Source organism: Megalobrama amblycephala, linkage group LG19 (assembly GCF_018812025.1).
Source record: "Megalobrama amblycephala isolate DHTTF-2021 linkage group LG19, ASM1881202v1, whole genome shotgun sequence".
NCBI classification, from domain to species: Eukaryota; Metazoa; Chordata; class Actinopteri; order Cypriniformes; family Xenocyprididae; genus Megalobrama; species Megalobrama amblycephala.
The window spans coordinates 29048048-29336405 of record NC_063062.1 but is presented as its reverse complement, the minus strand read 5'-3'; the positions used below and the strand labels follow the sequence as shown (position 1 = coordinate 29336405).

Below are 288358 nucleotides of genomic sequence, written 5' to 3'. Positions count from 1 at the left end.
TACAAAACAAGACAAAAAAAATGAAAAAAAAAAATATTTAACTATATTAAATAACAATATAAATGTAATATATTATCACCCAAAAATATGCCCACGTACATACAGTACACTCACGTAAAACAATACATACTATATAAAAAAAATCTCTGCTGCATGACTGTTTATATCATCATACTATATTAACGCAACACCATGGAACATTTGCTCACGGTTCCCCCATGTGGTTGATAAGCGCAATTGTATGTTACCATTGTCGTAAATACTGTCACTGTATAAGCTTCCCCGTGGGCAGCGCAATACACATGAATTTGTCGACTAAGCTGACGGAACCGGAAGCTGCATTTGGAAACAATGTCCACCGACCAGGTAAAGTAGCCCGCGTTACACTAGATCATAATGTGCTAGCTATCAAGACCGGCAACATTACCTTATCTCTCAGCTATCTTATGGTTATAAATTGTGAACCAGTAGTGCGCCAATGAACAACCTGAACACAGCCTAATAACGAATAAGCTCAAAAGTACAGGACAGTAAGAAAAAAATAACATATAAGCCTTACAAATCCAGTAGCAGGAAGGCTAGGTCCCCATCCTTTTTGCAACCCTTTGCCTCTTTCAGCTCGCGCCACTGATTGTAAGCCCATCCGATATTGATTACTGTTCAGGCTCATGTCCGATTACTCTCTCTCTTTCTTTTCTTCACTTCCTCTGACAAACCCTCTTTGGTTTCTTTGCTGGCTCTGCCATGGCATTGGTTTTGAGACTTGCATATTAGATTGTTTCCTCTTATAGTTAGCTTTTGGCTAACTCCACCCAGGCTACGAGTAAAATTTGTGACATATGCTGTAAAGCAGGTAGCATTTTTCTGCTGGCAGGGGATGGGCGGGGCTGTGTACCGACCCGAACACGAAACTTGCAGATTGTGGTTGTAGCCGCTAAGAGGCTGCTCAGGTAGCAGCGGCAGTACAATTCGCCTGGTTAAGGGTTGTTCTACCACTGAAATAATTTTAAAGACATTATTTAGAAAATCTATATAGTGTTGCTTTAAACCAACCCGATCTCACAGCAATTTGTACGTATTTTCTGAGGTGGCTAATTCGTACCTAATTCGTAGATCGTAAATACGCACGATTTAGCAAAAAACGTACAAATCATGAGTCATGAGTCATACGAATTAGTACATTTTTTGCTAAATCGTACATATTTTACAAGTTGCCAAATTCGTATGAATTTGCGCAAATTACATACCCCTAACCCCGCCCTAAACCTACCCGTCACTGGGGTTTAGATAAATTGTATGAATTCATACAAGTGAGGTCGTACAAATTTGAACGAATTAGCCACCTCATAAAATAAGTACGAATTGGTCATGAGATGGCATTGATTAAACTATATTATCACACAGCTCAATCTGTTAAATATGTAAGCTTGTTTCCACCACAGAATAAAAAAAAAGTATATTGCAGTATTCATCTCACAATTCTGACTAATTTTATCACAATTGCAAATTTATCTCACAATTCTGAGAAATAATTAAGAATTGTGAATTATAAATTCACAATTGTGAGAAATAAAGTCAGAAATGTGAGATAAAAAGTTACCTTTTTTAGTTGCAAGCTTATATCTCACAATTCAGATGTATTTTTGTTGCAACGCCAAGTTTATATTTCACAATTCTGAGAGAAAAAAAGTTACAATTGTGTTTTTAATTTTTTTATTCAGTGGCAGAAACAAGCTTGCATAGCTAAATGTGACTGTTAGGCATAAATATATTAAGATAAAATAAAAATTAACATGATTTTCTGTCAAGCTACTTTGAAAATGTATGTGAATGTGTAATGTGAAATGCATTATACATATTAAAGTTGACTTGATCTAGAATCAGCATTAAAGTCTTAAGTTTGACAGCTAAGGGCAAGACATATTAATTCCTAACATATTAAGTCATGTTGAGTTCCAGACCCAATAAGGAGAGGCGCACAATGTGTTTCTAACTCATTGTGTGTGTGAAGGGCTGTTCTAACAAAACAATTCTGAAACAAAGGCACTAAGTAAGTGTCGTTAATTCTGCAAGAATCCATAAGGGACACCAGTGACCTCATTTCCTGTTGGAGTAATCATGAATAGAGTATTGTTGATAATGACATTGTTGACACTGAGTGTTGTGGCTAAGAAAATTAAGGACATCAGCCTTCGTTTAGCCCAATAACGTCACAATGTGTTCCTGTTTATGTCTATTTCATGAAGATATACATCTAAACATCTGGCCTTCATAATTTGTAGTCCTTGTTTATGAAGTTGTTTGTCTTTGGGATTACAGAGATTATTAAAACGGGGAAATTCCCAAATTTTTGTAAAGCCTTGCTTCACAACATCAGTGCAAGGCTGGAGGTTAAAATCTAGACTATCAGCAATTCCAGCAGTAGCGGAAAACCAAAAGCATGTTTTTAAGAGACATGTAGTCAGCTGTCTTACAGGTAAGTGGGGTTACTGGGAGGGAGTTGTTTTAGTGCTGGGAAAGGGAGGATCCATTCCAGACAGACAACGAACCCTGATATTACAACAAGTCCTGGCAGGACGATCCTTTATGACATCACTCATGTTCCGCCCAATGAGCTCACTGGGCCAGCTGATCATGTTTTCCAGCTGTGAACAACATAAGAACTGCAGAAACTGCCTGACAACATCAGTGACATAAAAAAGAGTGATTCTCAGAATGTGTTATTAATGAAACAACCCTCCCCCCACAACAATATGAAATGTGGTGAAAGTCTGGGAATGTAAATAGCTCACCAAAAGCAAAAACTCTGTCACTGTTTACTCATTCTCATGTTTTTTTTTTTCAAACCTGTAACTTCTGTTGAAAACAAAAAGAGAAACTTTGAAAAATGTCCATGTTTCTCTTCTCTATTCAATAAAAGCATGCAAACCACAAAAATGTAAACAGACAAACAAACAAACTGTCACAGATATTAGTTGTTTTTGTCTCAGTTTCATTGTCAATGACATTTGGTTTAAGCCGGGGACGCACCTAACGATTAGCTGAAACATTCTAAGACTGAACTGAACACACATACCGATTGTTTCCTTCGACTGGAGCCGATTTAAATACTCACACATGGAATTTGAACACCGACTGTAATCGCAGACTGAACGCAACTGGCTCTGACTGGACGCGTTTGAGCGCGATCAGTCATAAGTATCAATTTACATTCATAATCGGCCTTACAATCGTTAAGTATGTGCACGGCTTTATTTCTATTCAGTTTCCTTTTTCTTAGTTCCGCCAGTCTTTAGTTACTATGGTTACTGAGTTGATTGTTTTCATTCTGTTCAGGTGTGCTCTGTTAACCTTATTTGCTCTCTGTATTTAAAGGTGCAATATGTAAGAATTTTGCAGTAAAATATCCAAAAACCAGGCCAGTGTTATATATTTTGTTTACTTGAGTACTTACAATATCCCAAATGTTTGCAACTATTTGTAAATCATTTGAAAATTGCAATTTTAACCATGGCTCCAGGACGTGTGAGGAGTCGCCTTTCAATTACGTCATACCCGCGTTACCCTCGGTTTCCGGTTTTATTTTGTAGAAACCATGGAAACACCAAAGACGCTTTGATATATTACATGTTTTAATAGACAAGGGAACAACTGTTTTGATATATTTATAGACAGAAAACTAATTGTTGTTATATAGCTCAGCACGTTCAGTCTTATTGTTTAAATGTAATTTTCTTGATTTTTTCCGAGTACCATGCTTTACAATGCCTCAGAGAAACGCTTTCCAAACGTATTTTTTATCAACACTGAAACGGCAGAAACGCTAGATTCACCATACTGCACATGGTAAAAAACTCATAAAAGCTCACTGAGCTTCATTTTATTTAGCAAAATATCTCACCATTCACTGATGCATCCAGGTCCCAATATATGTTTGGTCTAAAATGCACCTGCCCTCATATTTTGACACAGGACAGCAATTGCGAGTAAATTTTCTTTGTAGGACTGCGATACGATAAGCGTACAAAGCAACTTTAGCAACAGTGTGAAAGTGAATAGCACATAACAAGCACAATAGTGGTATAAATATATCTATTGGCTCAATATGCATCACCGTTTTCAAATACCTCTGTTTTCATAGTCTATAATGCAAAAACAGCATTTTCACATTTATCCACATGGGAGTGCGTTTTCAAAAACAGTTTTCGCAAGATGAAAACACAACGAAAATATGAGTACATATCGCTGCAGTTTCGCTCTGAAATGTCCACTGAGCGGCGCTAAAAGCGTGTTCTTTTTCTTTCTTTTTTTTTTTTTTTTGCCGGAGCAGAAATTGGATGAATGCGGTACATTTTTATGACGTTGCTTTTTAGACGAATCGCCGCGGTTCTCGATTTGACGTTTGCGCTCCGTTGCGTTTTAAAAATAACTTCCCACCGACACTACGCCTAAACCTACCCGATAGTGTTAACAAAAGCAAACGTGACATAAGAAGCGTCCGCGATCGTGTACCGTTTTTGAGCTCGTTTAGATCTGTCTTTGAGCGCTCTCTTTTTTTTTTTTTTTTTTGCCGTCAGTCGCCTTTCACGGGATTCGTACGTTACCCATGCAGGGGGAGTCGACGCGTAAAGCGAAACGCATAGAGCCGGAAAGTCCAAAGTACGTTCGTTCACAAATCGGGCACTCTGGTCAGATGCGTTTTGAAGTCGTAACATCATATTGCGCGAGGAGACGCCAAAACGAGTCTTTACGAATCCATAATCCGACCCCGGCCGTCATCGAAACCGTGCGTGAAAACGAACAAAAGCGCTTATCGACGTTTTACCGGCCTCTAGCGTTCGTTTCTGTCGGAAACTGCAGCGAGACGTACTCGTCGGTACGTAATTTTGTGTCTCGTAAAAACGTGCCCACGGGTACGTCTCTCCTATGAGACCAGGTTGGAAAACACAGTCCTAGGGTGGACGGAAGGCCAAAATGGAGAGAAAAACGTGTTTTCAAATGAAAATGTATTAATGTGGACAATTAAGTTCCCCTTGTTTCAGTTCAGTTTGTCTGGTCTCGTAAGTACATACGTGGATGTTACCCTCTTTAAAATACAGTATCCTGAAAAAGGTTTTCAAAGGCATGGAGATGATGAAGGTTCACAAGGCTTTAATACAAAAATCAGGCAATCCAAACAGCCTGATTTTTGTATTAAAGCCTTGTGAACCTTCATCATCTCCATGCCTTTGAAAACCTTTTTCAGGATACTGTATTTTAAAGATAATTTTGCAAAATCCAAATAAGCTTTACAGATATGTATTGGGTTTAAATAAAAAAGGGCTAAAACAATGTTTTTAATGCTTGTTCAATGAACCATATACAATTATTGCACATGTAGATCAGTTCTTAAGACACCAACAGTATTCAGGCGGTAGACAATTACAGGGTTAGTTCACCCGAAAATGAAAATTCTCTCATTAATTACTCACCCTCATGTCGTTTTATTCATCTTTGGGACACAAATGAAGATCTTTTTGATGAAATCTGAGAGCTTTCTGTTCCACCATAGACAGCCTTCACAACTAGAACTTTGACTATTCAAAAAGTTCATAAAGAGATCGTAAAACTAATCCATATGAACTGAGTGGTTTAATCCAAATTTTCTGAAGAGACTCAATCACTTTATATGATGAACAGATTTCATTTAAGCTTTTATTCACACATAAACATTGATCAGCAAATATAAATAAAAGCTCAACCGAACCTGAATGACGCACAGGAACAAACCTCTTCCGGAAGCTCAAACCTGCTGTGTAACACACGAGAATGAACCTCATTGGATACGCAGCACATTTGAGCCTCCGGAAGAGGTTTGTTCAATTCATATGGATTAGTTTTACGATCTCTTTATGAACTCTTTGAAGCGTCAAAAATCTAGTTGTGAAGGCAGTCTATGTCAGATTTCATCAAAAAGATCTTCATTTGTGTTCAGAAGATGAATGAAAGTCTTACAGGTTTGGAACAACATGAGAGTGAGTAATTATTGACAAAAATATCATTTTTGGGTGAACTATCTCTTTAAGGTATCAGTTCCAGGACCCTAAAAAGACCTTTCTACTGACTTTGAAAAATACCAGGAGAAAGATGCCCGGAGTCCATGATCACCTACGTGAACATACCATAGTCCTGCAGCAGGGAGGCATGAGGACTGCAGATGTGGCCAGAGCGATAAACTGCAATGGCTAAGACAATGCTACAGGGAGACAGGGAGGACAGCTGATCGTCCCTGCCTTGCCAAACCACATGTAACCATGTATTCCCCTCAGACTTGCAAGTGCCTTGGTGGAAGAGTGGAGTAAGAACTCACAGCAAGAACTGACAAAACTGTTGCTGTACACACTGTTACTCCACAGTAACAGTGTGTACAGATCGGAATGTTCAAAGACACACCTAAAACATCCACACCCTTAGAAAACACAATGTTATGAACTTCATTAATTTTTTATTTAAAAAAAAAACCTTGCCCATAGGTGTGTAATGCTGCTAGAATCTGGAATGAGATTGTCAAGTTTGAGAGTGTTTGAAGACAGGTGTTTTCCTATCTGAGGGTTATTTCCATGACAGTCCATTATGTTAAGAGGCAAGCCATTTGGAGGAGATGAAAGTCATTGGAGGAACTTCTCTGTGACTGATGGGCGCTTCAGACAGAGAGATCTGATCTGTCTGATCCTCACAATACAGATGGTATGTAGGCCAACCACGCTTCAACACGCTCCATTTCCCTATGATACCTTTGTTCCTTTTTGTCTTACTTTTTTCTTCTCCACTCTTTCTTGTTTTTCTTCTTCAAAAACATTGCATTTGTCCCAGCTGAAAAATCCAGCATTGCTGGTTACCAGCATAAGTTATGTTTTGTATGCTGGGACTAGCATGGGATGCTGGTTGCTGATTTGCTGGTCCCCATCATGGAAAATGAGAGTGCTGGTGGTCCAGCTACACCTTGAGAACAACATGACCAGCATAAAATATCCTGGACCAACATGGAATTCATGTTGGTTTATGCTGGATCTTTCAGCAGGGTAGATACTATATATATGTATACGTTCTACACTACGCCATAACGTACTACACTATGTCCTATGCCATAATGCGTAGTACATCTTGTCATTGTGTAGAACGTCATGGCATTGTGTATTACGTTGTGGAAGTTAATGCTTTTTGGACATACGTTGAATGCGTATGACTGTCGTGCTGTCTTACACAAACGAATCAATTCGCTTCAGAAGGCTTTTATTAACCCCTGGGAGTCATATGGATTATTTTTTTTATGGATGGATGCATTTTTTTGTCTTCAAAATCTGGGCAGCCATTCACAACCATTATAAACCTTGGAGGACTATCTCCAATTGTGTTTGTCTGAAAGGAGATAGTCACACCTAGGATGGCTTGAGGGTGAGTAAATTTTTGGGTGAACTATCCCTTTAATTAATATTACTCAGTACTTATTTGTATAATAGAGTACCTCAGAGATGACGTGTTTTTTGTAGGCCAACCCGGAAGTTAGCAGCGCACGGGTTCCCTCGATCGAAAGCCTATGCATTTTTCCCATAGACTTTTGCAAAAAATAAGCTCTGTGTTTAACAAAGGGTTATGACACTTACACATTTTGTCTATCAAGATAATCTTTACAAGTTAACACAACATTTATACATTTTGAAACCTAAATAAAGTCGTCAGATATAAAAAGCTAACAGCTATAAACGGACTATAGCACACCATGGTTGCGGTTCAACGTCACCACCACCAAGCTTCCTCAAAATTTACTTAAAAAACAACTTTATTTAAAAACATGCTCGCTGATTGTGATCAACGCTGTGTATGAATACTTATCCACTTGTTCATGAGAAATGCTGTGCAAATGTCCTGTTTGTCATGATGATGGCTAAAGTCCCCGCCAAAGGAAATAGTCCCTTTTAGCAACTTGTTAGCAACCGCCGTTTTTAAGACACAATGATGGTTTAAAAAATCACAAGCGGGTTATAACTGGTGTGTTTTATGTCATAGATCAAAACATGAAAATATTTAGAGGCTTTGTTAACGACAGACCTTATTTCAGGCGATTTAGCAAAAACCCATTCAAAAAACTCATAGACTTTAGGGCAATGGAACCGGAAGTCCTAAAATGTTAACTCGCTTCTGGGTTTTGCAAAAACATGTCATATCTGAGGTACTCTATTACACTGTAACAAGGGCACCTTAAAGTGTAACCTTTCATTTAAAATGTAACAAACATCTTTAAAAAAAATAAATAAATAAATAAATTAAAAAGTGTGCTTGTGCTATCTTATAAATAATTACATTTTTAGGGGACACTAAATATTCAAAATTGCAAAAAAAAAAAATCCTTTTAATTTCTTTTATTTTTGTGTGTTTATGCCTATATTTAATCCTTCTTAACCTCTGTGTTAGGTGAATAGGAGATTTTAACAACAGTATAGCAGTATAATCATTTACATCCTGATGTGTTCATTAAGACAGATTAATTTTTATTAAAGACACATTAGACTAGAGGAATGAAACTGGAATTCTAATGTTTGTTACATCCCAGGGCACTTTATACCAGGCAGTTCCTATTGGCTGAAGGAAGCTATAGTCATGCTCTGGGATTCTCACTAGAGGGCACAAAAGCTTCATTTATAACAAGACTACTACACAGATGTGAAACTTATTTTGGTTTCAGCTGTCTGTGTATGCACTGATGAAATAATGTAGTCTTTGTCTATATAGGAAAAGCCCAGACTAGCAAACTCAGTGTGTGAATGTGCTAAACGGCATGTGGTATTTAGCACATATACAAGCTGTGTGTGTGTGCGCATGTGGTTAATTATACTCTATGTCAAGGGTGTCCAAACTCGGTCCTGGAGGGCCACTGTCCTGCAAAGTTTAGCCCCAACTTGCCTCAACACACCTGACAGGGGTTCCCAAACACATTCCTGGAGCCTCCCCAGCACTGCACATTTTGCATGTCTCCTTTGTCTGACACACCCATTTCAGGTCTTGGAGTCTCAACTAATGAGCTGATGACCTGAATCAGGTGTGTTTGATAAAGGAGACATGGAAAACATGCATGTTGGGGAGCCTCCAGGAATGTGTTTGGGAACCCCTAACCTAGTAGACCTTGATTAGCTTGTTCAGTGTTTAATTGGGATTGGAGCTAAACTCTGCAGGACAGTGACCCTCCAGGAGCAGGACTGGACACCCTTACTCTATGTTATAGGGTTTTGGTCCCCATGAAAAGATACTTATGAATCATACTGAATGATGTTTTTTGAAAATGTAAAAATGCAGAACATTTTCTGTGATTGGTATTTTTAGGAGTAGGGTTAGGGTTAAAGGACAGAATATACAGTCTATACAGTGTAAAATCATTATGTCTATGGAATGTCCCCATAAAACATGAAAACGTGTGTGTGTGTGTGTGTGTGTGTGTGTGTGTGTGTGTGTGTGTGTGTGTGTGTGTGTGTGTGTGTGTGTGTGTGTGTGTGTGTGTGTGCGAGAGATGCGTGATGTGTGTCTCTGTCACAGCCTGTCTATTAATGAAAGCTGAGATGCTCTGTTTTAGACACGTTTAACACTCATTCACTCTGTGGAAGAGCTGTTCCCATGTGTTTGAAAATGCTGATGGACTAAAAATAGTCCCTGCCCTTACATGTTAAGGAAAGTGAGATGATTTACTCGTGCCGGTAACTGATAGTGAATGACTGAGAGCATGACACATTTCTATCTGCCAGCTCATGCTGATATTAATATCCACACATGGATTAGCACCGTGGGAGCTTTTTTTCTGATTAAAACTGAACAAAGAATAATCATGATAAAGTACCAGAAAGATGCAGTTGTTTACGTTTTTAAAGTATAATGCCCAATAAAATAGATGTGATCAGGTGACAGACTGATTGTTCATTATTCTGATTATTATATGACTACTCACCAAATAATAAATATATGGAGTTGAAATAGAAAGATATGAAGAAGAAGATGAAACTAGCTATGTAGAAAATCCATCAGCAGTCAATTACAGTTCGGTGGTCATTTATATCTGACTGCAGAATGCCACTATTTACCAAGTATTTCAGATATTTGTGTAATAATGTATATATAATATAATATAATAATGTATGTATATGTAATATTTTAAAACCAAATGCTAATTGATCAAAGTTTAAACAAGGAAGGAACATGTCTAAAATATGACTTGGGTAAAGTTAGCATAATGTTAGCTGTGAGGTGACTTTTCACAGCAGCTGAGCTGGAAGGAATGTAAGTTTATCACCTCTCCATGTATTCATATTGACCACACACACATATTTCTTCTCTGGCTATGTTCAGAATAGCATGCTCCATACTAGTCTTACTATTCTACTATGTATATATACACTATGCACGTCCTGATTTTGCTGAGTTAGATGCGTTCCTGGGTCAACATATTTTGTTGATCCTGGAACAACATTCCAGTCTGAAAATTTAGTCTTAACCCTATTCCTACCCCTAAACCTAACCCTACCCATAAGTTATCCCAAAAATTAGAGGGAAATGATAGATGAATAACACTGATGTAGAAACACCAATTCATGATTTTAAGCCTAAACTTGACAATCTGTAAACTTGTCCCTCAAATCTGATTGGTTGATTTGAATGTTGTTTCAGGATCAACAAAAATGTTGACCCAGGAACATGTTGAACTCAGCAAAATCAGGTTATGCTTGTGACACTGTCCCATAAAATACATGTTTTACCGCTCTATTTATTACAATGATTTTATGTATAATAGAGTTTTAATTGGTTTACATGTGTTTTAGTCCATTTTATTACTCTTATTTTAATGTGTGTATGTCTTTAAATGTGTATGGGTCTGCCTGTCATGTGACTGGTCACATGACAGGAACCAGGAAATAGACCAGCATAAAGGAGGCAGCATGGCAAACAATGAGCCCGGATTGCAAACACAACAGCTGGACTGTGGAGTTACTTTGATGGACTTGCCTTTCCAGCCAATCACATCACTTTCCGTGGATTTTGTATATACACCGGTGGACATTGCTCACTTGCACATTGGGACTTATCAGCACACTAGGATTCTTAAGGACTGTTTTATGGTATGGTGAAAATGGACTCCCTGCTTTGAAACGGCCTAAGTTATTCTAGTTTTATTGTGTTGTTTTAAGTTCCTTGTGAATATTGTAAATACACTTAATTTATTCATTTCTGTTGTCTGTCTCATTGTTTTAAACACTCAAAACATCTTGCACAGTTTAATCTGACCCCATTTTAATCCATGTAAAATCGACCGATAGGGCCGATCGTTACATGCTATACACTATATTGCCAGAAGTATTTGGACACCCCTCCGAATCATTGAATTCAGGTGTTCCAAACACTTCCATGGCTACAGGTGTATAAAATCCAGCACCTACGCATGCAGACTGCTTCTACAAACATTTGTGAAAGAATGGGTCGCTCTCAGGAGCTCAGTGAATTCAAGCATGGTACCACGATAGGTTGCCATCTGTGCAATAAGTCCATTCGTGAAATTTCCTCACTACTAAATATTCCACGGTCAACTGTTAGTGGTATCATAACAAAGTGGAAGCAATTGGGAACAACAGCAACTCAGCCTAGGCCAACTAGGCCGCGTAAAATCATAGCGGGGTCAGCGCATGCTGAGGCGCACCGAGCGCAGAAGTCGCCAACTTTCTGCAGAGTCAATAGCTACAGACCTCCAAACGTCGTGTGGCCTTCAGATTAGCTCAAGAACAGTGCGTAGAGAACTTCATGGAATGGGTTCCCATGGCCGAGCAGCTGCATCCAAGCCTTACATCACCAAGTGCAATGCAAAGCGTTGGATGCAGTGGTGTAAAGCAGGCCGCCACTGGACTCCAGAGCAGTGGAGACGTGCTTTCTGGAGTGATGAATCATGCTTCTCTGTCTGGCAATCTGATGGACAAGTCTGGGTTTGGCGGTTGCCAGGAGAACAGTACTTGGCTGACTGCATTGTGCCAAGTGTAAAATTTGGTGGAGGGGGATTATGGTGTGGGGTTGTTTTTCAGGGGTTGGGCTTGAACCATTTAGGTGATGATACACGGGGCAACTTTTTGAGCAATGTTGCTGGGCAATGTTGCCGTCAACGGACAACCTGATGAGACACAGGGCAACTAATTAGGGCAACAGACAGTTGGCAGCAACTAATCAGAGAGGAGCAAATCTATTGCCAACTCAATAAATACTTTATTATAAACACTTGTTAGGCACTTTATTTCAACTTTTCAAATATTTTCTTCATTTTTATTAAAAATAAATGCCTTTCCGATCTGATTTGTGACAGGAAAAGGGAGAAGAGCGAGTTCGGCAAAAGGCGGATTCGAACCCGCGCCGATCGCATCAAAAGCTATTCAAATGTCAAACGCCCTGCAGCCTACGCTACTACAGACGTTGAAAATCCCGTCTTTTTAGTATTTAACTGAAATCATTCAATAGCTTCATTACAGCATACACACATTACTTTCGGACAGTTGTTGGTATTTTAAGCAATATATGAGGTAAATTCCCTGTTTTGGGTTGACGCATGACAACTTACTAGCGTAAAAAGATAAAAGTTCACACTCCTTTTCTCTGCTCCACTGCCGCTGAGAGGCCGCCATCTTGTTTGAATTTTTTCTGAAATCTCCAAACCGAACACGTCATTCTGATTGGAGGATCTCAAAAAATTGCCCACGACTGATCCAACGTATCCAGATATATATTTGTTGCTCATTCTCAGTGGGAAAGTGCCCAAGCAACGTTGCTCGGCAACATTGCTCAAAAAGTTGCCCCGTGTATCATCACCTTTAGTTCCAATGAAAGGAACTCTTAATCCTTCAGCATACCAAGACATTTTGGACAATTTCATGCTCCCAACTTTGTGGGAACAGTTTGGGGATGGCCCCTTCCTGTTCCATCACGACTGTGCACCCGTGCACAAAGAAAGGTCCATAAAGACATGGATGAGCAAGTTTGTTGTGGAGGAACTTGACTGGCCTGCAGAAAGTCCTGACCTCAACCAGATAGAACACCTTTGGGATGAATTCGAACCAGGCCTTCTTACCAACATCACTGTCTGACCTCACAAATGCACTTCTAGAAGAATGGTCAAAAATTCACATAAACACACTCCTAAACCTTGTGGAAAGCCCTCCTAGAAGAGTTGAGGCTGTTATAGCTGCAAAGGGTGGGCCAACTCCATATTAAACCCTATGAATTAAGAATGGGATGTCATTAAATATCATAAGGCAGGCGTCCCAAAACTTTTGGCAATATAGTTTATATATATATGTATGTACATACACACACACACCTTCAGTGTGTTATGTTGGAATGGTTAGTACTGTACTATATAAACTATTATTATTCCATAATAAATGTTTCAAACAGTGGAATGCTGCATTGTGTCCCATGTTCTCATTATGTATATTGTAACACAATGTATTTATGGTAATATATGTTATTTTGTGCCTTTAATTACACAATAAACTTGATTCATCGTGGAGTAACACTTTATATTACAATGTCCTTTTTACTTACTATAGTGATAATAGTAAATTATGCATAATTACAAGCAACTAACCCTAACCCAAAACCAAACACTATAAGTACATGTTGTTAATTACTGTTTCTCAGTAGCCAACTTAATTGTATAATTACACTGTAACAAGGACAACTTAAAGTTGGCATGAACCGGAAGTTGTGATCATATTTTCTTTATTATTGTTACGTATATCTGAGTGAAACATCTTCTCGAACAAGAAAATTTGAAATTGATTGGATCATTGTCATTTGCTATTGCTGTGATCTCATGTGAGTGACAGTTTGCCCTGCCACTCATACCATCAGAGAAGAGAAGAGATGTCTCTGCAAGAGTATGGGGTTAGAATTGCTCCTTTATTCCAAATAAATAGATTATGATCCACAAATAAATGTAAAGAGATTCACTAAATATGTTTTTATGCACAAACACCTGGCATTTATTTGTGAATCACTTCCTGTACATTTGAGCAGTGAGCTCTGTTGTGTATTGCACATTGAAGACCCAATTAATACCATCACAAATTAATATTATAAATGTGTAAAATATTTAGTTTTAGTTTTGAGATTATAAATGATGGAGGTAATTTGCTCAGTAAAAATTATTTATTTTTAAATTAATGTTTAGTGTCTGTGTAGAACTCTAGTGTTCATCTCATGAATTGTAATAGATTTAATGTTTAGGCTTTTTCACTGCTGAGTGCATATTAAATAGTCTCATGCTATGTCAAAGTGAGAAGTGAGTTGTGTAGGGGAATATTCTTGCCCGGGTCACGTGGCTGATGTCAACTACCTCTATAATATCTACAGTTGCACTGTCTCACCAACAGAGGGCACCGTTACCAGAATTCTGTGAAACTATATTTTCATCTGGTATCTGTTGAATTTCTTGTTGAATTCTCACTAATCTAATGCTCTTCCTGAAGTACTGCTAGCACCTACTGCTGAATCTCTGAATGTTTAATCTTTTGTTGCCTTTACTGGGCTTGGTTTGTATTATTTATTATGTTTGGTTTCATATATGATTTTTATTCTCTACAAACTTTATATTATGTATCCTAATCCTAAAAGTAATTTACAGAAAATATTCATATGAATTATATTTTGAACCAGATTTTATTTGACCCAGTATGTAATCATTGACATAGTCATTTAGCATTCTTGCCTTCTAAAACTTCCTCTGAGGATTTCCTGTGCTGAAGAAAAGTCTCACAGCATGATATCACAACCAATTACTTTTGAATTCTGGCTAAACAGCGCAATCTTCCGACCACAAACTTGTCCCACATTTTAAGTGGGTCACTACTGTGCTTTTAGGCAAACTCCATGTTTGGGATCAGATGGTTCTGTTTAGGAGTTCCATACAGGCACTTCTTTGGGGTTGGATGGTGCTTACACACTGCTGAAAGATGAACTGCTCGACTGGTGCAACTTTACTCTTTTCCGTGATACTGATATCTGCTCTGTCTCTCTTTGACCTTGCACACTTGCTTCTGGTCTGCAAGAGTTTGATGCATTAAAAAAAAACTTTTCTGAATCATTTGTTGTTGCTTCTTTCTGATAATGAAACAGTGACTGCAGCAGCCAAATAACATTTCCATATGCTTTGTACCTTTAAATAATTTATGAATTTGTTTTAATTGATTTTCTTAAAGGGATAATTCACCCCAAAATGATAATTCTGACATAATTTACTCACACTCATGTTGTTCCATACTTGCAAGACTTTATTCCATGGAACACAAAAGGAGGCAGGTAAATGTATGCCTTTTTTTTCCCCTCAAGATCTTTTAATCTAATGGACAAAATTATGGGGTTAGATTCCTGCCACGGATTAAAAAATAATAAGAGTGAATCAAAAATTTAAAAACACATAAAAATATATAACACAAACTTAAAAAAATAATACAAAATGATCAGAATGGCATAGAACGTGTTCACAGATCGAAATATAATAAGTGTGAATTGAAAAATTAAAAGCGCATTTAAAAAACAAGCATGAATTAAAACTTTAAACACATTAAAAATTATATTGCACAAATCTTAAACTTGTGTTTATGTGTTCTTAAAAGTTGTTTTCCTTGCTTTTATTACTCTGTACTTTTTGAGTTGTAGGCACAAATACAGTATAATGTGTCCTGCCACACAAAGATTTTACCCCAGCTCGGAAATTGCCAGCTGTGATGGTTATCTTCCCCTGTATGAGTGTGAGCATCAGTAGCCATGAGTCCCATTGAAGTGATGTCAACTCCCTCTCTTCGATTGATTGGCTAGAGGAGGAGCTGTCAATCTAGGTGACGCTTAAGCCCAGCCTAATTTACTCGAACTGCAACATTTGGAAATGCAGGAGCAGAACATGGAAAGAAGAGCAAAGAGAAAAACAGCACAAGTGTACAAAAGAGTAAAATATGAGCAGAAAATGTAAGAGAGCACAAAGTACAGAGTAATAAAAGCAAGGAAAACAACTTTTAAGAACACAATGAGCGTGAATCAAAAAATTAAAAGCGCATTTAAAAAAATAACAAGCATGAATCAAAACTTTAAACACATTAAAAATGATATTGCACAAATCTTAAACTTTTGTTTATATTTCAATCCGTGACCACGTTCTTTGCCATTCTGATAATTATTTTTTTTAAGTTTACGTTATATATTTTTACGTTTTTACATTTTTGATTCACGCTTGTTATTTTTTGATCCGTGACCGCAATACTTTAGGCGGGAATTTAACCCCATACAAAATAAGCTCGAGCAATTTACACATGAACACGCCCAGAGGCGATGAAAAAACACGGAGAGCATTGTTTCTGCTCTGTCAGCCGCAAGACCACAGCGAACGCGGTGAGCGCATGTTAGAAATCAAGAATGGTGAGAGAACATTGTGCTTGGTACATTTTTCGTCTTCAGTCGACAAAGTTTAAATCCCATCTGGCTAGTGCACGTTCCATAATGTTTTGCTCGAACATATTCGACCATATGAGTGTTTACACTACGAAAGTAGTAGCTGTTTACAACTGTATTAAGATGCGATTTGGTCGATTGAATCACAAGTGGACAATGCTAAATATGTGTGTAAATGGGGTCTAAAACTTTTTGAGCTTGTCCACTTTCGACCACTTCTAGAGGTAGTCGAAAACACATTCGACCAGATTGCTTTCATAGTGTGACACTAGTGTGTTCAAATGTGCTCGAACAACCACAAAACACCGCCTATTGATCTAATGTGTAAACACTGTGGGAGCGCCATAGCCAGATGGGATTTAAACTTTTCCAGCTGAAGACCCAAGTTTGTTTTGAAGATGGAAAAACATGCCAAACGCAGAGTTCTTGCACCATTCCTGATTTTTAATGCACTCACCGTGTTCGTTGTGGTCTTTGCAGATATTAGAGCAGATGAACAAGCGCTGATGCTCTCTGTATGTTTTTTCCATTGCCTTTCGATCACGTTCATATGTAAATTACATGAGCTTATTTATATCAAAAGATCTGAAAAAGTCCATACATTTACCCGCCCATAGACCCTCCCCTTGAAGAAATCAGGACAGAAGTGGTCAAAAGTCGACAAAAGAGTCGTAATAAAACACCAGGTGTAAACAGGAATGTATCCTCGTCTACTTGTGATCCGATCGACCAAAACGCATCTTAATATCAGATGTAAAAAGGGCTGAAGTGGTCAAAATGTTTTATACCCGTTTACACCTGTATGTAGCATCATCCACTTATATCTGATCAACCAAAACGTGTCATAATACCAGGTGTAAACAGTAGTGATGTTATGACACCGAACTTCGATATGCGTATGGCGCATGATGCGACACAATTTCTAGTGAAGCCACGTATTGGGGTGTGCATTGGTTTCCCAGAGTTACGTGATCGATGGCAAATGAAGCCTCACTTTCTGTCCAATCACGTGCGCGATTCACTTTGAGTGTCGGAAAGTTCGAACCCCCAGATCTTACTTACGAGTAGGTTTTCATTTAGACTTATTAAATTACATTTTTAAATACCCAGTCATACAAGTAATATTAAGAATACAAATTATTTCAGGAAAATAAAATATTTTGTCATATGCAATTCATATATGTGTGCATTTATTCTTCTGTTACATCATATTGATATTCATACTGGCATTAAATGCCACAGTTAAACAGGTAAATTAATTTGAGCAATTAAACACACAGACGCGCGCTATTTAGGCTTTTATTTGAGCACGTATCAGCTACGTAACAGAAGCTTTCACTGAGTTTTGGCTACTTTATTTTTTACTAAACAGATGGCGCTGTTTTCGACACTCTCGAAGCTTTGAATCTTTTACTGAAACAAAGGGAAAGCCTCAGTGCTTCATGAGGCTTCATTTGCCCATCAACAGGTAATTCGCTCACAAATTAGACATTGCTAATTCTCTCTTGAATGAGAGTTAGGGTGGATATTATTAACATTCTCATTCACCATCTGAGTAATGATTTTTATTCATACATTGTGGTAGTTATTGTAATGATTCACATGTCCTCATTTAGAGAGTCACATGTAAGGTGTGTGTGAGGGAGAGTCTCTGTATGGATAAGGCTTTGGTGGGTCTGGGCGTTCTTTGATTTCTGGGAATGTTTTGTGACTCATCTACTTGGTGAATTCACAATTAACAGGTGCTCCAAATGCTGAACTACCTGTTTAACAAGCCATGTCAACCTCCTGAGACTGTTTCATATGCCATATAAAGTCTTTCCTCATTATGTTCCTACAACTGAATGGAAACTGCAGACCTCTTGAGTCCGATCCAAGAGTTTATAGAGCCTTCTGGAAAATGTGTCTATTTAGAACAACCGGGCCACACCAAATTCAGAGTTAATTTTACTTTCAAATGCTTTGTTAACACCACAAAGTATATGAAGGTTCAATAGTGCATCCTGTCTATTAACTGAAGACAAAGACAAGTAGAAAAGGACTGTGCTCTTATGCATCACATTAATAGTTTTCACTGTGATGTAAAGTACTAGGCCTATTATATAACAATGATCGTCTGAGATCAGGGCTTTGGCCTGCATCTGATCTCCTTCATTTGATACCTTTTCCATGACATTTAGTGTTTGTCTGTTTCATGTCATTGCTGAGTGCTTCAACTAGAGCAAACAAAAGATCTTATTGCATCAATAGGGCCACTCACCATGGTGCTTCAGTTTTAATATGTTAAAACTGAACAAGTAACACTTCACAGAGGTTATGCACACACAGAGGACAGAGAAAATATTATGTAAAGCCTGTATAAAGCAGAGACATTTGTTTATTTACTCAGAATATTTTTAGTCTAAAACTTTGAAATTGTGCTTCAAACATCTCTGATATGTCAGCAGTCATTACCTGTGTTAAATGTATAAGTTTAATTAGATGCAGATAACAGTAAAGTTCACAAATATTTCATTCATAACACCCATTCACTGTGAATGTGGTATGTGATAAATATAAAAGTAAATGAAAAATATGCTTATATGCTGTTCATGTAGGCCTACATATGTAAACAAATGTGTGATACTGCTTTTATACAACAGTTCACAAATAAGATTAAAATGTTAAAATTGGGTGACACAATGGTGAGTTCATTGATGATGGAAATATTCTACAATAATTATGAGATTTCGATGGCTGCTTCATGAAGCTTCCAAACCTTTACTATATATATATATATATATATATATATATATATATATATATATATATATATATAGGAATAAGTGGTTCTGTGGTTGTTTTAAACTCCCCAGGTCACATGATTTTAGCAAACAAGACTTAAATTCATCATATTGTTTCAAACTCTTTCAAAATTTTGATGGTTAGGTGCCAGAGAATGATGATCTGGTCATGAACGAGTTTCTAGTGGTTTCAACTGATCTCAGGCCAGTTTTAGAATGTAGGTTCAGTTTTAACAAATTTAATACATTTTAATAGACATGCATATATAATACAAGGAGAATGATATTTAATTGTTTCTACTTAGAATAGTTTGCCAAACCCTGCCAAAGAAAAGACAAGCACTCACATCCATAAAAGAACACAAATTACACACACTTGATATTTAATGGTATTTCATTATTTGCACATTACATTCAATAGATTATAGTTTCATAAAAACATTTGAAATTGGTTTAGGAAAGGTGTCATTATACATGTTGAACTGTGTTCTCTTCGCTGTGTTCTCGCTTTTTCAGCATCTTGACCAGCAGGTGTCACAAACAGTGATTCATTTGGTCAGGCAATTAGTACAATTGATTCAAATTTGAAAAAAGCTTTGTTTCCACCATCATGAGGTCATTTTTACTCCACCAATGATAACTGTTCCAAACTAAGCTGAAGCAGAATTAAACATTGTCTCGACACAGCAGTGGTGTATCATTACTAAACAAATCAATATTGTTGAATGAACTGGTTGAGTGAATGATTCAATGATTCACTCACAAAGAATAGCTGTTGACTGGATCATTGCTAAATGAATCAGAATTTAATCAAAATCCATAATCTTCACTAATCGGTGAAGTGCATGATTCTCTCAAAATTGATATCGGAGAGGCTTCTGAGGCTTCGGTCAAAAAAGTTGTTCCGGAACATACATATGTAAACAAACTGAAAAAAACACACGAAACTTTTAGATGCCATTTTATTTTTTAGCTCAGCCGTCATGGAATCGAATGTACAGGATGTGATATCATAGTCAATAAAGGATACATCTATGCTGGTTTCAAGAATCGATCTGATGAAGCAATCTCAATAAACAGGATATGACACGATCATTATAATTGAATGTACCTGGTTGTAAGAAATATTTTTCAGCTTTTGAATGCAGCCAGTGATTCATTCTTAAAGTTGCCTCCCCCTGGTGTAAAGTTGCCCCTTGCAGAAACAGGGGCTGTTTACACAACACCGTTTTCAACAGAAAACAGAAAACTTTTTATGAGTTTTGGCCCTTCAATTACATGACAACAAGGTGGGGGCCTGAAAATGCAAACTTTTTGTTTTTGAAAATGATTCCATTATCATCTGTGTGTAAAGTAAAAAAAAAAAAATGTGAATTTATGAAAACGGTGACTTAATGCTTATTTGTATTACATGTTCAGTCTATAGAGAATATGCACGTGACGTCACCGTCGACCGTTACGACTGCGGTCACGGCCACTGAGTGGCAAAATACTGAAGGGCTCGCAAACCGGACGCGAAGCTCAGCGCCTCGTCACGTCTTAAATTCGAACGCATTGTTTTAGAACTATGAGTGTACGTACACCGGCGGCGACATTCGGCGCCTGTCCGCGTCGCCCAGCTACGACTCAGAAAAAAATATAATGCGTTCGAATTTGAAAGACGTGTCGCGGCGCAGCGCGGCGCTGAGCTTTGCGTCCGGTGTGCGAGCCCCTTGAGCAGCAGCATTGGTTTTCGGCGTGAATGTCGCGAAAAACACACGAAACACATCCAAACGTGAAAGAGCTTTGTGATTGACTGTACAAATAGCTTTGACACAAACCCTGAGATATATATTTAAAAACTGCAGAAAGCAACAGGGAAAAAAGAAATGGATCACTGCACACGAAACAGCTCATCAGGCAGAGAAACATGTTTTAGTTATCATTTTGTTTCAAATTGTTGGATTTTGAGTTAAAATCATACCGTATTGTATTGTTATTAGTTTGACAACTCATCAATTAATTATTTTCCATCTTATATTCTGCATAATTGGGTGTTTTTAACAACACTGACAAAAACTATACTATACAAATGTTTTAGGCTGGCAATATGATGATATAACATTGATATACTAAGTGATTACGTGGATTAAACCCGATATTGAGTTATATAAAATATCACAGGCAGATTTGCTTTATGTGTTCCCCGCCGTAAAAGGCACATATAAATGTCAGGAAACAGACTCCAGGCTGCAGCAACAGATTAGGTTTATTTGAAAGTTGTAAGAACACATTCAATTCCAACCTTTAGTGTAATGGTTTTATCATTTTCTCGCAGTTTCCCCTGTTAAATCCAGTCACGCACAGGTTCTTTTGACTCAGTCCACTGAGGGAGCGTTTTCGGCGGGAAAGTGACGTTGACTACCCCTATAGGCAGTTTTTCTTTACAAAGATCGCCAACATGTGGCATGCATTAGCATTTTTTAGTTTTCATCCATTGAATGGGGATCAATTTGACAGCGTTGAAAAAAAAAAACGCAAAGGAAACTTTTCTGTTTTTAGGACATTGTATTTGTGTAAACGTACCCTGAAAAATCTTCAGTTGAAAAATCATTGAAAGATCATTGAAAACTTGCTACCACTAATGCATTGACCAGGTGTTCCCAATTCTGCTCCAGGAGGATCACTATCCTGCACAGTTTAGCTTCAAACCTAATTAAACACAACCGATCTAATCAAGATCTTCAGGATTACTAAACATCCAGGCAAGTGTGTTGAAGCCAAATTCTGCAGGATGTTGGTTCTCCAAGAGCAGGATTGGACACTCCTGGCACAGTCTGTCTGAAATGTTCAAACATGGACAAGTGGAGTGATAAAAGTCCCCGTATTATTGGACTGTTATATTAGCACTCTTGGAACGTTGTTCAAGCGAGAAAAAAAAGAAGAAGAAAAAAACGAGAACTGTTATATAGGCCTATACTGTATATAGGTTGTCATTTTGTATGGACCCTCGTGTGTTGTCATTTGCTGATTTTTGCAATCAAATCAGACTAGAAAGCAACACAATAAAGTAAGGCAGGAAATATAAACCAGGAACACTTTGTTTTATAGCAGCATTAATCAAAACATCTCCTTAAGTAGACAGTCCAACAAGTGTTCACATCCTTTCAAAAAGCAGGTTTATTAATAGCACATTTGAGTGTGTTTTAAAGTAAAGGGTCTTAAAGTAAAGTATTTTAAGATCCTTGGAGGCAGCTGAGGATCTCAAAATACTTAATATGACACCAATAAACCACAATGACACCATCCAGATGCTACTTTAGGGCTATGCTAGCAGTTAAGAGTTCTTGTGTTTGCAGGGTTCTGAGAGTATGTTGGGGTGTGTAATGGCTTCCTCCCGCACACACTGCTGTAATTGGCACGCTGTGAAAATGAACGTCTGTGACCTTGAGTTAAGCAAGTGCTCTGTTAATCTGCTGTCAGCTGACTACCTTCAAAAGCAGCTTATCCTTTTGTTCCCTTGGCTCGACAGCCATTATTTTTATCCTAACGCCATCTGACAGTTTGACTGCGATTGTCAGTGAGGGTCACTCTGCTTGTGTGTGAATGACATAAACCTGGTTTGGATCAGACAGGCATACTGAAAAACAAAACATACTCTCACATGGACTCAGTTTAACAGAGGTTGCAGCCGAGAGGAGCAGAGATCTGTTGGTTTGTTGTAATGCATCATTTTCAGTCATGGGAAACAGAAGCAAGTGACGCTTCTGTCACTGTTTACAACCTGTTGTTGTTGATGCCTGTATAGCGAAGCAGGGGAAATGCTAATGGAAAGAGAGAGTCTTGAAGAATGTGGTGTGTGAAATTCAGCTAGCCACTTATAAAAGGAAATATTATTAATCCTTTCACCAGGGTTAAGGCTCTAAAGAAACCCTTAACTATAAATATTAAACTGTGCTGGATGAGTTGTGTACAAAAGTTTGTGTTATGCACATGAATGATATCATATGACTTTGCTTGTTGAGGAAGGTTGTGATATTTCTTTTCCAAGTATGTTTTCTGCCGATAAATCTATAGCAACCATCCAGAAAATGTTAGCTACATGCTAAAAACCACTCAAAACCCATTAGCAACTATATATCAACACCTTCAAAATCATGTAGGCACATTTTGCAGTCAAGTACCACTTACTATGGCAGTGTTTTAGTGCAATGCAATGTTGCAGTCCAGACAAGCTCATTCAAGTCTGTTCTTCTCAGTTAATGATAAGAGCAAAACCATGGTCCTAAACCCAGACTCAAGAGTCCAAAAGAGTGCAGGAGCATGTGAGCATGTGAGCGCAGGAGCATGTGAACCCTTCTTTTGTCTTGGACTCGAACTAGCTAATAAATAGGCCTTTCACAAGAATAAAGTGAAAGTTTGAGAGTAAAGTCATATTGCAAAATTAATAAAGTTATAAACACGTAATCCAAGAGGAAAGACAATACGTAAAACTGTACGTTGCATTTATATTCTGGGCTCATCAGCTTGACTGTTGATAGTGTTTATTATCAATTATGTGTATTTAGTCTTCCATTTATCACTGCACAACGCCAGGTTCAGCATTTTAGAAGTATGTCCTTTGAGGTAACTTTTAAAACTTTATTCTACTATTATTACAACTTAAATCTCACAAAGTAACAACTTTATTCTTTAGACCAACCCTGCTCCTGGAGGGCTACAGTTCCAACCCAAGACCCGGAGTGACCATTGGGAGAATTAGGGGAATTCCTGGAGGGCTTCTCATAAAGTGGGCCACCCCAACCCTAAACCTACCCTAAAACAATGATGGTTGGTAGCACAATCTGATAGGTAGCATTATTCGTCAAAACACCAGCACAGTACCACTTTGACATAAAGGCAGTTTCACATGGGACATGGAAAGCGCAAGTCTCTTGTTAATTTTCAATGAGAGACAAACAGAATCAGCAAATTGCAGACGGTTCTGGTGAGGATGGTGTGCAAGCTGTGCTTGTGCACCCGAAATCCCATCACTTGTGCATGCTCTTCGTAGCGGTTATAGCCTAAATATTATTAGCCTATATGGTGTATATAGACACATAGTGTTTTTTTTTTACAAATTGACAACGCCAACTACTGGCCTGGCAGCATAATACAGTGTTTTTACTAGTTTTTGTGGATCCTTGTAAATGGGGATCACTTTGACAATAATGTTGTCTGTACAGTAACTGGAAATCTGGTAACACTTTATTTTGATGGTCCCTTTTGAACATTCTGTTGACTATAAGTAACTTTGCAACTACAAGTCAACTAACTCTCATTAGAGGATTAGTAGACTCTGCTTAATATCTGCTAACTCTATTGTGATGGTCCCCCAGAAGACATTCTAAACCAGCTGATTATTGTGTCTCTGGAAGAACATAACTCCCTCTAGGTTGTGTGGACATGGTAACCACAAGCATGTTGTGGTTGATGTTCCTAAGGAACCGGCGTAAGGATGCACGTCAGCCTATTATCCTGAAACTCACAGCTGGGCTGCTTTTCAGCTGAGCTCCGGGGTCTGATGGGAATCGTCTCCATTTAGATCTTATAAGCAGCTCAGATTTAATTGGTGAATACTGATTTCATTTGATATTAGAAAGCTTCACATTCTCAAGTATGGCTGTGAACTTTACATGGAGAATGTTGCTGTGTGGTTGCTAAGGTGTTCTGGATGGCCATTGCCATGTAGTTGCCAGATGGTTTCTTACTGGCCAGTCAACAGTCCCAAGACTCTATGATATTCTGACCTCTTTAAAGTAAACCTATGGGATATTTCCACCATGCAAAAATTGTAATTCAAGTTACTTAGAAAAGCTAATTACAGGCTTTTCAGAGAGGTTTTCAACCCCTGCCCAAAGATGACCCCATCAGTGAAGGGAGTTTCTCTGCCCCAGGGTCACGAGATCTCAGCCTGGCATCCCGGCAGACTCTACAAACATCCGTTGCCATGTATAATCAACAAACACTACAGAAAAAAACTCCTGAAAACCTAAAATGATTGTCTGTCATATTGCTCTTCATAAATGGAACAGAAAATGTCTTCTTGTGATATTGTCTGTGAAATATATGTGGAAATTTAAGTTTACAGTCTTATATATAGGAAATCCATTTAGCTACAGGAAAGCAATAAAGTCTTTCACTATTTGAATACATGTTTTGGTTCTAACTGGTTCATTGTAAATGGTCTTGGCCCACCATCAACAATTTATTTGAGCTTATAATTGTATAAAGCCACGCATCCACCGCAGGAACATTGCCCAAGAACTAGGGACTTTGAGGTGGTACTCTGTGTGTTTCAGCTGCAGGGACCAGGGTTTTTAATGAAGTTCTGGGTAAAAATTCCCCCTAAGAAAGTCCCTGCTCACGAGGTAGTACTTTTTTGAAGTTCAGGGACTTTCAGAGGTGGGACTTGGGCACTTAACATGTTGATTGGTTGACTCCACGCAGCATTTTATTTCAACCACAGTAAGTGTGCAGTAAGAATTGTTTGCTATTCAAATCAACAATAGAGTTAAAAAAAAAAAAAAAAAAAAAAAAAAATTATTCGACCAATGCCAAGGTTCAGGCTTTATTAAGCTTATATGCAGAAGATGAAATCCAGTGGAAACTGGAAATTTGCAAGCAGTCCTACATCACCACCTAATCTTTACAATACTTCAGACCATAGTGGAAAAACAAACAGAAACAGGTCTGGGGGGAAAAAAGTTCCTGGTAATTTTAGTGGAAACGAGGCTTAAGACAACACTGATGTTATTGGTATTGCTTGGATTAGATTAGTCTTATGTTGTAACCTAATGTGTTCAGTTTTACAGCATCTACAACATCATAGTTTTCATTTTCCTCATGAACCTAGAGCATAATGTTATATGCACTTATATAATTAATGAGCATGAGTGATAGAGCTGTTGGTACTAGATCAGTGACTATAGGACTCATGAAATTTTCCACAAACCTGCAGCTAGCCATGATTGGTTTGCTGCACAGGTGTGAACTAACAGAGGGAAACCCCTCTTCTGAAGCAAAGAATGTTTACATATTTTTGCCCATGTATATACAAAAATAAACATTAAATACATTGGGGAGCAAAAAAAAAAAAAAAAAAAGACGACAAGACAGTCATACACTTGCTGGCCATTTTATTGATGCTATTTTACAGTGGAACCAATGATAACAGAATGGAAACCAGCACTTAAAGGCAAAATTAACAAAACAAAAAAATAAAATAAATAAAAAAAATAAAGTGTTTTCTACATGCTATATCTGAACCTAATTCAATCATGCTCGCTTGGAAAAAGTTACTTTAATAAAAACATACAATTAAAATAAAATTAATGACTTACAATATACTTCACCATTAACTTCATTTTAAATGTACCTTCCATTGGTTTTCTTCCATGCACATTTCTAACAATATGTATATATTTATATATATAAAAAAGAAAACAAAATTAAGACTTTTAGGCGCATAAAATTCCATAAAGCAGTATTTCACTCGTACAAAGCACCTACAAGTTAAAAAAAAAAAAAAAAAAAAAAAAAAAACCTTACGGTGAATCCTTGTGAAAACAAATGCTGGAACTTGGGAGAGCATCATGAATTTCTGTACAACTCAAACGGATGAGCGATCATCCACGGCTAAACAAACACAGAGCGCCAAAACAGACCAGAATGGAAGTCCAATGCCTCACATTGAAAAATTACAATGTTCTTAAAATAAATATCTCACATCTGCTAAAAATAAATAATGATCTTAACACTTCACTATGGCAAATGCAAAATGAAAAATAGAAGTCGATGTGCACTACATTGTTGAGAGGGCAAGTGTTTCTTTAAAGCACTACAGTTGGGAGACGGAACCTTCTGCTGTTACCTTGAGGTAGATAACGCCTTTACAAACTTAGTTAACGTATCGCAAGCCTACGGTTAACGCTTGCTGTGCTGGCATCACGTTTGAGGAAGTTTACAGTATGAACAAAATGACAAAAGGCTTCGCTTTAAATGGAAATGAGGTGGAAAAAGTCAAATAAATACATTAGCCTTAGTTAGTTTAAAAAAAAAAAAAAAAAAAAAAAAAAAACAGGAAGAGAAAGGCCAAGACGCACTGCTTATGTCTGTCCTATTGGCTGTCAGTCAGAAGGTCACATTTTGATGTCAGTGGCAGCATCTCCCACACGGTTAGTGCATTATTCCACCCTTTTTTCTTTATTCCTTTGCTTGCAATGAATAAACCATCCATTTCTCTACTTAACAGTCGTTCCTAAGTCTTTCCCTAACCTGTTTCTGAATCTACAGTACACTGTGTGCAAATGTCATGCCGTTAGTTTCTTTTTATATATATTATCAGAGTTGGAACTGAAAATTAGAGGGGAAAAACATGTTTCATGTGTAGGAACACAGTCCAGCACTTTGGATGAACTTACGAACTGAATTCATTAACATTTAATCCACAAATTTTAAAAAAGAAAAAGTTTCCTTAAAAAGTAACCATATGTAAAAAGATAAATGATTCAAGTACAGAAATACATAACTCTATAAAAAATAAGCTGGACTCTGCTAGAACGGGGTGGATTTTTTTAATTTAAATGCTTGAAAATGCTGCTGTAGGTTTTATGGGCAATTTGTGGGGAGCGTTTAACAGCAGAGGGCGTTAGCGTGGCCTGGATGGACTTCAGAGGAATGTCACCCGCTCCTTCGAACCCCGGAATGGCCAGAGACTCCAACTGCATGTTAAAGACTATCTCGCCGCCACAGGATATGAAGTCACCCTCCGGAGCGGAGACCTCGAGGGGCTCGGGGATCTCGGACTCAACCTCCTCACGCTTGCTGAAGAGGCGGTCTAGGTAACTGCTCTGGCAGCTGCTGTTCTCCTTCTGGAGCTGCTCGTCTTTGCGGACATCCCAGCAAGCCTCGTCAATCAGGCTGCTCTCGGCAACGTCGGCGTCCGTGAAGCTTTCCCAAGGACAGGGTGCCCGGACGCCGAGCTGTGCCAGGTTGACTAGACACTTCTCTTCTTTTTCCTGACTGATGGACTTGGACATGGAGCCGCAAGGAGCACGAGTGTCCAGTTGGGAAACTGAGGTGTTCAACTCGTTTAGGAGGTCAACGTCACCGGATTCCGGCTGGAGGCTCAGTTTGATGGTGCTGGCGATAAATGAGTCAAAGTCGAAGCCCTGGTTGTGGTTCTGGTGTTTTTCTTGTTCACAATCCTTCTCGGCCACACTGTGGTTTTGAGACGCTTCCTGCAGGGCGATCTGGGCCTTGACCAGTCCGTTCTTCTCACACTTGCTCTTGCCCTTTTTGTCGATCTTCTCTTTGCTCTGCTGTTCTTTCCAGTTAGAGAGGTCGATGATGAGTTTGGGCTCGTAGTAGTGGTTCACCTCACTGTCCCTCCAGATCAAATTATCCAGATAGGATGGGGACACAGCTTTGTAGTTGCAAGTGTAGCTGCACTCCTGGTCGCAGTACTTGTTCTCATGGTGATCTTCCTGTTGCCACGAGTGCTCTGGGGGGAGGTCGAACGATGGATCCTCTAGGAACTTTTCGCACTCTCCATCCATATATTTCCGTGGGTCGATCTGGACCTCCTCCTCGTCTGTGACGTCTGACATAGCTCGAGGATCACGCTGCACATCATCTACTTCATGGGTGCTGTGCAGATGCCAGTCTTGATCAGAGAACTGACTTTCATGGTACCTACAGTGAGGAAAAAGAGAAACAAAATGTCAATTCATTGGGCCTGAAATGTTATAAATTTGTAAGCTTGACAAACAGTTTTGTAGACTTCTGCTTTTACCCAATTAATTCTGTAGGAAATGTACTTAAATACTGCTTACAAAGAAAATAGCTTTGTATTAGCAAGATGGCAGCCAAGAGAACTGACTTTCCTTACATGAGCTTTGCTTATGCTTACTCTACTCTTACGAAAGTCAAGTCTCACAGAATGATGAACCGATGCTGGTATTTCTCCATTAAGTGTGAGCTCACCTGTCCCAGTTGTAGATGTGACTGTGGCTCTCATCCATGAGCAAGATGTCATCCACCTCATCCTCAATGTGGAAGGGGTGCGAGGACACTGGTTCATCTAGTGGGAATGAGTAATCGCTCATGTATGGGTGCGCAAGAGCCTCTTCCGCAGTGAGCCGGTCCATGGGGTTAAAGGTCAAGATCTTCTCCAGGAAATCCAAGGCTGCAGTGGACAAATGAACAATAATACATCAGATTTAGGCAGCTATTTATGTTTGCTTAACACAATATAGTTTAGCATCAAGAGTAGCAGAGCTGAGTTAATTTTCTAAAACCATAGAGAATCCTATGGATTGCTGCAAAATTGGGTCATGGGAAGGGAGAGTGCAAGAGAGAGTGGTATTCAAGTTTCCAGGAATTTAAGCATCTATAAAGGGATGCTTTCTATGAATTGCATGCATTCGACAAATATGCTTGAGCAACTTACCCTCAGGGCTGACACCAGGCAGTAACTTGGCAAGCGGCGTGTGTGGTTCTGACATGTCGTTCCTGATAAAGACAGGTATTACACTTTGAAGCTCAAGTCTGTCTTCCTCGTGGACTACCGGAATGGATTCCAGAATCAGCTGCATCTGTTCCAGCTCGTGAGCTCCTGCACACACACAAATGATTAATTCAGAAAAACTGTGTCAAAGCAAATTCACTGCCAATATTTGGCACAAAAGATACTTGTATATTAAAAAAAATTATCTAGTTTAGTGTGCGTGTTTGTCAAGACTGACGGCTAATTTCAACCTTAGGGTTCCCACATTATTTGACTAATGAATTTCCATGACTTTTCCAGTTGTTAAGGATTATTGGATATGGACTTGTAAAAATAAATTTATAGAGACTGAGCTCACAGTAGTTTATAGGCAATGAAATAAACTGGAGCTGGGTGTAACTAAAAACATTTATACTCAATAGCGACATTTCCATGACCTTTTACAATTTTATTAAAATTTCACTAACTTTTTGGGGCCTCCAAATCACAATTTTAAAATGGCCAGATATTTCCTAAGCCTGCATCCAAACTAAAATGCACCGAAACCAACAGTTCTGCCCCAGTTTCCTGTAAGTTTGAGTTCACAGAAAGAGCTTTTCTCTTTACTACTACGCAAGAAAAAAAACCTTGTCCTAGTTTATTATAATACACTTCCACCACAGGAAATAACCTTCAACTACCTGATCATTGTGTGCGCAAGGTAATAGAAGATAATGTCACAAAGATATGAACAACTAAAAAAGGTGGCAGAATAAACACACACAAACACACAATGTTTTAATACCTGCAAAGAGTGTTTTTCCAGTCAGCATCTCAGCAAAGATGCACCCAGCGGCCCACATATCAATGGCTTTGGTGTAGTTATTTGGGGAAAGGAGCAGACGAGGAGAACGATACCATTTAGTGACCAGTCCCTCAGACAGATGCCCCTATGGAAGAGAGATGTCACAGTGTCAAAACACAGATCCTGGGAAATAACACTGCAGTTACAAAAATCCTCCAAAAAGGTTGGCAGAAACTATAACTCACACATGCATTTATGAAATAACACCCCCTACTGCATGAGCAGTTAATTCATGTTCCTCATGTCTCATCTTGTTCATTGACGAGGTCACGCACCACATGGCCACATGCACAAAACACTCGGGACAGCTGTACCCGACATTTCCTGAGTAAAGCAGGGCTGCCTGCACATGGCCCAGTTTTACATCTACCCTTCACATGAAAAGGCTTATAATAACTATATGAACATTTAATATTCAGTCAACAGTTTCTAGCTATGCTACAGTCAGGTCTATTGTTATTTTCCAAAACATTTTGATGCATTTCATAATTCAAGTATGCATTATGGGTCACTATAGTGTATACTATTGTAAATTGTTGTCTTTGGTCAGTTTTTTTTATTTTTTCCCTTTTTTTCCTCTTTCAGGCCAGCTACCATTATGACAGAATCACAAACACATACTCTCATTCTCTCAACATCCATCTATTTGAATAACAGTTAGGGTTTAATGGCACAGACATTTGAAAGTAACTACTGCCCTGCTTGAGTACTATTGTTTGTTACTGCCACAGTAACCCAAGAATTCTCTGTTATGCACAACAGGACCAAGGTTTTGCCAAACCAGCCATTGTAGGCTTCTGGCCTATAGATCTAAAAGGACACACAGAAAGATAATGACTCAAGGAGGACACAAATGTACAGACAGACAAACAGATCAAGACAGATAAGCAGTCCCTCTTGACAAAGAATCAGGATAATCCATCTCGTGCCTGACACAATGGCAGACAGACAAGTCACTGACATTAGCCAGCACCTCTGGGTCACTGTTCATTAGAGCTGCACGATTCTGAAACTGAAAAATCACATTTTTTGCTTCAAAGAGAGATCATTCTCCCACGATTCTGAACAGACAACTAAACAAAATAACTTGTAATTTTCTAGAAGTTTTGACAAAATGTTAACTGCTGCAATCTATTCAGAATGTTTAATTGGAATGAATTATAAAATAAATAAAAAAATAAATAAATAAATAAATAAATAAATAGATAGTTTAAATGAATCATTCAATGACTCACTCAAAAATACTTCACTTGTTCCATTACTGGATGAATCAGCATTTCTGAACAAATCTCTTGAATTAATGATTCATGACATTTAACAGTCACTTATCGATACAATTATTTGAAGTGCCAAGTTACTTTCATAAGGTGATTTGCTCTATTGCATTGCTTCCATAGACATCAGTGTTTATATCTGAACTATAAACTTTTGTTCCATTTTATTTGACTTCTGTGAACATTTGAATATTTGTATCATGGAAATGGCAATACTGTGTGGTTGAAAAGACTGTCTGTGAAGCCGTTTCATACCTAGATAGCCTTTTTCTGGGTCAGCGGTCAAACACTGATTTCAGTGTTCCAGTGTGGTTGTCAAAGGTTTAATAGACATTGCCAAATTGTTGCCATTTAGGAGATCGCTATTTTTTTATTTATTTTTTTTAAGATTAATCGTGCAGCTCTACTGTTCACAGTGTCAAACACCCTCATAACTCTCAGTGTGTTCAGCCAGTGGCCCAAAACAAAAAAAGTTCTAGTGATTCTTGAGGCAAGATATAACTCCACAGTTCACTGTAAGGGCTATTTCTGTCTCCATGGTCATGTTCTTTCTGCAGGGTATCTGTCAAGCTGTTAAAACCAGATTACAGCAGACCGTATGTTCACAATTGGCCATTGAAAAACCTTCTCTGGACCAACAAATACCATCAGAGCCCGACAGACTAGGGAATCATTTTACATCACAACCAGACCTCAGTGACCTTTCACCCCCTCTTAAAACAGCATAGATGCTTGGAAGAACACCAACTTAAAAGGATTACTAAACAATCGTCATAGTCATAGTTTCTGCGTCAAGGGTCTTGTGCAGGGTTACATAATGCAATGAGAGCAGATTACCTGGAAGTAGATTACTAACATTCAGATCACATTCTAGTCAAAGACTGTGTGAAAGAAAGACCCTGCTAAAGGATTAAACTTAAAACTCTCCTTAATCGAAGGAGAAATCCATTGCCTGTAATGGCAAGGTTAGATTTTTAAGTTATCCGATCAAAATGCAAGCTGTGCTTCCAGGAAAGTGGTTCCTTGCTAGCCCAGGTGAAGGAAGCCCATCCACAAGTCTGTTTGGGGTCAGTCCATCTATGCAGGTTTAATCTCAGACGAATAATAGCACAACTCTCCTCAACTTGCTGCAGGATATCATAAATCATAGGGCTGCACAATTAATCAAAATAAAACCAAAATCGTCATAAGGCTTAAAGGCTGCGATTTATGCACTGCATGTTTCAGAGTGAAGCGTGAGACTGTGAATCTGGCTAAAGTAATTAAATATTAAATCGTTCATATTAATACAGAAGAACTGGGATAAAAGTTTAAAGATTGGATATATAACACTGATGTCTATGGAAGTGATCAAAATAGAACAAATCACCTTTTGAAAGCAGCTTGGTGCTTCAAATAACGATTGTATGGATTACCTCATTACGCCACCAGGTGACGACAAGTGACAATGTATTTGCAATTTAAATCATTAATTCAAGAGATTCAAAAACGCCGATTCATCCAGTAATGAAACGAGTTAAGTATTTATGAGTGAATCACTGAATCATTCAAACAATTCAATTCAATTTTTAAAAATGATTCATTCAGATTAAACATTTTAAATAGACGTCATCAATTAATATTGTATCACAACCTCTAGTAATTTACACATTATTTTGTTTAGTTTTCTGTTTAGAATCGTGGGAGATTGCGATCTGTTAAGAAAAAAAAGAAAAAGAAAAAAAAGGTTGATTCTCAATTTATCCAGAATTGTGCAGCTCTTACATATTAAATATTCAATTTATTTTACAGTAAAATATTACAATTGAAATTTAATTTTGTTTATATTATATTATATTATTATTATTATTATTATTATTATTATTAATAATAATAATAATAATAAATAATAATGAACAAATTATGACACATTACACACAATTTAATAGAAAAAGCATGTGCAATAGCAAGAGAGATGCCAAGCACAAAAAGGAAAATATTCAAAAATATTCAAAATTAGGTTTATTTCCAGACAGTTCTGTCTGCTGTTTTTAATGCCATTCCTAACAAATTAGAGAACATGTGCTTATTAAGGAATTGACAAGAGCAGAGTCTCATAGGGTCAATGCAATACAAATGTCTGTGTAAATGCTTCTTGAGAAAGTCAAACCAAGCCAGTCATGACACATTTTAGGCAACTCATTTGAATGTTAAATAAATCCACCCTCGTTGGTGGTGTGAGGTGGCAGATGACTCATACAGACCGTGAGCTGGGCTCCAAACCAAACAGCAAGAGGTTTAAATGTCAGACAGAATTGACAGACTCCAATCACACCTCTTATTTATTGCCATTTGCTAAGGCAAGTATTACTATTGCTCAAAATTAGGGGGCCGTTTGCAATATGGACATGAATTACACTTCAAATCACACAGCATGAGGGAAAAAAAGGTCTTACATTTTTTATCTTATTCAACAAAAAAAAAAAAAAAAAAAAAAAGATTTCACACCTCACTTTGATCTTTTATATGAGAAGCAGGGTGTACATTTAAAAAAACAAAAAATCTTTCATTTCAGTTCTCAGATCATCGGAGGCCACAAAAGTAGGTCAAATTCAAAGTCTGGTGAAGGACTGGTTTCAGAGCTCCCCTGTAAAATGAGTCAATGTCAGAAAGCGCTGAGAGAAGTGAAAAACACTCTGGGCCCAATTTTGTGCCTCTAAAAGTCCCCAGTGTACAAGAAAGTCTCTTCACACCACATTTAACGTATGCACATGCGCACAATGAACAGAGCAGAGCCCCTCTACAGCTCAATGGGGGGAAAAAGAAAAAAAAACAGCCTTTGGTAATCTGACAAAAACTCCAAAACCTCAAACGGCTACAGAGACAAGGCAGAACAAGTCTGAACCCAATGACACAAGCAAACATCACAAGCAGGACTTGGAGGAAGACCAGAATCCAGAGTGCTCAGCCCAAAAAAGACAAATAGAAGAGAGGAGAGGGAGAAGGGAAGTAGGGGGTTGATCCCAGTGCACGTGAATTCCAAACATTCCTCAGACTGGGTCGGATTTCTAGAGCAGAGCATAAAAAGACCCTCGAAAAACAAGCAGCTGCCCTTTAATACAGGACTCTTACAATGCTGAAGGGCTCACATTCTACCCTTAATACTATTTTTTTTTTCCTCTGAGGTCTACTTCATTTTAATTATGCTTTTTGCATAAAAAACAGTGTTATAGTTTTAAATTTTTCCAGCTTCTTTTACCTTTACTAAACAGGCCATTTGCTACTGTACCTTTAAGACTTGTATAAAAGACTGCAGTTGCTGAATACTCAGTATGTAATACAGGGCTTTTTTTTTTACTAGGAGCACTGTAGCCCCATACTGAAAACTGTAGGACATCCATGGTATCCATTCAATACCAAAATGTACTAATAAAATTAGCCAATTATGAATGGACCTAATGTGTGCTAGGTGTTCTTATTGTTGGTAGATTAACAACATGCTCAAGAAAAACTATTTAAATTAATTGAGTATTCCTTCGCACCTCACATGATGATATGTATAACATAGAATTGCTCCCCATGTATAGCACTACAAATCATGATGTTCCATTATAGTTATGATGTATCCTTTGATGGTAGTTGCCCATTTAGGTAGTAGCAGCTACTGGCTAGGGTTTGGAATAGTGGTCAACCAATATATTGGTTGATATCTGGCATTATTTGATTATCGGCATCAGTCAATAAGTTTTTCTGTTTGGTGTAAGAAGCAGACTTTTAAAAATCCATATTGTTGATCACTAGTTATCACAAAGCTCATGTTAACGTAACAAAGAACTATTAAAAGAATAAGAAAATGTGTCCAAATTAAATCATTTGCCTCTGATGCAGCAAAAAAAAAAAAAAAATCCACCACATACATATCACATTACTTTCTCCCATACACAAAGCATATTCTTCTAGTCACGGATGACTCATTACCTCTCCAGGTCTGAGAAACCTCATTTAAACATTTCTTAATTACACTTTCACCAGCTCTGACTAGTACTGCCATGCTCCAAACTAATTTTTTTTTTAGGCTGAGAGCTTTGCTCATGTTTAGCACTTAAACAGCCTCTTTGAATTACAGCTTGCAGCTAGATCATATTTAGCTCTTCAAAACTGACCCCATTTGCATGAACAGAAGCCATGTCCTACTGGATGCTGGCAATTTTAAAGACTGTCTTCATTGGATTGACTTTTGAAGCAATAGAGTACTTTAGTTGCAGAAAGAGGAAAAACTTAATTCACTAAAAAATGTTCCCCTATGCTAGAGCTGCATGATTCTGGATAAATTGAGAATCAATTTCTTTAAAATAGAGATCACGATTCTCCCACATAAACTGATTCTATTTCTGACGTACACCAAGAACTTGCGCTACTTCTGACAAGGGTATGAATTTGGAATGGTTGCCTTATGTCATGTCCAGTCTAGACTCAGTCTGTTTTGGTGAAAAGCATCTTGACAACAGTCACATCCGGTGTAGACGCACTGTAAGGCTTGCTTCCGCAAACCTCCATATGCCACCACTAAAGTGCTGACTGCAGGAAAGGGTCGTTTCATAGTGGCATCATACACACACACGCTCTTCTCTTTCTCCATCTATCAATGCACAAAACTGCTTGAACAGGTCAGCAAAAGAGAGCACACAGCAGTTTGACAATACTCGATGCAGCAAAGAGAGAGAAAAAGGGAGGAATGGATAGAAGTAAAAGTGTGAGAAAGTTTGACTACTGACAATCAGCAAGCATGCTTACATGAAAGAACATCCAAATTAATCATTTGGTTATACTTAGTGTAAATGTAAATGTGTTACATGCACCTCTTTTAATCTGAATTCTGTCATTTCAAAATTTGCCATTTTCTTATACCTGTGTGTGTCTGAACAAAAGAATTTGAGCACTATAAGAAACAAGTAGTTAAAGATAACTCAGCTAATCAAAGATAACCATTTCTGTGGTGAAGAGGAAAGCAATTCCTTACAAGATTACAAAATAAGGGACATAAATCATACACGGATGGGTAAAAGCATCGTAAGACTTTCATGATCTACACTCTCAAATTCATTGTGCTCGTGTGAATGGAAATTAATGAACTGGTAAATTACTGTGCAAGTGTACTAATAACTCAAATGACAAGAAAAGAGCACGCGTTAAGTTTTCATAATACGCTTATTACAAGTATACAGAATACGGCAACTAGCGATGAACCAAAATGAATTTACCAAGACACCAACACTGAAATTAAAGTTTTCATTTAGCCGCAAACTTAAAACGTATTTAATAAGGAATAATCAACAGTTGTATATAAATATTTAAACTGCACAAATGCCAGTTATATAAACTTTTTAATTATATATGGTTTTTACTCCAATTTGTTGTTGAAATATGAACCTTTAAAACAGTGACTGTAATAACTTGTTTTCATGACAGATGTGATACATTCTCAAATCTTATTCAGAATAATTTATGCTTTTTCTATGCATGATAAACCCCAAAATATACCTCACTTTGTATACGCACCACCCAATTTTTTTTATTACATTGTACGCGAAGGTCGCACATGCGCATTTAATTTTTTTGCAGTAATTAGTTTATCCACAAGGTGGCAACTGTGCCCTGGGGTAGTTGAAGAAAAACTGCATAAACAGAACAGACCGGAACACATGCAAGCTACAGCGACAATGGAGGCCTACACAGATGAGAGATTGTGCGAAGAGGTTAGAAAATACCCTCATTTGTACAACTCTAGCATGAAAGAATACAAAGATATTTACATGGTTTGTAACTGGTGGCGAGAGATTGCTCAAATAATGCGCATGTGTCAAACGCCTGTGTATGCGTACGAGTCAAATGAAGTACAAATTAAGTATACTTTGAGCTTGATATGGTCAATGATTTCTCATACTTTCACGTTGTCAAGCCAGTAGAGCAGCTGAATCAGTAATTACAGGACCAGAGCCTGATATTGTCTCTCAATTTTCTTGTTCCCTGTAGAACAAACCCAGTCCAGAGTATGTGTGGGGGAGTGACAGCAGCTATTCATAGACCTGAAGCAGGAACAGCTCTCTCTCTAAAAGGCTCTGGAGGAGGCGTCTGAGTACATGTGTGAGATCTGGCTGGCATATGGATCATGTGAGTCAAAAGAGGAGAAATGATTACAAATTTGAGACATTGTGTGTATGCTTGGATCCAGCCACAACCCCTAACATCAGTGAAATTACCCCTCTACAACTTCTCTTTCACACACTCTCTCACACACACACACACACACACACACACACACACACACACACACACACACACTAGAAGTGAAAGAAATGCATTCAGGATGTGGAGAAATACTGGACATTTAACTCTGATTCCACAAAGGAACAGCTGTGTCATTCTTTCATAATATTTCTGAAGTGTTCCTGTCTACTTCCTTTCAATACACACACGACACAAACACCGGGTATGAGGAAACTGCACTGGAAGTTAACGTATGGGAAAGAGCGTCAGAGAAACAGGAAGCTGGAGGTGTCATTTCAAGGACTGTGGCACTACTATTTACTTCCTGTGAAACAATGAATCAGTGGATGGAATAAAAGCTCATTCATAGCTCAGCCATACAAGACACCATCTGGATGGTTGTCAATGAGATGGAACAGACTTAAAACACTGAAAGGGATAAATATGAGGGAAAAAAAATAAATACCTTATGGGAATAGTGGGGGTCCATGATACGGGCGAGTCCAAAGTCCCCAATTTTCAGTACCAAGTCCTCTGTGTTGACGAAGAGGTTGGCGGGCTTCAGGTCACGATGAAGCACGTTTGCCGAGTGGATGTATTTGAGTCCTCGCAGCAGTTGGTACATGAACAGCCGTGCATGATCCTCGGACAACAAGCCCTGTTCCAGTACTTTACAGAGGTCGGTTTCCATGTACTCTTGTACGATGTACACGGAGTTGACTTCCGTCAGAGAGCTCACGTCCTCCGTAAGCCTCCGGCCACTGGGCCCCAGGGTTTCGAACACCTTCACGATGTTGTCGTGATCGAGTCTGCGTATGATTTTGATTTCACGTAGTGCATGTTTGACGCTCTGAGGGTCGGTCAAGACAATCTTTTTCACAGCGACCCTCTTATCACAATCGGTGTCGACAGCGGAAAAGACCAGTCCGTTGCCCCCGTAGCCCAGCGGCTTCAGGTCCATGTAGCGAGGGCCCAGATCAAAGCCGTGAATGTTCATAAGGCTTTCAAATTTCTCTGCCATTTTGCGGCCTAGAAGAGCAGCTCTGTGCAGATATTATAGCAGGAAGGATTTTTGATTTATATGATATGCAGCTGATCTTGAGTTGCAACTACTAGAGCTAGTGGAGAAAGACAAACCTAAAAACACGAGAGGGGCACTCAAGCCTACAAAGACTTGAGCGTTTTCCCCGACCAACTGTTACAGCGTATTCTGAGAGATGCTGGGAACTGATTCGGATATGTTGCCAAGATATGTTGACATATCTCTTTAGCAGCTTTTTGCGTAGTTTGTGGGAGATGTGTCTTTATTTCAATGTTTAATAGGGCACAATGGAATGAATTTGGAGGCCAATGAAATATCTTTGAAAGCAACTGAAATAATTAAAGTCACTAACTATAAAACCATCGTCACAGTGCAGAAATTTTCAGTGTATGACTGGCCCTGAGCAGCAGCATTATTAGCGGTCCAAGTAAATGGTGATAAATCTATTTTTTTTCCTTTTTCCTGTTTTAAGCACCTGATGTGTGGAAACCAAAAGGGTTGATGATCTCAGTGAGACGATTCCTTCTCAATGATCAGGCGGCTCCAGCTCACCGCAGTCGCAATCAAAACTATCCTCCATTTTACACTGGGATACCCTGCAAACAGAGCAAAAAAACAACCGATTAGCAACATATCGTATGTCAAGCCCAAAACTCAAAGTTCCCATCCTTATGAAATATGCTTTTCCTTTTCTATGGAGGAGACGTTGGAAATTGAATGAATTTGATCTGTGTTCTGAGACCGTCCAAAGGATTTTGAAGAGAATTTAACAATCTTTTCTAAACATATTGATTTAAAAAAGGCAAGACCACGAGTACACAAAGAAATAGAGAGCACCCCTTATTCAGTTCTGAACTTTCTGAATGAAATCGCTGCGGTAAAACGCTTGCAAAGTTATGACAGCCCTCTTGGGTAATGTTTCCTGTTTGTGTGATTGAACCCCATCTCTGACGTCTCGACACTATCTGATGTCATGGGTTCCTATGTCTCCTCCCCATACTGTAAAAGACACCACAGTGATGGTAACACACATGTAATGGATTAACACGGCCCCGGCCTGTGTCTGAAGACACAAAGGTTGGGGGTGATTCAGCCACGTTGCAGTAGTGTGTGAGTGAAATTATGGCCGACCGGCTGCCAACCATTTTGTTAACTGTAGAAGGGAGCCAACAAACACTGAATAAGTCCTCTATACTAACATTAAACCAACACCTATAAGTTATATTTACACAGTGACAAAGTGAAAGTGTGTTTTCAATAATTAACATAATCCCAATAAAATGTTTCTGTTATGGACCTACCACATAAACTCCATTAAAGACATTCCATGACAGTGTTTACTGCCACATTTAACACTCAAAAAGTAAATGTTAGGATTTTCCAGCAGTAACTACAGAGATTAATTAATAATTCAATAATAAAGTGGATATTGTTGAGGTGTGAGGATTTTACGAACAAAATACAATAACGAGGAAAACTAATAAAGTACTGTTTTATACAGACGTGGTTTGTTTTTATTGCGGTTCTGTAAAGTTTACTTAAACAGGATGTGTTTTTATTGGTCATTTTCGGTCCTCCATTTTACTGTCAAGCTACATGCTAAAGCTAAAACTGAACACCGGCTCAGAGTCGAAACACTGTTTCAATCCAAAAACTGTAAAACAGAATCAATAACCTAATAAAAACAGGAGAATTCCCATATGTAAAACTGAAGCTAAAATAAAACAATCTATAAATAGCGGCAGGATTCACGTAAAAAACAATTCTCCTTAAAACCAAATTTTAAAAACATTAATAAACCAGCAAATGGTGAAATCTAAACGTTAACATCGCATATTAATATCTTACGTAGGAGTAAACAGTGTACTCTGAAGATATGAGTGTAAAATCGTGATGTTTTTAAGGCGCTTCATCGTGTTACCTGAACAAAGAAGGTTATTGTGCCGCGGCTGATCATCTCGCCGCCCTTTGCCGTTAAAATTAACCTTTTAACATACTAAAGTAGACATATTTACATCCCAGACAAGCTCATATATAAAACAAAGACATAAACCATGTACTTACTCTTCTCACGGGTGTCATGTATATTTTATTCCTAACCGTTCTCGGTCAGGTTTGTATGCGCTACCAGCGCGCTCTCCTCGCAGACTGCTGTGTGAAGCGTTTGTGTTGAAGCACTGTGAATAAGAGCTGCTACGCATGCGCAGTGTGCGCTTCTATTTCTATCCGTATGGCGTGAAGCCCTGCTCTATGAAGCGTTACTACGCATGGGCTTTGAATGATCTTTGCACTCCTCCCGCTTAATTTTATTGCTATGGGAACGGCGCAGTATTCAAACTTGATTTCAGACTCATTCAGTTGAAACTCACTGCAATAACCATAACATCTATAAACTAGCTAGGCCTACCTGAAATTGTTAAACATGAAATTATGGGATCAACAATAAATTGATCACTTAATATTGTAATAGCTCATAAAAATACAATTTATATTTTAAACATTTAGCAAAATTCCTCATCACAAAATATTTGAAACAAAGTCAATATGTTTAAGCATTTTATGTTTATTTTTTCTTAATAATATACTTGGATTATATTTGTGTAGGCTATACCACAATTTTATATTTTTGGAAAACATTTTAAAAATCAACAAACAAAATTCATTGTCATATCATTTAAAGGGTTAGTTCACCCAAAAATTAAAATTCTGTCATTTATTACTCACCCTCATGCCGTTCCAGACCCGTAAGACCTTCGTTAATCTTCGGAAGACAAATTAAGATATTTTTGTTGAAATCCGATGGCTCCGTGAAGCCTTCATATATAGGGAGCAATGACATTTCCTCTCTCAAGATAAATAAAGGTACTAAAAACATATTTAAATCAGTTCATGTGAGTATAGTGGTTCAATATTAATAAAGCTTTGGAGCATAATGAATCAGCGTGTCGAATAAGCGGTTCGGAGCGCCAAAGTCACGTGATTTCAGCAGTTTGGCGGTTTGACGCGCGATCCGAATCATGATTTGATACGCTGATTCATTATGCTCCGAAGCTTCCTGAAGCAGTGTTTTGAAATCGGCCATCACTAAATAAGTCATTATTTTGTTTTTTTGGCACACCAAAAATATTCTCATCGCTTTATAATATTAATATTGAACCACTGTACTCACATGAACTGATTTAAATATGTTTTTAGTACATTAATGGATCTTGAGAGAGGTCATTGCTGGCTATGCAGGCCTCACTGAGCCATTGGATTTCAACAAAAATATCTTAATTTGTGTTCCAAAGATTAACAAAGGTCTTACAGGTGTGGAACGACATGAGGGTGAGTAATAAATGACAGAATTTTCATTTTTGGGTGAACTAACCCTTTAAGCTTACACACTGTAAATTAACCAAGTTAAGATCTAATGCAGGTTCTGCTGCAGGGTGTCATATCTTACTTCCCTGCTGAAAAACAACCAAACAAAACAATAAAAAACATCACAGAAGTTCTAATGGTTTCCATTACAAAAGTACAAATAATACCATTACAAACATTACAAATCATCAAATGTTAACCATTATCAAATGGTTTCCAGTAGCATTGTTGCCAGGTTCGCAGTTTTCCCGCAGAACTGCGCTAAACATGTAAACTGTTGCTGCGGGTTGATTTTTCCCCCCCATGGTTTAAAGGTTTGACATGTTGCATGAACTGTAATTGAATGCAATGCATGCATTGAAATGTTTTACATTCTACCAACGATAAAACTGCTAAGTTCTGTGAGAGAGTGGCCTTTTGAGCTCCTTTATGAAAACAGTCAGACTATTTATGATTAGGCCTATAAGTTAAAATTGTGTATAACACATAACATTGACTGTAAAATATGTATTTTAGGTATGGGTGTGGCATATGTTGAGATTTGATATTTGGATAAGGAAATTAGCTTGTTTTTGGGATATTTTTGATTGGCCTTTGCTGGTTTTGTATACACACAGACCTGGCAACCCTGTCCATTAGTGTGTTTTGGGTAATATGCCTATTCCATTATAGTGGTTTTAACATTCCACCAATAAGCCAACAAATTACCAGTAGAGATCCACAGGGACAATTACAGTTTCCATTAAAAACAACACAATTTGGTTATTAAACTTATTTGCCTTAGTTGCTGTTTCAAGACAGTTTAATTCCAGATGCTTTTACACTGCTCATCTGTGATAAAGCAGGGTCGTTCTGTTCTTTCCTGAGGTCGGTTTAGTCTTTTAACGTCTTGTAATCTTTAATGAATACGTCGGTGCTGACACCAGATCTGCCAGTAGAGGCAGACTGCTTCAGATCTCAATGTTCCCATCATTCAAGATTTATTGCCATTAAGCTGCTGCCCAAATAGTTCTGGGTCTGTGGTGATGTAATTATTTTGGAATACATCTTGAACTTTCAGGGTAACTTATTTATTTATTTATTTAGCCTAGTTAGTTGTATTCTTCTTTTCACATGTTCATCTAAACTGCCCTTTAAAATCTTACGAGTAACAACAACAACAACAACTATAAAACATCATCTTTCAGGTTCTTATCTGATGTAGCCTACAGACAGCATGTTCTGATCCAGCCGACCAGCTCTACTCACTGCAGTTGGGTCGATTAGTCGCTCCTTCCCTGTTTCGTCACGCTTATTTCCAGAATGCACGTTATAATTATATTATCCCAATGCCTTCATATGGCTATAAGAAGAGGTCTGACCGCACGACGCATGATGATGCTGTAACATCTCCGCACACAAGCTGTCCAAAAGCCATCTGATGCCCACAAGCCTTCAGACCGATACGATAACGAACACGGTGTAAACACATTACATGCAGCAAAGTTGAGCTGCATGGGCCCGAGCAGAATGATCAGGACTGCATGTCCTGCGCCAGTGCTGAATGAATGGATGGATGCGGCGCAGCATCAGCAGCAGAGACGCGCGCATGTGAATCCCCATGTGCTCGCGTCTATGCAGCACTACGACTGCGCACCATAGCACAGTGTGTGCCCTACTCATCATATATCATACAATGTATCATTAGGCTATAATACTACTAAGTGCCAGCAGAAAAACATCATTTTAGATTACTGTCATAGTATAAATACAAATTATGCGTAAAATATTATTTTAATGCTTATTTAGCCCATTTATTTATTTATTTAATAAGGATGTCTGCTGTAAAATACACCATAATAGTTAACCCAAAAATACAAAAATGAAAATGGTCATTTATTTATCCTGCTGTTCCTTGAAACATGTATGTTGAACATTAAAGGGAGTTACATATTCTAGTAAATGTGCATGCTGCTCCTTTCCACAAAATGAATAGATGGTGACTATAAATTTCATCAACTAGCAAAAAGGACAAAAGTAACCCATACAACTTTTGCAGTATATTCTAAATGGTGTGAAACCAGTTTTGTGAAGATCAGACTGAAATTAAATGATGTTTTATTAACAAAATTCGGGAGGAGCAACGTTCAAATAATCTGACAAATCATCACGTCATTTCTGCCAGCTGTCAACAATCCGTAACATATCTACTCAATCAGTATTAGTGAAGGCCTATATATAAAAAGAGTCGACTCACCCATATTCCTTGAGTTTTGTCAGCATCCCTCCACCACCCCGTCTCCTCACACTCGCCTGGTTACTTTCCTAACCAGAAATACGGGGGGAGTACTCTGGGTTCGGGCCAAATATCGAGCTCAGAGCCCTCTCCTCGGATAGCATGCCAAATACGCATACTATTACGCATACTATTTACTATCTGATTATGTGTAAGTGTGAACTCGTGAAAGTTATTATTCAGTGAAATTGTTCATTTTTGGAGCTTGAGAGCTCCAGTTTCTATCCACTTTCATTGTATGGAAAAGAGCATCATGGATATTCTGCAAGATGACAATTTTCATTGGGTGTAATATCCCTCAGTTGCCATGTGTAACAGACGTAGGCCAGTAAGAGCTGTGCATGTAAACCTCACTCCCCTGATCTCAAGAGGCGCTCTAGAGACTGCGGCCTTTAGCCTCCTTGTTAGAGCACCCGACTCCCATGCCAGCAACCCGGGTTCGAGTCCTACTTAGAGCGAGTGGTTTGAATAGGAAGGGTTACATTATGGTCCAAGAAATATTAACAAAAATATGTCTGAGAGCCCCCAAAATAACACATGCCCTCTATGTTTGGTCCAATATGAAAACATTTTTTGTTGGTCTGTCTGTACCATGCATTCTAACCCCAATACTGTCTGCTTTTATGATGGTTTAATACGTACCACATTATAGGCCAAATTATGTACCTTCAAGATTGTAGCTTAAGTCTAAAATAAGGCACAAACTATATGTGGAAATATTAAGAGGTTACCCATCTCTGTGGCAATGTTGTGTAACTCTGAGATGTATAGTGTTACCCCTTATTAAAAGTTTATGATGGAAGAGTTTCACGTAGTCCAGTTTCACACCAAATGTCTTATAGGTCAGCCATTCTAGAAGCCCAAATCTACCAACGCAACACATGCATGACCTATGCAAACCTTGGTGGTTGTAGAGGGAATCATTTGAATAAAAATAAACAAGCTAGTGGTGTGACTTTGTGGACTTTGTGTCTGCCTGCAGCATGTGGAAGGAGAACAGTAGGTGGGTCATTCTTCAATTGCGGTGGCAAATGAGAGGCAGAAATTGTAAAAATTCTTGTTTGCTTTTTTTTAATAATATGTATTGCTATGCATTTAAGATTAGTTTAATATGCTTTATCCATTAAAATTGAAGCTTAATAATATTTCGATTTTTAAATAATTTTAATCAAACACTGGTGAAACAACCACTTATGTCTGTGGTGTTACCAATATTTGAAGTCAAATTTTGGTTTGTTCTAAAATGAGCAGGGATATGCAACTTTAGGTAATAATTAATAAGTAAATAAATTACTTTAAGGACTCAGTTTTATTGATAATTTAAATTTCATTTTTAAAATAAATGTTTAATTGTTCATCTTGGCTTCTATTTTTGCCAAAGAAGAATTGTTTCTTTTTTTAAAAATTTGGATATACATCAGAAAAGGCAGGAAAAATGGTCTGTGCAACTTTTATAGTCTTTATTCTAAAATATTAACACCACCTTACAGTCTAAAAACATCAAATTAAAAGATTAAATGGTTTTGTAGGAAAGAAATTTCAGATACATATTGAAGTAACACCACAGACATATATATAACACCACAGACTTTACACTGCATAAAAGGTTTAACAATTAAAAGTTTGTTGAGCAAAATAATTAATTTTATCATAAGTAGGATTACAAGAAGTATCTATTCTGATAAAGATCATTTAGAGAAAAACTGTATTAAAATATATAATTAAAAAAACCTGTTTCTCACTCCTTAAAGGGATAGTTCAACCAAAAATGCAAATTCTGTCATCATACTCCCCTCACATTGTTCCAAACCTGTATAAATGTCTTTGTTCTGCTGAGCACAAAGGAAGATATTTGGAAGATTGTTTGTAACCCAGCAGATCTCACCTTCCATTGACAACCATAGTAGCGAAAAAAAATATGGCAGTCAGTGGGGGCAAGATTTGTTTGATTACAAACATTCTTCCAATATCTTCCTTTGTGTACAGCAGAACAAAGAAATTTGGTAACACTTTAGTATAGGAAACACATATAGTTAGTTAGTAAAGTCATTGTAAAATTTAAGTATTGGGTAGGATTAAGAATGTACAATATGATCATGCAAAATAAGGCATTCATATGTGCTTAATAAGTACTAATACACAGCCATTCTAGTAATATGCATGATAATAAACAACTAAAAGACCCTAAAATAAAGTGTTATCTGAAATTTATACAGGTTTGGAGCAACTTGTGGGTGAGTGAATGATGATAGGGAGAACAAAAAATTGTATCCTTTAATTGGATTGTGATGCAATCATAATGTGTGATCTGTTTCAATAGAGAATAGAAATCCAGAAAATGTTCTGTGAATAAAACATGTATCCACAAAATTATTTAACTTATTAAACTTACTTTCCCTTGAGAGATCTCCTATTCTCAGTTTTTGTTTTGTTTTTTTGTTTTTTTGCACATAGGTCTTTTTTAAATAGGTCTGATGAGGTACTCTGCATCTTTCGCTGTCTATAAAGACGCTACTTTTCAGCAGCAGTTAATCTTGCCATACCTGACAAGAGAGATACAATTATATGACTAGAATGTCCTATGTGTTTTATTAAAAATACAACATTTCTGGCTGTATATTGTCTGTGTTACTATAGAGTCTGTGGTGTTACCAGGAAAGACAGTAACGCCACAGACAGTAACACCACAGACAAATTAGCCTAAATCCAGACTTTTCTAAAATGGAGGCTGTCATCATGATGATTTCAAGATCAGGGGACATTTTGTAAATATTAGTAAGTATGTATTTATCAAAATTCGGATTAAAATATGTAAAATCTGCAAGTTATCAACATAACACCACAGACACTAATAAAGTGCGACACATGAAATTGTCATAAATTTAGCTAATTTTAAGAAAATTAATAATAAAGAATGTACTCATGATGCACCCCTCAGATCAATCAGGACCTGCAATGACCTTTACACACAGGAAGTAGTTCAAATAGAGTTCCCCCTTTTCTTAAAGGGGCGACATCCATTGTAGTAACACCACAGACATGAATTTGGGGGACACTACTTTTTTCTTAAATAATACAAAATATGTATTTTTTAAAACAATTTAATACAATTGTACATGTTAAATAAATCTATGTTCCCAGTTTAACCACTTTATTTGTGTTAAAAATGTAATATTGTTGCAATTACATTCCATGATACCTCTGTGAGGTATGGCGGGGACATGCATATTTTGTTACAAATGCAATCTTCCAAACTTAATTAAATATGTAATTTGAAACAAAACTTTAACTATTAATAGTGCACAAATTGTGTTTATTCTACAGAATACAAACATGCAAAAAAATTTGAATTTATTGGTATTTAAAGTGTATTTTAACTGTTGTAAAGTAGAGGAACACCATTTGCCACCACAAATAAAGAATGACCCAGGTGTTGGGTAACAGCTGAGGTGTGTCCTTCACTCACACACATCAAACATTGAGGTTTATGACCCTCTATGTCACCAGACTGTCTTAAACAAATAGATGCTCATAACCCACTTTCACAACCAAACAATAATCATTTATAAAGTGACGGCATTTCACAGAAATAACAAATGAGTTTTTTTGTGAACTTATCCTTATATTAAGCTTTTATTTCATTGCTATTTTATTGTAATAGAAATCACCACAATTACTTTTGGTAATACCTCGGATGAGTTAAAAATAACCCAAAGTATTAAACACCATTTGTGCCATGGCCATCAATAATATCTCAAATCCTTCAGCTTTTTAAAGAGACCTATTAATTAATTTTGTAAGTGGTTTGACCTGGATTTTTATAATTTTGTCTGATCTTCTGGACTTGAACTGAATAATCCAGCCATGTTAAGGACTCTCTGCCTAGCAGCACACTAGAAACTATTCAAAAGACCATATCATTATTTAGCCACATCTGTAACATCTCATCATGGTACTGAGTTTCTAAGCACCTTTTGTAATACATTTTATGATGTTTATGTACTGTATGCAATATTTATACCCCAATATTTATACCCCAAGCCAAATTTATTTGTAAGCAGCTTTACAGAAAATCATAATATTAATATTTATAAAATCTTAATATCATCATGCCTTATAGTCCCATTTAGCAGATTAGAGCTAGGTAATTTTACATTTTGTGACAATACAAGCAGTCAAGCAAATAAAATATAGAAATACAAAAATCAGTCAGGTGAGATTTGCTTTGATTTCGCTTTACATGAGTATATACTGTGGTGTCTGTCAGGAGTTAGTAAACAGCAATGAAGCACACGAGACAGGGGCAGCAAACTTGTTTTCCATCTTGTTTTACTCCTTCACTTCCGTTCTCACACATTACGTCAAACATTTTTAAGAACAGCACAGACAGAGTTGCACCAACAATGCAAACACAACCAACTGGCTTGAGAACATCATGTTTAGGTCTAGTGGTATGAGTGTGTGTGTAGTGAGCATTATTCTCAGCTGGAGTTGATGGCACAGAAATGCAGTAAGATGGGAAGCATTCTGTGTCTTTCCATCACTAAGAACGTATGTACCCCAAGTCTTTTGGCAACCAGGAGGACCCCCAGCCCTGCACATTTTGTATGTCTCCCTCATATATCACACCTGATTCAACTCATGTGCTCATTAGTAGAGACTGCAAGGCCTGAAATGGGTGTGTCAGAAATAGAGAGACATACTAAATGTGCAGGGCTGGGGGTCCTCCAGGACAGGTTTGGGAACCACTGCCATAGGGCATAACCTCACTTCACCCCCCTCATGGAAACTCCCTCCTGGAGTCCGAGCACCCCGCTTAGCATCAGTGTACTTTTCCATTTTGTGTTGCAGCCACATAACCCTTCGGTGAACAGTCATGTCAATTGGTGGGTGCACAGGAGCAGATGGCAAATTTGCCTGCCTTAAAGGTGCTAAAAGATCGAAGTGCTAGTTAAAGCATGTGAAGTGGTATGGTACACCTGGTTTCCATGGGTTATATTGCTGGATGGCCATTTGGACAGTGTGTTTGAGTACGTTATTGAACCTCTTTACAGCACCATTAGCTGCCGGGTAGTAGAGATAGGACCAATGGTGACGAATATTCCTTCCTTCCAGAAAAGCAGATGGAAGCAGCATATGTAAACTGAACACCGTTATCAGTAACAATACTCCATGGATTTCCATGGCGGCTGAAGACTGATGACAGAAACGGAACCACAGAATCCGTAGTGACAGTGTGAGTAAAGGACACCTCAGGCCATTTGCTGTAATAGTCAGATATAGCAAACCTGCAGTCAGATGCAGCAGTGTCAAATGGCCCGACTATATCCACAGCAGCTTTCTGCCATGGTCCATCTGGCAGCGACACTGTTTGGAGAGGAGCAGGGTGTGACTTGACAGGTTTGTCAGTGAGCTGACACACGTGGCAGGAACGTACAGCATCATAAACCTGAGCATCCATCCCTGGCCACCAATAGAGATCATGAAGGAGTTGTTTGGTCCTCACCTCTATCTGATGTCCTTTATGTGCTATGGAGACCAGCACAGATCAAAGAGCAGCAGTTGCAATCGGATGTGGAAGTTGTCCTTAACAGACAGTTCCAGACGCAGTTTATAATATGGCAACAACTCACTGTCCAGTCCCTTGGGTAAAGGTGTCCAACCATTGGAAATCTGTGTACGAAGTTTGATTAGAACAAGACAAGCGCATGCAACATCAACATCAGCAGCAGACGGAAAAGCAACAAACTCTTCCTCGACATCATTAACAGGAGCAACAGTATTATCTGCAGAAGAAGCAGGTAAGGGCAAACGTGACAGAATCAAACGCCTGTACACGTGTTTAATCAGGAAGAAGACCCTCTCTGCTGAAACAGTATGACCTGAGAACAGCAGGCTGGTTTGGCGGAAATGACATTTGTCTTTATTGAGCCGCTATCCAGCAGCTTCTAGTCATTGTAAGACCATTTGAAGTGCTCTCTTGTGCATAGACATATCATGTCTGTGGATGATAATGACGTCCAGGTAATTTTCAGCCGCTGAAAATCCAGTCAAGATGATGGTCTTCATCTTCTGAAATGCCGCGGGTGCTGAAGCCAATCCGTAAGGAACACAACAAAAACGGAACAGTCTGTTGTGAGTAATAAAGGCTGTGAGATCACAACTGTCCTCATGCAGCGGCACTTGGTAGTAAGCATTAGTCAGGTCGATGGTAGAGAAAACAGTAGAACCTTTTAGTGCAGAGAGTAGTTCATCCATGTGTGGTAATGGAAAAGAGTCCACAATTATGGCTTTATTTGGCTCTCTGTGGTCAAAGCACATCGTAATTTTACCTGACTTTTTGCGTAACAATAATTGGTGACACCCATGCAGAGGCATTGATACATTCTATCACCCCAAAGTGATTTAATTCCTCTGACAATGCAATGAAAGACTGGCACAGGAGAAGCAGGCACAGGAAGGGCAGTAGGAGGCAGGACTTGATTGTTTTCAGTCCTCTCATGCAGTGCAGACATTAGGTCCCTCCCTATGAGTGGTGTCCCTTTGTCCACAATGAAGAACGTAGCAGGGACTGAGTGGTCATGTAGGGAAACGCTCGCTAGGGAAACATCCAACCACCAGAATTTGGGCTTTTGTATATGTCACAAGTCTGGCTTTGGGTTGCGATAGCACATTGTTACTGAAATGGCATGCATAAATGATGTAGGGCAGGTCAAATATGGAAGACCCCGTGTCAACCACCAAGTCCATCACACAAGTCTGTGAGTCAGAAGAAGATACAGTCACTGTATAATGCTGTAAGTACGAGCTGAATATTCTGTGTACAGTACAGTAATTTTTGGTAAGTAGATTTCAGTTTGGCGTAATATCGATCTTTTTACGCTTCCTGCATGTTGCAGTTGCAGCCTTCCAGTTTACTGTGTTAGCTGTGTCTCTCCGATCCACAGCGAAAGCATGACTTCCTCTTCCCCACCTGAGCAGAATTAAGAAGTACATGTGACGGTTTCCCTGTTGTTCTGCGTTTTACTGTGTGCTGCACCGTTTGTAGGGGGCGGTAACTTGGCGGGAATTTGAAATGGATTTAGCCAGATCGGCAGGAGAATCAATCTGGCATGCTATCGTAACAACTCTGTCCAGTGTGAGATCAGTTTCTAGTAAAAGTCTCCTAAGTATTTGTGGGCTAAGCACATTCTCTACTAACTGAAGACGTGATGTTCAACTATTTTTGGCATGAAGTAGGCTTTCAGTGCATCCTATGCTTCCTTATACGTTGTACCTGTGTTAGGCAATGAGTATAAAATCCGTTGTCCCTCTGTGCCAAGGCAGTGAAGCAGTACAGCTCTCCATCTTTCATCTGGCCAAGCATCCCCTGTGGCATCAATAACCCGAAGATCATTTTCAAAAATCTGCAACCATCTGCTGAACGTCATAGCAGGTTCACCAGGGCAAGGCAGTAAAAACCTCGGGAAAGGCACGTTAGCAACAGCCATCTTCATGACCAGTGATAGAAAGAAACAAAGGCCCAATACTCGTCACCAATTTGTGGTGTCTGTCAGGAGTTAGTAAGCACACGAGACAGGAGTAGCGAACTTCATCCATTTGTTTTACTCCGTTTGCACACATTATGTCATACACAACATTTCAGACTTCCCTTTTCAAAATGGTAGCACATAATATAATTTACTTATGAACACAAAATATACTGTGTGTATGTGGATACAGTTGGATATAATATACATCCAATTTTGTATAAAGAGCTGGGCGATAATACAGTTTACATTGTGATGATATAAACAATCACACAGCTGAGATTACCACAATCTGAACACAAAATAAAAATAAATATGTAATGTTTTAAACATTTACACACCATTTAACATGTTTTTTTTATGCAAAACAACTTCCAGTACAGTAGTTCCCTTGAGGGCCATCTGGAGCCACTGATCAAGGGCACAATGGCCTTCTATAGCTCCCGGGTCACCGCTACTTGGCATCAGCCTGCAACAATTGTGTAAGCAGCCCAGATCACTACCACACTGACACATCACAGTTAATTACATAACCTTTGGGTGATTGACACCTCCATCCTGCAGTTTGGAGAGAAATTGATCTTAGTTGTCTCATACGGAACTGAGAAACTACTGATCAAAACAATAAGACTGTAGAGGAATGTTCCATGATCTATAGTTTACATAATCCAGTGAGCCAGTTATTACGGTCCACTGAGCCTCCTACACCCTCTCACGACTCTCCTTGACGAGCGCCTGCACCACACACTTTGTTTACTGTTTGTGTGCACATGCTGTCTAGAGTTTTATTGGGCAAAATCACTCTTCAATTCAAATAGTAGATTTTTGTGCCCTATAATTACATTACAATGTACCCAGGGCCAAATCTATCCACTTAATGATGTTCAGATGAAGCTGTGCTGTAAATTGTAACTGTGCAGGTTTAGGGGTCACTGATGCACTTCTGGTAATGAGAGTTTTGAAGCTTCGCTATGCATAAGTGAACCATGCCAGGACCTTCTTGTCACTCCTAAATCCTGAAGCTGTCCGTGTGCACCCTGTTTCTGGGACCCTTCCCAACCTGTCATCATAAATCGGTCCAAAACATTCAGTGTCTATATTACATGTCCTCAAAAAGAGAAGGACGCCAGAAGAAAGGTCTCTGAAAGTTAGTCAATAGTCTTATAAGAGTCACTGTGTTAGTAATAATCATAAATTAAGCAGCAAAGTTCAGCAAGTGAAGTCAGGTAAGAACAGGTAACTTACCATGGCTGAATTCATCCAACAACTGTTGGGAGCACATTTTTTAAATCAGCAATCCATGCAAAAGTGTCAAAGAAGTAAAAGTATCCAAAAAGACAGTATCCACCAGGGAGAGGTTAAAAGCAGGTCGACAGAGACAGCCAGAGGGTGTCCAGAGTGGCTGTGGTGTAGAGGAACACTCGTCTGTTTCTGAACTCCGGCTCCATAGTGGGCTGTTATAGGCTAGGAGAGAAGGGGGCGGAGTTTCTTCTGTGTATGGTTCTGTTAGTCAGCACCAGCTCTAGTCCTTTTACAGGTCACTCTACATGCTCTCTTTTAAACTATCTCTCTTGCTCATTCAATCCCTCCTTATGTCGCTTTCTACCCATTTATCTTTCTGTCATTCAAACTGCCTGTGTGTTCAGTGCACATGCGCAAACTAAGAGCATTATATTTTCCTTTTTTTTGTAGACAGCAGCAGTTTGATGGCTGTCTGAGTTAGAGGTGCATCAGATAAATGAGGAATTACATATCTGCTTGAATAGTTTTAGTACAACATGACTGTTCACCACTGGCAAAATATTATTTCAGCTACTTGTTCTGTTCTGAAGTAGCAAGGTACGGACTAATTATTCATTTAACAGACACACCTTTTATGTTTCATATTGCATGACTTACGATTAGAGCAAACAATTAATTAGTCTAAAAAATCAGAATGAAATCAAAACAGACCCTATTTACTTTCTTAATACATGTCCATGGTCTTATTGTGATCTATGGATTATTCCAATTGTGGGGAAAAAAAACAACAGCTTGCTCTATGTTTTTCCTTTTTCATTTATGTCTTTCCTTTTTGGCTGAAGTTACCTAGTGCTCCTATTCTTTAACCCCTCAATTCCATGATTTAAAAATCAATGATTTCCATGATTTCCAAATCAATTCATGATTTAATCCGTTCCTGAGGTTTCTCATTCTAGTTGGTAGTACTGTACTTTATGTTTGGGACATGCATGTGATGCAGTCAATCAATCAATCAATCAATCAATCAATCAATCAATCAATCAATCAATCAATCAATCTATCTATCTATCTATCTATCTATCTATCTATCTATCTATCTATCTATCTATCTATCTATCTATCTATCTATCTATCTATCTATATACAGTATATGAAATGTAAAAGGTGTGTCTGTTGAATAAAAATTAAAAAATTACATGACAAAAATTGTAGTTAGTAACGTAATCCATTACATTACACATTTATGGTAATGTAATCTGACTACATTTTGATTACTTTTGACCAAACTCATTTATCACATTGATTTGAATAATCTTGTACCATATTGATATAAAAATACAAAGAAAAAGAAAATGTATTCCATTCTTTGTCAACAACATGCAGTGTATTTAATATTACATTAAGTTAGGGTTTCCCAGACTGGGGTTTGTGAGTTTAATGAAAAGCTATTATGTAATTAAATCATATAAATTTAACATTTTAAATAAATAATTTTGTCATGTAATTTGGAATCAGTAACTGATTACAATTTGTAAGTAATCTACCCAGCTCTGTGTGTGTGTGTGTGTGTGTGTGTGTGTGTGTGTGTGTGTGTGTGTGTGTGTGTGCATATATATATATATATATAATGATTTGAACAAAAACTATGATGTTTTTTGAAGGAATATGTTTAAAAAGAAACCTGTTTTTTTTTTTTTTTTAATCATTACATTTGCAATTTCATTTGCTAATGCGAGTGGTTTAGAAATTAGCACAATATTAGCCAAATACTAAAGCTTATATTTCCATATGAGCCTACCAAAAACAGTGACAAAATAGTCACCTGACAAAATACCACAAGGTGATGAAATAGAATGTCTTATCAAGTAATCATGAACAACTAGTAAGGTCATGAAAAAGTCCACTGGTCAGAGTGGGAACACATTTCAAAGAAACTCATGATAAATCCTTGGAGTATCCAAGCAAACTTGGAGTAAAAATTCATGATAACTGCTTGGAGTACCACATAAACACAATGGTAATTCATGTAACAACTATTAAGTACCATAAAAACACCTGATACAATCAATGGTACCACCACAATATGATTTTGTAGGTTCCAACTCTGAGATTGGTGCTGTTATTTTGTTGATCACAGGGGCTGTATGTACACAGAGGGGCCTCTGAACGTCTGCCACGTTTGGATGTTTACAGGAGAGAAATACTTGGGTGTGATAAAGTTACAGGTTATATGTGGGGGTCATTGTGTGTCATGTTGCAGAAATCTATCTCTTTTCCTCTCCCTATCCCTCGCTAATCATCTGTCTATTTTTCTCTCCATTCCTGTCATGCTATGAGCTCTGCATGCATGTGTTTTGTATGTCCATGAGGTCAACATTTCCACTAACAGATGCTTGCATCAAGGGTGTGATGTTATCAAAATAAAAGGCTCTAAATAGTTGGCAGTGGGCCTGTAACATGTGTCTATTAGGCTTATTACCATTTGGATTTGTGTTTCTAGGGTCGCTGAGATCCAGTCACTGTCAACCTGTTTACGTGCCCATGATGAATAAAATCTGGTAATCGTGGGTCCTGAGGTTAGTTATCACACACATTTTGGTGTTTGGGAAGCTACTAGTTTGCCAAGCTACAAGGTATATGATAATTAAAAGTGGTTAAACTACACTAAAGTTACTCTTTTCAAATATACATAGTCCTATACCTACAAGCTAATAACAAAAAGTAGCAACATTGAAGTTATATAGTAATAGTGATATATATATATATTTTTTAATTTAAACAAACTATGAGGATTTTTGAATGAATGTGTTTAAAAAGACACCTGTTTGAAGAAAAAAAAAATCATACATTTGCAATTCCATTTGCTAATGTGTGTGGTTTAGAAATGAGCACAATGTTAGCCAAATGCTAATGCTTATATTTCTATATAGGCCTACCAAAAACATAATGACAACCTTAAAAGTTTATCATCTCTGACAAAATACCACAGCTGCAATATTCCATGAATAAAACTGTGGTAAATTAGTATGAGTATATTAGTAAACGTGAGGAATTACTATACTATAAACTATACATTTTAGGGGCAGGGTCTGTCAAGTCCCAGAACAAAAGTGTTCTTCTGCATTTTTCCTTTTGTAAAGAAAGAAATTCTTACTGGTTCAGAACCACATGAGAATGAGTAAGCACTTCATGTGGTCATGTTATGCACTGACATCAGAAATAGGTTGCCCTTTCAGGACCCTGATGACATCTGTGAATCTTTCATTAGCAGAGGCTGCATCAGTTTGGACAGTACCGGCCTGCACCAGCCCCTCATTACAATTCAAACTGCTGTCAGTGATTCAAAACCTTGTTTGAGATAATTAGGGACAGAGAACACAAAGCTTTCAGCAGTGAATGAATCTTTAAGCTGGAAAGACGTGAAATAAGTGCACATATGTGTGTTCCTCTCCTTCTCAGACAAAAATTCATAATCACATCCCATATCCGAATATGCTATTAGCCTTAAGGCCATAAGGATTTGAGTCAGTGTTTCAATCTTAAAGTGTTTGTGTCTATCTTTCAAAGCATGCCGCTGCTGATAATGAATGACACATTACAGGTTCAGACGAACACAGACTTTGACTGATTGATAGGTCTCCAAGAATAAGAGAGAACTTCCTTGAATGTAAGTGTTTTGGCATACTTTTTAAGGAGGTCAAAGGATGAGTGAAGAACCACCAACACAACTAATGTTTTTTTCTTCCCATCAACTGGAGCAGAGGTCAATAACACAGAGTTCAATTCATTTATCCTATCAATGTGCTCAGATCTGCATGATGTATGTTGCAGGCATGATGTATTTAATCGACAGCATTTGTCCAACGACAGAATATTTTTTCTTCTTTGGTGAAAATTTTGCCATGATACTTTACTAACCAATAAGATATTACTTTTGGGTCATATGTCTGGAACTACTAGAACTACACATATCAGAGCTTTTGAATGGGCTAACACACCAAAATCTATTTCTCCAACCAACATTAACATTGTTGTTTGACATATGAAATAATAGTCTCAAAAATCACCTTTTTGAGAAGGAACAGTTAACTGAACTTTTAGAGAATTTTGTCAGTTGAAAAGAGGGCAAGAGCTTTCTCAAAACAGCAAGCTCCAATCTGATTGGCTGGGAGTTTAAATCAGTCCACTGGGCCGTTTTAAGGTACAAGTCTGCTAGATAGATTTAGCCAGGCCTGTAGTGACCATTGGAAGACTCGGGAGAATTCCCGGTGGGCCACTCATAAATTGGGTCGGCAATACCACTTCGACAGATTTTCACACGGGATGAGGAATGAGCAAGTCTTTAGTTAATTTTCAGTGACAGAGAAACAGAATTGGCAAGGAGGTTCTAGTGATGAAGATGGTGTGCATGTGGTGCTCATGCACCCTAAATCCTGTCACTTGCACGTGCACAGCTCTTTGTAGCGGTTATAGCCAAAATATTATTATATGGTGTATATTAAGCACACTGTAAGGTGAGCCACAAGACTCAAAAAATTGGGAAAATGGACCCCAATGGCCCTGGATTTAGCCATTGAATCTGACAACATAAGCAAGGTTTGAGGCACTTAGGGCATTTTGCCATTTTCACACCTGGCTCATTTTCAGCATTTGTTTTGGAACCTGGCACGCTCCTTTAGTTTGGTTCGTTTAGGCATATGAACACAGCAAAAATGGTCCAAGATCACCTGAACAACGTGGTCTCAGCCCACTTGAAAATGGACTATGGAGCAATTTGCTTGTCGTGAGAAAGCAATCCAACCCAACGGACCAATGAACCAGGATGTATAAAAATGAAAGAAAAGCTGTCTTGCTAATGCTTCTTAAAATGAATCATGGGTTAACCTGGAGCAAAGATGAAGTGAAATGCCTAATTGAAATTTGGTCAGACTAACATATTTCAGAACAAAACACATAAAAATACAGATGAAGCCTAGATTCCTGCTCAAAATGATAAAGAAATATAATGACAGCTACAAAGAAAGCCACAATAATCCTGCAGAACTCTTCCATCCTGATGACTGACTGCTATGAGCAGAATCCCGGAACATAAACGGGTGCACTTTGACCATTGAGAGGAGAGTTTACTCGCACGTGACTTGTATTAACAAAGTTTGGTCTTTTTAGGCATGTTGCCTTGTTAAAGCTGAACCGAACCAAGAAGAAATTGCAACATTGTAACAATAATTTTAATCCCGGTTTCAGAACAAAGCAAACAATCTGGTATGAAAATGACCTTTGTATAAATAAATAAGATATAATTAAGTGCCATTTTCAATTTGTGCGCAGTGGTATGTCCGATTTCATGTGTTATTGCCCCTAAATTGAACATAAATTGTTTTTTTATGTCAGTCTTTTCCTGTCTAAATGGATGGTTCTTTACCAGAATGAGCTGCAAAGTGCACCAGATCCTATGGTGACATTCTAAATTCTAGCTTTTTGAGAATAGAGGATGATTGTGTAAGGGCAGGTTTGGGTCAAGGATTAGCTGTCTGAGCCTATAATATTGATGGTGAGACTTTAGTAAGGACAGATCTGGGGTCAGAGGTATATGTCTCTTTCAGTTTGGACAGAAACTGTGGCCAGTGAATTGTGTGAAAGTGTTGTTGGCTGCATACTGGGTTATGTGATGTAACACTGTTGTCTGCCTGGGGACAGACATTGCTATCACAACATGTCCTTCCGTCGAGTGCAGTTTGGGATACAGCAGAATCTGGGTTTTCTGTGATGTAACCAGATTTGCACTCGCTACCATGCAATTTATAAACAGGAATTAGAGGTAGCCAGTCCAGCTCCTTTAACCTTTGGACAATCCCCTTTCAGAGATTGAGAGAGCGAACCATGCTGTAAAATTCAACATAAACCAGCATGAATTCTATTAGTCTGGATGGTTTATGCTGGTTAGAGCTGGTGGACCAGTATAGTCATGCTGTTCTCGAACAAAACTAAGCACTATGGTCCACCAGCACTTCCGCTCCCCATGCTGGGGACCAGCCAACCAGCATTCCATGCTGGTCTTAGCATACAAAACATACCTTATGCTGGTGCCCGGCAATGCTGTATTTTTGAGCAGGGAATGCTTGGCAGGGAGGCTTTATATTCTTCTGTTCCCTTCAGACTTTCTATTTGGTTGTTTGTTGTGAGCGTTTACCCTTTCAAACAGCACGTGATGCGATGCATGTGATGCTGACAAAACATAAGCTAGCTTAGCCTTTGCAGCTAAATCACAAGCATGTGTTACAACTGCTTTATTTCTGCAATGATTTTATTTTAACCTCAATATGTTTTCAATATGTCAAATAAGAGAAAATCAATCAATAAAGAATATTACATGATTTTTCAAAGAGGCCTACCAGCACATATTCATTCTAGTTGGCTAGCTCTTCATTAGGAGATTTATTTAGTTAGTTCCAAGAAGTGATTTGATGTTCTATATTTGTATTCGGATGCAGGACATTCTACTAGTTATCTCTGATTTGTTATCTCTGTCAACAAAGAAATCTCCTGGCATATACAACCAAAATATGAAGGATAAAAGATGCTGTGCTATTGTGTATTTTGCAGATGTCCAGAGATGATAATTTACCATGTTTTACAAACTGGTAAAACAAATCTGCAAACACTGGATCTTTTTCAAGGCTATTGTAGGCTACAGTAAAAGATTAATTTGGGAAGAATTTTAAGTAATTTTTAGTATAAGTGGTATGACCAGTGATGGGAATAACGACGTTATAAATAAACGGCATTACTAACGGCGGTACTTTTTTCAGTAACGAGTAATCAAATGAATTACTTTTTCCACCATTACAACGCCGTTACCGTTACTGACCCCCCCCCAAAAAAAGCCGCGTTACTATAATTGAGTTCACTGAAGCTGTTTTCATCCGAGGAGGCTCTCTCTCAGCCAGGGCCTGCAAAGTTTTTTCTCTGGTGTGTGTGTGTTGGACTAGTAGCTGTTCATTTAAGCCATTAGTTGACTAATCACATTTATATTAATTTGATTTCTTAAATACTGGAGAGAATAAACCATAATAATGAGCGTTTACGTAATATAGGCTGTAGGCTATATAGCACTCAAGCGCACACATAAAGCTTGCCATAATGAACCGGCAAAAGTAATGGTTATGAATGTGACAAAAACAGTAAGGAGACCTTTTAATTGTTTATTAATAACCAAATGTTTTCTGAATCTGTGTCAGCTGCAAAGATGAAGTTGATTCTGCTGATGCTGATTCTCATCATCTCCGTTGAGAAAATGCACATTTCATTCGGATTACATAATCAGAGAGTAGCCTATTTCTTTTCGTTTTGAATTATTTTGTCTAAAAGTAGACATTTCAAGCTTTCTATAGATATATTTCTCATGTCTGTGAGGCAAGCAGCTGCTGAGTTTCGGTTAATTTAGCCTATAAGAAGCGCTGATCGCGCCGGCGCCAAGATTAAATTGTCACGATTACATTTTCTGCCGTATTTGCTTCTTATTTATTAAATCCAGGCAATTGGTTGATGAAACACTGATTAAAATTAAGATAAAATTTTTACAAAACGAAATTCACTTTAAAGAAAGGCTTTCTACAAAACAAAACTTAAGTGGTCAAAATCATGTCTGACCCACTCCATGTCTCCCGATATATTGCGCATCTTATGATGTATCCTATCTTACTCATGTTGTTCACTTTTCATAATCAAACAGATGAATTTAAAACATAACGTTAAACAAATAATAATTTATTTTTAAACATATTTAATATTGGTGGCATCCAAGTTAATTGACATATTTGATTTTTTTTTTTTAAGTAACGCAATAGTTACTTTCCCTGGTGTACTGATGTAACTCAGTTACTATTTGTGAGAATTAACTAGTAACTATAATTAATTACATTTTTAAAGTAACATGCCCAGCACTGGGTATGACAGAAGCTTCGTCACAGGATGAGGACTGATAAACTTCTCCATTGGCAGAGAGAGGACACACAATACTCTAAGAAGAGAGAAAGACCTCTGAACATGGGCCTATAGACTTTTGTCAGCACTCACATCTAGATAATCATTACTTCCTCATAAACCGGCTTTACCCGACCGCAGAGGGATCGAAATAAGCTTGTACACTAGTACACCCAAATGTATTTATGGTATGAGACGAATCACATGATTAATCTTTATGTATTTTGTCTTAAAGCCTGTAAGAGAGATATAAATAGAAGGTTGTGTGTGTTGTTTTATATAGAATTATGTGAGATTTAGGATCAACCTCTCTATTTGAGCTTGAAACCTCTACGTAATTGTGGGTGATGCTTGCAGCATTGCCGTGGTAACTGCACCAAAGCGCCCGTTGGTGGGCTGGTTACATAATTCTCTCTCTTTATCACTGTCAGGACAGCGTTGCTCTTTTACCCAGCTTCCATAGTCTGTCCTTCATCTTTTAGACCCATTTTATTGCTAATACAATCAGCTACACACGGTAGGGAAACAAACTCAAGTACGGCTGATTACCCAGAGTGGTTTGCTGGCTGAGGACTTGAATGAATATTGCTCATACCAAAGTCTCCCAACGTAAGTCAGAGATCTCAATATGAATTCAAACATTTCTCATCAAATTCGTCCAAGATCAAATGACCTGAGCTGTAATATCCACATGTATTTATATAATCAAGCATAACTTCATTCAAGTCTCAGGAGCTATGAGAATGAACAACTTCTGAATAAGAAAAATGTCCTCTGGGAATTCTTAATTGGTAATCTTTTTTAGTTTATCCTAGTCTACTCTTAACATGTCCATTAGTTGTCCATGAACAAAACTTTTAATTTAGCTAATGCGTAACATTGCCTTAGGTGCTCTTAGAACAGTGCAGATTGGAATGAACCCAGTGGGCTGTGCAGTAAACACTGGTGTCACGTCAGTCCACTATCCATTAAAGGAATGTTTCACTACCCTGAACAATATGTGACTGGGTCATAGCCTGGTATTTAGAGTTGTCAGTGGAGTGCCTGGTGTGTATCAATACATTGTATGGATTTGGATACTTTATGCCACATTAACCAGAACAGATGGGAACAAGTGTGATAATAGATAAAACCAATAAGTGACATGAAGAAATGGGTCTAAAACAGTGTGTTCTGTTCTGTCATGCTTTCGTGATGGTCTTTTGTTCTTTAATGCGAAACAAAGCTGAACTTGCATGCCTATGTGTTCAGAGTCACAGTGGTTGGGACAAGCAGTGTAAATCTAGTGAATTTGGTAGCTATTTAAAGTTTATTGCTTATGGAAAGTTTTAGGCATTAAGGTTTGAGAGAGCTAGGCTAAAGGGTTAGTTCACCCAAAAATGAAAATTCTGTCATTAATTACTCACCCTCATGTCGTTCCACACCTGTAAGATCTTCGTTCATCTTCTTCGGAACACAAATTAAGATATTTTTGATAAAATCCGGTAGCTCAGTGAGGTGAAAATTAATGTTTATTAATATGTTTAATAAATGAACATTTATTAACAAGTTTAATAAATAATATTTAACAAACATTTATTAAATTGCTTATTAATAAATGCTCACCTTTTGATTATTTTTGTTGCCTCGAGTCATTATATGTCTGATTTTTAATTTCCAACCTATTTTGGGGTCATTTTAAACCAGCCATTTTAAAACAACCCAATCGCTGTGTTTGTACATTTTCAACCCATCTTGGGTTATTTTTTAGAATGTATAGAAATGATCTGATGTTATAGGTCTACTCCAATCTTTCAGTACAATTACCTATTAGAATTAAACACATTGTCATTGGTGGAACAACATCCAATAATAACCGTCTGAACAGCTGCCTCACATAATGCAATATTATGTCAAAACAAGGCTTTATACTGCTCAGCTATTTATGGTTTCTTAAGAAAATAACTGTTTTGGAAATTTTAGAAATGGCCATATGTGCAAAAAGTCTTGAACACGCACATTAATACCAGGTGTAAATAGCCATCTGTCCTTAGTTTAGTACTGAGCTGAGCTAGTACTTCTGTAGTGTTTTCTCAATGTTCCCTCAGCTTTTGAAGTTTGTGTTGTGTAATCTCAGCTACCTGCCGAGAATTCCTTCCTGGTGAATGCCACTTGCGTCATGTGTGCAATAAATAGTAAAAAAGCACTTTGACAAGGAAAATAAAGGAAGTGTCATTTATGGCTAAACTTTGACTAGTTCTGAAAATACAGGCTCTCTAGGAGTGAGCTGTTATGTGTCTAAATATGTGAGTGTCATGCACATGTGCCTGCTGTGCTTGGCTGTTTCCTCAGTTTCAGCCTTTTGGAGTGCAGAGACCTCAGATGATTATTAGAGTTCATCTCTCTCTTGCTCCCCCATCTTTCCTTTATTTCTTCTTCTCTGTGACTTTATGACACTGTTATGTTCTCTTGAAGGTCCTTCTTTCAGGATGTTCTCTTTTACACTCAGAATAACAAACAGGTTCAGTAGGGCATTTGCTTTGTTTTGTTTTCTTTTTTCATTTGACCTTATGTGGTGATCTGAGCTTTTGCTCTTTGACTGTTACTAGTGTTGCCGTCCACAGTTAATGTGATTTCACCAATAGAACATGTTCCTGGATCAACATCTTTGATTTGAGGGATATATACAGTGGGTACGGAAAGTATTCAGACCCCCTTAAATGTTTCACTCTTTGTTATATTGCAGTCATTTGCTAAAATCATTTAAGTTCATTTTTTTCCTCATTAATGTATACACAGCACCTCATATTGACAGAAAAACATGGAATTGTTGACATTTTTGCAGATTTATTAAAAAAGAAAAACTGAAATATCACATGGTACTAAGTATTCAGAACCTTTGCTGTGACACTCATATATTTAACTCAGGTGCTGTCCATTTCTTCTGATGATCCTTGAGATGGTTCTACACCTTCATTTGAGTCCAGCTGTGTTTGATTATACTGATTGGACTTGATTAGGAAAGCCACACACCTGTCTATATAAGACCTTACAGCTCACAGTGCATGTCAGAGCAAATGAGAATCATGAGGTCAAAAGAACTGCCTGAAGAGCTCAGAGACAGAATTGTGGCAAGGCACAGATCTGGCCAAGGTTACAAAAAAATTTCTGCTGCACTTAAGGTTCCTAAGACCACAGAGGCCTCCATAATCCTTAAATGGAAGACGTTTGGGACGACCAGAACCCTTCCTAGAGCTTGCCGTCCGGCCAAACTGAGCTATCGGGGGAGAAGAGCCTTGGTGAGAGAGGTGAAGAAGAACCCAAAGATCACTGTGGCTGAGCTCCACAGATGCAGTCGAGAGATGGGAGAAAGTTGTAGAAAGTCAACCATCACTGCAGCCCTCCACCAGTCGGGGCTTTATGGCAGAGTGGTCCGACGGAAGCCTCTCCTCAGTGCAAGACACATGAAAGCCCGCATGGAGTTTGCTAAAGAAACACCTGAAGGACTCCAAGATGGTGAGAAATAAGATTCTCTGGTCTGATGAGACCAATATAGAACTTTTTGGCCTTAATTCTAAGCAGTATGTGTGGAGAAAACCAGGCACTGCTCATCACCATGTCCAATACAGTCCCAACAGTGAAGCATGGTGGTGGCAGCATCATGCTGTGGGGGTGTTTTTCAGCTGCAGGGACAGGACGACTGGTTGCAATCGAGGGAAAGATGAATGCGGCCAAGTACAGGGATATCCTGGACGAAAACCTTCTCCAGAGTGCTCAGGACCTCAGACTGGGCCGAAGGTTTGCCTTCCAACAAGACAATGACCCTAGGCACACAGCTAAAATAATGAAGGAGTGGCTTCACAACAACTCCGTGACTGTTCTTGAATGGCCCAGCCAGAGCCCTGACTTAAACCCAATTGAGCATCTCTGGAGAGACCTAAACGTTTACCATCCAACCTGACAGAACTGGAGAGGATCTGCAAGGAGGAATGGCAGAGGATCCCCCAATCCAGGTGTGAAAAACTTGTTGCATCTTTCCCAAAAAGACCATAGATCAAAAGGGTGCTTCTACTAAATACTGAGCAAAGGGTCTGAATACTTAGGACCATGTGATATTTCAGTTTTTTCTTTTTTAATAAATCTGCAAAAATGTCAACAATTCTGTGTTTTTCTGTCAATATGGGGTGCTGTGTGTACATTAATGAGGAAAACAAAATGAACTTAAATGATTTTAGCAAATGGCTGCAATATAACAAAGAGTGAAAAATTTAAGGGGGTCTGAATACTTTCCGTACCCACTGTATATTATATATATATATATATATATATATATATATATACACAGTATATATATATATATATATATATATATATATATATATATATATATATATATATATATATATATATATATATATATACGGGTTTACAACAAGGGTTAGATGCTTTTATGCCATTCTTATTCACCTATCATTTCCCCTATTGATTTTAGTGATAAATTATGGATAGGACTATGTTTTTGGTCAGGAATGTTGTTCCAGGATCAACATTAGATGTTGATCCAAGAACATGTCTTACTTGGCAAAATCACTACAACCCGAGTATGATGAGATTTTTGCCTATTAGCATCAATATGACTAGGCCAAGTAGTATACTGCTGATTGATTTGTTGACGCAATGATGTCACTCTCCACTATAATCTCATAGTACACCTCGTCCTTATCAGCCCAGTTTCACAAGGGAAATATTCAAGTAGTGACGTCTATCCACATTCCACCAAAACATCACTCTGGTAAAATTTTAACCATAATGTTTTGGAGGAATCTCTATTGCCTCAATCCTGTTTGGATGTTTTACTAGTAATACTACATTTTGTGATTCTTCTTCTGAATGTATATTCATTCAGCTATACAAAAAACAGGAAAAGCGAACATAATCCAGGATAATAATTGACAGTAACTTTATTTCTTTCTCATAAAAAAAAAAGAAAAAAAAAAAAGAATCCAAATTGCCTGCTCCACAGCAGGCAAAAATATCCAAAGGTAACAAAAAGGTGACAGAATTCTCTGTAACAACCTAATTTCCATGTTGGGTCAAGGTTTGTTTGACACAGTTTTAGCTGGTGGACCAGCATAGCAATATGCTCTTCATATAGCAAAATTAGTTGAAAAAAGAAGTCTTGCTGCTTTAGCTAGTCTGCTAGGATGCATGTATAGGAAAATGTGAAGAGCATTCTATTTCCTTCATCACCTTAATTAATGAAAGATAAATTTGTTTTGGACAGTCAATTACTTCTTGTGTGATTTTGAACATGACAAGATCAAAGTTACAGCAATCCGGATTACTATGCTAGATTACATAATAACAGATACTCATGGCAAACTGTATCCCTCTCTCTTGTTCTCAGCTATGGGGCCTGTGCCATTACAGTCATAAATTAACTGATCAATAATGGGAAGACAGGACATGGAATGTGATCTGTTTTTAGCTACTCATGAATTGGACTTCATCCTGCTCTGGTCACGTCCATCAGCTGAGCTACAGAAACCTGAACCCATCTAACCAGGATACAAACCTCTCAATAGTGGGTGGAAATGACCATAAATATATCTTACCAGTAACAAATTAAAAAATATAACTGCAAGCAGCAATTAAGGGGCCAAGCACAACAGAAGCAAACAAGCAAACTAGCAGCAGAACAACAGTGTCATAATGGACTATGATAGCAACTGAGACAAAGACACTGCATGTCAATTTTGAAGTCAGTCGGACCTCTCCAACATACGCGTGTCAAATTTGGTGAAAAAATCTAATTTCGTTTAGGAGTTATAGACATTTATATGTTTAAACACATAAAAAATTACCAACACCTGACTTTGCCACTTACTATCAAAATTTTGACATTTGGCCATTAGGGTATAGTAAACAACCTGTGTTTTCGATTTACCTATGGTGGATTTTTGTGAAAATTGGAGAAGTTAGAAAAAGTAGTTTTTTCTGAAAATTCAAAATGACGGAAAAATTTCTAGCCCTTACGGTTCAAACGTTATAGCATAAACGTGAGTGAAACTTTGGACAGGTGGTGGCGCTAGAGGGATTGAGTTAGAGACTGCAAATTTGTTATGGTGACAGTTTAGACTGTCCTCTATCAGTGTGCCAAATTTCACAACTTTTTAACATATGGTTCTATGGGCTGCCATAGACTTGGAGAGTGGAAGAAGAAGAAGAAGAAGAAGAATATGATGATGATGATGATGATGATGATGATGATGATAACGAAGAATAAGAACACCAACGGATACAATGGGTCCCTACGCACCTTCAGTGCTTGACCCCTAATAAAATACGTAAACAAAAATAAACAAATATTTTATTTCAGCTAGTTGCCAAGGCATCATTTTTCATTTTATTTTAGTTTAATGTAGTTTATATATAGACATATAAAAACAAACAAACAAACAAAAAACTAATAAAAATGACAAAAACACAACAAAATTACTAAAACTAAAATAGAAATATAATAATAAATCCACTTCAAAATATTAATAAAAACTATAATAGTATATCAGTGATACTAAAATAACACTGACAATTTCATTGATATACTACATAACACTCAATTTTGGGGTCGCTAAGTTTTTTTTGTTTGTTTGTTTTTATGTTTAGGCTACAGTTATTTACGGAAGAGGATTAGGGCCAAGCAATAATAAAGAAATAAAACAATCTCGAGATTAAAGTTGTTAAATTTCAAGAAAAAACTCGTTAAATTTCGAGAAAAAAGTCAAAATATAATGTTGAGAATAAAGTAATTAAATTAAGAGAAAAAAGTCTTTAGATTATGAGAACAAATTCGTTAAATTATGAGAAAAAACCTCGTTAAATTTCAAGAAAAAAGTCTAGATAAAATGTTGAGAACAAATAATTTAACAATTTTTTTCTCGTAATTTAATGAGTTTATTCTCAACATTTTATCTCGACTTTTTTCTCGAAATTTAACGAGTTTTTTCTCGTAATTTAACGAGTTTATTCTCAATATTTTATCTCGACTTTTTTCTCGAAATTTAACTAGTTTTTTTCTCGTAATTTAACGAGTTTATTCTCAACATTTTATCTCGACTTTTTTCTTGAAATTTAACAAGTTTTTTCTCGTAATTTAACGAGTTTATTCTCAACATTTTATTTCGACTTTTTTCTCGAAATTGAACAACTTTAATCTCAAGATAGTTTTATTTTTTTATTATTGCTTGGCCCTAATCCTCTTCCGTAGTTATTTAATTTAAACACAGTAAAAGAGTAATTTTGTGAAATATAATTACAGTTAAAAATAACTATTTTCTATTTGAATATATTTTAAAATGTAATTTATTCCTGTGATGACAAAGCTGAATTTTCAGCATCATTTCTCCAATCATGTCACATGATCCTTTGGAAGTCATTCTAATATTCTGATTTATTTCTCAAGAAACTTTTCTTATTTTTATCAGTGTTGAAACCAGTTGTGCTGCTTAATTTTTTGTGCAAACCGTGATGCATTTTTTTTGCAGAATTCTATGACAAATAGAAAGTTCAAAAGAACATTTATTTGAAAGAGTTTTTTTGTAATAATGTAAAAGTCTATATACTGTCATTTCTTACAGGTGCCAAAATTTTACATGATATATGAATTCACAGCAGTATATGTTTGCAGAAAAGTCATTGTTGTCATATATTACTCAGTATCTGTGTAATCTATGTGCATTTTTTCCTTCAAATGACAACAAAAGAAGAAATCGGTTCACTATTCTTCTTTTTACCATATACATAAATGGGTTACTGGCCTGTTTTTTGTTTTTTTGCCAAAGCCATGTTCCTTTTAATTTAATGAATGTGCTTTTTTTCACCCATGCATGCAACGTATGAATGCAATTGAAGACAATTTCTGTGTTTAACATGAAAAATAGCAGGCTGGTTGTATCACTCCAGATTATCTGAGGTTGGTTGTTTTATATGTGATGTATGTCTGATAAAAGGTTGTGTTTATGCAATAGCATGGAATAAAATTTCCCCTGATTCACACTGATTGTAATCACTCATAAAAATGACCATGATAGGGCCGTTAGGTGACCTCTATCAGCGGTTGTTTCAGCAACAAAACTCTCTGAAAATGTTGCATAACTCTTGTTAATCATCAGTAAACTTTAGACTACTGGGTGTGATGGCGTCATTTGAAGCACAATTCTGAGAAACTTTAAGTTAAAAGGCTGTTGCACCATTGTTTGATCTGACTGATGGTTTTATACCATTGTACTGCCTGACGTCCAAAATGAAATTACGGGCACAATAACCCTCTGATTTTGCAACACATGCATTGTTAATCATAAGAAAGGCTGACATCACAAATCTCTGGTCACAAAAGAGTGTGGTAAGACTGGTTTTTGACATCAAAGGGGGGTGTTTGGTCATGTGGCCTACTTTAAAATCTCATGGGATTGCTCCTGTAGATTTTGGATGCATGACAGTAGAGGAAAGGAGAAGCAGAGAATCAAAGTATATCACTTGGTGGTTGCAGGTTGCATTACAAATATTTGATGTATATTCTCAACTAAGACATCTCAAACAAGGAACTTTGGGGTTTGATTAACTCACAAGCAGGTTTTGTTACTTCATTTGGTACCACCACACTGGTTATTAAAATTGCCAAGTAGAATGAGAATGGATGCAGGGACGGGATGTGTCTTCTGAAAAGAGGCTGGGAAGAGTGTTTGTTTCATCCAAGTAGAAGGCCAATTATAGGTTGTAAATAAAAAGATCCAGTCTAAATTGGTTAGCGATATAGTCACAATGTGAAATTCAAAGAATGGATTGTCAGTTCTGGAAATGGAAAGATGCAGAATTTCCTTCAGCACTGCCTTAACATGAGTCCTGTGGGGAATTTGAGAAGAAGTGTAGCCTGAGATAGTTCTTGATTATTATACAGATTTCAGTTAAAGTAAAGACATGGATGGACATCATTTTGGCACTGGCTGAAACAATCACCTGATTTTACGACAGAAAAGGTTTTAAGAAAAGACCATTTTAACAGAACAAGACATACAGGACACAGAATATTCATGGAGGATAATTCACAACCTCCCATTATACACTCTTTTCAACATCTAGGCCTAAACCTTCTTTCATCTCTCTGTCAATCACCTCCTAGTTGGTACTTTCAGTAGTCTGTGTTTATATGTTTCGTTTGTTGGTTACATGGTTACATACTTTATGGTTGGTTACATGGTTGTTTGGGGGATTCAAAGTTCTTGAGGTTCTTTAAAGCACCTGTTCTAAAAATGGAGAATAAAAAGCTTGTAGAACTTAAAAAATTCTCTATGGTCTCAGGTTTTAAAACTAACAAGAGCCTTTTGTATGTGAGAGTGTTCTTTGTTTAGCAGCCTTTGGTTAACCCTATAAAGCCCACTGTATTATATGCAAGTTCTCTAAATGAATAACTTCTGCCATCTGATTAATAGTTTATGCTTTTTTAGCAAGTAAAAGGTCTTTTATTATAAATCTAAAAATGTCCCCCGTTATGTCATGGTACACTTTTTGGTGAAATCCTTACTGATTTTTTATAAAGTAAAAGTAAGAATAAATTTTATCTTGTTAGTAATATCTCAAGATGGACACTAATGAGACTCCAGCAACTTTTTTTTTTACTGGATTATTCATATATCTTTTTATTATTATTATTATTAGTATTGAAAAATCATGTTATGAAATGTGAAAAATCAAATATGATACATCAGGCTTTTGAAGAACATTTATTTGTACATCTTTCAATCATCATTGTATAATGCAATAAAAACAGCAGAGCTTTGATCATAAAATTAACCTTTTCAATTTCATCTTACTAAGACATTATTGGAAAATACAGAATGACAACTGATATTTATACATTTTATGTAAGTAGTCTGCTAAACTGTAATAAAGATCTAACGTCTGTATTATTATACAAGCTATCAGAATTTCATCTTACTTTTTATCCATATAAATATCAGCAACTGCACCAAATTTTCCACCTTGAGTATGAGCTCCATATTATCATATCATACAATATATTGGCCATAAAAACATTTTTCTTAAAGATTTTGTCTTAATGTTCAATAAACTGTTACATTTAAAAAATAATAAATTATATATATATATATATATATATATATATATATATATATATATATATATTTTTTTTTTTTTTTTTTTTTTTTATTATTTAGCCATATGAAATAATTGTCTGAAATATATATATATATTGTGACGAGCAGGGTGGGCGAGAGCCGTGAGGGAACGGCGTGAGGCCGGTGATGCGAGTGTTAACGAGCATCAGCTGCGCGTTGCACCGGTCTCGAATCTCTCAAGTAGGAGCTCCGGAAGCATAAAAGGGGAGGACCAGGCCTGGACTTTACTTTATGTTTTATTATGTTTGTAGATACGGGAAGAAGGAGACGGGAAGAAGGAGGCGGGAACGGGCGAACGTTAAACATAACTTTAATATAAAATAAACAAAGAACAAAATGAAAGTAATGTCGGCAGACCCTCACGGACGACTGCCGGCCACACAAACATAATAAAACATAAAGTCCAGGCCTGGTCCTCTCTCCCCCTTCACTGTCGTCGCTCCCCTTTTATGCTTCCGGAGCTCCTCCATGAGAGATCTGAGACCGGTGCCACGTGCAGCTGATGCTCGTTAACACTCGCGTCACCGGCCTCGCGCCATTCCCTGACGGCTCTCACCCGCCCTGCTCGTCACATATATATATATATATATATATATATATATATATATATATATATATATATATATATTTCAGACAATTATTCAATTAAAAACAATTAAAAAAAATAATTATATACATATATACAGGCACGTGCACAGGTAGGGCTCAACCTGTGCAGAGCACATGCCCTTTTTGTCCTTACACTCCGAAGTGCCCCTTTTTTTTGGAGGTGTTTTATTTTATTTATTTTCTTGAATAAATCAATGAATTTTCTTGAAAAAAATCAATAAATTTACAAATATATTTAGCCTAATAAAGGTATTAAAAAGAGCTTGTGACAAAATCGTTTTGGTTCCGCTCAAACTGTCAGTCAAACCTCTTAACTCCGCCCCCTGAGTGCAGCGAACTGAAGTTCCACAGCAGAGCAGCTGAACGTCTTGCAACAGTAAATAAATATCTTGTTGTTTGAATAAGTAGGCTACAACGTTGTCTTTATGAAAGAAACATTAGTATGTCTATAAAGTTTCATATTTTATGCATTTGAGGCCTGAGACCGGCGGCGAAGAGAGAGGGAGGGGGCTAGCATTTGCCTTCTAAGTCATAGCCAATACCAATAGCCTACAAATAGCCTTAAATAGCCTGTGCATACAGTACAGTAGTATTACATCTTTTATAAATTGAGATTGTGGCCAAACGTATTTTACAACAGGAAAAATTGAGCGCTCATAACCTATTGATGACGACGTAACACGTAGCCTAATGTGATGCCATCGTTTTAATGACGGACAAATTGCACATTTGCACATATTCGCTGGTCAAAAACCCGGCGTAACTGCATTTGAATTTGACAAAAAAGCGACTGAGTGATCCCCGTCGTCAGCTAGGTAAAATATATTTCTAAGGAATTTCTTCTTTGATTTATGATGGCTATCTGCATACACTTAACTCATTAACATTTAATCGTATTATATATGGTCACACAGTATGGTTAATGTTTACGATGTTAATATGTATTTGCTCGCTAGATAATGTTTTTAATCTAGTATTGTATACTCCCCGCTCTTCACATGTATAAACATAGTAAAACATGGTTTTACTACAGTAATGTTGTAGGAACTAAAAAACATTACAGAATCATCAGGTCACTGTGCTTCTTTATATTTTATAATGCAGAATGTAATGTGTGTGTATTAATGTGTTGAGAGGGACATCTCTGGATCACAGTGAAGTCAAACATCTTCAAACACATGGCTCACAGAAGATTGCTGTTGTAATTATTTTTAAAGAAGCCCTGAAACCCTGTATATATGTGTGTGTATATATATATATATATATATATATATATATATATATATATATATATATATATATGTATGTATATATATATATATCGTGCCCTTTTTTTTCAGTTTCAGCACATGCCCCTTAAAACGGTCTGTGCACGGCCCTGCATATATATATATATATATATATATATATATATATATATATATATATATATATATATATATATTGTATACAGCTTTAAATAATGGCATAAACTGAAAAGAAAGAAAGGAGTTAGTTTTTGAGACCTTAAGGCACAAAAAGAGGGGGCTTATGGAAGGAAATCACTCAGAATCCCTCTCTGATTTGAAAATGGAAAAGCAGAGATGCTGTATGTGATCCCCTCACTGTCCCTCTAGAGACTGAAGCGCTGCACAGACGGACAAAGGATGATGACACCAGCTGACAAATCAGTGAGTCAGTGTTGTCTAGAGCTCAGAGACACTGAATACCAGGACATCAGACGTAGTGTCCGCGTGCGCAAAAGTCATGGAGCTCGAGAATCAGAGGCAGAAACTGCTAGAGGCATGAACTCAACTGAAGGGCTGTCAAAGAATCAAACAAGCACAAGCGTTGTGTAAGACAGTGGCTTTGAAAGAAAGTTTCTTTGCTGTGACTTCAGGCATTGGAAGTGTCTCTACATGCCAGCAAAACAATGTTATTATTAATCATATTATTTGTGGCCAAAACACTAATAATTAACGTTTTAATGATCATGTTCTCCATTTTATGCCCTCTCTCTGACCCTTCACAATTAAACGTGCTGTTGGGCCTAACATACTCCTCACGTGTGAAATGAGCAGTGCTTTGCTGCATGTGTTTGTGAGCTGTGGGTTGCTGTCGTGTCAAATATAGTTTTTAAGTCCTCCATCCTTCAGACTCCCCTGAAAAGCATGGACTGCACTGAGACAGATTCATAAACAGCTAGTGGACTAGTCCTTCATCCTTTTGCTGCCAACATTGTGATTCTTTTATTGTTTAATAAAGGTGTTTATGGGTTTGCTGAAGGTGTAGTGACTTCATAATAATGGAAATCACAGGCTTGTTTCTTGAGATGACAGAAACAAAATTTGTTGTTTGGATTTCTGTTTTGTTAAAAAAAAAAAAAAAACTTAGTAGTAATTCTTAACAGAGAACTTTATGTAGTGATTGAGATGGGATTGCAACCATTGAGCAGTCTGTGGTCAAAATCAAGTTAAAGGGTTAGCTCACCCAAAAATGAAATTTCTGTCATTAAGTACTCACCCTCATGTCGCCCCAAACCCGTAAGACCTTCATTTGTCTTTGGAACACAAATTAAGATATTTTTGATGAAATCCGAGGGTATTTGATCCACACATAGGCAGCAACGACAATGCACATTTTGAGGTCCAGAAAGGTACTACATACATCGTTAAAACTGTCGAGGTGACTACAGTGGTTCAGCCTTAATATTATGAAGCGACAAGAATACTTTTTGTGTGCAAAAACAAAACAAAAATAACGACTTTATTCAACAAATCCGTCTGTCCTCTGTCATACTGCTATGCTATTTTCATTGCAGAGCTTCAGAGTTTATGTCTGAATGTGGGCTCAGTATTGGCTCACATGTGCACTGCAATAATTTAGAAATATACACATCGTTGTGTTGAGAGGAATTACAGTTGCAACATCTCATAATATAAGTCAAACTGAGTAGTGTATCAGTTCTTGCAATGGAGGCTCGGAGTGAATAACTAGTTCTTCCAACTGTTTCATCATTGGACTTGCGCTCGGATTGATATGGTAAAATTGACGCCATCATTACTGTCTTTACAGTGTGTACAATCGCTGTGCTCCAGAAGCCTTCAAAGCTGAATCAGTTATAGTATTAGTAATAGGCGTTTGTTTCCACACGCGGTGTAAGCGGTAGACCAATCGCAACTGACTGGGCCATCTGGCCAATCAGAGCAGAGCAGGCTAACGAAAAGGAGGGATTTAGAGAGACTGAAGCATCGGATGAGTCATTTGAGAATCATTGAAAAATGTGGTGATGTGCAATGTATATTATGAGAAAATGAAAGTGTTTTTTGACTTTCATGCATGTAAACCTGTTATAGTAGACCCCCAAAACAAAATTAAAGGGTTAATTCACCCAAAAAATGAAAATAATGTCCTTAATTACTCACCCTCATGTCGTGCCACTCCCGTAAGGCCTTCGTTCATCTTCAGAACACTAATTAAGATATTTTTGATTAAATCCGATGGCTCAGTGAGGCACAGCAATGCCATTGTAAATCTCAAGATCCATAAAGGTACTAAAAACATATTTACAACAGTTCATGTGAGTACAGTGGTTCTACCTTAATATTATAAAGTGACAAGAATACTTTTTCTGTGCCAAAAAAAACAACAAAAAAAAACTTTTCAACAATATTTCATGATGGTCGATTTCAAAACACTGCTTTGGATCTTTACGAATAATTAGTAGTAATAGTAATAATAATAATAATAATTCTATAATTGTTTTACATGGGGACATCAACAGAAAGTAATTATTTTAATGTTATCTGATTTAGAAATGTCAGTGTTTTTCTGCACACAAGTAAATAATTTTTTATTTTTTGATAAATGTGTGGTAATTTAAACCCTATCCAAAGTTTGAAAGCCAGAATTAACCCAAAAAAACACATTTTAGAAATAGTGATTATTTAATACTGATTATGACACTGCATACCATACGATTTTGCACCTTTGTATATAGAAATTTTACAAAGTATATTTTACTTATTAAGGCTGCATGATCATCGTACTTGTCGCAATATTGAACATGGCAATGTGGCTCATTATGTGAGAAGAAAACTTCCAAGTTCTTAAGAACAAAACTCTCTTGTCTCTTGTGAATAAATTGCCCTTTGAATGCATATGTTTGAACACAGTGGTGCATTTGCTTTTACAGACACCTCTTTTAAAAACAATTACCATTTGTGTAGTGCTTGAGTAAGCTTCACAAAAAACAGTATGAAAAAATCACAGATGGGTTAGAATCAGATGGGATTAAAATAACAAATGTGTCTGCCCTCCTCAGGTAAAACTAGTCCCATCTGAATAGGGCTTAACAACCATCTCCAATTAATTCATGCAGAACAAACAAACAGATCTCACTCTTTCTCTTCCATTACCCCTTGAGTATAAGATGCTGCTTTTCTTTCTTTCGAGGACAGCTGAATTGGTCTTTAGGGTGTGTGTGTGTGATCTTTCCCATGTGTTTTTATACGCATGTTCTGTGTGAGGCCTTTTGGAATAAGGAGTGTGTTTAAGTTCTGTTGTGTTTCTGCTGAGTGTTCTGAATCTACTGGGATGAAGTGTGTGTGTGTGTGTGTGTGCGCATGCGTGCATGCCTGCGTGTGTGCGTGTGTGTGTGTGTGATCAGGTGTTCTGTACACAGGGGCCGCCTCCGTACCCTGAGACATTCTTCCCACGCTCTGTTTAACTGTCTGCCTGTCTTTCTCTTTCTGTCTCTCTCTCTGTCTCGAATACATCTGTGGGCAGCGTAGCAAGATTTTCCTCACCCACTTGAAAAATACACCAATCTTTTACATAACAAATGAAACCCGTGCTAGCCAGCTGCATGCAGAATGCAGCATTCTGTGATGTTGAAGTAGTTCTTAAAAGCCAACATAAAATGGCATGCAGAAACCATTGTAGGCTACTTCAGTAATGTGACGTAAAACAGCATTTTTAATAAGAAAATATATAGGACTTTTTCCATCGGGAACTGAGTGGCTAGTAAAAAGGGGAGGGGCTGGACAATTTCAAAGGCAGAGAACTTGTTACATTCTTATAGCATTACATTCATTTGATTTTTGACCTTTACTAACCCTGTAAAGACTGACATATGAAAAATAGTGAGAAAAATCCAAAAGATTTTTTTAAATGGAACCGTTTATTACTTCTTTAGACAAAAAAAAAAATTCTGTTTCATTTTCATGGACTTTTAGTTTGTAACTCTTTCTTTACTGTGTTTCCTTTTTGTTTACTTGGTTTCTAGAAGGTTCTCATTTGTTGTCATGGCTACTTGTTTATTTGATTGATTGGGTTTACCTGATCCTTGTTTAGCCCTTTTGTAACTCTGTATACATATAATCCTCAGTTCAAATTGTTCTTGGTCAGTTCTTATCTGAGTTTATGTTTATTTTTAGTTGGTTGTTGTTCTCCTGCATTTTTCAGTTTTCTCCTCTGTTCATTGTTAAATAAAGTGACTGCTGCGTATAGATCCTGCCTCAACTACTCTTCCTTGTTGCAACTAACTTTGACAAAAAGCCTGATGTAACATATTTGATACTAACATTTTAACGTTTTTTATTTATTTTTTTTGTCTAAAAATGAAGTATGAATGGTCAAGTAAACATACATTGATTCAGTCCAGTAATGTTCATCTTGAAATATTACTAACAGTATAAAAGTTATTTGTTTACTTGAATGTGAACATTTTAATTTGACACAAAACAGTGATGGCAACAGATGGTACTTTGATATTTATTGTGGTACTGAATGATAACCATATACATGTTATTTACATGGTACTCAAAGCTACATATGCAAAGAAACTATTGAATTACCATAGTACTGTGCAAAAATAATGACAAAAAATAAAACATGGCACATTTTGTCAACTCAAATTTTGAATAGTATTTTCCCATCTCACTCTGTGTTCAGTTTAATAAAATCAATTAAAGGTACAATATGAAATAATTTTGTCCGCTAGAGATCGCTAGAAGCCTATTCAAAACAAAGGCGTAGCTTGATGGTGAAGTTTTAGAGCGGAATCTTGGGACATGTCAACGGACAATCTCAACGGACAGTGCAAAAGAATAGGGATTGGAGTTGGGAAGAACTCATGCTCATGGATGAAATTATTAACGTTACTGTAGTATGAAGCAGGGAGCTGAATGAGGCCGCTGGAGCGATTGCGCAGCAGAACTTTTATTATGTAATGTATGATGGAGGAAATTATGTATTACTGTTAATAAAAATAAAGCTGCATCTGATTATGCTATGTTAGATATTTGACAAAATAGTGTTTTTCTCTGAGGCATGTAAAGCATGGTAAATCGAAAAAAAGTCTAAACGTATTTATACTAAAGTACATAACACTGGCCTAATGGTTTTTGGATATTTTACTGCAAAAAATATTACATATTGCACCTTTAATACAACATTCCTTACTGTCTTTTTATTATGTGATTGAGGCTTCCTCATATTCAGATATGAAAATAAAGATACTAAAGTATACAATGGTAATCCACAGACAGAATCAAATTTACAGGTCACCTACATTTTAAGTGCAACACGTAGGCGCACATGTAGCACACGGTCCCCCCTCACCTAGTTTTATTTGTTGGCATATCTTTATCTTGATTGGCATGTCTGCAGTCTCTCTATACTGTGTCTAGAGCAGCTGTCTGCTTCACCAGTCTCTTATAGTGAGGAGAATAATTGTAATCATGGAGTTTAGCTAATCTAACAGAATGCATTTGTGACAGGCTCTCTGGTTTTATGCCTGTATGCCAACATAAGAGGACAGGCTTTCATGTGTTCTGAATTACACTACAGAATTAGACTGGCTTGCTATCAGACCTTCATATCTTGACCCTGGATCTCTTTGTCATTCTTTCCTTTTGTCAACCTAAACTCTTTACATGTGTTTATGTTTTTTTATGTACTGCAATTTCTTCAAAATTACACAGTATTGATGCTGTAAAATCTATTAAATCCATGTATACTGTCACATCTCTGTTTTCAAAGACTCTTATTTTGATATTAATTTTGTTCCATTGTCCCTCCCTTCTTGTTTTCTGTATATGTCCTATAGATTGAGTTCACCTGTGTCTTGTAAAATTAGTCTATTTATTTATAGTATATTTATTTATAGCCCTCAAATATTAGTTGTCAGTTCTCATTTTTAAGTTGGTTGTGCTTCCCAGTATTTCTGGTTGTTCTGAGTCTTTTTTTTATTAATAAATTACTGCTTACACCTAGATCCACTCCTCTTCCACCAGTCCCATCCAGTTCCCAGGCTTCGCCTCCTTTACTGGTTCCACACAGTTCCTTGGTTCTGCCTTCACTGGTTCCACCCAGTTTCCTTGCTCATCCATGTCCTTCTGCTTCTCCGGCTCCACTGGTGTGGCCACAATCTTCTGGCCAGCTAATTCAACCATGGTCTTTGGAAGAGAAATTTCCTGAACCCTCCCATTCCACGTCGGCCCTCCAAGCCCATGACTCAGCCATGTCCCTTTGACCCATTGGCTCCACTCTGGCTCCTCACTCCACCATGGCCTGTTATCCCTCTGGCATCACCAGGGTCTCTTGTCCTTATATCCCTGCCTTGGTCTGTCATCTCCTTGGCTCCAACCCGGACTTAGGGGCCAGGGGCCTGTGGCTGTGCCCTCCACTCTTTCGGCTCCACCGGGGTCCTTCATCCCTCCAGCTCCGTCATTGTCCTCCCGTAAATGTATGTAATGTATATGTAAAATGTGCAGTATACATGTTGTTATAGTATACTGTTATAGTATAATGGTTGAATTATATAGTATAATGGTTGAATTATGAACATATTGTTATTATGAACATGGCCAAAAAGACCACTTTGAAATGTAATCATCATTAAGTTTCCATGACTTTCTATTTCTATTCAGTTTAGAGTGACTTGACTGAGATGGGTATAGGTGTTAATGCTCCCTCTGAAATGCATGACTTACCAGGTCACAGACTGATATTATATCATTTAGGAGCAACGTGATCCATTTGAGGTGGAAAACTCAATAGAGGGGGATTGAGGATAGCTATTTATGTCACCTGCTATCTGTGAAGCAACATCAAAGAGAGAGAGAAAGAAAAGTAGAGAGACATGAGGGCTTTAAAAGCTGTCTTCTATTTATAGCTGCTCTGGTGTTTGCTTGGAAGGGTGCTCCATAAGGACAGACAGAGAGAGAGACAGATAATGAGGGGGTGGCTAAATGGCAGATGGTATGAAACTGAAATGGCAAGAGTGAAAGAGCATTGAGGATAAAGGGTTAATTTGGGTAACAGCATTTGGTGTGTTAGCACATTCACCATTTCAAATCTGGTTAACTTCATAATAATTTTTAGCCTTGTACTTTATATCATAAGTCAAACATTTTTGCATTTTGTTGGGGTTTTTTTCTTAAACTCTACTGCATTTAGCTGTAAAAGTTGACTTTAATAACACAGCAGGCAAAGAAATGGTTCAGTCACAGTTAGAGTCTACACAACTGTATGAAGGAGTTTTATCCAACAGTGTTAAATTCACCAGACCTGACCATTTGGAAAACGTGAGTTAGAGTCCATCCACTTTGCCTTTAGCTGTTCTCAACACTAAACAGTAAAGTAGTAGTTCTGGAAACTACGATGCAATCTTTTGAGATAGTGTCCTTGGCTTTGGCTTTTCATTGTAGGAGAAAATGGTCCCTCACCATCAACTCAATAGATAACACTGTAAATTCCGGCCAACCTACTTTATTGCCAGGATCTCCTACTTATTTGATGCATAAAAACCTGATGCAGACTACAGAATGAAAATCCATACAAATATCAGTTCCCAGCAGGTCTCTGAAGTGTTGGTCTGCAGAATAAATGGTTGGCTGAAGTGTTGGGGCATGGAGAACCTCTCATTCTAATGTACCTTTCAAGGTATTTAATGATTTTTCCTTGTTAGGCATGATTGATAGGGTCTGATGATGATGTCTATCTTATATAGGTATGTGACCCATTCTCTCACTGAATTCGTGTCAATTGTCATAAAATTGGAAAGTGCTACCCTTGGGACAATGACAACAGGACTGGACCAAGGGCTGTGAAACTCCTTGATAATTCCCAGCTGTAATATCCTCAGGACTTACAATGGCTTATCCACTTACTGCTGGGCATGTAGAACTTGAAACATATGTTTGTGGATGAGGGGCATCAACCTGTTAATCGGCACTCATGTCTCGTACATGCTCAGTAGTAGAGCATTGTGGGGAAGGTTGTGTGACCTGATTTAGTTTGGCCAAATCTCCCCCTTTGCAACCTCTTTGTCATATGCATAGGCAGTTGGCAGGGACTAGTGGGCAGGTTTTCTGTGCCCCTCCTTCCCATCAACATGAGGAAGAGGGATTGTGGCGCAATTCATGTAAACATGAAAGCAACTCGAACTCTGCTCCGCACTTGTTCAGGAAGTAACATTTGCATGCATTTTAGCCAATGGCAATGTCATTAGTTCAGCAAAATGTGTAGGAGATGACAGTGCTGAAGATTTACCTTTGAGATGGGCACAAGTCAGCATGTAGTGTAATTTGCAAGATGTTACGCACATAGGCACAAATGTAATTCATTCTGCATACACATAATATCATCAATTTAAAAACAAAAAAACAAAAAACAAAAACTACAATGTATTGACCTGCGTTAAAAGAGGCAAGTCCACAGGAGTTCTGAAACAAGATCAATGATACAGGGGTGCCGGGAACAATGTCACTCGGATTCGGACCGCAGCAAATGTGCCCAGTGTCTAATCTCCCTGAAATAATGTTAATATAAGTGATATGTGAAGGGTATGCCTTGCTGGGTGCTGGATCTTATCCCTGTGTCTCAGGCCAAAGGCAAGGAAACACCCTAGACAGATGGCCAATCCATCGAGGGATGACACACATACTCTCTCAGACATTTGGGCAAATAAGTGTTTTTGGATTGTGGAGAACCAAAGTACCCAGAGGGAGAACATGCAAACTCCATACAGAAAGGTCTCATGGTTCAACAGGGACTTGAGTTGGTGAGGCAACAGTGCTACTCACTATGTCACCATGCTAGGGCATTCTACTTTTGATGCAACATGCTAGTAGACATACCAAGATAAGATTTCCGTAAGCATATTGTAACTCCTAGCTTTTATCGCGCTTTTTAGATAAATGTTTACATTCAGTAAAACTATGTGAAGGTAATATCAATAGATCTGATGATGTTAAAAAATGAGATAAAATTACAAAGATGTGGGAAAGTTTCCTTTAAGTGTAAAAAAACTAGTAAAGCAGCCTGTTAAACTGCCGAAGGTGCAGTTTCATGTTGAATGTGAGATTACTGTCAAGCAGGAGGTCACCTGCATGTTATGAAAGAGATCTGAATCCAGGCTCAGAGCTACAATAGCAGGCTCTGTTCAGCCTAACCAGCCCGTCATCAGCTTTTATTCAGCAAGGGCCAGTAACAGTGTGGTGGAAATTAGTTATATTAGCTTTAAAAGCTGGTTCTCATTACAAATGTCCCCACTCCAATAAATGTTGTTTATATAAACACACAAGCAACTGAGGTGGTGCTGACCGACTTTTCATCTGGTGTGTATTTCACTGTGCTTTTAATATGTCATCTGAATTATTAAGCCTACCATGTACTGGCCAAGCCTGAGTGCACATGAGTATGTGTGTGTGCGTGTGTGATCTGTGGAACCCAATGGAAGTTGCTAGACTAGCATATGCAGTGACTTGCAAGCATATGACCTGCATGCTGCCATCTTTGCTCATGGGCAAGTCATTTGAATACACAGCTACTCATGGCCTTCAATGGAGAAAGACGCTTTTGCCCCCAAAATGGTGTGATTACAATACTAATGGACCATGCTAACCAGCCAAACCTTAAAGGATTAGTTCACTTTCAAATGAAAATTAGCCCAAGCTTTACTTGCCCTCAAGCCATCCTAGGTGTATATGACTTTCTTCTTTCTGATGAACACAATCTGAGCTTTACAATGGCAGTGAACAAGGGTCAAGAGCATGAGCTGAAGAAAGTGCTTCCATCTACATCCATCCGTCCATCATAAACGTGTACTCCATACGGCTCTGGGGGGTTAATAAAGTCCTTCTGAAGCGAAGCAATGCATATGTGTAAAAAAATATCAATATTTAACAAGTTATGAAGTCAAATATCTCAGATCACGCTCAGAACTGCGCTCGTTTCTACATTAGATTGATAAATGAGGCTCATTCACTCTAGAGAGAGCACAAGTAAGACGGAGCTCAAATTACTTGGAAAGACTGCTGAATCTTGAGACAGGCTCTTTTAAAATTACTATTTTAACTTGACATGGCACATTAAAAACACTACGCCAAGAGTTTAACTTCTGACAAGCCATTCGTGACAAAAATTTCTGTATATTTACCTGTTAGACCTACCTGAATATCTTAAAGCACTGTATACAAGGTTACATGTCATGAATGTCTGTGGTGAAGGAGGTGTACAACAGGAATAGAAATAGTATTTTAATAGCCAAACAAACACAGAACACAGCCAAGTACGTAAATCATAGAAGAGAATAGACAAAGGAACTGGGTCAAAAGACAGGCACTGAATTAAAACAAAACTAAACATATAACCCTGACAGTATGCCCCCCTCTGGAAAGGCACGTCCTTGCGCCATACAAGGGTCCAACTGAGGAGGAAGGGCGGAGGCTCTAAAAGAGGAAAAGAAACTGGAAATGGACATAAGTCCATGAGGGAGTGGAGGTGGGAGGGTGCAAGGGGGAGACTGGAGCAGGATGAGCCAGATGTTGGTCCAGAGACCAGCCAGGACAAAGCCCCAGTGTGGAGTCGAAGGAGGAAGGAGCCATGGTGTAGACTTGGCAGGCACCACCCTGGGGACAGCCGATGGAGACGTTGCCACTGGAGATAGAGACCCAGGTGGAGCAGACAAGCTTACATGAGCCTACACAACATCACTGGCACTGGAGACTGAGGTGGAGCCGCAGTGGCAAACATCCGAGGTGGAATCAGGGAACCATAGGACTAAGGTATAGACGGTGGGACCGAGGATGGAGGTGGAGCCAGGGGGAGGACGGAGCTATACGGAGCCGAAGGTGCAGGCAGGACGAAGTCTGACCAAGGCGGAGCCGGTGGGACGAGGGAGCCTGGCGAAGCCGCTAGGACGTTGGTTTCTGGTGAAGCCGAGGGAGGGAGGAGCCAAGGCAAAACCGACAGGTCGACAAGCTATGGTGGAGCAATGGGTACTGAGTCTGGAGGCGGAACCAGGGGATCCTCTTTACTGTGCAGAGCTGGTGACTTGAGGATCTGAGGCAGATCCTCAACTGATGGTGTTGGAGATGCAGAGTGGCTGAATGGAACCAGCAGAGGTCATTTGAGTTATGCTATCACAAGGGAGTATGCTTTGTTTGAAATCTGGTTGAGACATATTGCAAGGAGGCAGGTGACAACCCTGACATAATTTTTAACAGAAATCAGATCCTCAACTGATGGTGTTGGAGATGCAGAGTGGCTGAATGGAACCAGCAGAGGTCATTTGAGTTATGCTATCACAAGGGAGTATGCTTTGTTTGAAAGCTGGTTGAGACATATTGCAAGGAGGCAGGTGACAACCTTGACATAATTTTTAACAGAAATCAGCTATTAAAAGTTACAGATAACAGAAGAGAAAAGCAACTAAAATGATGAGGACATAAGGGGAAACGGAAAATGCTAGAGTTTTGTGCATCAGACAGTCACAATTATCAATTTCTTGAGCCTTCTGTCATCAGTAGAAGAGGTACAACTGACTCATGCTCTCTATACAAAAGAGAGCTGCTACAACACCTGAAAAAAACAGGAACTGCAGAAGCTCCAAGGACACACACAGCTACTAAATGCGTCATAAATGACCCTGCTTCATTTCGATTATCATGCATGATTATGATGCAGATTGATTGAGATGTGGGTGTAAAACACATTATAAAGGCTCATCACAGACATCTGTACCACCGTTATGCTATTATTTAGAAATAGCAGGCTGATCGAATGGATGCTGCGCTGGTCTTACTGCTGCATGGGAAAATGGCCCATCTCCATTTTTCCCCCTCTGAACACAAACAGAGAAGCTCCACAACTTGATTCTTGTGCAATTTTCTCTCTGTTTCTCCTGTTACTTAATCTCCCAGTCGGACGCGAGTTTGGGAGAGACGAGGGATGCATGGAAAGAGTGCTGATATGTGTTTCTCACTGTTTGACTCAAGTTAATGGTTCTGTCAGGGTGCTGATCACAGCTAGGTACCAGATTCCACAGATCTGTAGGTTATGAACTGTCCTGAGAATGATTGTCAGCATATTCTAAATCACAGGACCAAAAAAAAAAAAAAAAAAGAAAAGGAAAAAAAGAGAGAGAGATCTCTTTAAAGAAAAAAAATATATAAAATATATTTTTAATATAAAAATAAAAAATATTTAAAAAATAAATTATTTTAAGTAGTATAAGAAACAGTAAACTATAACACTCATTTTTGCATTTTAGTGATTCAATAGAAAGGAGGTTTTTCAGTAAGTAATTTATTTGTGAAAATTGCATACAATATTAATACTTGTTTTCAGAGAATTTATCTTGAATATATTTTGAATTAAGTTCATTTATACCTATATCACTGGATTTATGCTTAAAACAAGAAAAAAAAACATTCTCCATCGTGCCGGTCGTCCGTGGCGGGTGGCTGGTCTCTAGATGTGGAGTGGGGCTGGTGTGGTCCTCTGCCAAGCCAATGGTAAACGGGGAGTTGTTATTTGCCATTTCGGTATGGATTTATACCGAATTGAAGGATTTATGCTTAAAACAAGAAAAAACAATCCCAATGAGGTCAAGAAGATTATTGGCCTGTTCTGTGTCAGTTGCCAGGTCATTCTTCCCCCTAAGCTAGGATTCTGCAGTTCTGTTCTCCAGCAAAAAGTAATGTGCAAGTTGATTCTCAACAGCATCCCAACAAAAAACATAGAGGAAGAGCTTGCAGCTGGTTTTGCACTGATTTGCACAGAAAATAAGATCTATCTATCTATCTATCTATCTATCTATGTATCTATCTATCTATGTATCTATGTATCTATCTATGTATCTATGTATCTATCTATCTATCTATCTATCTATCTATCTATCTATCTATCTATCTGTCCGTCCGTCCGTCCGTCCGTCCGTCCATCTGTGTTGTATTGCAAATATATGAACATGAATGTGTAAATCAGGCCATAAATCCACTAGTGCATGGACGCTTGCTTTGGTGTTGCCACTTCTCATAGTCCTCATGCCATTCCCCTGCCACCCCATAAATAATTTTCTAGATCTGCCCCTGGCTTGGCTGAAGCCCCCTGTTTCTCAGATGTTTCTCCAACACCAGTCATTTTCTCTAGACTGTCTCAGTCTGACATCCGATCCATGCAAAGACCTAAGTCAGAAATTACAATATGATTTTTTCTAAATCCTATCAAGACCAAATTCTCCTGAGCTATGTCTCCTTAATTATGAAGGAGCAAGATTTGACCAATTCCCAAATTTTCCTTTGGGAAAGCAAACTAACTAGAAATCTTTTCCATTTAAAGAGAAACTTCACCCAAAAATGAAAATTCTGTCATCATTTACTCACCCTTATGTTGTTCCAAAACTGTATGACTTCCTTATATCTCGCAATTCTGACTTGTGAATGAAGAATTCTGAGATATAAACTCACAATTGTGAGAAAAAAGTAAGAAAAGTACAACCCAAATTCCAGAAAAGTTAGGACTTTTTTAAAATTTGAATGAATTGAAAAGTAAAACAAATGTTTAAACTGAGAAATTTTACAATTTTATGCACAAAATTAGTTCATTTCAAATTTGATGCCTGCTACAGGTCTCAAAATAGTTGGGATGGGGGCATGTTTACCATGGTGTAGCATCTCCTCTTCTTTTCAAAACAGTGTGAAGATGTCTGGGCATCAAGGTTATGAGTTTCTGGAGTTTTGGTGTTGGAATTTGGTCCCATTCTTGCCTGATATAGGTTTCCAGCTGCTAAAGAATTCGTGGTTGTCTTTGACATATTTTTCATTTAATGTTGCTCTAAAACCTTTATATACTTTTCAGCATTCATAGTTCCTTCCAAACCTTGCAAGCTGCTCATACCGTATGCATTTATGCACCCCCATACCATCAGAGATGCTGGCTTTTGAACTGAACGCTGATTTCCAACAAGAATGTCAAATTTGGACTCGCCTGACCGTAAAACACTTTTCCACTTTGAAACAGTCCATTTTAAATGAGCCTTGGCCCACAGGACACGACAGCACCTCTGGACCATGTTCACATCTGTCTTCCTTTTTGCATGATAGAGCTGTATTTGGCATCTGCAGATGGCACAGCGGATTGTGTTTACCGACAGTGTTTTCTGGAAGTATTCCTGGGCCCATTTAGTAATGTCATTGATACAATCATGCCGATGAGTGATGCAGTGTCGTCTGAGGGCCCAAAGACCATGGGCATCTAATAAAGGTCTTCAGCCTTGTCCCTTACACACAGTTTCTCTGAAATTTTTGATGATGTTATGCACTGTAGATGATGAGATTTGCAAAGCCTTTGCAATTTGACGTTGAGGAACATTGTTTTAAAAGTATTCCACAATCTTTTTATGCACTTTTTCACAGATTGGAGAGCATCTGCCCATCTTTACTTCTGAGAGACTCTGCCTCTCGAAGACATCCCTTTTATAGCTAATCATATTACAGACCTGATATCAATTAGCTTAATTAGTTGCTAGATGTTCTCCCTTTTCAAAATGTCTTGCTTTTTCAGCCATTTGTTACCCCCGTGCCAACTTTTTTGAGACCTGTAGCAGGCATAAAATTGTAAATATTTCTCAGTTTAAACATTTGTTATGTTATCTGTGTTCTATTGTGAATAAAATATTGGCTCATGTGATTTGAAAGTATTTTAGTTTTCATTTTATTCAAATTTAAAAAAAACTTGGGTTGTAATTCGGGTTGTAAGACAAAAATCACCTTTTTCATTTTTAACAAGAAACAAGCTTCCATACTAACCTCGGTGGAACATAAAAGAAGATATTTTGAGAAATCATCACCTTGGAATTATAAGGTTCTATCTTTGACATTTTTGTCGAAATTATTAACATATTCTCATTCTGTGACAACTTATTTACATTATGCAATGTTTCTTTTTGTAAGTTGTGTACTTTTTGGGACTTTTTTTTTTTTTTAGAAAACAAAAAGGTTCTTTCTACAAAGTCGAACTCTAACTTGGTTCTATAAGGTTCTATCTGTGAGCCAATCAGCACTTCGAATGCACACACGAGGACCAATCAGTATCAGCTTTCTTTGTCATGTCACAGGACTGCTCCGTGACAGCAGAAAAGAGAGCAAAAATGCAAATCAGTGAATACTAAACAATGCTACTCAATGTGATATTTATTAGAAACCTCATAATCGAATACTTTATTTATGATCTTGTCAATGACAGCAGCCCAAATTACAGCGAATTTCAGTCTTTTTGTGTGTGTGTGTGTTTTGCTTTAGCTATTGCTGAGGAGTTATTTTCACAGTTAGACACCACGCTAGCCAGCAGCGCTATTATAAGAGGATAGGTTCGGGTTTTGTAGTCAATTTGCTTTATTCCAGTCACATCATTGTCATAAGAGGGAGGTTATGTTTTAACCTTGATCCATCCTGTGTACTTGTATTGAGCTGTATGTAGCCATAAAGCTCTACGCTATGGTGTACTGGAGTATAAACTATGACATTAAGTGAGATGAAATGTTAAATTTTACATTGTTGGTAAAAACTGAGTTGCTGCAAAGTTTAAACAATTTAAGTATTTTAAATGTAAGTATTTTAAATTTTGCAATGTTTATTAAACTTTGTGACACACCATTGCTAAAGCATTGTCTGTTTTCTTGCAGGTTTTTTTTTTTTTTTTTTTTTTTTGTCTTAAAATGTCATAAATTTGACAATATTAAGCCTTAAAGGTCAAAGTCAACAATTAAACTGATGGGGTCTGAATTACAACAATAAATGTTAGTATGTTATTTAATTATATAGTATGTTGTATAGTATATAGTATATAGTATGTCAATTATATAGTATGTTATATAATTGTTCAATTACCCACCATATTCCTACCTAAATTTAACATCTGCACTGGACAAAATATTTAGCACTGCCTTTTATGCTCAACTTCAAAAAAAAAAAAAAAAAAAAAACATTCTAAAATATGGAATAAATGTCATAGAAAGCATTAAATTTAACTTTCTCATGAATGTCAACAAATTGTTACAACACAAATTTTGTTTTAAAACAAATTATGAGTAAACTGTGTTTCTTGAAAATTATTGCTTCAAATGAATGTTTTGCAAGCTAGAACCTTATAATTTCAAGCGAAAAGTGATTTTTTTTTTTTTTTTAGAATTAGAAGATTCTATCTGCATTTGACCCATTCCAAAAATCCCCATTTACAAATTTGAGAGCATTTTGATCATGTACAGTTAGAATACATTTAGGGTCTCTGTCATTTATGAAAGAGACTTCCCCATTTACTTTTTGTTATATGCAAAAACTTTGAAGCTCAGTATCTCAAAACTGCTCAGAATGCAAAAAGAACCTTATAATTCCAAAGCGACGAAATGCCTCAGTGTTTGTTTTTTGTTTTTTACCTTTCAATGGAAGTAAGCCCCAGTGTTGTTTGGTTCCCAACGTACTTGTCCTACAGATGAAATAAAGTTATGCAGGTTTGGAACAGGATGAGTAATGACAGCATATTCACTTTTGGATGAACTATCCCTTTAAGTCAGGAATAACACTCACCAAGTGTGAAATAAATTTCAAGTAAATAAGTATATGTTGAAATTCAATTGTAAAATCGATAGTCTGATCCTTGCTAATGCAAGTCATTGTCATAAATACATCTGTCAAAACATTGCTGTCTTCAATAAAATCGTTCTTTCTTCAGGAAGTCTAATGTATTTTTCTCTATAAATTTACATGACACACAAATATTCCTCACATCAAACCAACAAAGAAAATTTTGGACACTGTTTGGACCATTTAAATTCTAATTAAGTAGAAATCATGTTTGAAGCATGCACAGCAGTCAAGTTTGAAGCAATCAGCACTGTGTTTATGCCCATTTCTCTGAAAGTGCTCTAACATTAACCAAGCGTGACCCTCCAGGTAAAACTATATTGCCTGATAAGTCGGTCTTGTAAAGTGTTTGGCTCTGTCCACAGTCTCTGACGCACATTAGATGATGTTGTCCTTGAATAGTAACCCTCTGAACCCTCTGAAGCAAATCACCATGTTATCAATCACCGACTGTACAGGAAGCTTAAGCCAATTGTTGTGGTACTGTATGATAGTGGCTCTATTGAAGGGATGGGTAGACTCTGACCTTTTACAGCCAGACCCAGAAAAAAAATTTATAAGATAATAGTTATATTAATAAGGTTAGAGGTTGCACAGAGTTTGTAGAATTAAGAAAGTGCAATCAAACAAAAGCACCACAGTCTCTTGCAGGTCTGAACTGCAGCAATAATTAAAGGATTAGTTCACTTTAAAATGAAAATTAACCCAAGATTTACTCACCCTCAAGCCATCCTAGGTGTATATGACTTTTTTCTTTCTGATGAACACTATTGGAGTTATATTAATAAATATCCTGACGGTTCCAAGCTTTATAATGGCAGTGTATGGGAATACGGAAGGTGGTCTGGCAGAAGTTACTTTACTTTATAACTTGTTAAATAAGGATATTATGGATATTAAGGATATTATTAAGTATGAAGTTCAAGAAAGTGGATGGAGGCACTTTCTTGAGCTTCATGGTCCTGTTCACTGCTATTATCATATGGGATTTGAACCCGGTTCTCCACAAAATTATTACTTTTCAACCATCAAAAAAGAGTTACACTATTGATGTTTAGAGTAAAGTGGAAATTCAAATACAAAAAAGCACACTTTAGCATACTTTTAGAAAGAGTGCTTAGTACAGAAATAATATACTTTAAAAGAATATACTAAAGTGCGAACTAAATGTAATGTTTTCTCACACTTAATTTTAAGTGATTCACAGTTAAATGAAAATGTATTATAGTTTCAGTTTATATTAAATGCAGTTAGTCAAACTTAAAGGATTAGTTCTATTTAAAATAAAAATTACCCCAAGCTTTACTCACCCTCAAGCCATCCTAGGTGTATATATGACTTTCTTCTTTCTGATGAACACAATCGGAGTTATATTAATGCATTCCTGACGCATTCAGACTTTAGAATGGCTGTGAATGGGACCAAGGAGTTTGAAGCTGAAGAAAGTACATCCATCCATCCTCATAAACGTATTCCACACGGCTCAGGGGGGTTAATAAAGGCCTTCCAAAGCGAAGCGATGCGTCTGTGTAAGAAAAATATCCATATTCAAGTTATAAAGTAAAATGTCTAGCTTCCATATTAAACTTTTTTCTTAAGTGTAACATTTATTTGATTTGAAGTGCACTATAAGTGTGTATTCAATAAAATTAAGCACATTTTGTCATAATAGTAGACTTCATGGATAATGAACATGGTGGCATTTTACTACACAGCTAATGACAAATATTAATTCTTAAGCTAATGAAATACATGATAATAAAGCTAACAGAAGAAGATTTTTTTTCATCATCTTTTAAAGGTGCTGTAGAAAGTCTTTGTAATAGATGTAATATAACTCTAAGGTGTCCACTGAATGTGTCTGTGAAGTTTCAGCTCAAAATACCCCATAGATTTTTTTTTTAATTAATTTTTTTAACTGCCTATTTTGGGGCATCATTAAATATGAGCCGATTCAGGCTGCGGCCCCTTTAAATGCTCACGCTCCCCGCCCGCGGAGCTCGCGCTTACCTTAAATAGCATAAACAAAGTTCACACAGCTAATATAACCCTCAAAATTGTTCTTTACAAAGTGTTCGTCATGCAGTATGTCTAATCGCATAAGTATGGTATTTATTTGGATGTTTACATTTGATTCTGAATGAGTTTGATAGTGCTCCGTGGCTAAAGCTAACATTACACACTGTTAGAGAGATTTATAAAGAATGAAGTTGTGTGAATTATACAGACTGCAAGTGTTTAAAAAATGAAAATAATGACAATCTTGTCTCCGTGAATACAGTAAGAAACGATGGTAACTTTAACCACATTTAACAGTACATTAGCAACATGCTAACGAAACATTTAGAAAGACAATTTACAAATATCACTAAACATATCATGTTATCATGGATTTTTTCGCCATTTTTCGCTGTTGTCCTTGCTTGCTTACCTAGTCTGATGATTCAGCTGTGCACAGATCCAGACGTTAAAGGGATAGTTCACCCAAAAATGAAAATTTGATGTTTATCTGCTTACCCCCAGCGCATCCAAGATGTAGGTGACTTTGTTTCTTCAGTCGAATGCAAATTATGATTTTTAACTGCAACCGCTGCCGACTGTCAGTCAAATAATAGCAGTGGATGGGAACTTCAACTATAACAGTAAATAAAACTTCCATAGACAAATCCAAATTAAACCCTGCGGCACGTGACGACACATTAATGTCCTAAGACATGAAACGATCGGTTTGTGTGAGAAACCGAACAGTATTTATATCATTTTTTACCTCTAATACACCACTATGTCCAACAGCGTTCAGCATCCTGTTAGTGAGGTCAAAAAACGCGTTCTAATGACGGAAGTGATGTCTCGCCCATATACTTCAATGAGCGCGATACATCACTTCCGTTGTCAGAGCGCGATCAGACCTCACCAACCGGAAGCTGAACGAAGTTGGACATAGTGTTGTATTAGAGGTAAAAAATGATATAAATACTGTTCGGTTTCTCACACAAACCGATCGTTTCGTGTCTTAGGACATCAATGTGCCGTCACGAGCCGCAGGGTTTAATTTGGATTTGTCTGTGGAAGTTTTTTCGACTCTTATTGTTCAAGTTCCCAATCACTGCTATTATTTGACTGACAGACGGCAGCTGTTGCAGTTAAAAATCATAATTTGCGTTCGACTGAAGAAAAAAAGTCATCTACATATTGGATGCGCTGGGGGTAAGCAGATAAACATCAAATTTTCATTTTTGGGTGAACTATCCCTTTAATACTGGCTGCCCTTGTCTAATGCTTGAACATGAGCTGGCATATGCAAATATTGGGGGCGTACATATTAATGATCCTGACTGTTACGTAACAGTCAATGTTATGTTGAGATTCGCCTGTTCTTCGGAGGTCTTTTAAACAAATGAGATTTATATAAGAAGGAGGAAACAATGGAGTTTGAGACTCACTGTATGTCTTTTCCATGTACTGAACTCTTGTTATTTAACTATGCCAAGATAAATTCAATTTTTTAATTCTAGGGCACCTTTAAGTGTCAGGTAATGGAACACCTTTTATTGTCGAAAGGGGATATGAAGTAGGAACATTCCATATCTGACTTTAAATAGAATTCAGCAGAAAACCTGTGACTGTGAGATGTTTCCAGCATTAATGGGCTCTAATGGGCTCTACATGATTATATCTTCCCCAGAAGCTTGAGGGGGAACACAGGGAAAACAAGACAGATGAGGAACACTTGTGCGTCTATACAGAGCTCATATGACTTTCCAAGAAAGCCTGGCAACACAGAACTACTTAAGGCTGAGGGAACCTCTAATAGCCACCATGATACAAGAGACTATGTCCAATTATATACATTTGAAAGAAAAAAAATACATAAAAAATATGAAAGAGTAAACAGATCTTTGTACTTTTGCAAAAACAGATTGAAGATGTACACTGGACAAAAGCAAAACTTTCTTTTATCTCAAACTGACTTTGTACACTAAGATGCATCAATAGATTTTAAGTTTTGTGGCTTAAAGAAACAGTTGGGGAACTATAAAATCAATATACAGTTCAATTTGAGTTCATTAAGTTCAAGCACTAATTAGTCTGTAGGCCAAATTATAGGCCTGAAAATACATTCAGAGGTGAATTCATTACACAATTGAGGCACTTTAGTCCATATTTTAGCACAAAACCTCCATCTTATTCACAAACCACCCACAGTCTATCTTAACCAATTCCCCACACACACTAGTGCCACATTAGGCATATTAAGTCATTTTCTTCAGCACACACCAATGCAAATTAGACTTATTATAGATTGTACCTTATTTACTTACTGCCTCCCATAAATAACTTTGGGTTATTACCACCCACAGAAAACAGATGGTAAATATAATTTTAATTAAGTGATGTTTGTTTACATTTTCTAGTGATCATGGCAGCAGCAATTCATCAAATCATAATCAAGGAAAATAACCAGGCATAAATCCATATGTATAAGCAAGCCACCTTCAGCATTTAAAGAGTCGATTCAGGTGCCTTGCATACCACAGTCCTTTTATATTATCAATTTAAGAGTAATTTATCCCTACACAACACCCTTAGCAACCACTCTTAACAACATAATCTGTATGTTCTCAATTGATATTGTTCATTGAAGCTTACTGTATTATGTAGAAGAGTATTGTGAGCGAGTTTATTACCTGCATTCAGATTTAGCTTTTTCCTTCAGGTCAGTCCTATGTTCATAATAAAAAATCTGTTTAAATGTCCGATGTATCATCCTGTTCTTTTAACAGTTAAGGAGTTTTCCCATGACTGACAGCACTAGTCAAAGCATTTGTCAGTTGCGTCTTGTTCCGTGTTCACAACAATTCAGTCTTTTCAATGTAAAAGTCTTCGCTACTGATTGACACACTCATAAAGACAGACTTTGCCGCCATCTAATGGCGTAACAATGTAACTTCTGTTGCTGTTCAATGTCAGGGACTATTTTTTTCGGCGAAAGGAAGGCTTTAATGAAAGTTTACTTCATGAAAGTTGCATTGATACTTATTTTTGGCTTTAATATTTGTATTGTGTGGTAACCATTTTATAAAAGCAATAAGGTTTTAGTGCTGTATCGTGAATAAGTCATGGCTGAAGGGGTTGCAGGCACTCTGCTTCGCATCGGGAGAGACCGGGTATGGTTGTAATATGGGGAGAGTTGTAACACCACCAATTCCACCAATCAGGGATAAACTAGGAGTCCAATGATCATTTCATTATTTACCCACTTCCTCAGATGCCTTGTCAAGGCTATAAATTGGTACATGCAAATGTATTTTTTTATTATATTTTTAACTATATTTTGTTTAGCACTTAAACTTTTGCAGATAAAATCATATAACTTATATTACATGAAATTATGGTTTCTCAGGCCAAATGTAATGCATTTTTAACCTGCTAATTTCAAACCATTATGGTAATACAGCTGGCTAAACACTGGCTGACAGGGGTGGGGTGGGTTGTAACCAGTGTTGGGGAATTTACTTTTAAAAGTAATGCAATATACTACTTTGTTACTTTTTATGAAAAGTAATGCGTTACATTACTTTTGCGTTGGGCTGGGCTTGCTTGTTTGTGTAATAACAAACTTCTATTTTTGGCAAATGTAAAGGCCCTTTCACACCAAAAGTGAAATGAAGAAGCCTCAGGCTGAAGGAAATGCATATTTACACATGTACAGTAGAGGCACAGCTAAAACAAACCTTTCAGATGTGCTGTCATTCTGGATTAAAGAAGAATAGTTCAGCACTCTTATTTCTAAATCTAATCTAAAGTAATTTTTGCTTATTAATATTGTTGAATTGGATCATTTAAGGTCAGCAGCAAAGACATTGGTTAATAAAGTGAGATTAAATACAACGTATATTTGTGTAATTTAATATATTTAATTATTACAGGTTTGTGTAAAATTCTGTGAATTTCACTGTTTCATTGCATTTCACAGTTTTTATTTGTTTTGAGGAATACTGAATGTTTTCGTGCAAGTGAGATGAGTAAATTCATGTTCACATTTAGTCTAGAACTACAATAACCAGTTGTCAATAAGCTGTTAGTCAATAGATATGAAAACAAAGTAACTTCCGTTACTTATTTGAAAAAGTAACTTCTTGTACATTGAAAAAGTAATGCATTACTTTACTAGTTACTTGAAAAAGTAATCTGATTACATAACTCAAGTTACTTGTAACGCATTACCCCCAACACTGGTTGTACCATCTTTAAAAAGTGTTACAACCATCCCCTTACATACAACTAAGAAAACTGTAATGTTGTCAGTCTGATGATGAAGACGAGAAGCAGAGAAGATCAAATATAAGTCCTTTTATTTAAAGGGGGGTGTAATGCTATTCTGCATTCTGACTTATTTCATTGTTAAAGAGTTGCATTCTCATGCTAAACATGGCCAAAGTTTCAAAACACGAGTGCCAAATACACTACTTCCGGTTTCATACCAGGTTTCGGAGAGTTTTTCAAGTATGGCCTGTGTGACGTCAAAAGAGAGCAGAATTCCTTGTATAGGCACTTCTCCCTGATAAGTGTGCACACACACATCACCCAAAGCAAGAGCAAGAGCACGCCCATCAACGCGTTTCGTTCGGGATATGGAAGCTGAGAGATTTTTCACCAAAGGCTGTGTCCCAATTCAGGGGCTGGACCCTTTGAAGGCTGCATACATCATCGGTCTCATTTAAGAAAGAAATTACAGTATTTTATACCTCACAATGAATATCAGTCAATTTTATTATGGTTACTTTTCTTAAATAAGACATCCTTGATAACGTATGCAGCATTCAAATGCGACCTCCAGAGGACGCAGCCTCTGAAATGAGACGCAGCTCCTGTCACCAAAGGAGTGTGTTTTTGGTTGTGAGGGAAAGATGACCTTTTTCAGCTTCCCAAAGAACCCAACGTCAAGGGAACAGTGGTTGAAGTTTGTTTTTCCGGAGCAGCAATGGAGTTGTGCACGTATGTTGTTTGTTCCCGGGATTTCGGAATGCTTTGTAAACAAGTCCCAGTTCGGTGCTGGATTTGCAGATTGCTGGTGATGAGTAAAGCTGCATCAGATGTCTATGTTTTGTTGGCAATCGGCGCACAAGTGCATATAATGTAAACAACACAACGCTCTGAAGCTTCCTGAAGCAATGTTTTGAAATCGGCCATCACTATATAAATCGTTATTTTGTTTTTTTTGGTGCACCAAAAATATTCTTGTTGCTTTATAATATTAATATTGAACCACTGTACTCACATGAACTGATTTAAATATGTTTTTAGTACCTTTATGGATCTTGAGAGAGGAAATGTCATTGCTGGCTATGCAGGCCTCACCGAGCCATCGGATTTCAACAAAAATATCTTAATTTGTGTTCTGAAGATTAACGAAGGTCTTACGGGTGTGGAACGCCATGAGGGTGAGTAATAAATGACAGAATTTTCATTTTTGGGTGAACTAACCCTTTAAGCACAGGTCCCTTTTGTACTAGTAGACTAATTTACAGACACATGCACAAACTCCTGAGTCAAACAGTAAGTGGATTTGAGTTATGGCCAGTCACAGATAGGCATTGTTTTGTATCGTTCTTTTAGATTGATTCAATAAACCTGTTTTTGAAGCATGGTGCATTGATGGTGTGGCCACTGTTTTTGGTTCTTTTGTCTAATTGTTACAAATCACCCCAGTATGTGTTACAACCATGGTAATGGGGTATAATACAGGCACACCATGTATTTGACATCAACCCTTAAGGGCTGTGATATGATTTGAATTGGTGGCTTTTGTAGTAAACAAATGTGTTGTTGTTTTAGTTTGCATAATAACTCGGGAACAATCCACAATGGAATGAGATCGTGTGTTGTGTGTTAGGAACACTTATCTGGAGTGTGCCTGGGGACTGTGAACAACAGTGGAAAAACCGGTCTTCCTTATCTGACTCATTCAGTGAATTCAGAATAGCATGCTTAGCTACTACTCTAGTATGCTAATATGCTATTCTGAATCAAGGTCATGGAGTCTTTAATGAACTGATGAGTTGATGTCATGGTAAGATCATTTTAAACCAATGTTTGGGTTTGTCCTTATTTGACCCAAACATGGGTTGAAACAACCCAGCATTTTTTAGAGTGAAATTGGCTTTCTAGCATGACCCCATTTGCCCCTGCTGCAGATGTCATAACTACATCATTATAATGGGCGAAAAGCTTTGTTCTCCATTGATGGCCATTAAAAAAAGACACATGTAACAGCCCATTACCTACAAAAAAGTCCCTGGGTGCAAAATCTGAAAACCCAGGAAGTTAATTTTTTTATTTTGAATTTTCTATGCAAAATTTTTGCAGTTTTTGCAATTTCCAGACATTGTACTTTAACCAACTCCTCTTAGAGATTTTATCAGAAAACATATTTGGTCAGTCTAATCTAAAGGCCTTTGTGACATTAAATTGCAAAGATTGAGTTTGGGCGCGTCCGTGGTGGCCTGACAAATTTCGATGTTGCGCCATGAAACAGGAAGTGTTTGTATGTTTGATGTCTCACATGTTTGATGAGAGTCCTGGCCTACAGTCATCTATATGCCAATATTCAGTTAGTCATAATGCCACCTGCTGGCAACAGGAAATGGCATGCTTTGCACTGTAATTCACTCCCAGAAATACATTTGTATTTGCCATTAAGTACCAAACATGCTAGAAACACATTAAATCATGCAACTCTTGTCTAAGTATTAGATTAACGCCACAAAACAGGAAGCAGTTGTAACTCAGGCATATAATGTCCGATCTGCTTCAAACTTCACATATAAGTTTGATAAGTGCAATATTCAATATTCAGTAATAGTCTACATGGCAATATTCAGTAATAGTCAAAGCACCACCTGTTGGCAGCAGGAAGTGTGGCACGTAAAAACAACTTTTTCTCTTGTATTTACTCGCTTACATGCATGTCACCCATTATTCACTGTTTTCCTAAGGCCAACAGGTGGCAGTGAGCCCGCGTGAGAGGGCCCTTTCATCGCTGCTTGCAGCGTTAATATATCTTTGCATTTGAAGGTTTAAAAAAATATACATGTTCAATTTATGGGCATCACAGAGTATCATTTCTGTTTCATCTTTATTTTCAATTAAAAAAACTCACTGAAAAGAAGACTAGATCAGCATTACCTACATGTGCGAAGTTCATTGAGACCTTTTTGTTCTTCAGTATATTCGTTATTTGATGCGTGAGTCAAGTAGAGCAGTGCTCCTTAACTTTTTTTGTCTTTCATATGTTTTGGGTCAAATTTTTATGGAAAAACAGTGAATTTATTATAAATGAAATCCAAAAGAATTGCATTCTTTGTATGATGGGATTGAAATACCATAAAAGCTCAATAAGTCAACGAGTATGAAATATCTTCCTCTGGAATACTTGATGCTGATTGGTCAATGGTGGCATTTCTGTGGTCAAATATTTATATAATGATCACTAAACCGTATATCCCACATCTCATGTATCACCATGCAGTATCTTTTTTCACACATAGGAAAATTATTTAAACTCGAATTAATAATTCATGTCCATTATGTAAGAAAGGAAAAATAACAGTTTATTTCTCAATAATGACCAGCTGACTATAAATTTCTCCCCACTTGATGCATGCTATTTCACACAGTATTTTTAAAAATACAATAAGCAGTGTTATATAGCTACTGCACAGTATGCAGTAAAGTAAATTCCATTTTGAAAACAGCTATCAACTGCAGTACTGGCCACAGTAGCTATAGAGTGGACAGAGAGATGATGGGGGAGACAGTGAGGAAATGCTGCAGAGGTCTGACCCCCCCATCCCCCGTCTGTGACAACGGCCTACCAGCACTGCCACACCATTACATAACACTACTGCAGAGAGAGGGAGAGAGAGAAGGAGAGGAGGTAATAAATCACACACAGACACACTGCAGGATTCTCCACAGCTTCAGCTGCAATACATACAACCATTTCACACCGGAATGACAACAGACAGCATTTTGGACATACTATGTATGTTCATTCTTAAAATGCTCATTTATGTGACGTAGCTGCTGACTCAAGCAGTTTTGTGTGCAATTGTATGGTGTGCAATTGTAACAGCCCTTAGACACACCTGAACAACACAAACACACCCGTCATCATCTGTGTTAAACATGTGTGAGTGTGTTTATCGATGAAGAAGCAGGACACGATGAAGCCGCAATGTACGCTTACGTGTTTATATTTCATAACTACAGTTCAGTACAACCCTGAGGCAAAATGAAGATGAAAAGGGGATTCCTTAGTGTGCAGATGAACAGAGGAGAGTGTTGTGGAATGAATAACAAGTAATTTATGCAACCACGACTGCTAAATCATCTGGGTAAGCTTCTCCTGGATACAGAGTGGGAACATGGGAGAAAAGAGAAAGAACTGGAGCTTTACATTTTCTTAAGCACGCATGAGTGGCTTTTGCCTGAGCAAAATTCATCGCAATGAGGGAAGGATGTTGTGGGTGGTTGCCTGGACATTTATATGCGGTTGCTAAGGTGTTGCATTTTTAGTTTGCATTTGATTAAAAAAAAAATGTTTTGTGTAAAGATTTTAAGGTCCATTTTCATAACTGCAAAGCCTGACGTATGAAACAAATAAAAAAAATTCTAAATGGAAGTTTATTGAACCTTTAGCCAAAATGTTTTTTTTTTTTTAAATCTAAAAAAAGTTTGCATATGTGTTTTTATTGAGTATCATATTTCTGACCCTAATAAAGGCTTGATCTAGACTGGATAAACCCAGACTGATCTGCCAGCGATTTGATTTCGCCCGGAAACTCAGTCTGGAAACCAGTACATTCATTTCTACTGCGTCTGTTACACTTTTGCGGGAACCAATCACAGACTGGCTTATCCACCTTGCTCGCTATTGGCGGGTATAACACGATGACGATAGAGAAGCGACGGCAAGTACGACCGTCAATCCAATTCCTTTTAACCTCTCGACGATGCTGAATGACTTCTTTAGTTTAGCAAACAAATCGCTCGAGTGGATGTAAAACCACTCACTTTCATGTTTTTTTTTTGCACATCCTGCAAAAATCGCTCAATGCCATTGCTGCTTCTGCAAACCGCTGATCAATGCTACAAACCAATACAAACTAAACCTGTCTGGAGTTTTCACGTCGCTCTGCAAAGTACGTCACCTGGATCGTTGATCTGATTGGTTGAAGGATTATCCAATTGCGTGAATAATGCTCGTTGATCATGCCTCTTGTGCAGTAGAAAATACAGACTCTCCAGACCAATGTTCAATTTTAAATTGTGCTTGGTCTGGTGATAGCCAGACAAGGCTTGATCCCCTCTGAAGGACAACAAAATAAGATGTTGGGGGGGTCAAAGAAAGTAGTCTCCAATATTGCCAATTGGCTACCGTTCTTGCTGTTCGCCTACAGGGAGGTACTGCAAGCATCAACAGGCTTTTCTCCATTTGAACTCCTGTATTGATGGCGGGTCCAAGGGCCTCTGGATCTCCTGTGGAAAATCTGGGAGGCTGCTTCGCCTGAAGAGACGACGAAGTCTGAGAAGGACATCATCCAGTATGACCTTGAGATGAGAGACCACTTAGAGAGCTACAGAGAGAGAGAACCTCCGACAGACACAGAAGACATGGTACAACACGCCACATCCCAAGAACTGCAACCTGGACAAAAGGTTCTGTTACTGCTTCCAACATCTACAAACAAACTGCTGATGAGGTGGCAAGGAACCTACAGTGTGATTCGCAAGATGGGACCAGTGACATATAGGATTCATAACCCCAACAAAGGCAAGGCTACACAGACTTACCACATGAAGGAGTGAAAATAGCCACCCAGCAAACCTGAAACATTGCTGCTGATTCGTGAAGTGGAAGAGGATCAGGAGGACGAACAACCAGAACCAAAGGTGAGAGAGCCAGCACAGCCAGGAGGCGTTGATCTGCTTCACTTGGAAGAGTCTAAAAAAGAGTCCCCTCAATGTTCTGTCCGAGGCCTGGGTGGACCAACCTGGTACATCAAATCCACCTTCTTGATCTGACACCTTCCAGACAGAGGACATATCAAGTACTGTAGAGGCTGGAGGCACCCCTGAGAGCAGAGATTTTAAGACGATGCTGGAGTTGGGAGTTATTGAACCCTCCAAGAGTGGAGCAGCCCAATTTTTATCATCCCTAAGAAAGATGACAACTTACTCATCTGCATTGACTTCAGAAAGCTGAATGGCAAGTCAAGATTTTACGCATACCCAATGCCACACATTGATGATTTTCTGGAAAGGATCGGCCAAGCCAAGTATATCATAACATTGGACTTATGCAAAGGGTATTGGCAAGTACCCCTGGAGGAGGCACCCAGACCCTACACTGCATTCCAGACCCCGCTGGGGGTTATTTCAATTCACTGTTTTACCTTTCAGGCTGCACAGGGTACCCACAACTTTCCAACATCTGATGGAACAAGTCCCCCGATGCTGTGAAGATTGGTCAGTAGCTTACCTGGATGATGTTGTCATATACAGTATGACCCTTAGTGATGGCGAGATGAAGCCTCATGAAGCACTGAAGCTTTTCAGCCAAGTGGTTCACAAAAAGGTTCATTTCTCGAGGCTTCATTTGCTCACAATACCACCTGGTGGTCAAAGAGTGTAAAACAAGTAGATACATTACAGATGACCCGATGTGATCTGTGATACACTGTATTTTGCGGCAGTTATGGCCTAGAAATAACGGTGAAGAAAAAATCAATTTCCACAAGACTTTTTTTTTCTGGTTGTATATAATGATTGTATAACATAAGTGTGTAATAAACGTATTGGCTTCAAATGAATGGGGCTATCAAATGTGTGTAAACAAATTCTTTGGTCATAAAGCAGGAGGGGCGATATTATTATTCTAAAACTACAAATTCTGAGGGGATCCCATGGTTTATATGTCTGTCAAAATGTCACGTCAAGATTTTAACCGCATCTAGTCGAACCATTCGAACCAGTCAGGCAGAAGCGAGGCTTCGAACGTCATCAATGACGTCATTGATCTAAAGCGATACAAGCCTCGATACGCACTTCACTGAAAGCTTCCAGGATTTCTCGACACACGCTCCGAAGCCTCGGCACAGACCGTAACATCACTACCCTTAGACCCTTAGCAAGATCCAAGAGGCTGGCCTGTCTTTAAATGTGGCCAAATGTGAGTGGGTTAAATCGGAGACCAACTACCTTGGCTACCACCTGGGAAATGGAGAGCTGAAACCTCAATTGGACAAGGTAGATGCTGTTCGACATGGCCCAAGGACAAAGAAGAAGGTCCGATCCTCCTTCGGACTGGTGGGGTGGTATCGATATTTCATCCTCAACTTCTCCACCACTGTCATCCCATTGTCTAACCTGCTTTGTAAAAACGTCAAGAACCCAATCTTCTGTACTGAGGAGTGTGAGGGAGCCTTTAACACCCTGAAGGAATGGATGTTCTCACACAGTCCTCAAAAGCCCACCAAGGAGTTTATCATCCAAGTAGATGCTTCAGCTGTGGGGATTGGAGCAGTCCTGGCCCAAGGAGATGCGGACAAAGTTAGACATCAACCTTGCCCCCAGAACAAGATAGCCGACAACCTGTCTCTGTACCTGGTCAGTTCGCAGTCTGAAGAGGGAGGAAGTGATTTGACGAAGTGACCTGTCCCTGTTAGTTAGCGAAGCACTTACACACACAACTCATCTTACCTCATTCCTCCGTTCCCTGCTACGGCGATGCACACGCATGCCGTTAACACGCTGGTTTTCACATACGTAAACCAATCCACTCCATTTCCATCCCTGACAACAATCCACACTGTGAATGACACAGATACCTGAGTTGTCTTTCGTTTTTTTCTTTATTTTTCGTTTTGTTTTGTTAATACTTATCTGTGTTCTGTGTTTGTAAGCGTCTGTGTAGTCAGTCTTTCTTGTTGCTTTTCCTCCATCGGCCGGCCAAATCCGATCGCCACCCAGCGGTCTGGTCAGTGTCGCATTGCGTTAGTGCGAAGCAACCAGAAGCCGACTAGTCTATTGTTTGTCTTTAAAGGGGATTTCTGGAAAGGGGTTATGTTATTGTTATGTTTATTTATTTATTTGTATATATTAGTTTTTTCTTTTTTTGGGGGGGGGGGGGGGGGGTTATATATATATATATATATATATATATATATATATATAATTTGTGTGATTGTAAATATGTACATAACTATCTTGATACTTACCTCATTGATGACCTGTAATGGTTTTATCCAAGGGGGCGGGACTATAAAAGGAAGCCCTAAACCAGTGTGCATTTGTCAGTTAACCTGGCGAGCAAGTGTGCAACTGTGGCGCTGTGAGAAATTTATTATCATTGACGAAGAATATAGCTTTGGTTGTTTTTCTCCTGGGACTGTTATCACCTCTTTAGCACTGTAAATATACATCACTTTACACCTTACATCACTGCAAGTATTGCCATCATTTTTGGGGGGGATTTTTTTTTTTTTATGTTTACTTAAAAATCGAGATTTCACAGCAAATAGATACATGTACCACAAACTGAAGGTAGACATGTTTACTAAAAGGCCTTTTACATGCAAAAAAAAAAAGTATGAACTTAATCAGATGGTAGAAGGCATGTGTAAGATTGTGTAAAACAGGTTTTTCATGTTGATAATTAAGAGGCCATAAAAATTTGAGGAAGTACTGTACAGGGATGAATTTGCATTTTCTTCAGCCTGAGGCTTATTCATTTCACTTTCTGGTATGAAAGGACCTGAATTTTTGTTTTTAAAAAACAAACAAGCAAGCCCAGCCCAGGTGAGAAAAGGTAACACAAAACTAACGTGTCACATTATTTTCCATAAAAAGTAACCATAACAATTAGTTACCTTTTTAAAGGAAAATAATGTCAGCATACACCACTAAAAGAAAGCAAAAAAGATCTAAACAAACAAAGCAAGTTGGTAAAACGTGGCTGCAGCTGTAGAGGTGACCTGATAGATCAGAAGCTCTGCAGTAATAAATGAGAACAAATGCAGAGTAAGGCCTGCATTACCTTCAAGGAAGTACAAGTGCTTGTGTGCGTGCGTCATTCTGGGGCCATGGGGCGAGATCTGTACATAAACAGTCTTTCAAATCTCTCTCTAGGCTGAAGATTCAGCAGGTGCTGTGAAGAAAATGCACACCAACACAAACATAGTCGCCATGTCAATAATAAAACTGCACCTGTGATGGATGTGCTTTCACCAAATAGCATTCATAAATTACAGGTTATAATTAGGTTGATCATTTTACCAGGACATGAAGTCCCGCTCAAAATATATTTGCATTTACTCAAAATATATTTTAATATTGGAAACGAATTGTATTGCCCCTTGAAGTATACTTCGTAATACATTTGGCATTTGAAGGTTTAAACGATCTGTTTCTGTTGCCTCTCCGTTTACATATATTTAAGCAAATCTGAAATGTCTATCATATACAGAGCATCATTTTAGTTTCATCTCTATTTTTAGACAAAAAAAAACAAAAACAACCCAACAAAAAAAAAAAAAAAAAAAAAAAAAAATTGTTTTGATGCTGTATCTTTAAAACTTCTATATTAACCTTTGAAAAGTATAACTCTCTTTTTTTTTTTATCCTAAAGAAAATGTTTTTAGCAATAATTCACAAAAACAAAAACCCTCACTGAACAGAAGACAATTAAAAATGATCAACTTTACCTCTGTGGAAATTTATTGAGGCCTTTTTGTTAAGGCTATTCAGTGAAATTCAAGCAGAGAAGTGTTCCCCCAACCTTTTTAGTCTTTCATAAGTTGACAGTTCAAGGGTCAAACTTTCATGGAGAAACTTTCAGAACATGATTTTATTATAAATGAACATATTGAACATATTACAGTGTAATCTTTCAGTTACACATTTAATAAACCACTTGCGGGCCACATCAAGGTTATTGCTCTTTATTGAAGTGTTGTAATGATGATCTTCAGTCTTTATAAAATATACAAATAACTGCAGATTAGATTTTATGGATTTACCACCTACTTTACTGTGATTAAACAACCACAAAACGATTAAAAAAAAAAAAAAAAAAAAAAAAACGATAAATCACTCGTCTTCCTCCACCTCCTCCTCCTCTTCTTCTTCTTCATCACTGATGACATATTTTTTGGGTTTCTTGGTGGAAGCAGATTCCTCATCTTCCTCTGCTTTTCGCTTTCCAGAGTTCTCTCCCTCCTGTAAGAAATGAAATATTAATTTTTAAAATTAATTTTAATTCCCTAAAGTGCACTTATGATGCTAATCAAGGTATGTTACACCAAAACATGTCAGAATTTAGGTTTTGATAACCATTTTCGAGCCTCTCGGAGCTTTATAATTGTTTCTGATACTGTATCTTTAAGACTTCTATCTATCTGTAAATGACTTCTGATTATTAGCTAGCCTATTAAAGGGTTAGTTTACCCAAAAATGAAAACTATCATCACCCTCATGTCTTTCCAAACCCACAAGACTTTTGCTCATCTTCAAAACACAAATGAAGATATTTTTAATGAAATCTGAGTGATTTCTGTCCCTCCATTGACAGCTACGTGACTAGCACTTTGACGCTTCAAAAAGTTCATAAAAAGTAAAACTAATCCATATGAATTGAGCGGTTTGGTCCAATTTTATTAAAGATCGCTTACATGATCTATACATGGTCGCTTTATATAATGAAAAGATTTAAATAAGGCATTTATTCACATATAAACATTCATCAACTCACACATCAGTTGTGGTAAATGGAAGCTCAAGCATGCTTGCTTAACGTGCAAGAACCAATGAGGTTCATTCTTGTGTGTTACGCAGCACGTTTGAGCTTCCACAAGAAGTTTGCTTTTGTGAATCAAGCAGATTCGGTTGAGCTTCTGCTGATCAATGTTTATATGTGAATAAAAGCATAATTTCAATCTGTTCATGATATAAAGTGATCGTGTCTCTTCAGAAAATTTGGACAAACACTCAAATCATATGGATTAGTTTTAAGATCTCTATGAATTTTTTGAAGAATCAAAGCGTCAGTCACGTAGTTGTCAATGGAGGGACAGAAATAACTCAAACTTCATTAAAAATATCTTATCCCTAAGATGAACAAAAGTCTTACGGGTTTGGAATAACCCTTTAAACTTTGGAAAGTAAACTCCCATTCATTTTCTCCATACAGAAAAAGTACAATTCACTACGAACAATCCTTAAGCAGGATTCACCAATCAGATCCAAGTTTCTGTTACCAAGAAATGGGAATCATGGCAAAAGAACAAAATGTTGCGATTCACCTTAAAGAGAAGAAAACTCTGTCATCATTTACTCAACCTCATGTCAGCCCATACACATATGACGTTCGTTCATCAACACAAAAATATTTGTATTTTAGTCAATCCACTGCAAGTCCACGCAACCAAAATGTTCAAGCTTCAAAAAGAACAAAGACATTGTACAAGTAATACATATGAATTCAGTGATTTACTCAAAGTCCTATGAAGAGACACAATCACTTTATATGAAGATGAACAGATTTAATTTAGTCTTTTATTCGCGTATAAACATTGATCAAAGGAAAGCATGCTTGCTTTACATGCAAAAACCAATGTGGTTCATTCTCACGTGTCAAGCAGGAGGTGATCTTTAACGTTTTGAGGCTTGAAAGTTTTGCTGCGTGGACTTTCAATGAATAGACAAAAATTAAAAATATCTTCATTTGTGTTTCAAAGATGAACGGAAGCCTTATGGGTTTGGAACGACATTGTAAATGATGACAATTTTATTTTTTGTGTGAACTAACCCTTTAAAGTCCTTTAGTTTGGTTCATGGCTTTGATCTCTTTTCTGAAGAAAATGAATGGGAAATATACTTTTGTAACCAATGATACCGAAAAAGTGGGCAGTCACTGTTGTGCTCATGGTTGTGGCATCATAACCATTCCATTTTTGAAGCTTTTTTCCAATAAATGATCAGTTTGGACTGAAAGTTTCACCTCATCACTGTCCAGTGTCTTGGCCTTCATCAGCCGCTTGGCCTTGTCTTCATCAGAACCTTCATCGCTGTCTGAGGAATAGATCCTGGCTCGCTCCTCTATTACCACAAACAAACAAACAAACAAACAAACAAACATTTCAGCACAGCTCAGAATTCAGGACTCATTTTCAAGCATTCCAGAGAGATGTTCTTTCAGTAAATACCTTTTACTGGCACAAACAAATCAAACTGAACAAACTAATCTAAATCTCAGTCGGACTCCAGGATAATGCAGTATTAAGGAGTCGGCAGGTAATCGGCTAACGGCTGTAACAGTTACTGTCAGTGAGAAAGTGTGTGTGTGCGCGTGAGACATGCTGTTTTGGGAACACAAGCTGTTGTTGCAGAGCAGAATGTTCTAGCTGATCGCAGCAGGTCTCAATCTCACTCAAAGAATCTGTTGTGCAGAAACACTGACCCACGGGGGAGCGAGGGAATACAATATAGACGACAGACACATCACCCCACCCCGGTTCAGAGGCCATTTCAACTGACCTACTTCCTGTAGAGACAGTCATTTTCACACTTACATCTATTGGTGCAGATGTGATTTGTTTTGATGTCAGAGTTCAGTTTGTTTGGTTGGTGTAAAGGGTTTTTCCCCAAAAAAAGAGATTTAGAGGTACCATGTTTCTGAATGGCAAAAAGCATATGGATGAGATTAATGATGCACAGAAATTCTGTCAACCAAAAATTTTTGCCCAATACAGCTTATTGGAGGAAATAGTTCTGGAGGGCCAAAATCATTGACCGAAAAAGTGCTGTGTAATTAGCACTTCTCAGATGGCACATTTTGACTGTGTCAGTGTCCATTTTGTGCCCACAACATGGATAAACTACAACAGGTAAACAGGTCAGCTTTGTGGATGCTAGGGCTGGGTTGACAATATAATTTAATAAATTTTAATCCATCTTCATTTTGATGAACTGATATTGATTCTTAAAGGGTTAGTTCACCCAAAAATAAAAATTATGTCATTAATGACTCACCCTCATTTCGTTCCAAACCCGTAAGACCTCCGTTCATCTTCGGAACGCAGTTTAAGATATTTTAGATTTAGTCCGAGAGCTTTCTGTTCCTCCATTGAAAGTGTTTGTACGGTATACTGTCCATGTCCAGAAAGGTAATAAAAACATCATCAAAGTAGTCCATGTGACATCAGTGGGTTAGTTAGAATTTGTAGAAGCATCGAAAATACATTTTGGTCCAAAAATAACAAAAACTACGACTTTATTCAGCATTGTCTTCTCTTCCGGAATCCTTTCCATTGAATTGATTCCATTGAATCCTTTCATCTGTCGGCATTGGTAATGCACTTTTACGTCGCCGTGGTTGTTTTTGGTGATTAGGACATCCGCGACATGCACACTTACGCACCATTTTAAAAAATATAGCAATATACAATGTAGAATAGCTTGAATACAGCGTGCGTCTCCCTCAGACTGTAAACGAAGCTCGGGCGCACCAGATAACACGTCAGCAGCGTCTTACATCAGCAGCGTCACTGTGGAGTCGTGAACCACACTCCGGAGCAGAAGGGGGCGGTAATGCACCAATAAGCTGGATGCCAACCGCCATAAAACAGGAAAGAAGAAGAAGCAGAAAAAGCGGAGTCGTGAACGCGAATTGACAACAGACCCGGAAGAGAATACAATGCTGAATAAAGTCGTCGTTTTTGTTATTTTTGGACCAAAATCTATTTTCGATGCTTCAAAATGTCACGGATGTCCTAATCACCAAAAACAACCACGGCGACGTAAAAGTGCATTACCAACGCCGACAGATGAAAGGATTCAATGGAATCAATTCAATGGAAAGGATTCCAGAAGAGAAGACAATGCTGAATAAAGTTGTAGTTTTTGTTATTTTTGGACCAAAATGTATTTTCGATGCTTCAAAAACTTCTAACTAACCCCCTGATGTCACATGGACTACTTTGATGATGTTTTTATTACCTTTTTGGACATGGACAGTATACCGTACAAACACTTTCAATGGAGGGACAGAAAGCTCTCAGACTAAATCTAAAATATCTTAAACTGTGTTCCGAAGATGAACGGAGGTCTTACGGGTTTGGAACGACATGAGGGTGAGTCATTAATGACATAATTTTCATTTTGGGGTGAACTAACCCTTTAAATCCCAAGATTGATCTTTTAGTCTGTTTTCACTTGATGCATGAACCACTAAACATTATATGTAGCACCTACCATACAATCACACTATACGCTTTGTGACATTTGATGTTAACATCTAAGCTTTCAAATAGTCAATTTTTATCATGAAATTCAAATGATAAATGTCATTTTGGCATTCTTTAACGTGGCATGACAGATCGCTGTAGCTGCCTAACTTCAATCGGCACAGGAACCGATCATCTGTTCAGCTTTACTACTAGTTACAGCACGAAATAAACATGAAAGAACATCAGATATGTTGAAGAAAATGGTACAATGAACTGAAAAGTATCATGTCTCATGTAATTGCCCAAATAGTGCCTCAAACGAAGAAAGACGTCAATAAAACATGTATCGTTACATTTGCCTCAGGAACGCCATTCAATATCCATAACTCGTTAGTTTGCTAGGAAAAAATAACTCTAGAGAGGATTATTTTGCTAAACATATGCACTATACTACTTATTCATTAAATTTTTACTTAACCTGTTAGAGAGGGCTCATTTACTGCATGCCTGAATATATCTGTCATGAAAATCTGTCAAGTTTTTATAGCCACCGTTTAAATGTTTATATTTCAACAAATGAAACAATTAACTGCCTTTTGTGTTTGTATATAACTCAGTTTTTACATGAGGGTTGATTATTAAAATGATTTCATTGGTAACACTTTACTTGAAGGGGTGTGCATAAGACTGACATGACACCTTCATAATCTTGACATGACACGTGTCATGAATATGAAGGAGGTTTTATGCATGTTTATGACAACTGTCATTAAATGTCATTCGCTCAATTAAGTCATTTTTAATGCAAAGATGACATTGTTTGAGATGTCTTTGTCATGACAACTTGACATTAGCAAAACATCATAACCTGTCATAAACATGACATAGCAGATTAATTATCAAACTTAAAAAAAACTACTTAGTTTTATGGGTTAACATTACATTACATTATTTTGGTAACATTTCAGTATAGGGAACACATATAAACGATTAACTATGACTTTTCCCTCAATAAACTCTTAATTTACTGCTTATTATAGTTAATTGTTAGGTTTAGGTATTGGGTAGGATTAAGAATCTAGAATAAGGTTATGCAGCATAAGGCATTAATATGTGCTTTGTAAGTACTAATAAATAGCCAATATTTTAGCCATATGTATGCTAATAGTAATAAGCAACTAGTTAAAAGACCCTAAAATAAAGTGTTACCATTATTTTATGACAGTGTCATCTTTTTTACGAAATTTGAAATGGTCTATTATCTGACCTTCTGTTGGAGGAAACTTGAAAAAAACATGAAATGAAAAATAGTCATGACGCTGTTATAAAATTATTTGTCAGAGTATTGTCACTTAATGACATTTTAATGACAAGTTCAATTTGTACCACTGTACTTGAGCTCAAGATACATATTCATGACACTATTATAATGGCCTCATGACAGCCAATGTCAAAACCAACCACATGACAGTTTAATGTAATGTTAACCCATAAAGCTAAATGATGTCAAGTTGTCATGACAAAGACACTGACAGATTATGATGTATTGGTTAAGTTGTCATAACTCGGACATCTCAAACAATGTCATCTTTGCATTAAAAATGACTTAATTGAGCGAATGACACTTAATGACAGTTGTCATAAACATTCATAAAACCTCCTTCATATTCATGACATGTGTCATGTCATGATTATGAAGGTGTCATGTCAGTCTTATGCACACCCCTTCAAGTAAAGTGTTACCTCGGTGTATCACTAGAAAACAGTTCAACCTAATAAAAAGAGCCAGCTCGCTTATTTCATGAAAGGACATTTCAAAGAGGAAACAGACTGGGCAATCTCAGTCATGCACATGTACTCTAAATGGGATTTATAAAGTGATCTTTGCAAGGATTTATGATACAATCTGAAAATGTTTGAGCTTTTTATCCTCGATGTCCCATGTGCATATATATGTTTTGTACGTCACATACCCCTCAGACCTCCACCCTTATATTTGCTCTTGATTGCGGCCAGGCTGATGGATTCTTCACCCTCCTCATCCTCATCATAGCGGTCTGGCTCCAGGTACCCGGCGTTCAGACCGCGCTGATGCTGTTTCTCTCTCATTCGCCTCTGCTGGGACTCACGGCGGATAGATGCACGTAATCTCTCCTCTTCTTTCTGCACAGAGACACAGACACAAAAAAAGAGAAACTCTGATGTCACTGCAGGATTACATTGAAAGAACACATCCACTTCCTAGTTTATCAGTCTGAGTAATGAAAAAGGATTCAAGAACTAAACCTTATTGGATTTAATACATATTTTCATTTATTAAATTTTAATCCAGGACTCCCACACTTTTCAGCAGAGAAGTTCCATTACTTCCCCATGACCTCTGCAGTCAATCGTGATAACCAGATTTATATATTTTTATATTTTTTATGCAATCATTTTACAGATTGCTGGGGTTTGTCAAATACTGAACTTTTACATATAGAGACTCATATCCATTCCAGATGGCATAAGTGGCATTTATTTATGATTTTAATTACCTTAGCCTGAATTTGTATTGTATATACGCTACCGTTAAAAAGTTTGGGGTTGGTAAAATTTTTTTTAAAATAGTTTATGATAACCAAAGCAACATTTATTTGATTAAAAACACATTAAAACAGTAAAATTGTGAAAAAATATTACAATTCAAAAGAACAGTGTACTTCAGTCTTCAATGACCCTTCAGAAATCATTCTAATATGCTGATAAGAAACATTTCTTATTATTATTATCAGTGTTGAAAACTGTTGTGCTGCTTCATATTGTGCTGGAAATCATAAATCTTTAAATAGAATATATTATACATATATACAGAATATACATATTTATTTGAAATTTTGTAACAAAACAAAAATGTCTACTGTAATTCTTGATCAGCTTAGTGCACCCTCACAGAATAGAAGTATTAATAATTTCGTCGTCTTCTTCAAAAAAAAAAAAAAATCTTACTGACCCCAAAGGTTTGAAAGGTTTGACAATGTAATTTCAGGCCCAGTTGAGTCATGAACTGGTCCAGGCGGCACAAACAATATTTATCTCTGAAAACCACTTGTGAAATAATTTTATAGCTCTTCATTTATGACACTTTAATTCCAGTAAGGCTGTCTAATGGTGTCTGGGCGTTTCACTGACTTATGGTCACTCATCTGATATGAAATCTGTCTCTTTGGACATTAGAATTCTGGTCAGAGGGAGATAAATGAGTGAGAGGAAATAGATAAACACATTTACAGTACCCTACTTTAGTTGTCAGACAATCTGTTTAGATAACACAGCTCAAATCATACGTGCATAACCTGCTGCTGCCAAGATCTGTTGTGTGTGTGAGGAAACATGCTGCATGCAGAGATGGCCTTATCTTCACAGACTCTTGATAAGTCCGTTATGTGACCACTGTCTTATGCAATAACTTATCAGATTTTTACAATGAGATTTTCTGAAATAAAATGATAAGAGTGGAGTCATTGTGTGTAGTGATGTCCTTTAAAGGCCCCGATATACTCACGGCTATGTCCTTTTTCATTCCTTGCTTAGGGGTAAAAATAAATTTTAAATGTGTGACCAGTGGTATAATGTTAGCAAACACCCTGAATGTTTAGATGATTATGTAAATATGTGTTGGGCGCTTTCCTTTCAACAACAAAATAAACAACAAAAATGACAGCGGTGAGAAAACAGCAGATAAGATAGCATCCGATCATAGCGATGGGGATATGTTTGCACCAGCTCTGCAATTCAGCAATTCCAGTAAAGTCATGTTACTTCTGGAGATCCCTTTACAGCAGAGTCCTGCACGTGGATGGGTTCCCACGGGTACCCGACGGATGAACTGCTAATATTTTATGTAACGGGTGGAATACTTACTTTGACATTTGCGGTGCAGGTCAGGAATCAATAAGCAAGACTATTGACTCAATTCGGTACCCAATGATAGGCAGCTGCTTCCAAATGGTCCCGTGCTTATTTGACACTCTGAAGAGCGTCAAAGGCTTCTAATTACAACGAGATTTGCAGCATTGAGCATTGTAGCCAATCACCTGATTGACAGCTTCAGTCATTGACGAAGCACTCTTTGCTCACTTTCTGTATATAATCCATTCACAAATTTGAATAAAAGTTTTATTTTTCATGCTTGTAAGAGGACCGATGGCCTCAAATACATGGCAGAGTTTCAGGAGAGACAACCGCATTTAAATACATAATGAATCCGCTAAAATGTCCCTAATATTATATGACAGTAAAGCCTCATATTTGGCTATGTTCTTTTAATTTATGGAGACCTCTATGCGTCTATATAGTCTATGGTGTGCTTTATGCACATTTATTCAACATAGTCTGTATAGGCAGTTTGTTCATATGATGTAGGCAAAAGTTTTGTATTGTTACACGACGGATGCACGTTCATCTTTTTTTTCTGTTAATTATTACCATGTTGGGCTGCGTGTCTATTTTTATTAAACGCATCAACTCAGAATGCCTAATGCTGATTTGATTGCTTGTTACATGAGAAAATTTGTCTAAAATTTGTCTACCTGATTTAGTAGATTTAAAGGGTTAGTTTACCCAAAAATGAAAATTCTGTCATTAATTACTCACCCACACCCATAAGACCTTCGTTTATCTTCGGAACACAAATTAAGATATTTTTGATATTTTGATATGCGCTCCGAACCACTGATTTGAAACAAAAAATCCGTAAAGCTTCTAAGCTTCATGAAGCAGTGTTTTGAAATCACCCATCACTAAATGTTGTTGAACAAAGTCGTTATTTTGTTTTTTGGTGCATAAAAAGTATTCTCGTCGCTTCAATAACATTAAGGTAGTCACATGAACTGTTTTACATATGTTTTTAGTACCTTTCTAGGCGTTTAAAAGTTTAAGTTAACTTGCTCTCAATGCAGGCCTCACTTAGCCATCAGATTTCATCAAAAAGATCTTAATTTGTGTTCTGAAGATGAACGAAGGTCTTACAGGTGTGGAATGACATGAGGGTAAGTAATTAATGACAGAATTTTCATTTTTGGGTGAGCTAACACTTTAATGCGGGTGTGTTTCAGGTCACAGTCTTTGTTAAAGGGGTCGGGTCAGGCAGGGAATTAAAGGTGCCATCGAACGTTTTTTTACAATATGTAATATAAGTCTAAGGTGTCCCCTGAATGTGTCTGAAGTTTCAGCTCAAAATACCCCATAGATTTTTTTTATTTATTTAATTTTTTTAACTGCCTATTTTGGGGCATAATTAGAAATGCGTCGATTCATGCTGCGGCCCCTTTAAATGCTCGTGCTCTCCGTCCCCGGAGACAAACAAAGTTTTACACTGCTAATATAACCCTCAAAATGGATCTTTACAAAGTGTTCGTCATGCATACTTGTATGCATGCGTCAGATTATGGGAGTATAGTATTTATTTGGATGTTTACATTTGATTCTGAATGAGTTTGAGGTTTTGCTCCGTGGCTAAAGCTAACATTACACACTGTTGGAGAGATTTATAAAGAATGAAGATGTGTTTATGAATTATACAGACTGCAAGAGTTTAAAAATGAAAATAGCGACGGCTCTCGTCTCCGTGAATACAGTAAGAAACGATGGTAACTTTAACCACATTTAACAGTACATTAGCAACATGCTAACGAAACATTTAGAAAGACAATTTACAAATATCACTAAAAATATCATGATCTCATGGATCATGTCAGTTATTATTGCTCCATCTGCCATTTTTCGCTGTTGTCCTTGCTTGCTTACCTAGTCTGACGATTCAGCTGTGCACATCCAGACGTTAATACTGCCTGCCCTTGTGTAATGCCTCGATCATGAGCTGGCATATGCAAATATTGGGGGCGTACACCCCGACTGTTACGTAACAGTCGGTGTTATGTTGAGATTCGCCTGTTCTTCGGAGGTCTTTTAAACAAATGAGATTTATAGAAGAATGAGGAAACAATGGAGTTTGAGACTCACTGTATGTCATTTCCATGTACTGAACTCTTGTTGTTTAACTATGCCAATATAAATTCAATTTTTAATTCAAGGGCACCTTTAAATTAGTGCTGCTGTCAGACAACAGTCGAGTGTACTATTAAGTAATGTGGATGCGGGGCGGGTTTACCAAACAGGACCGTACAGGACTCTGCTTTACCGTATTAAACATGAAAAAATAGTGTCAGTGTCCCTTTACATTAGAATTACAACTTCAGTTTCTACTATAAAAGCGAATCTCCAGCGTGTTCTTGTTTTTACTCGGGAATATCTGACCTCGACGGCCTGAACAGAAGAAATGAACCGGAGAAGATTTCCATGTCAAAAAAGAGCACACCTACCTATGAAATCATTGCTACAGACCAATTATAGTTCCATTGTGTTTACCAGCCAGAGGGAACTTTTCCAGAAAGTCGAACTTTCGAAACGAACACAAAACAAACTTTGTTTTGGCCTGATTTTGTTCAAAATGGTTTCACATCAGTTTGTTCTTTGATTTTGTTTTAAGTATATTGGGCTCTTAAGATTCAAAACATAATGCTTAAGCTGCCTTTGGAGGACAGCCCTATGGCCTAGTTTCCTCCTAAAACAGCAGGGCTTCAGGTAGAAGAGCTTTTTATTAAAGGATTAGTCCACTTTCAAATAAAAAAATCCTGATAATTTACTCACCCCCATGTCACCCAAGATGTCCATGTCTTTCTTTCTTCAGTCGAAAAGAAATTAAGGTTTTTGATGAAAACATTCCAGGATTATTCTCCTTATAGTGGACTTCAATGGCCTCCAAACGGTTGAAGGTAAAAATTAGTTTTAGTGCAGCTTCAAAGGGCTTTAAACAATACCAGATGAGGAATAAGGGTCTTATGTCTCATGGACATCTTGGATGACATGGGGGTGAGTAAATTATCAGGAAATTTTTATTTGAAAGTGAACTAATCCTTTAAGGAGGATACAAGTTATGATAACCTCCCTCTGAAAACACACTGCATTTCTGTGTTGATATGAATCCTACTAAATTTTCCATCAGTCTTGGTCTAAACCCAAATCTCTTTGCAGAGTTCGTGTGTGTGTGTGTGTGTGTGTGTGTGTGTGTGTGTGTGTGTGTGTGTGTGTGTGTGTGTGTGTGTGTGTTTTACCTTGATCATCTCATTTCTCTGGGACTCTGGGTCTCTGCCAGCCATGGGCAGAATTCGGATCTTCTGTGTCTTTGAGCAGCGGTCCGCAAGAGAGAGGGTCATTTTCCTGTGTGTGGCGCTGTCTGTGGAGTGAGGTCTACAAACACACATGCATTTAATTTTATTAATTTTATAATTTTTAATTTTACTATTATTTAATTAATTATTATAAATGCATATTACTTGAGCATGATGGGACATTTGTACTTCTAAAAGAAATTTGTACTCTCTTAAACATTCAAAACTTAAATTTAAACCTAAAATCTTGATGTTGACAAAACAACACCCATGTTATTGGTCAACCCTGAGAGACCTCTGCTGGTGGATTAGTTGTTGACTAGCTGCTGATTTAATAAATAATCCATTTGCTAAAACTCTTAGCAACGTTTGTGCAAACTAAAATAAGATATTTCGCTGAAACTCAGGTTTTGCCCCACAAATATCATTATAAAACATTTGGTTGAGGTCCTGGATGCTGATTGTTTATTACATCACTCCAGTCGTGATAAAACATGATATAATTACAGCTATGATGTGAATTACTAAATGTAATCTTAATGAAAATATTTAAGATTCAAAATGTCTTGAAAATGTTTTTATTATGTGGTAGTCTTATAAAACAGTAATACTTTTGTGGCCTTTAGAGACAAATTTTAACTAATTAAAAAAAAAAAAAAAAAAAAAAAAAAAAAAAAAAAAAAAAAAAAAAATATATATATATATATATATATATATATATATATATATATATATATATATAGTTAAAGAAATCTTTTCATTACTACTGGAGCTGCCATTTTGCTAAGTTTCAAATAATTATTAAACCGCAATCACAAACTATACAAAAGCGGCTGCCCTTCAGGTGCACTCAGTGTCCGAATTCACTCACTCGTTTTCTTTCACTCCCTCAGGTGAACTATATTAGTGGACTAATGTAGGGAATTGTGAATGAGGGTATAGGGGGTGATTTCGAACACAGCCCTTGATTAGCTGTGCTTGATTGGGGTTGGTGCTAAACACTGCAGGATGGTAGATCTCCAGGAGTAGGGTTGGAGACCCCTGGTTTAATCAAACACGTTGGGTCATAAAAACCAAATATCCCTTCTGGACATCACTTTTGGCCACTACTGTTCTATATTGTCTTATATTGTAATCATTACTATCACATGATGTAACTGCTGCCTAACATGTTTGTTGAGTCTGTTTAAATGAAGACATGATTATAACGTTAACTAACCACATAACATGAATTATAGCTGTATATTACCGGCTCATAACAGAAAACTTCCTAAATTGTAACACTGAAACAAGCATTTTCTATAAAGCTGCTTTGAAACTATATGTATTGTGAAAAGCGCTATACACTTGAATTGAACAGAACATACATAAAATAAAATTAAACACATTTATAAAATGTATATATGGCTGGTTATATCATATGAGGGATGATACTAGTATGAAATTTTATACTGGCTTAAATAGAGGAACATCATGAATGAAACTTACTTGAAAACAGTTCCTATAACCATAAATAAATGTATAGTTTTTTCTTGCAATCATGCCACTCATGTGTACAGGTAAAAAAAAATGCATTCAATGCAGACGCGCAAGCGGTGGTCGTGGTAACAAACAATACCTGTTTATGACAGTGAGTGAAAATGTCACTAAAGGCTGATGAGGACTTGAGGATGATGGAACCGGAAGTGCTAAAATGCTAACTCGCGTCCAAGTTTTGGCCTACAAAAATATGTAATCCATGCAGCACTGCTTGGCAAAAATTACCCCATAGCACCACCTAGTGTCCAACCAGTGATATATCACCACTACCAATACCATTGCTACACCCAAAAGCTGAAAAATGCTGCCTCTGCAGGCAGGATACAGAGGTAGGAAGGCAACAAGACACATCTGAATACAGTGATAATACAGTTTAAAGATGTATCTTTTGCTGCCTTTGATGCGTTCTATTCCATAACAGTTGAGCTAAAAAAAAAATATATATGGTGTCTGAAATTTGCGGTTGGTGGCAATGTTCCCTCTAATTTTTTTTCTCGCTGAGCAAAACTTTTTTCTGTTGAGTGCCCATTTTGGCCACCTGAGCAAAAACATTCTTTATATCAGACCTGTACAGTAAACACACACAAGAAAATGGTTTTATCATGCAACTGTAACTTTTAACTTTAATGTGCCGTTTCTATTTTATTTGACCCTTGATGTAACTTAGTGATATATTAAATAATATGTTTGAAAACAAGCAGTTCATTCACTAAGTTAAGCATATTTTAGGTTACTTGAGATTTTTTCACATCGCTGCATTAACTGTTCCAGTCTTTACCAAGAAATTCTATTAAAAAATAATTTAATCTCCTGCAGGACAGTTCAATTCTTTATTATAATATAATATAATATGAGCAGTTACACTGATGGTTTGGGACAACCATAATGTGTTTTTGTACAGTAAATTATTAGCAACAGACAGTGTTAAACCATCAAAATTACATGTTTATTGCTTATGAATTTTCCAGATTTTCTATACCAGGAGGTTTCAAGATTTTTAGTGGCAAAGAGCCCTAAACAATCCTCTTGTGAGATCAATTCTTTATTAGGCTTACGTTATAATATAATATATTAAAATATAATATAAATTTTGAAGGATTTAAACTGATATACAGTATTTCATCAGTTTAAATGCTTCAATTTGTTTTAATGACAACAAACTGAAGCATTTAAACAGATCTGATATCTAAATATTAATATAAAAGTGAACATGTTAACTCTTTTACAGTTATCTAAACATCCCTGAAACCACACACAATAATCTATTTAAACTGAGGTATATCACTGATGTATTTTGAGTTTGCAAGCTACACCTGTGGTGGGTGTGTAACTGTAAATGTCTCAGAGTTTTGTTAGCATTCTGTGCCCATCATCCGTTATTTCTGCCACTTTTCATTAAAACATGACGTTTTATTTAACATTTCTTTTCTGTTCGCGTTGCCTCTCGTATTGAGGTATTTAAGTCCGCAAACATGACAGTATTCTTACCACGACTGATTTGGCTCAGGCCCAGGCCCGCTCACATGCACTAAACCTGTAAACCGCATTCACCGGTCCTAACTCTATAGTGACAATAGCTCTATAGCGGTTGACCAGAGCACTGCAATTATTTTTAATTTAAACTAAAATCAAATGGATTTCCTCACACAAGATTTTATGTCCAAGTCTGTCCTCTGCGTGGCAATTATTCTTTCTGCGCGGCGGCGCACGCGCAACTTAGAGGGAACATTGGTTGGTGGTGAGTTTGTGTTTAAACGTACATTATTGCCCAACTTTTTCCCCTTTTGATGTCATTTCTAGCAAGAAATTAATATTGTAGTAATTACAAATTTGTTTAGTTATCACCAAAGCTCTCTCTATTTTGTTGTATTATATCATTAAACTGTTATGCTGCCTCAGAAGTCTGTCCGAAATTAGTTAAGTGAGATACCATAGTGCGTAAACGCTGCCTGCAAAGTAGACTTGTGAGATACCATAGTGCGTAAACGCTGCCTGCAAAGTAGACTTGTGCCGATATTCGGTAATACGATAAATCGCGATAATGAATATGCACGATATTATAATCATGGGCACTTCAGAATACCGTAAATAATAATTTATTACCAATTATTAATTTTTTATAATGCAATTAAGAATACTTTACCCATCACTCGTATAAAATGTACAACACCGCTGTATTCTGCGTCAAAAGGACACGCGCTCAGATGTTAACAAGCCCATTGTGCATGAGAAGCACATGACTGAACGAGTGAAGGAGACGAGCTGAATGAAAGTGCGCGTTCACTCTCTGACAGCAGAGGGCACTGATGGAACAGCAGCATGCAGCGGTTACCACGGAAACCGTGCAAACAAAGTAACTGCACTAGTGAAGTTTTTAAAATGCTTCAAACAGCCATTCATTTTTTGTAATCTCAGTGTTGTTCATCACAGCACCAAATACTGAATAATTAAAGACTTAAAAGGATATTTATTTTCAAACCTAAATTTTAAACCTAAAAAAACTAAAATTTTATATTTTAATCTGGACTACAACATGCCCTAATGATTAGAAATGTTCTGATTATTTGTTATTGTTCAGTAACACTTTGAGACATATGGCTTCATTAGTTAACATGTTAATTCATTACTACCAAACTGACAATGAAAAATACTTAAAAAAGCATTAATTATTCTTAGTTAATGTTAATTTCTTAGTTACTGTTTAATAACATTACTAAAAACAAAAAGAACTTATTTAATGGACCTGAGATAAAACTAACAATGATCATTTGTGTTTCTAAACTAACATTAACAAAAAATAACACCTTCTGTAACAAATGTAGCTGTTGCTCAATCTTAGTTAATGCATTAAATAGAGACCTTATTGTAAAGTGTTATCTGTTGTTCTTTATAGCCTATTTCTTTTGCATTTTAATCTGTTTGAAAATGTCACTTTATATATTTTTTTGTAGTGTATTATTGTATTTAAACATTTTTGTTTTATTACAAAAAGAGTTCTTAAACCTGTTAAACTATGACAACATTTTTTTTGCAACTTATTTTAATACCGTGTTAAAAGCTTCATCAATTAATCGCAACATGAAAATTTGATACCGTCACATGCCTACTGCAAAGTCATTGCCTGATAGGGCAGTGAGGCAACAAGTCAGCTGCATTATAAGCTTTCAGATGCAGCCAATCACTGCTGTAGAAGAGACGCGTGTGTGTGTGTGTGTGTGTCGCACCTGAAGGTGAGTTTGGTCTTGAACACAGCCTGACCCTGCAGTCCTGTGCCCTGGCGGATGAACAGGTGGTTGTGGTCACCTTGCAGCGGAGCTTTATACACGTCAAACACCTCATTCCCCAGGTGCAGAGACATGCTGCAGAACGAGAAGAGTGAGGCTGATTTCCATATTTCTGCAGCATCTTATCATCTGAGCAACTTAATATTCAACAATATTGTTGATTTGACTGCACTGACACTATTGGATGAGAACTGAACTGAGCTGGATGATGATGTCACTGTTTTTCCTCAAAACTGCTTTATAGATTAAATGAACTAATTTAATGTTCTTTACAACAAAACTGAATCAACACTGAACTGACTTCAGCTGAACAATGACACTATTTTCTTTTAGAGCAGCTGTACAGCCGAAATGAACTCGATGTACGGCATCATTGAATCATTTTCCTGTTATCACTGTAAAGCTGCTCTGAAACCATCTGTATTGTATAAAGAACTATATAAATAAAGGTGACTTGACAGGTGAGAATAATCAGTGCCTTCTGAAATGATTCTATGCAGTAATTCACCACTAAATTCTGCATGCGTCTCCTCACCTGCCGTCGGACCATTTAACGATCCGTGCGTTGCTCTCCTTGATTTCGATGCCCTCCTCATCGCGCCTAGAGCGCCACCTGATGGTGTTCTCCACCTTCAGCTTGAGACGGGTCCGTCCTTCCTCATCTAACATCTCCTCATCCTCAAATTCATCCTCATAGTATTGAGGGTCAAACGGCCTGTGAAGAGATGGTGAGGGAGGTGACAAACTGCTGACTGACTAGGATTGTTAGGATAGAGCATTTAGCAACTCCTTCAGTTCTCCAGTAGACATTCACACACCTGGGCTCCACACTGAGAAAGTTGGGTAACTTGACGAAGTAGAGCTCACTGCCCAGATCTGTGCTGACTTTGGGAATCTCCACTTCGATCCTCGTCTCTGGAACCGGCTCCTCCTCGGGCTGATCTCCCTCCAGGCCGTCCTCACCATCCTATTTAATCAGTTCAGATCAATTCATTTGATCAGCAATTTGCATATTGAATTTACAGTTTATTTTAAGGTGATATTGTTACAGTATAATTACACAAATAAGTACAGAGTAATATTAATTAACTACATGTACTTACTATAGGGTTAGGATTAGTTACTTGTAATCAAGCATAATTTACTGTTATTAGTATAGCAAGTACATGTAACGTGTGTAATTACATCACCCTAAAATAAAGTATTACCTACTGAAAAATACAGTAAAATATAATAACCTGTTTAATTATAGGAGTTAGAGAGGGTGAATGTTGTGTAAATCTAAATTATGACTTTGAGACCAAGATGTAATTAATAAATAATAATAATAATAGTTGTTTTTATTAATAATAATAATAATAATAATAATAAAAACAACAATTATTATTAAAAATCCTTTTTTATTAAATTATAAAAATAAAATAATTATTACATTCCATTATTTATTAAATAAATATTACCATAGTAATAATACTACTGTAAAATGAATACATTTAACAACAACAGTATAATTACAAAAATATTATTTATGGCTGCCTTGATTTCTTTTCAAAAGTTAGTCATCATGAAATCAAAATCAACAATTACTATAAATACTGCAGCATTTCTTTTATAAATGATCCATGCACACCTTTTTCCTTTTTAATTAATGTCTTTAATTAATCTTTAATCAAAATTCTCTTCTCTGATGACGTTTAATGGTGCGAGGGCGGGACAACCTGTCACTCACATGAAATCCACCAATAGTAAACCACAACAATCCAACAATCCCTGATGGACAAAATCAAGTGCTGTCCTACATATTTTTTTTTTTGTTCGTGAACCCGTTTCACTCAGATATACGTCACAATAGTGAAGAAAAGCCTATCACAACTTCTGTTTAATCATATTTCAAACCACAATATAGCTGCAAGCAGCGATGGCGGGCCCAAGCCCGGTGGCACCGCCACCCCGGTGGCTTCAGGGCAACTGTGCACAGTGGGCAATAGGCAGTTAAAACAGTTAAACATCGAAGGACTATGTCAAATTCACTCTACATTTACTGCACTATAAGGTGGTGCTATAGAGCCCCTCCTCCCTGCCCATTTCTAAGGCTTTGCCCATGTCTACTGGCTAACAATCCTGATGTGTGAGTGGAGTTTCAAACAATTTGAAGTATGCTAAGAGTCTCAAAAGCATCCAAAACGAATATTAAATTTTGATGCGTTGTCAAGGCAACTGTGTTTGAGATATCACGATTGTTTTCAAAGGTCTACATCTGCCATGTTTTGACATTATTCAAATGAAGTTTGAAGCAAATCGGGTAAAAATAAGAGGGTGATCTCAAAGCATGCTGAAAGTAACACATTTCCTGCTGCCAGTTGGTGGCGCTATAACTTTGACTCACAATAGTCACATCCATGTGATCAGCCTTGTACAATGAAGACACAGCCGAAGTTTCATCAAAATCAATTAATGTATGCAGAAGTTAACACGTTGTTTCCCTTTTCTTGCTATAAATTTGTTGCCAACATCTATTTGCAATTAAACAACTTCAATGTGTTAGCACAAAGTTAAAAAAGTTTGGTGTAAATTGTATAAACCCTGTAGGAGTAGTAGTATAAAATGTATAGCCTGTTTTTTGTTTTTTTTTCAAAAAAAAAAAATTACATTCAAACCAAAATGGCTGACTTCCTGTTGGTCGGAACTAATGAATGTAAATTAGAAAATTGTCCAGCTTGATGAGAACAATATGTGTACAGAGTTTGGGGACTGTTCGTTGCCTCGCCACGGCCAAACCGTTCGAGATATCAAAAATCCGCTGGCAATTTTCATCATCAATGTCTTGACTTCATGCTGACCGAGTTTGGTGGTGATAATCGCCTAGGAGGAGTATATCAAATTCCAAAGCATGCGTTTTTCAAACAACCCGTAATAGCCGACTTCCTGTTGGGGTGGAGTAGAACTTAGAGCATGGAAGTTGTTTGGCCCGATAAGGTCTATGTGTACCGAGTTTCATACTAATACGTGCAAGTGTGTTTGATATATGGACCAAGTTTTGGGACTTTTTTCAAGGGGGTGCTGTCGAGCCCCCCTGCCACGCCCGGGTACCAGCTTCTGCCCAGCCCTGATGGCCGCGGATTCCAATGTGTGCCAATTTTCAAGAGCTTTTGAGCATGTTAAGGCCCCCAAAAAGCCCCAGATGACAGGAAAAAAATAAAAATAATAATAATAATAATAATAATAATCCTTAGAAGATCAAGAGGGCCCTGCGTCATTCTTGGCTTGGGCCCTAATAAGAAAGGTGGCTTGAGAAAATCTGCAAAATTTCATTAGTTATTCAGCAGATTAATTTATTCTGATGTTGTGCACGTAAAAGTCTCACCATTGGCTGCCCAGGTGTGAGAGGTTTCTCTGCATCGCTATCTGATGAAATATCATCTGCTTCCCCAAACAGATCATTTGCTGCTGGCTTCTTACCTACACACACACAAACAGATAGTTTAACAGAGCTTCTGTGTGTATGACACCGTGTTGCATCACAGCAAGTGTCTTGTCACTCACCCCCCCTCTGTGAATCACGGTCAGAATCCGAGTCAGAGTCTGAAGCCATTTTTTTCTTTTTCTTGCGTGTGAAATCATCTTCACTGTCACTGCCCTTGATAGACTCTGAAATGAATGAGCACAAACAAAAAGATTTGTTAGAATAAACATGTTAATATCAGAAAACGGATCTATAATATCTCAGGTGTTGTCTGAGAAGGTAGTCATTTATTTTTTTGCCACAAATACAATAGCTACATTCAAATGCATGCTAATCTGTTATTAATCATATTGATTGCTCAGTTGGATTGAAAAGGTTCCACGTAAATGCCTCGTTCAACTGAGCTTGATCCAAAATAAATTTCAATCAAACTGAAAGGGGGGTGAAGACCTGAAATAATCTGATCAATAGAAAAAAAAATTAAAATAAATAAGCGAATGCTTTAAAAGGGTTAGTTCACCAGTTCTGTCATTAATTACTTGTTCCAAACCTGTAAGACTTTCGTTCATCTTCGAAACACAAATGAAGATCTTTTCAATGAAATCTAAGAGCTTTCCATTGACAGCCTTTGCAACAACCACTTTCAAGCCCCAGAATGGTAGTAAAAACATCATAAAAGTAATCCATGTGACTCCAGTGATTTACCGCTTTATTTACAAAATATTAATCTCCAACGTGCGAGAGCACCACGATGTATGCATGTTGTGTTGATGCAAGAGAAGACATTGTAAATAAAGTGGTAAATTGTGGGGGGGGGGTTTGTGCAAGTGGTTCATAAACCACTGGAGTCACATGAGGGCTTTACACAATGCACTTAACCCCGGGTTATCGTCGTTCTAAACACTCTGGAGCAGGGTAAACACCAATTTTGCGGTGTTAACCCCGCATTGTGGTGCCAAACTTGTGCAGTGTGAAACGATGCGGTGTTAGAATGTCACAGCTAGACGCTTAGCAAGACACCCAAACGCGTACGCATATTTACCTGCTTTGGACAGTCACGGAAACACTGCGCGTTGTATATGAACAGTAAATTCAGCGTTTGAGAGGAAAAATGTCAAATGCTGACAGAAAATGTGACAACTTGAGTGAAAAAGAGACCGTTTCATACTTCCCTTTATAGTCTGAAATGTCCATTCAGTATAAACTCGATAGTACAGTCGGCAATACAAGGATACACAATGCTAGAGCTAAATACAGGTTGCATTCTGCATTTATCCAATCAATGACACTGACACCGCAAATATGCAAATAAGAACTTTAACCTAGGGTTTAGGAATGTACAATGTGAAACGTCAATTTATGAATACCCAGGATTAATTGTTAACCCCGGGTAAATTATGAGCAGTGTGAAACATGAAGCAAGATAACCCAGGATTCTGTTTACCTGGAGTTTAGAATAACCCATATTTCAAGTGTGAAAAGCCCTATGGATTACTTTTATGATGTTTGTGCTCATTTGTGTTCCAAAGATGAATGAAAGTCTTGCAGGTATGAAATGACATGAGGGCGAATAATGACAGAATTTTCATTTTTGGGTGAACAAACCCGTTAATCCCACCATCTTCTCAATTGGATTAAAAAAATACTAGGGGTGTGACGAGATCTCGCGAGACTAAAATGTGACGAGATTTCTCATCGAGGTGAAAAGTAGTCTCATGATATTGCCATGACAGAGTGGTTAGGATGATTAGGAAAGAATATGCCACCGCTACCTTTACATTACGCCTCTCCTGTCGTTTTTCTTTGTATTTAAATAAAAAAACATTTAATTCAGTTGGATAACGGTCGCCGCCGCTCCATATTTACAGAGTACGCGCGATCGCTGAAAGTAAAAGTAAACGCGAGCGCGCATTCAAGCGCGATTTCAATACCCCGCATTTTGAAAGCGTCTCCCTGATGAATGCAAATATCTCTCAATATGAAAGCTATTTTAGGCTGGGCAGTGTAGTTGCAACCATCTCTTAGCTCTGTATCAAAGAAAAATTTGGTCTTATTTGCACTTTGAATATTGAGAGAGTGTGATTATGGTTGCACTTGTAAAGTTTTACCATAAAAATGAATAACAGTTTTCTCTTAATCTTATTAAGCACAAACAATAAGGTTTCATTTGTTAGTTAATGCACTGTGAACTATCATGAACTAACAATGAATGACTATTTTTATGAACTAACATAAACAAAGATTAATAAATACTGTAGCAAATATATTGCTCATTGTTAGTTGATGTTGCTTAATACATTAATGTTAATAAATGAGACCTTATTGTAAAGTGTTACCATTTTTATTTATACTGTTTTTATTTCTGTGATCAGTTTGTGGAAAGGAGTTCAGTTAGGAGGTCAAATGTTGCAGAAGCTCATAAATCATGTACAGTAAGGTCTGAAGATACTGAAATCATACAGAAGAGAAGTCAGTCAGTTGAGTTTGTGGCAAAACCTTTTACAGTACTTGAGTATTGTTGTCTTTTACTGCATATGATAATTCATACTCAAAGTAGAACTGAGGATTTCTTAAAAATAGTGTGTAAAAATCTTGTCTCGTGAACTCAATCTCGAGTCTCATCTCGTGAGATACCGGTCTCGTCACACCCCTAAAAAATACCTTGCACACAAGTGCAGTGTCTATGACGTTTTTATGTCTGCTTTTTAAATAGATATGTGATAAAGGCAAAAACATAAAAAAAAAATTAAATTAAATACCCCTTTTTTGTGCCATTATCACAGTTCTAAACAAACATCTGATATAGACTGCACATTAAGAGATCTTGCAGAATCTGAAATCGGACTGAATTCATTTGGATTGACAAAATTTAGTGCATGTAAACATACAAAAATGTTACAAGTTTCAAAAGACACACTGAACTCCTTTAACACTTACTTAAACATGAGACAGATATTAATACCCGCAGATCAGACCACACAAATATGTACGATTTTTTCCCCAAATCAGTTCAACCTGCAGCCAATTTCATTGAGAAAGGTTAGGGCTTAGTATTAGTTGTAACATTATGTAGGCAATCAGCACTGAGATTGACATGACCAATGAAATGTGACTTTGGGGCGAACTTTGTGCTGAACTCATTTGGGGGAAAAAGAAATAATAAAATCACACTGCTAATATACCTCACCTGATTTTTGTCTTTCCCCTTCATCGTCAGAATGGTCCCTTTCATCATCCGAGTTCTGCTGTTTGTCCTCATCCTCTGATTGGTCACTTTTTCCATCCCCACCCCACTTCTCATCTCCGGAATGGACATCTTTCCCTGACACCTCTCCATCTGAATGAGGCGTGCCAGGATCTGAATGACCGCTTCCTGCTTCTGAGCGTGGGCTGCCCGGCTCTGACACTGGACTTCCACTTCCTCTGTCAGACCTGTGGCTTCCTGCTCCTGAGGCTGGGCTCCCTACATCTGATCTGTGGCCCCTCTCATCATCATCATCGTCGTCCTCCTCGTGATGGCCCTCTGACCCGCTGTGTTCATTGTCTGAATGCATGCTCGCCTCTGATTGGTTGCCTGATCGCTCTGACTGGCTGCCGCTGTGCTGGCTGCCACTGTGCTGGCTCCCGCGCTCGTCTTCGCTGTCGTCTCCAAACAGCTCTTTATTGCTTGGCTTTCCACCATCTTCATCCTCATCTTCGTCATGATCCCGGTCACTCTCGCTGCCAGAAGCATTGCTGGCAGATCTGGGTCTCTCATGCTCTGATTCAGAGCCAGAACCAGAGCCGGACTCTGGAGGAAACACATCAACGCATACGCTGATTTATTAACTTGTCATTTAGGAAATGCTTGACTGACTTACAGCATACTTGAGTTTAACTTCAATATGGAACACAGACCATAAACGAGTCCATAAGAAACATTTCACATCCCAAATAGAGCTACATGATGAGAATTTTTTCTGAATTTAACAGTTTAGTTTCAGTTGTGTCTTCAGTTTAAAAAATATATTTTTTTCTTCTTCTACAAATATGAATTATGAATTAATAAGTGTCATTGAGATTTTGGGAAGTTGCATCACATGAAATTTTAAAACCTGAAATAACATTGCCTTGTCATACAAAAAAGTTAAATTATGTGATATTTAAAGAAAGAGTTATTGAGATTTATCTTGACAGATGATCATAAGGGGACTTCTCTAATATCATATTTTAGAGACATCTCTCTGATTTCACAGTTTTTTTCTGCATTTGGTTGGACGATATGACTGATTTGAAAATAATATTTTTTCATGACATTTAATTTCTAATGGCAAATATATATATATATATATATATATATATATATATATATATATATATATATATATATATATATATATATATATATAAATAATAGCATGCACATTGTGGAAGAGGTTTATTCAAGTCAAATTTAAAATGCACTTTTTTAAAATACATTTTAGAATACAATATTTTTCTTGATAGGGAAAAATGTCCATTTATTTACCCTTATATAATTTACATCTAAACGTGTACTGTGAATATTATACATACAAAATAGACGTATTTGGAAAGACTGCTGCATTTATAATAGATCATAAAGTTTTCAAATACTTGTAATTGTGGGCCACATCTTTGGTTACTGTGGTTATTTTGTGAGAAAAAATCCCTGATCTGACCGTACTAATAAAACGGGATGAAAAACTGTATGCAGTGCTGAAGCAATGACCGTCTTATAAATGCACATACCGCTAAACGAGAGCTATGTTGAGAGAAACAAATTTAATACAAAAATGAAACACATTTTCAATGATTAATGCAATAATGCAAGTGTAAAGTACCTCGTTGCTCATTGTCGCTATCGCCATCACTCCCGAACAACTCGTCCATGTCCGCCATTCTCACCGGCTGTAAATAACGATCAACATCCGGGTAAAGGTTTGTACACTTAAAGCGGTAGTAACACTTTATAAAATAAAAGCCCTTTTCATAAAGTAAAAGCCCTGGAGAGATTTTATACAGACGAAAGCCTCTTACATGCAGTGAATCATTCGGCTAACAGATTTGTTTGAGTGCCAAACGCTTTGCCTTAAAAAAGCGAGACATCCATCTAATTTGTAATGCGTATTTTACTTTTTTGTATGAAAGGAATCAATAAAATGAAAGATAAAACAAGAACTTTACAATTAATAATAAACATAGTAAGTGTTCTCATTGCTTCATTGCTTTCAACAATGTTTAATCTGCATATAGCTTACCTGTTAACATTTCACATATGAATTTTCATGACCCTTTAATTATGCTCCAGTAGTTTGGATAACATATTTTTTGTTCTTTTTTTATTTCAGTGATTTCCCACAGATGATAACGGATGTTTACAGTTTACATATAGTCCACAAGAGAAAATAAAGGCTAAGTGAATTTACACAAATGTTCAAAAGTGTGTTTTGTTACCTGAATGATCAAAGACTGTTTTTTGTGGTAGTTGTGTGTGAGTCCTTTGTTTGTCCTGAACAGTTGACCACTATTCTTCAGAAAAATCCCACAGGTCCTGCACATTATTTGGTTTTCATAATTTTCTGCATATTTGAACTCTTTCCTATATGGCATTCTGACATCAAATAAATTACTTAAAGCAATTTATTTACATCATTGCAAAGATAAGAAACTAATGTTTATTACAACAGCAGAGCAAAAGACAAATTTTACAGATTACTTTACATTGTCTGCTTTACTTGTGTACACTGTAAACCAGTATGCAAAGTATTTAATTGTACTAGAGGGAAATACATTTTATAATTTTTTTGAAATATATTAACGTTGACTTATGAGTCCTTGAAACTGACACATTTTATTTTAATGAACTGTCTGTTTACATTTTCATGAACTGTCTGTTTACATTTCCATGCACTCACCTTCTTTTGTGATGATGATCACATGATCAGTTATGTGGGGCATTTGAGGAGCCTGTCTGTAATAGCCAACAGCTGGCAACCTGTAGCTCTTTACATGTTGTTGAACCTGGATGGGAGACCCACTGGGGTAGCAGTTGGAAGAAATGTTACCTCAAGTTATTAATTGAAACTCTGAATTAGAAGTTAATAAACTCAAGTTTTAAGTTAGCAAAACTTTAGATTTTTATTTTACTACACAAGAATGTAACTTATTTCAAGTTAAGTACAAGTGAACTTTCTTCTCCTGCATCCTATTCTTTTGCAATCCAGAATGGCAGGACATTTGCATACTTTTGGGACCAGATTTACTAAACAGGTCAAATTAGCGTGAGAGCGCAATTCCAAAAAAGCGATGATGGGAGTGGAAAATTCTGTGCGTGATCTACTGACAGTGCTCAAAATTAAAGAACACAGCCCAATAATTTCCATAATGACTAACGAAATGTACTAAGATCAGAGCAAATTAGTGACTGGTTAAAGACATGCTTTTTGGGGCAGTAAATAATGGCGCAAATACCAGTAATTTGACTAGCGCAACCCTTAGTAAATCACCTTGAATGATTAATTTAAATAATCCCCTCCCATAAATTTTGCGTCTGAAAGAGAAACACCTTTAAATGCATAGGAGTTTTATGGTATAAAAAAATCAGGTGAGAAAACGAATACAAAACATTACTTACCATATAAATTAACTAGGTAATACAATTAGTTACATTTTTAGAGAGTAATGCAATATTGTAATATATTACTTACAAAAGTAACTTTCCTCAACACTGGTTAAATAAGTCAACACTGAGTTTAATTCAACACTGAAGTTAATTTTATAGAGTAGGTGTAAAAAGGTGTAGCTATTTTTAATCAAAAACTGTATTTGCAGCCTTGGTGAGTGAAAACACTTTTTTTCAGAAACATTTAAAAATCTTATTGACACCAAACTTTTGAATGGTAGTGTATATAAGCATACTTGATGTTTGTAGATTCTCTGAAATGAGTGCTGAGTCTGCTGACCAATATTTGGTCAACCATTCAAATGTATTTACTTGTGCCATCTGGTGGAAATGAGAAAGATGATAATAAACCTTTAAGTTTTATTTTCTATTTATTTTCTATGATATTTTGCAATATTTCAAGGCTGTTACAAATTTTGGGACATGTGTAAATACAGTTTGTCAGGACTATGGACTTGTTTTGACCACTAGTGGCCCTCGTTGTGTTTCATTTTCAGTTTTTCCACCTTTGTATCATGTGTCCTTGTTTTTTCCTGTGCCTTGTTTCCAGTTAGTGTATATAGTCCTGTTCCTCAGTTTTTGATGTGTTGTTTGAACGATCTGGAGTTACACTTTGAAATTACTTTATGGTTTGTCTTGGATTTACTTTTTTGGTCGTATTAACTATATTTATTGGACATTTTAAATGTGTCCTTGTTTTTTCCTGTGCCTTGTTTCCAGTTAGTGTATATAGTCCTGTTCCTCAGTTTTTGATGTGTTGTTTGAACGATGTGGAGTTACACTTTGAAATTACTTTATGGTTTGTCTTGGATTTACTTTTTTGGTCATATTAACAATATTTATTGGACATTTTAAGAGTATACTCCCTGACTGTACACTAGTTTCTACACCATCTCCTGTGTTCGGCCTGCACAGCCTAATTAATATTTTGGTCCTGTCGAAGATTCAAATCTTGATTTGTGTGATTTGCAATTTTCTGTTTGTTAACATTAAGCAATCATTTTGTGGAACATATGCTGTTCTCTGTATTCCTTTAGAGAAATTAGATGTAGCCTATCTGCAACACCGATTCACTAGTGCATGCTGTTGTCATTTTCAGTGCTCTGCCTAACGCTCTTTGCACTTGCTCACTTGTCTACTTACATGATGTATTTCCAGTGTTTGGCCAAAGTGTTCAAGCGGGCATGAAGACTTTTCAGACTTTTTTAAGACTTTTGTTTATTCAGTGGGACACAGTTAACATTTTCTACACTTACCTGAAACCTACAGGTTTCTTTTTATTAGAAATAGTGTGCAAAATTTCACATTCATTGTTAAAGCAATGTGCTTTTATTTGGTTGCTTCTGTGACAAAATAGGTATTTCTCTGATCTTATCTGACATAGGCTACTATTAAGCAAGAATGCTGAGCGTAGAGCAAAGCTTCTACTTAAAAATGCTTTGAAATATGACATCATTCCTTCATGGTTATTTTATTTCAATTGAATGTGACACATCATCAGCAGTGTGTGCACTGATCTGACCAGTTTGGCTACAGGTCTTCACAAGTATCTTATTCTTTGTAAAGGAATGGGGTGTTTCAATTGTTAAAAAAAAAGAAAGAAGAAGTTTGATTTATCTGAACATGATCAACACCTGAGAAATTCTCGTTTAATAACTTGTTTGTTTGTTTATGGTTTAACGCTCATTTAATAACAATATACCAATGGTTACAAATTAATAAAAAGATTCGGTACAATGAAAATAATTCAAATAAATAAGGACGTACTCAATAATCAATAACTTATTCTATTTAAATAGCGACACAATCGCGCAAAAACAATGACGCCATCTGTGGACTTCATATTCCAAGCTCCTTTGTACCTCGAAAATTCTACAATCTCTGATTGGTTGCGTGTTTCTAGTAGGCGGGAACAATAGTTTATGGGCGTGCTCTTACATTCCGATTAGCTGTTGTGGATGTCAATCATCAGGACATTTCTAGTGTCTGGTTTCCTGTGTTACCGCCCTTGGGTTGAGACAGTGAAGACGGGTGCGGGAATTTCTTTGCTTTCCCACCAGGAATAGGTCAATAAAGAGTAAAACACTTGCAGAAATTTTTCTAAGGTAAGAAATATGTTTATTTTTCTCTCAGTGTGAGGGTTATATTTAGGTAGAGGTCATAAATGTAGAGGTTTGTGTGGTTCAGGAGTTAGCTGGCTAAGAGCTCGAGCGCTGATATCCGTATGAACGTGAGCAGATGGGCCAACAGTTTACGATATTACAATTATCCAAAACTATCAAATGATCCTATAACCACAGCACACTGAGCTTATTATATATACTTAATAATATATTAAACCGGATACTTGTTCGAAACTAATTAACACATGCTTCACTGATTTTATCAAGGTAACACTTGAGACCATATGTGATATGGGCACCCATCATAGTAAATCATACATGTACGTTACTGTAAAAACTACATACAAATTGATTCAGTCTGATGTCTCATAGTTGAATAGCTGGATTAAATCTCATTTTACAAATTTGAAACATGATTACTAGCAGCCTACATCCTAATACATCATTTATGACTTCGCATTAGACATTTTGATCGTTATTAAAAAGGGGCTGAGTAGATGAAGTTTTGTATTATTGGCCATATTTACATAATGTAAATTATTTAGTATAATGACAATGCTGCATTTGGATCCGTTTACAAGCATTGCAGACGCTGTTCGTCTTCACTACAGCGTGCACGCGCTGATGCTTGTGATAATGCAGTCTCGAGCAGGTCATGGCTGCTGCTTAATTGTATGTTTATACTTTATATAGAGACCCGTTATTATTATTATCTAGCCGTCTCCCACAGAGCGAAGCCAGCTGTGTGTAAGCTCTTGTGTCTCGTTATAACGGGTGTGGTCTCCACCCCGGGCGTGACTCTGCGTGGTTTTACATAACTGACTCATGGGATTTAATGCATATAGTATAACACATATAAGTTCACTTTTCACAAAGGCATTATGAAGGTGTGAGAATGAAAACTGTTCCCAAAAGAGCATGATGATGATGGATGAATTAAAGAGCTCCTGAGATCAGTATCATATCTCTTTTTGTGTCAGTCTTTGTGTCATTAGTAACAACGAAAACTAATGCTATAGGGCCCTATGAAATGTAATTTAATAAAAATTTAATCTGTCTATAGAAACGGATACAGCTATTTAGCTGATGCTCCATTTATTATTCAGTTTTATCTAGCTCTTTTCACAAAGCATTGTAGTACTTGGATGAATGCTGACAAGATGCAGCACTGCAACACTGATGAGTGATTGAAGGTTTTTTGCTTGAGTTTGAAGGATTTGTGTTGTTCCCTCTAGTTTGAGTAAGAACACCCCTTAAAGGCTGGGCTTTTGTTTTGTAATGAATTTTTCTCCTTCTGAAATGGCACTTTAAAGAGCACTTGTCTAAAGTAATGATTGCTAGATGTACCTCTTACACAATAAACATTTCAAAACACACCCTCCATCTGGGTTCCATAAGCCTCGGTCTCTGCCTCTCAGAGGAAGTGCTGGATGAGAATCTTTTCTTCAGTTCTTTCTCAATGTTGTCACTCTCAGGAGCCCAGCTAATTTTAGCTTTTTTCCCTTTCTAGAGTAATGAAGCAGATCTCCTCATATTTCCTCTTTTGAGTTTAATTTGAGTGAATGCGGAACCAATATTGACACTATTAAGTCAATAATATACACTACCCTTTTAAAGTTTGTGGTCAATATCACAAATATGCAAATTTAAATGTCAAAGCTGCAATATTCTATAAGGATATTGCTTCAGAAAGTTAAAATTTGTTTACACCACAAAAAAAAAAAAATGTTCCGGACAAGCAACTGTTTTAATCGCTCAAGTGAATGACAAGGCTTAATGTCGAGCCCTGTATGAAGTCTTAATGGACCGCATTTCAGTCACCATTTCATATTGTCTGACAACAAAAACAGAAAAATATATAGATTAAACAATTTGATTGGGAATTTGGCTGTATTAAAATATATTATTTGAGCAAAAAGGGTAGCAGCAGAGAAGCAAACAAACTGCCGCATGATGTCATCTATCGACATTTAGTGACATATATATATATATATATATATGTGTGTGTATATATATATGTGTGTATATATGTATATGTGGCATTAAAAATAAAAAAAATTGGCATACAAAAAATTGGCATTAAAAAGCATTAAATTAGATTTGATGAAACCTGCAGAAACCCTGAATAAGATTTTTTTTTAAACTTTTTTTTTTTTTACTAAATTAATATTTTTAATCTGCAAGGATGCTAAATTAACCAAAATTGACAGTAAAGATATTTAAACTGCTACAAAAGATAATTTAAAATGTATTCAAAAAATTAATTGTAAAATATATTAAAATGGAAAAGTTATTTTAAATTGTAATAGAGTTGTCAAAAGTACCAACATTAGTACCAAGTCGGTACTGAAATTTTAAAAATGTGATGCTTTTAGAGCTGTTGAGCGGATTCGTAAACACTTCTGATTGGCCATTGTGTTCACGTGCTCAACAAATATGTCTGTGATTGGCTACAATGATCAACGCACGGGAGCATTTGAAAGAACACGGAAGTATTGGAATTTGAAACCGTTTTGAAAGCAGGTGTCTATCAATGGATTGGTCCTGGATCGACGCCTGCTTTCAAATGGTCCCGTGTGTATCTGTGTAAGCGCTCAGTGAAGAGTGTCATTGATGTCAATTTACAACATGTTTTTGAAGCGTTGATCATTGTAGCCAATCACAGACACGTACGATGAGCGCGTGAACACAATAGACAATCAGAGGTGATTACGAATCTGCTCAACAGTGCTCAAAGTGTCACATTTTTTTACATTTTAAAAATGTGATGCTTTGACAACTTTTGACAACTCTAAATTGTAAGATTATTTTACAACAATAAATGAAGCGTTGGTGATCATGACACTTATTTGAGAGAAACATTAAAAGTCTTACTGACCCCCAACATTTGAATGATAGTTTACTGTATATCATGTTAGGCTTAGAAATGGCTAACAGTGCTCCAGACTGCGCCTAAAACGGTCACGTTTGTGACTAAAATTAATTTGTATTAAATAAATATTAATTTGCGAGTGATATTTTTGCTGAGGTCGCCACTGACCATACAAATTCACACATTATGACTTTAAAATTTGCATGTTATTTGCGTGTTCTGTGACCAGTAGCCTATCACATAATTTGTTGTGTTGACGTAATTAAATGAGATGCTGCAATGTAAAAGTTTCACTGAGTTAGAGTGCCAAAATATGAATGGGTAGGGAAAAATATCACACACCAAACCAACGGCAAAGAACCAGCGCTGATAAAAGCTGACTGTGTTGTCACCTCGCGTCACCTGCGTTGGTGCAAAAAAGCTGCATTTGAACACACCGTTCTGCTCCTGCGTAAAGGAGACAACTCCCTATTTCTTCGTATTTGTCTATATTCGTCATTCAAAAGGGGAAACCAGCTCTGCAGTCTGCAGATACACACAATGCAGCTCGTACTTACTATTTTGAATATCAATCATGCTGATCACTTTCATTATTCCACTCCGCTCATGCTCATCAGAAAAATTCAAGGTCATAAAAAGTCTTCAGTACCTTAAATAGTATAACAAGAGTATTAATGATCATTTTAAGGCGTCTTATATTTTGTGGATGGAAAAACAAATCATGATACTCCCTCATGTGATTATTAACCTTAATTTTTATTAAATAAATGTGAGCGCTGCATATTTTAAATCCAAACGATGGTGCTGTTGCACGTTCTCAGGCTCTTGCAACAGTGCTTCAGAGCAGCTCACAATCTGATTTGTGCACATTTGTCAACCGATTGATTATGAACTAATGCTGATCAATTATGACAAAGTTTACTTTATATTGTTTATATTGGAATGTGTTGTAAATGTTTGTAACAATGTAATTTTTTTATCTTCCTCATCTGAACTTGAATGAGCAGCAAAAGTAAAGCACATACATTTCAAAATAAGAGTCCTGCTGCATTTTGGCCTGTTCTTAAATCAAAGTCAAGTATATCAATTTCCCCCATTTGTTGTTTGGTTACACAAACCAAATTTAATATATTTATAAATTTATTCCCATATATTTATTAGGGCTGTGTATCACCAACAATGTCACGATACGATATGCATCACGATACTAAAGCCACGATACGATACGTATCACGATATGGTTCAATTTAGAATTTAAATTTCTTTTGAGCAGAGTTTAGTAACAGTAATATGCGTTTATTGAATAACCAGTGTTATAACATGTCGTGATAACTGAAAAAACTATTTTGTTTTTGTCATTAAAAAAAACAATGATTTAAATTAAATATAAAAAAATTGTCACAAAAAAAGCTTAGAATGGCTCTTCCTTTTGCTTTTAAAGTCACTCCCTCAGTAACTGAATTGACAATTATAGTGACACTGAAGCATATCAACAAAGCTCAATGACTAATTTCACTTGCAACAGTAAGTTGACTGTAAGAAAACTAAGTTTGTTAATTATATCGGCTATAATAATGTCTATACTGCCTGTTTTTTTTCCATCTGTAAAAATGATTTTTTTGGATATCAACTCAAAATATGTTCTAGAACAACATACGTTTTTATTAACGTGGTCTACAAAATATGGGCTACATGAGTTTACAATACACACTTAACAATAAGGTTCATTTATTAAACATCAGATAATGTATTAACATGAACTAACCATGAGCAATAGCCTACATTTGTTACTGTATTAGCTCATCTTTGTTAATGTTAGTTAATAAAAGATACAGTTGTTGATTGTTTGTTCATGTTGGTTTACAGTGCATTAACTAATGTTAACAAGATTTAAATGATGCGATGTGACCGCAAAGGGCACTTTCACTTTCACGATCAAAGTGCACGCCACTGATAAGCATTGTAAATGTAGTATTACAGTATACACATACCAATTAAATGCACAGGTATCCTCTCGTGCGTCCTCCCCACTGGACGAGGCCAATATCATTTTCGTTTCGCTTTCAGATATATCTATTATATATGCCATCACTGCTTTTACCTTTCTAGATGTAATTACCGAAATCAAAACAGTCCATAAACTATATCCTCACGAAAACTTCAGTCAAGCCAGCTCGCGCGTCAACCTGAGATATCAGCCTCCAAACTTCTCGGTTTCTGAATGGACGGTTTGGCTTGATTGACAAACGCTAACGTTCGGGCATGATTTATATACCATCGACCTGTCCTAAAACGTTAGCACGCTTTGATCGATGATTTGGAGATCGCGTGTTTCTCCGTTCGAGAGCGCATTTCCTGTTCACATCCGCGACAAAACATTTGATTATTTACGAATGAAAGCTCACAGAAACGTGAATGTCTGCTTGCGTTGCTTGCTAGCGTCAATTGACGTCACGTGATTGGCTAGATTTAAAAGCAAGACAGACTCGATACGGCAGCTGCTGTATCGATACGCGCATCGTCAGGAGTTCATGACGATATATCGTTGTATCGATATTCTGAGCACAGCCCTAATATTTATATTTATTTTCATTTAATTCGAAGTAAACTCTTGTAGCTTCAGGAAGGAAAGACTAAGAACATTACCTGACATTATTTATTATTCAATATAAAGATTTTACTAGCATCAGGGTTATTATAGTTAACTAAAACCATTAAAACATTTTTTCATTGCTTGAAATAAATGTTAGTAAAGTTTAGTATACAAACTAAACAGACACGTTTAAAGACATCAAAAAAAAAAAAAAAAAAAATTAAAACTTAACGAAAAATGAAAGCAGAAAATATAAAAATCTAATCAGATTCAAAATATTAACAAAAACTCTAATAGTATTAAGTGAAAATAGTGACATTCATTTCCCAGAAAAATCACAAGATGAAAATGCTGAAACTGTAAAGGGGAGATATATAAACACAACAGGATGACTAAAAGTAAGTGATTTGTTAGAAATTAGTTACTCTTTATTTTAAGGCGCCCTTGTTACAATGTAATACAAATAAGTACTGAGTAATACTAACAGTATGTACTTTGGTTTAGGGTTAGTTGCTTGTAATTATACATAATTTAATATTATTAGAATAGTAAGTACATGTTAGATGTATAACAGGGACACTGTAAAATAAAGTTACCTACAGCTCTACAGCAGTGTAGGCATCAACACAATAAAAATGTAAAGTGTCTATGAATGAAGACAAAGTAACTTTGAAAGTAACATTAGTAAAGGTTGTTTAAACTCTTCAAGATTTGAGCTTAACTCATTCTTAATCAATAGAAAAACAACAACAACAACATCTTGTCTTTCTGAGCTCCAGAACATTCACTGATGTCTTGTTTGTCTCTGTCGTGGTTGTGACCTTTTGCCCTGTGTCTTTTCATCCTTATTATGGATTTGTCCCGTAATGCACTTACAGCAGACAAGAGGTAGGACCAGGACTTCCTTTGTATTTTGTCTGTCTGCCAGATTAAGAGGTGTTGATAAGGTTTGTCTGATGGACAGTCACAGAGAATAACTAGCATAACTAGATTTTATGTTTTATAAAGAGAAAGAGTGGTGCAAAAGTCTCAGCGATGATGCTTCTATTGGATGATTGCTAGGTGGTTCTAGCCAGAAGATCCCATCCCCAGAGTTCTATGATATTCTGGGTTTAGAGCTTAAGTGAATGTAGAAAAGCAGAAAAAATCATATATAACCGGAATAAATGTTATTTCACTTAATTAGCAGATTAACAAAACGAAAGAAAAAACTGTGACGACAACAAGTATACACTGAGTTCGGGTCATTTTTGTGACGCGCTCCAAAAACAAATTCATGTAAATGAAACCGAGATGGTAGAAACCGACTTAGAAGAAACCTAGAAACCTTTCCTTTCTTTTTACAAAAACACAATGTTTTGCTTTTATTGTGTGTACACAAGTAAAAGTAAACCCTTTACAGTTTCGAATGATGTACTGATCTTTCTCGTCTGTATGATCATAAATATTTTAGTAATCATGCAGACGCCTTACACGCACAACATATCATTGCTAACTTGACATCACAGCCTGTTCACTATCAAAATAAAATAGTCAACCAAACATATAAAAAATCTATTTTTGTAGTCCGTAGTACAAACTGTGCCTTTCAGCATGACCACCGACCCACTGTGGTACAATGCCTAGTTTATAATAAATAATTGTTTAGCATCCAAATACATTGTGAATATGGAAACATTTGGATTAGTGCCGAATGAGAGAGGTAGGTTAGTGAGCCCAACATCGGTTTTGGATTCAGTTTTGACTTAACATTTATATAACTACTTTTATTTTTCTTTCTTCTGTTCTAAATACCATTACATTTAAATGATTTGTTGTGGAGTGAGGGGAACTTAAATAGCCTATAGCTGTGTTTTATAATGTTTGCAAACATTTCACTTTATTTAGTGGTATTTTACATTTAATATAATAATAATAAATAATAATTTAATAATAATTTTATGCGTAGTGTGTGTATATATAATATATTTTTTTTATATATATTAATATATTTAATATACATATTATTATTATTATTTTATTTTTTATTTTTTTTAAACCATGGGGCAAACGTTTTCAAAAATATCTACAGTACTTAAGGGGATAATTCACCCAAAATGAAAATTCTGTCAACATATTACTCATCCTTTGTTTTTCCAAACTTGTATGAGTTTTTTTTTTCTTCTGAAGAGCACAAAAGAATATATTTTGAAGAATGGTGGTAACCAACAGTTGATAGATTTTCAATGAGGTCCATCAACTGTTTGGTTAATTGCGTTCTTCAAAATATCCTCTTTTGTGTTCAATATGGGTATCAGTGGCATTCAGTTCGATTCCGATTCACAAGATCTCAGTTCGATTAGATTCTCGGTTCTATCCAATTCTGAATTTGATTTGATTCAATGAATTCAATAATTCAATTTTCACTGGCTCCACCACAAAAAAAGTAATAAATGAATAAAATAGTTATTGTTTTTGTTGTTTTTGACCCATGTATCCTTGTATTGTAATAAATAAGGTTATGACACCCAATATTTTAGATACCAGTGAAATTTAACAATTCTCAATACCATTTTCGATACCACAGCTAAAACTACTAAATATTAATTTCAAAGAATATTAAAGACAAGTAAACAGTCAATAATAAAAAAGAACAAATAATTAAACTATAAGCAATAACACAAAAAAGTAAATACATCAGAACAAAGATACAAATGAAATAATCAGCGCTTTTAAAGTTTTTCAGATAGGTCTAACAGCAGTTCTCAGGTGCAGAAATTGAATCAAGTAATGAAATGTGAAATAACACTGCATATAATATTCACAGTACAAATTAAATAAAGGTTAATTCTTATTAAAGTTACAAAAACGTTATTCACTGAAGAGCAGGAGGTGATTTTCTCTTTGTCTTTTGTAGTTTGATTAACACTGAAAACAGACAGCAGCAGGAATATTAGGTTGCTGTCACTTTAAGACTAATGCATGAATCCAATAATGATATGCATGCGTTCTTTCTCTACTGCTTACTTAAGCCATAGTGTTCAGCAGAAGAAAGAAATTCATACAGGTTTAGAACAACTTGAGGGTGAGTAGGCTATATGATGACAGAATTTTCATGTTTAGGTGAACTAATTTTGGTGAATTTGGGTGAATTACTTATTAAACACTTTAACCGATAGTGTATTAACCAATCAAAATTCTTACGGTCTGTTAACTGGTTAATTATGAGTATCCTTTGAGTCATTTTGGATTTGAACGTGTTCAGGAAAAGGAAAGGCTTGTGGTTAAGGATCTTAGCTGACTGCAGGTTTGATCTAAGCGGCAGTCCAGGATCAAAAGGGATACTGAATTTGTTCCAGTTTTAGCACCATTTAGCCATTAAGCCACATTAACCCCTGTTTTCTCCTGGTTCAACTGTTACTTTGTCTTTTACAGTAACAAGAAACGTTGTGAGTAGGGAATCCTTCAAATCAATGCATTAGCTCTCCAGTCAGCTGCTGCTAGTACATAACTTCCTGAATGCTTGCTTATTTGAAAGTTAATGTGAACATAATGGATACTGACCTTGTGAGGGTCTTACACCTCATCTTAAGACTGAGAGTTAAGCTGACACCAATCCTGCTGAGCAGCCCAATGGCTTTTTACCGGATTTACAACTGTTTTTTCTTAGTCTTAGTGAAAGTCTACTTTACTTATCCATCACTCTAGCGCTCATAATTTAGAATGAGTTGAACATAAAGTCTTGCTGTGATTTGTTATTGTGTTTGGCTCAACGCAATAAAAGCACTGAATTTAAAACTCTTCATGAAAAACACTGATGCTGTTTTACTGATGGATTGACACTCGGCTTGAATTCTCTCTCGGCTTTGGCACAAGCGCCGGTTAAATACAGCGCCATCCAACATTAATACAGCGTTTTATTCCCATGCCACAGTCTGATTTAATGCTTTTGTCCACCTTCACATTTACTCTAAACTCTTCAGCAACTCTTTAAAAGTAAATTGAACAAAGAAATTCTGTAATAGCAGGTTCTATGAATAAACTATAATCTTGTGCTGTGGTATTTCCCAGGGTTTGTCATTACGTACTTTTGGAAACATTTAGGATGCCCTATATTTAGTCTCTGAGTTGTGGGCCAAAATGACAATTTATTCATAAATTGGTGAATAAATGACATCAGTTATTCCTGCAGTATTTTCGGCTGCTGGAATTTCCTCATGTTTTATGGGTCTAATGGCTGACTTGAGCTGGCAAGGCTTTATTTAGGCTTCCCTAAAACCGCAACCTTAAAGTCACAATTCGCAACCCAAAATTCAAGACGCTTTTTGCTCTAGCTGAGTGTTCCACTCAAGAGTATGGCAATGATGATAATTCATATCTTTACTGAAACACTGCTGTCTGATGAAGTAACTGAGGAATTTGGACATGGTGCAGTTCTGCAGGGGAATAAAGTTCAAAGGTCAAGGTGTTTCCATATGGGAATGAGATGCAAAATTAAGTTCTAGCCTGAGGTTAAAGGTCATGAGAGGGAGGCTTGGGGAACATCTGTCGGATTTCACAGAGGACCAGTTCAGTAGTCTCTCTCTCATTGATTAGTGGAAAAATCAGCTTGTGTTTGTAAAGTTATTTATGTAATGTTAGTCTGTAAGTGTGTGTACTTACTACAGATAGAGTGAATTTGCATTTTCATTCAGCCTGTCTGAACAGGCAAATGCACTCTATGTATGATTGTGTCCACATTTAGCCTCATGACATGGGACATTAGACTTTGGGCATGCAAAACATTTTATGGACGCTGCAACAGTCATAATATGACGTCACACTATGGAGTCTTTTATAAAACAAAAAACAAAAAAAAACAATTCAACATATAATACTTACAAAATGTAAATTGCAAATTCTTTTACTTCAGCTTGGCGTGACGCATCAATCTTTTATTGATCACACGTCTTCGGCTGGCCTATGAATATGGAACCCAGTAAAGACATCGTAAACACCTTTGATTGGCCATTGTGTTCACATGCTCATCAGATAGGCTGTGTCTGTGTTGGCTACAATGATCAACGCAAGGGAGCGTTTGAAAGCACACGGAAGTGTTTGAAAGTGTTTTGAAAGCAGGAGCGAGAGCATTTGAAAGCACAAGCAGGCATCTATCAGTGGTCCGGTCGGTACTTTTGTACAATTAAAACAGTGACATCTGCTGACGGACACTGTGCTGCGTTGTCACAGGAACATCCCAGCTGAAGATAATAAGAAAATTACGCCATTATGCCCTTTGCCAAGTGCATTCCAAATGGCTACACACGCGTGCCCTGCTCACATAGGAATGATCGCATAGGGATGATCACTTCCATTTGGAATTTGCCTCGTGAACTGTTCGGTACGAATACGCATACCGTTACACCCTAATATAATGTAATTATTTGTGAACAACAGTTATTATAAATATGACTTTGCTACTACCACAGTTTGCTATTGGAAAATACTATAATGGAAGCTCTCGTAGTACTGAGATTTTAACAGAAACGCATATTGCACTCGGCATGCATAGTTCATTGCATGTGAAAATCAGACTGTAGTTTTGTGAACAGGCCTTTATTCTGATGGCAGGACATGTTTGCATGTTTATTATGTTAATATTTCATCAGTCAAAAACACATTTGTGACCACAAAACCAGTCATAAGGGTGTTTTTTTTTTTTTTTTTTTTTTTTAATTGAGATTTATACATCATCTGAAAGCTGAATAAATAAGCTTTCCATTGATGTATTAATATTTGGCCGAGATACAACCATTTAAAATCTGGAATCTGAGCTTGCGAAAAAATCTAAATATTGAGAAAATGTCTTTAGAGTTGTCCAGATGATGTCCTTAGCAATGCATATCCATTCACAAAAATAAATTTGATATATTTATGGTAGGAAATTTACAAAATATCTTCATGGAACGTGATCTTTACTTAATTTCCTAATGATTTTTGGCATAAATGAAAAATCAGTAATTTTGACCCATACAATGTATTGTTGACTTGCAACAAATATACCCTTGCGACTCACATTTTGTAACTCTCAGAGTTGCCACAAAGGGTGCTACTACAGACATTAGTGTAAAGTGTCAGTTTTCTTTCTCGGTTCTTCTGTCATGAGTAACAGTAACAGTTTGAAGGATGTCTTGCTGAGCAAGATAGTTAAATGCTTGACATTTCTGTAGGTAGTTATCTGAATAATAACACATTTTTGTTTGTGTGTGTGTGTGCAGACACTCAATCAAACTGGACCACGGTCTCTCTCTGACAGACAGTGTGAATCATGGCTCTTCCTTTTAAGAAAGATCTGGAGAAGTATAAGGAGATCGATGAGGATGAGATTTTGGACAAGCTGTCAGAGGAGGAGCTCAAGCAACTGGAGAGTGCTCTAGATGAGATTGACCCAGAGGTGAGGCACACTTTTCTTCACACTTTCAAGTAGAGATGTTCTGATACCCCTTTTCCATTCCCGATACCGATTCCGATACCTGAGCTCAGGGTATCGGCCGATACCGAGTACCGATCCGATACCTGGGTGTGTATCTATATATATATATATATATATATATATATATATATATATATATATATATATATATATATATATATATATATATATATATATATATATATATATATATATATATATATATATATATATATATATATATATATATATATATATATATATATATATACTACTAGCCCTGTATGAATTGATAGAATTATTTATGGTGTGCTTCAGACTTATCCCTTAATAAAACAAGAACAAAAACATACAGTGAACTAGAGTATTTTTATTATCTGACGACATACATTTGTCAGTTATATTATTTATTTATTTTAAGTGAAAAAGAACTTCAAATGCAGCCACAAATCTAACACTGTAAACTGAAAAAGGTATATTAGTTTTACAATATAACTATAAAAACAGTGCAACAAATAAATCTAGGAATATAATTATATAAGAAAATAATCTCTTTAAAACTTGAAGTCCAGAAACAATTTTGTTAAATAAAAATCTCACGTTTTCGACGACTGACAGCAGCTGGTCATCCAGAACAATAAACCCGACAATTTTGTCGGTTATCTTTATTTGTCTTTTGAAAACTTTTCTCTTTGTTTGAATGAAGCTGGGACGCCTCATCCTTCTCCATCTTAAGCGCGTCAAACGCCCGAATCGCTCAATTCGCACCGCGTCATGTCAATTTGCGTCTTTGCATTGACTTAACATGTAAATCACTCGCGCTTATCGCTTCATTCGCGTCTGGTGTGAACAGCATTAGCCTTTATGTAACCATCGTGTTGCGCGGGGTGACGCGTCTTCAAATGCTTTATTAAGTTATTTGTGTTAAAGTTGCCAATACTTGTGCCACCCCTCGAAATTGCAGCATTGCATATGAGACATGTCGCCGTTTTACTGGTCTGAAACACTGCCAAAAAGCAGACACGCTAGCGCGTTTTCAATTCTCCGCTGCTCTAAACAGTGGTTGCTTGTGGCAACACAGCACAACTTCCTGTGTTTGCATTCTGAGCCGCGAAGAAGAATTGATTTCCGATTTGCTGCGTTAAGCAAAGATAGCGGGCACAACTAGGTATTGTTTAAGAAAATGGTATCGGATCGGTACGTGAGTTTAAATACTCGCCGATACCGATGCCAGAAATTTTTGTGGTATCGGTGGTATTTCCGATACTAGTATCGGAATCGGAACAACCCTACTTTCAAGTAGGGATGGGCATTTCAAGCAAAAATAATATTCGAAAATCGCTGGGAATTATTCGATTATTATTCGAAAATCGCACCCCTCCCCCACACAAACAGAGAGAGGGAGAGAAACCATTCACGCTTTCAATCTGTATGATATTGATAAACTGTTTAATTCATTGAAGAATATGCTGTCTTAACTCAAGCCATATAATGATTGTAATGTGCTAAAACATATTAATATGTTCGTTAATATAAGTGAAAGTAAAATCCGCACGGCCATTCATAACGGTGCGAAGCATAGCGAACGTTTTCAATTAATTCCTACGTTGAGCTTCCGTAGAAATAAACTGAAAACGCTCGCTCTCCGCCAGTGGACTATCAGTGTCGCTCGCTCGCAGCGTTCGCCTCGCTTTTGTCCAGTCCGGCACCTTATAGTGGACACGCACCATGAATGACCGAAGGGATTTTACTTTCACTTTCAAATTAGCGCCAATTCGAGAGTGGTGACAAGTGATGATACCGATGTTTTTCCTGAACACAGGCAACACCGACTATCGCAGCAAGCATTCCTCAAGCCATATTGATTTTAGGCTGCCCAAATGCGTTATATCATTGTGAACAGCCTGAATAACAGCACGTGTGTCGTGTGAACATTGATTTTAACGTCTCTGTTATATGCCACCGCCACGCTTGTCTATGTTCTGCTGTTGTCTAAGAGTTTATTGACAGCTTTTTAGGTGCGTTATCGGCAGGGCGCGCGCCACCCTCTGGTTACATGAACTTGTCACCATTGAAAACATGAGGATTTTTTTAAGACCACAATCGCACAACCTATTCGATATTCTATAATTAAATCAACTAATCGAATATTCGAAAATCGTGACGCATCCCTACTTTCAAGACAGTTTGACAGAATCTATCCAAGCGTTATTAATTGGCTTCTGTGCGGAAAACTTGTAATGTGGATCACAGTTTATATCTCGACAAGAGTAATTGTTTAAGTTTTTATGGGCATATTTTATGTACCAAACATAAACCAGCACTGTCTATGTGCGCATATTTCATCGCATCTTCTTCAATTTATATATATACGTAATAAATGGCACTGATACAGAGGTGTGTCTGATCATGAACGCTTTGATTATTCAGATATACAGAAGACAATAAATAACTTTGCCTTCATTCTTTCTATATTAAACTGATGTGTACCATTTGCTCAGAGTCTAGTGCTCGTAAACATAATGGAAATACTATTTTATTTTTTAAATGTTCTTATTAATTTTTCATATAGACCAGTAGCTCTGGAAACTCAGAATGATCATTCGTTGATAATTCTAAGAGTGATCGATATCAAAGCGTATTCGACGTATCAAGAATGATATCAAAACTTACTTTTTGGTAGTCTGATACAATTCTTAGGATTTATAGTTTTAAAAGTGCCCCCAACTCTTGGTCTGTGTTTTATTGGTTGTTGTCTCCCCTCTTCCCACCCTCTATACTCCCACTTTTCCACATTTGATTTCAGACATTTGATTGGTTTTAGCACCAGAAACTTTAGCAGAGGCAAAATTGTAAACTCACAGTCAGGTCAAACAAAATTTTTACAGGAACGAAAACGAAACCAGTGAAAATTGCAGGTTACTGTAGAACCGCTACTATTCAGGATTTTTTTTCTGATTTTTAAATGATTAATGCCTTGTTGTCAAAGTTAGTATTGTGGCTTTATGTATGGTCAGACTAGCATGTGTCTTTAAATTTTACCAAAATCAAGCTCAAATGGAGTATCCAGCAAATACCAGCAAATGTCAGAGATTTGAGTTTAGTAAAACAAGCAGAGACAGTCTCCAAAACGTGTGTAGTACTTAATTCACGATTGAGTCAGGTGGAGCTACTGTATGAGGTTTTGTCAACAGTTTGAGGATCCACTCGAGTCATGAGGTTTATTCAATTCAAGGTTTGGTATAAAGTATAGGCTAAAAAAAATAACATTATTAACTGGTATTTTTTTCTAATAAAACCATTTTTGGAATGATAATATTACAGAGGGAACGCAGAACAGAAACAGTAAAATGCTGATTCTGTTTGGAGTGAACCTATTGAATCGTTTTTAAGCCCTGCTCACAGTTGCTGTAAAAAGTACATTTCCTTGCATTTGTGTTGATATCTACATTGTTACAGCAGCTGATGGAGATATACCGGAATCTGATTACACTGCTTAAACAAAGGGATTAATGTTTTTCACCTCAAAATCTGTATGACTTTCTTTCTTTTTTTCTGTGGAACATAAAAGAAGATATTTTGATGAATGTTGGTAACAGTTTTGGTGACCATTGACTTCCATTGGGGAATAAAAAACACAGACATTTCTCAAAATATTTTTTATTCCACAGAAGAAAGATGAGGGTGAATAAATGATGACAGAATTCCCTTGAAGTACTTGTGGAAAAATGTGTGGAAAATCAGTCCTAAAGATGGGAATATAAATCATTTTGCATGTAGAGCAAAAAAAAACTTTATTTTTTTTTTATTTATTTATTTTTTTTAGAAAAACCAGACACAAACAATCACCTTGTCATTTCTGGTAAATCACCAATAACAATGGGATGATGTAATTCACAATAATGTTTTTGTGGTTATGGGTGTGGTCCTAGTTTGAACTGCAGTGATAAAGTGTTGAGAAATCAGTTTATCAAACTGGTGAAAATAAACATTTTTCAAACTCTGTAAATCTGCCTTTCTAGAGTTTCTGTTAAGACCTCTCATAAACATCTCTCTGTCTGTTTGTTTATGAGTAAACAGAGCTTAAGTTTGCTTCCAAACACAAGAGCTTCCTCTTAAACAAAAATATCTCAGCTGTTTTTTTCCTATTATGCAAACTTGAATGTGAAGCATATTTTATTGGAATGACCTGCTTTAATTTGTTAAAAATGTTCTTATTTAGAAAGTACATTAATGGAAATTTTTAAAAAGGTTTTTCCTGGAAAAGTGTTGTTTTTTTTTTTTTTTTTTGAATATCATTTTTTAATGCAATGCAAATGTTATTAATGCAAATGTTATTTTTTATTATGACTATTGTAAATTGTATTACTCTTGGGTTTGTCATGAATATAGCCTTTGATGCTGGGATGGTGTTAAATGTCAGACAGACAGACAGACAGACAGACAGACCAATTCTGACATTTTGTTCAGAAACATTCTGTTTCATAGTATAACTGGTACATCTGTTCTGAATCCATTACCCAGAATGCTCTGCTGCCAGCTGGACTCAGGCAGAAGGACCAGACCACAAAAACGGCCACCGGTCCATTTAACCGTGACAAACTCCTGCAGTATCTGGAGAAGGAGGCTATGGACCATAAAGACAGAGAAGATTTCATCCCCTTCACCGGAGAGAAGAAAGGTACCAGAATGAGACGAGACATGTTTGATATTAGCCTAGTTTTTGATACAGCAATAAACATTCCTTTATCAGAAATGCCACACATGGTATTTTCGTAAGGGTCCAGGTCTTGAAGATGAGCTGCATTAACTTTTTAGTAGTTTCTTAGAATTAATCAGTCAGAGTTTGTATGGCATGGCACAGTTGAATCTGTTTGATTTAAAGATCTGAATTTTAAAACAATAGTTCAATCAGTCATGGAAAAGTCTGTCATTTACTCATCCTCATGTCATTCCAGACCCTTATGACTTACTTTTGTGCGTGCCATGATAACCAATTACATTACATCCTAATCCTCATTTCATTTCTGTCAGTTGTGCAACAGTTTGCAGATATCATAGAAATGAATGGTGTAAACTCAAAAATTAATCAATCCAAAATGAATGTTTAATGGCATACAGGTTAAAGATTAGCCAAAATGATGTTGATTAAGTGATAAGCCATTTCCTCACAAAAGCAGTTTATTCAGTGTACTGAAGGCTCTTCTCCTTTGACATCCATTCAAAAATGACCTTTTTTCTCTTCCCCATTGTACTGCAGCTTTACGTTTATTTTTGCTACAGTAACATTGGAGGCTCGTCTTAAAGTGGCTCTAGTTGAGATACATTTATGGTGATTCTTGTCCTTTTGGAGCTTGACCATATACGTCACTGCCCTTTTTTGTTTATAGGGAAAAGAACAAGCCATACAGGTTTAGTGTGTAAATAAATGACAGATTTTTTTTTTTTTTTTGAGTAAACTGTTCCTGTAATGCTGGTTGATTTGCCTACTCTCTGAGTGGGTTTGTATTTTGAATGAGTACTTACTGTGTGACTGTTTAAAAAAAAGTGTATGTTATATAGTATTAATGTAATCTGGATGTACTACATTCATGATGTTATTGTCATGTGACCTCCCAGTTCACAACTCCTCTCCCATGGTCTCATGGGATAGTAAAGTGTCCGCTGGATGCACAGTTCAGAATATCAGCAGAATTTGTAGGCCATCTGGGTACTTTTTGCCTATTTTATGAAAACTGTGAATTCAGACAGACTACTCGTTTCACATACTGTTTTTCGCCTACTGTATTGTAAGGGAAGTAGGCATATTTACATCCAGCTATTGAGATGATTGGATAGGTGACCAGAAGGGGTTATTCTATGTTTCGTTTTGGCTCCATGTTGGTTGCTGATGTTTTGCTGAAGTTTTCAGAGCTTAGTTGTCATACTTGTCATTTGCTGCACAGAATGTGTGTGAAGGCCCTAATTTACTCAGGATGAAGTTATTTTTCCACCCACGCTGCTGAGAGCTGCGTTTAGATGAATATATAAATATGTACTGCGTGCTTTCCTCTCAGTAACAAAATAAACACACGCAACCAAAGTGACAGAAGTGAGAAAACAGCAGTTAAGAAAGCATCTCATCATAGTGATAGGAATATGTTTGCACTAGCTCTGCAATTCAGCACTCCAGTCTAGCACTTTAGACTGCTTTAAAACAGCAGCTTTACAGTATTAAACATGAAAAAACAGTGCCAGTGTCTTTCAATTAGAATTTCAGCTTCAGTTGGTTCTATAAATCAAGCAAACAGAAGAAATTAACCAGAGAAGATTTCCACGTCAAAGGCAGAGCCTCAGAGTACACCTACCTATTACAAAACACCACAGACCAATGAAAGTTCGAAGGTGTTTTGCTTTGGCAAGCTGTTTTGAACTCTCAAAACGAACTCCAAATGAAAGTTTTGTTTGAAATATCACACCAGTTCGTTCTTTGATTTCGCTTTGGAGTATATCAGGGGGGCTTGACCCTTCCATGTCCTCCTGCTGTGTGTGTGTTAGTGAGAGTGATGTATCAGCTCCTGTAGTGATTTAAATTCTGCTGTCTCTGCAGGTATGATTAATTAATACCGTCTGTTCTTACATAACCACACACACTGCAGCTCGGATGTCCCATATCTGTCTGTGCGGTTGTGGGATTGTCTGTGTGTATGTGTTGGCTTGGCATGTGAATGTTCCATCTAGTAAATACACAGTGATTTTTATCTACTGAAGTTGCTGAGACACACACTCATGCTCAGCTCCATGATGCAGATGGTCTTTGGAGGGACAGGATCTTTAATAATAAATGATAGCGTCTGATGGTAATGCTGCAAGTTTAGCTCTATCTGTGTGTGTGTGCATGTAGATTTAAGGCCTGTTCACACCAAGACGACTATTTGGTGCAACAGTTCAGTGCGATAAACATTTGAATTTGAATGAACGGCTGTTGAAGTATTAGTTCACTTCAGAATTCAAATTTCCTGATAATTTACTCACCCCCATGTCATCCAAGATGTTTGTCTTTCTTTCTTCAGCTGAAAAGAAATGGTTTTTGAGGAAAGTATTCCAGGATTTTTCTCATTATAGTAGACTTCAACGGCTACCAATGGGTTGAAGGTCCAAACTGCGAAACAATTGGTCATTTTCTAAAAAAAAAACTAAAAATGTATATAATTTTTAACCACAATTGCTCATCCTGCACTGCTAAGCGATGGGCCACGCATTATGTAATCGCATTGGCAAGGTCACGCGTGACGTAGGCAGAAGTACCGCGGTAGGGCGAAAAACTCCATCTCATTTTCTCCTCCAACTTGAAAATCGTCTGACATTGTTTTATTTATTTATTTTGTAAAGGTCATTTGACTAGTCTTTGCACGTTTGCTTTGTAAACACTTAGCACAGTACTTCCATCTACGTAACGCATGACCTTTCCACAGCATCACAGAGCTAGTGCAAGATGAGCATTTGTGGTTAAAAAGTATATTATTTTTATTTTGTTTTTGAAAATGACCGATCGTTTTGCTAGATAAGACTCTTATTCCTCTGCTGGGATCATGTAGAGCCCTTTGAAGCTGCACTGAAACTGCAGTTTGGACCTTCAACACATTTGGAGGCCATTGAAGTCAACTATATGGAGAAAAATCCTGGAATATTTTCCTCAAACCTTAATTTCTTTTTGACTTAAGAAAGACTTAAACATCTCGGATGACGTGGGGGTGAGTAAATTATCAGGAAATTTGAATTCTAAAGTGAACTAATCCTTCTGTTCAGATAAACAAGACATGACAGATTTTTAAGGAGAGGAGTTCTAATCTCTTTTCCATTACACTGCGAAGAAACCTGGCCAGCCAATAGCATTTGCGCTTTTGGTCACATGCCCACAGAGCCGCTGCTGTGACATCAAACTAAGTCTTGGTGGCACTCATGAGTATTTGCTAAGCGACAGTGAATAGCAGAGGAAGAATCCGGAACCGACTCTCCTTCTCCGTACTCTTGTATTTGGTGTTGATTGAAAAACACCATAGTGAATACAAAAGTATGAACGGCTGTTTAAAAGCATAGTCAAACTGTTTGACTTCTTCTCCGTTTTGTGTCTTGGAGTAACCAGGGTGTTTCTGCTTTCCTATAAACACCACCTACTGTCAGAGAGTGAATCTGCATTTTCATTCACACAAATCAAGTGTTAAAATGGGACTGAATTTTTGTGCAGAACATTCATGTGAATAGGCCTTTATTTGGCTGTAGATTTAAGTTTCCCCAAAAGTGAGCTTAGTCTGACCAAACCTCCCCTTAGGAGACATCCTCAATTGATTATAAATGTTTTTAATGTTAGTTTGTAGTTATTAATTAGCTTTATTTAATAAAAACACTACATTTCTATGGTATGTCCTGATTTAGATGTGCTGAAGGTCCTGTTGTGCCCTGCACAATTAAGTTGTTTGTTCTTGCTAGGTGTGCTCCAATCGATCAGTCACTGAATGGTTTGATGATCATTTCCTGTGACTCGACTGTTAATATCTTGGCAGATCACATAAACAGATCACATAAACTGATCACATTTTGACAAGATGTGAGCCTACTTTAAGAATTCATCATCACTTTCATGTCATCATGTGTGCGATTTTAGTTTCTGAGGTGTTGAAATAGTGTGTCAAATATATACAGCATGGAGAAATATTAACCTAATTCAGCTGTTATAAAAGATACACATGAGAGGTGTGGGGAATTTGGAAAGGTTGTGTAAAGAGGAACTAATATTAACAAAATCTGTGTTTTAAAATAATTTTAAACGTCTTATTTAGTTTAGTTTTACGTTTAGGTTTAGTTTTGTTTACTTTGTTGTCTGTTCGGCTTTCCTGAACATAAATTCATCTTTGACACTGGCATAGAAAATACATCTTAACAGACAATACTATACATTCACATATCACATAATAAAAAACATGGAACACACATTTGTCCCCATAAAAAAAATCCTTCTAATTCTATGATGACAAACAGGTTCAGCAGAAGATCAGTATTTCAGCAGAAAGCCCCACAGAACTCCATAAATGGGTTAGTACTGAGCAAACTGGTATTTACCTTGCCTGGAAAATCCAGCCTCACCGCTGTACCAGCGGATGAGTCTGGTCGGCCATTGAATCAATTCGATTTCTAGGGCGGAGCAAATCCGAGCAAACAGGAAGCGGAGTAAACCAATCAGAGAAGGACGGATATGATGTTAGCAAAGCGACAAGAGAGTCAACAGTGAAAAGTAAATAATTAATGTGTTTTTGGTCACTTAAAACTGAATTCACGGATGAATAGAACAAACTCTCGGATCTCGCGTGCGCAATCTTTGTTGATATTGAAGGAACTTTTGCCGCACTAGAGTGACGCTGTTTGCGTCACTGAAATAAACGAATCTGATTGCACCGTACGGTTTGGAGTTGACTCGAATCGCGACAGAGGGCGAACTGACCAGACTGATGTATCTTGTAGAAGATATATCAGTCTAGCCTTGCTAGGCAAGTATTTACCTATGATTCGTATGAGAAATGTTTTCCTGAACACTTTACAGCCATTTTCACATACAAGAATCCATGATGTTAATGACTCTATTGGTCACCTGTGGTCATTCTCATCAGATTTTAGTATATTTAGCTTTATTAACGCTGAGAATGTTTCCAGCCATTCTCTGGACTGTCAGGAAAGTAAAACTCTACAGGAAATGATCTAAAGATCTTTAAAGTATGTCTAATGTTTCCCTGGCATGAGCTGCTCGTCTGTTAAATCCATCATCTTAAATGGGTTTAATATCATATTTCTCGCATACGCATACACACGCGCACACACACACACACACACACACACACATCAGTTTAGCCATTGCAATGGTTTAATACACTCCAGTTTTAGCATTAGTGTGTACTCACACATTAGTGTGAGTAGTGTGTATATTAGTTTTCTCACTTCACAGTGAGTAATGCTGATTCATATTAGTTATTTACAGCTCAAACCTGTGAAAATTACACACACGTTGTATTTCCCACACACCCTTGTCCTGTTAGTCACGGTTAATTTGCATTTTGTAATGTTTTTAGGTCACTGAATGCTCATTAATTCAAGTGTCTATATAATAATTTGTTACATTTATATAGCACTCTTCCTGCACTCAAAGCGCTTTACATATGGAAAGGGAGAATCTCCTCAATCACCACCAATGTGCAGCATCCACCCGGATTATGCGACAGCAGCCGTTTTGCTCCAGAACGCCCACCACACACTAGCTTATTGGTGGAGAGCATGTAGTAATGTCAATCAGTGTTTATATGGGGATGATTAGGAGGCCATGATGATGGATAGAGGGCACTGGGATTTTTAGTGACCACAGAGAGTCTGGCCCTTAATTTTGAAGTCTCATTCGAAGGATCGATACAGTAGAAACGCAACCAGTTTCTTTAGTACACTTAAGCCACCTGTTCATTGTCCGCCACCTTTATGGTTGTTGCAGTTCACCCCCAACAGCAGTTGAACACTCAATTTGTTGTAGGGGTGCATGTATAACATATACAGTAACGTATATCTTCCGCTTGTTGGTGCACTAAATGAAGAGGTACCCATATAGAGCAAATGACCACCAATACTAATATGGCTGCACAAGGCTACAGTGTTGGAGTAAATTATTTCTGACTCTTCTATTCATAATCCAATCTTTAAAGTTAGCAGCAGAAAATAAGTTTGACAAAATCAAAAGCAACACTAAAGACTTAAGTCTAAAATTGTATTAATTTTTCACTGTATTTTTTTTAATCAAGTAAATGCAGCCTTGGTGAGCATAATATTTATTTATTTTATTTTTATAATAAAAACTTAACCTTAAACTTTTATAGTGGTAGTGTATATTGGATTATTGAACACACTTTTAATTCAATATTCATTTAATTCTTAAAGTTGTCCTTTTTAACCGCTCAAATTTTATATCTGCACTTAAGACTTTTTTTATACTGATAAAATACTGATTAAATGGTTTTTGTAATATGTTGAGTCTTTTTCACCTTGTAACTGCATACAATTGTATAAAATTGAGTTGAACAAGTGTTTTCACAACTTCTAGTTTAGGATTTGTGAGACTGGAATTTAAGTGTTTGTTCAATCGTAATGTCTGAGAACAAATGAGGAAACAGGAAGTGCTGGAATTCCTCTGGGATGAAGTCTAAATGGCCCTTAGCAACAGAGAGGGAATTTGAGAGATACGCAGCACTTGGCAGAGATGCCTATCTCTTTCTTTATATTGTATGTTTCCAGGGTAATGCACATGACACTCAAATAGTTTGTTGCTGAAGCGTCATGGGATCCATCTCGGTGGGCAGATCTGTTACTTGACTGATAGTGAGTTAGTACAATGGAAAACTTGACTCCATGGATTTGTTGATGCCCATATGTCTTCTCTCTGATTTCCTCTGTTTGCTCTCCTGCCCTGCTGGAGCCTTCAGTGTACAGCTGACTGTGACATAGCCTAAGCAGAAAGACTCGTCTGTACTGGTCCACAGGGGAGGACACTGTGATTGGGTCGGAAAAGGACAGGAAGTAGTTTGGGAGGTAGAGGTCAGCCAAGATCAGCTCAGCGGCACAGCTGAGCCCAAGAGACCCACTGTGATGGGCTGAGCTCCTCTCTTCTGGTTCTGACTGGTTTTGTGCTGCAGGCTTTTCTCTGCACCACAGTGGTTTACATGAACAGAAAACAACCACTAAATAAAGGGCTTAAATAAAGCGTTCCCTCTTTTCTCTGTGTGAGGTCTGCTTAACAAAGATGCCCCTTCAGATCCAGTACAGAACTGCTCTGTTCATATCTGGCCTTCAGATTCAAATTTTTGTTCATTTTCTGACCAGTTTAGTATAAACCAAAACTCTAAGTTTTAAACTTAGCGTTTTGGATTTAAACTGTAGAAAGTGTTACGAATGCACACACATTTAGATATAATATATATGTCAAGAAGATTCTTGTATAGATTCTTCATTGGTTGTTTGTACTGATCAAACCAGCTGTAGGCTGACATAGATCTGTTTAGAAGGAATACAGTTTCCGCATAAGCAGATGAACAACCAGATGCATTTACAGATAGTTATCCAATCTTGAAAAACACTTGAAGTGTCCAAGTGTAAATACCCCCATGTTGCTGTTGTTTTGGAAACATTTATGCGGAGGACATTATTGCATCCCATAGCCTCTGAGATAAGTGATTTCTTCTGTAATCGCAGAAATATTAATAAATATCCTGACGCATCCAAGCTTTATAATGGCAGTGATCGGGATCAGTGAGTATGAGCTGAAGAAAGTGCTTACATCCACATCCATCCATCAAAAATATGTGCTCCACACGGCTCCGGGGGGGGGTTAATAAAGGCCTTCTGAGGCGAAGCTATGTGTTTGTGTAAAAAATATCCATATTTAAACAAGTTATGGAGTAAAATATGTAGCTTCCGCCAGACTGCCTTCCGTATTGATGTTAGGAAGAAAGTGTAAACTGGTGTCACGTTACTGTTCGTTTTTACAAATGTTTTTGATAAAGTCTCTTATGCTCACCAATGCTGCATTTCTTTTATCAAAAAACAGTAAAAACAGTAATATTGTAAACTCATACAATTTAAAGTAACTTTTCTGTTTTAATATATTTTTAAATGTAATTTTATTCCTGTGATGCAAAGCTGAATTTTCAGCATCATTTCGCCCTTCTTCAGTGTCACATCATGGTCCTTTAGAAATCATTCTAATATGCTGATTTAATGCTCATAAGATGCATTTCTTATTGTTTTCAATGTATTTTTGTGATACCGGGATACATGATACAACCTTTTTTTTTCTTTAATGGATTTGATGAATAGAAAAGTCAAAAGAACATTTTTCGGTAACACTTTACACAGCAAAATCTCCAGAGTTAAATCAACTCTGCTCAGAGTACATATGGTCCTTCTCTAAATTGTGTTAAAATAACACTAAAGCAGAGTTAAATTAATGAGATAATTAAGCAATTAATTAAGTGATGATTGTGCATTAGTGATAAACAACTGCTGTTAACAAGCAGAATCACTGAAGAAAAGAGAAACACAAGAACTACAGCTGACTTCAGTCACAGCCTTATTATTTGCTTAATTGTCTCATTAACTTTAACTCTGCTTCAGTGTTACTTTAACACTATTTAGAGAGGGACCATATGCACTCTGAGCAGAGTTGATTTAACTCTGGGGATTTTACTGTGTAGTGTAGGGAACGCATATAAACGATTAACTACGAATTTTCCCTCAATAAACTCCTAATTTACTGCTTATTAATAGTTAGTTAGGTAGTTAAGTTTAGGTATTGGGTTGGATTAAGAATGTAGAATAAGGTCATACAGAATAAGGCATTAATATGTGCTTAATAAGTACTAATAATCAGCCAATATTCTGGTAATATGCATGCTAATAAGCAACTAGTTAAAAGACCCTAAAATAAAATGTTACCCAGTTTTTATTTGAAATGGAAATCTTTTGTATCATTATAAATCATTACTCTCAATTTTTAAAATTTAAATTCAAAATAAAATGCGTCCATGCTGAATAAAAGTATTAGTTTCTTTTAGAAATAAACAAAAATCTTACCAACACCAAATTTTTCAATGGTAGTGTATATAGGTTAGTCATATGCAAGCCTATTGGTTGATAGCACTTCTTTTAAAAAAAAAAAAGAAAAAAAAAGGCAAGTTTGAGCCCAGATAAAGGTGACCTAGGAATGAGTAAGTAGGCTAATAGAGAGAAGAAGCTGTGCTGCTAATGTTATACTGTATGCCCATTTAATAACAGCATCTGTGTAATAACCAAACCCTTATTTACTACGCTGACATTTAGAGACCATAACGGTACAGGAAAACAGAGTCTATATTACAACAGCAGGAGAGAATTCGCTAATTTCAAGCATGAAGCATGTTTTAATTTGGTCTTATTAAAATAGTTGAGGAGTGATCTAACCCGCATCATTCTGTCCTGTCCTGTCCTGCTGTTTTCACTTCAGTTCTCTTTCTTTTTCCTTTTTGTCTGGTGCATAAGAAGCCATACTGTTTTAATTCATGTTGTTCATTTTAATCAGAGTCTTGAAGACATTAACTTTTTGCATGTGGGACATAGAAAACTCAAAAACTTTCTGTCAATGGAAATTAATGTGAATATTATTAAATATTTTACTGTAGTTGACTGTGTGTGTATTGTAGATATCTTCTAAACACATGAAATCATCTGTTTATGGCAAATAAACTCTTTAATACTCTTTTTAAAACACGGCAGTCTATAATTTCCAAACCAGTGACTCTGCAAATAGTTTTCACTAATCCTTTGTTTTATTTTCCTGGTTCACATTCATTTTTTGCACTGATAACATGTTTGTGGAATTCAGCCACACCTCAAACACAAAGCCTGTTCTTGTGTCCAAAACAGTGAGAAAGGTTTGAACCCTCAGCCTGTTCCTGAGTATATCGTTCTAGTGTATGCCCAGGCCAGAGCTGAGGTTTATTCACATCTCATGTGTAATGAGAGGTTTCTGAGCTGCCAGCTGCTTTTATGACAGTTGGAAAGATTCTGTCATGCATAAAGGTCTAGAATCATCATTTAACATTATGGGTCCTTAAAGGAAAATTTTACAAGTAAATGAAATGTGCCATGTTGTTCTAAACCTCTTATTATTTTAGAACAATGCCTGTTCACTTTTTCAGTGGTCTTGGTCAGGAAGTATTTTTCCTCTTTGTTTTCCCCATAGGGGTTTTTAAAAAACGCCTACAAACTGAACCACAACATTACAAACTTTTGATTTGAAGCAAAAAATTGGACAAAAATACAAAGGTACAAGACTGTGACTACCTAAATATTTGCATGCATATTTCACCACATTAAGTAGATTGAGAGCATAGGAATTTACATTATTTGCAGTTCTTCATTTTGGCTCGATTTACTTGATTCTCTGATTCACTCCACAAAATTAATTGTTGGACTTAAAAAAAAAAAAAAAAAAAAAAAAAAAAAGCAGTGTCAAGTGGTTCCACGCAACTGTATATTGAGTAATTTGTACAAATATCAATTTAGTTGTATGAACAAAAGAAATTCAAGTATTAATCCCTTACATGAGTGCTCTCAGCCTAAACATAGGCACCACTCTTCTGCATAATGGTAACCACAAAATTTAAAAAACATTAGAGAAACTCCTCTAAATGTCCAATAGTAACTGTACATTAAACACTAACATAGACTAGCTACATCTTCCCTTCACTGAAAAACACATAAACATTATTGTCAACATTAATTTGTGCGTTTCACTCAGCAATGTTAAGTTGACTGAACAAACACTTAAGATGACAACACTCATTTTTAGTAGCAACAACTCGGTTAAATTAAGTTCATGTAGTTACATGAGTTTAAGTAATGTGAACAAGGATGGTTTGAGTGAAACTAACAACAGTGAAAGTTATTATTTTGAGTGTTGTTGGAGATTTCTCTGCAGGATAATGTGTAATGTGGTGGTGCTGCTGTTGATTTAACCAAGAAGAAATCATTTGAAATACTGGTAATGCGGACTGATGGCTTCAACAAAAGCATAACATCGATTAACAACCTTGTAGCTAGGCATGTGACGGTATCACATGCCTATGTGTTGCGATAATTGCTGAAGCTTTTATTGCGATATACGGTATTATCACGATATTGAAATAAGTCAGTAGTCATAGTATAACAGGTTTAAGAACTCTTTTATAACAAAAAGAACTCTGAATGTTTAAATACAACAGTGCAATACACATAAAAAAATATATAAAGTAAAATGTTTCAAACAGATTAAAGTGCAAAAGAAATATAAAGATCAACAGGTAACATTTACTATAAGGTCTCATTATTTAAAGTTAGTTAATGCATTAAAATTAAGAATGAGCAATAGCTACATTTGTTACACAAGGTATTATTTTTTGTTAATGTTATTTAAAAAATGCAACAGATCATTGTTAGTTTTAGCTCAGGTCCATTAAATAATAGTTAAAACTTTTGATTTTAATAATGTTATTAAACTTTAACTAAGAAATTAACATTAACTAAGATTAATAAATCTTTTATAAGTATTTTTCATTGTCAGTTTGGTAATAATGAATTAACATGTTAACTTATGAAGCCTTATGTCATTAAGTGTTACTGAACAATAACAAATCAAAACATTTTCAATCATTATAGGGCATGTTGTAGTCCAGATTAAGATATAAAAATGTTTAAGTTTGAAAATAGCTTAAGTCTTTAAGTATTAAGTATTTGGTGCTGTGATGAACAACATTGTGAATTCAAAAAACTGAATGGCTGTTTGAATCATTTTAAATACTATTCAGTAGAGCACCTGCTTTGTTTACTGGATTTCCGGGGTAACCGCTGCATTTCTGCTGTTCCATCAGCGCCCTCTGCTGTCAGAGATGCTGCTTATAGCGGTATTGTGCATTTTATAAGGTTGATGGGGAAAGTATTCTTAAAATTTATTATAAAAATTTTAATAATTCATTATAAGTAATTATTCACGGTATTTTGAAGTGCCCATGAAAACAATATAGTGTATTCATTGTGATGTATTGTATTACCGAATTTTGGCACATGTCTACTTGTCGCTCTCAGTAGGTGTGTCATTATTGTTTAAAATCAATTCCCCTATGGAGAAAATGAATGGAATTATTACTTTGAGATCCTGACTATTCATTATTTTTTTTCCATGGGGCATGAAAAGAGATGTTTTCAGAAATGTTAACACTGTTCTTTTCCATATAATGAAAGCATATAGTGACCAGGGCCACTAAAAGTACCATAGAAGAACCTTAAACTTAGTCCAAGCGACTTGTGTGAAATATTCCAAATGATGACCAAATGTTAATTTTTGGGGTAAACTGTTCCTTTTAATTGTGTGTCAGAATCCAGCATGAGTTGGACTATTCCATATTTGCTTCTAATGGGCTGAGGAGCGGAACAAATTTTGATGGATATTGAAGAATGAATTTCCGGTAGTCTTTATATTCTTTGTGAAATATAGTTTAGTTCATATGTGGGGTTTTATTGAAACACAAGCTGAATGCTTTCAGCTTAGCAGAACATCCTCTCTCCCTCTCTTTACACTCTCTCATTTTGAGAGAGAAAGAGATCAGCAGTCACATGTCCTGAATAAAGCTGTAGAGTGTGTTTTTCACTGTCCAGAGAAAATGAGCTTGTCACAAGACCAGCATCATATTACCCAACCTCATTATCAGTGACAGAGAGAGTTTGGATGAGGTCAAGCGGTGAGCTGTTATCGTGATGGGCCTGCTGTACGCCGTCATTATCTGTGTTGAGTTCATAAACACCAGCCATTTATACAGCTGGACATCATGTCTGACCACTAACCCTCTCTCTCTGTTGTGGTCTGCGATGTAGTCTTTTGGCAGTTGTCATTGAAGTAAAGGGTCATTCTCTTTACTCTCATGTTTTTATCATTGATTCTAGTGTTGATTAAACTTCTAGACTAATGTTTAAGTGGAACTGCTTGTTTTTGTCCTGCAGTGTAACACTTCCGCATGATACCCTACCCAGCATTAATTCTCATAAAATACTCTACCATTCAAATGTTTGGGGTCAGTAAGAATTTATTTATTTTTATTTATTTATTTATTGTTTGGTAAATTCTTTTTAGCAAGGATGCATTCAATTAAAAAAAGACTTTTACATTGTAACAACAAACAAAAATAAATCTATATTAAAGGTGCCCGAGAATGCTTTTTCACAAGATGTAATATAAGTCTAAGGTGTCTCCTGAATGTGTCTGTGAAGTTTCAGCTCAAAATACCCCATAGATTTTTTTAAATTAATTTTTTTAACTGCCTATTTTGGAGCATCATTAACTATGCACTGATTTACACTCGGCGCCGCCCCCTTAAATCGCGTGCTCCCTGCCACACGAGCTGTCGACTATATTACAGCCTGATTACAGAGCATTTACAAAGTTCACACAGCTAATATAACCCTCAAATGACTCTTTACAAGATGTTCGTCATGCATGCTGTATGCATGCTTCGAATTATGTGAGTAAAGTATTAATTTGGATGTTAAATTTTATTCTGAGTGAATTTGAGGCTGTCCTCCGTGGCTAACGGCTAATGCTACACTGTTGGAGAGATTTATAAAGAATGAAGTTGTGTTTATGCATTATACAGACTGCAAGTGTTTAAAAAATGAAAATAGCGACGGCTCTTGTCTCCGTGAATACAGTAAGAAACGATGGTAACTTTAACCTCATTTAACAGTACATTAGCAACATGCTAACGAAACATTTATAAAGACAATTTACAAATATCAGTAAAAATATCATGCTATCGTGGATTATGTCAGTTATTATTGCTCCATCTGCCATTTTTCGCTGTTGTTCTTGCTTACCTAGTCTGATGATTCAGCTGTGTGCAGCTCCAGACGTTAATACTGGCTTGTGTAATCCCTTGAACATGAGCTGGCATTATGCAAAGATTGGGGGCGTACACCCCGACTGTTACGTAAAGGTCGGTGTTATGTTGAGATTCGCCTGTTCTTCGGAGGTCGTTTAAACAAATGAGATTTATATAAGAAGGAGGAAACAATGGTTTTTGAGACTCACTGTACGTCATTTCCATGTACTGAACTCTTGTTATTTAACTATGCCAAGGTAAATTCAATTTTTGAATCTAGGGCACCTTTAAATGTTGTTCTTTTGAATTTTCTATTCATCAAAGAACCTGAAAAATCTGCATAACAGTTTCCACAAAAATTAAGCAGCAGTTTACAAGTTGCAATTACGAGATCGACGAGGACGTGAAAATCTCGTAATTATGGCATGGCGTGAACACACTTTAAAACTCCTTTAAACGGCATTTTTAAAATTGTAATAATTGAGCGACTACATGGAATATTTTGCTTAAAAGTCATGAAAAACTTGGTCACAATCTAATCATATTGCACGTTTCCTTACACACACACACACACACACACACACACACACACACACACACACACACACACACACACACACACACACACACACACACACACACACACACACACACACACACACACACACACACACACACAAAAAACCATCCAATTGACTTTATATCCATTTTTTTTCTTAATCAGAGGAACCATAATTTCAGCCAAGCAACAAGCTGTGGGATTTGTTACTGAACACTTTTTGTCTTTTCGTTCTACAGGAAAGGTATGGATTCCCAAACAGAAACCAATTGAGTTGCGTCAGGAGGAAGTCACGACCCTTGACCCGGAATTGGAAGAAGCACTGTCTAGCGCTACTGACACAGAACTGCATGACCTGGCAGGTAAAAACAGCTACAGAGACTCACAAAAAGAGGGATAATGGGAGATCAACAAGCGAACGCTAATATCACTAGGATTAGTTTTATTGCTCTAATGAACAGCCAGAATAAACAGCTTTGTGTTGTCTATTGTCCTAGTGGTTTTCCATCACTCTCTCTGCAATAATTTTTCCTCTGTGGGTCTGAACGCCCACAGTGCATCCATCACAACTCCAGAATAAAACGGCAAACATCCTTTTTCTCTCTCTAATAAACAGCCTCTTTTAGCTCCCTGGCTGGTTTCCCTCACTGCATGCTTCATTATAAACCTGATACGCTTTATTCTTTTCATGTGCTGAAGTTTTTTGTGCAGCTGTGCTGAAAAACAGGAATGTGAAAGTGGCTTCATGCAGTAACATGCATAATAACATGAAAAATTGTTGTAAAATACGTGTTAAAGAGCATTTTTTTTTAAATGCGCTGCTAATTACTATACCTTATATCATGTTATAATATTTTAATCCTATCATGCGCTCTTTCAAGTACTTGTTGTTTGTGTATATTGTAATAATAGTTTTATGTTGTGTTGTCTAGCTATTCTTGGAGTGAACACACTGGTGACGAGCACGCAGACTTATGACGGCACCTGTAAAGACGGTTATAACAGTGAGTTTATTCTAAGTTGATGTCATCTTTCAGCAGATCATATTCATGTTGACTTTTTTGTCAATTAATAAGTATGAGACGAAAATATTAGGGAGGGACGATTTGGGAAGAGATTCAGTCACAATGAATCTCTTCATGGTTTGGAGGTTGGATGTGCATATTTGAATGGTAATGTACTAATCTTACCAGCGGGTTAGTAACATACACTTGCTGCATGTCTGATAAAACATTTAAAAAAGGTCAACATCTGTGAGAAAGAGAAAAACAGACATATGTATAAATTTCACATTTGATGGCAAGGAAAGGACAAATACACACAAAAAATATCACACTGCCTGCTTTGGCAAGTATTCATTTAAACAGTTAGTTATTCTTAAAGGGTTAGTTCACCCAAAAATGAAAATTCTGTCATTTATTACTCACCCTCATGCCATTCCACACCCGTAAGACCTTCGTTAATCTTCGGAACACAAATTAAGATATATTAGTTGAAATCCGATGGCTCCATGAGGCCTGCATGACATTTCCTCTCTCAAGATCCATAAAGGTACTAAAAACATATTTAAATCGGTTCATGTGAGTACAGTGGTTCAATATTAATATTATAAAGCAACGAGAATATTTTTGGTGCACCAAAAAAAAAAATATAAAAAATAACGACTTATATGGTGATGGCCGATTTCAAAGCAATGCTTCAGGAAGCATTGGAGCGTTTTGAATCAGTGTATCGAATCATGATTCGGATCACGTGTCAAACTGCCAACGGCTGAAATCATGTGACTTTGGCGCTCCGAACAGCAGATTCGATACACTGATTCATTTATGCTCCGAAGCTTCCTGAAGCAGTGTTTTGAAATCGGCCATCACTTTATAAGTCGTTATTTTGGTTTTTTTTTGGCGCACAAAAAATATTCTCGTCGCTTTATAATATTAATATTGAACCACTGTACTCACATGAACTGATTTAAATATGTTTTTAGTACCTTTATGGATCTTGAGTGGAAATGTCATTGCTGGCTATGCAGGCCTCACTGAGCCATCGGATTTCAACTAAAATATCTTAATTTGTGTTCCAAAGATTAACGAAGGTCTTGCGGGTGTGGAACGGCATGAGGGTGAGTAATAAATGACAGAATTTTCATTTTTGGGTGAACTAACACTTTAAGTGAAACAGTTGGGAGAAAATTGAATTTGCATTCTGCATGAGTTCTTAAAGTGACAGTAGCCTAAACCTGCTGCTGTCTGAATCCATAATGTTAATACAAACAACAAAAGACAAAGAGAAAATCACTCACTTCTCTTGAGTGAGTAACTTTAGTAGCTTTAATAAGGATTTATACAAGGCAATGCAGTGTTATTTGATTACTTTATTCAATTTCTGTAGGTAGTGTTTCTTACATGAATACTACTGTTAGACCTACCTGACCAACTTAAAGCACTGTTTATTTCATTTCTATCTTTGTTATATTGTATTAATTTAGGCTATTTGTTCTTGTTTGAAAGGGTAGTGTAATGGCATGTAAACACTTTAATCTATTTTCTGAATCAGATTCCAAAATACCTTGCACACCTGTGCAGTGCCGTGATGCACGTTTTTACATACCTGTTTATTTACATCTTGCACCTTACGAACTGGTCATTGGAAAAGACCTGTAGATATGTCATCAGGCCAAAAACGGCAACGGCTCCAAATAAACGGAACTTTCAGAATCTGGAATTGGATTGGATTCATTTGGATTGATGTAAATTAATGCATGTAAACATACCTAGTGAAAGCTCATTTGTTGATTTTGTGTATGTGTCATAGATGTTATTAAAGGAGAAAAGGTAAAGCCAGTTTTCGATGAACCACCAAACCCTACAAACGTGGAGGAAACTCTACAGCGGATAAAGTCCAATGATTCCTCACTCACCGAAGTTAATCTCAACAACATAAAGGTAAGGACAAATGTGCCCCCCTTACACACAAACCATATGAAATTTAATGGTTAAATAAAAATTGCATTACAATAATTTTTATATTGCCAGCAAAATACTACCAAATACACTTTAGTCCAAACATCTGATACCACATTGACAATCTGGGATTAAATAAGTAAATTAAGATTGGAATTAAACTTTTTTTTTTTTGTTTTTTTTTTGTTTTTTTTTATTAATAATATTGTGCAATGTGCATCATTTCCAGGTCACTAATTAAATTAGTCATGTGACTCCTTTGTACAGACAACTTGATTTTCTTGTTTCCACTAAAGGACAAGATGCTCCATTAAACATTCTCAAATTATGCTGAGAATTCTATGAGACACTTAAATCATTCTCAACTTTTCACTCAAATTGTTATGCTGATAATTTAATTTGTGAAAAATGCAAACATTTATAGTGGTCTCTAAATTTTGGGCTGTTGCACTTTATTAACTATAAAACCCATTTGTTTTAGCTGCTTAAAGTCTTCTAAAAATCCTTTAAATATTAGCTATTAAATTACTATACAATACACAGACACACAAACCAGAACTAGAATAAATAACTATTTCTTAACAGCTCCCAATCCACCATTTTTTACATTTTAATGATTAAATTATGGCTAGTCATTTTAGTTATCTGGAATGCATGTTATTTGATTATATAAATTCACATGACCTAAAATGGCTCTCATTGATTCCAAACCCAGAAAATAGAGAGTTTGTCATATAATCTGAAGACCATGATGAAGAGTTTAGTGACATACAAGAGTCAACATTTAATTGTCATCAACAAACCTGTTTTTGGTGTTTCCTTTCTCTTTTGTTCCAGAACATTCCAATCCCGACTCTCAAGGAGTTTGCCAAAGCCATGGAGAGGAACACTCATGTGAAGAAGTTCAGTCTGGCTGCCACCAGGAGCAATGACCCTGTCGCCGTGGTTAGGGACATCATTCATTCTCTTGAGATGTTTGTGTGTTCTGGGTTGAGATTGGACAAATGCTGCCTTTAGGAATCTGCCTCCCTCCAATGAATCTCTTGAGTCATGGACCTTGAAACAGTGAATTGACTCTTCCATGTACAGTACAGTACATGTCGTGTGTGTTAAGTGTGTTTTCCAAACTAAACGACTGATGTTGTTTTTTAGCACCTCACAATTAATTTTAAATAGACAGTAGGGATGTGATGGTGAGAATTTTCCCACCGGTTAATCGACGTGTGACAACACTGGTGATACTGGTATCATACTGGGGCGTGGGTGGGGGATAGAGCTCTTTTGCACCTCGCTTTTAAATGGCTAATCAGGCGTTTTTCAATTTGCTTCACTCACTCCACACCAATGTACACAGACTACATGCACCGTTATGAATGCCCATGTGAGCGTGTGCAATTAGCGGCAATTCGGGGGCAGCAATCGCTTGAATGTTGGGTTCATTATTATTTTTAATGAAAAACACAACTATTAAATCACAGCTAACGTTTTGCAGGTTCCCTATTAGCAATGGGTTTAAACTTTAAACTCAAAATATTGCCAAATAGGCACTTTTACCTTCCGCTTTGAAACCAAATCTTCCGCCATCGTCTTGTCAGTCAGCTCCTCACTCTCGTGATAAATCAAATCTGACTCCTGCTGCTGATCTTTGCTGCAACTCTTTTTCGGCTCAGGCTGCATTGAGCAGATGTGTTCAGTTTTTAATTGTAGTGTCTGTTCTCTAACTGAACTAAATGATTTTTATTACTATAAAAAAATCTAAATGACGGTGGGGGGAGGTGCCACGGTGGGCAAGTGACACACTATCGCAGCAAGCCTAATAGGCAGCACTTTTTAAACCTTGGAAAAACTGTTGTATAACCAGCTTTAAATATATTGAACTCTAAATAATATTTACAAGGTTATTCCTTTTGTTGTAAGGATTCAAGTGTCAAGTAATTCTTCACTTCTTGAAGTGACAATCGCATTCAATCAAAACATGTTTTATTCGTAATATACAAACCATCCAGCATTATCAACAAGAATATAAACCAAGTGATCAATGGCAATTTGCAGCTGGTTAAGACGAACACTAAGGTAATCATGCGGTTCTCTTGTGTGTGTTTCTCTGTTCACTGCAGGCCTTCTCAGACATGCTACGAGAGAATAAGACGCTAAGGAGTTTGAATCTGGAGTCTAATTTCATCACCGGTGCAGGAGTTCAGGCCCTGGTAGAAGCTCTGCGGGACAATGACACGCTCTCAGAGATCAAGATCGACAACCAGGTACCGCCACATTTTTTAAAATTTTATCATTTATTTTTTGTTTATTGTTCTAACGAATTACAATTACAGTCAGGGGGGTACATTAAATAAACTTCAATAAACAATCATAAAACAAATACATAAAATAAACCAGACAAATTTAAAAAATAGAAATAAAAGTTAAATAATATGAAAATGTTTACAAATAGAAGCACATTGTACAGCTTTCTTATTTTTTTAAACAAAACATTGTATTTTGGTATTGTTTGATTTCTAATTTTAAAATTAAAAACAAAGGCTTATTTTCCCCCAAATTTAGATTTATGAATGCTAAATTTAAGCAGATAAATAATATTCCTTATGATAACATTTGTTATTGGAGAAAAAACAAATAAAACATTTTTAAAGCACAGTTCAAAGCTGGGCATGATGTGAGCCTTAATAAAAGAACAGAAATCTGACCAAAAACTAACTAAATAAGGACAACTCCAAAATAAATGATATAATGTTTCAACATGTAAACCACGAAATGTACAAAATATTTCAATATCAAAATTAAATCTGTTTACAAGATAGTATTTACAAGGGTAATATTTATAAATAAGTTTTAAAGAAATTTCTTTGATTTTATTTGTGATTAAATAGTTTCCAGATTTTACTCTACAACAGACCATCCACATAACCATTCCAAAATGAGACCATAGCAGAACTGGAGACAATATCCCTTTGAAACAAAGCCCGAATGTAACGATTATTATTCTTAACAGAGGAAAGAGAGAAACAAAACCGACCAACTTCAGTATCAGCAAGATCCAACAAGGATAGAGAGAGTTGAGGACAGGTATTTTTAAGAAGCATTTTTAGACCAGAGGGAACAGCATCCATGACCACAGCATAATCTTTCGGAGTGACTGGAATATTATATTTACAAAGAAATTCAGAATAAGTTAACATAAGCCCTTCATGGTTTAAAAGTTGGCTAACAAAAACTATGTTATTACAAAACCAGTTTTTAAAAAATAAAGATTTTGATTTATACATAATGTGCTTATTATTCCAAATAAAACACCTGTTTGGAGAGAGATTGTGTTTATAAATTAAATTCCAAGAAAGAAGCATCTGTTTGAAAATTAGACAGTTCTAAGGGCATTTTGGTAATGCTGTAGTCGTAGAGCAAAAGGAATTGAAGACTACAAACCTGTGAAAAGATAAAGTGAGGTGTAATATTTCAAATAGATGTCGGTTTTTTAAGGAATTGTTTAATCCAATTCACTTTGAAGGTGTGATTAAGGGTTTATACCTCCATTTTCGGTTGAGTTCATTTTTTTTTTGTTTGTTTGTTTTATCAATGACTGGGGAGAAATTAAGATCAGGTACCGCCACATGGACCACTTGCTTTTCTAAACCAGCAAGCCATTTTCTACTCTGCAGACTGTCACAGACAGGTGCTACCAGTGCAGAGAAACTTGCCACATTCATATAGAAATCAATTGAAGTGCGATTTACTGTTGTGTGTTTTTGCATCTTTTGTATATTTTACAGCATCTTCAATGTGGCTCTTCCAGTCAACTTTATGGCATACTTTTTTTTTTTTTTTTTTTTTTTTTTTTTTTTGAACAAGATTAATACTTTTATTCAGCAAGGATGCATTAAATTGATCAAGTGACATTAAATACATTTACATTGTCACAAAATATTTCTATTTTGAACTTTGTTCTAAAGAATCTTGAAAAAAAAAAAATGTTGTTAAAATTGTTAGTATTCAATATTTTGAGATTGAATTTCCTGCAAAAATGGCTACATCATAATATACCTACTGTATACCTTTATGCTTATTACGCAAACTAATCATGCTCCCTAAACCCAATAAAATAAAAGTAAATCAATTATTATTATTATTATTAATGACAAAGCAGTAAATTTATATTTTTCATGTTTTTGGTTAATTGTTCTTGCCTGTAACATTGACTATTTAATGGAAGTAATTTGTGGGAAAAAAAATAGTTTTGACAGCAATCTAAAATGTTTCTGTAGTTATGAAAATAAAACAGGATTTAATGTAGTAAGCCACTGCATAAATGGGTCTGATTTCAGTTATTTAGTGATGAATATAGGTTGCATCTGTATATAATTCAGCACTGGTCTGGGTACTAGATACGTTAAAATGTGTTAAAACCTTGCTATTTTCAGACAGTATACAAAATGAACACCTACATAGTGTTACTATGTTACTCATAGTGAAATGTCTGTGTGTGGGCTTACATAAGCACATCTAATAGAGATGTTTCCGATGTGTGTGATGTTTGCTCTCAGCGGCAGCAGCTCGGTACGTCGGCGGAGATGGAGATCGCCAAGATGCTGGAGCAGAATACGAGCATCGTGAAGTTTGGGTACCAGTTCACCCAGCAGGGTCCCAGATCCCGCGCCGCTGCTGCAATCACAAAAAACAATGACCTGGGTGAGAACACAACCTAACGCACATACGCTCTGATTGACAGAAACACTGGGAGTAGGGGCTTGCTGTGAGTCATTGGTCATTTGCCATTCTGTAAAGCAATGCTGCTTCCTCAGAACTCCACCCACAGAATCTGCTGTTACCATGGTAAAGCCTTAAAGTGGTCCTCTGTGATGGAAAACTGTCTTAACTGTCTGGTTTAAGAGCAAGTACTCAAGTTCATTACTTATGCATATCTGTAATTTATTCATCAAGATATATTCAGTAATCAGCAGCTTGTTATATATCTTACAGGCAATGATGTTAGCCAGTCATTAGGGCTGGGCGATGTATCGAATGCTTTTGTCACGCACATTTCTTCAGTAAAGCCGGTTCCCTGATTACCGCTAAATCGCCATCACCTGCTTTCAAATGGAGCGGCATTTAATAGACAGAGCCGTAGATCACTGATAAGCCACGCAATATCGCGTTCAATATCGATATGTATCGCCTGTAAAACCTTCAGACCAAGGTTTTCGGCGGGCCAGAAAACCCGTGCCTTTGGCACCGAAGAGGCACGATCAAGCCCCGGAAGTGACAGTGGAAACGCGGCTAATGACATGATTCGCATTCAAATCTTAGTCTCTCACTTCTGCTAAAATGGATCATGGATTTTCATGACATCACCGTGGACTTCAGCTTCTCATCAAATCTTCTGTCCAATCAAATGCTCTCTAGAATCTGAAGTCCCACCCCCTCCTACACTATAAACAGACACTGATGCTATGGCTGAAATGGGTCATTTTTTCACACATTTACTAGTTTCTATATGGTGAATGGCACATAGTGCACTATGTAGAGGATAGGGAACAATTTAGTCCCGAATGCAGTCCGTTTTCGCATTAGTGTCATGTGAACTGCTGCAGTTCACTGCACAGTCTGCTCCGGTCCAGAGACACGAGAGAACAGAGCGGATCATGTGCTCGAGTCGGCACACACCGCAAAGCGTTCAGACACATTTGAATTCTACAAACAATGCTATATTTTAAAGCAATATGGAGGAGAAACGGTTCGAGATTATGAGGAAAATGGGGTTTTATGAGCTCAACGGCTCTGGTCGATTTGTGATTTAGGCAAAACGTGATTGGCTATTTTGAAAAAGGGTAAGAGCTTCTCGTTATATGCCGCCCTGTCTTCCTGTTTCATTGGAAATTACATCAACACATGGAATAAAGCTGCGTGTTCCAAGGCACTTCAGTGGACCTTTTAAGTGGTCAACCGATGTTGAATAAATTTGTTTTTTTTTTTTTTTTTTTTTTTTTAATGACCAATGCTGATATCTTAGAGAGGAAAGTGGCCGATGGTCGAAATAATGCCAATATGTTATCATTCTATTAAATTTAAAGACAATAAAAAAGACAATAAAAACACATGCGTAACAATTGCTGACATTTAAATTTATTTTCATTTTTACATAATATTTACTAAATTACAAATAGAGATTTGAAAATGAATTAAATGAAAAACATAATTTGAAAATCATGAGATGAATCTGACAACGGCCCACTGGATATAGCGCAGCATAGTTTGAAATCAAGGATTTAAAGTTTGTTGATTCTGCGCTGTCAAAATAAAAGTCTCCCTTTCGACACATTGGCCAAAGTTATCTGACAATTCAAAATATCGGTCTTGCTGATATATTGGTCGACCACTACTCATTATAAAAAGACTTTAGAAGAAAAAAATTAGTACAGAACTTTAGAATAAGGTCCTTTTGAAATGGTATTTTATTAACTGGACTTTCTCTTCCTTTCTCTGTTTCTTGGATGAAGTCTGGATCTGTCTCCTGTTCGCCAGTCTTATAATGATACCACACGCACACAGTGTGCATTACACGTGCGTGAGATGATGTCATGCACCAAGCTCTATTCCTGTCTTTAGGTATAATGTGTGAGCGCATGGGTTTGACATTTACCCTTTGGCATGAATGCTAACAGCACAAATTGTAACACCTTATTTGAGTTTTATTAAAGAGTGTTTGTTTGACTCACCTGTACATTGTACAGTGTGATAAGTTATCAGATCCTCACTGTTGAGAATTCAGGCCTTATATAGATGTGAACTAGTCAACACTGATTAACCAAACACACAATGCCACATGCCACAGCTCAGAGCAGTAGTCTTGTGTAGGCACTAGGCAGTTATTTGACTTTTAGTATAAAGTCTGGTCCACTTTGCTGCTTATTCTCTCCAAACTTATTCTCTCTTCAGCATAAAGTCTGTCCCACTCAGACAGAACCCTGTAGAATTTAGCATAAAATGATGCACAGCTGTACGTTTTGATTTTTTTTTTTTTTTTTTTTTTTTTTTTTTTTTTTTAGTGAATCCTTGCATCAAGCTGGTACCTTCTAAATAAATCTTGGTTTCCTATCGATCTGATTTAAAAACCCATGTGTCCTGACTCCCAGACATTGCGTAGCATTTGAAAGTCTAATTGGATAATTTTTGACTGCGAGATGCATCAGATGAACAGACTGTAAGTGGGCCGTCACCCTGAAACAAATGGGTCCCCCACACAAATTGTCGGAAGGTCTTTTACTTTGTACTCTAATTACTCCTAATTAGAAAACATGCAGATATGGTGTGTGTGTGTATATATATATATATATATATATATATATATATATATATATATATATATATATATATATATATATATATATATATATATATATATATAATATTATGAAGAGTTTGGTTCCAAAACACTATAAATCCATTTTGATTAATTTGAGTAAAAATGTGTTCTCTTTACCAAGAAAGCAGCCAGATGACAACCACTATTTTCTGTTTCAAACTTTCACATAGCATCTTTTGGTTATAAAAACATTAAAAATTCAAATCTGGATTATGATTTTCAAAGGTTTATTATAAAAACTGATTTTTTTCCCCCCCAAAATGCAATAAATCAATGACACATTTTTTTTCAAAATGCAGATAATCCATCAATATAAAAGTTATTTTTCATATTGAAAATACACAACAGAGTAAGTTGATTCACATATATGAACTTTGTCAATACTAATCTTATACAGGCATTTGACTAAAAATACATTAAGTCGTCGCTCCCAAAATGAATTCAAAGAGTCATCTTGTTAATGTTAGGGATGTCCAGATCCGATCACGTGATCGGAAATCGGGCCCGATCATGTGGTTTCAGACTCGATCGGAATCGGACGTTACCTCCCGATCAGGACTCGGATATATATGTATATATATTCTCATTATTTTTAACACATCTATAGTGATGCGGTGGCACAGAGTTAGGCCTGTTTCACACTGCAAGCGTAAACGGCGCGTGAGTAGCGCATATTTTTTTCAGCGTGCATGTCAACCAACGGATGCATTCACACAGGCAGCAGGAGCAGCTCGTAAAGCGTCAGGCAGGAGCGTCGCGTAAGCAGCAGTGCCGCGATCGTTTCGGCACCGAGTCTATCCCTGTGTCTCAATCAGCTCCCTAGCTCTTTAGGTTGTGAATCAGTATATAATGAAAGTGAATGTGGCTGATACCCTGATCAGTGCCCTGACTACTGAACTAGGGAGCTGATTGAGACACACGCTGCGCTGCTGACGCGTAATTAAAGTGAAAGCACACTTTTGATGGACAAAATAAATATAATTTCACACAAAAAGTGTTCAAAATGCACACAATACGCATGTCTAATGTGTTTTAACAAGAATTTGAGTATGACAGAAAAGAAAATTAAGAATCAAAAATAATAATAGAAGATTTACCCATTTAAACTTGTTTTTTATTATTCAGTTTGGGTTAAAGTATGGTGTATTATAAAAAACTAAAGTAAACTAGCCAGAAAATGATATATATAAACATTATTTTAGTTATTACACAGACTGCAGCATACCCAAATCAAACCAAATATATTTGTTTTTATATTAGCCTTTTTTATATTTACTGTTGCACTAAAGTGAAGTGAAGTGAACAATTTATGTTATTTATTACTTGATTGTTCAAGCTACCTCACAGAAGTGCTCTGTTTGTAATTAAATAAAAAATAAGGAACGTCCTGGATCTGTTTTTTTCGCTCTTCTTTATTCTTTTTTTGATGTATTATAGAAGTATCGGATCGGGACTCGGTATCGGCAGATACTCAAAATCAAATGACTCGGACTCGGACTCGAGGGCAAAAAAACCTGATCGGGACATCCCTAGTTAATGTTATAAATTAATTGTGTCTCTGTTTGTCATGACCGATTAAAGAGTATCTGGTGCCACAGCAAAGTTAAAATAAACACATTTGCCGAGTACATTGGTATTAAAAATGGCTTTTAAAAACTGTTCATGGTTCAGTTTTTGGGGACAGCCGCCATTTTTTCCTCCTCCTGACTCGAGTGCCTCATCTTCTTAATCTCCTCACGTAAATGATTACATTTCAATGACTTACGTTTCTTCCCCACCGCAGAATCCACCACAGGTTCATCAATGCTGTCAAAATGATAAATTTTTCTGTTTCTGTTAATCACAAAGTACAAAGCAGATAAGGAAAACTAGGATGCCGGGTGTATTCAGAGCGCCGCCATTACCGTTTACAGTGCGTGGAATGGTGCGCTGTGATTGGTTGAGCGTATATATCGCATTCTGCAGAGAAGGGAGACTGGCGTTTGTCGTGTTTTGGAAAGAGGGAGAAAACATGACGGAATAACACGACGGATATCGCATAATGTGCAAAATTAATAAATTACTTTTCAATACCGACAAGATACAATACAGATTTTTTTTAAAAATGCCGTTTATCGCATTTTGGAACCAAACTCATCATATATAGCCTTAAAGCGGAGGTCGGCAACCCGCGGCTCTTTAGCGCTCCCCTAGTGGCTCCCTGGAGCTTTTTCAAAAATGTATGAAAATGGAAAAATATTTTGTTTTCATATTTTCTGTAGGAGGACAAACATGACACAAACATTCTTAACGTTTTCCAATGCTGTAAAAATGTGTATAATAAATATTAAATTTCAACATTTCTGTCAACGAAGATTTGCATCATAGCTTGCGACACACATTTCAGCACGGCACGAGGGTATGCATCGACGTCACTTTCCCGCCGAAAGCGCGTTCCCTCAGCTGGACTGAGTGGCAAAAGAACCTGCTGCGTGACTGGATTTAATAGGGGAAACTGAGAAAACGCGAGTAAAACAAACGAATTACACTAAAGGTTGGACTCAAGTGTTTCTTACAACTTGTCAAATAAACCTAATCCATGGATATTGACATGCAGCCTGGAGTCGTGTTTCCTGACATTTATATGTGCCTGATTTGACGCCAGGGAAATACATAAAGCAAATCTGCCTGTGAATATTTTAGTACAATAGTACAATATAGGTAGGTTTAAGTCCGCGTAATCACTTATATCAATGTTATATATATCGTCATATTGTCCAGCCCTAAAACATAAAACATAGTATAGTTTTTGTCAGTGTTTATTTTAAAACACACAATTATGCAGAATATAAGATGGAAAATATTTAATTGATGCTTTGTCAACATAATATATAACAATACAATATATATGGAATGATTTTACCTCAGAATCCAACAATTTGACACAAAATGATAAATGCAAATCCATGTTTTCTCTGCCTGGAGTCCAGCTGTTTCTGTAAATTGCAGTGATCCATTTGCTTCTTTTTCTGCTTTCAGCAGTTTTTAAATGTATACCTCGGGAATACCTCATTATGTAGGTATTTGTAGCCTACTTAGTCATTTTGATAGTAGGCTAATATAGCTAATGTACACTTACAGCCTGTGTTGCCTTAATATAAGGCTTATATAAGGCTTTTAATTTTTTTGCGGCTCCAGACAGATTTGTTTTTTGTTTTTTTGGTCCAGCATGGCTCTTTTGAACATTTTGGGTTGCCGACCCCTGCCTTAAAGTGATAGCTTCTGTACAAGCAAAAGCAGGCTAAAGTAGTGCTAACGCACTGTAACCGAGAACTGATAAACACAATTTGAAAAGACTGTTCCCTGGATCCTAGTGTGGACCCATTTGTAAAGGGGGACCTGATTTTCCATGACACCAAACAAGTTTTTGGCTGAATTTGGTAATCGTGTGTAGCTTTGTAACAGGATAAAGGATTGACTAACACACCTTTTGATTTATTAATCCTCTTAAACGAGCAGATCTCATTAAAGTTTCTCGTAGCTCACAGCATGTTGACACAGAGCGCCGTGAGTGTATCCGATTACTAACACGTCTCCGTTTTCTCTTTCAGTGCGGCAGAGGCGAGTAGAGAGGGATGTGTAGAGCATATTCTCCTCTCCATCTCTCTCTTTCTCTCTCTCTCTCTCTCTCTCTCTCTCTCTCTCTCTCTCTCTCGAGCTGATCAGACTCTCGTGCCAAACTCTCTGAGGGAGCCGCATCACCTGAAGAAGGGACACAACTGGATACTTTGCCTCCCTAATATTAATACTCAATGATCCTTTTGTTATGTTTTATTGTTGTTCATTGTTGTTTTTATAGCTGCAACTCTTTTGCAGCTTTTTTGTTGTTTTATTTTTTGCTAATGTAAAACCTTTTATGCTCTTTTCTTTATAAAAGTTGAAATGAAACAGAACAGGTTACGACGGTTACATGCACACAAGTTTCTATAGTGATCTCTTTATGGATCGGCTGGATCAGAACCTGTCGCCCACATTCACTCTGAACAAATCTAGACTCAACTGGACTGGATCTGCTGTGTTCCCCGCTAAATGTGAGCTAAATCTAGATTTGTCGTGTCTGGGTTTGGAGCACAGGTTTGAACAGAGCTGCGTTAGCCAATGAGAGTCGTGCTGATCATAATGGACACTCCTTAATAAGTCATCTTGCTGTTAGCTTTGCCGTGAGGGCTATAGCGTGGGCTGTGTGTGGATGTCATTGGGCAGCTTGGTCGTCTTAAAAACACTCTGTTTCCACACTGCACCTCATCGCACCTTCTGATACATGTTCTCCCATCGGTTTTGCTGCCGATTAAGATATTCGTATGGTAAAATTCACCTCCGTTCCCAAGACACACCAGCTGATACTGTGTGTCTGAAGAATTTCAATGCTAATTTAAGATCAGTGCCCCATTTCTATCTACTGTCATTGGAGATGGAAAAACTTGTACTAGATCAGCACTAATTACAACTTTGGGTGTATAAATGAAGGTCAAATGTTTGACCCGTTTCACATATGACTTAAAAGCTGTAGACTTCTAAGGTTTTTTCCACCAAGCAATGCACTAAGGGATATTTTCTTCTTTTTTTCTGCACAAGAAGTAAGCATTTATGTAATGTAGTTGTCAATTATAGATTTAGAAGAGAGTATCTTTCCTATAGATACATCTGAAATGGCTTTTCTAATACCATGCCAAAGACTAACACCTAAATACTCTCATTTGCAGGACTCTAGCTGAGGTCAGACAGGAAATAGGAGTTTGGATTTCATTTTTGAGTTTAGTAAAGCAATAGTTCATTCTGAAAAGAAAATTCTGCCATTGTTTTCTTGCACTGATTTGTTCCAAACCCGTACGCTGTTGATATTGATGTAGTTCATGTTAACCAAGGCTGCCACAAAAAGCACCATAAACGTAGTTAAGTTGGTGACTTGTATTCCCCTTCACTGTAGCTATCATGTCAAGGTTGCATGTTAGTGACACCAAAAATCATTGCTTCACCATATGGCTTGGAATAAAGCTCACAAGACAGTCACTAGGAACTTTGTATGGACAAGAGCTGCATGAAGATTCTTCAAAAATTCTCTTTTTGTGTTCCATGGAAAAAAAGAAGCAACAACCAGATATGGGTTTGGAACAACATGAGTGTGAGTAAATTGTGGATGATTGGGGTGGATTATTCATTTAGTTTATGTTTGATCTCTGCATCCAGAATAATATTTTTGAAGCACATGGTCTGTGCTGAGGAGGAAATTAGGGAACTCACTGAATGAGAGCGAGAGGGATGAGAAAAGTTTTCATCTTAAAGGGACAGTTCACCCAAAATCATTTACTCACCCTCGTGTTGTTCCAAACCTGTACGAGTTTCTTTCTTCTGTTGAACACAAACAAGATATAAAAAATGTTGGTAATCAAACAATTGACATTAGCCATTGACTTCCATAGTAGGAAAAAAAATACTATGGAAGTCAATGGCTACAACATTCTTCTTTTGTGTTCAACAGAAGAGAGAAACTCATACAGGTTTGGAACAACACGAGGGTGAGTAAATGATGACATTTTCATTTTTGGGTGAACTGTCTCTTTTAAATAGCAAACAATTCTGGGAGCATTTAGTTGTCCCGGTGCAGCTAGAGCCCAGAACATACACACACGCATGTTTGCGATCGCATGCATGTTTGCAATGTAAAGCAAAGCTTTATCTTTTCACTAAAGCGATCTAACATGCTTTCAAAATAACAGTGTAGAAATACCGAATTAACCTTTATACTGCTTGTCATTTTTTGTGAGCTTGTACTTCTTACGAGGTTCAATGATTGTGGTATATATTGTACAGCACAGACGCTTTGGCAGGATTTTGTGGAAGGTGGTGAATGGACCTTTAGTACAAAAGTATGGCATCTCGGACTGAGCAGTCTGAGCATGGCCAGTATGGATTATATAGCTGGATTACAAAGGGGAACATGTTTTTTAAAAGCAAAAGCTAGGACCAAGTTTGAAGTTTTCCTTTTCTCAACATTGACATTGTGGTTTATTATTTTGTACTGTTCTGTTTTGTAAGAGCCTTGTGTATCAATTGACTTTGAGTTTGTTTGTCCGTTATTTTCCTTTTTGAACAAATGCTGAATTGTGTGTATGAAATTGTAGTTTATTTTTCCAGGTTAGGGTTCGTGTTTCATTCCATCTTTGTTTGATTATGGGTTAAAGGTTCATTACTTTGCTAAAAGCTTATGCTTGTAAGAAGGAGCTCTGCAGTCTTACTGTGAGTTTATTTGAATATCCATCTCAAATCCTCTTCAGAAGACTCCACACATATAAAGGTATACATATAAATATCATGTATCGTAAATGCCTCATATATTGCCGCAATTTTGTATGTTGATACTACATGTCTGGATTCCAGAAGAGGAAATCTTATTATGTACTGTTAATAACACAACTGTGTAAAGTATCAGACGTCCTCAATAAAATGTATGTTTTTACAGATATGTCTGTTCATTTTCTTCCTCTAATCCTGCTGTATATACAGGTGCTGGTCATATAATTAGAATATCGTGAAAAAGTTCATTTTTTTTATTGTAAATTATTTTAAAAAATGAAACTTTCATATATTCTAGATTCCCTACATGTAAAGTAAAACATTTCAAAAGTTTTTTTTTATTTTTTTTTTTTTTTATAAATTTTGATGATTAGAGCGTACAGCTCATGAAAGTCCAAAATCCAGTATCTCAAAATATTAGAATATTTACATTTGAGTTTCATTAAATGGCCATCCCTACAGTATAAATTCCAGGGTATATCTTGTTCTTTGAAACCACACTAATGGGGAAGACTGCTGACTTGGCAATGGTCCAGGAGACAATCACTGATGGAGGGTCCACAAAGAGAGTAAGTCACAGATGGTCATTACTGAATGTGGTGGCTGTTTACAGAGTGATGTATCAAAGCATATTAAATGCAAAGTTGACTAGAAGGAAGAAATTGGGTAGGCAAAGGTGCACAAGCAACAGGGATGACCACAAGCTTGAGAATACTGTCAAGTAAAGCCGATTCAAACACTTGGGAGAGCTTCACAATGAGTAGAATGAAGCCGGAGTCAGCGCATCAAGAGTCACCACACTAGGACATCTTCAGGAAAAGGACTACCAAGCCACTTCTGAAACAGAAACAACGTCAGAAGCATCTTACCTGGGCTGAGAAGAAAAAGAACTGGACCGTGAATAGTGGTCGAAAGTCCTCTTTTCAGATAAAAGTAAATTTTGCATTTCATGTTGAAATCATGGTCCCAGAGTCTGAAGGAAGACTGGAGAGGCACAGAATCCAAGATGCTTTAAGTCTAGTGGGAAGTTTCTGAAGTTAGTAATGATTTGGGGGGCCGTGATGTCTGCTGGTGTTGGTCCATTGTGTTTTATTAAGTGCAAAGTCAATGCAGCCATCTTCCAGGAGATTTTGGAGCACTTTATGCTTCCATCTGCTGATAAGCTTTATGGAGATGCTGATTTCCTTTTCCAGCAGGACTTTAGCACCTGCCCACAGTGCAAAAACCACTTCCAAGTGGTTTGCTGACCATGATATTTCTGTGCTTTATTGGCCAGCCAACATGCCTGACCCCTGAATCTATGGGATATTTTCAAGAGAAAGATGAGAAACAGTCGATCCAACAATATACAGATGATCTGAAGGCTCAATAGTGCCTCAGCAGTGCCACAGGCTGATCACTTCCATGCCACACTTCACTGATGCTGTAATTTGTGCTAGGAGCAAGTCATTTGCTTTAATATGTGCTGCCGACCAAGTATTGAGTGTACAAATGAACATACTTTAAAGAACTTGAACTTTTCTGTTTTGAAAATCCATTTTTTTTTTTATTGATCTTAGGAAATATTCTAATATTTTGAGATACTGGATTTTGGACTTTCATGAGCTGTGCGCTCTAATCATCAAAATTAAAAAAAAAAAAAAAAAAAAACTTTTGAAATGTTTTACTTTACATGTAGGGAATCTAGAATATATGAAAGTTTCATTTTTTAAAATAATTTACAATAAAAAAATGAACTTTTTCACGATATTCGAATTATATGACCAGCACCTGTACTTATTTATGTGTGTGTGTGAGTGTGTGTATATATATATATATATATATATATATATATATATATATATATATATATATATATATATATATAGCAGGTGCTCTCATTTGAAAATCGGCAAGAGCAAGGTTTAACATAAGCTTTTTATTTATTTATAAAATATCAACTTGGAACAATTAATTGCCCATTAATACATAGCCATCTATTTAAAGTGTGATTGACTTATTGAATAAGGACTAGTAAAACTGGATAAGATAGTCACTATTGGGAATATTTAATACCCATTTAAAAATAAATAGCCTACTTATCTGAGTTTCACTAGTAGCTATAAAATACTAGTATGTATTATAAGATACTCATAACTGTTGGAATGGTGGCTGCTGGTATAATATATATATATTGAATATTTGTAATAACTAGACAAAACGGCTAATTAATAGATAATAGGCACTTCGGTAAGTGTTTACCAAACTGGGGTTTGTGAGTTGATGAGAAAAGCTAATTATTAGATCATAAAAAAGTGTAAATTAAAATAAATAATTTTAAAATAAAAACAATAAAAATATACCACTTATTTAAATGAGGAATAAACTTATCTAAGGTTTAGTGACTATTAATTAGATAATCGTGCTTGTGCATGATCATTTAAACATTGACTAGTATCTATTTCAGTTTTAACTTATTGAACATTTTTAATGTCAGAAAAGCTGGAATATACTAATAACAAACAAAATAAACAGGCCTAACAAAAGTAGTTACTTGTAAGTTTTGAGGGATAAATGTTAAACACCTTGGCAGAGTCTAGAAAGATATAGATTTATAAACAGTGTTGCAAAAAGTTGCTCTTAAATTTAATGCATTACAATATTGGGTTTCTCCTTAATTATGTTAGTTACTTTTATGGAAAGTAATGTATTACGTTACTTTTTGCGTTACTTTTTCTTACCTGGGCTGGGCTTGCTTGATTGTTTTTTTTTTTGTTTTTTTGTTTGTTTGTTTGTTTGTTTTTTATAACAACAATAAAAGTTCTATTTTTTGGTAAATGTAAAGGCCCTTTCATACCAAAAGTGAAATGCAAATTCATGCCTGTACAGTAGAGGGCGCAGCTCAAAACATTCAGCTGTGCTGCCATTCTGGATTAAAGAAGAATAGGATACAGGAGAAGAAAGTTCAACACTCTTACTTCAGCAATGAAAACAAAAAAAATGAAACACAAATATGTTTATCTAAGATCATTTTTGCTTATAAGTATGGTTGAATTGGATCATTGAAGGTCAGCAGCAAAGACATTGATTAATAAAGTGAGATTAACTACATAAAGTATTTGTGTTATGTTTAGTAATTGCAGTTTTTGCATAATATTCTGAGTTTGCATTTCTGTTTGTATACATTTTGAGGAATACTAAATCTTTGTGCAATTGAGTTGAGTAAATGCATGTTCACATTTAATCTAGAACTACAATAACCATCATGTCCACACAGTGCATACAACACCTCTGCACTTACTCACGATTTCTCTCAACATCGGGACAAGAGAGCTGTCAGTCAATAAATGGGAAAACAAAGTAACTTGCATTACTTATTTGGTAAAGTAACTCAGATATTTTGTTGTAATTTTAAAAGTAATGCTTTACTAGTTACTTAAAAAAGTAATCTGATTACATAACACGCTTTACTACTGTGGTAATGCGTTACCACCAAAACTGTTCATAAATGTTCTAAAATAAAGCTCAGCCTGTTCTCAATGGTCAGTCAGCTAGTTACAGCCATTCAGATGCGTCTAGACTGGGAAACAACCTTCAAGCTCATATGTGCACAGATGTTTTCAGAAACACGAAGCAGTGCAGTGTGTGCAGAGGTAAAGTGAAATATGCAGGTGAGGTTTTATTTTAATCAGATCCAGTTTCTATGATTATTTGGACATGCTAGACACATGATGTCATTGAGATTACATCACTCCTGCCGTGTCTTAAACTCCAGCAGAGCTTATCTCATCCTAACCAACCCCAGCCCAACAGACCTCACTGCTGCTACATGGGAAATGAGTCATAAAGTTCTCTCTCTCTCTCTCTCTCTGTGTGTGTGTGTGTGTGTGTGTGTGTGTGTGTGTGTGTGTGTGTGTGTGTGTGTGTGTGTGTGTGTGTGTGTGTGTGTGTCAGAAAGGCATGGAAAATGTTCTGCTCTGAGGCTGACGTCATTGAACTTATGTATTTTCACCAGATGTATCCATCTTCTTCTGTGATTATACTTGTCCCAAATGATCTACAGAGTTTCCTGTGAACTCCTCGTGTTGGTGTTTTTGGATTTGAGGAGAAACCACATTCCTCAGCACCAGTGAGTGATCTATAGACTGGGTTTGGAATCAAATTACTGAACCTCTATAGTATATTACTGGATTGACCCTGAAAGTGAATCACATTATGATCTGTGGTGTCCAATAAGAGGAAGAGAAAACATTTTGTTTATTATGCACAGATTAGAAATAACAGAGTCTAATCTGAGGTCAAGGTCACCCAGATGAACAGAGATGAAGTAACTCTGTGTGTGTGTGTGTGTGTGTGTGTGTGTGTGTGTGTGTGTGTGTGTGTGTGTGTGTGTCTGTGTGAATGTGTAAGTGTGTGTTTAACACTCTATGTTTTATTTTCTCAGGCCTTCAATTCTATGTGCTTTTTTCTGCATCATGGTTGATTTATAGATAAAACAAAAATTGATCTGTATTTTAATTTTGTATTAATCTTGTATTTTTTTGTATTGCCTATTAATTTCCCTTTTCCCATTTTTCCCAGCACATGGAAATGCACTGCATAAAATTATGTTATTATTTATATAATAATAATTAAAATTATATTATTATAGGTTTAATATTATTATATTTACTCATGCATAAATGGTGTAATTAATGTAAAATAGAATAATTTACAAACCCGATTTCAAAAAAGTTGGGACACTGTTCAAATTGTGAATAAAAACAGAATGCAATGATGTGGAAGTTTCAAATTTCAATATTTTATTCAGAATACAACATAGATGACATATCAAATGTTTAAACTGAGAAAATGTATAATTTTCTCAAAAATAAGTTGATTTTAAATTTCATGACATCAACACATCTCAAAAAAGTTGGGACAAGGCCATGTTTACCACTGTGTGGCATCCCCTCTTCTTTTTATAACAGTCTGCAAATGTCTGGGGACTGAGGAGACAAGTTGCTCAAGTTTAGGAATAGGAATGTTGTCCCATTCTTGTCTAATACAGGCTTCTAGTTGCTCAACTGTCTTAGGTCTTCTTTGTCGCATCTTCCTCTTTATGATGTGCCAAATATTTTCTATGGGTGAAAGATCTGGACTGCAGGCTGGCCATTTCAGTACCCGGATCCTTCTTCTACGCAGCCATGATGTTGTAATTGATGCAGCATGTGGTCTGGCATTGTCATGTTGGAAAATGCAAGGTCTTCCCTGAAAGAGACGACGTCTGGATGGGAGCATATGTTGTTCTAGAACTTGGATATACCTTTCAGCATTGATGGTGCCTTTCCAGATGTGTAAGCTGCCCATGCCACACGCACTCATGCAACCCCATACCATCAGAGATGCAGGCTTCTGAACTGAGCGCTGATAACAACTTGGGTTGTCCTTGTCCTCTTTAGTCCGGATGACATGGCGTCCCAGTTTTCCAAAAAGAACTTCAAATTTTGATTCGTCTGACCACAGAACAGTTTTCCACTTTGCCACAGTCCATTTTAAATGAGTCTTGGCCCAGAGAAAACGCCTGTGCTTCTGGATCATGTTTAGATATGGCTTTTTTTTTGACCTATAGAGTTTTAGCCGGCAACGGTGAATGGCACGGTGGTTTGTGTTCACCGACAATGTTTTCTGGAAGTATTCCTGAGCCCATGTTGTGATTTCCATTACAGTAGCATTCCTGTATGTGATGCAGTGCCGTCTAAGGGCCCGAAGATCACGGGCATCCAGTATGGTTTTCCGGCCTTGACCCTTACGCACAGAGATTGTTCCAGATTCTCTGAATCTTTGGATGATATTATGGACTGTAGATGATGATAACTTCAAACTTTTTGCAATTTTTCTCTGAGAAACTCCTTTCTGATATTGCTCCACTATTTTTCGCCGCAGCATTGGGGGAATTGGTGATCCCCTGCCCATCTTGACTTCTGAGAGACACTGCCACTCTGAGAGGCTCTTTTTATACCCAATCATGATGCCAGTTGACCTAATAAGTTGCAAATTGGTCCTCCAGCTGTTCCTTATATGTTCATTTAACTTTTCCAGCCTCTTATTGCTACCTGTCCCAACTTTTTTGGAATGTGTAGCTCTCATGAAATCCAAAATGAGCCAATATTTGGCATGGCATTTCAAAATGTCTCACTTTCAACATTTGATATGTTATCTATATTCTATTGTGAATAAAATATAAGTTTATGAGATTTGTAAATTATTGCATTCCTTTTTAATTAATAATTCACAATTAATAACATTCAACATTTTTACAGTGTCCCAACTTTGGAATCAGGTTTGTATATGAAAAATGATAATGCGGTCAATATCCTTTAATAAAAATGTCACTCAAGGAGATCAAGTGTGATTCTAAAACAAGGAGAGCACAAATTGTATATCACACATTTAAAATAACTAACAGTTGCTCTTTGTTGATAAGGGCCAGTTATGCCTATAAAACTATCTATAAATATAAAGTATTGTAAGAGAAAGAGATGAACTGTGTAAGAGCCCTGAAATTAGTTGCTTTAAATGCGTGTTACACAATAAGTGAGTTCCCAGTGCATTTTCAATGGGAGCGATGCAGCATTCTGAAAAAGGGGAGGTGCCGCTTTCCAAGCTCATTCATTAGAATCATAAGTCATTTTTTTCATGCACAATAGCAAGCAACGCACACCAAAGAAGATAAAAAGGCCTCTTTTCCAGCAGCCACACATCACTGCCAATTATAGACGCCTCTATTCACAATCAATCAAATGCCTTTTAGCTGTTTTGTGGTCAAAAAACAACATGGAGAACTAGATAATTACAAACATTGATGCTGACTTGACAAAGCTTGAAGACCACAATAAACCACATCCAAACCATACTAGACCAGTAATATAATTTTTACATTCTGTAAAAGTTTATCCAGGGTAGGAGTCTTGCATTAGGTAAGAGGCCATTTTACCCAAGGCTGAATAATTTTACAGTTTGTGCAATGAAATCTAAATGAGCTGATGTTTTTATTTATTTCCTTTAATACATTGGCTGATGCATCATCATCATCATCATCATCATGTACACACTAAACTTAACATGTTAGAATTTAAAATTAAATTCACATAGTTTTTAATTGTTTATAAATGTACTAAAAACATATTTAAATCAGTACATGTGCGTACAGTGGTTCAATATTAATATTATAAAGCGACTAGAATATTTTTGGTGCTCCAAAACCCCCCCAAAATAACAACTTATTTACGGATGGCCGATTTCAAAACTGCTTCATTAAGCTGCAGACGTTATGAATCTTTTGTGTCGAATCATGATTCGGATCGCGTGTCAAACCGCCAAACTGCTGAAATCACGTGACTTTGGCACTCCGAACCGCTGATTCGACACAAAAGATTCATAACACTCCGAGGATTCCTGAAGCAGTGTTTTGAAATCGGCCAAGTCGTTATTTTGTTTTTTGGCACACCAAAAATATTCTCGTCGCTTTATAATATTAATATTGAACCACTGTACTCACATGAACTGATTTAAATATGTTTTTAGTATTAATGGATCTTGAGAGAGGAAATGTCATTACTGGCTATCACTGAGCCATTGGATTTCAACAAAAATATCTTAATTTCTGAAGATTAATGAAGGACTTACGGGTGTGGAACGGCATGAGGTTAAGTAATAAATGACAGAATTTTCATTTTTGGGTGAACTAACCCTTTAAAAGTTCTTGTGCTTCTCTCTCCATTTCTCTGAAACTGCGGTGGGTCAAGAAAGAACAGATTCTTTGTTTCATTTGTTACTGTTTCAGGGCTGGTATGAATTCTCTATTCTGCAAGCTCCTAAAAGGAGCTCTTTTAAAAGGTGTGCTCAAACACACACACACACACACACACACACACAGCGAACACCCAATCTTTCAATCGAAACAGCATTAACACAGACTATGCATACATTTTGGTGTTTGTACAGTATAAAATCATTATGTCTACGGAATGTCCCCATAAAACATGGACACCCAACATGTGTGTGTGTGTGTGTGTGTGTGTGTGTGAGAGAGAGAGAGAGAGAGAGAGAGAGAGAGAGAGATCTCATATCTGTATAGGCCTATGTGAGTAAACACTGACTGCTTTGTGTTAAATGTCCTTGTCAGACAGAGGACAAACCCTAGGTGTGACAGAAGTTAAACATTGACCTGTAAACTGTTTGTGATTAACAGCATCTAAATGTGAATAAGAAGGCTTGTTTTCATAGATAGATAGATAGATAGATAGACTATTCTTTAACATTTCATTTCAGAACAAATGAAAAGAAACAGCTGTTTAGAGACGACTTACATACTTGCAATGTGCTCTATTACAACAGGAAATAGGGTTTTTTTGTGCTGACACTTTAAGTAGTGGTCAAAACCCACAAGAGGAGTGATGAACGGACATTATCGGTTAATGTGCGCCATCTACACAGAGAAAAGCGAATTACATGTGATAACTACAGCGACCAGTAGAGGTCAGTGTTATACTGATATTATAAAGGAGGCTTGTTTTTAAATTATAAAAAGCGATTCAACCAATAAGGTAGCTGTAGATTACACAACAGTGACTTTTCCAGCAAACCTTGGTTCTGAGACATGAACAAAATCAAACTAGCTACAAATCACAATATAGTTTCAGCTTAAAATCTTTTATGAGTGAATTAACTACTTTATTCCAATGAAGCGCAGCAAATTACATAACTGGACCAAAAACTAGGCCAATATATTCTATAAATATATACTATTAATAAATAGTTTGAGAGTGTAGATAGCTTCATTCGCAGTGTTTCATGGGAGTGGGTGGTCACATGTTTTGGTGCGACTTTCGTTTACATGGTAACATCGAATATGGATGCATCTTTCCTCAGGATTATTATTAGGTAGTGTTAATAAATAATATATATATAAAAAAAACATTATGGATTCAAATGTTCAAAATATTGCAAAAAAGATAGGCCTATAGTCCCTGACTTTCCCTGAGTTGTATAGTTGAGTCTGTGGATGAACAGCTGCTTTACCTTATAACTATGGTGTTTTATGAGTGTACACTGTATTGACCTCTTTATTGCTATTTTGTTGGATTTTAAAAATGTATTGTAAATATAAGCTATTCCACATGACATATGTTCCTGTGTTTGATCAGGAGCTTTGATGTTTGAAGAGAAAGATGACAGTATAAAAAATTGATGCGAGGAACAAGAAAAAGAGCAGAGATGATCTGTGGAATAAAGCAGAGGAGGATGAAAGTAAACAAAAATGACACGACTCATTTCCATTAAAACCATCTACCATCTAATGATAAAAGGCCATGAGATGAGCCTTATATTTTGAGTCCGTGACCTAACTGGTTTCCTTTGTTTAATAGCATACAGATGACGTTTGTCCTACTTCATTAAATGAAATGGTGTGTATGTAAGTGGCATTAGTAAGAACTAACACGTGAGAATGAACAGATGCTCTGAGCTCCCTCAGATTAATAATCCTCCAGGGTCCTCGAACACCTGCTGTAAGAACATCCAGAACCCAAAACACACCACTGTGACACCTCCAACACTGATTGCTTATGTTCACACAAACCTTGACATTTGTATTCTTCACCTGTTTGTCACACAATTCATCCTTAGTCATCCTTGCTAAGTCAAGCATCACTACCACCTCTTGTAGTTTAGTGTGGGTACTGTTTGTCCTATATGAACCTGATTTAAAATGTCAAATCATGTTGCTTGTTGAGGAGAGGTGTGCCATTATTTTGGTTGAACTATTTATTTTATTTTATTTTATTTTATTTTATTTTATTTTATTTTATTTTATTTTATTTTATTTTATTTTATTTTATTTTATTTTATTTTATTTTATTTTATTTTAATGGCGCAGGATGAATTGCCCAAGGGGGCATTTGAAATTTCAAAGTGGGCACCTATAATTTTGAAATACAATTATATTTAGGGCTGGAAACTTTCCATGGAAATTAACGGGAATATATAGGAATTAACAGGAATATATTGGAATTAACGGGAATTAATGGGAATAAACCGGGAATTTGCAAAACTGCAGGTTAGCCTATAACAGGGTACTTAAATGTAGTTGAAAAAAAAAAACATCTTACAGCATAATTTTTGAATAAAGAACAGCATTTATTTAAGCTAGAAATATACCGTTCAAAATTGTGGGGTCAGTAATTTTTTTCTTTCTTTTTTTTGAAAGAAATTAATACTTTTATTCAGCAACTATGTGTGAAATTGATAAAAAGTGATATTAAAGTGAAATTGTTAGAAAAGATTTCTATTTTCAGTTATTCATCAATGAATCCAGAAAAAAGTATTACAGGTTCCAAAAAAATATTAAGCAGCACAACTGTTTCCAACAATGATAATAACTGAGTATCAAAACAGCATATTAGAATGATTTCTAAAGGATCATGTGACACTGGAATAAATAACACATAAAAGTTGCTGCAATAATAATTTTTTATTTTTTACATATTTACTAAATTAAAATTAATTGAATGCGAAAAAGAAATAACTGTTATTTCATGTTATATTTGTTTGTATATGATACATTTTATATAAATATTATACATTTATATAAATTTCCCAAAATCTCCAATTAATTCCCATAAATTCCCATAAATTCCTGTTAAGTTTCTAATTTGGAATATTTTCAGAATTCCCCAGGTTAAGTTACCGTGGAAAGTTTCCAGAAATTTACCGGAAACTTTCCACCTCTTTGCAACCCTAATTATATTACATATTAATAAATAGTAAAAGTGTATTTACAACAAGTATCATGTTTGGGATTTTATTTAGATTGATATTTGATTGATTGATTTTATCTAAACGCTCGAATCATGACCAAAAAACTGTATTTTTAAGGCTGGATCAAGCTAATGCCATACACAGTCCCAAGTGCCCGTCTGACTGTTTCTAGAGGAACCGGAGCTTCTAAAGGCAGCTGCAGTGACGCGATGAATTTAGCAATCAGTGATGGCCTCTTATTTAGAAGGCGGGACTTGTTCCACCATATTGCGCGTTGCACTTTCTCCTATTTAAAACAATACGAGTGATGCGTCTTGTGTTATTCTATAGTCTTATAGGCCAGATTAACATGCTAAATGTCTGCCTTTGAGCACCATACCAACTACCCAGAACACCCTGGCAACCATCCAGAGCACCCTAGCAACCTCATAGCATCACACAAACCCCTAGCAACCATCCAGAGCACCCTAGCAACCTCAACCTGTAACATCTGCATAGCAATAGCATAGCAATGTTCATTTGCCACTCAATGCAGTGCATCTTTACTTCTTTAAGAAGTCTTCCAGCATGATTAGAAGATGTGCTCCTGTTGAACATCTGTCTTTTCACCTGTACCAGGTGCAATAAATATCACATGATGCCCTCAGTTCCTCTGTTTAAAATATGCATGACCCCATAACCCCTCTGCCACCCTTCAGCTCTGTTCGATTAGAAAATATAAGTGCATGTGTGTATGAAGTGGTATACACTAATGACATTATGGAAACATTATTCAAGTGGTTCTAAATAAACAAAACATGATGCATATTAATTCAGTCCTTTCAGTAATGAGCTTTACTGAGAACGGAGGACTTTAAGAGAGCGCAGGTCTCACATTTACAGCACCTGCTGCTCCTAATAAGGTCCGAAACCTGGATTCTCAACATTACAGTTTTTCTCAGTCGCTTTGGTGCATTTCTCGCATCACTATTTACATTTGCACAACAGTTAGTTCAACCTCCACAACATTTAGTCATTTGTGCACATCATAGTAGCAGTTTCTCATTCCTTCGAACAAATTGCAAATGCTTTTGGACATGCATCAATTGCTTTCATACAACTCTCTGCTGTTTTATAACATTATCATTTTCTTATGTCATGTCAGTCAAAATTAACTATACTTGTGAATGCTGAATAGTCATTCCATATAAAACTAATAGTCCTCATTTCATTGCTTGAGTCATTACATACAAAAATGTTGAACTAGTTGTCAAAATCTGTCAAGCAAATTTTACACATTTTTTAAAAATCTTTTTTTCCTGAAAATGTCTCCTAAATTGAACAATTTCTCTCAAGTGAATCTCAACTTTCACTGATGAGAAGGGGTGTGTGAAGCATTAGTTGCAACCAATGATAAGCCACTTCTCTACAATCACTGTCAGAGGTGAATCCCATAAACCCCCATTTTACAAGCATATACGAACCAAGCAGGACATAGTGTGTACCATTTCTACAATACTGTGACACAGAAGTGGAAGGTCAGCCTCATGGAAAAGGGGTAAGGGTGCGGGGAAGAAGGGGAAGGGGACAAAACAGGGGAAGAGGAAGAAGAGGCCAATAGGCAGATCCCTGATGAAATCAGGGCTACATTTGTGGATCATGTTGTCAGTCACGGCCTCACAATGGCTGAGGCTGGTCGAAGGGTGCAGCCAAATGTTGGGAGAACCACTGTAAATTCAATTATTCAAACATTTCGTTGGGAGAACAGGTGTGTATAAATGGACAGTAATTCAGCACTAAACAATCTGCACTGCACTACTGTCATCGTGTCATACATGAAGCTTGCAGTGGGACAGGAACTTGTCACTGTACATTTTACATTTAGACGTACAGCTTTACTGCATCACACATTTAGTGTATTGTAGTGTACAGTAGTGTTACAGTAAAGATTTGTCATATGTACTGCAATATTGTTTACAGTTGTGCACAGCTCTACCCAAAGGGAGTTTATGTTTGTTGCAAATAAGGGTGTATTTTTTCTTTTGCACAATGCTGTGAACAAATTAGAATTGCAAAGAGCATATGCAGTAAAAATGTGAAACATACATATTCAGTGTCTTGTACTCAGTTACCTCACTAAATACAGTAATGTGTAACTTTACTGTATTTTTCAAATGGCTGTGCAAATAGTATATAGTGCTGTCTTGAGCATTTTCAGGTAGTGTCACCAAGATCTGACTTTTTTGCATTGGAAAACATTGACAGAGTAAACTGTCATAATGAAAACATGACAAAGCCATTTGACTATCTTGTTCATAAACAATGGTGTCAGGACTTTTCATCTTGATGACACTGACACTTTCATTGACACGAATACTTGCTTTTGAGGAATGACCTATCCATTTTGAGCAAGTGACACGCTTTTGCAGGTTATCAACTAGGTTTTGCAGTTTGTACTAATTGTTTTGAGAACTGCATTAACTGTTGTGCAAATGTAAATAGTGATGTGAGAAATGCACCAAAGCGACTGAGAAAAACTGTAAGTCATATAGAATATATAACATCATTTATTCAGTCAGATATCTATCTATCTATCTATCTATCTATCTATCTATCTATCTATCTATCTATCTATCTATCTATCTATCTATCTATCTATCTATCTATCTATCTATCTATCTATCTAATTAACAGGTTTAGATATCCCAGTAAATCCAGTGATATAGCACACAATGGCATTCCAGAGAGTGCTTCCGACTTTGTTGGAGCAGTTTGGTGAGGCTCATTTTCTGAACAATAAACCTGTGCCCAAAGTGAAGAACTTGACTCGCCTGCACATGGCCTAGACCTGACCTCACTGATGATATATTGCAAGGGCGCCTAATCCTGTTCCTGGAGATACCATCCTGCAAAGTTCAGCTCCAACCCTGATCAAACACTGAACCAGGTAATTAGATTTCCAGGAACACTTGATAATTACAGACGGGTGTGATGGATCAGAGTTGAATCAGAACTATACAGGTAGGTGGATCCGATTGGCACCCCTGCTATATTGTATTGGAATGGAAATATCTTTTCCATCTAACGTTTATGTTTTGGAAAAGTTTCTTATGCTCACCAAGGCTCAATTTATTTTATTGTTACAGTTTTTCTCAGTCGCTTTGGTGCATTTCTCACATCACTATTCACATTTGCACAACAGTTAATGCAGTTCTCAAAACAATTAGTACAAACTGCAAAATCTAGTTGATAACCTGCAAAAGCGTGTCACTTGCTCAAAATGGATAAGTCATTCCTCAAAAGCAAGTATTTATGTCAATGAAAGTGTCAGTGTCATCAAGATGAAAAGTCCAGACACCATTGTTTATGAACAAGATAGTCAAATGGCTTTGTCATGTTTTCATTATGACAGTTTACTCTGTCAATGTTTTCCAATGCAAAAAAGTCAGATCTTGTTGACACTACCTGAAAATGCTCAAGACAGCACTATATACTATTTGCACAGCCATTTGAAAAATACAGTAAACTTACACATTACTGTATTTAGTGAGGTAACTGAGTACAAGACACTGAATATGTATGTTTCACATTTTTACTGCATATGCTCTTTGCAATTCTAATTTGTTCACAGCATTGTGCAAAAGAAAAAATGCACCCTTATTTCAACAAACATAAACTCCCTTTGGGTAGAGCTGTGCACAACTGTAAACAATATTGCAGTACATATGACAAATCTTTACTGTAACACTACTGTACACTACAATACACTAATGTGTGATGCAGTAAAGCTGTACGTCTAAATGTAAATTGTACAGTGACGAGATCTTGTCCCACTGCAAGCTTCATGTATGACACGATGACAGTAGTGCAGTGCAGATTGTTTAGTGCTGAATTACTGTCCATTTATACACACATGTTCTTCCAACGAAATGTTTGAATAATTGAATTTACAGTGGTTCTCCCAACATTTGGCTGCACCCTTCGACCAGCCTCAGCCATTGTGAGGCCGTGATTGACAACATGATCCACAATTGTAGCCCTGATTTCATCAGGGATCTGCCTATTGGCCTCTTCTTCCTCTTCCCCTGTTTTGTCCCCTTCCCCTTCTTCCCCGCACCCTTACCCCTCTTCCACGAGGCTGACCTTCCACTTCTGTGTCACAGTATTGTAGAAATGGTACACACTATGTCCTGCTTGGTTCGTATATGCTTGTAAAGTGGGGGTTTATGGGATTCAGCTCTGACAGTGATTGTAGAGAAGTGGCTTATCATTGGTTGCAACTAATTCACACACCCCTTCTCATCAGTGAAAGTTGAGATTCACTTGAGAGTAATTGTTCAATTTAGGAGACATTTTCAGGAAAAAAAGATTTCAAAAAAATGTGTAAAATTTGCTTGACAGATTTTGACAACTAGTTCAACATTTTTGTATGTAATGACTCAAGCAATGAAATGAGGACTATTAGTTTTATACGGAATGACTATTCAGCATTCACAAGTATAGTTAATTTTGACTGACATGACATAAGCAAATGATAATGTTGTAAATAGCAGAGAGTTGTATGAAAGCAATTGATGCATGTCCAAAAGCATTTGCAATTTGTTCGAAGGAATGAGAAACTGCTACTATGATGTGCACAAATGACTAAATGTTGTGGAGATTGAACTAACTGTTGTGTAAATGTAAAGAGTGATGTGAGAAATGCACCAAAGCGACTGAGAAAAACTGTAAAAATATTACAATTTAAAATAAATATTATAAATATTAATAATATTTTAATACATTTTGAAATGTATTTTTTTTTATTCAAAGCTGAATTGTCAGCATCATTACTCCAGTCTTCAGTGTCACATGATCCTTCAGAAATCATTCTAATATGTTGATTTGGTGTTCAAGGAACATTCATTTTTTTATTAATATTGAAAATGGTGTATGCTCTTCTCGGGGAATTTAACTCACAGCCGTTTAATGCTTGTATCATGCTATGCTACTTGAGCTACAGAAACTTTTCATATGTATTACCACAAAACTACATCACATTGTGGTACTACAGATGTAACATCAGTATGATCTTATGATCTACTGTCAATCAAGCTTTTCATGTACAAACCGATTCCAAAAAAGTTGGGACACTGTACAGATTGTGAATAAAAAAGGAATGCAATCATTTACAAATCTCATAATCTTATATTTTATTCAAAATAGAATATAGATAACATATCAAATGTTGAAAGTAAGACATTTTGAAATGTCATGCCAAATATTGGCTCATTTTGGATTTCATGAGAGCTACACATTCCAAAAAAGTTGGGACAGGTAGCAAATAAGAGGCCGGAAAAGTTAAATGTACATATAAGGAACAGCTGGAGGACCAATTTGCAACTTATTAGGTCAATTGGCAACATGATTGGGTATAAAAAGAGCCTCTCAGAGTGGCAGTGTCTCTCAGAAGTCAAGATGGGCAGAGGATCACCAATTCCCCCAATGCTGCGGCGAAAAATAGTGGAGCAATATCAGAAAGGAGTTTCTCAAAGAAAAATTGCAAAAAGTTTGAAGTTATCATCATCTACAGTGCATAATATCATCCAAAGATTCAGAGAATCTGGAACAATCTCTGTGCGTAAGGGTCAAGGCCGGAAAACCATACTGGATGCCCGTGATCTTCGGGCACTGCATCACATACAGGAATGCTACTGTAATGGAAATCACAACATGGTGCGTGTGGCATGGGCAGCTTACACATCTGGAAAGGCACCATCAATGCTGAAAGGTATATCCAAGTTCTAGAACAACATATGCTCCCATCCAGACGTCGTCTCTTTCAGGGAAGACCTTGCATTTTCCAACATGACAATGCCAGACAACATGCTGCATCAATTACAACATCATGGCTGCGTAGAAGAAGGATCCAGGTACTGAAATGGCCAGCCTGCAGTCCATATCTTTCACCCATAGAAAACATTTGGCGCATCATAAAGAGGAAGATGTGACAAAGAAGACCTAAGACAGTTGAGCAACTAGAAGCCTGTATTAGACAAGAATGGGACAACATTCCTATTCCTAAACTTGAGCAACTTGTCTCCTCAGTCCCCAGACGTTTGCAGACTGTTATAAAAAGAAGAGGGGATGCCACACAGTGGTAAACATGGCCTTGTCCCAACTTTTTTGAGATGTGTTGATGCCATGAAATTTAAAATCAACTTATTTTTCCCTTAAATGATATTTTCTCAGTTTAAATATTTCATATGTGTTGTATTCTGAATAAAATATTGGAATTTGAAACTTCCACACCATTGCATTCTGTTTTTATTCACAATTTGTACAGTGTCCCAACTTTTTTGGAATCGGGTTTGTACATAAAACAAAAATAAATTAAATATCATGACCAGAAGGGTTGTAACACTTTTCAATGTACTTCTGCTGGAATCACAAAGATTGCACAAAACTGGACAGTGTATTAGGCCTATTGCCACAACTGTGAGAAGTGATTAATACACAAAAACATATACTGAGTAGTTATGTAAAAAAAAAAAAAAAAAAAAATTACAACAGCCCGGATTCCCCTGAGTTTCAGTTCAAAGGAACAATAGACAATTTCTGGGATTCTAAAAAAAAAACAGAAAGAGAACTGTTTATGAGAGCACTGTCACTGTGGTGGTCTTGCTCTGTCGGTTGAATCTGTTTCCTCTCGAATTGTTTGCTTTCCTACTGAACCTGTGTAACCACAATCCAGCAACATGTAGACACCTGCTTCCTCTTTCTGTCTTAAAACCAGGTCATGTGTGGTTTAAAAAAAATCAAGAAACATCTCAAGGGTAAAAAAAACAAAAAAACAGATTCAGGGTGTATAAGAAGAGTTTCTGTCACCAAGTCAAGAGATAATGTAGCCTATTTTTTTTTTTTTTTTTTAAATATACTTTGCAGTAATCACATCTGTATTTAAAAGCACAAGAAGATTTTGTATTATTTTGAAATACTGTAAGTATACAAATCCATTAAGGTGTGTAATTTTAGAAGTATTTATGTGGGTTTTATTATGTTAAGTGATAATCTGCACAGACTAATATCTTAATCTGGTTGGATTATATTTTGTGACCTCACTGTCCATGTTTAAGTTTGGATACATAATACAGAGACGTTTCATATTTCATGGAATTACTTTCTGCATGTAGAATATTGTCATCAACTTAAATCACTGGCATTCATATGATAAGTTTAGTAGCCTACATCTCATAACATCTGAAAGCATTTCAGTGTTGTGTCGTTTGTTTGGTGACATCAGAGTGTTACATTTCTTCAGCGTGTGTAAATGAGTTGTGTTTTTAAGCAAATAACTCACAATCACATTCTAAAAGAAACAAAGCTTTAAAACGGGAGGAAATCCATAATATGTTTTGAACGTGTAGCCCTGTTTTGAAGACAGGCAGGTCTGTTGTGCTTGTGATTATTAGCCTAAAGTGTATTAAAGTATATCCCTATATCCCATTTCCTTTCTACATGGATGTTTACAATCAAACACTAGTCAAATCTATAGAAATATATCTATTTTTCTTAAAGATATAGAACAACAGGCACTGCCTGGACCTCAGAGCGCGTCTGAACTTTACAGTGAACGCGACGCTTGAGCAAATTCTTTGATTGGTCGACTGCCTGCTGACGTCACATTCTAGTCGTAACCGTGAAAAACACGACGCGCTAGTTTGCAGCTAGATAGGGGTGTCATCAACACACGCGCAGATCAGGTTTCACTCACTGGACCGAGTCTCTCACGCAGGCCCGCGGTAACGACAATGGCGACTGGAAAAATCACACAATTTTCTAGCTTCCTCTAAATATCACCGCTAAAAATGCACTGCTCGGGGTGTGACGGTGGAAACATGCGTATCTTGTGAGTTGGCTAAAATTAGTCTTTTGGTGGTGAAGCGCGCGCGCGCGTCAGGACAGCTTTAATAATAACGGATTGAAGATGGCGGAGTTTTCTCCGGTGCTGCCTCCGTTGCGGGATGATGGAGGAGGCGGACGGTATGGGCAGCCGCTGTTCCCCAGATCACGGTCCGGTTCGGAGTCGGACAGTGAATTATCGCAGAGTTTGGCCCGCACAAAGACGCGCTCGTACGGCAGCACCGCGAGCGTCACGGCGCCCTTAGGAGAAACATACGTAGAGCACCGGGTAACGGACGGGGATACACTGCAGGGTATAGCGCTCAAATATGGTGTTACGGTGAGTCTCACATCAATAAAGTCACCCATTTATAAGAAACCATTTCCTAGTCATCTCCTTGCATACTCAACGTTGTTGTGCATCCTTTTGGAGCATCATATACAGGCGCAACATGGAGTGTGTCTCAAAAACTAGTGAGCTGCCTATCTAGACAACATTTTTGGGACAGCAATGTTTGGGCCCATGCCGTTACATGTTTCACAACCTAGTGAGCGCCCTACTTAGGCAACGTTGTTGTGTGTCATAATAGCATTCATTCTTTTTTTTTTTTGGCCATCATAGATGTGATGGGGTACCTGAAAATTTGGGGAAAAAATTGAATGTAAGCGTCCAGGTTCAAAACGTCCATTGTTTTAATGTTTTAAAAAGGTTTTTCTTGGTTATGCTAATGTTGATGGAACATTCCATCATGGAAACATTACTTTTAAATGTTCTATGAACCTTCTGAAAAGCTAGTAACATTTAAACAACGTTAGATAATCGTCAACTAAACGTTCCATGAACTATGTATACAGTTTTTGTGCTGATGTTTTAATAAAATTTCTAATGACCAGAACGAACGTTCTAATAATATTACTTGAAGAGCATTTAAAACATTTGAGCACTTGAAGAGAAGTTTTATTTTTGAACAGTGTAGATTGGCTCAAAACCTATTAAGTTGTTAAGGATGTGCAAAACTCCTAAACGCCTATGATGCTAAGGTTAACTGTACAATGGCCATGCAGACATAATGATGCTCAAGATAATTGTGAGAAACCTAATTAAAAGTTCATAATACCACACATCCAGCCATGACTGAGTGTGTTAAAGGATTAGTCCACTTTTAAATAAAAATTTCCTGATAATTTACTCACCCCCATGTCATCCAAGATGTTCATGTCTTTCTTTCTTCAGTTGAAAAGAAATTAAGGTTTTTGATGAAAACATTCCAGGATTTTTCTCCTTATAGTGGACTTCAATGGCCTCCAGATGTTTGAAGGTCAAAATTAGTTTCAGTGCAGCTTCAAAGGGCTTTAAACGATACCAGATGAGGAATAAGGGTCTTATCTAGTGAAACGATCAGTCATTTTCGAAAAAAATACAACTGTATATGCTTTATAAACACGAATTATCGCCTTGCACGTGCTTCCGCTTTCTGTATTCTTCAAAAAGCTTACGCTGTATGTCCTACGCCTTCCCTATTCTACTTGCGGAATGAACGCAGCGCCAGTTTAGTTTTTTTCCGCAAGTAGAATAGGGAAGGCGTAGGACAACTGTAAAGCATATACAGCTGTATTTTTTTTCGAAAATGACTGATCGTTTCGCTAGATAAGACCCTTATTCCTCGTTTGGTATCATTTAAAGCCCTTTGAAGCTGCACTGAAACTGTAATTTTGACCTTCAACCGTTTGGAGTACATTGAAGTCCAATATAAGGAGAATAATCCTGGAATTTTTTCATCAAAAACCTTAATTTCTTTTTGACTGAAGAAAGAAAGACATGGACATCTTGGATGGCATGGGGGTGAGTAAATTATCAGGAAAATTTTATTTAAATGTGGACTAATCCTTTTAAGAGAAATTTAGAGATCAAATGGATGTGAAAACTGATTGAGTGAAAGTGGGAATTGTCAGGAGTCGCCTAAGGAAATCACAACCTTCATTATAACCACGATCTCTAAGCAAATATTTACTCATGCAATTTGATTAGTTACATGAGACACATGCGCATAATGTGGAACAAGCAAACACTACATGGATATGTTTGTTTAAGACTGTTTCTTGAAAATAGAAGTTCATATTTTATATATATTTTTATATTTGTTCTTGATTTCCACAGATGGAGCAAATTAAACGAGTCAATAAACTATTCAGCAATGACTGTATATTCCTGCGAAACACTCTCAATATTCCTGTAAAGTCCGAAAAACGTTCCCTCTTTAACGGACTGTCTCTGGAGTCACCTGACAGTGAGGGAACCACACTGCTGGAGTCGCCGTGTGTGAGTCAGGATGTGGACATCCCATCTCCCCCACCAGAACCGGCCGTCCCGGAGCCTAACACCCGACCCGTGCAGGCCGAGGAGCTGTCTGCTAAAGACTACTTGCACCGGCTGGACTTGCAGATCAAACAGTCCAAACAAGCCGCCCGCAAACTGAAAGAGGATGGTGGGAGGTAAATGAACCTTTGACCTGCATGAGCGTCTCTCTGCCTTATTAAACTGACTGACCTCTTAATTAATGATGAACAGAAGCTCTGTTCCAAACCCTAGAAAGTTGCCTTGCTGTCTGTTGCCTACGTAGCCAGTGACCTTATAAGGCCGCATCCTAACTGAAAATTAACACTCTTTATGTGCAATTATGTCTGTAAATTAATTTATTACTTTGTAAATATGCACTAGACAGTGATAGACACACAGGACATGTTCATCTTGTCAAAGCTAGATAGACCGCAACTGAATGTAACAAAACGCAGGGGTCCTGAGATCATTTTAAACTGATAATAAGAAGAAAGGATCATGTGACACTGATGACTGGAGCACTGATGCTGAAAATTCAGCTTTGCCATCACAGGAATAAATTAAATTTTTTAATATATTCAAATAGAAAAGTTTTAAGTTGTAGTAATATTTAAATATTTTATTGTATATTTATCAAATATAAGCATAAAAGACTTACTGACCCCCAAACTTTGAACTTTACTTCCAATGTAGCCGTCAAAAGATTTCAGTAGTTTGACATGAGCATGTTGCTAAGCGAAAGATGCCATATTCTAATAATCACACCGGTCAAAAGTTTGGAAACATTACTATTTTTAATGTTTTGAAAGAAGTCTCTTATGCTCATTGAGCCTGTATTTATTTGATAAAAAATACAGAAAAACAGTAATATTGCAGTAATATTGCAGAATATTATTATCAGCATCATTACTCCAGTCTTCAGTGTCACATGATCCTTCAGAAATCATCCTAATGTTGATTTATTATCAATGTTGGAAACGGTTGTTCTGCTTAATAATAAAATTTTATATATATATATATATATATATATATATATATATATATATATATATATATATATATATATATATATATATATATATATATATATATATATATATTACAGTACAGTCCAAAAGTTTGGAACCACTAAGATTTTTAATGTTTTTAAAAGAAGTTTTGTCTGCTCACCAAGGCTACATTTATTTAATTAAAAATACAGTAAAAACAGTAATATCGTGAAATATTATTATAATTTAAAATAACTGTTTTCTATTTGAATATATTTCACAAAGTAATTTATTCCTGTAATGGCAAAGCTGAATTTTCAGCATCATTACTCCAGTCTTCAGTGTCACATGATCCTTCAGAAATCATTCTAATATGCTGATCTGCTGCTCAAGAAACATTTAATGTGTACAATTGTACAAAATATTTGTGTACAATATTTTTTTTCAGGATTATTTGATGAATAGAAAGTTCAAAAGAACAGTGTTTATCTGAAATCTAATCTTTTGTAACATTATAAATGTCTTTACTGCCACTTTTGATTGATTTAATGCATCCTTGCTGAATAAAAGTATTAATTTCTTTAATTTCTTTTCAAAAAAATAAAAATAAAAATTCTTACTGACCCCAAACTTTTGAACGGTAGTGTATAATGCTACAGAAGCTTTGTATTTCAGATAAATGCTGTTCTTTTGAACTTTCTATTCATCAAGGAATCCTGAAAAAAAAAGTACACAACTGTTTTCAACATTGAAAATAATCAGAAATGTTTATTGAGCAACAAATCAGCATATTAGAATGATTTCTGAAGGATCATGTGACACTGAAGACTGGAGTAACGATGCTGAAAATTCAGCTTTGCATCACAGGAATAAATTACTTTGTCAAATATATTTAAATAGTACACAGTTATTTTAAATTGTAATAATATTTCACAATATTACTGTTTTTTACTGTATTTTTAATTAAATAAATGTAGCCTTGGTGAGCAGACGAAACTTCTTTTAAAAACATTACAAATCTTAGTGGTTCCAAACTTTTGGACTGTACTGTATATATATAAAATATATTTTAATAACCAGTGATACTTTTTTTCAGGATTCTTTGATGAATAAAAAGTAAAAAAAAAAACAGCATTTATTTAAAATAGAAATATTTTGTCACAATATACACTACTGTTCAAAAGTTTGGGGGTCAGTAATTCTTTTTCTTTTTTTGAAAGAAATTAATTATTTTATTTAGTAAGTGATAGTGATAATTGTGTGAAAAGATTTCTATTTTGAATAAATGCTTTTTTTTTTAAACTTTTTATTCATCAATCAATCCTGAAAAAAGTATCACAGGATCAAAAAAAAACTAAACAAAAAAACTGTTTCCAACATTGATAATAACTGAGTATCAAATCAGCATATTAGAATGATTTCTGAATGATTATGTGACACTAGAAACTGGTGTCGGTAATGGCTGATGAAAATTCAGCTTTGCATCACAGAAATACATTATATTTTAAAGTATATTAAAATAGAAAACCATTATTTAAACTGTAATATTATTTCACAATATTACTGTTTTTTCTGTATTTTTTAATAAAAAAACAAAAAACAAAAAAAAACGCAGACACGATGAGCATAAGAGATTTCTTTCAAAAACATTATAAATAGTTATGTTTCCAAACATTTGACAGGCACTGTATGTGATGCAACATAGTCGAAGTCACATATTTAATTATTATAATATTAAGTATTGAATGAATTATATTTATACTATCGGGCTGTTGAATGCTTGAATCTGATTGGTTGACCAACTTTCTAAGGTGTGCAATTATTTATATAATTATAAGGAAACGCACGGCTAAAGTAGTTCTAGGCAGGTCTTGACCTCATGCAGTTCCATATCACTTCGCCAAATGTTTTCAGTTATCTCAATGGGTCCTTAGAGCCTAAAACCGTAAAAGAAACAAAACCCACAACGACACCGACAAAGCAAATAAATACAGTAAACAATAGGATGAAAACGACAAATTATTGTGATGGTTTTTGCCACAAAATACGTTTTATTGTGTCCTGAAAGCACATACTCTCTTGCAGAACAGTGTCTAGAGGTGTGGTAACTGTAGTATAAGTGTAATAATTGACTCTGGGCCATTGAATTCTTAGAAAATAATGCACACCCGAGGTGGTAATGCGGCCACGACATGGAGTTAAGGCCTTTGCACACTGAGTCTGAAATTCGCATGCAAAATTTTCACACGTTAAAAAATAAATTCGACCTCACGTTATGTCAATCACGTTTGCACACTGCCTCCGAAACTTTCGTCCATCATAAAAAAATTTGGATCAGGTTCGATTTTCTGCGTTTTTCGCATCTGTGGCACGCATTTTGAGGGATGTTTTGACAATTCAGAGCCACTGTACGCGAACGCCAAAATCCAGAATGCCATCTGACAAGTTGATCCACGTCGTCTACAGCACAAAGCAGTAGCACTGTATGACAAAGAAAGTGCGGAATACGAAGAGACAGAATATTATGCCAGTATCAAAGCATCAAACTGAGCCACTGACATCCTGAAGTAAACTTTGAAATGCTCGGGATAATGCTCAAGCAGCTCCTTGATGAGGTGAACTCTCTTTTCTCTCTATGCAATCTCGGGATTGGATGGACCCAATATTTCCTCTTTCTTTTTCTCTTTTTGGGAAGAGAGGGGACAACTAAATCGTGCTCACTTCTCGAAGACTTCATTTTGTATTGTTTTGCGATTTTTCCGCAAGCGATTCATTAATACGCATCGCACTCAGTGTGCAATTTTTAGGATCACGAATATGAAAAAACGCATGCGAAAATTTCAGAGTCAGTGTGCAAGGGCCTTAACTCCATGTCGTGGCCGCATTACCACCTCGGGTGTGCATTATTTTCAAAGAATTCAACGGCCCGTCATCAATTATTCCTTACTTATAGTCAACATACTGTCAACTTTGTCCGGCATCTTAGTTTTTTTCTATACTTGCCTTGTTCCAATAAATTGCGTGATTATCTGTAAAGGTTACATGGATAAATTGGCCAAAAGAAGTTATCTTGGAAGCATAATGGAATGGATTTTTTTTTTTTTTTTTTTAAGAAACGCACCTTTTTTTTTCCAATGTTACTGACTCATCAGAGCACCTTTTTGATCAGCAGCAGTAGGAAACTGGAGCAGAGGACTGAGAATAATTGCTGACCTGTCCATCTGTCCATCAGTCTGACACGGTGCAGTTTTTATTTTAGCTGAATCAGTCAGCCAGACTTGTGTCTGCATCTTTTAGTGGATAAGGCAGCAGTGTTTCGAGAGAAGCCTTGTTGTCTTCCCTCCATTTCAGGGCAATGAAAGTTGTTTGTCATATATTCTTACACAAACATACACTTGACATGTTTCTCAGAGTGGAACCGGTCAAGTCAGTCCTGAAAAAGACATATCACTGACATGTCTATAGGCGTGAGCTTGATTTATTCACTCAAGCTGCAATTTGGCACGTCTTTGCTGATGGCAGTAAATTGCAGGTTGTAACCTGTTCAAATGGTAAACTCTGACCTCTTTGAAGCTCCAACAACAGGACGGCTCAGTTCATGCAAAAACTATTCTTCTCATCATTTGCTCACTTTCATGTCATTCCAAATCTGTATGACTATATGCTTCTGTAGAACAGAAAAGGAGATATTTTGATGTATCTTAGAGCTTGATGACTATAGCCTGTCAAGGTCCAAAAATGATACAAAGGCACCATGAAAGTAGTTCATAGAAGTCATGAGCTGTATTCCAAGTCTTCTGAACCCATAGCTTTTGAAGAGGACTGACTGAAATTTCAGTATTCAAACCGATGGACGTTTGATTCCTCTTGAGGTTCTTTGGGCAGCTTGAACATTCTGGGCATTTGAGTTAGTGTTCAGTGCTTCTCAATCTGCCATGAGACACACAGGCACCAATTGTGTTTGGCGACACAAGGGGTGGCAAATGATGACAGAATTTTGTTTATTGGGTGAATTATTCCTGGAATTAATTTCCTGTGTAATATGTTCTATCGTTTCATAACTGATGTGTAAAAATATCGAACTGAAAAGCGATTCATGATAATGTTTCCTCTGCCGGTGTAAGAGATATGAGTACAATGGCAGAAAACTGCTCAATTAATCATGAAGCTCTGGAAAGGAAGTAACAAACCCTCAGTACACGTGTGCTCAACCGTTTCCTCCACATGCAACGATCAGACAGAAGTGACATTCTGATCCGATCAATGCTGCGACTGAGTCGTTGAAATGATCAAAGGCCAGTTCTGATCATTGGCCGTTTTCTCCATATACAGGAACTGTCAATCCAAAACCTCCAATTTGGAGATATTTATTAACATGCTGGTTTCATGCTGTGTTTAAACAGTCTGTTTGGGAAATACATGAAGTCAAAGCGTACACATAAAAAAAACGAGGTTTACTCACCCTCATGTTGTTCCAAACATGTATGACCTGTTTTCTTTAGAGGAACATAGGTTTTGAAGAATGTTGGTAACTAAACAATTTCGGTTCCCACTGACTTCAATTGTATGTACAGCTTCCATTGTATGACAATGGAAGTCAATGGGAAACTAAACTCTATGGTATGTGTGTGTGTGTGTGTGTATTATCTATCTATCTATCTATCTATCTATCTATCTATCTATCTATAAAATATTTTAAAAAAAATCCTTCTTCTGTTAGTGTTACAGCTGATTTTTTACAATATTGTTTGTCTGTGTTTAATTTCAGAGAGGAAGACGACCCAACCAACTCAACGTCATCATATCAGGAGATCTGACTGATTCTTCATCTGTTTACCCGCAGCGCTGACAATGACCCATCATCATCTTCATTATTCCATCCCTCTTTTGCCTACTTTTTTTTACTCTACCATTACCCAAACTGCAACACAGGACCACGGGTCCATCATTGCCTTCTTCAGCAGTATTATAGTGATTTTATTTCTGATTTTTATCATCGTTGTTCCATCTCACATAACCGTAAAGATGCTACAGCTGAGTTTGTCTTCTTTAGGAAGCAATAGCCATCCACATCACAAACTTATAACCACAGTCTACGCTCATATGAAATACAGTATCTGCAGTCTGTCCCGTATAACGTATCACAGATAAAACTACTAGGACTCTGTGTGGCTGCCTGCTGATTTTAATTTATTGTTTTTTGTTTTGTTCACCTATAAAAGCTTTATGTGTGGGGTTGAAAGGGATAAATAATGCTGTTTTGGTGTGAATGTTGTGTTTTGTGTGTTGGTTTAATAAAAAATGTTTTACTGTGCTGTTTGATTTGGATTATGCAGAATAAATGCTTCTGTAAGATGATCATAAGAGCTTCCTGTTTCATAGATTGTAGATCTGCAAAAAAGTTTTGGGTTATTATAGGATGGCTCTCTAAATGAAAGTTAATTGCAACCTTTATCTCTAAATAGGCTATTATATTTTTCAAAGAACAAGATACTTGCAATTGTAATAACAGGCTATTGAGGTATTTTTGCATGCGATGAGTGAGCATACACAGCGATAGGAATTAAACAATAATGAATTCAAAAACAACAACTTGTGCCTACCTTACTGATTCGGCAGGTGGCGGCAAATTGCTGTCTTAATGAATGAGTCATTAAATAATTTAAAGGGGCAATATGTAAGATTTCCGTCTGCTAGAGGTCGCTAGAGGCCTATTCAAAACAAAGGCGTAGCTTGATGACGACAAGTTTGAGCGTTGAATCTTGGGACGTGGTCTTCACATCACAGCCGGTGGAAACAATCGGGATAGGACTCAGGAAGAAATCATGTTCATGGATGTGATTATTAACATTACTGTAGAATGAAGCAGAGCAAGACTGAGTGTTGTGGGAGCTGAACGAGGACGCTGGAGCGATTACGCAATACGCCTCACGAGCAGCAGAACTTTTATTATGCCACAGTTGCCGGCGCTGCTTCCGCTTTTCCGGTCATAAGTATGAGGTAACGCAGCTCTGTTTATCATATAAGATACATTTGAGTGTGTAGAACATGATGTTATAATGTTACTCTGTGCGTTCGCTCGGTGGCTGCTGTGAGACACTTGTTTGAGACACACTGTAATAAGCTAGATTGATTTTAGAATATCTCATTAAATGCGTTGATAAATGGCAAGTGAGGCCTCTATTGAGAGCAAAGCCATTGAAACTCTCAACGTCCATAAAGGTACTAAAAACATATTTGAAATAGTTCATGCGAGTTCAGTGGTTCTATCTTAATATTTTAAAGCGACAAGAATACTTTTTGTTCGCCAAAAAAACAAAATAAAGACTTTTCAACAATGTCTATATGGACCGATTTCAAAACAATGTTTCAGAGCTTTACGAATCGAATCGGTGAATCGGAGTGCCAAAGTCACGTGATTTCAGAAGTTTAGCCGTTTGAAAGGAGATCTGAATCACTAATTCGAAACAAAAGATTCATAAAGCTCAGAACCTTAATGAAGCAGTGTTTTGAAATCGGCCCATATAGACATTGTTGAAAAGTCGTTATTTTGGGGGTTTTTTGGCGCACAAAAAGTATTCTTGTCACTTTAAAATATTAAGAAAGAACCGCTGAACTCACATGAACTGTTTCAAATATGTTTTTAGTACCTTTATGGATCTTGAGAGAGGAAGTATGCTGGCAATGCAGGCCTCACTGAGCCATTGGATTTCATCAACAATATCTTAATTTGTGTTCTGAAGATGAACGAAGGTCTTACGACATGAACGAAGGTAGAACGACATGAGGGTGAGTAATAAATGACATTATTTTCATTTTTGGGTGAACTAACCCTTTAATATGATATTCTTAAATCTATCTAATGTTAGCTTACTGCAGTGTGCAGTGTCTCACAGCAGCCGCCGAGCGAACGCTCAGAGTAACATTATAACATAATTTTCAAAACAGTCAAATGTATCTAATATGATAAACAGCGCTGTGTTTCCTCGTACGCTTGACCGGAAGAGGCGAAAGTGGCGACTGCGGCATAATAAAAGTTCCACTGCTCTCAAGACATGTCACATGTCACGTTCGTCTCTCATTTGCAATCGCTCCAGCGGCCTCGTTCAGCTCCAACAGCACTCGCCCTGCTCTGCTTCATACTACAGTAACGTTAATAATCTCATCCATAAATATGATTTCTGCCCGAGTCCCGTCGCGATTCTTTTCCACTGACTGTGAGGTGAGGACAACATTTCCCAAGATTCTGCGCTCAAACTCGTGTCATCAAGCTACGCCTTTGTAGCTTTAAACTTTACAAATTCCTTACTGGAAGATTAATGATTTAAAATGTATCAATTATGTCAATGTCTGATGAATAGTTTTAAATATCTCAGATCTGTTCATTATTGTGTTCATTTTGAAGTGTGAGAGATGGCAGTTGACAGTAGATGTTTGGTCCGAGTTCATGACAGGAAGCTCTGGGGCCACAGTGGATTCAGAGAAGTGACAGAAATGACTTTGGCAAGAGCCTCAAGGGTGGCTGTCAGGGGAGTGTGCTATGACACTCTTCAACGGAACAGTGCAATATAAAAAACAAATTTATTATACATTTTCTTACAAACTTTTTTATTTCTTACAAATATTCTTAAAGGGATAGTTCACCCAAAAATGAAAATTTGATGTTTATCTGCTTACCCCCAGCGCATCCAAGATGTAGGTGACTTTGTTTCTATAGTAGAACACAAATGATGATTTTTATCTCCAATCGTTGCCGTCTGTCAGTCAAATAATGCGAGTGGATGGGAACTTCTACTATAAGAGTAAATAAAACTTGCATAGACAAATCCAAATTAAACCCTGCGGCTCGTGACGACACATTGATGTCCTAAGACACGAAACAATCGGTTTGTGTGATAAACCGAACAGTATTTATATCATTTTTTACCTCTAAAACACCACTATGTCCAACTGCATTCAGCATTCGCTTAGTGAGGTCTGATCGTGCTCTGACAGCAGAAGTGATGTCTCGCGCTTATACTTCAATGAGAGCGAGACATCACTGCTGCTGTCAGAGCACGATCAGACCTTACTAACGAGTGAACGCAGTTGGACATAGTGGTGTTTTAGAGGTAAAAAATGATATAAATACTGTTCGGTTTATCGCACAAACCGATCGTTTAGTGTCTTAGGACATCAATGTGTCGTCACGAGCCGCAGGGTTTAATTTGGATTTGTCTATGCAAGTTTTATTTACTCTTATAGTAGAAGTTTCCATCCACTAGCATTATTTGACTGACAGACGGCAACGGTTGGAGTTAAAAATCATCATTTGTGTTCTACTATAGAAACAAAGTCACCTACATCTTGGATGCGCTGGGGGTAAGCAGATAAACAATTTTCATTTTTAGGTGAACTATCCCTTTAAGTGGAGGGATAGAAAAGGCCACTCATGTCAGCCAGCCAGACACAAAGCAAAGCTGACAGCGTGGCCGTGACATGATTTTTTTGCTGATGATCTTCATGTCTTACTCCATGACCTGAAACAAAAAACTAAATTAGCATTATCTGTCTAAATGCATTGCATTTAGAGCTAATTTGACTTGGCAACAAGTTTATGATGATTATATGACTACATAAAAAAAAAATAAAAATAAAAAATTAGCAAATCTTAGAATTATTCTGAATAATTCTCTTCTGTGGCTCAGGCTGCAGGCAAGCAAAAAGTGTAAAAAGATGAGAGAGACATTGATTATTTGCGAATACTTTACACCAGCTCTCTTTGAAGCTATTGGTCTTCTTTGTATGATGTAGAATTCAAATTGTGCCTCCTTGTGACAGGCCAGGACTGGTCCAGATGTTCAAACTGATCATGTACAGTTTGCGAGCTGTGGGATAATCACTGCACACCATTTCAAACAGGAAAATCCCTAGTATCCACACTGTCTTTTCAATTTGTCCTCTGGAGGACAGTACGCTCACAGCAAATCTTAGCGGTATGAATGACCTGCTGCATAACAAGTCCTGCTGTCCTCTCGTTGAGGATTCCCACATCCATGAGCTCCATGAAAGTCCATGCAAGACAAGGGCTGCTCCATGACAACTTCATGTCCATTATGTAGTTGTCTGTGTCGTCCTGCCAGTTTAATTATGAGGAACACTGGAACCATTATTAGCCATCAATGTCTGGTAATAGCCTATTATGGTTCTTTAAGTAAAATTTAAACAGTAAATTAAACATTTCAAAGAAATGCTAAACATTTTCATTATACAGTTCAAATGTAAAAGTTAGTTATCAAAAATAACACTGTTTTGAGTAAGAACTGCTAATGTGATTAGGAACTGTATAAATGAAAACCAACAAATCATCAGTGGTGTAAAGTATTTGAGTAAATGTAAGTAGTTACTGTACTTGAGTATCTTTGAGTAATGCAATTACACATTAAATTTTTCATGGCACCGAACTTTTTCTGCAGCAGTTTGTTTCTTCTATATAAATAAGTGATATCGCTATCTTAGGGCGTTGGATATACTATATCTTTTGCACTTTGCCCTTACCTGGGCTTGTCAGCAAGGCTAGTTTACATCAATGCGAGTGCATTAGCAGGACGTTGCTGAACCACAAGGGGTCTGATGTAGGAGATGAGGTCATGACTTCAGCCGCTAATGAGGCTGACACCAGCACATGCAGTGCAAGTAGACTTTGACTAGTTCATTTTACTTAACATTATTTTATTTATCCGCTATATTGACAAGACCTTTGTGAAGGATATTGGTTTAATAAAATTATCGCCTTTTTGCACTCTTGAGCTTAAAGGGTTAGTTCACCCAAAAATGAAAATAATGTCATTTATTACTCACCCTTTCATGTTGTTCTACACCCGTAAGACCTTTGTTCATCTTCAGAACACAAGTTATTTTTTATGAAATCCGATGGCACAGTGAGGCCTTTATAGACAGCAATGCCATTGAACTTCTCAAGATCCATAAAGGTACATTTTTAAACAGTTCATGTGAGTTCAATGGTTCAATCTTAATATTATTAAGTGACGAGAAAACTTTTTGTGTGCACAAAATAACGACTTTTCAACGATATCTAGTGATGGCCGATTTCAAAACAATGCTTTGAATCTTTTGTTTTGAATCAGTGATTCGGATTGCGTGTCAAAATGCCAAACTACTGAAATCACGTGACTTTGGCGCTCTGAATCACTGATACTTTGAGTACCTTTCTGGATCTTGAGAAGTTAAATGGCATTGCTTTCTAGAGGCCTCACTGAGCCATCGGATTTCATCAAAAATAACTTAATTTGTGTTCCGAAGATGAACGAAGGTCTTACGGGTGTGGAACAGCATAAGGGTGAGTAATAAATGACATTATTTTCATTTTTGGGTGAACTAACCCTTTAACTGAGACTTGAGTATTTGTAGACATTTGTTGTGTCGACCTTGATATATTGCAATATTGAGGTATTCCGTTTTATTTTGATTTTAGAAAATAAACATGATTTCTCATCTTACAAATCAATTGTTTCTTATTTTCACTGGGATGTCTCTCAGGTGTTGAGGACTAGTTGATCTTTGAGCCTATACATTCAGTATGAGTAAAATACTTAAGTACTGTTAAAATCAGATACTCTAAGATTTTTACTCAAGTCATATTGGAATTTGTGACTTGTAACTTGTAATGGAGTCATTTTCACTGTAAGCAAGGTATCTGTACTTATAGTCAAGTATGGTTTTCAGGTACTCTTTACACCTCTGCAAATCATATGTGACAAATAAAAATGTGAATCTGCCTAACCAAGATATATGAAAAACACTGTTGCCGGAATGTATCCCAGGCCACTGTGGTTTTATTGTGCTCATTTTTTCCCCCAACAGCTTTACTGCAAATTTATGACGACATTGGAATTTTAGTTTAGAGCTGTTTTATAGTCAAATTGAGTTTGTTGTATACAAAATTCACTGAATAACTGAAATAAATTGAGCTGAATAATGACATTATTGCTACTTTACAGATGAGACTGAATTTGTTTCTGAAGAATAACTGAAGGATTTAGAAACATTTCCTGTTTATTATTAAGCTGCTTTCAAACAATCTTTATTGTATAAAGCGCAACATGCCCATAAGGGAATGTTCTCAGAACTTTGGCTAATGTTCTAGCAAGGTTCTCTCAACGTTATGAACAAACATTATTTTAGATTATTTTAGATATCATAGATTGTTCATTATATATACACTGATCAGGCATAACATTATGAGCACTGACAGGTGGATAACACTGAATATCTCATCACGGCACTTGTTAGTGGGTGGGATATATTAGGCAGCAAGTGAACATTTTGTCCTCGAAGTTGATGTGTTAGAAGCAGGAAAAATGGGCAAGTGTAAGGATTTGAGTGAGTTTGACAAGGGCCAAATTGTGATGGCTAGACAATTGGGTTAGAGCATCTCCAAAACTGCAGCTCTTGTGGGGTGTTCCTGGTCTGCAGTGGTCAGTATCTATCAAAAGTGGTCCAAAGAAGGAACAGTGGTGAAGTGGCAACAGGGTCATGGGCAGGCAGGGCTCACTGATTAATTTGGGAAGCGAAGGATGGCCCGTGTGGTCCGATCCAACAGAGGAGATACTGTAGCTCAGATTGCTCAAGAAGGTAATGCTGGTTCTGATAGAAAGGTGTCAGAATACACAGTGCATCACAGTTTGTTGCGTATGGGGCTACATAGCTGCAGACCAGTCAGGGCGCCCATGCTGATCCCTGTCCACCGCCGAAAGTGCACGTGAGCTTCAGAACTGGACCATGTAGCAATGGAAGAAGGTGGCCTGGTCTGATGAATCATGTTTTCTTTTACATCACGTGGATGTCCATGTCCGTGTGCGTGTGCGTTGCTTACCTGGGGAACACTTACGTGGCACCAGAATGCACAATGGGAAGAAGGCAAGCTGGCGGAGGCAGTGTGATGCTTTGGAGGTTCTGGGAAACCTTGGGTCCTGCCATCCATGTGGATGTTACTTTGACACGTATCACCTACCTAAGAATTGTTGCAGACCATGTACACCCTTTCAAGGAAACGGTATTCCCTGGTGGCCTCTTTCAGCAGGATAATGTGCCCTTTCACAAAGCAAAAATGGTTCAGGAATGGTTTGAGGAGCACAACAACGAGTTTGAGGTGATGACTTGGCCTCCAAATTCCCCAGATCCTAATCCAATCGAGCATCTGTGGGATGTGCTGAACAAACAAGTCAGATCCATGGAGGCTCCACCTCGCAACTTACAGGACTTAAAGGATTTGCTGCTAACATCTTGATGCCAGATATCACAGCACACCTTCAGGGTTTAGTGGAGTCCATGCCTCGATGGAACAGTGCTGTTTTGGCAGCAACATTGGGACCAACACAATATTAGGAAGGTGGTCATAATGTTATGCCTGATCAGTGTATATGTTTATTATATTAACCACAAAACCGACATGTTGTCCTCTCCAGGATGCTGTCAATGTAGTATCCTGACCAGCTAAAAGCAGAATGTATTCATATCTATGGAAATTACACCCAGGGCTCTTGCTAGAGGGGCAAAAGGTGGTGACGATTCTAGGAGCCGCAGTGATTTCAACCAAGGGGGACCAACAGTAACAACCTGCACCAGGGCACCGGATACCATTGTTGCCAAATCCATGGGAAAACCTACTTTTACATTGTTGTTTTTTGTCTGCGGGTTGAAGCGACAACCCCAGTTTTTTTTGTTTTTTTTTTACAGGGTAACCAAATGCGATTAGGCTAGTTTTGGGCTTTTTTTTTTTTTAAATAACAATTGAGCTGGTTTTGTTATGCAAACCTAGCAACCATGCCGGATACCTTAGCTTTGGCCCAGATTACACCCATCAGGATCTCATTTTTACTGTCATTGATTTATATTCCAAGAGGATCAACACCTAGTTACCACAACCACAAGTTACGTATTTAAAGAAAGGCAATGTTTAATAGAGTTTTGGAAAAAATCACAATATGTACATTTAAAAATACTTGATTTTTGTGAATCTATAGCATGTGGAATATACAGAGTCGAATAGTGGAGAAACAAAACCAAGAAAACCAAACATAAGATAGAGAAGGAAGATATAAAGATATAAAGACCACCCCCTAGAGACTGGGAGAAAAAACAACAACAGAGGAAGAAAGCAATTCACTGACAGTCAAAGCTGATTTTTTGGTTGACTGAAAAACAATAATACAGGTTCATTTCCTTCATCAAATCAGATTAAAAGAGGAAAGAATGCTATACACCATACATGAATGAATGTTATATGCTTATAATGCTGTAAAAGTCTATTGCAAAAGAGGTGCAAAAGCTTTATGCAATTCATACCAGAAAATCCACTGAATTTCATTCTTCTAGGTAGCCAATGCTTTTAATCTGTCCTAATAAGAACACTTACAACTCAAATGTGATTTGTGGCTCGTCTAGAACTAGATTGCGTCCTATTGCTGACTGCACTGAGAGAGGATATTGCCTTCAGAAGGAAATACTGTCTGAGTAGCAGACTAAATCTTATTTATTAGGAGTTATAGCATTAGGATCTGTGTTAGTATGCCCGGTCGAAGTATTTAGTTGACTCGCTGTTACACTATTACATGTGAAGCTGGACTGGTTCCTACAGGCTTCCATAGATTCTCTTGATGACATCACCTTCGTCCTTCTCAAGGATGCCTTTGTCGATGTACGCGTCCACCTGCTGGTCCATGAAGTCCCTCAGCTTAGAGAGGTCGTAATCTTAGAGATGCAAACAGAGAGAAGAACACAGAACCTGATCAGCACAGACACTGACCTACACATGGAGATGGACTTCACTACAGGAACTCAGGAAATGGTGCCATTTGTGTGCCCTTAAGTTAAAGGGGCCCTATTATACCCCTTTTCATAAGATGTAGTCTCTGGTGTCCCCAGAATGTGTCTGTGAAGTTTCAGCTCAAAATACCTCTCAGATCATTTATAATAACTTGCCAAATCTGCCCCTCTTTGGGTGTGAGCAAAAACACAGCATTTCTGTGTGTGTCCCTTTAAATGCAAATCAGCTGCTGCTTCCAGCCCCCTTTCCAGAGGACGACGGAGCTTTTACAGCTGGCGTTTCGGTTGCTCAACAACAAAGCTGAATCTTTTGTTTCGAATCGGTGGTTCGGAGCATGTATCAAACTGCCAAAGTCAAGCCCCCCCAGTGGTGAACCATTGAAATTTCGAAACACTTACGACGTAACGACGCCTCGTTTACAGAAATCATGTGACTTTGGCAGTTTGATATACGCTCCTAACCACTGATTCGAAACAAAAGATTCGTAAAGCTTTGAAGCTTCATGAAGCAGTGTTTTGAAATCGCCCATCACTAGATATTGTTGAATAAAGTCGTTATTTCGTTTTTTGGTGCACAAAAAGTATTCTTTTCGCTTCATAACATTAAGGTTGAACCACTGTAGTCACATGAACTGTTTTAAATAGTCTTTAGTAGCTTTCTGGACATCTGAAAGTGTTAATTATCTTGCTGTCAATGGAGGCCTCACTGAGCCATCGGATTTTATCAAAAATATCTTAATTTCTGTTCAGAAGAAGTTTCGAAGACAGAATTTTCATGTTTGGATGAACTAACCCTTTAAGCTCGTCTTTTAATCATTTAAAATTCTTAATTTCTGATATGAATACTATGTAAGGATTATTCAGTTCAACTTGATGGAATTTTACTGTACAACTGAAATTCGTAAATTAAAAAAAGTCTAACAAAATTTTTTGAGTGTAGTAATGTTTTAGTTAAGTGTAGTGCTTTAGTAATGTTTTAGTTTTTGTACATTTTTGCACTGAAATTCAGTTTTGTTAACATTTTAGATCTATTGAGGGTGGCACAAAACATGTTTCAGTAGAGAATTGTTATGGGTTATATAAATCTGTGAGTAGGTTGAAATAACGTAATGGTCCATGCTAAATGACTATTTGGAAGGCTATAGCCTTGAAAAAGACAAATACTTGAAATGTGTTATTATTTCTGTCTTGTTATTAACGCTGGATGTCAGAGATCACAGTAATGCCTGAAAGTAAATATGCATAAATGAACTTCTAAATTCACATGTTTTGGCACAGCATGTGTGTGCGAGTGTGTTTGAGTACATTGTGTGGGCTGAAAATGCTGGCCATCAGCAGAGCGTGTGTTTGTGCATGTTGGTGTGTGTGGGCTCTGGCAAAATTTATAGACCAGTGGTTTCTTCCTACACTGACCATTACAACTGAATAAGACTGGTCAGTCCTAACAGACACCGAACAGAGCAGCGGAATTTCCTCCAGACCTCTCATGCTTCCTGACTATGCCTGTATCAGCGGCCATAATGACCATGACTCATGTTGTATTTAAAACACTCACACAAATTCTTTATGTGTGCATATGACTATCCTGACCCCTGAGTCAAGATGAATGTAAATAGATTTTAATGATGGAATAGAACGGACTATTTAAAAAAACAAACAAACAAAAAAAAAAACAACAAAGAATGCAGCTATACTGAGTAGGCTAAATATATGATGAAATATTTTTTTTTTCATGTTTAGAGGGTTAGTTAGTTGATTATTTCACTGTATTGTTATTGTTTGGTCACAGGTTCAGGTGGTATAAAAAGCGCTTATTTAATGGACATCGATGAGTCGAGTTTTCAAATGCTAGCCTAGGCAATTTTCCTTTTTGTTTTTTGTAATATTATTAAGTGCTCTGCCATCTGTGTTTGTTCAGTAGCTTTTAGTTTAATAGCTGTAGTAGCGATATGTTTCTTTACTATGGAAGCTTGTTTCCGCCACTGAATAAAAAAAGGTAATGGCAACTTATTATCTCACAATTCTGACTTTTTTTTCTCAGAATTTCTTGATAAAAACTTACAACTCTGACTTTTTAAAATCAGAATTTCATGATAAAAACTCACAATTCTGACTTTTTTTCTCAGAACTGTGTAACAATTGCGAGCTATAAAATCAGAATTGCGAGAAAAATGTCACAATTGCGTGTTATAAAGTCAGAGTTGTGAGATATGAAACTTGCAATTATGTCTTTTTTCCTAAGAAATACTGAGTTTATATCTCACAATTCTGAGAAAAGAAGTCAGAATTGTGAGATATAAACTCAAATAAAAAAAGTCAGAATTGTGATAAAAAAGTCAGAATTGTGAGTTTATAGGCCTCTCGCAATATATCTCTATCTATATCTTGCAATTGTGAGTTTATATCCTGCAATTCTGACTTTTTTCTCACAATTCTGACTTTTTTTTCTCGTTTATATCACGCAATTGTATGGAAGAGGATTAGGGCCAAGCAATAATAAAAAATAAAAACATCTCGAGATTAAAGTTGTTAAATTTCAAGAGAAAACTCGTTAAATTTCGAGAAAAAAGTCGAGATAAAATGTTGAGAATAAACTCGTTAAATTACGAGAAAAAACTTGTTAAATTTCGAGAAAAAAGTCAAGATAAAATGTTGAGAATAAACTCATTAAATTACGAGAAAAAAGTTGTTAAATTATGAGAACAAATTAGTTAAATTATGAGAAAAATGTCGTTAAATTTCGAGAAAAAAGTCAAGATAAAATGTTGAGAATAAAGTCATAAAATTATGAGAAAAAAGTTGTTAAATTATGAGAACAAATTTGTTAAATTACGAATTTGTTCTCATAATTTAACGACTTTTATCTCGTAATTTAATGACTTTATTCTCATAATTTAATGAGTTTATTCTCAACTTTTTATCTCGACTTTTTTCTTGAAATTTAACGAGTTTTTTCTCGTAATTTAATGACTTTATTCTCAACATTTTATCTCGACTTTTTTCTCAAAATGTAACGAGTTTTTTCTCATAATTTAATGAGATTATTCTCAACATTTTATCTCGACTTTTTTCTTGAAATTTTACGAGTTTTTTCTCGTAATTTAATGAGTTTATTCTCAACATTTTATTTCGACTTTTTTTTCTCTAAATTTAACAACTTTAATCTCGAGATGTTTTTATTTTTTATTATTGCTTGGCCCTAATCCTCTTCCATACAATTGCGTGATATAAACGAGAAAAAAAAAGTCAGAATTGTGAGAAAAAAGTCAGAATTGCAGGATATAAACTCACAATTGCAAGATATAGATAGAGATATATTGCGAGAGGCCTATAAACTCACAATTCTGACTTTTTTATCACAATTCTGACTTTTTTTATTTGAGTTTATATCTCACAATTCTGACTTCTTTTCTCAGAATTGTGAGATATAAACTCAGTATTTCTTAGGAAAAAAGACATAATTGCAAGTTTCATATCTCACAACTCTGACTTTATAACACGCAATTGTGACATTTTTCTCGCAATTCTGATTTTATAGCTCGCAATTGTTACACAGTTCTGAGAAAAAATTTAGAGAAAAAAAAGTCGAAATAAAATGTTGAGAATAAACTCATTAAATTACGAGAAAAAACTCGTAAAATTTCAAGAAAAAAGTCGAGATAAAATGTTGAGAATAATCTCATTAAATTATGAGAAAAAACTCGTTACATTTTGAGAAAAAAGTCGAGATAAAATGTTGAGAATAAAGTCATTAAATTACGAGAAAAAAATCGTTAAATTTCAAGAAAAAAGTCGAGATAAAAAGTTGAGAATAAACTCATTAAATTATGAGAATAAAGTCATTAAATTACGAGATAAAAGTCGTTAAATTATGAGAACAAATTCGTAATTTAACAAATTTGTTCTCATAATTTAACAACTTTTTTCTCATAATTTTATGACTTTATTCTCAACATTTTATCTTGACTTTTTTCTCGAAATTTAACGACATTTTTCTCATAATTTAACTAATTTGTTCTCATAATTTAACAACTTTTTTCTCGTAATTTAATGAGTTTATTCTCAACATTTTATCTTGACTTTTTTCTCGAAATTTAACAAGTTTTTTCTCGTAATTTAACGAGTTTATTCTCAACATTTTATCTCGACTTTTTTCTCGAAATTTAACGAGTTTTCTCTTGAAATTTAACAACTTTAATCTCGAGATGGTTTTATTTTTTTATTATTGCTTGGCCCTAATCCTCTTCCGTACAATTGCGAGAAAAAAAGTCAGAATTGTGAGATGAAAAGTCACAATTATCTTTTATTTATTTTTGTTATTCTGTGGTGGAAACAAGCTTCCATACATTACGATCCATATGTGAATGGGCCACATAAGTTTTTCAAGCTGAGGATACTTTGTTTTACGTCATCGCCCCCTTTTGTTACTTCATACCCCAAACATTTGAACAGTACAGCAAAATAATCAGAACAAGCACCAAAAAGCACCATTTTCAACTAAAAATGGAAAACTTTTTATACATTTGGCCATTGATTTACATGACAACAGCATTTGAGGTCCTGCAGGACTTCATGAAAATGCAAGCTTTTGAAATTGGGTTTCAAAGTGCAAGTTTTTGAAAATTGTACCGTTATCATCTCCATGTAAACAACAGTAACTCAAATTTGTGAAAACGGTGACGTCATGTGCATGTGTATTACGTGTTCAGTCTATATGTAGTGTTGTTTGACATCGCCAACTATTGGCCTGGCATACATAATACAACATTTTTAGTTGTTTTCGTGGATCCTTGTAAACGTGGATCATTTTGAAAACTTTTCAGTTTTTAGTAGCCTACATCATTGTCGTGAAAACAATAAACTTTAATTTAGGATGATATTTTTGTTTTCGTTGTAATGTTTAATTTAAGATCTGTTTGTGTTCTTGGTTTAAAATGGATGCATCAGACAACTTTACAGCTCAAATAACTAAATGCTTTGAAAGACTTATTATTAGAGCTTTAAAACTATGAGCTGTAAAGTATTGGCAGACCTCTATTGTAAATGCATTACTGTAATTGCGCTGTAGTGTGAGTTTATCAGTTCAAAGAACTGAACAAAAAGTTCTGAAGAGAAACTGAACTAACAGAAAAAAGTAGCAACCCACATTCTTTACATGCAAAACATTCTTCCTCTCTATTTCTTCCTCTCTATTTCTTTTTCTTTTTTCTCTGTCTTTGTCAAACATGCCTTACTTACAATCATTCTCCAGATTCCCATGCAATGCATGCCACTGTTAATTTACTTTCCCTTAGAATCAATGGACAAAGACCTCAGGCACACACATTAGTAAAGCCCTTCATCCTTTCTTGTTTCATTAAGGGATTTCGGCAGCTTTGTTTCCAGGCGGACCCCCCAAAAAAACGCAGTCTACCGGATATCCTGTAGAATTCAACCTATCAAATGGCACGACCAATTGTGTGTGCCATATGCATCAGACGTTCAGCCAACGGTCAGGGCGACGAGTCTGATGGTGTGTCACAATTTGCATACTATCCGTACTGAATAGTATTCGAAATTAGAATTAGTGCGTCCCAAATTGTAGTATTTTGAAATGAGTATCCCAAAGATACCTGGATGGTCTACTTTTTCCGGTTGGAATCTGAAGTGTAGATTCATGCACACTCTAATGGCTATTATTGCCCATTGCGCGTTGGATGAGGATTCGATTAGAACTACAAACATGAATAAAAAGTGTTAAAAAACTACAAACTTGACGGGTGTGCGAGTATGGCGGTTAAACAGAGTAGTTTTGTTACGTTAAAGGGGTTTGAGTGACTAATAATCAGTATCTAACCTGACGAAAGATATTTATTCAATGTTATTCACATTATTTTTCATCTGCAACAGAACTGTGAACTTTTATAACGATGCGTTTGGTCATTAACTTTTAAATGCATCATTATGCAAACATGAGGAGAGTTACCGTGCTACTACATTTCTCTCCGAAACGGTAGGAAATTGAATTAAATTGAATGTGGAGGATTTTAACTGTGACAAAATGATTGGCAAGGCAGTTTTAACAGTGACAGAGTTGTCTGTTAAAGACGCAGTTATGTACATCCCTAAACTTGCCTACTATTCTGCTGCATACTCAAAAGTATGTATTTTTTTCTTCACAAAAACAATACATATTTTTAGTCTGTCAATAATGCTGACAGTTTAATTCCTGTTTCTATGAAGCCCCTCCTTGCTCTGATTGGTAGGTTGGACCGGTGTGTTGTAATTGGTCAACCACTTCATGCTCGTTTCGAAATGTCACGGCCCTTACCATAACCATGAGTTTCGACACACTACTAACCAACTCAACCAGGCCTCGTCCTCTTTTTTTTTTTTTTTTCTTCCACATATGCATATTATTTAAATGAGGAAAACTGTGACCTCTTTGTTGAGAGAATAACTCTTTTTGGAGTGGACTTTGTGCTTTGTAACTTTGCTGGCCAAAATGCTCCAACAACAACATTACACACTAAAGAATGTTGAAAATGTAAAAAAAGAAGTCCCCTTTAAAGACATTTTCCCTCTATAAATTTCATTACCATACTTAAAATTTCATTCTTCTTAATGTATTTAAATTAAGGTAGTGTTTATACATCATTGAATTATTGGTTTTACTCTCTTTAATGTATTCTGATTTAAATAAAAAAAAAAAAAAAAAAAATACAGCAGTGAGTATGAGAGATAAAAATATGCTTCATTTGCTTTATGCAGAATAATTTTCTCTTTTCTTTTGTGATGAATATGACCTGAACATGATTTACCCGTCTAGACGGTAACATGCTGCTTCTAATGAATCTGTTTGGAATATGAACAATAGAACAACAGTTCTCATCTCAAAACACTCTCTTATTTTCTGAGCTGAACAGATGATGCCTAAAGAACACAGACAGTCGCTCAGTCTCATGCTGGCAGGTATAAAGAGAGGAATACACAGATCTTTTGTCCAAAACACAGCAGACTTACAGCACTGTAACAGAGCCAAGCTCATCAAACCTACGCATATTCATGAGCGCTCTCACCCACGCTTATTTTAATTGCAAATTAAGGGGAGAAAAAGAGTCTTTAATTTGACTGTTCTTCTCCATGTTTCTATGTAACCTTGGGTTAGGGGTAACACTTTGACAGCTCTAAGAGGGAGAAAAGGCTGTTTACCAGTTAAACACAGATTACCAGAATGTTCACTAGCAGTACAGGATATGTAGTTCTGTCATGACAACTCTCGGGAGATTGGTTTGTAATAGACATTGACATGGGAATGTTAATGTATTTGGTTTTAGCGGAATAGATCTGCTACGCTGCTGCCGCTGCAGAGCAAGTACCGAGATTGCTACTACCAAAACATTCACAGACATTGCTGCTGCTGCACATGTAACATAGCAGATCTATACAGGTGGAGCTGGGGAAGGTGGAGGGTTTCTGAAAGTGTGCTGCATACTGCTAACAGAAAACACTGTCGGTATATGTTTGAATGTTGAGCCGCAGCTCATTGGCCGCTGATGCAACAACAACCAATCAGCTGTGCTATGTTGATAATGACGTGATTGCTACCCAATGATCAGCCTGCGCCATCTAGTGTTTCATGCTAGAACTATGTAATAGGGTCATTTTGTCATTTCCAAAATCTAGCAACAGCCTGACATCTTTAAATTGCATTATGCATATAGGCTGCTGGCCTACATTACACTAACTTGACCACTGTCTATTAGAATGTAGAAATCGATTTCTGCTCTAATGCAGTTTAATCTGAATAATATTACCAACAAAATGGATGTGCATTAAAGGGTTAGTTCACCCAAAAATGAAAATTCTGTCATTAATTACTCACCCTCATGTCATTCTACACCCATAAGACCTTTGTTCATCTTCAGAAAAACAAATTAAGATATTTTTGATAAAATCCAATGGCTCGTGAGGCCTGCATTGAGAGCAAGTAACAAAATAACGAATAACTAGTGAAACAACAATATCTAGTGATGGGCAATTTCAAAACACTGCTTCATGAAGCTTCGAAGCTTTACAAATCTTTTGTTTCGAATCAGTGGTTTCGGAGCGTGTATCAAGCTGCCAAAGTCATGTGAACCATTGAAATTTCGACGCACTTGTGACGTAACGAAGCCTCGTTTACTGAAATCACATGACTTTGGCAGTTTGAGATCGTTTGATACATGCTCCGAACTGCTGATTCGAAACAAAAGATTCATAAAGCTTTAGAAATCGCACTTCACTAGATATTGTTGAATAAAGACGTTATTTTGTTTTTTTGGTGCACAAAAAGTATTCTCGTTGCTTCATAACATTAAGGTTGAACCACTGTAGTCACATGAACTGCTTTAAAATATATATTTAGTACCTTTCTGGGTGTTTGAAAGTCTAAATGAACTTGCTGTTAATGCAGGCCTCACGAGCCATCGGATTTTATCAAAAATATCTTAATTTGTGTTCCGAAGATGAACGAAGGTCTTACAGGTGTGGAACGACATGAGGGTGAGTAATTAATGACAATTTTAATTTTTGGGTGAACTAACCCTTTAAACATTAAAACAAATTTCCTGCTGGCTTGAGTCATGATTAAATGAAGAGTACAGCAAGTACAGCACATTCTCTGTCCATTTCAGCAGCTGTAAAATATGTAGTATTTGATGAACATTTACCTTCTTTGTTGCCTTCCTTGTTGTGTTTTTTCAGCCATTCAATGTTCTTCCTGATTGCATCAAGATAACTCTCAGATTTCCCAGGATGACCTGACAGACAGAAATTACTATTATTATTATGTCCCATAATCATCAGAAAAACAGCCACAGTGATGATTCACATCTTCCTCTGAGCAAGGTTAGAAATTTACTCAATTATCAGCCCATTTTCACATGTATGACACTGACAATCCTGATTTCAAGGTTGGAGTTTTGGCCAGTGACAGAAGAAAATGAAAACATTCTTCTTCTTGTTCTTCTTGCTTGTTTAAATTATTATAACTCGTCTGCCTTGTTCAATATTTTGCAAGAGAATATAGAGATGAATTAATGGTGCTTTTAGAATAGATATATTTTTGCAGTCATCCAATACAAATTTGTACACAGATCATGTTATAAAAGAGTTTCCATAGCAACAAATAATTTCCGTCAGTTCTGAGCTGTCATCTCATAAATGTGGTAATTCTGACATTAAAGCAGCATTAATGTATAATGGGTGTGCTCTAAATGGTTCTTGGGTAATAAACAATAATGATTATCACAGCTTTTAACAATAATGTTTTCAAGGAATCAAAAAAAGTACCATGGCCTCATAATTTCATTCATTACTGTCAGTTCACTCTGAGTGTTACAGCGATGCCCTCAATCTGTTGGGCTGCTGCAGAGTCTCCCTATGGGACTGAATCTCTCTCTCTGTATCTCTATAACACACATACTGCAGTCTGGCTGTATGTTTCCTGCGGAATTGCAGGCTAGTTTTGTATTTAATACAGGCTTATCAGTATATCTGCTAGCCTGCAGAGAGCCCAGTTAAACAGCTCAATTACACCAGCAGAACCTGAGAGGCTTTTAATATGATCCGAAACCATAAACATGCTGGTGAAGATGATATAGGATCCTTGCATATACTCACTGATCTCTGCAGCAGTCTGGATGTCTTTGGTTGAGTCTTTTAGCGATTCATACTCCTTCTGCATTTTGGCAGCTTCTGTTTTGGTGTTGTCATCATCATCCGATGCTTTTCCTGGAACGAAGGGGGGGAAAAGAGTATAGTGATGCCAAAGTCTTCCTGAGCAGAATCTGCAGTGAATGACTTGCAGTTTGCAGTGTTGTGACCTAGGCTGGTTTGAGGTGTGGTGGTAGGTCAGAGTTGGGCAGTGATTTACCTGTAGGGGGCGTAATGCTGAGAGGAACCAGAGATTTGCCCAGCTTGTTCTTGGTCTGCAGGGCAATCATTGCATCCAGATTTTCTGTGTGAAAAACATAATATTTATAAATACCGTGATGATGTTGTAAGCATTTTGTAGACTGTATTTTTCCGGTAACATGCTACAATAAGGTCCAATTGACCCTTTTGCAAAGACCCGCCCCCCTTAGTTACTGTTGCTTTGTCCGACAAGCCATGGGGCTGTCACGCCGCACAGAGTGAAAAATACATCATGGAGCAAAGAGGACACTGACAACACGTCGACAGACAAGACAAAGCAGGTCTCTTATGATATTAAACAAAGTCACAGCTTTCAAATTGTGTAATTTTTAAAGAAATTCGAACAATAAAAACTGCTTTGTGGCTCTTTAATGTGTCATGACAGATTGCTGTAGCGCCTCAGCTCAAGCGGCTCGTGAACCGATCATCTCTTCCTACTAGTTAATTTATAGCATCAAATAAACATGAATGAACATGAGAAGGAATGTTGTTTCAAATGCGGAAATACGTCAGTACACACCATTTTTCAAGTTCAAGTCCACCGAGGTTAATCTTCTAACTCCTGACTGCTTTGTCTGACAAAATGGCGGATTCGGCGTTATGATTGGTTAAATCGCTTGTCAATCAAACTCTCGGCAAAGGATCGATTACACCGTGTGCAGAATTATTAGGCAAGTTGATTTTCTGATCATATTTTTTTCCAAGCACATTTTACCAATTCCAAACCACATCAATCTTAATAACTACTATTAATTTTGTATTTAATCATGAAGGCTGGAAGTGAAAAACGCCTTATATTCAGGTATGCATAAGTATTAGGCAGGTTTTATTTTGAGACCCTATAGGTCATTTTTCAAGCACCTTATTACGACCTATATTTACGTTTTAAAGTCACGTGCCCTCTAGCTGGCGTAAAAATAATGACAGCGTCGTGTTACGTCTGTCCTCATGAAATGACGTATGACTGTTGTTACCAATCAAAATGCGTGTTCATTTAAATGCAATGTGTGGACTTTTTACACCATTTGTCCTATTTCCATTTAGCAAAACTCATTTTTTTTTATTAACGACTAGACCAACGAAAATTAAAATGAAAGTGTCCTGTTGTCGACAGGAGCGCCACTTTAGCAAGCGCTCCTATGGGTCGTATTTCATGAATTAAAATGAAAGTGTCCTGTTGTCGATAGGGGCGCAACTTTAGTAAACGCTCCTATGGGTCGTATTTCTGGGAAGTGACAAACGACATATATAGGCATATTGGTTGGAGAACATGTTGTTTCTTTTACAGATAAAATAAGCCAAAAAATTATTAAATGCCCATGAGAAGGACGCAATACTAATGTAATACTATAAATTGCAAAGTTAAGGCATGACCACTGGACAGTGAAATGCTCATTGGGTCAGCAGGGTCAGACAAAAAACAGGTGGAGAAGAAAAGACACATGTTAACTGCAAAATAATTAAGGTGAAGAATTAAGTGTGAAACCATCAGGAACCCTTTAGTCTCCAGCACCACCATTTTCTAGAACTGCAACCTACCTGGAGTCTCCAGAAGTGCAACGTGTCAGAGACTTAGGCTAGGTAAAGTATTCAAAAAAATGACCCCCATTTAATAAGAATCACAAGCTGAAGTGTTATAAAATACATGAATATTGTCATTTTTTATAGGCTTTATAGACAGACAGATTGAGAGTGACTCTTGAAGGACCAGCACCACATCCTCTTGTACCACTGTTTGAAGAATTTATCTTCCAGAATCTGGCAGTAAGTTTTGGAAGTTCATTTTTAGTCCATAAATACAAACATAATAGTAGTTATTAAGATTGATGTGGTTTGGAATTGGTAAAATGTGCTTGAAAAAAAAATATGATCAGAAAATCAACTTGCCTAATAATTCTGCACATTAACTAGTTAATGCATTAACGATAACTAACAATGATCAATACATTTGCTACACTATTTATTAATCTTTATTAACATTAGTTAATAAAAATACAACTTTTCATTGTTAGGTGATGTTAAAGTCCATTAAATATAATATTAACAGATACAACTTGATTTGAATAAATTTTAGTAAATGTTGAAATTAAGATTAACTAAGATTAATAAATATATTTGACATGGTTAGTTCGTGTTAACAAATTAAACCTTATTGTAAAGAGTTACCAATTTTTATAACTGTATAATATTAATGGTAACACTATATTTTGATCTGTCCATTTTAGACATTCTAACTATAAGTAACTTTGCAACTACATGTTAACTAGCTCTCATTAGAGTATTAGTGGACTGTAGTAGACTACAGTAAACTACTGTAGTAGTTTTTTTTTTTTTTTTTGAGTAAAGAGTGAACAAATGTTCAAAGGAAATTCTGGAAATGCTACTTTACCCATAAAAAATGCCTTCATTTTTGTCAATTAAACATACTTTCAAAATAAAAATTACAGTAAAATTACATGCATTGTCTTTTTAGAGAGTAAAAAATATAGCTTTCACCATATATGGTACTTACAGTTAACCAACAAACATTACTAACGAACGTTATTTTTACGGTACATTTTTTCTTTTTTATATTGTAATTAATCATAACACATTCAAAAATAATAAACAGAACACTTTAGTCAAAGTCAGTAAACAAGTAAATGTCTATTTGTTCTTTCTCAGAGGTCAAAGAGTGTATGTTTTTTAACTGATCAGAATTATATTTGACAACTGAGAGCTGCTTCCAACAGTCCGTATGCAGATATGCGTGTGCCCTGCTCATTATGTGTCCTGTACACACTTTTGTGTCTTGGAGCTGTTTGTCATAGACAAACACATACATTAGGGCACAATGATAAGAGCCTCATCTCATGTTTAAACCACAGCAGATCAATAACCAGCTGTATCCTGGCAACACTCCCTGCCATTCCATTTGATCTTTACAGCACTGTCATCCTGTGGCGCAGGTTGCCAGAATAACCCCATTATTACGCAATGGAGAATTCCAAATTGTTATCTGTGTTCTATCAGAACGACCGCGACCATCTCGTTAGAGAAACGCACTGAATTAATTACACGGAATGAAAGAGAGAGAGAGAACAAAAGAGAGAACACTGGATGAATGAAACAGGATGCTGTTTGCTTGAGCAGATGTCTTGAACATATAAGGGCATGAGATGTAGCGCACGTTGTTTGTGTCCAATCAAAACACCACTGGTCAGTTATGATTGGTTACAAAGTTAAAACATTTTGGAATCATTGCAAAGTTAATAAAATATATATACAAATTATTTCTTTTCAAAATCCTGGAATCCAGTTTAACCAGACACTATATATATATTTAACCTTTTGCTGTTTGTTGAGTAAATGGAAATGTAAAAATAACGACAATACATTCTCTGGTCTCTCATTTACCTCTATAGAACTTGAACTAGCTATAATTTTCTTCTGTTCGATTAGGCCTTATTTACAAAACTGTGAAGGTGGCATGAAGGTAGGATGTTTATATTCTGTCTTTACTCATATACAGACACAGACTGACGTTCTGCATTCATTATTGATATGTGTGTCACCTGACCCACAGGCAACACAACCAGATCAATCCATCCTTAACAAAAGGGACTTAATACTGCATATTAGCACAGATCCAATGCCAATCAAACAAATGCATATGAGTCATATTAATGACAGGGAAAAATTTTCCCTTACAATTAATTATTAAAAATCTGCCATTAAAAATATTGAATGTGTACTCAAATCTTAAAGGGTGTTTACCCCAAAAAATTAAAATGAGTCATTAATTACACACTTCCATGTCGTTCCAAACCTGTAAGACTTTTGTTCATTTTCAGAATACAAATGAAGATATTTTTAATAAAATCTGAGAGATTTCTGTCCCTCAACTGACAGTCCACGCAACTAGACACCACAAAAAATTATTAAAGAAATTAACATATTTAATTTAGGCTTTTATACACATATATTAATTTATCAATGTACACATCAGATATGGTAAATGGAAGCATGCTTGCTTGACGTGCGAGAACCAATGAGGTTCATTCTCATGTGTTTAAGCCTCCGTAAGAACTAGTGAGGTTTGTTCTCTCATGTACGGTTGAGCTTCTGTTTTTGTTCGCTGATCAATGTTTATATGCGAATAAAAGCCTAAATTCAATCTGTTCATCATATAAAGCAATTGAGTCAATATTTGGACTTAACCACTCTATTCTTTATGAGCTTTCTGAAGCCTCAAAGTGGTAGTTGTGTGGACTGTCAATGGAGAGACAGAAATCTCTCAGATTTCATTAAAAATATATTCATTTGTGTTCCGATGATGAATGAAAGTAAAGTATTACTTTTTAATTAAATAAACGGACAATTAAGTGTAGACTTTTCATGACTGTTTTGCAACACTTAAAAAGTACACTTTGTAATAATGTTTTAATAATCATTTGTCATACTGTGTTGACTAACATACTAAAGCATGTAAAGTACTTTTATTTTAAATGTAGCGTTATTCAATATTACATTTTATGGTAATATATTTAAATGTTCTAAATTGCAACTTCATCACTACAGATGTGTAGTTACAAATATCAATAAAAATTACATATAAATAAAGTATGTTTTAGTTTACCATAAATGCTTGTCAGTACATTCGGTAGTACACTTTAACCATATTTCAAAGACAATACAAAGACAATAATTTTGAAATGACAAATAACTTAAGCACGTCAAAAAGTGCTCTAACAGTGTTTAATATAAATTTAAACTATAATAAATTTTTATTTAATACTTTTATTTAATGTATTGTCCAAAAGAATTACATTTAGTTCGTTCAGTATATTCTTTTAAAGGTGCCTTAGAACTTCTTTTTAAAATATGTAATATAAGTCTGTGAAGTTTCAGCTCAAAATACCCCATAGATTTTTTTAAATTCATTTTTTAACTGCCTATTTTGGGGCATCATTAAATATGCACCGATATATAGGTTGCGGCCCCTTTAATTCTCGTGCTCCCCCGCCCCCGGAGCTCGCGCTTGCCTTGAACAGCATAAACACAGTTCACACAGCTAATATAACCCTCAAAATGGATCTTTACAAAGTGTTCGTCATGCACGCTGCATGCATACATCGGATCATGTGAGTATTGTATTTATTTGGCTGTTTACATTTGATTCTGAATGAGTTTGAGGCTGTGCTCCATGACTAACGGGCTAACATTACACACTGTTGGAGAGATTTATAAAGAATGAAGTTGTGTTTATGCATTATACAGACTGCAAGTGTTTAAAAATGAAATAGCGACGGCTCACTTGTCTCCGTGAATACAGTAAGAAACGATGGTAACTTTAACCACATTTAACAGTACATTAGCAAAATGCTAACGAAACATTTAAAAAGACAATTCACAAATATCACTAAAAATATCATGATATCATGGATCATGTCAGTTATTATTGCTCCATCTGCCATTTTTCGCTGTTGTTCTTGCTTGCTTACCTAGTCTGATGATTCAGCTGTGCACATCCAGACGTTCTGCCCTTGTCTAATGCCTTGAACATGAGCTGGCATATATGCAAATATTGGGGGCGTGCATATTAATGATCCCGACTGTTACGTAACAGTCGGTGTTATGTTCAGATTCGCCTGTTCTTCGGAGGTCTTTTAAACAAATGAGATTTATATAAGAAGGAGGAAACAATGGAGTTTGAAACTCACTGTATGTCATTTCCATGTACTGAACTCTTGTTATTCAACTATGCCAAGGTAAATTCAATATTTAATTCTAGGGCACCTTTAAAATACCTTATTTACCGTACATAATCACTACTCTTTTTGAAAGTATGTTAAAGTGTACTTATTTTTCACAAGGGTTGACATCGGAATCACTTTTAGCAATGGTTGATTAGCCCAACCAGCTTAAGATATTTGGTTAGTACAACGAAAGCAGATTTGGTGCTAAAAATTGTACTTGTATAGTCATCAGTAGTCTCAAACTCAGCTCCTGGACGGCCACTGTCCTGCAGAGTTTAGCTCCAACCCTAATTAAACACACCTGATCCAGCAAATCAAGGTCTTCAGGACTCCTAGAATCTTCCATGTTCACTCAACTTATCTTTTTGAGTTATCTTTTTGCACTGACTCAGTTACTCAGTTTCATTAAGATTCAAATAACCACATTTGTCAAATCAAATTAATATTCAAAGTAAATGCAACTCAACTGAGTCAGTGCAGAAAGATAACTCAAAAAGTTCATTTGATGATGAGCTGGATCAGGTGTGTTTAATTAGGGTTGGAGCTAAACTCTGCAGGGCACTGGCCCTCCAGGAACTGAGTTTGAGACCATTGCAGTAAATGTTTGTTGAGTGGTTGTTGTGGTTGTCATTAGTGGAGGAAACAAAAGTAGCAATTAAGATTCATGAGCTAAGCCTTCATCTTTTCATCATGTCATAAACAAGTAATTCAACAAACACTGTCCCCATCATTTTTTAAAAGAAAGTGCTGTCCATGCTGTTGTATGATTGTACACACTGCAAACACTGATACGGCATCTGCAAAAATCTGCTTCAACTATCTGCTCTATATTTGATTTGACTGAGGAAAAACAATAAACATTAGAGGCAAGTCAAAATACAGCTGCTTGTCTCTCTCTGTCTCTCTTTCAGGCTGGACAAAGCTTTGTTTCAAGACGCTAATGCACACAAAAGCATTCAGTCACATTAAGCTTATCTCAGGGATTCCTTACTGCCCACACACACATACAGCATGTCCTAACAAGACATGACAAACCGATACAAGTATTTACTGCTACCCTCACAGAATGAGAAAATACTGTGTAATGTGACACAATAACAGCCAGTCAGAATATATTAGTTGTTTAACACTGCTAAAGTAAAGCAGACAAAATATTCTATGATTTCTATTGAAGAGACAGTTTTGTCACATTGTGCTTGGTTAGGACACAGTACAAAATGAGGGTACTCACTTGCAAAAAAAAAAAAAAAAAATGAACCAGAGATATTGCAACACTAAGTATGGAGGCTTTATAAAAGCCTTTCAGTTAAAAAAAAATGTGTTGCTCACATACACATGAACTAGATCAATATGAAATGGTTTAGCCTAATTTGACCTAACAAAAAGGTCAAATTGGTTACTTAACCAAACTGAAACATATAGGCATATAAGCCAAACATATAAGCCAGGATTAGGCCTTAGTTCAATTAGGACATTTAAGTAGCTTTTATAAACATGCCTTATATAAAAAAACACTACTGGTAAGCATCTTGAGACAAAACAATGGCACTGACATATTTTAAGATATGTCAGAGCAAGTTGCTTTCAGTTAAAACAGCTCAAACATGCATTTTAGTCTGGGACTAGGCTTAAGGCTCTGATATAATTCAAACGAAATTGAAGAATGAACTGATGTGACGTCATTTAGAACAAAATTAGGCCAAAACGAAGTTCAAAACAGCTTGCCAAAGCGAACTCCCAGGAAAAGTTCGCTCCAGCTGCAAAACACCTTCGTACTTTGAAGGCTCAGCCTTCATTCGCGTGGAACTCTTCTCTGACTCATTTCATCTGTTGAGTTCATTGAGGTAAGATCTCTGCGGGTGAAAACATGAGCACTCTGGATAGCCGCTTTATAATCAAGGCTGCCGACTCTCACGCATTCAGCGTGAGACTCACGCAATTGACCCAATTCTCACGCTCTCACGCCACACCCCCATATTCTCACGCAGACTAGTGCAGCAGTGAGGAAAAAAAATCGCGCCGCATGATCTCGCAAAGCAACGTGCAGAGAGACCAGACAGACAGTGTAGTGAGTTTTTTGTGACAATTGTGAGGGAAATACACAATTTATTCCCATAAACGGTGTAGTCAGCCGTTCTCCCTCCCATCTGTACCGTGTGAATTGTGAACGCAGGCAGGTCAGTGAGTTACAGGGCACTCCGTGTCTCCTTCCAGTTTAGGCTAGTAACTAATAGGCCTATGCTATTAGATAGTTTATATAGAATTAAGTTATACAGATACCAAATACTTTGACAATCAATATATACTTAAAGGTGCCCTAGATTATGTTTTTAAAAGATGTAATATAAGTCTAAGGTGTCCCCTGAATGTGTCTGTGAAGTTTCAGATCAAAATACCCCATAGATTTTTTTTAATTAATTTTTTTAACTGCCTATTTTGGGGCATCATTAAAAACGCGCCGATTTTATGCTGCGGCCCCTTTAAATCCCGTGGTCCACGCCCACAGAGCTCGCGCTTGCCTTGAACAGTGCCTTAATAAAGTTTACACAGCTAATATAACCCTCAAAATGGATCTTTACAAAGAGTTCGTCATGCATGCGGCATGCATGCGTCAGATTATGTGAGTATTGTATACTGTTATATTGTTTACTTCTGATTTTGAATGAGTTTGATAGTGCTCCGTGGCTAACGGCTAATGCTACTCTGTTGGAGAGATTTATAAAGAATGAAGTTGTGTTTATGCATTATACAGACTGCAAGTGTTTAAAAATGAAAATAGCGACTGCTCTCTTGTCTCCGTGAATACAGTAAAAACCAATGGTAACTTTAACCACATTTAACAGTACATTAGCAACATGCTAACGAAACATTTAGAAAGACAGTTTACAAATATCACTAAAAATATCATGTTATCAATGATCATGTCAGTTATTATTGCTCCATCTGCCATTTTTCGCTATTGTTCTTGCTTGCTTACCTAGTCTGATGATTTGGTTGTGCAGATCCAGACGTTAATACTGGCTGCCCTTGTCTAATGCCTTTTATAATGTTGGAAACGTGGGCTGGCATATGCAAATATTGGGGGCGTACACCCCGACTGTTACGTAACAGTCGGTGTTATGTTGAGATTCGCCTGTTCTTCGGAGGTCTTTTAAACAAATGAGATTTATATAAAAAGGAGGAAACAATGGAGTTTGAGACTCACTGTATGTCATTTCCATGTACTGAAGCCAAGATAAATTAAATTTTTCATTCGAGGGCACCTTTAATACACTTCTGCTAATGCAAGGATTTTGTGTTTGTATTTTTTTCACACCAAACCATGCCCCTCCATAAGCCCCTCCCCCATAACCAAAGCTCCACCCCCCGAAATATCACTCTAAGCTGAACTCAAAAGTTGGCAGCCCTGTTATAGTACAAAATGAAGTTGCGCTTCTGATTAAATGAGGCACTGACACTGTTTTTCATGTTTGATACTGTAAATCTGCTTGCTTTTAAGCAATTTATTGAACTTTACTGGAGTGCTAATTTGCAGAGCTTGTGCTAACATACCCATATTATTACGATCAGAGGCTTTTCCTTATGCTTTCTATAAAAAATGCGGTTTTTGTTGTGTTTATTTTGTTACTGAGAGGAAAGCACGCAGCACATATTTACATATTCATCTAACCGCTGCTCTCAGCAGTGTGGGCGGCGTCAGATGTTCGATAACAGTATATCGTTGCTTACGTATTTCAAACTTTGTTTTACCCCTGAACGAAGAACGAAAAAGAACTTTGCCGTAAGTATATCGCAACCTTTAAGCCTTGTCTGTGAAACCAGGGGATAATAACATGAAGCTTCTTTCAGAAACTACCAAGATGGCCGCCAACTGGACTTCATTATTTACCTTATTTTTTAATGTGAAAGTAAGCTATTTCCTGTAAATGTGTGAGACTTCTGATTCATTAGCTGATATAGGTAAATAACTAGAAGAATAACAATGTGCAGGTAAAAGTATCTGCGCTACTAACCTGTGTGTTTATGATTATGATAATAAATGAATAAATATGATAACAAAAACTGATTTTACAATAATTTACAATGTCAAGCAGCATAACAGACTGATTTTTTTTTTGTTTTGTTTTGTTTCTTTTTGGGACACCAAAATCCTTGCACATTCAAATTAAGAATTGGTTCTTCAAAAATGCATCATAAATAAGGTGGACATAGTATTTTGGTCTTACCCAGATAAGACACTCCTTCTTCAGGTGTGATAGTTCCATATTTGACCATCATCTTCACAAAGTCGATCAAGGTCTTCATGATGGTGATCAGGGTTTCTCTCTCCTCTTTATCTTGCTCTGTAAAGTGAGAGGAGAAGGATGTGATAGATTAAGCGACGAAACGAAACTTTAATCTGGATTAATGTGGTGTTTGCTGAAGAAGGGGACAGCTGAGACCACAGGAAATGTGTTTAACCAGATGGTGATGTTACTGACCTTATGGCAGTTGATTTACTGAATTGTGTTGTGTTGTGTTGTGAGGTGTGTTTCATAATGTTTTGTGTGCGCTGTATTCTGCTATACTCTGTATTTTTTTGTACTTTTTTGACCCACGTAAGTAGGACTTAAATACATCTTTATGTAGCACAATTATGCACACTTCTTTTTCACAAGGGGTGGTTTGTTTCTGTAATGTTGTGTGTTCTATTTGGTTTGTGTTGTACTGTGTGACACCAAGTTCAACATGTTCATGGATCAATGTCTTTGTTGTTCCAACATTAGCAAATCAACCAATCAAGATTTGAGTTTACAGTTTATGTCCAGTTTAGGCTTACAACCAGGGTTAGGTGCTTGTACATCAGTGTTATTCACCTATCATTTTCCTCTGATTTTATGGATAACTTATGGGTAGGGTTAGGTTTAGGGGTAGAGATAGGGTTAGGACTAAATTTTCGCACAGGAATATTGTTCCAGGATCAACAAAATATAGGACATTTCTCACTTGACCCTCTACTGGTGTGTTGCACTCTGTTTTATTGTGTGCATTATGTTATATTGTATGTTGTATTTTGTTGTGTTGTACTATATTTGTGTTGTATTGTTTGTTGTGTTGTCTACCTGAGTCAAGGCTCTTGAGGAGTCTGTAAAAGTTGGGGAAGAACTGAAGGTCCTGCAGTCCGTCTTCAGGGTTCAATTCATTTCTGTCATTCCCGTCGCTCTCGGCGTCCCATGAATCATCTGCCCTCACTGTGTCATCTCTGCTCTCCTCTTCCTGTTCTTCATCACCATTGTCATCATCGCCACCATCATTATCACCTTCATCCTCTTCCTCATATCGTCGGCTGGGCCTGTCTTCCTCGTCCTTAGGAGAAGAATCCAAGCAAACAGAGAAACAGCAATTTTTAAAAATAAATTCTAGATAAACACGTAGTTAGTAGAAACATTACAGACACATGGTCACGCACTCGCACCATATTGCTCTGTGTGTCTTTAGCTGCATTCACGGGGTACTCCATACTGAGGTCTCCAATCATGTTTTCTTTGGCGTTTTTGGTGATCAGATCCTGCAGGGCTTCTGCAACTTCATACTCCAGCGTCTCTGCCTGACTGTCTGTGATCTGAAGGACAAACAAAAGAACACAACATCTGCTAGAACAAACAATTCACATAGGGATTATTGCATGACAATCTATTTTCCATGCAATTCAGCTGGATAAACTGGAATATGTTCCCCTAGAGCAATTAATACATTATGTATGATGTTTATTGCATGGTTCATCAATATGGTAGTCATTAGAATCACTGCTCAAGCCACGATTTGAATTACTTACTAGACCCAGCTTGAGCAGTTTAGACACAATTCTGTCAAACACTCCTCTGTCATCCTCTTCGTAGATTTTGTTGGCGATTTTCTGGACGATATCCTGAGCTGTTAGCGGAGTCCCATCCAGCTGACGAAAGCTTTCAGGATCATCTGAAACCGAACACATGAAAATATTTCATATCACTGTTCACACCAAGGATAAAAACCATAAGGATAACTATAACAATAAAGTTTTAATAACCGTTCTAATTCTTTGAGATTAAAGACGATAATAATAATGCCCCAGGCAGCCAGTTTCTTACATAACTGTACTGTACTCTCTTTGTCTCACATAATAAACACTCAGTTAAACTTTAATTATTCAATAAATAATTTAATGTTCATTTATTAAATAATCGTTTCAGGTTTATTTCACAATAATTACCGGCTGACTATACCTTGCTTATTAATAACCTTTCATAAGCTGATATTTTAGAAAGTTTGAATGAGCTAAAGGGAATGCATCCATTTTCTATATAATATTACTTAACGCTCGCACATTCAACCTTTACAGTTGCAAGAAAAAGTATGTGAACCACTTGCAGAATCTGTGAAATTTGCCAAATTTGTCTTATTTCACTTAAATATCTTTTTTTTTTCATTTAGTACTGCCCTTCGGAAGCAACAGAAGATACCTGCATGTTTCCTGGAAGACAAATTAAATACAATTTACTTTGATCTTCAAATTCCAAATGTTTTCACCCCCCGACTCTTAATGCATCGTGTTTCCTTCTGGAGCATCAGTGAATGTTTGAACCTTTTTTAAAAGTTGTGTTTGAGTCCCTCAGTTGTCCTCAGTGTGAAAAGACGGATCTCAAAATCATTCAGTCACTGCTGGAAAGCGTTCAAATATGCAAAAAAATGCTGGAAAACTGATGAATCTGCAGGAGCTGGAGGATTTTTCTGAAGAACAGAGCTCAGTTTAACTGCTCAGGACAAACAAGAGACTCATGAACAACCATCACACAACAAAAAAACAGTTGTGGATCATCCAGGTAACCACGCACAGTATTAAGAATCAATGGTTCACATACTTATGAATGGGGTTATTTTAATAAATTCAGCTTTTTTTTTTGTCTTGTGGATTATATGTAAACATCTTTTATGTAAAATATCTTACTCAGAACAGTACTAAATAAAAAATAACATGCATTTTGTATTATCTATTATTTAAATTATTAACATTTTCACAGATTCTGCAAGTGGTTCACATACTTTTTCTTGCAACTGTATGTCAAGAAGTGAGACTGTGTCTTTTAGATGATAAATAGCTAATACGTATTAACAAATTCTGGCAATAAATTAGCTTCCATGTCATTTGAATTTGAATTGGTGCTACCTGACTAGAGAAAACAGAAAAAAAGGAAGGAAAATTTCAACACCCATAATGCACTGGGCATGTGCTGTCCAAGGCCACTTCCAGTCAGAGTCAAAAACCGCCTTGCTTTAGTAGGAAATACTTCTTAGCAAACTTTTAGTCACAATGATGTTGACTTAATTAACATATACTACTGACATTGTAACAATACAATGCGGGTTGAAAATCGGTGAACCCCATGATAATGTTGGACAAATCCCAATGAAAGTTGCATGGTCCATAGGTTTATTTTTCAGTGTGTTGTATTTGAAACAATGGAATTATTTTATCAGAAGCCTAAAAAAATCAAAGCTCTTAAAATGCGAGACTAAGTAGGAGGAGAACATGTGAAACAGAGATCTCAATGTTGGAGCTGGAATCTGCCAGCAATTCTTGTCTGTCTGTTGTAATTCCTGTAACCCAGTGAAATCGCACAAAAACACCTCCCACTCTGTTATCTGCCATTATCTACCACAGAGATCGACTTACACGCTTCCAGTAAACTCACCATCTGCCTGAAACGTGAAACTGATCAAACATCTGATGCTAATTCTGACAGAGAGTCAGAGGTCTTAGGTGGTCAGAGTGCCTTTATTAAACGACTGTCATAAGGTACAAATTTAATAAATTAACACATGACTGCCCACATATACAACATCTGTTCAGTGCTCGGAAACATGGTCGACCCAGTGTCGGTGAGGTAATAAGAACCACATAGGACAGATACTGTTATTCCTAAACATCAGAATAACTAACAAGTAAAACATAGTAAAATCTGTCAAATCTTCTGTTGTGTGTATAACCTACAACTTTGCAGATCCTTCCAAAAGATACCAATAATAGATATGAGCAGCTCAATTTATTTTTAACAATATCTTAAAGGTGCCCTAGAACATTCTTTCACAAGATGTAATATAAGTCTAAGGTGTCCCCTGAATGTGTCTGTGAAGTTTCAGCCTCAAATGGATCTTTACAAAATGTTCGTCATGCATGCTGCATGTATGCTTCGGATCATGTGAGTATGGTATTTATTTGGATGTTTACATTTGATTCTGAATGAGTTTGATAGTATGCTCCGTGGCTAAAGCTAACATTACACACTGTTGGAGAGATTTATAAAGAATGAAGTTGTGTTTGTGCATTATACAAACTGCAAGTGTTTAAAAATGAAAATAGTGACGGCTCTCGTCTCCGTGAATACAGTAAGAAACGATGGTAACTTTAACCACATTTAACAGTACATTAGCAACATCCTAACGAAACATTTAGAAAGACAATTTACAAATATCACTAAAAATATCATGATATCATGGATCATGTCAGTTTTTATTGCTCCATCTGCCATTTTTCGCTATTGGTCTTGCTTGCTTACCTAGTCTGATGATTCAGCTGTGCACATCCAGACGTCCTGCCCTTGTCTAATGCCTTGAACATGGGCTGGCATATGCAAATATTGGGGGCGTATATATTAATGATCCCGACTGTTACATAACAGTCGGTGTTATGTTGAGATTCACCTGTTCTTAGGAGGTCTTTTAAACAAATGAGATTTACGTAAGAAGGAGGAAGCAATGCAGTTTGAAACTCAATGTATGTCTTTTCCATGTACTGAACTCTTGTTATTCAACTATGCCAAGGTAAATTCAATTTTTGATTCTAGGGCACCTTTAACAGTTTGAACTACAATTTAGTGTGGATTTTTATGAAATTACAAATCACAATGTAACAATCACAAGAAATCACAATATAATTGCAGCTTTGCAAAGAGATTGTTATTGAAGTAAGAGGATAAAGTGAAAATCATAAAGTAAAAATCGACTTTAAAAATAAATCACGGATGATTTTGGTGCAAGAAACTTTTAGTAACAATAGGCTGGGGTAAATGTTAAAATTATGACATGACCTCTTTGAGCTATTATGCTAGGTTAAGAAGGCTTTTAATGTGAAGACTATGTTTAGTCTGACTGCCCTGTTGTAGGAGACTGTGAGGTTTAATGCTATAAAACATCCAGTACAGCAGCCTGTGGAGGGATAATCCCCTGCCTCTCTCTCTCTCTCTCTCTCTCTCTCTCTACAAAATACCTCCTGATTGACCTATGGTGTCTGCCACCTGTTCCTGTCTTTAGGATCACATACAGTCACCAGGAGGGATTAGCATTTTCAAAGTGGGAGATAATATGGCTTTTGACAGGTCAAAACAACAACAACAACAAAAATGTTCATAGATATTTTACTTTTTCTTGAGGTTGGCTATTTTAAGATTTAGAATGTAAAATTTCCTCACACATGAAACAGTTATACTGCCTAAGTATGTGGAAAAAGTAGGTATTATGACTATAAATAGAAATAAGTGTGCTTACATTTTTTTTATTTAACTTCATAAATGTCTTGAATTTTATTAGTTTGATTAAATAATCGAAATGGGTATAAATAAAATACATGCAAAAAAATCTGGTTCATTTGTTACACTGAAAAGAGCAAGCACATTGTATTGTGGGATACATTGTTCCACACAGTGTCCTCTTTGGCAAATTTAGTAGGTCATCCGTCTAATCCATGCATATAGAAAATGTGTGTGCAATCAACATACTGTGCACTGTACACATACTGCATATGCTATGCTGAATAAACATTGTTAGTATGGTAATTGTAGTTCTTACCTTGATATTTGTAGTCCATTCCACTTTTAGTAGAGTCATAGTCATCAGCCAGTCTTCTGTTTTTAGTAGAGTCGGCCTCATCAGTACCGTATCGCTCGTCCTCAGAATCTGAGATGGGAGTCTCATTGTTTGATTCTTTGGACTTTTCGGCCAGAGACTTGAGGAAGGTGATGTCATCGTCCTCAGAGTTTGATTCTGCTTCAGCTGGTGGTGTTGGCTTGGGTTCTGCATGGATGAACAGCAAGCACTTGTGAGCTATTGATCACTATGAAGCACTTTGTCCCCATAAGATTATATCTCACCTGTCTTCCTGATGCTGTCAGCTTCTGCAATCTGTTGAAAAATAAAAAAAATAAAAACAACTCTTGCTTATTTTTATAATCAATTTTTCTTTTGAACTTTATGCATAAAACGTCTTCTATTGTCATGATTCTAGCAAACAGTAGGCTAAACGTAGATGTATTCATCTGTGTCTTTCACATAACATAGTAATTAACAATAAGTTAGTATTTCTGAAATCACACCTGCTGTTCTAACGGCTTCTCCTCAGTCAGCTCTCGGTTGTACATGCTCTTATCTGGATCAGGAAAGAAACATACGCATTCAATAAAGGCAAAGATCACCGATCGCAGAAGGTATTCTTTGCTCAAAACTTAAAATTTCTTTTTGTGTTCTGCAGAAGAAAGAAAGTCATACAGGTTTGGAATGGAGTAAATTCTTAAAGATTTTCTTTCTTTTTTTTAGTGAACTATCCTTTTAATACATTGACCAGGAGGAATGATGAGAAGAGAAGATCTGCAGTATCACTACAGAATCAAGTTCAGATTACAATTGATTGGTTATTACATTGTAACTACATTGTAACGACATTGTAACAACAAATTATTTTTAAAAAAATCTGTGAATTGAGTATGATTTTGATGGAATCAAAACATTCTACATTACATAAGTTTATTTTTACCCTAAAGTAAAAATATTATTGATATGCATGTTTTTTTTTTTTTTGGTTTTTTTTTTAACTCTAGCTATGGTTGTTGAGATCTTTGATGCATTCAGTTCCAGTCCAAACTGTCTGAGAGAAGCTGCCACCGAATAATCGGATTGCAGGACAAAAGATTAAAGGCCTTTGAAAACACAGAGCTTCCTATGCAATAAATGGTGAAAACAACAACAAAATAAACCATCTAAAACATTTCACCTTATTTCCACATTTATATGGAGTTAGTAGTCAGTAGTAGTAGTTTTTCAATTGCTAATATGATCAACATAATCCATATTTAGAGCCTATAATTGTACATATTTAAAATACAATTTAATACAATATGATTGTTGAAAATAAAATAATTTCTTTTACTTCATATTTACTCTAAATATCCTTTGAATTTCAGACATGTGTTTATACGTCACGTGGACACTGTCCTTAATATCAAAATAGAAAAATATTTTCTGATTATTTTATCTATAGCCTGTAGGCTATATTTATATAGGCTATTTGTAGCAGTTTTTAGTTTTATTACACGTCATGCATGCATGATTCGTTCAATCAGAATAATCGTCAGATATTCCATATTGCATAATAGCTACTGGACAGATGTATCGGACTATAAGCTTTTTGGTTATTCAGTAGCCTAACTCACCGTCGGGTCCGGCAGGTGTGGGAAACGCGCTGATCTGCGATATTAGAGCAAGGACAACCACAAACCCTGCGCTTTTTGACGCCATCCTTCAACTGGTTTCCGAATTGCCGTGTAGTTTCTAAATGTTTGTTTTCTCTTCTTTATCTGTGTTGTCTTCTGTGAAGATGAACTCGTCGTTGCTTTGGTTTTGTGGAGCGCGCTTGTGTTGGCTGGCTGCCGCGCGCTCTCAGCGCCTCTCTTCTATAAGCGCAAAGGCTTTAGTTCTGCGGGAGCTGTTGAGTCCCTGCAGTGCTGAAACCAGGTCGCTGACTATAATTAACAGAGGATAAGCTGATGGGAGCTCCTCGTGTATAACGGGCCCTGACTCCAGCAGCTCATGGATGGAGGAGGAGGAGGACGGTGCGGTCACATCCGCCCATGTGCGTCAGTCTGAAGCACCTGCGTCACGCGCGCATCTCACATTCATTCATGCTGCGGGGCAGTAAACGACCGATGATGAGCGCTATGAAGAGCAGATAAGAGATAACACAGCATGTCTGAAAAGAAGAGATTCATGACAATGCAGATTGAAATGCAAATGAGAGATTTGACCTGCTTTATTTAATCCACCATTATATCGTTTTGAGATGTAGCCTACATGAGTTTGCTGGGAGGGAGAGAGGGAGGGATAAATAAATAAATAAAATATAATGCTTTTATAGGCAAACTTTAAACTTCACTGAATATTTCTCAGGGTATGTTTATTTTGACTGTCAATTTTTGTATAGACACAAGCATTAAAGTTACTGAAAATGTGTTGCCCTGGAAAAAGATACAGTTCATTGAACACACTGACCTTTTATGACACTAAATGCCAAATGGTCTAAGATGTCACCATGGGAACCAGCTAAAAATAGATTATTATAGGCTTTTCAGCAAACATAAAATATTCCAACATATAGATTTAATAAAGTAACAATGTTTAAATACTTTATAGGACACTTTGCCCTAATAAAAACATGACATTATCCCCTTATCCTCACATTTATGGAGGAAAAAGCATTGAACACAGTTCATTATGCTCAGTTGTTTACCCAAAAGCTTTTATAAAAATGGGAGATTAGAATTTTAGTTTGAAGGACAGAATTCACTGAAATTATTCTTATTTAAGAAGGTAAACTATATAATGCCATGCTAAACAAATCAAACATTGTTTTAATTGGATCTTATTGAGATGTAAACCTTCTGACAATGTCTGACATAAAATCATGAAAAGAAAAAAAGATAGACTGATTTCCATTTTTGTTTGCTTTTGGGTGCATTCTCAGTCATCTTATTTTTCTACAAGCATCAGACATTGGGTTTACATATCATATTGATATATAGACTAATGATCTGTTAAGCATTATATGATACTAATCTTTGTTATAGAAAGTGTTATTATTTGACATCAGTTAGATTGAGAGGTTGTGATGGCACCAGGAGTGTGTTAAACAGCTCATGATTCCCTCTGCAGGACACATGCGTGAGCTGCCTGTGTCAACACATACAGGCTGTCAAGTGACATGTGACCTCAAACAGCTTCATCAAATGCACACTTAACGTTTCATGTGTCATGCTGAGAACAACGAACATCATATAATTGAGCAATTATTGTCATTTTGACAGATTCATGTGAGATACGTACATTATTGTTCAAAGATTGTGCAAAACATCCTTGAATATAAATTGAAATATATAATTTTTACTTCACTATTTAATTTTTATTTCATCACTTTATCACTGTTTAGTGAATATATGCCAGGGTAGGCTTATTTTGGGATATATAAAGTCTTGTTAACAAAAATGCTAATGAATATTTCCAGAATGAGCTTTTGTTGCACATGCATTAATGTAAGCCGTCACAATGGGAACATGCCATTAAAGGTGATAGAGAGGATTTTTTCGTTGACTGAGAATCCAAAGACTGTTACTGAGTTTTTGAAATGAGTGCATGCGTAAGTTAGTCAATGTTTTATTTAGGCTAGTTTACTTACTATAAATAAAGACAATTACAAAAATAAACAAAAAGTTACTTTAAAAAAGTATTTTTTTGTTACAATATTGTGTTACTCCCTAAAACGTAAGTAATTGTATTACTTACTTTTTATAGAAAGTATTTTTTTCAGCAATAAAAAAAAATAAAAAATACAAATGTGATGTTTATTGGATCATCGAAGCTCATCAGCAAAGACACTGGTTATTAAAGTGAGATTAAATATAGAAAGTACATTTTTTATCATTTAACAAAATTATTGGAGGTTTACGTAATATTCTGATAAGCACCATGTTTACTCAGCACACACAACGCCTCTGCACTAACTCACGATTTCTCTGGGGACAAGAGAGGAAATGGGAAAACAAAGCAATGTAAAAAATTAACTCAGATATTTTGTTGTAAATCTAAAGGGTTAGTTCACCCAAAAATGAAAATAATGTCATTATTTACTCACCCTCATGCCGTTCCACACCTCTAAGACCTTCGTTCATCTTTGGAACACAAATTAAGATATTTTTGTTGTAATCCGATGGCTCAGCGAGGCAATGGTACTTCCTCTCTCAAGATTCATGAAGGTACTAAAAACATATTTAAATCAGTTCATGTGAGTACATTGGTTCTATCTTAATACTATAAAGCAGTGAGAATATTTTTTGTCCGCCAAAAAAACAAAATAACGACTTTTTAACAATATCTAGTGATGGCCGATTTCAACACAAGTCAAGTCAAGTCAAGTCACCCTTATTTATATAGCGCTTTTTACAATGCAGATTGTGTCAAAGCAGCTTTACATTGATAATTGGTATATAATTTTCCTTTTAAAGAATAGTGTCAATGCAGGCAGATCAAAAGCACTGTTGAATAAATGTCAAGAATACTGTTGAATATCAAATGTCAAGTCAAATTAAATAAAATTAGGGCTGCACGATTAATCGTATTTTAATCACAATAACGATATCTGCTTCTCCCGATTGATTTTAAATAATCGTCACGATATTGGCCCACTCTATGAAAATGAACATAATTTGGAAATATTGGAAGTCATATTAGGAGTTTCGCTGTTTTATCTTTTGAAGTTCCTAAAGGTTTTACCAGTTTTCATAATGTTGATCAGCTAAATGATTGTTCTTTGCTTTACAAATTTGCCGGGCAATTTGAATCTGGTTTGTCTTATTGCAAACGAATTTTGTTGCTTTAAAATCTAATGTGAATACATATTACAAAGCGCTCACCAAAACCATGTTTTGTATTGATTTACCATCTAACGAAGTTATCATAGTTGGTTAAATTAAGTCGTTGTGCCACCTACAGGCCTTTTGGGTGAATTGTAGGTTGGTAAAGAACTTGCAAAATAGCCATAATTACATTACTCTTTTTGATAGAATAAACGTAATTAATAATTGTGATTATAATTTTGAGGAAACTGTGGCACTGGCTGTCGTGTCGATGAGGCCTTCACAATGGATGATCTAGTCGACTCGATCTCGGCTGATACTTCAGGGCTGCGTTGTGGTCGTATCAAGGCGCCGGTCCTCGGTCTCATCTGGATACGGCCCGAATCCGGTTGACTACGGTAAAGCTTCATGAAGCTTCGGAGCTTTACGAATCGAATCAGTGAATCGGAGCACCAAAGTCACGTGATTTCAGCAGTTTGGCAGTTTGATACGCGATCCGAATCACTGATTCGACTCATTCAGATTCATAACGCTCTGAAGCAGTGTTCGGCCTTCACTAGATATTGTTAAAAAGTCGTTTTTTGTTTTTTTGGTGCTCCAAAAATATTATCGTCGCTTTATAATATTAATATTGAACCACTGTACTCACATGAACTGTTTTAAATATGTTTTTAGTACCTTTATGGATCTTGAGAGAGGAAATAGCCTACCATTGCTGTCTATAGAGGCCTCGCTGAGCCATCGGATTTAATCAAAAATATCTTAATTTGTGTTCCGAAGATGAACGAAGGTCTTACGGGTGTGGAATGATTTGAAGGTGAGTAATAAATGACATTATTTTTTGGGTGAACTAACCCTTTAAAAGTGTTATTCGTTACTTGAAAAAAGTAATCTGATTACGTAACTAATGCATTACCCAACACTGGTTATGTCTTTTTCAAATATGCATCATATTTTCTGTTAAAGGGTTAGTTCACCCAAAAATGAAAATTATCACCCTCATGGCGTTCCACACCCGTAAGACATTCGTTCATCTTCGGAACGCAAATTGAGATATTTTAGTTGAAATCTGATGGCTCCGTGAGGCCTGCATAGGGAGCAATGACATTTCCTCTCTCAAGATCCATAAAGGTACAAAAAACATATTTAAATCAGTTCATGTGAGTACAGTGGTTCAATATTAATATTATAAAGTGACAAGAATATTTTTGGTGCGCCAAAAAAAATAAAAAAAATAACGACTTATATAGTGATGGCCGATTTCAAAACACTGCTTCAGGAAGCATCGGAGCATAATGAATCAGTGTGTCGAATCAACAGTTCAGAGTGCCAAAGTCACGTGATTTCAGCAGTTTGCCGCTTTATAATATTAATGTTGAAGCACTGTACTCACATGAACTGATTTAAATATGTTTTTAGTACATTAATGGACCTTGAGAGAGGAAATGTCATGGAGCCATCGGATTTCATCAAAAAATATCTTAATTTGTGTTCTGAAGATTAACGAAGGTCTTACGGGTGTGGAACGGCATGTGGGTGAGTAATAAATGACAGAATTTTCATTTGTGGGTGAACTAACCCTTTAAGTACAAAAAAAAAAATAATAATATTTTTTTTTTTTAAATAATAAAACCCACAATAATTTCTGCACACAGTAAATCTCACCAATATGTGTTCTGCACATCAACACTGGTGTCAAAACTGTTAGAAACAGATCGATATAAAAATGCACTTTAAATGGAAGGTACAGTCATTTAAAATTTGTCATTTCTCAATGTCTTTCAACCATTAACAGGATAAATTTGTTTGGTGCATTGTGGGTATAACAGTGTTTTTGGGTACTGTGTCTAATTCACCCAACATAATCATGTCAAGATCTTTCACACACTAAAGCAGATTTTCACAGTTCTCAGAGCAGTAATGTTCCATTTATGTCTTAAAGATACTTTCAGTTTTCAATGGCACGTTTATAATATTTCTTTATACTGATCAAGGCATCAACTCGATTGATTTCACTGTGCATGTCTTGATATGGCACTGCATGTGTATGTTTGGAGCGGACAGCTCTGTGCCTTCTTGTGAAAGTGGGACAGAGGTCAGTGGACTCTTCTCTGTGAGTCGAACACAACAGGCTCTTTGTTCTCTGTCTTCATTAGCGCTGCTCCACATGTTCTGCACTGCATCAGTCTCTCAGCCTGTGACACTCATGCATCAGTTTCCACATCATTAGGAAGATAAGGCTTTTCTTGTTTAAGTAATGCAGGTTTTAATCATTATCATTACAGCCAGCAAGCTGAGAACTCAATGATGCAGCATTGATAAAACAAAACAAAGTCTTTTCTCTCTTCATTCAATATTTTAGGACAAAAGATGACACAAAGTTTCACAAAGATGACTTTGTCAACACAGTAATTTTATAAATAAATATATTATATAAAAATAATTGTAAGGAAACTGTAAAAAGGACTGCAAATCAAAAGAGATATTAAAAAGATTATTAGAAATAAGCAATTCAAATGAAATAACTATAAAGAGATTTTTGGGGTGTGTTTGTTTTTAGTGTCCAGTAGAGGTCACTGATGTCTTCTCTCTAGAAAGATGGACAGAGATTTGAGATGATTATATGTTCTAACCAGGGATTATGACACATAATACTGTTTTGAAAAAATATTTTACGAGACATTTTTACATTTATCAAGACTTGTAAAACCTGCAAGTGTTAGGAAGCAAGCTTCAAGTTGATGGAAAAAGGGGGAAAATTACCTCAAATGTCAGATTTGTCTTGGCAAATATTTTGGTGTCAGTCATTCCAATGACAAAACATTCAAAATACATCTGTAAAAATACTGGACTTCAACCTCTTCTTCATTTGTGCTTATGTATGTAGTTCAATGAGTAATGTAACATCCATATGGAAATTTAAAATAAATCAAATCAAGTGTCAAAACCCTGCAGAAAGAGTCACTAATAAGTAACCAGATCTGATTAAATATTTTCATTGAACGGATTCCAGATTTGAGAAGAATCAAAATCCCCACAACTAACCAACCTACAACTCTTATCAAGGACATTTTACTTGTTTTACTTTTTAGAATATTTACTATAGTGTTTTCCCTTTATCGATATAGTGATATAGTCATACCATTATATTTATAATTAGTGTATTAGGCTCAGCTAATGTTATGTCAATAGCATTAATGTATTGAGACTCTTATTTTGACATGTTGTTTGTGTTTTTTTTTTTTTTTTTAGACGGAAGTGTTTTTTCTGTAATTAGAGTAAAGTTCACGGACGATACTTGACCTGTCAAAATTGAGCTTTAGTGTTTGAGTCGAGCACGTACACCTCAGCATGTTTGCACTGAAGATACTTAGGAGTTTTTCTCCTGCGACGAAAAATGTTTATTTGCGGAGTAAACAGGCGTTTACTGTGACTATGTCTAGGTGAGTGTCATTGAGTTTTATTTATTGTTTTCATCAACAGTTTCTTTCATATAAATTTAATTTTCTTTAATGTTTTGTCTATACAGAAACCGTTTATTTTTACATATTTAATTATCCAATACATGTATTAATAATTCACAAAAAGGTTCTTTTTACGTCTAAACAACAACGTAATAATTTTATTATTAAATATAGGAAAACAAAAACTGGTAGGTGTTGTTGCTATAACTTTACTGTAAAAAAAAAAGTAAGCTTGAACTAGTAAAGTAGCGTACTTGTTATTTTATATTGTAAGGCAACTTAATTTAACAGGGTTGACCAAATAACAGGTTTTAACTAGCATTTCCCCAATCGTTAAAATCACTAATCTTCTGCAGTTATCATTTTCAATATTACTTGGGTCACCACTTTTATCAGAATGTTAAATTTATGTTATAATAATGTATATATAAAATTATGGAATAGTAAATCAACTCACGGTGGTTTGGTTGTAACATCACATTCTGAATGGTTAAAAATGTCTTGTTGTCCAACAAAAAAGGTTAATAAAAGTGTTAATATGTGCATTTTCAAATGACACTGGTGTTTCCTATGCATTTTTCACAGTGAAATTAGAATGCAAATTTTTGAGGAATGTTATACTAACAACAAAAAAAGTATCAAAAGTAAAAGTATTCTGTATGGACTGTTGTTTTTGTTAAACTACCTTGGAGTACCACATAAATACAATGGAATGTGAAAGTGGTTGAACATATTATTAAATCAGAGGTAAAAATATAATTCTAATATGTAATATATTTCTAATATTTAAAGAACTATAGCCTGGTCTATTTTAAGGTGTTAATTTGATTCCCAGAATGCAGCATACGGAGGTCCAGCATGGTGAAACAGCAGCTCCTTTTCGACCTGAAACACCCATGGCCAAAACGCTGATGGACATCGGCACCAGACGGATCTTCTCAGAGGAACACGACCTGTTCCGTCAGAATGTGCGGCGGTTCTTTCAAGAGGAAGTTGTTCCACATCACACTCAGTAAGTCACAAGTTTGTCTTTGTCGTACCATCTCATCCTGACATGTAATAGATACAGGATAAAAAATGTGCTACAGTCTTAAATGTATGCGCATGTGCTCGCTTATAGGTGGGAGAAGGCTGGTGAGGTCAGCAGAGAGGTTTGGGAAAAGGCTGGAGAACACGGATTGCTGGGAATATTTACGCCTGAGGAGCATGGAGGAATCGGAGGAGACCTCCTATCCGCTGCTATCGTGTGGGAGGAGCAGTGAGTAACCCCGCCCTCACCTGTCTGTCACAGTAGCTCCTCCCTGCCTGTCTGAACCTATAGTAGATTGGGCAAAATTCAGAATTTTAAATAGCTGTTTGTAATCAGACTATCAGAAAAAACAGTTCAATAGGTCATGTCAACACTTGATTGGACTGAAAACTGAAACTGGAAATTTCTGCGCATGTGCAATGACATGGATGTCGTAATGACGTATGATGCACAGAACGAGCTGTTTTTGTTAATTATATTGTCATAAATATCTGTTGTTCTAAAATTCTCCTTCCTTCCACTCATCATCTGTGAAGTGGTGCAGGACAATGTTCTCTCATCCATAGATGCCTTGTTTTGGGCATGGGAAGGGGCAATTTTAACGCTTAATAAATATAAGCAGCACAACGCAAAGCTTCATGTGCTCGTCGTCTACCAAATAAGCACCCCAAATAGATAAATGTTACGTCTGTTTTTTAAAACAAAGAAAAAGAAAAGTCCAAATTATTACCACAATTTTAATCTTGCCCCTACTAAACAACACAAACCTACATATTATATTCCAGAACCTTAAAATAGTAGTATATTTAATAAAATGGAATTTTATTAAATATCTAAATCTATATTCCACTGGATAGGAATATAGAAAGATAAGAATAGGAATATTGAATAATAGATACAAATAAATGTTGACATAAATGAAAGTAAATTTATTAAATATTATTCTTTAAAAATATATATTAATTAAACACATTTTTTACATTCTCAAGGATTGATTATTGATATCATCTAATGTTTCTTGAAATACATGTAATCTTCAGGATATGTTTTTGGCTAATTACTTAAAAATACACTTCCAGCAGTCATATGTTATATTTTTAATGTTATCTTTTCTACTTTCATAAATTAAAACTTGAATTGCAATTCTGTGTCCTTCAAACTGCCTCAATTCAAATTAAAGGATTAGTTCACTTTCAAATGAAAATTAGCCCAAGCTTTACTCACCCTCAAGCCATCATGTGTGTATGACTTTCTGATGAACACAATCAGAGAAATATTAATAAAAATCTTGATGCATCCAAGCTCTATAATTGCAGAGAGTGGGATCAACGAGTATGAGCTGAAAAAAAGTGCTTCCATCCACATCCATCCATCATTCATAAAGCCATGTGTACTCCACATGGCTCCAGGGGGTTAAAAAAGGCCTTCTGAAGCAAAGCGATGCATTTGAGTGAGAAAAATTATCCATATTTAATAAGTTATGAAGTAAAATATCTAGCTTCTGCCAGACCGCCTTTCAAATTCAAGTTACGAAGAAAGTGTAAAACTCTTGCAGTTCAAAAAGCTTACACTATGTCCTACACCATTCCTATTCAATTTACGGAAAAAACTTAACCGACCTGATGCCAGTTTACACTTTATTCATAAGTTGAATATGTAAAGTGGTCTGGCGGAAGCTAGGTATTTTACATCATAACTTGTTAAATATGGATATTTCACTTAGACAAATGCATCACTTTGCTTCAGAAGGCCTTTATTAAAATGGAATATGTATTAAAATATCTCCGACTGTGTTCATCAGAAAGAAGAAAGTTACATACACCTAGGATGGCTTGAGGGTGTTTAAAGCTTGGGGTAATTTTCATTTGAAAGTGAACAAATCCTTTAAGGACTGGAATTTAAAATGCAAGTCGCTTCTGAATGGTGCACCACCCTGACTGTATAGAGTTCAGTTTTTCCCCTGGCTTTGTGTGTCTGTGTGTGTTGTAATATAGCAGGTGTTCTGGCTCTGTTTGTGTTGTAGAATGTACTGTAACTGCAGTGGTCCTGGGTTCTCTCTCCACTCTGAGATTATAATGCCTTATATCAGTCACTATGGCTCTAAGGCTCAGATCGAGCACTATATTCCACAGATGACTGCTGGGAAATGCATCGGGGCCATCGCTATGACGGAACCTGCAGCCGGCAGGTGGGATTCAGTGCAGACATGACATTAAAGAATAAATGGCACTTTAGTCCCTTGGATGGTTGAGCAAATGAACTTCACTTTTAAAGATACAAAGACACTGACTCCCAGTGTGCATCATGTTTTCATGCTTTCTGAGTCATACTGTGATATATTCTTTTGTTCACTGAGTCGTCCCAGTTCAAGTGTTCTATTTTCTCTATGAAGTGACCTTCAAGGAGTGAAGACGTATGCGAAAAAAGATGGAACTGACTGGATTCTCAATGGAAGCAAGGTATGAACAAGTGCAAGTGATGCAAAGATTTTTTCAATCAATCAATCAATCAAAATCTAAATAGCATCTTTCAAACTAATCTAATGCAAGTGTAAACAAGTTACTGACACAAAATACAAGCAATTAAAATAATACAAAAATAGTTCATAATAAAACATTAAAATGTTAGAATAGAATTAAAAAAGAATGATCAACAATCAAATGTTTATAAAGCAAAATAAAATAGAAATACAGTACCTGTTAAAAGTTTGGAATCATTACAATTTTTTTTTAATGAAGTCTCCGCTCTCTAAAGCTGCTTTTATTTCTTCAAAAATACAGTAAAAACAGAATATTGCAAAATTTTATTACAAATTAAATTATTTGAATATATAACACTGATGTTTTTTTAGTCATAGCGCCACCTGCTGGCATCAGGAAATGGCATGCTTTATTCACTCCCAGAAACACATTTGTATATGCCATGAACCAAACATGTTAGAAACCCACTAAATCATGCAACACTTAGCTAAGTGCTAAAGTATGCGATTAACGCCACGAAACAGGAAGTTGTTTTAAGTCCAATCTGTCTAAATCTTCTCCAAACTTTGCATGTTTGATAATACTCTTGGCCTGATGACATCAACATGTCAATATTCAGTTCAAAGCGCCACCTGCCGGCAGCAGGAAGTATGGTGCAACAAAATGACTGCGCCATATTTCTCCTCTATTTATCCACTTAAATGAATATCACCCACTGTTTTCCTAAGGCCACCGGGTGGCGGTGAGCCTGGGTGTGAGGGCCCTTTAATTTAAAATGTAATTTATTTCTGTGTTGATTTGGTGCTCAGGTAACATTTCTTCTTATTATTATCAATGTTGAAAACAGTTGCTAAACATTTTTGTAGAATATGGTGATACTTTTTTTCAGGATTCTGTGATGAATAGAAAGTTCAATGAACAGCATTTATTAAATAGAAATCGTTTGTAACATTATAAATGTCTTCACTGTCACTTTTGATCAATTTAATGCTTCCTTGATGCATACAAGTATTCATTTCTCTTTTTTTAAATCTTACCACAAATGTTTAAATGGTATCATTATTTTCACAAAAATGTTAAGCAGCAAAAACTGTTTTCAACATTGATAATAATAATAATAATAATAATAATAATAATAACAAATGTTTCTTGAGCATAAAATCAGCATATTAGAATGATTTCTGAAGGATCATGTGACACTGAAAATTCAGCTTTGCCATCACAGGAATAAACTACATTTTTAAATGTATTCAAATAGAAATCTGTAATTATATTTCACAATAGTACTTTTTTTACTGTATTTTTATTAAATAAATGCAGCCTTGGTGAATATAAGAAACTTCTTTCAAAAACATTAAAAAATTGTAATGTTTCCAGTTTTTTGACAGGTACTGTAAATGATGATGATAATAAATAAAACAAACGGTATACTAGAATCAGAAAATAATTAGATGCTAAATAAATGCCAGATTACATAAGTGGATTTTTAATTTATGTTTAAAAATATCAGTATTACCCATATTACCTCTCACTTCCTCCGGGAGGTTATTCAGTGGCATTGAGTGCAATGGCTGAATGCGGCATCACCAGATGTTTTATTTCTACTTTGTGGAAAGAGAAACTGGAAGATCTAAGGGGCCTTCTTGGTTTATAGACCAAAATTATTTTTAAGAGGTAGTCTGGTACAAGACCAGTAGTGACTTATAAACTAATAAAATAATGAAATCAGTGCAAATCTAACAGGTTACCAGTGTTAAAACTTTAAAATAGGCATAATGTGTGCTTTCCTTTGGTCTTGGTCAGCGCTGGTGAAGCAGAATTTGGAATTAATTATAGCTGATTTATTGTATTTTCAGGTAGACCAATCAAAACAATCATTAATCACAGAACAGGCTTTAGATTTAACATGGTTTACGTGTTGCAGCATTAAGGGCTGTGTCCATCTTTCACTAAAATTGTTTTTGCAAAGCTTATATCCTGTTGTAACATAATTAATTATGCCCAACTGACATGATCAGATATTTTGTTGATAATAAACAGCCACTTTCCAAATGTTAGAATCCTTCAGAAATTGTGCAGCTACATTGTTCTTCCACAGCTAAGAACTGCACAACATTTGAAACTTAGATTACATCTAAATCTATTTTTATTCCAAGTGTTATCTCTCTCTACACTAACATGTGCCAATGGGTGGCCAAAATGTGCGATGATGAAATAAGCATTGATCTGTCTATACAGGCAGTCTTGTGATGTTTTCATCTCTGTTACCTAAGAAAGAGATGGGAGTACAAAACGAGTCGTTTGGCAGTTTGATTTCAATAAAAACTGTTCTTAGACTAACAAGAACATTTTGAGTTCTCTCATAATTTTAATTTTTGAGTGAACTACTGCTTTTTTTAATTATATTAAGCTGGGAGGGGTTTAAACGTGAACAGCTTTTGCTGAGTGAATCTTCTGCAGATTAGTTTGTTGATTGTTTTGAATATTCATGAATTTTCCATCAGGTTTTGTTAAAACACAGTCTTCTACTTCTGTCACTTTCTTTCAGGTGTTCATCACAAACGGTTGGATGAGTGATGTAGTGATTGTAGTAGCCGTGACTAACCGTGAAGCGAAGACAGCAGCTCATGGAATCAGTCTGTTTCTGGTTGATGCCGGCACTAAGGGCTTCCAAAAGGGCCGAAAGCTGGAGAAACTCGGACTTAAAGCTCAGGTGCCCCTGAAGCCTTCCATATACATAAGATCTGTTTTAAATGCATATAATTTGCCGTCTTATGTAAGAGTTATTGAAACACTGTATAGGTAAAAGTTTTGTGTCTCTGTTTCTGTGCAGGATACAGCTGAGCTGTTTTTTGAGGACGTGCGTTTGCCCGCTGAAGCTTTGTTGGGTCAGGTCAATAAAGGATTTTATTATCTGATGAACGAGCTGCCACAGGTATAACAGTGAGAGCACAAATCTTCTGCTGTCTAGCTCTGAAGGAAGCTGACTGCCTTCAGAAGTTTTGATGATATTTTTGTTTCATCCTACCTCTGTATAATACCTAATAAGTAGTGTTTATAAGCTCTGTGCTCCTTTTGTAGAAGAATGTAAAGAGTATAAATGAGTATTATTTGTATAATTAGAGTTGCCCCCCCCCTTCTAACTTCAGCACCCAATCAATTCCCCCTCTATTATTGCATCCGTCTGCGAAGATATTTTGTAAACGGATTACATTGTCAGTAGAAGACATCAGAATATGAAAGAAATAAGATTTTGTGAATTTAAACAATTCTACAAAAAGGCACACCATTATATAACAGGGAGAGATTTCAGTCAGTTTTTTCTTTCTCTGTCATTCTGCAGGAACGCCTTATTATAGCAGTCATGGGCCTGGCCAGCTGTGAGTTCATGTTTGAAGAGACAAGGAACTATGTGATGCAGCGGAAGGCATTTGGCAGGACCATCGCTGACCTGCAGGTAAATATTAAAGGTGCAATATGTAAGATTTTTGGATTAAAATATCCAAAAACCACTAGAACAATATTAACCAGGACACAAACCATGTCCGTGCGTCTCCTATCAATGACATCATATCCGCGTTACCCTCGATTTCCGTTTTATTTTGTAGAAACCATGGAAACACCAAAGACGCTTTAATATATTATGTGTTTTTATTAGACAGGTGAGCAACTGTTTGGATACATTCATCAACAGAAAACGAATCATTGTTATATAGCTCAACATCTTATTGTCTAAATCTCATTTTCTTGATTTACCATGATTACCATGTTTTACCATGTATAATATCAAACTAGCTAACTGCAGATTGCAACAAGTGTGTTCAACACACAAATGTATCTAATACCGGAAGAAGCGGAAGTGTTCGTGTGCGGCATAATAAAAGCTCCACTGCTCTCGAGCAGCCTCGTTCTGCTCCAGCAGCTTTCAGCCACACCCTGCTTCATACTACAGTAATGTTAATAAATCTTTAATACTCTTACATGAATATGATTTCCATCCATCGGATTCTTTTCCACCAGCTGTAGATGTGAAGACAACACCGGAAGAAGTACCAGTACTTAAGCTGAAACCTATACATAGGAGCCTGACAGAAATGCTCATTTTAAAGAAAAACTTCAGACAGACTTAGAGACTTTTGCATCTATTTCATAAATAAGTAATATAAATAATAGAATTAATCAAATGGTTAATCCAGATATTACTCCTTAATTCCCATGGTGATATATATACTCAGTCTCTTTATTAGAATATAACCAGAACAGACAGGTAATTTGTATGCAATATTAAAAAAAAAAAAAAAAAAAAAGGCTTCTATTGGCTAAAGTGGTAAGTATATACTAACCTCCCCTTACACTTGAGCAATAGCAGGAACCGGCTCTCTTAAACCTAAATGGAATGGAAAAGGACTGGAAGGCCAAGTTTCTCAGAGTTTCTGCTTTGACAAACTGGAAAGAAGTCCAGGAGGTCACACTACTAAATACAAATTTTTGTTTAAAGAAGCCATTTTGTCCAGATTTTACATTTTGTGTACATATTTCCTTTATTTTCTGTTTGTATCTTAATAAAGAGACCGAAAAATAAATATGGATGGTCATTAGAACATTGCTAAAACATTAAAGCTGGTGGTGGCTTAAGACTTTTGCACAGTACTAATATATATATATATATACTATTGAGCATTTTACCAAGATTGTATGTTTATGTTCAGTTATTTCACTTTAATGGCAATGAAAAGGACTAAAGTGAAATTACTGAACCTAAACATACAAGCTTGATAAAAATGTCTTCATATTTATATACGCATGTACTAAAAACAGTCATTATGTAGTTTTTAATTATCATTTTGTGCCAACTTCATATATGTCACATCTAATATAGTTTTGGCCGGTTCCTGTCTTTTATATTAGCCTCATTGCCAGATTCAAAAACAGTCTGCACTGAAATATGTTCAGGGAATAGACTTCAAATAAACTTAAGATAAATACGTAGAGTTGCAGGTGCTACACACAACCAGCAAGAGCAAAGATCTGGTGAACTTTGACACATTTTATTCTTATCATTAGTTCTTCTGGTCATTTAGTGCCTGTCCTACTTCCAGTTTATTACCTTATTGTGATTGGGTGGGCCAAGATTATGAACACTTTATAGGCATTGTTGATGTAAATGTGGATGATTATAGGGTTTGATGACAGAAATCCAGCAATTTAAAAATTAGAAACTTTTTTACAGCTTAGTTTCAATAAATGTGTTTGTTAGACTCAAGGAATTGTTTTCAGACTATTATAAGCTCTCTTATCTCAAAAAAAGGAAAATTTGTTTTTTCATGGTATGACCCCTTTAAAAAAAAACCTTTCAGTTCTATTGAGTTTCTGTGCCAGATCCTCATAATTAGTGTCCTCATTTGTTTAGTCTGCTTTTAACCTTGCGTAAGGTCACAGCCACACACTCACTTTGTAACTGTATCCCTCCATCCTGCTGGCAGTTTGAGACAGATGCTCAGAGAAATTAAATAAGCTTCATTATGTTGTTCATTTGTGCATATAGATGAGTAGAATCAGTGAGGTCTAAATCAGGTTTGCAATAATAACACCACATCATCATCATCAGAACTATATGTGACTTTCTATCTTTCAGGTGGTTCAGCACAAACTGGCTGAGTTGAAGACGGATATCTGTGTAGGTCGAGCTTTCGTTGATAGCTGCCTTCAGCTCCACAGTGAGAAGAAGCTGGACTCAAACACAGCATCTATGGCCAAATACTGGTGAGTCTCTTGTTGAGTAAAAATACTTGTGTTGGGCACTTTTGAAACACTGCTTAATGAAGCTTCGAAAGCTTTTGTACTCCCCAACTAATGTTATTTCAACAAACAAGGCTATGTCACGTCATACTGTTTCGAGCCTTGGTTTTGAAATGTTTGAAAATTCTTATGGTTTCTTGTAAGAGGGTGTTGATCTGATGAACCTGAATGAGTGTCCATTGTTTTTAACTGATCTCTGTTCAGTTTTGGAATTTAGGTTCAGTTTAAATTTCAATACATTTTAATAAACATGCGTGTATAATAGAAAAAGGAGAATGATAGTTAATTATTTCTAATTGGACTAGTTTGCCAAGCCCTGTCTATATGTGCAGTCACATTTAACATTGTTTGATTCATTTTTCAGTCATTTCAGTAGGAATCTGCATGATCAGGATTTTTGCGTCAGGGCGAAATTTCACAACGGCTTCAAGTTGTTGATGTGAATTCGCAGCTTAACCTTTAGAAAGCTGCTTGGTTTGAAAGGTAATTCTGTGTGAGCTTAGCGCTACACTATTGACAGTCAACTTTGCTCACGAAATTTCACCAAAATGTCGATACTCGTTAATGTGACTAGTGTTGTCAAAGTGTCATTCATGTTGTCATGAATATGTAAATATGTGCTGCACGCTTCCCTCTCAATAACAACAAAAAAATAAACACACAACAAGATCACAGCATTTAAGAAAACAGCAGTTAAGAAAGCATCTGATGTTATACCAATTGTGAATGTGTCTTTTTCCCTCTTTAGGGCTTCAGATTTGCAGAATAAAGTTGCCACTCAGTGCCTGCAGCTTCATGGAGGATGGGGCTACATGTGGGAGTATCCGATAGCCAAGTGAGTAACAGTCACTAAGTAACATCAGCGTTGTCTACTTTGGCCTTGTAACCAGAATGCAGTGTTTGTTCTGTTACAAAATGCACCTTTACATGTGAACAGCTCATGATAAAAACAAAAAGAATTATTGTCATTTAACTGTTCTGTAAAATAATTTTTTATTTTATTTTACAATACAATAGTAGTATTGTAATTGTACTATATTTGTTTATTGATTTGTTTAATTTTAAAATTTATATAATAATAATACAATAAAATATTATTTTGAATACTACTACTACTACTACTACTACTAAATAATAATAATAATAATAATAATAATTAAAGCTGCAAGCAACATTTATGGGGGACATTTACAAAGGCGGCACAACAAGCCAGTCAGCATGGCTGTGAGCATCAGACCAACTGCAGCAGTGAGCAATTAATGACACATTAAGATCATTTTAAGCAAAAGAGCGGAAAAATATTGAATACAGTCAATAATAAAGATTTACTGGTTTATCGCTTTTTTACAAATAGGTGGCACTGTGACCAAATGAATACGGTATGGGCAGACTGAGGTCACAATGACAATCGCAAAGTTTGGTGTGAATATGTCAAAGCATTGCAGAGATACAGCCTCAAGAGTCATTTTGGCATCAAGGCTCAAATTCGTTGCTGTGGTATACGAGAAGGGTTTCGTCTATCAGCACGAAATCCATAACATTTTAACTACATGGTCTGAAGATGATACTATCCAATTTTGGTGAAAATTGGACCAATGGTCTAGCAGTAGTTCGAAAAAGTATGTTTTTAAATAAAAAACTTGTGGACAGGAAGTTTGGCTGACTATGGCAAAATTGGCATTGATGTTCTCAACATGACCCACGGAATCTATTAAGACCAGTTTCAGTACAATAGGCCACATTTATATAAGGCTATTAGCATGTTAAAATGTTATTACAACGTTTGGCCACAAGGTGGTGCTGTCTTGAAACCATTTGAGAACCTTCAGAGCAGTGTGCTGATGACACATACTGAGTTTTGTAATGGTACACCAATGCAGTCATATAATATAGCATTTCATATCATAATACTGTCTCGGCAAGGATTCAGGAGTCAAAGGAGATGACTCCCATAAAAATAAGTCGACCACACCTAAAGTTATAAGCATTTGAATATTTGATTTTACCACTAGGTGGCACTGGCTTGAAACTTCTCAGGCTCCTTCAGAGCATCGTGCTGATGACCCATACCTCCCACCGTTTCGCAATGATGCGTTCATAAAATACAGCATTTTATGCCAAAATTCTAAATGGCCAACAGCCAAAATGGCTGATATGTGAAAATTGGATATCACTCGACTCAGCATGATTCCCCGATTCTGATGAGACCACTTTTTTCTGGACAAACCGTTCAGAAGTTATAAGCAAAAATAGCCATTTTTCATATCTCCAGACCAGTAGGTGGCGCTGCGCCAAATCGGCTTGTGCTACGGAATCAGAGGAGAAAAGAATTTTGTTTCTGACACTTATGATTCAAAAGTTATTAGCATAAACATGAGTGAAACTTTGGACAGGTGGTGGCGCTAGAGGAATGGAGTTAGAGACTCCAAATTTGCTATGTACTCAAAAATCCCACAAAAAATCGGTGGGACTACACCACTTGGTGGCACTATAGTTGAACAAAACATGTAATTGGCTCTAACTACAGTATTGTTGGTCTGACTGACTTTAAAATTGACATGCAGTGTCTTTGTCTCACTTGCTATCATAGTCCATTATGACATTGTTGGTCTACTGTTAGCTTTTTTGCTTCTGTTGTGCTTGGGCCCTTAATTTCTGCTTGCAGCTATGTTAGTTATTGTAGAAGTAGTAGTAGTAGTAGTAGTAGTAGTAGTAGTTGTTGTTATTGTTGTAGTCCTATTAAATGGGGAAAAATAGGTTTTCCTTTCCGTCCTTTTTTTGTCATTAGCTGATCACATGCCCAAAGCTGCTCTTATCCATTCAATGAAAGTGAATGGAAAATGACGGAAAAAAGAAAAAAAAAAAATCATAAGTGGTTTATTCAACTTGTGTACTATATTCTTACCCTTCAGCGGTCATATGATAGTTTCAAATTTAAGTAGTTATTCACTGAAAATCATATTACTTTGACAGCTTTATTACGGAGCCCCTAAAGGGACATGGTGATGGGGAAAAATATGAGATGGGAGGAAAAAAAATATGAGATGGTTTTGTGTTCTCTAGCAAAAGTTTTGCGTTCCCCGAGAAACTTTGCATTCTCCCACAAAGAAAGGTTTGTGAGCAAAAAGGTTTGCTAGCGAATGCAAAGTTTCTCTGGAGAACGCAAAACATTTGCGAGAGAACATAAAAGCATTGACTTAATATTTTTCCTCCCACCTTATATTGTTCCCATCACCATGTCTTTTTAGGGGCTCCATAGCTTCACAGTTTAAAATAGCATGTTCAGTTGTTTATCTCCAATTCCTGTAATTATAATGTCCAGCAGAGGGCGTGTTTCTCTCAGCTCCTTACTGTCACACAACTACAAATATCTCACTCTATTTAAATGGGTTCATTTGAACTGCCATTAATAGAAATGCTTTTGTGCATTGTGAAAACATTTTTAAATAGTCTTTCATGGAATCTACAGTTTGACTATGTAGTTATCAAGAGTGGCTTATCAGAAATCAGACTAGTACATATTTGCATATTTTGCTGGCAGCAGTTGTACCTTGTGTAGGTGTGAAATGCCTCTTTATGGACCTCCCGGAATGTATATATATATATATATATATATATATATATATATATATATATATATATATATATATATATATATATGTATATATACACCCCCACAGCATGATGCTGCCACCACCATGCTTCACTGTTGGGACTGTATTGGACAGGTGATGAGCAGTGCCTGGTTTTCTCCACACATACCGCTTAGAATTAAGGCCAAAAATTTCTATCTTCAGGCAGTTCCTTTGACCTCATGATTCTCATTTTCTCTGACATGCACTGTGAGCTGTAAGGTCTTATATAGACAGGTGTGTGGCTTTCCTGATCAAGTCCAATCAGTATAATCAAACACAGCTGGACTCAAATGAAGGTGTAGAACCATCTCAAAGATGATCAGAAGAAATGGACAGCACCTGAGTTAAATATATGAGTGTCACAGCAAAGGGTCTGAATACTTAGGACCATATGATATTTCAGCTTTTCTTTTTTAATAAATCTGCAAAAATGTCAACAATTCTGTGTTTTTCTGTCAATATGGGGTGCTGTGTGTACATTAATGAGGGAAAAAAATGAACTTAAATGATTTTAGCAAATGGCTGCACACACATGAGAATCATAATTAATAATTACAAAATAAAAAAGGCTCCATGTCTGGATAAATTACGGTAATGAGAATGTTTTCCCCTCTTCCATTATAATAATGACAATTTGAGGGGAAATGTGCATGCCATGAAAATGTCACAGTGTAAAGTATCTTAATGGTCTTAAAAATAAGCTTCAATTAATACAATGTATTTATTTTTTCTTTGTTCTTGAGGTGAAATACAGCCTGGACATTCTTGAGATTCACCCAGCCAGACTTTCTCTCTTGACCCATTAATACAATGCAGCAGAAAGTTTTTAATGACTGTCTCGTGTTCTCTCTTTCAGGGCTTTTGCAGACTCCAGAGTCCAACCCATCTATGGAGGAACCAATGAGATCATGAAAGAACTCATCGCACGCAACATTGTTAGCAAACAATAAATATAGGAAAAATGAGATGAGATGCGAGTTTGATTTGGTGCCTTTCATGACTTCTGTGTCTGTAGCAGGATTATAAATAGGATCTCAGATGAGTGATTCAACGCATAGTAAATGTTAATGTCATGTGACAGAACATGGAGTCACAAACAGAAGAGACATTCTCTCTGGAGACACCATATGATATCAACATTCTATGTATGGATATATTTTAAGCAGTATTAGTCTTCCAGATGAACAATTTGCACCATTTAAGAACAGTAAAAGTGTTTTTAGTTGTAAAGTTCAGATATTTTTTTTAAAGTGATTTGATTGTTTGATATGTGAATGCCAACTCTTTGTGTACTAATCTTTATAAAGATGTTTCTAAAGATGGCTCTTCTGTTCTTTCATCTCAAAATGTGATTCTCTTTTTTTTTTTTTTTTCAAAGACACCTTCGGGAAACTAAAAACAGTTTGTGAATTTTAATCATGCACTGTTATGATTCGTGTAAACAAAGAGAGTCTGTAAGTGTGTGTGTAAGTTATGTGTGTTTTATGAGTCTCTGGCTGGCTGGCGTATTCATAGTGAGTCATGGAGCAGAGGTGGGTGGTCTGCAAGAGTTAGTTGGTGGGTGTTATAAAGAGATTAAAACCAGAGTGTTCAACTCTCTCTCCATCCCGCCCTCTTTCTGTCATGGGTATAATTATAGAGCCGTTTTCCTTTTATTCAAAGATATTCAAATATAGAGACATGCTATGAAAGTTCAGAGCAACTATAGATTAGACAGAGAAGAGAAAATCGTCTTTCAAAAGCAAGTTTGACTCCTGGTCAGAAGATCAAAGTCATGATTCTCAAACGAATTGTTCTATTGAATTGATCATTGTTAACGATTTGACTGAACTTCTCGGCAAAGTCCATAAATCACTTGATTATATACCCTATTTTCTGTGAATGTACAAAAATTACAATTAATTAGCTACTAGGACAATAACTAAAATAACAAAGTGCAGTAAACAACAGTAAAACTATTTGCACTACAAACTACTGTGATTATGATTTTACAATAAATTAAAATAATATGATAAAAAATACCAGTTTCCAATATCAAGCAGCATAAAATAATTTTTTTCTTTTTGCTTAAATAACTGGAAGGGAATGACACCAGAAGGCGGGAACATGCATGTGTTTTTTGGCATGAAGGCGAACCAATTAATTCCAGATTGACAAAATCAAGTCCCACCATACAGTTGTAATTATTCGAGAAGCCATTTCACTCGACTATAAAAAAGAAGCTTGTTTCTGCCACGTTATAAAAAGATTTATCTCACAATTCTGACCTTTTCCTTTCCAACTGCGAGTTTACATCTCGAAATTCTGAGAACTGCGAGTTATTAAGTCCAATTTTGATAAAAAAAGTCAACTCACAATTCTGAGATTTTCTTGCAATTTCTGAGAAATAGTCGCAATTGTGAGAAAAAAACTCAGAATTGCGAGATATAAACTCATAATTGTGAGAAAAAAGTCAGAATTGCGAATTTACATCTCGAAATTCTGACTTTTTCTGAGAATTGTGATATAAACTTGCAACTGCAAGTTATAAAGTCCAATTCTGAAAATAAAATCAACTTACAATTCTGGCATTTTCTTGCAATTTCTGAGAAGGTCACAATTTCGAAAAAAAGTCTGAATTGCGAGATACGAGATATAAAATTGTAATTGTGAGAGAAAAGTCAGAAGTGTGAGTTTATAGTTCGAAATTCTGACTTTTTCTCATTTTCATTCTTTCTTATTCTTTTTCTCGATTCTGAGATGTTCTTGCAATTTGAGAAATATTGCAATTGTGAGAAAAAAGTCAGAATTGTGAGTTTATATCGAAATTCTGACTTTTTTTTTACTCAGAATTGATATAAACTTGCAATTGCGAGTTAGAAAGTCCCATTTTGATAAAAAAGTAAACTCACAATTCTGACATTTTCTTGCAATTTCTGAGAAGTATAGTCACAATTGCGAGAAAAAAAGTCAGAGTTGTGAGTTTATATCTCAATGACTTTTTTTCTTAGAATTGTGAGATAAACTTTTTTGCAATTACGAGTTATAAAGTCGGCTAACAATTCTGACATTTTCTCGCAAAAAGTTCATGTCTCACAGTTCCGACATGCATTTGCAAGTTTTATGTAATTCTGACTTCTCCAAATTGTGGGTTTATATTTTGCAGTTCTAAACTTTTTAACTCGTGATTGCAAATTTATAACACAATTCTGAGAAAAAATAATTGTGAGATAAAAAAGTGACAATTATCTTTTTTATTCAGTGGCAAAAACAAGCTTCCATAGCTCTAAGCCAATGTCACAAAAGGGAAGAAAAAACTATCACAACTTCCATTTCATGCTGAGGTGGATAAGGGAGATCTTTTTTATACAAAGGAAGATTAAAAATAACAAAATTGAAAGATTGGTACTCGAACTATAACCAAAGCAATCTTTTGTTTTCAAGCATGCTGTAAAATCTTCTCAGCAAAAGAAAAACAATCAAGGTCTCAAAGAGAGTGACAGAATCAAACTAGAACACATTTTTGCAAAAAAAAAAAAAAAAAAATTACATATACATACATACATATATATATATATAAACAAACACCCTAATTTTTATTACTACAATTTAGAAAACATTTGTGATATCATAAAGCAATAATTTATTTCACCAATGTACAAATTTGACACTTAATCTTGCAGTGAAAACATCTTTGAGTGTAATTGATTTGAACCGCTACTTCAAAAATCACTTCCGCTCCCCGCTCCCCCGAAATCAGCGAAACCACAGCTTTGATCAGTGCTCTGTCATTCATCTTACTAAAGTTCCCCAGTTAGTGCACACACTGTGTGGGGGTTGATTTGTAGCCTGTTGATGCCTAACAGCCTGTCATGTCTTTCTATTCTTTAATACCACAATTATTTCATTTCTGGGCGACCCATGCTGTCTGCCGCTGCAGCTAAATTTGGGCTCTCAGTCACACATTCTCGATCTGTGAAGCACTGTGGGAGATCCTAAGCTGTCGAAAAAATAGTGTCATTCCTCATTAGCAAGTCCGGACAGAATCTGCATTATGTATCTCGCTTTTGTTTTGGGTGAAATATGGCCCTGAAAAAAGTCCCCCCCCCTCAACTTGTTTCATTCTGACATGACTTCAATAAAGATTTGGATGATGTGTCTAAATCACTCTATTCTACCAAACTAAAGACACATTTCATACAACACAAAGACATGTCAGAGCTTTAAAACTTCCTTTTCTACTAACATAAAGAGTTCCTCTTTTCTGAACACATAAAGAGAACAGACTGACATTTCTACATATTTGAAAGACCAGGTTTGAAAAGCATTAAGACAGAAATGAATTGAAGACAAAGAAGCTTTTAACGACAAACATATGGTGAACATTTCCTGTATTTCTTGCCATTTATTCAATAAAGTGACTATAGCACTCATTGGTCCAAATGTTCTCTCATAGCTACAGTATGTGAGCCAAGGGGTCAAGGTTTGGTTGGTTGGCATGGTCCATTTTGTTCCCATTTAGTAGATGTTGTAACTACACAATTATGTGGCAAAAGCTTCTTTCTCCATTGAAAGCCATTTAAGTATTTTGACAGCATAATAAAACTGCTGATAACAAAATTTGTGGTGCTCCATGTGAAAGGGCTCTTTTGGCATAATTTGCTCTCTGCAACTCTCTGATTGGTGGGAATTTCTGTAAAGCATCATGGGAAATAGAGTAATTGTAGTTCCCATTCAGTCGGTCACGTTCGACGTACGTCGACAGACCGACGAAAAAGAATCTCGCTAGAGAGGCCAATCTACTTCGAGTGTAACTAAAACGAGCCAATGCACATTGGCATGCAATCATATGCATCAGCTGCTCTCCTCACATCGCGGGTATATAATGAGCAGCAGGTGCGTTGCATCTTCAGCTTTTCGCTTCGGAGCCGAACGGTGTTTGTTCCTGTTCTCTGCAAGCAAGTGTTTGCTAAAAGACGAGTCAAGCTTTTTGGTTGTACTTCTCTTTTTTCCGAGTGCGGGCAAACAGCACAGCAGCGGGGTCGAAGTCCTCTCTTTATTTTCTGTTTTTGTTTCGTTTGCCATTATTGAGCAAATGGCAGCGTCAAAAGGCTGTTCTCACGGCCGGTACGGTGTGCTTTTGAGCGCTGAAAAGCCGTTTTTATGGCTGGTAAGAGTGAGCGCCTTCAAAGAGAGAGAGCACACGACAGGCTACACACAATCCCTGTCTGTGTTGCGACGTGCTTCAGCACTTTAAAAGAGTAAAGTCCCTAAAAGAGCTTACACAAGTAGAGCTTGCGTCTTTTTAAAGATGTAAAAGCACAGCCGCGGATCTGCCCGACACTCTGGGAGACCGTGGAGATCAGTGAGAGCAAAACTCTCGCTCCTCTGCGTGTCGTGTGCCGTCAAGCTGTCGGGCTGCAGCGCGGGTTGTCATGGCAACCCAGCGCTCGCTCGTTGTAGTGCCCTCTCTGGTGCACCAGAAGAGGTCTACTTTGCTGATATGACTTGGGTGACATGAGGTTGAGGGGTTCCTTCGGGGAACCAACCCCCTAGGGCCCCTCCCTCTCTAGCGCACTGCAAGCTGTGCAGTTTCTGGATTGGATTGCTGGTCCTTCTCATAGGGGAACCTAGCATTTCATTCAGAGCTCCAGCTGAGGGTCAGACGACGATTGCAGCATCGAAGAGAGTGCTGTTACGCTCTGGAAATGAGGGTGACGCTGCCCACTGTAATGGTATGTGCTTATGCTGACTCAGATTTTACTCAGAGTTTACAGCCATGCTTTCCCGGTTATTCTGGATGTGCATGGAAAACTTGGCAGTATGGAGGTATATTGGTGCCATAAATATGTAATACCGCTCGGTCTGCTTCATATGAGACCGCTTCAGCACTGTCTTCACGGCCGAGTCCCGAGATGGGCGTGGCAACGCGGCATGTTCCGGGCGGCAATCACTCAGGAGTGTCGCCAAGCCTTCAGCCCGTGGTCGGACCCCTTGTTTCTTCGGGCAGGAATGCCCCTAGAACAGGTGTCCCGGCATGCTGTGGTATTCACAGATGCCTCGGCCACCGGCTGGGGTGCCACGTATAATGGGCTTGCAGTTTCAGGGGTTTGGACAACCGTGCGGCCGACGAGCTCTCACGAGCCGCGCTGCCGGGAGAGTGGCGACTCCACCCCCAGGTGGTCCAGCTTATCTGGAGAGAGTTCGGAGAGGTTCAGGTAGACCTCAGGTAGACGGGGCACTCTTTGGCACCCGCGTCCGGACCTCTGGAAACTCCATGTCTGGTCCCTGGACGGGACGCAGAGGTTCTAGGTGACTTATCTCCTGAGGTACTTAACACCATCACTTCGGCACGTGCACAGTCAACAAGACGTGCTTACGCCTCAAAGTGGAACCTGTTCGTCGAGTGGTGTTCTTCTCGCCGAGAAGACCCCTGAAGATGCTCGATCAGAGTCGTGCTGTCCTTCTTGCAGCAAGGGTTGGAGCGTAGGCTGTCCCCCTCCACCCTCAAAGTCCACACTGCTGCTATCTCCGCTTACCACAACCACATAGATGGCAAAACTGTTGGTCAGCACGACCTGGTCGTCAGGTTCCTTAGGGGTGCGAGGCGGTTAAATCCTCCTCGACCTCCCTCCATACCCTCTTGGGACCTTGCTCTAGTGCTTCGAGCACTTCAGATTGCTCCCTTTGAGCCCTTGCAATCAGCAGACTTAAAGATTCTGTCTCTGAAGACTTTGCTGCTGGTTACATTGGCCTCCATCAAGAGGGTAGGGGACCTGCAGTCATTTTCGGTCGACGAATCGTGCCTAGAGTTCGGGCCGGGTGACAGCCACGTGGTACTGAGACCCCGGCCTGGCTATGTGCCCAAGGTTCCTACCACTCCCTTTAGGGACCAGGTAGTGAGCCTGCAAGCGCTGCCCTCGGAGGAGGCAGACCCAGCCCTGGCTTTGCTCTGTCCAGTTCGCGCTTTGACTCTACATAGTAGGGCTGCACGATATATCGCATGAGATTGTCACGCGCATTTCGTCAGTAAAGCCGGTTCCCTGATTACCGCTAAATCGCCATCACCTGCTTTCAAATGGAGCGGCATTTAATAGACAGAGCCGTAGATCACTGAAAAGCCACGCAATATCGCGTTCATTATCAAAGGCGATTCATCTGCGATATGAACGCGATATTGCGTGGCTTTTCAGTGATCTACGCATGTCAATCTCATGCGATATATCGTGCAGCCCTACTACATAGACAGAACTCAAAGCTTCAGGACCTCAGACCAGCTCTTTGTCTGTTACGGAGGCCAGCAGAAGGGAAAGGCTGTCTGCAAGCAGAGGATGGCCCACTGGATAGTGGATGCCATCGCCCTGGCTTACCAAGCTCAGGGCGTGCCCTGCCCGCTCAGGTTGCATGCTCACTCCACGAGAGGTGTAGCATCCTCCTGGGCGCTGGCTCGTGGCGCCTCGCTAACAGACATTTGTAGAGCTGCGGGCTGGGCGACACCTAACACGTTCGCTAGATACTATAGCCTTCATGTTGAGCCAGTCTCCTCCCATGTTCTTGCCTCAGGTCAGAGGCACGGAGAGGCCCCGGCTTAGTGTCGGCTTGCTGCGCTACATGCACTCTTTTTCTCCAGAGAGTCCCTACGGGCAGACCCTGTTGAGTCCTCCGGTTTCCCTTCGGCAGCCGACGTGGCGGAGCGTCTGGCACCAGGCCTATACTCCGTTGCATCCTTGAGAACCGGATTTAGGCTGGGTTCCATATGTTTGACCCTACGGGGATTCCATATGGTTTTTCCACGGTTGCTCCTAAACGAAGCCCGTGTCTTTCCCTCTTGGAGAACCCATCTCTCATCGAGTTGGAGTCACCCCAGTTCTTCCATATGTTGTACAACCTACAAGGTTAGTCCATATGTACTGCTCCACATAACTCCTTCGGGGAAGGATGTGGCTTCCACAGTGTTCCTTTCCTAACAAAAGGTTACGCTTTCCCAGCGTTATCCAATAGTCTCACTGAATGGGTTTGGGAACAGCAGTGATCGACCCTCTCTGTGTGTTAGCCCTGTCCCACCGTCCTCAGGCAAGGGGGATCAGGTGGCTTACAACAGAGCGCTGGAAGAGGGCAGCTCCTGTGGCGCTTTGGTAGGGATTCCTATTCGTCGGTCTGTCCGACATACGTCAAACGTGACCGACTGAATAGGAACGTCTCGGTTACAAAGGTAACCCTCGTTCCCTGAAGGAGGGAACGGAGACGTATGTCCTGTCGCCACAGTCGTTGTCCTGCTGATGCTGCCGCCTGCTTTGTTCGGCTCCTCAGCGAAAACCTGAAGATGCAACGCACCTGCTGCTCATTATATACCCGCACTGCGAGGAGAGCAGCTGATGCATATGATTGCATGCCAATGTGCATTGGCTCGTTTTAGTTACACTCGAAGTAGATTAGCCTCTCTAGCGAGATTCCTATTCGTCGGTCTGTCCGACGTACGTCTCCATTCCCTCCTTCAGGGAACGAGGGTTACCTTTGTAACCGAGACGTTGTACTGCCTGTGAAGATTCTCGTGTATCCAGGTCATCCTTGTAGAGCTGTTCTAGTGAAAGCCGGGTACACGCTGTACGATTTTGGCCATGATTTGGGCGACACATTTTGTGAATTCTAATAGATTCCTCTAATCCCAGGCCAAATTGTGTAGCTTTGATCGCTAGTTTGACATGTTCTCTGATAGTCGATTAATGACCATTGCGATCAAATGCGACCAGTGCGACAACAACAAACCACCACTTGCTCCACTCACACCGTCTTCGTTTTTTTCCTCCATTTTTCTTTTCAACACAAGCCATTATCAAAATTAATGAGTTTGTTTTTGTTTGCTAGCCACCATTTCAATCCCGCATGTAAATGCAGCTCATTGTAACTGAAAGTGTCATGGATTGATTATGAAAACTCTAGACGAGTCTTATTGCGTGTGTCCATTTTTATTGAATCTTGACTGTCCTACAGTCTGACATTAAAGTGTTAGTTCACCCAAAAATGAAAATTCTGTCATTAATTACTCACCCCATGTTGTTCCACACCCGTAAGACTTTTGTTCATCTTCGGAACACAAATTAAGATATTATTTGATGAAATTCAAGAGCTCTCTGACTCCTCAAGGTTCAGAAAGGTACTAAAGACACTGTTAAAACAGTCGACCTGACTACAGTGGTTCAACCTTTATTTTATGAAGCGACGAGAATACTTTTTATATGCAAAAACAAAACAAAAATAACTGAATAGACTTTGCAATAACAAAAATAGACTTTATTCAACAGTTTCTTCTCTTCTGTGTCATTCTCCTATGCTGTTTACGTTCAGTGTTTTTTTATTTTGAGTTCTTAATTGGAGCAAATCAAATGAGTTATTTACTTCACTGTAAACGCTAAGAAAACACAAAAAATGCCAACTTGTTAATTTGCGAACATGTTAACAGTAGCATGGTAGAGCACTTACTGAATGAGTACAGCAACTTAAAACATGTAACTTACCTGCTCTCATACCAAGCCGCATGCGCTACTTGTCACCATGATGGTAACTCTGATGGTAAAACCCAAATTAACAGAAACGCTTCTAAATTAGCATAACAAAACAGTAATCACTACTAAATCTCCCTTACCATTAATCTTGTGCAAAAAACATTATATAACACTTAATTTTAACATTTACTCTCCCTTTCGAGTGCTATGGGCAAAGCATGCTGGGAAATATAAATCCCAGCCCAGTTTCAGTTAAACTTAAGTTAGTCTAAATTAAGAGAAATAAGTTCATACAACTCAAAACAATGAAACAGTTCAGTTTACTTGAAATATGTCAGTGCTGTGAACTCAAAAGAAAATACTCATAGCAGTTAATTTAACTGAACTAATATGTTCAATTTAAGTTTGTCCTACTCAAACCAATTAAGTATTTTGAGCATTAGGGTTTACATTTACATTTATATTTACATTTAGTCATTTAGCAGACGCTTTTATCCAAAGCGACTTACAAATGAGAACTTGTTGAGAACAGTAGACTCAATCAAGTCAACATGAGAACAACAGTATGTAAGTGCTGTGTGAAGTCACAGTTATGACAGTAAAGTGCTTGTAGCAAGGATTTTTTTTTTTTATTTATTTTTTTTTTAAAAACACAAATAGATGGAATAGAAATCGAGGTAAGTGCTACTATTACTGGGTCAAGTGCTGACGAAAAAGATACGTCTTTAGCATTTTTTTGAAAGTGGCTAAAGATTCAGCTGCTCGGATAGAGCGCGGCAGGTCATTCCACCAGCCAGGAGCAGACCCGGAGAAGGTTCGAGAGAGTGATTTTGTGCCCCTTTGTGATGGGACCACAAGCCGCCGTTCACTTGCAGAACGCAAGTTTCTGGAGGGCGCATAAGTCTGAAGTAGCGAGTTAAGGTATGGCGGTGCAGAGCCAGCGGTCATTCTGTAGGCAAACATCAGAGCCTTGAATTGGATGTGAGCAGCTACTGGCATCCAATGCAGACTGATGAAGAGAGGAGTGACGTGCGCTCTCTTCGGCTCGTTGAAGACCAGTCTTGCTGCAGCATTCTGGATCAGTTGAAGAGGCTTGACAGTGCATGCTGGAAGTCCAGCCAAGAGAGCATTACAGTAGTCCAGTCTGGATAGAACAAGAGCTTGGACAAGAATTTGTGTGGAATGCTCCGATAGGAAGTGTCTAATCTTCCTGATGTTGTACAAGGCAAATCTGCAGGACCGGGCCGTTGTAGCAACATGATCTGAGAAGCTTAAACAATCATCCATCACCACTCCAAGGTTCCTGGCTGTCCTGGAAGGAGTAATGGTTGACGACCCAAGTTGAATTGAAAGGTTATGACGAAGTGTTGGGTTGGCACCGACCACCAGCAGTTCCGTTTTTGCAAGGTTGAGTTGAAGGTGGTGGTCCTTCATCCAGGCAGAAATGGCTGTCAGGCAGGCTGCGATGCGACCAGCAACCGTCGGATCATCTGGTTGGAATGAGAGGTAGAGTTGTGTGTTATCAGCATAACAGTGATAGGAGAAACCATGATCCTGAATGACAAATCCTAGTGATGACATGTAGATGGAGAAGAGAAGTGGTCCAAGCACTGAGCCCTGAGGTACCCCAGTAGCAAGATGATGTGACTTGGACACCTCACCTCTCCAAGATACCCTGAAGGACCTACCTGAGAGGTAAGACTCAAACCACTGGAGTGCGGTTCCCGAGATGCCCTTCGACATGAGTGTTGACAGGAGGATCTGGTGGTTAACGGTGTCGAAGGCAGCAGACAGATCCAGCAAGATGAGTACTGATGATTTTGAAGTCGCTCGTGCCAGTCTCAGTGCTTCAGTGACTGAGAGCAGGGCAGTCTCAGTTGAGTGGCCACTCTTGAAACCAGACTGGTGGTCATCAAGGAGGTTGTTCTGTGTGAGATAAGTAGACAGTTGGTTGAAAACAACTCTCTCCAGTGTCTTGGCAATGAAAGGAAGAAGAGATACTGGTCTGTAGTTTTCTAAAAGTGCTGGATTCAGAGTGGGTTTTTTAAGCAGTGGGGTAATCCTAGCCTGCTTAAAAGCTGTGGGAAATGTTACAGTGTGAAGGGAAGAATTGATAATGTGAGTGAGTGCAGGTAGAATTGAGGAGGAGATGGCCTGAAGAAGAGGAGTGGGGATAGGGTCTAGCGGACAGGTAGTAGGGTGATTGGAGAGGATGAGTTTGGAAACATCTGCCTCAGATAGCATGGAGAAGGAGGAGAGGGTTTGTGCGTTTTCCGTTAAGATGTTATTGTCCGTGTGTGGTGTGGAGAATTGGCCGCTGATGGTTGTTATTTTGTGTGTGAAGAATGTGGCAAAGTCATCAGCTGTAAGAGCTGATGTGGGAGGGAGGGGAGGAGGGCAAAGAAGAGAAGAGAAGGTTTTGAAGAGTGTGCGGGAATCAGTCGAATTGTTAATTTTAGTGTGATAGTATGTGGTTTTAGCATTGGAGACATCAGTAGAGAAAGAAGAAAGGAGTGACTGATATAAGCTAAGGTCAGTAGGATCTTTAGATTTGCGCCACTTCCTCTCTGCAGCCCTGAGTCTCGACCGATGCTCACGAAGAGCATCAGAGAGCCAGGGGGCAGAGGGGGTGGCACGGACTGGTCTGGTTAAAAGGGGGCAGAAGTCATCTAAGCAAGATGTTAGAGTGGTGCAAAGAGTGTCAGTAGCATTGTTAGTGTCCAGTGATGAGAACTGGTTGGGGGGAGGAAGTGTGGATGAGACCAAAGAGGATAGCTGAGATGGGGAGAGAGAGCGTAGGTTTCGCCGAAAAGTAACTTGTGATGGAGTGTGTGTTGAGTTAGGGGACAGGTTGAGTGTAAAAGTGATGAGAAAGTGGTCTGAGGTGTGTAGTGTTTACAGTGTTGACCAGCTCCTGCGTCAGCATCACACGCATGTGTGCGTAAATTTCTGTTTATGGAGGAGACAGAGAGCTCTCGGATTTCATCAAAAATATCTTAATTTGTGTTCAGCAGATTAACAAAGGTCTTACGGGTTTGGAATGACATCAGGGCGAGTAATTAATGACAGAATTTTATGAATTTCATGAATTTTAGCATGGCATCGACAAGCTCTTATGGATGCGTGTCGCTCATACTGGAGTGAGTCGGTTATGGTCCGGTCTTCTGTTACAATCACAGAAGGGCAGAGACACTGAACGTAGATAAGTAAGGTGTTTATTTTCACAACCAGATGAACAACACTTAAAACAGGTGAGAGAATGGCAAATCTTCAGATGAATGGTAATGAATGGAATGGTAATACTGTCCTTTGTATTGAAGGTGACGGAGGATGGCAGAATGCGGGTTTCCAGACGTAACAAAGACGTTGGACTTCACACACGACAACAGGGAGCGTTGTGATTGGGTGACGGTGGAGCCTGGCATTTCCGTGACAACAGTACATTGATGGAAAGACTTAAACACTGGAAACAACTGATATGAACACAAGTACCAGTGTTTCAGACAGAGCTCTGTCACCCTTCACCATATGTATTAATGCATGTTAAAGGGTTAGTTCGCCCAAAAATGAAAATTCTGTCATTAATAATTACTCATGTGATTAACATTACAGAACCAAATACAGAGAAGCTGTTCCATCCTGGAGTCCTCTACAGAGAGCCCGTCACTCTCGTTTCCTGCCTCACACAAATCACTGTTATATGTCAGCGGGGTGGTCTGGAAAATACGTCATTTGAGAATGCCACTGAATGCCACAGAATGACACGTGAATGCCACACAAATGGCCGACCAGAGCTCCAGTCGCACCATTTCTTATAAAGAAAGCCAGAGTGAAGTTCACTTCTATGCACACACGTCTGGCTGCTAGGTGAGATGACCGAGGCATGACCTTTAGCAAGTGTCTCTGACAGGAATGATGATGTTCACTCTGAATGACAAACTGGTTCATACAGTTGTTGCTCCTGTAGCTCAGCTGGTAGTGCTTGACACTGGCAGCACAGAGGTCCCTCGTGAAAAAGAAGTACACTTAGCATACTTTTAAAAATAGTGTTTAAAATGGAAAAATAAATGAATAAATACTTTAAAAAAATAAATGAAATGTTTTCAAACACTTAACTGCATGTTAATTGCAATACATTAAATATATTATAGTTTATATTTATATTAAATGCAACTCGTTGAACTTAAGGGTGCTTTTTTGATTCACTTAAGTAGGACTTGAGTACATCTTTATATGTAATTTCATAATTCTATTGTCTTTAAAATATGGATTGAACTGTCGAACTGTACTGACAAGAATCTATGGTAAGATAAAATATACATACTTTATGTACAGCGGGTAAAATAATACGCCAATGCCTTTGAATACGCCAACATTTTTTTTTTATTAAACAGTTTCAAAGCAGCAATTCACATAACATTTTGAACAGACATCGATATTAACTTAAAACTACACAGACAAAAAAAATCCTAATTTTACAATCCATTAAAAAGCTATGTGTAATAAAGGGGAATGACTCAGGAAAAAGTTTTGAACACACTAACTGAAACTGTATTTAATAGTTGAGGTGGAAAAGTCTTTTTTGCAATGACAGCTTCAAGGCGCATCCTGTATGACCAAACTTTAAATCTTGAATATTCTGGGGGTCTCTTGTGTGAATTTTGATCCTGAGTTCCTTCCATAAATGCTCTGTTGGGTTTAGGTCTGGTGATTTACTGGGACATTCTAACAACTTTATTTTCTTCTTCTGGAACCAATTCAAACTCTCCTTTGCATTGTGTTTTAAATTGTTGTCCTGGTGGAAGGTCCATCAAAGTCTCATCTTAGTGGATGGCAACAAATTCATCTCAAGAATTCCCAGTACATGACTCCATTCATCTTCCCTTCAATAATATTGATTCTGTCAGTACCATGAGAAGAGAAACAGCCCCATACTATGATGCTTCCATCTCGAAAACATCACTGTTGGTATGGTATTTTTAGGATCACATGCAAAGCCATTTCTCCTCCAAACATGTCATGTGATATTGTTGCCAAAAGTTTGATTTTTGTCTCATATGATCTCACTAAACTCTCCCAGTAGTTCAGTCCTTTCCAAATGTTGTGTAGAAACTTCAAAAGAGCTTCAACATGTCTTTTCTTCAATAATGGAGCTTTATGTGGTGAGCGTGCATTTCCTATTGTTTTCTCTGTGACAAATGTACCTGCTGTTTCCAAGTCTTTCTGGACCTCTTTCCAAGTGGTCCTTGGGCTACTTTTATGACTAACCTTCTGACTTCCTGATCAGAAATCTTGTGAGGAGCTCCTTTGCATGGCCAGTTGATGGTGAAATAATGTTCCTTTTAGTTGTGGAAAAGGGCCCCAAGTGTGCTTGCAGAAACATTTAGGAGTTGGAAAATCCTTGTGTAACCAGTATTGTTGTTATGTACGGCAAAAATGTTGTTGTGAAAGTCTTGAGAGAGCTCTTTGCCTCTACCCTTCATGAGATGTCCAATACTTGCATTCAGAGGTGGGTAAGCCTTTTTCTAACCTAACAACATGCACTAACCCAACTGATTCTAATTTGCACAGGTAGGAGGTAGAACTGCTTAGTGAAATCTGTTACTTTCTTGACTTGCCTTGCCTTAGTGTACTGCTTTTTCTTAGTGTGTACAAAATTTTTATCCTGTGTCATTTCACTTTATTACACATCGCTTTTTTATGGATTGTAGTATTATGATTTCCTTATTTGTATTTCTTGGGCTAATACCAACGTCTGGTCAAAATTTTATGTGAAATACTGCATTGGAACTTAAAAAAAAAGATAATGTATTCAATACTTATTTTACCCGCTGTATATGTTTAATACCTTATTGTTATAAGATTTGAAGACTTTTTCCACAAGGGGTCATGGGTTTGATTCTCTCATGTACTGATAAAATGTACATTAGTTGCACTTCAAGTGGATTTCAATTTAATTTCTGACAAATGTAATGAGTCAGTAGGCTATAAAAACAGACTATAATAAGCAGTGCTGATATGTGTAAAAACAGTGGCAAATTAATGGCGATGCTGGCATTTGTGTTTCCTGTGAAGAGATCTTGGTTGGCATATCATGTGACTGTCATATTATAAAAAAGGATGTTCACTTTGAAATAAAAGGGAATGATTTACTAGGTCAACATAGTTTAAGACCGTGTTCTAACCAGGCGTGACACAATAATTTTCAGCGACAAGTAATTTGACTTCCACGCACAAAGCGGAAATGATGTGTGACCCGAATCAAAGCTGATCAGAGCATATTTGATTTTTAATGTATTTAACAATTATGTTCTGATTCTGATTCCACTTTAATTTCATTAATCCTAACTTCACTGTATCATATAGTATATTTTGTTTAGATATTTAAACAAACATACTCAACAAAAATTAGTTTGGGTAACAAGTTTTACAACAAAACAAATGTGCTAATTCATATCTTTAATCACATATTGTCCTATTATTCAGTAATTAACAATCTAACAAACCTTAAGTGTACTTTGAGTCAGATGTGATTGTAAGTAATGACAATGTTAATGGTAACGCTTACAATACTGGTGCACTAATATGCATTAATTCATACTTAACTAATGCACAGATAATCATGTGTTAATGTATGACTCATGAAGAACTAAACCATTAATTAATGATTTCTGCATCAGCAACTATTAAAGAGTCTATATGATTAATAGATTAAGTAATATATAAATTGTTATTAATTAAATGTGTCATAATGTATTAATTTCTTAATAACATATTTTATTAACTAATAGTGTAAGTTAATGTGTTAATTATTATTAATTAGACCTCAAGCTTCAAGAGCCTCAAGCTTCTTTACCAAGAAAGTGGCAAGATGAAAACCACTATTTTCTGTTTCAAACTTTCACATAGCATCTTTTGCTATATCATCATTTATATAAATATATTATAAAACAATAATTGTAAGGAAACTGTTAAAAAGACTGCAAATCAAACGAGATATTAAAAAGATTATTAGAAATAAGCAATTCAAAAGAAATAACTATAAAGATATTTTTGGGGTGTGTTTGTTTTTAGTGTCCAGTAGAGGTCACTGATGTCTTCTCTCTAGAAAGATGGACAGAGATTTGAGATAAGCGATTATATGTTCTAACCAGGGATTATGACACATAATACTGTTTTAGACGTTCAGTCTAGAAATAGAAAAAAATATTTTACGAGACATTTTTACATCTATCAAGACTTGTAAAACCTGCAAGTGTTAGGAAGCAAGCTTCAAGTTGATGGAAAAAGGGGGGAAATTACCTCAAATGTCAGATTTGACTTGGCAAATATTTTGGTGTCAGTCATTCCAATGACAAAACATTCAAAATACATCTGTAAAAATACTGGACTTTTCAACCTCTTCTTCATTTGTGCTTATGTATGTAGTTGAATGAGTAATGTAACATCCATATGGAAATGTAAAATAAATCAAATTAAGTGCTAAAACCCTGCAGAAAGAGTCACTAATAAGTAAACAGATTTGGTTAAATATTTTCATTGAACGGATTCCAGATTTGAGAAGAATCAAAATCCCCACAACTAACCAACCTACAACTCTTATCAAGGACATTTTACTTGTTTTACTTTTTAGAATATTTACTATGTGTGTTTTCCCTTTATCGATATAGTGATATAGTCATACAATTAGTGTATCAGGCTCAGCTAATGTTATGTCAATAGCATTAATGTATTGAGACTCTCATTTTGACATGTTGTCTATATTTTTTTAGACAGAAGGGTCTGGCTGCAGACATGCAATCTCAGACATGCATCCCCACAGATGTTTGATATGGAATAATAAGGATATTAAATATAAGAAAAAAAAAATTGAATATTGGTTTAGAAACAACATTTTATTGGTGACACAGCTGTTTCGCCATGATAGTCACTTACTTTCATATGGACAATTTCTAGATAAATTCAAACTTCCTATATCTGCAAAGGATTATGCAGTTGTTTTTGATGCTATACCTTCTGGTCTCCTTCAATTGCTGCGAGGTGCTAATGTTATTGATTTGGATGCAACTATTGATTTTAATTTAAGGTTAGATGGTATAAGTATTGTTGATAAAAAAATGTAACAATAATTTCCTTAGACAGATTTGTCACTGACTTAGGATACCCCCAGCTAAAAGCTTTTGGAATTCACGATTCCGGGACATTCAGTGGGAGAAGGTTTTTTTTAGTTTCCAGGAGATACTGTGTCACCAATAAGATCCATGAGGTTTCATTTAAAATTATTCATTGTATTTACCCAGTTAATCAGGTTATAAGGTTATATTTAAGAAAGATATTGATTTGAAATGTCTGTTTTGTAATTTGTATGATGAGACTATTTATCATCTTTTGTGTATTTGTGTATTTGCACTAAATTGTTCTGGTGTGATTTTGAGGTCTGTAAGGAGATCTCTGGAACTGACATTAAAAATTGTTTTGTTCTTAATTTGTTTATTATTTTAGGGAAATATCATATTCATAAATGTCGATGGGCAAAAAATACGCCTAGTTTAATGCAGTTTAAATTTGAGCTTTGTCATTATCTTAAATCATTGGAGGGTGTAAGGAACACCAATGCAATAAAGACTATAGACTGTTGTAAGGCCTTGAAATTCTATCCTTTTTAAGAATTTTTGTATTTATTTTGTTATTAGAGATATGTTATATATTCGAGATATTTGATTTCAATATCCCTGTGTATATAGTTATTTATCCTTGTATTTGTTACAGTACAGATGGCTCAGAGATAGAAGATCACAGTTAAGGTATTTATTTGACATAAGCAGAGGAATAGTCGAACACAGGTGAGGAATGATGCAGTGATTCAGAGTGATAGATGAATGAATAATGATACTGTCCTTTGTGAATTGCAGGTGGGTTATCATTGGTGATCGCTGGAGTAGTAGAGAAGCTGAAGACGGATGACACTCACACACTCGATGGAGACACACGAGGTAACTTGGGAACACTGGAGACAGGTAAGTAACAACAGGAGTCCTTGAGGTAAGCATTCAGGAAGAGTCCTTAGTTGTGAACGAGACCGGATGGTGAGTGACTGTGTGTGAGTGTCTTTTATGTGTGGAGTGATTGCAGAGGTGATTGCGTGCAGGTGTGAGTGATTAGTATTCAGGAGAGGGAGTGCGCTGCGATTGGTTGGTGTTGGAGCCTGGCGTGTCTGTGACAGTACCCCCCTCCCCACGGCCCGCTCCTGAGGGCCGCGGACCCCGATGTCGTTGTGGTCTTCCTCTTCCACGAGGGGCAGGCCTGTTGGGATGCGCAGAGTAGAAGGTTTCCAGCAGGTTTGGGTCGAGTATGTCATTGCGCTGTACCCATGAGCGTCCCTCAGGACCATAGCCTTCCCAGTCTACCAGGTACTCGAGCTGACCACCACGGCGCCGGGAGTCCAGAATTTCTCTCACCTCGTAGGCAGCTCCATCGTCCAGTAGGAGTGTGAGGGGGGAGCTCGGCTGCGTCAACGCCAGGCTCTGTGGAGGGAGAAACAGAAGGATGGTGAGGCTTGAGAAGTGACACGTGGAATGTAGGGTGAATGCGATACTCAGGTGGGAGTTGGAGTTTGTAGGTGACAGGGTTGATCTGCTCAAGGATGGTGAATGGGCCAATGAACCTGGGACTCAGCTTACAGCATGGTTGGCGTAGACAGATGTCCCTGGTAGACAGCCAGACCTTCTGCCCAGGTTGATAGACAGGTGCTTCGGAGCGACAAAGGTCGGCTGTCAGTTTACGCCTACGCAGGGCACGTTGCAGCTGGTGATGTGCTTAGTCCCAGACCCTCTCGCTCTCTTGGAACCAGTAGTCGACCGCTGGTACATTCGATGGTTCCCCTGACCAGGAGAACAGTGGGGGTTGGTATCTGAGTACACACTGGAAAGGTGTAAGGCCGGTGGATGGTTGGCGTAGGGAGTTTTGTGCGTACTCGGCCCAACCCAGGTACTGGTTCCAAGAGTTCTGGTGGCCGTGACAGAAGGTACAGAGGTAGCGACCGATCTCCTGGATCTTCCTCTCCGTCTGCCCGTTCGTTTGAGGATGGTATCCCGATGACAGGCTCATGGCCATACCTAAGAGCGAGATGAAAGCCTTCCAAACTCTTGAAATGAACTGAGGTCCTCGGTCGGAGACAATGTCTTCAGGGATTCCAAAGTAGCAGAAGATGTGGTTGAAATCTGTCTACTACCACATATATACATGTACAGTCATTGGAAGCAGGAAGATCCGTAATGAAATCCACTGCTAGGTGTGACCATGGACGGTTGGGAACGGGCAGAGGAAGGAATTTGCCTGATGGTCGGTGGCTTGGACTCTTGGAGATGGCGCAATCCCTACATCCCTGCATGTACCTTCTGACATCAGATGCCATATTGGGCCACCAGAAGCGATCTTTTAGCAACGAGAGGGTTTCATTGATGCGTGATCTCTCCTCTCCCTCTGAACGAAGTCCAATCTGATAGTTCTCAGAAAATGAACTGTAACTTATGAATACTAATGACAAAAAAAATGACACTTACGTCTAAAGGAACGTTGAAATGTCAGGTTTTAAATCGTGCAAGTCAAATCGAAAACAAACATTCTGTGTTTATGTAATCTGTATGAAAAGAGACATATGTCAGAAGTCTGTGATTCAGCTCATTATCCGCTAATGCGGCCACGCCCACGGAGCCAGCGCTATTCAGACGCAAATTCAGAGGCAATACATGCATTCATCGTCTCAACCGTGTATTTATTGTCTTGAAAAGTGTTTATTTGGATGTTAAAGCAATGGTTAGCGATCTCTAGAAGACATGCCGTTAGTTCCTAGTTCCTTTTCTTCTTTATATGAATTTGTGGCCTAAAGGTGTACAGAGAGCGCCCTCCGGCTGCAAGTATGAATTGAAAATATCATTCCTGAAATGTCCTCTTCTTCTTTAGAATAATTTGTGGACTAAAGGTGTACAGAGAGCACCCTCCAGCTGCAAGTATGAATTGAAAAAACAGTATCCAGCACTCATAGTGATGACAATAAATATTACTTCTCAGTATAGAAAATTGACATAAAAATATAAGAATCCATCAATATTTCTCCAAATGTGCATGCTTTTAAGCTAAAAGCCTATATGAAATGCCATAGAGGTAACATAATTGTTCAGACACTTTGCATCACAGAAATACATTTTATTTTAAAGAATTTAATAGAATACCATTATTTTAAATTGTAATAATATTTCACAGTATTGCTGTTTATGATGAGCTGAGACATTATTAAAGAGGTTTTTTTTCACAGCCTACCTGACTGAAAGGCCTCATTAATATGCAAGTCATTTCAGGTCATTATTATGTGATTCTTTTGTCTTCTCAGGTGTAAATGGCCCATTATTCATGCAGATTCACACCTCCATGCATACTGTGTTTCTTGACAAAAAGTGTCTTACAAAAACTAAATCAATATATTGTTTTATATGAAGGAGTAGGCAGCATAATTTTTACATAATTCTGAAGCAAAAACTCTAGTTTACAACCTCCAATACCCAAAAGTCTTGTGAACACAGATTTAATATACTTTTTTTGGCCTTATTTCAGTGACTTAAGTTTTTTGTTTTTTCAATAACCACGCATAAACATTATTCCTTCAAAAATACAAACATGTACATACATGTTCCTCACATATTATTGTAGCCTAGTTTGTGCTGAATACAGTGTAATGACACTTTTGTCATTTATATGTTTATGAACAACTGAAAAAAGCACAAATGTCAGGGCATGTCAAAACTTCTCCAAGCCCCAAATCAGCCTCAGACTCCAGAGGGTTAATTTTTTTTTTAATTTTATATATTTTTTGTACTATTGTTATTTTTGTTTTGTAATGTATACGTTTTTTATTGAATTTCTTGCTGCTGTTATTTTTTTGTTACTGAATAAAGCATTAAAAAAAAGTTCGAAACAAAAAAAAAAATCTCAGACACGCATGCGCAGTCCAACACATGCATTCTCAGACACGCATGCGCACTCAGATACATGTAGTCTCAACCGCACTTGCGCAGTCTGACACATGTATTCTCAATCATGCATGCACAGTATGACGTGTTCTCAGCAGCTCGTGGACACGCAGATACATATGCTTTCAGACGGACGCGTTTAATGCATCTACAGGCTACTTGTAAGTATTAGTGATGGGAAACCGAGGCTTTCTGAAGCGTTTGAGGCTTTCATCAAAAGTGTTTATTTGGATGTTAAAGCAATGGTTAGCGATCTCTAGAAGACATGCCGTTAGTTCCTAGTTCCTTTTCTTCTTTATATGAATTTGTGGCCTAAAGGTGTACAGAGAGCGCCCTCCGGCTGCAAGTATGAATTGAAAATACCATTCCTGAAATGTCCTCTTCTTCTTTAGAATAATTTGTGGACTAAAGGTGTACAGAGAGTGCCCTCCAGCTGCAAGTATGGATTGAAAAAACAGTATCCAGCACTCATAGTGATGACAATAAATATTACTTCTCAGTATAGAAAATTGACATAAATATATAAGAATCCATCAATATTTCTCCAAATGTGCATGCTTTTAAGCTAAAAGCCTATATGAAATGCCATAGAGGTAACATAATTGTTCAGACACTTTGCATCACAGAAATACATTTTATTTTAAAGAATTTAATAGAATACCATTATTTTAAATTGTAATAATATTTCACAGTATTGCTGTTTATGATGAGCTGAGACATTATTAAAGAGGTTTTTTTTCACAGCCTACCTGACTGAAAGGCCTCATTAATATGCAAGTCATTTCAGGTCATTATTATGTGATTCTTTTGTCTTCTCAGGTGTAAATGGCCCATTATTCATGCAGATTCACGCCTCCACGCATACTGTGTTTCTTGACAAAAAGTGTCTTACAAAAACTAAATCAATATATTGTTTTATATGAAGGAGTAGGCAGCATAATTTTTACATAATTCTGAAGCAAAAACTCTAGTCTACAACCTCCAATACCCAAAAGTCTTGTGAACACAGATTTAATATACTTTTTTTGGCCTTATTTCAGTGACTTAAGTTTTTTGTTTTTTCAATAACCATGCATAAACATTATTCCTTCAAAAATACAAACATGTACATACATGTTCCTCACATATTATTGTAGCCTAGTTTGTGCTGAATACAGTGTAATGACACTTTTGTCATTTATATGTTTATGAACAACTGAAAAAAGAATTTGAATTTCTTGCTGCTGTTATTTTTTTGTTACTGAATAAAGCATTAAAAAAAAGTTAGAAACCAAAAAAAAAAAAATCTCAGACACGCATGCGCAGTCCAACACATGCATTTTCAGACACGTATGCGCACTCAGATACATGTAGTCTCAACCGCACTTGCGCAGTCTGACACATGTATTCTCAATCACGCATGCGCAGTATGACGTGTTCTCAGCAGCTCGTGGACACGCAGATACATATGCTTTCAGACGGACGCGTTTAATGCACCTACAGGCTACTTGTAAGTATTAGTGATGGGAAACCGAGGCTTTCTGAAGCGTTTGAGGCTTTCATCAAATTGTGCCGAAAATGGTTAATTACTCGAAGCTTTTAGCACAGTACACATTAGTGACATCTGGTGGTCAGACTTGATTTCTGCACCATATCTAAATCATTGCGGAGCAGATCTATGGCAAAGAATATACACTAACAAGAAGCGACACTTAATAGAACGTTCCATTGGAACATTGGCGCCAATATCAGCTGCTCTGTTAAAAAAACTTACATTAAAGCTGAAATCCAACCTGAATGATGACAACACAGAATAAAATACTATCATTAGTGATCA

General features: G+C 36.9%; 7 protein-coding genes and 1 long non-coding RNA gene across 11 annotated transcripts; 3 read left to right on the top strand and 5 right to left on the bottom strand.

Moving 5' to 3' along the window:
- Positions 1-26423: 26423 nt before the first annotated feature.
- mapk6 (mitogen-activated protein kinase 6) lies at positions 26424-53819 on the bottom strand. Of its 2 annotated transcripts, none has more exons than XM_048169700.1 (6): positions 53630-53819; positions 38642-39813; positions 30596-30740; positions 29755-29919; positions 29289-29490; positions 26424-28997 (listed from the first exon to the last, which is right to left on the bottom strand). In XM_048169700.1, exons 2-6 carry the CDS (start codon positions 39194-39196, stop codon positions 27878-27880), a joined length of 2187 nt encoding a protein of 728 aa, XP_048025657.1. In that variant the 5' UTR covers positions 39197-39813; positions 53630-53819; the 3' UTR covers positions 26424-27877. The 2 variants fall into 2 exon arrangements, with proteins under 2 accessions (XP_048025657.1, XP_048025656.1); XM_048169699.1 differs by lacking the exon at positions 53630-53819 and adding an exon at positions 41282-41611.
- Positions 53820-86002: 32183 nt separating this feature from the next.
- On the bottom strand, positions 86003-91960 carry LOC125254635. Its single transcript, XR_007181709.1, has 3 exons — positions 91613-91960; positions 90095-90144; positions 86003-86236 (listed from the first exon to the last, which is right to left on the bottom strand). It is a non-coding gene; the product is annotated as an uncharacterized LOC125254635 (long non-coding RNA).
- A 14226-nt stretch (positions 91961-106186) lies between these two features.
- Positions 106187-131085, bottom strand: leo1 (LEO1 homolog, Paf1/RNA polymerase II complex component). The gene is made up of 11 exons (XM_048168730.1): positions 130932-131085; positions 129278-129880; positions 126171-126275; positions 125992-126086; positions 123446-123594; positions 123163-123342; positions 122568-122702; positions 117748-117883; positions 112567-112756; positions 108367-108464; positions 106187-106586 (listed from the first exon to the last, which is right to left on the bottom strand). Exons 1-11 carry the CDS (start codon positions 130987-130989, stop codon positions 106458-106460), a joined length of 1878 nt encoding a protein of 625 aa, XP_048024687.1. The 5' UTR covers positions 130990-131085; the 3' UTR covers positions 106187-106457.
- A 3634-nt stretch (positions 131086-134719) lies between these two features.
- On the top strand, positions 134720-180875 carry tmod2 (tropomodulin 2). The gene is made up of 10 exons (XM_048167753.1): positions 134720-134877; positions 146597-146772; positions 151315-151471; positions 166041-166163; positions 166734-166805; positions 168613-168743; positions 169599-169706; positions 170879-171022; positions 173315-173459; positions 179724-180875. Exons 2-10 carry the CDS (start codon positions 146647-146649, stop codon positions 179753-179755), a joined length of 1038 nt encoding a protein of 345 aa, XP_048023710.1. The 5' UTR covers positions 134720-134877; positions 146597-146646; the 3' UTR covers positions 179756-180875.
- A 20038-nt stretch (positions 180876-200913) lies between these two features.
- Positions 200914-209790, top strand: lysmd2 (LysM, putative peptidoglycan-binding, domain containing 2). The gene is made up of 3 exons (XM_048168995.1): positions 200914-201445; positions 203264-203598; positions 209201-209790. The coding sequence occupies exons 1-3, from the start codon at positions 201191-201193 to the stop codon at positions 209247-209249; spliced, it is 639 nt and encodes a 212-aa protein (XP_048024952.1). The 5' UTR covers positions 200914-201190; the 3' UTR covers positions 209250-209790.
- Positions 209791-217365: 7575 nt separating this feature from the next.
- Positions 217366-245870, bottom strand: scg3 (secretogranin III). Of its 2 annotated transcripts, none has more exons than XM_048168933.1 (12): positions 245435-245870; positions 244322-244374; positions 244100-244130; positions 243798-244022; positions 239749-239891; positions 239383-239535; positions 239036-239279; positions 238160-238276; positions 228155-228238; positions 227902-228012; positions 226950-227039; positions 217366-218184 (listed from the first exon to the last, which is right to left on the bottom strand). In XM_048168933.1, exons 1-12 carry the CDS (start codon positions 245517-245519, stop codon positions 218066-218068), a joined length of 1455 nt encoding a protein of 484 aa, XP_048024890.1. In that variant the 5' UTR covers positions 245520-245870; the 3' UTR covers positions 217366-218065. The 2 variants fall into 2 exon arrangements, with proteins under 2 accessions (XP_048024890.1, XP_048024891.1); XM_048168934.1 differs by having other exon boundaries at positions 239389-239535; positions 245435-245864.
- A 6015-nt stretch (positions 245871-251885) lies between these two features.
- Positions 251886-266352, top strand: LOC125254237 (long-chain specific acyl-CoA dehydrogenase, mitochondrial-like). Of its 2 annotated transcripts, XM_048168771.1 has the most exons (11): positions 251887-252069; positions 252926-253102; positions 253211-253348; positions 255144-255308; positions 255513-255579; positions 258149-258313; positions 258434-258535; positions 258944-259057; positions 261236-261363; positions 262148-262234; positions 265891-266352. In XM_048168771.1, the coding sequence occupies exons 1-11, from the start codon at positions 251978-251980 to the stop codon at positions 265982-265984; spliced, it is 1329 nt and encodes a 442-aa protein (XP_048024728.1). In that variant the 5' UTR covers positions 251887-251977; the 3' UTR covers positions 265985-266352. The 2 variants fall into 2 exon arrangements, with proteins under 2 accessions (XP_048024729.1, XP_048024728.1); XM_048168772.1 differs by lacking the exons at positions 262148-262234; positions 265891-266352 and adding an exon at positions 261764-262076 and having other exon boundaries at positions 251886-252069.
- Positions 266353-274534: 8182 nt separating this feature from the next.
- Positions 274535-277485, bottom strand: LOC125253929. The gene is made up of 3 exons (XM_048168186.1): positions 276205-277485; positions 275238-276006; positions 274535-274577 (listed from the first exon to the last, which is right to left on the bottom strand). Exons 1-3 carry the CDS (start codon positions 276758-276760, stop codon positions 274535-274537), a joined length of 1368 nt encoding a protein of 455 aa, XP_048024143.1. The 5' UTR covers positions 276761-277485.
- Between the last annotated feature and the right edge of the window lie 10873 nt (positions 277486-288358).

What these genes read in the sequence shown, in the direction of transcription:
- mapk6 (XM_048169700.1), bottom strand. Translation starts at nt 39,196, where the DNA reads ATGGCAGAGAAATTTGAAAGCCTTATGAACATTCACGGCTTTGATCTG. An exon ending in GCCTGGTGTCAGCCCTGAGG is followed by an intron (nt 29,491 to 29,754) that starts GTAAGTTGCTCA and finishes TGTCCACTGCAG; the next exon opens with CCTTGGATTTCCTGGAGAAG. An exon ending in CACATCTACAACTGGGACAG is followed by an intron (nt 28,998 to 29,288) that starts GTGAGCTCACAC and finishes TCCTCACTGTAG; the next exon opens with GTACCATGAAAGTCAGTTCT.
- LOC125253929 (XM_048168186.1), bottom strand. Translation starts at nt 276,760, where the DNA reads ATGCTATCTGAGGCAGATGTTTCCAAACTCATCCTCTCCAATCACCCT. An exon ending in GTTTGAGTCTTACCTCTCAG is followed by an intron (nt 276,007 to 276,204) that starts GTAGGTCCTTCA and finishes CATTCCAACCAG; the next exon opens with ATGATCCGACGGTTGCTGGT. An exon ending in TTCAAAAAAATGCTAAAGAC is followed by an intron (nt 274,578 to 275,237) that starts GTATCTTTTTCG and finishes TTTTACCATCAG; the next exon opens with AGTTACCATCATGGTGACAA.
- tmod2 (XM_048167753.1), top strand. Translation starts at nt 146,647, where the DNA reads ATGGCTCTTCCTTTTAAGAAAGATCTGGAGAAGTATAAGGAGATCGAT. An exon ending in AGAACTGCATGACCTGGCAG is followed by an intron (nt 166,164 to 166,733) that starts GTAAAAACAGCT and finishes TGTGTTGTCTAG; the next exon opens with CTATTCTTGGAGTGAACACA. An exon ending in AGATCAAGATCGACAACCAG is followed by an intron (nt 171,023 to 173,314) that starts GTACCGCCACAT and finishes GTTTGCTCTCAG; the next exon opens with CGGCAGCAGCTCGGTACGTC.
- scg3 (XM_048168933.1), bottom strand. Translation starts at nt 245,519, where the DNA reads ATGGCGTCAAAAAGCGCAGGGTTTGTGGTTGTCCTTGCTCTAATATCG. An exon ending in AGAAGGAGTGTCTTATCTGG is followed by an intron (nt 228,239 to 238,159) that starts GTAAGACCAAAA and finishes TTTTTCACACAG; the next exon opens with AAAATCTGGATGCAATGATT. An exon ending in CAGCATTACGCCCCCTACAG is followed by an intron (nt 228,013 to 228,154) that starts GTAAATCACTGC and finishes CCTTCGTTCCAG; the next exon opens with GAAAAGCATCGGATGATGAT.
- leo1 (XM_048168730.1), bottom strand. Translation starts at nt 130,989, where the DNA reads ATGGCGGACATGGACGAGTTGTTCGGGAGTGATGGCGATAGCGACAAT. An exon ending in AGGGGAAAGACAAAAATCAG is followed by an intron (nt 126,276 to 129,277) that starts GTGAGGTATATT and finishes CATTCATTTCAG; the next exon opens with AGTCTATCAAGGGCAGTGAC. An exon ending in AGAGAAATGAGATGATCAAG is followed by an intron (nt 112,757 to 117,747) that starts GTAAAACACACA and finishes GTCTCTGTGCAG; the next exon opens with AAAGAAGAGGAGAGATTACG.
- LOC125254237 (XM_048168771.1), top strand. Translation starts at nt 251,978, where the DNA reads ATGTTTGCACTGAAGATACTTAGGAGTTTTTCTCCTGCGACGAAAAAT. An exon ending in AACTCGGACTTAAAGCTCAG is followed by an intron (nt 258,314 to 258,433) that starts GTGCCCCTGAAG and finishes GTTTCTGTGCAG; the next exon opens with GATACAGCTGAGCTGTTTTT. An exon ending in TGGGAGTATCCGATAGCCAA is followed by an intron (nt 262,235 to 265,890) that starts GTGAGTAACAGT and finishes TCTCTCTTTCAG; the next exon opens with GGCTTTTGCAGACTCCAGAG.
- lysmd2 (XM_048168995.1), top strand. Translation starts at nt 201,191, where the DNA reads ATGGCGGAGTTTTCTCCGGTGCTGCCTCCGTTGCGGGATGATGGAGGA. An exon ending in CGCTCAAATATGGTGTTACG is followed by an intron (nt 201,446 to 203,263) that starts GTGAGTCTCACA and finishes TGATTTCCACAG; the next exon opens with ATGGAGCAAATTAAACGAGT. An exon ending in CTGAAAGAGGATGGTGGGAG is followed by an intron (nt 203,599 to 209,200) that starts GTAAATGAACCT and finishes GTTTAATTTCAG; the next exon opens with AGAGGAAGACGACCCAACCA.